The sequence below is a fragment of the Marmota monax genome, unplaced genomic scaffold (genome assembly GCF_021218885.2).
Source record: "Marmota monax isolate L192 unplaced genomic scaffold, Marmota_monax_Labrador192_F-V1.1 WCK01_AAM20220418_F8-fsc00146, whole genome shotgun sequence".
Taxonomy (NCBI): Eukaryota; Metazoa; Chordata; class Mammalia; order Rodentia; family Sciuridae; genus Marmota; species Marmota monax.
This window is the reverse complement of record NW_026694096.1, coordinates 1,796,136-2,084,493: the sequence shown is the minus strand read 5'-3', so window position 1 is coordinate 2,084,493 and position 288,358 is coordinate 1,796,136. Positions and strand designations below refer to the sequence as shown.

General features: G+C 35.7%; 1 protein-coding gene and 1 non-coding gene across 3 annotated transcripts; both read left to right on the top strand.

Moving 5' to 3' along the window:
- Positions 1-163,583: 163,583 nt before the first annotated feature.
- Otogl (otogelin like) lies at positions 163,584-287,294 on the top strand. 2 transcript variants are annotated; one of them, XM_046465090.2, is made up of 59 exons: positions 163,584-163,662; positions 164,653-164,692; positions 165,727-165,775; positions 171,079-171,145; positions 172,868-172,966; positions 174,484-174,638; positions 177,789-177,910; positions 181,264-181,469; positions 186,755-186,882; positions 187,670-187,776; positions 192,314-192,420; positions 192,623-192,748; positions 194,317-194,425; positions 195,253-195,299; positions 195,734-195,879; positions 197,120-197,243; positions 198,622-198,799; positions 202,450-202,574; positions 205,332-205,541; positions 207,553-207,718; positions 208,317-208,391; positions 211,043-211,095; positions 212,805-212,967; positions 217,328-217,435; positions 218,175-218,313; positions 225,310-225,444; positions 229,951-230,100; positions 232,492-232,611; positions 234,192-234,308; positions 235,535-235,691; positions 236,432-236,458; positions 241,823-241,990; positions 243,651-243,929; positions 247,405-247,522; positions 251,825-251,904; positions 252,214-252,282; positions 253,742-253,747; positions 256,578-256,645; positions 258,229-258,406; positions 258,664-258,806; positions 259,244-259,267; positions 259,358-259,450; positions 260,533-260,722; positions 263,442-263,656; positions 266,254-266,395; positions 268,269-268,454; positions 269,831-270,043; positions 270,473-270,577; positions 270,832-270,939; positions 272,427-272,528; positions 272,838-272,942; positions 273,027-273,067; positions 274,946-275,009; positions 276,038-276,216; positions 276,686-276,790; positions 278,422-278,541; positions 280,204-280,249; positions 284,742-284,821; positions 285,490-287,294. In XM_046465090.2, exons 1-59 carry the CDS (start codon positions 163,584-163,586, stop codon positions 285,688-285,690), a joined length of 7,062 nt encoding a protein of 2,353 aa, XP_046321046.1. In that variant the 3' UTR covers positions 285,691-287,294. The 2 variants fall into 2 exon arrangements, with proteins under 2 accessions (XP_046321046.1, XP_046321047.1); XM_046465091.2 differs by lacking the exon at positions 225,310-225,444.
- LOC124107189 (U2 spliceosomal RNA) lies at positions 207,143-207,326 on the top strand. The gene has a single exon (XR_006856314.1). It is a non-coding gene; the product is annotated as a U2 spliceosomal RNA (small nuclear RNA).
- Positions 287,295-288,358: the final 1,064 nt, after the last annotated feature.

The following is a 288,358-nucleotide window of genomic DNA, read 5'->3' as shown; positions in this document are numbered from 1 at the left end:
AGGAAGGAGGGAAGGAGAGAAAGAGAGAGAAGAGAAGAGGAGAAGAGAAGAGGAGGGAAGAGGGACAGGACAAAAAAATACCCTTCCAGGTCACACTCCCTGTGATCCACTTCCTTCAACAGGTCATACCTCCTACAGTTTCTGTCACCTCCCAATAGTGCACTCACATTATTAATCTACCAGCCAGGAATGGTGGTACACATATGTAATCCCAGAGATTTGGGAAGCTAAGATTGGAGGGGGATCATGAGCTTGAGGTCAGACTCAGCACTTAGTGAGATTCTGTCTCAAAGTAAAAGGGCCATGGATGTAGCTCAGTGGTAGAGCCTCCCTGGGATCAATCCTGGGTATTGAAAAAAATTATTAATTTATCAAATAGCTTAATCTACTGATAAGATTAGGACCCTTATGATTCAGTCATTTCCTAACAGTCACACCTCTGAACAATGTTCAGCGCATGAGCCTTTGAGGCTCCTATCCAAATGCTTCCTATCCAAACTGAAAAAGACTCAAATACAAAACTTTGTTTCTCTAAGTCTGTATATATTGTATTTAAAAACGAATTATATTGAAATATATAGACTTGGTATAGTGGAAAGTTTATTTGGGAGCCGGCTAAATTGGTGTTTCAATCCTGACCCTTGAGTTTGTTACTGTGTGTCTTTGGGTTGTATTATTCTTTGTAGTTCTCAGACTCCTATTTCCTCATGTATAAAAAAGATCAATCACCCTTACTTTGAATGGTTTCTATAAGAAAAGAGATAATGACTTTAAAGTTCATGGTGCTGTGCCTCAAATTTGGCACTAAAAATGGAAGTTTATATCGCATTATGCAACTGATTCTGTTATTTGTATTCTGATGCTGTGAAGGTCTATCAGCATTGATTGTATTCTGGGCATGATTCAGAGTTTAAGGGAAAATATCCAGATGGCCCTGTCCTTTAAGTCAGGAAAAATCAAGGAAGAAAAGAAAGAAAAAAAAAAGAATAGGAAGATGAAAATAGAGTAAAGAAATCATAGTCAGGGATTTTTTGTTGCAAAACAAAATCTCAGTCATTCTAGCTTGAACCAAGAGGAGATTAGTTTAAGATTCTGAAGTATCCTGAAGGAGTCAAGGTTGGAAAATGTATCTGTGTTACATTAAAAAAAAGTAAAATTGTCAATAATTAATAAAAATTTGTTTGACATTATGTTTTTGGTCTTGATTTTGCTTCCTGTTGTCACATGGCCTCATGTCTCTGCTTGTTTCTGAATATGAACCCCCTAACTCCTGACATAACCATAGCTTTGTAGCTCTCGCTGTACATGGTTCTGGGACCATACAGGTACTCAAGGAAGAGGATATGATGGGACTAGCATGAGGGTCAGATGTCTACCTCTGTTCTATCAGCTCTCAGGGAGGAATGAGGCTTTGTGATATAAACAACTGGGACTGGAGAGAGAAGGAGGAGGCAGCTCTTGGAGATGGGGGCATGCACTGGGCAGGCACCTAAAATGTGTTGACGACATGTAATCTGACAAATACCCAGGATAGTTTTAATTCAGAGCATGGTTGCTGAGGAACAGTTTGGAAAAACAGCTTATGGCAAAAGTTTTCTCTCTTTCTCTCTCTCTGTCTCTCTCTGAGAGAGAGAGAGAACCGAATTCCCATTATAGAATCCAGGCCTAAACAGGAAGGAAATTAATCTTCCAGATACCAAAAATGGATCTAAGAACAGTAGCTTCTGATAGGACCAAAGGGTAGAATTTATTTGGACTCCAGAGAAAACTGGACGCTGGAAGAGCATAGATCCTAAAAGGAAAGCTTTCTAATGTAATGATGTGTATGACAAGGACTCTTAGAAACAATGTTTTAGTGTAGCTTATCTTTCACATGTACTTGGAGAGGCCTCTTGTACCCTCTAAGAGGCTTAATCCTGCTAGCCCTCCAACCCTTAATGTGAGAGCTTCTGGGAACACATGATAAAAATGAGAAGTTGATAGAAATAAATAAGGGGGTGGGGTATTGACTAATTTATTAAACTCAGACTGAGCTAAGAATTGGGAAACTACTTCAGATACATACATGAACTTTCTTAAAATCTCACACCCAGAAGTCCCATCCAGTGTGGTGAGTTAGCTGCATCTGTGAATTGTGTATTTGTGTTGGGAGAAAGAGTTCCTACTAGAGAAGAGCCAAAAGAGAAAGTTCTGGATCCAGGGATTTCATTTTTTTTTCTGGGAAAAATTAAAAAAAAAAATTATTGGGGTGGTAGCATAGAGTGCATTCAATTTCTAACAATAAATGAGCTGAGTTTCAAAATCTAATACGTGTTGTAAAGCAAAAAATTAAGAATATATATCGATACAAGAAAGTGTTAGCAATGATTATTTCTGGGGAAATAGAACTGAAGGAATTTGAGGAAGAGGTAGAAGAATATTTATACTTTTTTTGTAGCATATGACTTTAAAAATAATGAAGAATATATTAACTTTTAAGAAAAAAATCATTTGTGTTAAAAATTCATAAAAGTACATTAATAGTGTTACCTAATATTTCCAGCTTGATTGAGGCCTTAGGTTTTGGTATAAGTATTCTTTATATGTATATCTGAAGTTTACCATGCTGCAACAGAAACATTTTGACTTTTTTGAGTGAAAAATTTCTCTAAGGTACTTGCTGCTCTTTTGCCATCTTAGAAATGTATTACTCACTTGGGACTATGATGATCACAAGGTAGAAAAACTCAAGAGAAAAGGCTACAAAGTTGAGTGCCTTGAATTTTACATGAGTTTCTGTTTTAAAATAGAAACACAGCCTAAAGCACCATTGTAACATAGTTATTCTTTTTAGAGTTCATCACCTGCTTCCAGTATTCTGGAATGAAAGTACAGAAAACAATGACAAAAATAAATCTATTGAATAATAGTGATCCCATCAGAGCTGATTGTTCTTAAGTATTTTAATATTGAATGAGAAAAAGACAATAGTGTTTTATTATTATAATCATAGTACTCTTTTTAAAAATGTCTGGAAACCAAATCAAACCCAACCTGTTGCCTAACAACTGTAAGAAACAAACACTTTGTTTCTTAAGCTAACATTAAAATACTACCAAGATTCCTAAAAATACCTGCTTAGAGTTCAGTTGTCTGTTAATATTTTTATTCTCAAGCATACTTTCTCCCCCCTCTTAGAACATGTGACATTTTAAGTGAATCAGTAACTCACTAACTTTTCTTGTTAAATCTTTAAATAAGTATATTTGTTATTTATTTTCAGTATTAGTACTCTAACAATTCATAGGCCCTCATCCTGGGAAACATGGTTGGTGCCAAGGTGGAGGGAGTCTGTTTATAGCTTCATCTCTCACCCTGGGTCTTCATAGCAGGATTATGAAAAGTTGTGTCTTCTAGATTGGGGCCTAAATAGGAAGTCTAGAAGTCACCTGAACAGAGATAGCTATGTGACTCCCGAGGGGGAGTTAGGTTACATGCCTGCCAGAAGAAATATCAGTAATTCATTGTTTTTGAAGATACATTTTAGAAAACACTATTACAACAAGAATAAATTATTTTTTGTCTCATTTGCTTGGAGACAAGTAAAATCAGGTGAACAGGGTAGAACATGGATATAAAAATTTTTCTCCAAAAAATTTGGAGAAACAATAATGATGCTTCCAAAGTGTGTATTAGGTGCTGAGTACTGGTTAAATGCAATACATTTAACTCTCATAATTATGTTTGAAATCAATAGCTAATTCTACTCATTTTAAATGTAAATAATTAATAGATAGAAAGTTTAGGCATCTTGCCCAAGGTCACATGTATAAAGTGGCAGAACCAGTTTCAATATTGAGCCTATCCTGGTGCCAAAGGCTTTGTTTATGACCATGAGCATACATTGAAGTGCTCATCTATTGTTGAGTATTAGGTAATTGGTCTATATTAATAGTTTTTAATTCTATTTTGAAGTTTAAGAATGTCAGATAATAAAGAGACCACAAGTTTCTTGGAAAGTAGGCCATTTGCTTTTTGCTGAATTTAATCAAGTTTTTAAAAAAGCCATAATCAAAAACTCATGGGGCTGGGATGAGCCAGTGGTAGAGCGATTGCGTCACATGTGCGAGGCCCTGGGTTTGATCCTCAGCATCACATAAAAATAAATAAATAAAGGTATTGTATCCAACTACAACTAAAAAACAAACAAACAAACAACAACAACAACAACAAAAAACTAGTAAGAACAAATAATTTCATCTTACACATGTGGGCTTTATACCAACTCACCTTAATTTATGCCTTTTAGTATATAATATATTGATTTGTCAAGATCTAAATGTGTTAGCAACACAGAAGCACTGTGAGTCACAGTAACTGCTAGTTCATCTACAGTGGTTTGAGGTGTTGAACTTTGATTTAAATGATTTGCACACTTTAGCTTATTTAATCCTCACGATAACCCCATGAAATAGGTACTGGTATCCCTATCATTTTATTTTACTTTTTGGGGTCCTGGGGATTGAACTCAGGGGCACTCAACCACTGAGCCACATCTCCAGCCTTGTTTTATATTTTATTTAGAGATAGGTCTCACTGAGTTGCTTAGTGACTTGCTGTTGCTGAGGCTGGCTTTGAACTTGCAATCCTCCTGCTTCAGCCTTCTGAGCTGGGATTATAGGCATGCACCACTGGCTTGGTGTACCTATTTTATAGATGAAAAATCTAAAGCAGGAAGACATTAAGAAACTGTCCACAGTGATATGATTTGTAAATAGTAAATAGTAGAACCAGGATTTGCACACAAGTCATCTCACTCTAGAGACTTATTATCTGTAGGCTGCAGTCTCCCAATTGGCCAAAGGAGTATTAAATAGTGCCAGCTTTATTTGAAAGCATCAAATTGAATTTCCTTTCCCTTTCTCTTTGTCTAATATCACAACTTTCTGTGTGCTTCTCCCTAATTCCTTCACTCTCTTTAAAAAAATTTTTTTAAAATGTTATTTATTCTAATTTGTTATATATGACAGCAGAATGCGATTCAATTCATATTACACATATAGAGCACAATTTTTCATGTCTCTGGTTGTACACAAAGTAGTGTCACACCATTCTTGTCTTCATACACGTACTTAGGGTAATGATGACCATCTCATTTCACCATCTTCCCTACCCTCATGCCCCCTCCTTTCTCCTCCCCTTAGTCCTATCTAAAGTTTGTTTATTCCTCCCATGCTCCCCACCTCATCCCCATTATGAATCAGCATCCTTATATCAGAGAAAATATTCGGCCTTTGGTTTTTTGGGATTGGTTTACTTGGCTTAGCATGATATTCTCCAACTCCATTCATTTACCTGCAAAAGCCATGATTTTATTCTCTTTTAATGCTGAGTAATATTCCTTTCTTTATTTTTATTTTTTTATTGATTTGAAAAAATAAATGACAGTGGAATGCATTACATTTCTTACTACATGTATACAGCACAATTTTTCATATCTCTGGTTGTATATAAAATATATTCATAACAATTCGTGTCTTCATACATGTACTTTGGATAATGATGTCTATCACATTCCACCTTCCTTGCTAATCCCCTGCCCCTTCCCTTCCCCTCTCACCCCTCTGCCCTATCTAGAATTCATCTATTCCTCCCATGCTCCCCCTCCCTACCCAACTTGAGTCAGCCTCCTTTTATCAGAGAAAACATTCGGCATTTGTTTTTTTGGGATTGGCTAACTTCACTTAGCATTATCTTCTCCAATGCCATCCATTTACCTGCAAATACCATGATTTTATTCTCTTTTATTGCTGAGTAAAATTCCATTGTGTATAAATGCCACATTTTAAAATCCATTTATCTATTGAAGGGCATCTAGATTGGTTCCACAATTTAGCTATTGTGAATTGTGCTACTACAAACATTGATGAGGCTGTGTCCCTGTAGTATGCTGATTTTAAGTCCTTTGGGTATAGACCAAGGAGAGGGATGGCTGGGTCAAATGATGGTTCCATTCCCAGTTTTCCAAGGAATCTCCATACTGCTTTTCATATTGGCTGCACCAATTTACAGTCCCACCAGCAATGTACGAGTTTGCCTTTTCCCTCACATCCTTGCCAACATTTATTGTTGTTTGCATTCTTGATAACTGCAATTCTGACTGGAGTCAGATGAACTCTTAGAGTAGTTTTGATTTGCATTTCTCTAATTACTAGAGATGTTGAACATTTCTTTATATATTTGTTGATAGATTATATTTCTTCTTTTGAGAAGTGTCTGTTTAGTTCCTTAGCTCATTTATTGATTGTGTTATTTGTTTTTGGTGTTAAGTTTTTTGAGTTCTTTATATATCCTGAAGATAGTTCTCTATCTGATGTGTGTGTGGCAAACATTTGCTCCCAAAATGTAGGCTGTCTGTTCAACTCACTGATTGTTTCTTTTGCTGAGAAGAAGGTTTTTAGTTTGAATCCATCCCATTTATTGGTTCTTGATTTTAATTCTTGCGCTATAGGAGTCTTACTAAGGAAGTTGGGGCCTAATCCGACAACATGGAGATTTGAGCCTACTTTTACTTCTATTAGGTGCAGGATCTCTGATCTAATTCCTAGGTCCTTGATCCACTTAGAGTTGAGTTTTATGCATGGTGAGAGATAGGAGTTTAATTTCATTTTGCTGAATATGGATTTTCAATTTTCCCAATATCATTTGTTGAAGAGGCTATTTTTTTCTCCACTATATGTTTTTGGTGCATTTGTCTAATATAAAATAACTGTAATTATGTGGGTTTGTCTTTCTGACCTCTATTCTGTATCACAAGTCTATTTTGGTGCCAATACCACACCATTTTTGTTACTATTGCTCTGTAGTATGGTTTAAGGTCTGGTATAGTGATGCCACCTGCTTCACTCTTCTTGCTAAGGATTGCTTTAGCTATTCTGTGTTTTATATTTTTCCAGATGGATTTCATGACTGCTTTTTCTATTTCCGTGAGGAATGTCATTGGGATTTTGATTGAGGTTGTATTAAATCTGTATAGTGCTTTTGGTAGTATGGTTATTTTGACAATATTAATTCTGCCTATGTAAGAACAAGGGAGATCTTTCCATCTTCTAAGGTCTTCTTTAATTTCTTTCTTTAGAATTCTGCAGTTTTCATTGTAGAGGTCTTTTACCACTTTAAGTTGATTCCCAATTTTTTTTTTTTTTGAGGCTATTGGGGTAGTTTTCCTTATTTCTCTTTCAGAGTATATGTCACTGATACTTGTGGGTGTTGATTTTATATCCTGCTACTTTGCTGAATTCATTTATTGGTTCTAGGAGTTTTCTGGTGGAATTTTTTTTTATCTTTTAGGGAAAAAATCATATGATTAGCAAATAGTGCTAATTTGAGTTCTTCTTTCCCTATTCATATCCCCTCAAATTCTACTTCTTAATCTGGGATCTTTCTCTCCAGAGATCTTGTGGGTTGTGCTCTGGTGGCTGCACACCTATCTTGGAGAGCTATTTTGCACTGGGCAGTTACTGCGTGGGGTTAGCGGCTGCTGGGGAGAGTGGGGAGTTGGGGAGTATGGGTCCTTGCCCAGCCAGTATTCCAAGCTGGGAGTTTCCCTAACTAAAAATGTCGAGAAAGTTGTTCCAAGATGGAGGCAACTGCTTTCAATGATAGGGTGTCGGGTCGGGTATGGGGGGGGCAGATGGAGGTGTTGGGTGATGTGTTCAAAGATGCAGCTCTGTGGTCTGCAGTGTTACGGCTGTCAGCTGTTCTGGACCCAGTTGGGGGCTCCGCGGGTGTTGGCGGGGCTGTCCTGGGCCTCCCTTCACTCTCTTCCAAGAAGAAATATACCCAGGGTTACTATCTTAGTCAGTTTGGGTTGCTATGATATGTTACTATAGACAGAGTGGATTATAAACAACAGAGATTTGTTTCTTATAGTTTTGGAGGCTGGAAGCCCTAGATCAAGGTGCCAGTATGGTTGGACTCCAGGGAGAACATTTTTTGGGGGAGTTGCAGATTGTTAACTTCTTACTGTATCCTTACATAGTAAAGAAAGAGGTTGAGAGAGCCCTGCTGGGGCTCCTTTTAAAAGGGCACTAATGTCATTCATGAAGGTTCCATTCTTACAACCTGTCTTCCAGAGGTCTTACCTTCTTACACACGCGCAAGAGACTTAGGAGTTCAACAAATGAATTTGGTGTGGGGAAAGTAAAAGCCAATGTCAGTTGGATAGGCCGTGACAGAAAGCATAAACCTGGCCCACTCTCCTGGAAATTGGGATTTAGGGTCACCGTATATATGCTGTAGCTGTGTTTTGTCTTTTTCTTTGGTGTTTGAAATTGTATAAAGTAAGGAGTTTTGTCAGTCTCTATTGAAGGATGTTAAGCTGTGTTTAATAGTTTGCAATGGGAAAAAAAGTGGTAATGCATGTTCTTATATTTTCATATTTTACACTTTTGCAAGTAAATCAGTAGGATAATCTTAGAATGTATGCTAAGCTAAAGAGTGCATTTGATAGCCATTACTAAATCACAATCCAAAGAGTGTAATTTTTTTTTTATGGTGTTGAGGATTGAACTCAGGGCCTTGTGCATTCAAAGCAGGCACTCTACCAACTGAGTTATATCCCCAGCCTGAAAGCATATAATTTTTACCAATGTCTATTCCTGTCAACATAAATGAGAGTGCGTATTGCCTACTTGCCAACAGAGTATGCAATAAAACTTTTTGATCTTTGCCTATTTGGTGGGTGAAAAATGATATTTCCATGGGGAGCTTATTTACTTTTTTCTTATTTGACTTCCTTTTCTATGAATTATATAATTGTACTCTTTCCTATTTTATTCTCTTGGGTAGATGGTTTTGCTATTTAGATTTGTTTGAGTCTTTAATGTACTACCTTCATGATATTTGTTGAAGATATATTTTCCATATCTGTAACTTGTTCTGCATTTTGCTAGTGATAGTTTTTGCTTTGCAAATTTTTACTTTCTCATAGTTGTATTTACTTGTTCTATTATGCTTTTAGGTATTAAGCCAGGTGTAGGAGATCTTTTTAATTTTTTTTTTAGTTATAGATGGATACAATACCTTTATTTTTTCATTTTTATGCGGTACTGAGGCTTGAACCCAGAGCCTCCTCACACAGGCTAGGCAAGTGCTCTACCACTGAGTCAAAAGTCCAGCCCCTTTAGGAGGTTTTTTTAATATCCTAAGATTACATTTTCTAAAAACCCATCATAATTCTTCTATAAATTTAATATTTCATTTCCTACATTTTATAATCTGTCCATCTAAAATTTATTTGGTGCAAAGGTGCTATAGATAGAATAAACTTGTTTTCTAGATAACTACTCAGTTTCCCAACACCATTTATAAATGTATCTTTCCCACACAATTTGTAATGTCATTCTATTATATTAAATTCTGATGAGTATTTAGGTCTAATTCTGAGGGCATTCCATAGCAAAATCATATAGATAATAGTTCTGCTGATTTCTTTGTTTAGTCATTTGTAGATATGGTTTGTTTTAATTATTTTAGCTTTATAATATAGTTTAAATATTCAATAAATCTAGTACCTCCACTATATATATATCTTTCTTGGAATTGTCCTGTTTTTACTATTTATTTTATATAGGAACTTTGGTATCAGCTTGCTCAGTTGCTTTTAATCATTTTAATAAGATCATGCTAATTGTATAAATAGTTGATAAAATTGGTGTTCTTATTTTACTGTGTGCTTCTGTATATGAGTATGGCTTTCCTCTCCACCTGTCCAAATCTTCTTCTTTTAGTGCTTTAAATTTTTTTTCATATAAATTTTGCAACTTTTATGTTTATTTCTTATAAATTCATCTCTGGATGCTATTGTACATGGGACTTTCTTTTTTTAATATTTATTTTATTTTACTTATTTATTTTTTTTAGTTTTCGGCGGACATAACGTCTTTGTTTGAATGTGGTGCTGAGGATCGAACCCCGGGCCGCATGCATGCCAGGCAAGCGCCATACCTCTTGAGCCACATCCTCAACCCCGTACATGGGATTTTCTAAACCCCAAACCATACATAAATAAGTTTCCTCCCTCCAAAAAACCTAAATTACCCCATGTGCTATTCTATGGCATTGAATATTCAGATACAACAGAGTAGATAAAGATTCAATAAGAAAATCATTGCACATATATTACTTTTGGTATATCTTTAAGTTATCATAGAGCTTTTCCTTCCATCTTCACTTAGACTGTTAATTGTCTCCAACTTATTAGGAAGAACAGTTTTTCAGCTAGCTAGTAAAGTTGAGAGAATTCCAACTTAAATTTACTTCCTTTCTTTTCGTTTTTATCTCCCTTTCCTGAAGAATATCAAGGTGTATCAGTGATAGCAACATTTCAATTTTTTTTTTTCAGAAAAGAAAGTAAGAGGGAAAAATAACTGAAAAACGCACTGTTCCAAAAAATCCTTTGTCCCCTCAGTGCCAGAGGAACGTTTGGGAAATCATTTCTTTCTGTGATAGAATCTTGTTGGACTTAGACCATGTTTACCCAACTGAAGCAAGGGAAGACATCTTCCTTTTAGTAATTAATGTGTTTTACTTCTCATGGTTCCACAGTCATTATAGTGAAATAAAAACAGAGCTTTGTGTTTAGTCCACACCACTCTCTTCTTTCCCATAATTATTCTGCTTACTGATACCACATTGCCATGCTTTCCAGAGAACCCTGCTGGGCTCACGTGGTTAAGATTTTTTTCTTCTTGCCTTTCTTGGTGACTGTACCAGCATTGGTACCAGAAAGAGAGGTGTTGACACATAGCCAATGTGCACAAGGCTGTCAGCTGGCAGCTCTCGGGTGGCTTTTCCCCCCCCACCCTCTGGCTGAGGCTGGCCTTATTTGATTTATGTCCCAAATGAAGTTTTTGGAATATTGGAGGAAAAATCCTTCAGTTAGAGAAAACAAACAAAATAAGAAAACAAAAAAAGATTTTTTTACCCTCACCATCCCAAGTCTTTGTTATGATTTTGTTTCTGAAGATAATTTTAGAAAACCATTTCTGTATCATGAGAACACAAATTTGCCCCTGGTTCTTGACAGCCCAAAGTGTTCAAGACAAGGACTTCTCTAAACAAGTGGCTTAATGTGAAGATGATTTTTGAATGTTTGGAAATTCCAAGCTGGATGTGTAGAGAGGAAAGTGTCACTATGTTAGGAGGTGAATGTTTCTGCTTGTACTGAATGCATACCAATGTCTTGCAAAGGAAATATTAACTGTACAATAGTTGAGGATGTAATTACAATGTAGTTTTCTAGCCAAATAGTGCCATAAGGCAGCCTTCAAAGTCAGACAGACCTGATTAGGAACTGTGGCTTCACAACATCTAAGAATCATGAGCTTGGTTATACCCTTTAAACTCTGTAGATTTTAGTTTCTCAATCATTAACTTGCATGCACAAGCATGTGTGTGTGTGAGAATGCTAAGTGTATTGGATTAGCTAATAAATACAGAAAACCTAACAAAATGCTTTAAAAATAATATAGACTATTTTAAATTTTAAAATGGTTATGGTAAGAGTACAACAACAACATTTAAAAAACCTGGGTGTACTACCATCACAGAGTCAGAACTATAGGCATGTACCTGTAGTCCCAGCTAATTGGGAAGCTGAGGCAGGAATATTGCTTGAGCTCAGAAGTTTGAGGCCAACCTGGGCAACACAGCAACACTCCCATGAATAAAAATAAAATACCATCCCCTCCCCTAAATCAATGGACAATCTTATTTAACTACATTGAATTGTTATCAACATTGTGCTATAGTACTATGGGGATAAAACAGTGTGGGGACTATTTTCTTGGAATAAAAGCTTTGGGCCAACTGTGAGTCAAAGGAGAAAAATATTAAACAATAACTGTATCAATCAGTCATTTTTTGCCACTGTGACCAAAATGCCTGACATAAACAACTTAGAGGAAGAAAGATTTATTTTGGTTCATGGTTTCAATCCATGGTTGACTGGCTCCAAGGCAGAAACATCATGGTGGAAGGGCATGGGGGAGAAAAGTTGCTGAGCTCAGGGCAGCTAGGAAGGAGAAAGAGACGGGGGTGGGGTGGGGTGGAGGGAGGAGGGCAAAAGAATGCTCCCAATGACCTACTTGCTCTAACTAGATCCCACCCCTTAATAGTCCACTCAATGATTCAAATTATTAGTCCCTTAAATGGATTAATCCACTGAGGAGGTCAGGACCCTCATGATTCAAGCATTTTTCCAAATTCCACCTCTGAACCTTGCTTCACTGGAGACTGAGCCTTCAACACTTGAGACTTTGGGGACATTCCAGATCCAAACCTTAGCAGTAACACTATCCTTAAAACTTCTGCCATAAACTAAAATTTTTTTATATCCATAGTGTGGCAATGAAGGTTGACTAGATTTTTTTCAATAGGAATTTACACCTATCTGAAAATACCCAGAAAATATCTGAGTTGAGTACCATTCCTGAAGGAGATTATTGTCTCATTGGATTTCTCATCAAGGGAATCCAGGATATTTATAAATAAAGCAACAAACCTCAGCTTTGTAGTGAATTATGTACTTAATTTTATAATGTATTTTTCAATATAAAAGGTGCAATCAAATAGAAAGGGTTCTGTTCCTGGATTGGGGAGATCCATCACTTCCATCTCCTCTATTTCTGGAGGAAAAAAACCTCTTTCTCTACCTATAATCATATGGCTGTAGGAGGAACTATCAATTTTGGTTCCATAATTTGTTCTTTACACACTCTTCAAACTTGTCCCCTTCCAGGGATAGACAAGTGACCTCGGTTATAGCAGCATATCATCTTATTGCTCTCAGAGATTAATCATTAAGTGAGGGAATGACTCAAGTCAGACTAAATAGCATGAGGTTTGGTTACAGTTGTTGTTGATATTGAGTTTTGCATTGGATTCCTGTCAATTTCTGGCATTCTTAAGTAATTCCACCCTGGAGTAACTTGCTTATCTCATTTGCTTATTTTGGTCACCAGAATAATGACTCAGAGTCAGACCGCTGTCTGTAATAATCTAAAAAAAAAAATTAAACTTCCTTACATAAGACTCACAAAAGAATTAGTTGAAAAGAACCAAAATAAATCTACAAATTGAATTTATATAATTGACTATGTAATCTATATCTTTTTCTAGTTAGTAGAGTGGTCCTACTATTTATGACTTGGGATAAATAACTTCACTTTGCTACTTCTTTACATAGCTCTAAAATGGGTATAAACACAGTATAAACCTTACCTAAGAGGCAATAAAGGATCATATTGAGAACATAGTCTCTGTGTGAAAGACTTCTTACAATCAAATCCTACTTCTATCATTTTTTTTTTGCTTATGCTTTGTTGTGTTCTTCAGCAAGTTACTTAATCTTTAGATGCCTTAATTTCCTCATTTATAAAGTGGTGATACTGCAGGCTTCACATTTGTGTTTCCCCCCAAAATTCATATGTAGAAACTATAACCCTTAGTGTGATGGTATCAGCCTTAGGTGAGGCTTTCAGTAGATAATTAGGTTTACAGAAGGACTTGAGTGGAGACCCAATGATGACATTAGTGTGTGTGTGATAGTCAGCTTTTTGTCTCTGTGACCAAAACACCTGATAAGAACAACTTAGAGGAGGAAAGACTATCTGGGCTCATACTTTCAGAGATTCAGTGCATAGTCAATGGTTCCAAGGCAGAAACAGTAGAAGTTAGAAGAGCATGGTAGAGGAAAGTTGCTCAGCTCATGGGGCCAGGAAGGACTGAAAGGGAGGGAGGAAGATAGAGAGGGGAGAGAGAGAGAGAGAGAGAGAGAGAGAGAGAGAGAGAGAGAGAGAGAGAGAGAAAAGCAGGCATAAAGGGGCAAGGTATCAATATTGTTCCCAAGGCACACTTCCAGTGATCTACTTCCTCCATTCATGACCCACCTGCCTATCATTTTCACCACTTTCCAGTAAGTTCATTCAAATGGACAAATGGATTAATCCACTGATGAGATCACAGTCCCCATAATCCAATCTTTTAGCCTTGAACATTGCTACATTGCCTAACACATGAATTTCTGGAGGACCTCAAAGATCCAAACTGTAACAGTGTCCTTATGAGAAGAGATAGAAATGAAAGCTCACTTTCTCTGCCAAGGGAAGATACAAAGAGAACATGGCTGTCTGTAGGCCATGAAGAGTGCCCTCATTAGACACTAGGTCTTAATGCTGGTCTTCTCAGCTTCCAGAATGGGGAGAAATGAACATTTATTATTAAACCACACCATCTATAGTATTATGCTGTAGCAACCTAAGACAAGTTATAATACTATCTACCTTGTTAAGTCAGTTTAGTGAGCTAATATAGTTAAAACTGTTCATCCTGCAAGTAATATATATGTTAATACCAATTACAAATATTATTGAGTTGTAACAGGGATTAAACAGAGTACTTTCTTGATGTCTTCTTCATAGGAACACTTAATTACAAGTCTACATTGCAATTGGCATACCACTTAGAGTGACTTTTATTAAGTCCTGCTATAATTGTCTTTAAACACCTTCAGTGAATACCTGTTATTTAGATAATAGTCCTACTTAGACCATCTCTAGTCTAATCATTTTAATTTATTCCCCATCATTGCCTCACGGATCACTTCACTTAGTTAAAAGACTTCATCATCATTCATTATCTGTTAATAACTGTGAAGAGTCAGATTTTACTTATCAGCTAAGAAATTAGCTTGGTACAGTTTTATGGATGCTGCTAGAAGACCTCAAATTTCTGGGTCATTACTCACAGTACAGCAATCAGTATGAACCTGTTTGCGTTGGGCTTACCTTTGCTCCTTAGTCTCTGGTGGATAATACATAGGAGCCCAGGTAGATGTTCTGCATGTAGTAGGTTTGTGTAATAGCTAAGAATCTAAAGCTCAGTGTAGCTGATGTTCTTTACTAATAAATCAAAACTCAGTAAGTGGCAGTTTCATAAAGTTTAGTTGCAATGTAGAATCTGAAATGATATTTTTTACTATGGTGCACTGAAAATCCATGGTTCTATCTTATATCTTGAATAAAAATTTCCCATGCATGATTTTGTGATATCATGTACTTGTCATTTGGAAAATATCAGTTCCTTAAGTTATGGAGATCTTCCAAATGTTGTGTATTTGTTATTGTATATTTCAATACATAATTAAAAAAATCACATTTGTTAATGTCATCATATATCTTAACGGAATTTTTTTTTAGTACAATTTTTTTTGTTGTTATTGATCCATACACATTTTAGGATTGTTTTTTTCTGGTAAGTGATCTGGCTCACAGTGTCAGGCAGAAGATTTTTTTAAAAAAATATCTTAATTAGGATAAATATTATTTTTTTCTAACACTCTGAAAAGAGTGGCTAGTTCAACTTACAATGTAAATACCCATACAGTTGCTTTTTGTTAAGGTAAACTTTATTTCAGCATGTCAGAAGAGCTATCTATATACTTTACTTATGCTTTAAATATTCTTATTAGAATATTCTGTAAGACTATTTAACAGGCATGTAAAAGTCAAGACTTTGATAAAATTAATATATTTATTGCTTAGTTGGAGTGTTGTGAAACTGGCTGTTAAGATAGATTTTTTCAATTAAAATTTATTTTTGAAGTAATAATGAAAACAAAGTTGTATATATTTATAGGCACCATGTGATATTTTGATATGTGTATACGTTTTTAACCATTTATCATTTCCTGTGGTGAAAACATTAAAAATCCTTTCTTCTTACTGAAATATACTGTACATTGTTAGTATTTATAGTCATTCCATTGGGCAATACAATATTGGAAAATATTTCTCCTCTCTAACTATAACTTAGTACCCACTGATCAATTTTTCCCTATCTTTCCCTTCCCCTTTCTCTCCCCAGCCTCTGGTAACCACCCTTCTGTTCTCAACTTCCATGCATGAGATCATGCAGTACTTGTCTTGCTGTGCCTGGCTTACTTTACTTAAGGATCTCCATTTCCAACTGTGTTGTCACAAATGACAGGATTTCGTTCTTTTTAAATGGCTGAATAGTATTCCATTGTGTATATGTGCTACATTTTCTTCATCGATTCATCAGTTGTTTAACATGTATGTTGTTTCCATTTCTTAGACATTTTTAATAATGCTAGAATAAGCATTGGGGTATAGGTATATTTTCATCATACTGATTTCATTTCCTGTGGATGTATATCTAATAGTGGTACTGCTGGACCATATGGTAATTCCATATCAATTTTTTTGAGAAACCTCCATGCCATTTTCCACAATGGCCATACTTACAGTTCCACCAATTGTAAAGAATAATAATAACAAAAGGAGGCACAGACAAGGTTCATTCTTTACAACCAATAGTGTGCAAGGATTCCCTTTTCTCCATATCCTTGCTAGCATTTGTTATCTTTTGGGGTTTTGATAAGAGCAGTTCTTTATGGAGTAAGGCAATATCTCATTGTGATTTTGATTGACATTTCCCTGATGTTTAGTGATGTTGTGCATTTTTTTCCATATACCTGTTGGCCATTTGTAGATCTTCTTTTGAGAAATGTTTATTTAGATTATTACTTGTTTTTATAAATTTAGATTATTTATCTTGCTAGTGAGTTTTTGAAATCTTTATTTTTTTGAATATTCTGTTTATTAACCCTTTGTCAGATGTATAGTTTGTAAATATTTTTTTTTTTTTACATTCAGTATAATGTCTTTTTACTCTGGTGATTGTTTCCATTGTTGTGCAGAAGGTTTTTAGTTTGAAGCATTTTCTGGTAGCATTTCCCTGATATTTTCTTCTAGTAGTTTCGTAGCTTCAGGTCTTGGGTTTAAGACTTTAATCCATTTTAAGTTGATTTTGTAATTGGTGAGAGGTAGGAGTCTAGTTTCATTCTTCTGCATGTGGATATCCAATTTTCCCAGACCATTAATTGAAGCCTATCCTTTTTTCAATATGTTTCTTAGCATCTTTCTTTAAAAATCAGTTGGCTGTCATTGTGTGGGTTTACTTTGAGACTCTTTACTCTGTTTCATTGTCTATTTGTCTGTATTTATAGCAATATCATTGCCGTTTTGATTACTATAGCTTTATAGTATATTTTGAAGTGAGACAGTATAATGGCTCTTTTTTTTATTTTCAGAATACTTTGGGTATACAATTTTTTTTGGTAATTATTGATCCATACACATTTTAGGATTGTGTTTTTCTAGTTCTGTGTTGAATTTTTGTTATATTTTGGACCTCGAATGTTCCCAGCTGATGGCACTGTTGGGAGGTGGTAGAAACATGAGGAGGTGGAGCCTAGTCATGAGAAGTAGGTCATGGGGATGCATACATTGAAGGGCTTATTTTGACTCCTTTTTATGTCTCTCTCTTTTTGCTTCCTGGTCACTATGAGAAGAGCTACTTTGTCCTACCATCTCTGCTATAATGTTCTACCTTACCCTAAGCCCACAATGATGCGGTCAATGACTATAAAATAAAAGTTCTAAAACCAGGAGCCAAAATAAATCTTCCCTCCTTGAAGTTTTTTTACCCCCTCTCAGGTATTTCATCAGAGTGACTGAAAACCTGACTAACGCTATGTCCTTAGTATTTTGATAGGATTTGTATTGGATCTGTATATTACTTTTGGTGGTATGGACAATCTAACAATATTGATTCTTTCAGTAAGTAAACAAGAAAAATCTCTTTCCATTTTTTGTTTCCTCTATAATATCTCTCATCATTGCGTTATACTTTTAATTGTAGAGATATTTCACTTCTTAACTAAAGAAGTAAATTTAGTTAAGAATTTATTCCTATGTATTTGTTTTTAATATCTTTTAAAATGATTGCTTTCTTGATTTGTATTTTAGACAATTCACTGTTGGTCTATGGCAATGCTACACATTTTTATATGTTGATTTTTTAAATTAATTTTTTCTATTTATATATGACAGTGGAATGCATTACAATTTATATTACACATATAGAGCACAAATTTTTCATATCTCTGGTTGTACACAAACTAGAGTCACACCATTTTGTGTCATTATACATGTATTTTGGATAATGATGCCTATTACATCCCACCATCCTTTCTAACCCATGACCCCTCCCTTCCCTTCCCACCCCTTTGCCCTATCTAAAGTTCATCTATGGCTCCTATGCTCTGTCCCCCCAATGGCATTATAGATCAGCATCCTCATATCAGAGAAAACATTTGGCATTTGGGTTTTGGGGATTGGCTAACTTAACTTAGCATTATCTTCTCTAACTCCATCTACTTACCTGCAGATGCTATGATTTTATTCTCTTTTATTGCTGAGTAATATTCCATTGTGTATATATGCCACATTTTTCTCATCCATTCATCTACTGAAGGGCATCTAGTTTGGTTCCACAGTTTAGCTATTGTGAATTGTGTTGCTATAAACATTGATGTGGCTGCGTCTCTAAGGGAGAGCTGGGTCAAATGGTGGGTTAATTCCCAATTTTCCAAGGAATCTCCATACTGCTTTCCATATTGGATGCATCAATTACAGCTCTCATTAATGGGATTAGTATCCTTGAGACCTTAAAGACCTGCCTTGCCCCATCCACCACGTGAGGACACAGCTAGAAGGCACCACCAATGAACCAAGAAACAGGACTTTATCAGACAGAGTTGTCCAGCACTTTGGTCTTGAACTTCCCACCCTCCAGAACTGAGAGAAGTAAATTCTATTGTTTACAATATACCTAGTTTATGATATTTTTTTCCAGAATTCTAAATAAACTAAGTAAACTTAAATGGTACTCCATTTTTCAAATTTCTTTTTTTCATGCTTTAGAATATATGTTCAGGTTCTCCTTGGTTTCATCTTGTAACAGCCTCCTAACAGTTCCTTCTGTCCCAGCAGCTCTCAACATGTGATCCAGGAACTCAGGGATTTCTAACATCCCTCCAGGGCCATGAATAGATTCAGATTGCCTTATCCCAAACAGTGTTCTGACAAAGGTAAAAATTGTCTTCATAATAATACTAAGACACTATTTGCTTTTATCACTGTGTTTACATTTGAACTAATGCTGCAAAAAACAGTGGTTTTAAAATTGCTAGTGGCATAGCTCAAATAGTGCAGTGATAGCAAACTACACTAGAATTATGTTGTATTCTTCACCACCATATACTCCCAGTTTAAATGTTAAAATGCCAATTTGAGGGATATAAAGATACTTTTACATTCACAAATCAATAAATGTGATAAATCACAACAGAATGAAGAACAAAAACCATACGATCATCTCAATAGATGAAGAAAAGGTATTTGATAGTATTTGATAAATATTTAACATAGCTTTATGATAAAAATGGTAAACAAATTAGGTATAGAAGAAACATACCTTAACATAATAAAGGCCCTATGTAATAAGTTCACAGCTAACATCACATGGGATGGGGAAAACCTGAAAACTTTCTCATTAATATCCAGAACAAGACAAGGATGCTCACTTTGATCACTTTTATTAAACATAGTACTGGAAGTCCTAATCAGAATAATCAGGTAAGAAAAAGAAATAAAGTGCATTGAAAATAAAGTGCATAGGAAAAGAGTGAGTCATATTGCCACTGTTTGCAGATGACAAAATTTTATATATCGAAAATTGCAAAGACTCCAGCAAACAAACAAACAAACAAAACTCCAACAACTAATAAGTAAATTCAGCAAAGTTGCAGGATACAAAATCAACATACAGACTGGCCTGAGTGGGACCCAGGCTCACAGTAGGTCCCGGGTCCATCCTGCCACCCGCAGACACCCACCAGAGCCTAGCCTCCAGCACAGGACCGGCACAGGACCGGCACAGAACCGCCCCTTCCGCACGGAGGTCAGGCCTGGACCACCCCTGCCCGCAAGCCCAAGCCTAACCCACTTTCTTCTTGGGACACTGTAGTCATCACCATAGCCTTCCCCACTCAGTAGTCCCTACCTTTTTTTTTTTTTTTTTTTTTTTTTTTAGAGAGAGAGAGAGAGAGAGAGAATTTTTTAATATTCATTTTTTTTTTTTTTTTTAGTTTTCAGCGGACACAACATCTTTGTATGTGGTGCTGAGGATAGAACCCTGCGCGTGAGCATGCCAGGCAAGCGCGCTACCGCTTGAGCCACATTCCCAGCCTAGCCCCTACCTTTTTGACAACAGGGCCTAGAAGCAGCTGCATCTCAGAGCAGGCTTCCCCAAAACAGTGTGAGGGGCCTAATCTGACATGAGGAAGATTTGGGCCTACTTTTTCCTCTGTTACACACAGGATCTCTGGTGTAACTCCTAGGTCCTTGATCCATCTTCAGTTGAGTTTTGTGCATGGTGAGAGATAGGGGTTTAGTTTCATTTTGCTGCATATGGATTTCCAGTTTTCCCAGCACTATTTGTTGAAGAAGCTATCTTTTCTCCAATGTATGTTTTTGTCTAGTATAAGATAACTATATCATGTGGGTTTGCCTCTGTGTCCTCTATTCTGTACCATTGGTCTACATGACTATTTTGGTGCCAATATCATGCTGTTTTTGTTACTATTGCTTTGTAATATAGTTAAAGATCTGGTATTGTGATGCCTCCTGCTTCACTCTTCTTGCTAAGGATTGCTTTAGCTATTCTGGGTCTCTTATTTTTACAAATGAATTTCATGATTGCCTTTTCTATTTTCATAAGGAATGAAGTTGGGGTTTTAATTGGAATTGAATTGAATCTGTATAGCGCTTTGGGTAGTATGGCCATTTTGACAGTATTAATTTTGCCTATCAAAGAGCATGGGAGATTTTTCTATCTTCTAAAGTCTTCTTCAATTTCTTTCTTTTAGTGTTCTGTATTTTCATTGTAAAGTTGAGACTCTCTTATTAAGTTGATTCCCAAGTACTTTTTTTTAGGCTATTATTAATGGGGTAACTGTCCTAATTTCTCTTTCAGAGCATCCATCACTGATGTATACAAATGCATTTGATTTATGGGTATTGATTTTATATCCTGCAACTTTGCTGAATTCATTTATTAATTCTAGAAGTTTTCTGGTGGAGTTTTTTTGTATCTTCTAAGTATAGAATCATGTTGTCAGCAAATAATGATAATTTGAGTTCTTCTTTTCCTATTCATATCCCTTTAATTTCTTTCATCTATCTAATTGCTCTTCAAGGACTATGTGGAATAGAAGTGGTGAAAGAGAGTATCCCTGTCATGTTCCAGTTTTTAGATGGAATGCTTCCAATTTTTCTCCATTTAAAATTATGTTGGGCTGGGATTGTGGCTCAGCGGTAGAGGGCTCACCTTGCATGTGTGAGACCCTGGGTTCAGTCTTCAGCACCACATAAAAATAAATAGGTGAAATAAAGGTATTGTGTCCAACTGCAACTAAAAAATAAATATTAAAAAATAATAAAATAAAATGATGCTGGCCTTGGTTTAGCATAGGTAGCTTTTACAATGTTGAGGTCTATTCCTACTATCTCTAGTTTTTCTGGTGTTTTGAACATGAAAGGATGCTATATTTTTTCAAATGTTTTCTCTGCATCAGTTGATATAATCATAGGATTCTTATCTTTAAGTCTATTGATGTGATGAATTATATTTACTGATTTCCATATGTTGAACCAACCTTGCTTCCCTGGAATGAACCCCACTTGATCATGGTGCATTATTTTTTAAATATGTTTTTCTATGTGATTTGCCAGAATTTTATTGAGAATTTTTGTATCAATGTTCATCATGGATATTGGTCTAAAATTTTCTTTCCTTGATGTGTCTCTGCCTGGTTTTGGTATCAAGATGATACTAACTTTGTAGAATGAGTTTGGAAGGGTTCCATCCTTTTCTATTTCATGGAATAATTTGAGGAGTATTGGTATTAATTCTTTGTAGTTCTTGTAGAATTCAACTGTGAATCTGTCTGGTCCTAGGCTTTTCTGGTTGGTAGGTTTTTGATGGCATCTTCTATTTACTTGCTTGAAATTGATCTGTTTAAATTATGTATGTCCTCTTGACTCAGTTTGGGTTGATCATATGCCTCTAGAAATTTGTGGATATCTTCAAGATTTTCTATTTTACTAGAGTATAAATTTTCAAAATAGTTTCTAATTGTCTGCTGTATTTCAATAGTGTCTGTCATGATACTTCCTCTTTCATCACAAATTTTAGTAATTTGAGTTTTCTCCCTCCTTCTTTTCTTTAGAGTGGCTAAGGGTGTGTCAATTTTATTTTATTTTTTCAAAGAACCAGCTTTTTGTTTTGTCAATTTTTTCAATTGTTTCATTTGTTTCAATTTCATTGATTTCAGTTCTGACTTTAATTATTTCCTGTCTTCTACTGCTTTTGTGTTGGTTTGTTCTTCTTTTTCTAGGGCTTTGAGATGTAATGTCAGGTTGTTTATTTGTTGACTTTTTCTTCTTTTAATGAATGAGTTTAATGCAATGAACTTTCCTCTTGGCATTGCCTTCATATTGTCCCATAGATTTTGGTAAGTTGTATCAGAGTTCTCATTTACATCTAAGAATTGTTTTTTAATCTCCTCCCCGATGTCTTCTGTTATCCATGCTTTATTCAATAGCATATTGTTTAGTCTCCAGTTGTTAGAGTAGCTTCTATTTTTTATTTTATCATTTATTTCTAATTTCATTCCATTATGTTTGGATAGAATGTAGGGTAGTATCTCTACTTTTTTGTATTTGCTAAGACTTGCTTTGTGGCATAACATATGGTCTATTTTGGAGAAGGATCCATGTGCTGCTGGGAAGAAAGTGTATTTGCTTATTGATGGATGGAATATTCTATATGTCTGTTAAATCCAAATTATTGATTGTATTATTCATTTCTATAGTTTCTTTGTTTAGCTTTTGTTGGGAAGATCTATTCTCTGGTGAGAGAGGTGTACTAAAGTCACCCAGTATTATTGTGTTGTGGTCTATTTGGTTCTTGCAGTTGAGAAGGGTTTGTTTGATACACATAGATGCCCCATTGTTTGGGGCATAGTTATTTATGATTGTTATGTCTTGTTTATATATGAATCCCTTAAGCAGTATAAAATGTCCTTCTTTATTCCTTTTCACTAGCTTTGGTTTGAAGTCCACTTTATCTGATATGAGAATGGAAACCCCTGCTTGTTTACGTGGTCTATGTGAGTGGTATGTTTTCTCCCACCCTTTCACCTTTAGTTTGTGGTTGTCTTTTCCTGTGAGATGAGTCTCTTGAAGACAACATATTGTTGGGTCTTTTTAAAAAATCCAATCTGTCAGTCTATGTCTTAATTGATGACTTTAGGTCATTCTATTCAGGATTATTATTAAAATGATGGTGGAATGTGATGATCATTACTATCCAAAGTACATGTTTGAAGACATGAGTTGGTGTGAATATACTATGTATACAACTAGAGATATGAAAAATTTTGCTCTCTCTATATATCAAGAAGTGTAATGAATTCTGCTGTCATATATAAATAAATAAAATTTACATTAGAAATATGATTAGTGTTTCCAGTCATTTTGGTTTATTTTTGTTTTTTAACTTGAGTTGGTTTCTCATTTGATTGTTTTTTCCTTTAGTATAGTTCCTTCCTTTGCTGATTTTCATTGTTGTTTTTCATTTTCTCCTCCTGGAATATTTTGCTGAGAATGCTCTGTAGTGAAGGCTTTCTCACTATAAATTCTTTTAACTTTTGTTTATCATGAAAGTTTTTTTATTTCATCATCAAATCTCAAGCTTAATTTTTCTGTATATAAGATTCTTGGTTGGTATCCATTTTCTTTCAGAGCTTTGTAAAAGTTGTTCCAGAATCTCCTGGCTTTGAGGGTCTGGGTTGAAAAATCTTCTGAGATCTAAATTGGTCTCCTCCTATAATGTGATCTGATTCCTCTCTGTTGCAGCCTTTAGGATTCTATCCTTATTCTGTATACTAGGCATTTTCATTATAATGTGCCTTAGCATAGATCTATTTTAATTTTGTACATTTGGTGTCCTGTAAGCCTTTTGTATTTGATTTTCCAATTTATTTTTCATGTTTGGAAAATTTTCTGATATTATTTCATTGAAGAGATTGTTCATTCCTTTGATTTGAATCTTTGTGCCTTCTTCTATACCAATAAATTTTAGATTTTGCCTTTTGATGCTATCCCATAATTCTTGGATGTTCTGTTCATGTTTTCTTACAATCTTCACTGTGTGGTCAACTTTATTTTCAAAATTGTATATTTTGTCTTCATTATCTGACATTCTGTCTTCTAGGTGATCTACTCTGTTAGTGATGCTTTCTATTGATTTTTTTATTTGGTTTATTGCTTCCTTCATTTCAAGGATTTTTGATTTTTTTCAGAATCCCTCTTTCTTTCTTTTTTTTTTAGTATATGTGCTGCTGAAGTGAGCACTCTATTTCTTGAAGTAATCTTTGCTACCTGTATTTGCTTCCTTATCTCTTTGTTGGTGTGATTGATCAATGGTTACCTGTATTGCTTTCTTATTTCTGTTGGAGTGATCAATTTTTGCCTATATTTGCTCACTTAGGTCATTCTTTACTTCATAGATCATTTTAATTATGTACATTCTGAACTCCTTCACTGACATTTCATTAACTGCGCTGTCCATGGATTCTATTATTGTATTATCTTGGTTTGTTTGAGACACTTTCTTCCCTTGTTTTTTCATGTTGTCTATGTGTCTTCCTTTCTTGCAGTGCAGATCTGAGGTATAACAGTTTCTAGCCTATAATCTTGTAGTGTCCCTGCAGATTACCTCTACCTCACCTTGGTGTTGAGCTTCTAGTCCCTGGCCAGTGACCCACAATGGGTGCTACTGCAACTAAAGGTGGTGGTGGCAATAGTGGAGGTAACTCAAGATAACAGTGGGGGTGTCCCAAGATGGATGCAGCCACTTTCAGAGATGTGGCTGAAAGGGTGGGCTGCATGTTTGGAGATGCAGGTGCCTCCGGGCCCTATCTGTTATTCCAAGGTGGAGGCTACTGTGTGGGGAGGGCTATGGTGATGGCTGCAGTGTCCCAAGATGGAGGTGGGCTATGCCTGGACTCCAGTGTGGGTCTGCTGGTTGACAGAGTGGTTCTGGGCCTAACCTTGGCCTAGGTTCCCATGCAGGTCCTGGAGTATTTTTCCTGTTATATCATCCAGTGGTTTATTACTCATACTTAGGAATACAACACTAATTTTTGTATACAACTTTCTTATTCATAAATTTGCACTTTTAATATTCTTTTTTTTTTATGTCTTTAACTTATTTATTTTTATGTGGTGTTGAGGATCAAACCTAGGGCCTTGCCCATGCTAGATGAGTGCTCTACCTCTGAGCCACAACCCCAGCCCCATGCACTTTTAATATTCTAATGGATGAATAGAGAGGTTTTTAAATTTTCTGTATAGAGAATCATACTTTCTATAAGTAATGACAGATCTCTTCCTTTCCAATAATTATACCAAAAATTTTATTGGCTATACTTACTAAACATATACTAAAATAGAAGTAGAAGTAGCTGGTATCTTTGCCTTTTTCCTGACATTTAAGGAATGCTTCTCAAATTTCATCATTTAGCTACTTGGTTAATATATACAGGTGAGTCAGCATTCTAAACAATTAAGAACTAGGACTGGAAAAATCTCCCAGGGTTTAAATACCATCTCTGTCACTTACTGAGTACTCCAGTGAACAAATAAAAACTCTCATGGTTTCCTCATAGGTGATATAGGAGAGGGCAACATCTACACCATAGTGTTGTAAAAACTAAATAAGCTCAATGCTTATGAATGGTTTAAAGTTATCTGGTATATGTTATCGAATATGTGTTCTGTATGAAAATATGTTGAGATAATCTTTTCAAATTCCTCCTTCACTACATCAATCAGCATTACTATATTGAATAACCTTTAAATGCATAAGGTAAGCATGATTATGAGTTTTAAAAGTACACAGTTCTTGCCTACTTAGTATTGTGCTGAAGGATCTAGCCAGGAAATCAAGCAAGAAAAAGAAATAAAAGGCATAATGATTGGAAAGAAAGATGTAAAATCAAACATACAGATAGTATGATGTTATATACAGGAATCATAATGACTCCACAACAAATGTTAGAGTTAAAAATAAGCAAAATCAGCAAATTTGCAGAATACAAGATCAATATAAAAATCAACTGCATTTCTATAGACCAGCAATAATCAAAAAAGAAGTTAAGGAAACAATTAAATTTTTAATAATGTCAATTCAAAATAAATAAAATATGGCTAGGTGCATGCCTATTATCCCAGAACTCAGAAGGTTAAGTTAGGATCACAAGTTCTAGGCCAGCCTCAGCAACTTAGTAAGACAATATCTTAAAAAACAATCTAGAAAGGACTGAGGATGTAGTTCAGTGGTAAAGTACCTCTGAGTTCAATCCCCAGTAGCAAATAATGAATAGTAAATAAATAAATAAGAATAAAATAAAATATTTAGTACTGAAGTGAACAAAAGAAGTGCAAGACTTATTGACACAGTTTATGATTCCCTTTATCTTACATGTTCAGAATATGTGAAACCATAGAAAGTAAATTAGTAGGTTTGGGAATAGTGGCTTGGAATAACTCCTAATGGACCAGGATTTCTTTCTTGGGTGATAAACATACTCTGAAAGTTGTATTAGATGAGTAACTTAGCAACTATATTAAAAACTCCTCAAATGTATACTTTAAAAGGGTGAGTTTTAGCTGGGAATGGTGGCACGTACCTGTAATCCCAGCTACTCATGAGGCTGAGGCAAGAGGTTTGCAAGTTTGAGGCCAGCCTCAGTAATTTAGCAATACCCTGTTTCGAAAAAAAAAGAAAAAGGCTGAGGTGTGGCTCAATGGTAAAGCACTTCAGGGTTCAATCCCCAGCACTGAAAAACAAATAAGTAAGCAAGCAAACAAACAAACAAAAGGCAGATTTTGTGGGATGTGCATAGTATACCCCTTGTCCCTTAAAATGTGTTAAAAGGTTGAATTTAACTTTCTAGTATGTTAAGATATTTGCATATATTTATCATTGGGATTGCTCTTTAATTTTCTATTCTTTCTTTCTTTCTTTTTATTTTTTGGGAGACTGGGGATTGAACTCAGGGGCATTCAACCACTGAGCAACATCCCCAGCCCAATTTTGTATTTTATTTAGAGACAGGGTCTCACTGAGTTGCTTAGCAACTCGCTGAAGCTGGCTTTGCACTCACGATCCTCCTGTATCAGCCTCCTGAGCTTCTGAGATTAATTTTCTATTCTTATACTATTTTTATTTAGTTTTGGTAGTAAAATCCAAATAACCTGACTTCTCTCTTATTTATTTTTTTACTATCAACTGTACTTGTTCCTATCCAGGTCTAATTCCATTTTTGCACTAATTCCTGCCCCTTCTTGCCTACTTAAGGCTAGAACATAAAAATTTTCCTTCTCTTTCCTAATCATCATTTCCCCATTTCTATTTAATATTTCTGATGAGTATTCAAAGATGATGCAGTACTTCTTTTCATGGAGGTACCTTCTTTTGACCTCACATTCTCTTCCAGGTACTGCCACATTTCTTTTCTCCTCATGATAGCTAAACTTATTGAAAACATTTATTTAAAATCAGTAGCTCACTCTCCCCCTCCATTCCCTCTCAAATCCACCTTAATCAGGTTTGTTCTCATTGACCTGTTAAAGCCATCAGTTAGCTCCATGCTACTAGATTCTAATGATCTGTTCTCTCAAAAGAAGTACAAGTGGTCAATAGTTACATAGAAGTATGTTCAACATCTTAAACCATCAGGGAAATGCAAATCAAAACTATACTGAGAAGGGTGAGAAGATGGCGGCGAGGGGAGTGCATTGCCCCCGTGTGCTGCTTCACTGTGTGGGAGTATGACAAGTCAGGACGGCTAAAGGATATCTTGTTAGGAATTTCCAGCAATAGTGGGGTGCTCCAGAACCTGGAGGAAGGATTTCCATCGCACGAGGATCGGCTACAGGGACTCAAACGCGAGAGGTTTGTCGCACGGAGGGTAACACTGCTTATTCAGCAAACCGCCCCGCGGCTAGAGTCTGCAGCGCGAGCTGGGAAACGAGGAGATAGCGACGCAGGGATACAGCGCTGCAGTTTCTGCCAGCCGTGCAAGCACCGTACTCAGGGCTGAATTCTGGGTTCGAGACGGGGGAAGGAAGCGGTCCATCTCGGTTCTCCACACCGGTCAGACCACAGAGGAGGCCAGCAGCCACCATGTTGGAAAGCTGATGTCACCATCCCTGTTTTCGACTGACCGCAGCGCATTCAGCCATAGAACAGGTAATTTCAGGCTGCCATTCGCCTGCGGCTTGCAGACAGATTGCTAGGGTTCAGTGCCTGGGTGCTTCTTAGAACCTGATCTTATCGGAGCGAACACCGAGCACGGGGCGGCCGAGTTCCGGCTCCCGGAACCGTCCCGGAACCGCCCTGGCCCAGGGCTGCGGAGCCTGCGGAGGCTGCTTCTTGGACCCTGCTCCTATCAGAGCATACACCAAGCACTAAGCGGCCGAATTCCGGCTCCCGGAACTGAGCCCGCGGGGACTGCTTCTTGGAGCCTACACTTATAGGAGCTTACAATGAGCACGGAGCGGCCGAGTTCCGGCTCCCGGAACTTCCCTGGCCCGGGGCTAGGAGCCCGCGGAAACTGCTTCTCGGTCCGGGTCCTGCTGAGGGCCGGTCAGGACTCACCCGTTGCTTTGGTTGCTCGGCAAGGGGAACGAAATGCTGCCATTCGCATAGGATACCAACATGGCAGAGATCTGATGTCATCAGAAAGCGGCGGAGGAGAGAACTTCATCAATACCAGTGGCAACATAAACAGTTGGTCTCCTGGTAGGGGGGGTGAGGCACAGACACCCGAGTCTCCTCAATTTGTCATCGAGCCAGAGGGGAGGAGATGGGCCGCCGCCAGCACCCGGAGCAGGCCCAGCGGCTCGCCAGCGTGGTGACCGCGTGACCCCAATTGGAGAGGGGGCGGAGCGGAGCCACCACCCGCACCCGCAAGGTGGGCAGACCCGCGACCCAGTGGTACATGGGCGTGGTAGGAGGGGCAGGGCAGAGCCGCCATTCGCGCTTGCAAGGTAAACAGACCTGTGACAGCCTGGCGGGTCAGGCCCAGTGGCCTGCCAGTGTGGTACACACGTCACCCCAACTGGAGTAGGGGCAGAGCAGATCCTTCTCCCACGCCTGGATCAGGCCCTGCCGGTGTGGTGGTCACGTGACCCCAATTGGAGTGGGGGCGGAGCAGAACCGCCACCCGTGCCCGCAGGGTGAGCAGACCTGTGACCAACCTGCAGATCAGGCCCAGGGGTCCGCAGGAGTGGTAGAAGGGGCAGGGCAGATCCGCCGCCCTTGCCTCCAAGGTAGGCAGACCTGCAACAGACCAGCGGATCAGGCCCAGGAGCCTGCCGGCTTGGTACACACACCACCCTAATTGGAGTAGGGGCAGAGTAGAGTCGCCGCCTGTGCCAGGAACAGGCCCAGTGTCCTGCAGGCGGGGTAGTCACGACACCCCAATTGGAGTAGGGGCAGAGCAGAGCCTCCACCCGTGCCCGAAAGGTGGGCAGATCTGCGACCGACCAGCGGGACAGGCCCAGTGGCCTGCTGGTACGACAGACACGTCACCCCATTTGGAGTAGGGGCAGAGTAGAGCCGCCGCCCGCGCCTGCAGGGTAGGCAAACCTGCAACCGACCGGCGGATCAGGCCCGGTGGCCTGCCGGCGTGCTACACTCGTCACCCCAATTGGAGTAGGGGCAGAACAGAGCCGCCGCCAGCACCCAGAACAGGCCCAGTGACCTGCCGGTGTGGTAGCCACGACACCCCAATTGGAATAAGGAGAGAGCAGAGCCGCCGCCCACGCCTGCAGGAAAGATACGCAAGCAGTATGAAAAGACAAGGAAAGAAAGGACCACAAGCAATGCAGGTCAACGCAACTTTAGAAGAGGTAACAGCTGCAGCAGATGGAATGTCAGATAAAGAATTCAGGATATACATGCTTCAGATGATCTGGAGTATCAAGGAAGACATTAAACAGCAAAATCAGACAATGAAAGATCACTTCGACAATGAATTACGCAAACAAATACAGGAAGCAAAGGATCAACTATACAGGGAGATAGAGGTTATAAAAAACAAACAAACAGAAATCCCAGAAATGCAGGAAGCAATAAACCAACTTAAAAACTCAATGGAGAATACTACCAGCAGAGTAGAACACTTAGAAGATAGAACATCAGACAATGAAGACAAAGTATTTCAACTGGAAAAGAACATAGACAGCTCAGCAAGACTGTTAAGAAACCATGAGCAGAACATCCAAGAAATATGGGATAACATTAAGAGACCAAACTTAAGAGTCATTGGGATACAGGAAGGTACAGAGCTCCAAACCAAAGGAATGAGCAGTCTATTCAATGAAATAATACGAGAAAACTTCCCAGACTTGAAGAATGAGACAGAATCCCAAATTCTAGAAGCCTACAGGACGCCGAATGTGCAAAATCATAAGAGATCCACACCTAGACACAATATAATGAAGATGCCCAACATACAGAATAAGGAGAGAATTTTAAAAGCTACAAGAGAAAGGAAGCAGATTACATTTAGGGGTAAGCCAATCAGGATAACAGCTGATCTTTCAACACAGACTCTGAAAGCTAGAAGATCCTGGAATAACATATTTCAAACACTGAAAGAAAATGGGTTCCAACCAAGAATTGTGTATCCAGCGAAATTAAGCTTCAGGATGGAAGATGAAATTAAAACCTTCCACGGTAAACAAAAGTTTAAAGAATTCGCAGATAGAAAACCATCTCTTCAAAACATCCTCGCCAAAGCATTACAGGAAGAGGAAATGGAAAATAACAATGAAAACCAACAGTGGGAGGTAGGACAGTAAAGGGGGGGGAAAATAATCAAAGAGGAAAACAAACCATGTTTAGTAACAGAAATAAACAAATATGGCTGGAAGAACAACCCATATCTCAATAATAACCCTAAATGTTAATGGCTTAAACTCACCAATCAAGAGACACAGGCTAGTAGAATGGATCACAAAACAAGACCCAACAATATGCTGCCTACAGGAGACACATTTGATAGGAAAAGACATACATAGGCTGAAGGTGAAAGGTTGGGAAAAATCATATCACTCATATGGACTTCGGAAACAAGCAGGAGTGTCCATACTCATATCAAATAAAATAGATTTCAAGCCAAAGTTAATCAAAAGGGCTAAAGAGGGACACTACATACTGCTTAAGGGAACCATACACCAACAAGACATAACAATCATAAATATTTATGCCCCAAACAATGGTGCAGCTATGTTCATCAAACAAACTCTTCTCAAGTTCAAGAGTCTAATAGACCACCATACCATAATCATGGGAGACTTCAACACACCTCTCTCGCCACTGGACAGATCTTCCAAACAAAAGTTGAATAAGGAAACTATAGAACTCAATAACACTATTAATAACCTAGACCTAATTGACATATATAGAGTATACCACCCAACATCAAGCAGTTACACTTTTTTCTCAGCAGCACATGGATCCTTCTCAAAAAGAGATCATATATTATGTCACAGGGCAACTCTTAGACAATATAAAGGAGTAGAGATAATACCATGCATCTTATCTGATCATAATGGAATGAAACTGAAAATCAATGATAAAAGAAGGAAGGAAAAAGAATACATCACTTGGAGAATGAACAATAGGTTACTGAATGATCAATGGGTTATAGAAGACATCAAGGAGGAAATTAAAAAATTCTTAGAGATTAATGAAAACACAGACACAACATATCGGAATCTATGGGACACATTGAAAGCAGTTCTAAGAGGAAAATTCATTGCTTGGAGTTCATTCCTTAAAAAAAGAAAAAAACAACAAATAAATGATCTCATACTTCATCTCAAAATCCTAGAAAAAGAAGAGCAAAACAACAGCAAAAGAAGTAGAAGGCAAGAAATAATGAAAATCAGAGCTGAAATTAATGAAATCGAAACAAAAGAAACAATTGAAAAAATTGACAAAACTAAAAGTTGGTTCTTTGAAAAAATAAACAAAATCGACAGACCCTTAGCCATGCTAGCGAAGAGAAGAAGAGAGAGAACTCAAATTACTAACATACGGGATGAAAGAGGCAATATCACAACAGACACTTCAGAAATACAGAAGATAATCAAAAATTATTTTGAATCCTTATACTCCAATAAATTAGAAGATAGTGAAGGCATAGATAAATTTCTTAAGTCATATGATCTGCCCAGATTGAGTCAGGAGGATATAGACAACCTAAACAGACCAATATCAATTGAGGAAATAGAAGAAACCATCAAAAGACTACCAACTAAGAAAAGCCCAGGACCGGATGGGTATACAGCAGAATTTTACAAAACCTTTAAAGAAGAACTAATACCAATACTTTTCAAGCTACTTCAGGAAATAGAAAAGGAGGGAGAACTTCCAAATTCATTCTATGAGGCCAACATCACCCTGATACCTAAACCAGACAAAGACACTTCAAAGAAAGGAAACTACAGACCAATATCTCTAATGAACCTAGATGCAAAAATCCTCAATAAAATTCTGGCCACTCGGATACAAAAACATATCAAAAAAATTGTGCACCATGATCAAGTAGGATTCATCCCTGGGATGCAAGGCTGGTTCAATATACGGAAATCAATAAATGTTATTCACCACATCAATAGACTTAAAAATAAGAACCATATGATCATCTCGATAGATGCGGAAAAAGCATTCGACAAAGTACAGCATCCCTTTATGTTCAAAACTCTAGAAAAACTAGGGATAACAGGAACATACCTCAATATTGTAAAAGCAATCTATGCTAAGCCTCAGGCTAGCATCATTCTGAATGGAGAAAAACTGAAGGCATTCCCTCTAAAATCTGGAACAAGACAGGGATGCCCTCTCTCTCCACTTCTCTTCAACATAGTTCTCGAAACACTGGCCAGAGCAATTAGACAGACGAAAGAAATTAAAGGCATCAAAATAGGAAAAGAAGAACTTAAATTATCACTATTTGCAGATGATATGATTCTATACCTAGCAGACCCAAAAGGGTCTACAAAGAAACTATTAGAGCTAATAAATGAATTCAGCAAAGTGGCAGGATACAAAATCAACACGCATAAATCAAAGGCATTCCTGTATATCAGCGACAAATCCTCTGAAATGGAAATGAGGACAACCACTCCATCAAAATATCTTCAAAAAAAATAAAATACTTGGGAATCAACCTAACAAAAGAGGTGAAAGACTTATACAATGAAAACTACAGAACCCTAAAGAGAGAAATAGAAGAAGATCTTAGAAGATGGAAAAATATACCCTGTTCATGGATAGGCAGAACTAACATCATCAAAATGGCGATATTACCAAAAGTTCTCTATAGGTTTAATGCAATGCCAATCAAAATCCCAACGGCATTTCTTGTAGAAATAGAGAAAGCAATCATGAAATTCATATGGAAAAACAAAAGACCCAGAATAGCAAAAACAATGCTAAGCAAGAAGTGTGAATCAGGCGGTATAGCGATACCAGACTTCAAACTATACTACAGAGCAATAGTAACAAAAACAGCATGGTCCTGGTACCAAAACAGGCGGGTGGACCAATGGTACAGAATAGAGGACACAGAACCAATCCACAAAACTACAACTATCTTATATTTGATAAAGGGGCTAAAAGCATGCAATGGAGGAAGGATAGCATCTTCAACAAATGGTGCTGGGAAAACTGGAAATCCATATGCAACAAAATGAAACTGAATCCCTTTCTCTCGCCATGCACAAAAGTGAATTCAAAATGGATCAAGGAGCTTGATATCAAATCAGAGACGCGCCGTCTGATAGAAGAAAAAGTTGGCTACGATCTACAGTCGGTGGGGTCGGGCTCCAAATTCCTCAATAGGACACCCATAGCACAAAAGTTAATAACTAGAATCAACAAATGGGACTTACTCAAACTAAAAAGTTTTTTTCTCAGCAAAAGAAACAATAAGAGAGGTAAATAGGGAGCCTACACCCTGGGAACAAATCTTACTCCTCACACTTCAGATAGAGCCCTAATATCCAGAGTATACAAAGAACTGAAAAAATTAGACAATAAGAGAACAAACAACCCAATCAACAAATGCGCCAAGGACCTGAACAGACACTTCTCAGAGGAGGACATACAATCAATCAACAAGTACATGAAAAAATGCTCAACATCTCTAGCTGTCAGAGAAATGCAAATCAAAACCACCCTAAGATACCATCTCACTCCAGTAAGATTGGCAGCCATTATGAAGTCAAACAACAACAAGTGCTGGCGAGGATGTGGGGAAAAGGGTACACTTGTACATTGCTGGTGGGACTGCAGATTGGTGCAGCCAATTTGGAAAGCATTATGGAGATTTCTTGGAAAGCTGGGAATGGAGCCACCATTTGACCCAGCTATTCCCCTTCTTGGTCTATTCCCTAAAGACCTAAAAAGAGCATGCTACAGGGACACTGCTACATCGATGTTCATAGCAGCACAGTTCACAATAGCAAGACTGTGGAACCAACCTAGATGCCCTTCAATAGACAAATGGATAAAAAAAATGTGGCATTTATACACAATGGAGTATTACTCTGCATTAAAAAATGACAAAATCATAGAATTTACAGGGAAATGGATGGCATTAGAGCAGATTATGCTAAGTGAAGCTAGCCAATCCCTAAAAAACAAATGCCAAATGTCTTCTTTGATATAAGGAGAGTAACTAAGATCAGAGTAGGGACGAAGAGCAGGAGAAGAAGATTAACATTTAACAGGGATGAGAGGTGGGAGGGAAAGGGAGAGAGAAGGGAAATTGCATGGTAATGGAAGGAGACCCTCAGGGTTATACAGTGGAGGGGGTAGAGAGAGAGGAGGGGAGGGGAGGGGAGAGGTGGGGAGGGGGGAGGGTGGAGGATTGGAAAGACAGTGGAGCACAACAGACACTAGTATGGCAATATGTAAATCAATGGATGTGTAACTGATGTGATTCTGCAATCTGTGTATGGGGTGAAGGTGGGAGTTCATAACCCACTTGAATCAAAGTGTGGAATATGATATGTCAAGAAATTTGTAATGTTTTGAACAACCCACAATAAAAAATTAAAAAAAAAACTATACTGAGCGATTCCATCTCATTCTAGTTAGAATGGCAGTCATCAAGAATACAAATAACAATAATTACTAGCAAGGATGAGAATAAAAGGAACTCTGTTGGTGGGCATAATTGGCATAGCTACTATGGAAATCAGTATGGATGTTCCTCAAAAATCTAAAAATAGAACTTCCATATGATCCTTCTACACCACTTCTTGGGGTTCATTCAAAAGAATTAAAGTCAATGTATTCTAGTGATACATGCATACCCATATTTATTGCAACACATTTCACAATAGACAAGTTATGGAATTACCCTAGGTATCCATAAAGAGATGAATGAATAAAGAAAAAGTGAATATATACACAATGGAGTTTTAATCAATCATAAATAAGAATGAAATTATGTCACTTGCAGGGAAATGGATGGAACTGGAGAGTATCATGTTAAGCAAAGTAAGTGAGATTCACAAAGTCCAGGGTTATATGTTTTCTCTCATATATGGAAGCTAGAGGGAAAAATGGAAAAAAAAAAGAGGATGTCATGAATGCAGAAGGGAGAACATTTTGTTAGAGGAAGGGGATAAGGGATAGGGAGCAAGGTAGGTACTATATTGTGGAGTGAACTTGCTAAAATTATGTTTTTATGCATATATGAATATGCCATCATGAAACCCACCATTCTGTATAAATAATATACACCAACAGAAAATATATAAGTGATCCATGCAGGATGTGGAAGATATTACCGAAACATTATGAAAAGTTATGTTTAAAAGGGTGCTGGGAGCCATTAGCCAAGTAGGTATGACAATTTCCTTGCCAGCGTACCCCATGTTGCAGTGACATTGAATGTAGGTGACCTTGCTTAAGGACCAAGGCGGATTAGGGCATTCCCGGTTTAGGTTTAAGGTTTAAGATTATTCTTGCTGGGAATAGGGCGTATCCTGCTGCCTGAGTTCCCCTTGAGTTCTCACGGGATTCAGACAGTATATTTTGGAGATAGAAGCCCAGTGGAGGTGGATTTGGGCAGAGAACGTGGATTTCCCCAGAACGTGATTGTAGACGGCTGGTGTGAGTTCGGGTATAAAGAGTTGCTGTTTGAATCTACAAGCTGCGTGGTGGCTCGTGATTGTGTGCTCAGCCAGACTGCGGCATTTGTGCCCAGCCAGACTGCGGCATTTGTGCCCAGCCAGACTGCGGCAAAAGGGGATCCTCATCAGTTAAAGATAAAATTTGAGATATTTATGATGAAATAGTATGATGTCTGGGACTGAATTTAAACTAATGTAGTTGGAAAGGTGATAAACTGAGAGGGGACATGGGTGTAAGTTAAATGGAATTGGCCAAGTTAACAATTAAAAATATTCTAATAATCCATTCCTTATTATCATCCCACTTGAAGTAATCAGAAACTTTTGACACAACTTCTTGAAATATTTTCTTCAATTTTATATTGGGGTGCTATTTTCTTGTTTCTTCTATTTTACTTATTAGTTTATCTTCTCAGTCTTTTTTGCTTGTTCCTCCTTGTATTAGTTTTCTGTTGCTGTGTAAGAAATTACTACAAATTGAGCAGTTTAAAATAATACTCATGATAATTTTCCTGTGGGCCAGGAGTCAGGGAGTGGCTTAACTGGGTCTTAGGTCAAGGTCACAGGAGGTGGACTGCAATCAAGGAGTTGGCTGGAACGCATTCTTATCTGGAGTCTCACCTGGAGAGGGTTCTGCTTCCAAGCTCATTTTCTTATGGATGTATGACTGAGGGTTTATGCTTTTTGCTGGCTGTTGACCATGTTCTGGTCCTAGAGACCACAAAGTTTCTTGCCATGTGGGCTTTCCCAGCAGGGCTGTTTTCTTCCTCAAGACCATAAGGAGAATCTCTGATCTCATGGAGAATTTAGTGTTCCTCTTCTCTAGTTATAATACCTTTTGCCTGATTTAATCAGGCTCACCAGGATATACCTCCCTTTTACAAAACAAATAGACTAAAACCTTCATTACATATGGAAATCCCTTCACCTTCTTAGGTTAGAAACAAGTCATAGGTCCTGTCCACACTGGGGGTGGAGATGACCCAGGGCATGAACACCAAGGGGATAGAAATCCTTTACACTTCTGCCTACCATGCTCCTCATCTATTTGAACTTTAACACTGGATTTCCCCAGGGTCTCTTTTTTTAATCTATTAGGCTGAATATTTTTCATTTGCCTATCTACATTTGTTTTTCTCCAGCTCTTTCTTGATTTGAGGGGATTTGAGCACACTGTATCAACAGGTTCCCCTGCCCCAAATTCCTGTTGGAGGAATAGCAAGGCCAGGTATTGATTCCTCTGATCCCATTGCTGCTGGGTTGCCTTTACTGACTGAAGGTTACAGGTCTTGTCAGGGAGGCATCTCAATTTGACCACTTCCTCTGTGATTCCACTAACTTCTCCTGTCAACCTGTTAATACTGCCTGTTATTGTGTAGTGCATTATTCCTTATTCTTCACTCTCAATTCTGCCATGTGGGATTACCCTAGGTATCCATAAATGGACCATTTAAATGGACCCTTCATTGAATTTTTCTCACATTACATTGATGGAGTGTGCTACTTGGACTGATCCATAAATCTCCATGCCCTCTCCCTTTCTAATCTTGTCTAGTCTCTTGGATTTAAATTCCCTTCTTCCACTGATCACTCTTACATTTTTATCTAGCGCCTGTACCTCTCCCTTGCCATCTGTTAGAAATTTCTACCTGTATGTCTTCTCTATACCACAAACTTAATATGTCTCAAAGCTTCAACTCTGATTCTCAAGAAACTTCCAAGCTCAAATCTTACCCCTCCACATACCCTCCCATCTCGGTAATGGCTTTCAGCTATAAAGGACGAAATGTCCAGAGTCAGTTTTTACTTCCCTCATCTTCTCACACTCATTGTCTGATCCAACAACAATCTTTTATTTCTGTCTTCAACATAATATTCAGATTCTTCAGATGACTTCTCCTCACCTCTACTGCTGCCACCCTGGTCCAAGTCCTTATCATCCACAGTGTGGGTAACTTAAATAAGCTTTCAATTTGTCTCTTTGATTCTTTTCACGCTCCTAGCCCTTCAGTCTTCTCACCAAATCTACCATAGTGAAAGTTTCAACATATGAGCTATATCCTGCTTCTCTCCTCAGAACTGCCCTCCACCTCAGTTTCTCACTTCACTGGAGAAAAAGCCAAAGACTTTAAAAAAGTTGATCCAAATAGAAGGAGGGAGTATAATGGTGCTTGCCAAAGGCTGGGGAAGTTGGCAGGAAGGGGCATGAGTGGAAGGTTGGGGAGTTGTTGGTCAAAAAATGCAAAATTAGGAGAAATAAATTCAAGAAGTCTATTATACACATTGTGATCATAACTAATGGTATATTGTATTCTCAAAAAGTGCTGAGTGCATATCAAGTGTTCTCAGGACAAAAATGGAAGCTGTATGAGATAATGCATTTGTTAATTAGATGTATTGAATCATTCCACATAGTACTTCAAAACATTGTGTCGCTTGAGATAAATTCATAAAAAATGTCAGTTAAAAAGAAAGAAGAAGATGAAGAGGAGAGGGAGGAAGAGGAGATAGCCTAGAAGGTTCTATGCAGTGTGTTCTGCTATAATTCCAACTTTTCCCCTTATCACTCTTCTTGCCCTTGTCTCTCCTGTCCTATTCATCTCCTTATTATTCTTTGAACCTGCCATGCATGCTCTTGCTTTAAAACCTTTGAACTTCCTGTGCCATCTGCCTGGGCCACTTGCCAACATATCTGTAAAACTGGCTCTCTCAAATATCACATTCTCCCCAGACCTCTCTGGCACTCTTTATATAAGATAGCACCCTTCTTCTACTTTGGTGCCTTTCTTTTTCCTTACCTTAGTTTATTGATTGATTTTGTGTGTGTGTGTGTGTGTGTGTGTTACTAGTTTTTGAACCCAGGACCTCATACATACTAGGCAAGTACTCTGCCTCTAAGCTTCATTCCCAACCCTTTTTGTTTTATTTTGGAACAAGGTCTTGCTAAGTTGCTTGTAATCTTCTGTTTCAGCCTTCTGAGTGGCTGGGATTATGCATGTGTGTCACCACACTTGGCTCTTAGTTAGTTAGTTTGTTTTTTTCTTTCTAGAACTTTTTTCTCAACTAGAAAGCAAACTCAATATAGTAGAGAATTTGTTCTATTTCCTTATTTTTCTCCAGTACCTAGAACACTGTCTGACATATAGTAGCTGCTCGAAATAGTGTTTGAATAAATGATTGAGTAATGAATTTTAAAAGTTCATATGGTTAAGGTATTATCAGACAGGTTTGGTATGCAACAGCTATAAGATCTGTACAGTGTGTTGGGACTCTTGATCCATATTTGGGGATAATACAGATGTATTTATGGAGCTAGGGGGTCCTTGGCTTAGCTCCCAGTTTTGAGACTGTTTCTTTTTTCCTTCTACTTGGTCATGTTCAACATTTCCTCATAAACCACAGTTCCTAGCAGCACTGGATTGTTTTTTAAGCCTCCTACATGTTTATAGAAGGTCCAGTCCAGCCACAGTTTCAGGCAGGCTGCCTGGTTCTGGCCACTCATCTCTTGCTCACTGCACTAGATTTCTTTTCTGTTTCTGGTTCGTGAGATATTTATCTTGGTTTTATACTCAGCTAATGTCATAATGCTTTTATCTTTTTATGTATTTCCAATTATGGCAGACTGTTTGGAACGGAGAGGGTGTGGTGATTTATGAATTCACTAAGCCCTCTTGATTAGAAATCCCTATATATTTCTAAACAATGTTTGAATTGTTGCCAAATTGAAAATCCAGGAAACAGCACATAAAAATCCAGATTTACAGTTTATCTTGAAAATTGGTAAAGTCTGGCAGCCCAAGACCTGCATTTCTGCATGTGACAATGTACTGGAGGTAAGTAGACACTAACACCCTTCAGTGGGCCAGGAACTCTACACAGTCACTAAGTCCTTACCACTGCATCTTCCTAACCTTGACAGAAGGGACTTTGTTTTATCTACCCTGCAGGTAGTTTAATTTATGACCCCTATTTTGAGTGCATGATGAGCCAAAGCAGTCAAATAATTTGTTAACAGCTTAAAAATAAAATTCACAAAAAAACATAGTCCTTATTTTAATAGTATATGGTGGGGGTGGGGGTTGGAGGGAGGGAGGGAGAGACAGAGAGAAAGAGAGAGAGAGAGAGAGAAGGGGTGGGATGAAGAGATTGATTGATTTCGCTGTTTTTTCCTCTTTCCTGCAAGGTTTCTCTTCTATCTTTATGGATATGAAACTTCTAAACTGTGGGGCACAGTGGCTCAGGCCTATAATCCCAGCAGCTCAGGAGGCTGAGACAGGAGGATTGAGTTCAAAGCCAGCCTCAGCAATGGTGAGGTACTAAGCAACTTAGTGAGACCCTATCTCTAAATAAAACACAAAACAGGGCTGGGGATGTGGCTCAGTGGTTAAGTGCCCTGGAGTTCAATCCCTGGTACCAATAAAACAAATGAACAAAGAAAAACAAAAAAATTTCTAAACCTATAAAACCTGCCATTTTTACCTTTTAGGTGAGAATATGCCCTCAAGAATTTTTTTCTCCTGTAAAGATGTCATATAAAACTTTATATCAGGGGAGGCCCTGGAATATGGTGATACCATTAAACAGTGAGTAACAGTGTGGAGGTGCAATGCGTGTACTCTGTGTCAAAGTACATCTCCCTAATTCATCAGCGAAGAACGACTCATTCGACTCATTCGATGACATTGATAAGCTTTTCTTTCTAAGTTGAGCTGAGTAGTCGTGAGAATCAGATTTTTAAATGCAAAAATCTGGGTAATCAACTCTTTTTGTACTACTATTATGGATATTTCCTTTAGAACAACCTATGACCAGTTTCAAGTATTTTTATATTTCTTGAAGTGTAAGTATCTGGTCTTTACTAAACAGTGACTTCTGTCCAAAAATGTGTTGGTTTGCAAAAGTAAGTATGGCAGGCATTTGCCCAGTTTTTGTGATTTGTCACAAAACCTGTTGCTTCCCATGTTTGCTTCCTAGGAAAACACATTGCTCCCCATATTTGCTGTGCTAGTATGTCATGGTGCCAGAAGTGACTGTATTTCTCATTTATTCAGGTTAATGCAATCAAGCTATTATTAGATAGCAAGTAAATCCCCTTGTGTTTGTGCCTTTGTCATCTCATTGCAGATCTTATATTCACAAGGGCAATTTATACAACGCTGCTTGTTATTTGCTGCATACTTTGCCAGAAAATTATTACATTGTGACTCATTACTTAGATACACTTATGACTTTTCTTACCTAGCTCAGGGAAATAAGAAGTATATGTAAGAATTTGTGATCCAGAGATCACAAATTATAAAATTTATTAAATATATTTTTAGTTGTAGATGGACACAGTGCCTTTATTTTATTTGTTCATTTTCTTTTTTTTTTAAATTTTTTATTGTTGGCTGTTCAAAACATTACATAGTTCTTGATATATCATATTTCACACTTTGATTCAAGTGGGTTATGAGCTCCCATTTTTACCCCATATACAGATTGCAGAATCACATCAGTTACACATCCATTGATTTACATATTGCCATACTAGTGTCTGTTGTATTCTGCTGCCTTTCCTATCCTCTACTATCCCCCCTCCCCTCCCCTCCCCTCCCCTCCCCTCTTCTCTCTCTGCTCCCTCTACTGACATTCGTTTGTCCCCCTTATATTATTTTTCCCCTTCCCCTCACTTCCTCTTGTATGTACTTATGTATAACTCTGAGGGTCTCCTTCCATTTCCATGCATTTTCCCTTCTCTCTCCCTTTCCCTCCCACCTCTCATCCCTGTTTAATGTTAATCTTCTTCTCATGCTCTTCGACCCTACTCTGTTCTTAGTTACTCTCCTTATATCAAAGAAGACATTTGGCATTTGTTTTTTAGGGATTGGCTAGCTTCACTTAGCATAATCTGCTCTAATGCCATCCATTTCCCTGTAAATTCTATGATTTTGTCATTTTTTAATGCAGAGTAATACTCCATTGTGTATAAATGCCACATTTTTTTTATCCATTTGTCTATTGAAGGGCATCTAGGTTGGTTCCACAGTCTTGCTATTGTGAACTGTGCTGCTATGAACATCGATGTAGCAGTGTCCCTGTAGCATGCTCTTTTTAGGTCTTTAGGGAATAGACCAAGAAGGGGAATAGCTGGGTCAAATGGTGGCTCCATTCTCAGCTTTCCAAGAAATCTCCATACTGCTTTCCAAATTGGCTGCACCAATTTGCAGTCCCACCAGCAATGTACAAGTGTACCCTTTTCCCCACATCCTCGCCAGCACTTGTTGTTGTTTGACTTCATAATGGCTGCCAATCTAACTGGAGTGAGATGGTATCTTAGGGTGGTTTTGATTTGCATTTCTCTGACTGATAGAGATGGTGAGCATTTTTTTCATGTACTTGTTGATTGATTGTATGTCCTCCTCTGAGAAGTGTCTGTTCAGGTCCTTGGCCCATTTGTTGATTGGGTTGTTTGTTCTCTTATTGTCTAATTTTTTCAGTTCTTTGTATACTCTGGATATTAGGGCTCTATCTGAAGTGTGAGGAGTAAAGATTTGTTCCCAGGATGTAGGCTCTCTATTTACCTCTCTTATTGTATCTTTTGCTGAGAAAAAACTTTTTAGTTTGAGTAAGTCCCATTTGTTGATTCTAGTTATTAACTTTTGTGCTATGGGTGTCCTATTGAGGAATTTGGAGCCCGACCCCACAGTATGTAGATCGTAGCCAACTTTTTCTTCTATCAGACGGCGTGTCTCTGATTTGATATCAAGCTCCTTGATCCATTTTGAATTCACTTTTGTGCATGGCGAGAGAAAGGGATTCAGTTTCATTTTGTTGCATATGGATTTCCAGTTTTCCCAGCACCATTTGTTGAAGATGCTATCCTTCCTCCATTGCATGCTTTTAGCCCCTTTATCAAATATAAGATAGTTGTAGTTTTGTGGATTGGTTTCTGTGTCCTCTATTCTGTACCATTGGTCCACCCGCCTGTTTTGGTACCAGTACCATGCTGTTTTTGTTACTATTGCTCTGTAGTATAGTTTGAAGTCTGGTATCGCTATACCGCCTGATTCACACTTCCTGCTTAGCATTGTTTTTGCTATTCTGGGTCTTTTGTTTTTCCATATGAATTTCATGATTGCTTTCTCTATTTCTACAAGAAATGCCGTTGGGATTTTGATTGGCATTGCATTAAACCTATAGAGAACTTTTGGTAATATCGCCATTTTGATGATGTTAGTTCTGCCTATCCATGAACAGGGTATATTTTTCCATCTTCTAAGATCTTCTTCTATTTCTCTCTTTAGGGTTCTGTAGTTTTCATTGTATAAGTCTTTCACCTCTTTTGTTAGGTTGATTCCCAAGTATTTTATTTTTTTTGAAGATATTGTGAATGGAGTGGTTGTCCTCATTTCCATTTCAGAGGATTTGTCGCTGATATACAGGAATGCCTTTGATTTATGCGTGTTGATTTTATATCCTGCCACTTTGCTGAATTCATTTATTAGCTCTAATAGTTTCTTTGTAGACCCTTTTGGGTCTGCTAGGTATAGAATCATGTCATCTGCAAATAGTGATAATTTAAGTTCTTCTTTTCCTATTTTGATGCCTTTAATTTCTTTCGTCTGTCTAATTGCTCTGGCCAGTGTTTCGAGAACTATGTTGAACAGAAGTGGTGAGAGAGGGCATCCCTGTCTTGTTCCAGATTTTAGAGGGAATGCCTTCAATTTTTCTCCATTCAGAATGATGCTAGCCTGAGGCTTAGCATAGATTGCTTTTACAATATTGAGGTATGTTCCTGTTATCCCTAGTTTTTCTAGAGTTTTGAACATAAAGGGATGCTGTACTTTGTCGAATGCTTTTTCCGCATCTATCGAGATGATCATATGATTCTTATTTTTAAGTCTATTGATGTGGTGAATAACATTTATTGATTTCCGTATATTGAACCAGCCTTGCATCCCAGGGATGAATCCTACTTGATCATGGTGCACAATTTTTTTGATATGTTTTTGTATCCGAGTGGCCAGAATTTTATTGAGGATTTTTGCATCTAGGTTCATTAGAGATATTGGTCTGTAGTTTTCTTTCTTTGAAGTGTCTTTGTCTGGTTTAGGTATCAGGGTGATGTTGGCCTCGTAGAATGAATTTGGAAGTTCTCCCTCTTTTTCTATTTCCCGAAGTAGCTTGAAAAGTATTGGTATTAGTTCCTCTTTAAAGGTTTTGTAAAACTCTGCTGTATACCCATCCGGTCCTGGGCTTTTCTTAGTTGGTAGTCTTTTGATGGTTTCTTCTATTTCCTCAATTGATATTGGTCTGTTTAGGTTGTCTATATCCTCCTGACTCAATCTGGGCAGATCATATGACTTAAGAAATTTATCTATGCCTTCACTATCTTCTAATTTATTGGAGTATAAGGATTCAAAATAATTTTTGATTATCTTCTGTATTTCTGAAGTGTCTGTTGTGATATTGCCTCTTTCATCCCGTATGTTAGTAATTTGAGTTCTCTCTCTTCTTCTCTTCGCTAGCATGGCTAAGGGTCTGTCGATTTTGTTTATTTTTTCAAAGAACCAACTTTTAGTTTTGTCAATTTTTTCAATTGTTTCTTTTGTTTCGATTTCATTAATTTCAGCTCTGATTTTCATTATTTCTTGCCTTCTACTTCTTTTGCTGTTGTTTTGCTCTTCTTTTTCTAGGATTTTGAGATGAAGTATGAGATCATTTATTTGTTGGTTTTTTCTTTTTTTAAGGAATGAACTCCAAGCAATGAATTTTCCTCTTAGAACTGCTTTCAATGTGTCCCATAGATTCCGGTATGTTGTGTCTGTGTTTTCATTAATCTCTAAGAATTTTTTAATTTCTTCCTTGATGTCTTCTATAACCCATTGATCATTCAGTAACCTATTGTTCATTCTCCAAGTGATGTATTCTTTTCCCTTCCTTCTTTTATCGTTGATTTTCAGTTCCATTCCATTATGATCAGATAGGATGCATGGTATTATCTCTACTCCTTTATATTGTCTAAGAGTTTCCCTGTGACATAATATATGATCTATTTTTGAGAAGGATCCATGTGCTGCTGAGAAAAAAGTGTAACTGCTTGATGTTGGGTGGTATATTCTATATATGTCAATTAGGTCTAGGTTATTAATTGTGTTATTGAGTTCTATAGTTTCCTTATTCAACTTTTGTTTGGAAGATCTGTCCAGTGGTGATAGAGGTGTGTTGATGTCTCCCATGATTATTGTATGGTGGTCTATTAGACTCTTGAACTTGAGAAGAGTTTGTTTGATGAACATAGCTGCACCATTGTTTGGGGCATATATATTTATGATTGTTATGTCTTGTTGGTGTATGGTTCCCTTGAGCAGTATGTAGTGTCCCTCTTTATCCCTTTTGATTAACTTTGGCTTGAAATCTATTTTATTTGATATGAGTATGGATACTCCTGCTTGTTTCCGAAGTCCATATGAGTGATATAATTTTTCCCAACCTTTCACCTTCAGCCTATGTATGTCTTTTCCTATCAAATGCGTCTCCTGTAGGCAGCATATTGTTGGGTCTTGTTTTGTGATCCATTCTACTAGCCTGTGTCTCTTGATTGGTGAGTTTAAGCCATTAACATTTAGGGTTATTATTGAGATATGGGTTGTTCTTCCAGCCATATTTGTTTATTTATGTTACTAAACATGGTTTGTTTTCCTCTTTGATTATTTTCCCCCCTTTAGTGTCCTACCTCCCACTGTTGGTTTTCATTGTTATTTTCCATTTCCTCTTCCTGTAATGTTTTGCCAAGGATGTTTTGAAGAGATGGTTTTCTAGCTGCAAATTCTTTTAACTTTTGTTTATCGTGGAAGGTTTTAATTTCATCTTCCATCCTGAAGCTTAATTTCGCTGGAAACACAATTCTTGGTTGGAACCCATTTTCTTTCAGTGTTTGAAATATGTTATTCCAGGATCTTCTAGCTTTCAGAGTCTGTGTTGAAAGATCAGCTGTTATCCTGATTGGCTTACCCCTAAATGTGATCTGCTTCCTTTCTCTTGTAGCTTTTAAAATTCTCTCCTTATTCTGTATGTTGGGCATCTTCATTATAATGTGTCTAGGTGTGGGTCTCTTATGATTTTGCACATTCGGTGTCCTGTAGGCTTCTAGGATTTGGGGTTCTGTCTCATTCTTCAAGTCTGGGAAGTTTTCTTGTATTATTTCATTGAATAGATTGCTCATTCCTTTGGTTTGAAACTCTGTCTCTTCCTGTATCCCAATGACTCTTAAATTTGGTCTCTTGATGTTATCCCATATTTCTTGGATGTTCTGCTCATGGTTTCTTAACAGTCTTGCTGAGCTGTCTATGTTCTTTTCGAGTTGAAATACTTTATCTTCATTGTCTGATGTTCTGTCTTCTAAGTGTTCTACTCTGCTGGTAGTATTCTCCATTGAGTTTTTAAGTTGGCTTATTGCTTCCTGCATTTCTAGGATTTCTGTTTGTTTGTTTTTTATAACCTCTATTTCCCTGTATAGTTGATCCTTTGCTTCCTGGATTTGTTTATGTAATTCATTGTCGAAGTGATCTTTCATTGTCTGATTTTGCTGTTTAATGTCTTCCTTGATACTCCAGATCATCTGAAGAATGTATATCCTGAATTCTTTATCTGACATTCCATCTGCTGCAGCTATTACCTCTTCTAACGTTGAGTTGACCTGCAATGCTTGTGGTCCTTTCTTTCCTTGTCTCTTCATACTGTTCGAGTTCCTTTCTACTTGGTGAAACTGTTGTGCTATTGAATTTTCCCCCTATAAATTTATATTGGTCTTGTATAGTTGCAAAGTCTCCCTTGCAGGCGCGGGCGGCGGCTCTGTCCCTCTGCGGTCCGCTAGGCTTGTTCTGTCGGTGGTCACAGTTCTGTCTACTTTGCAGGCGCAGGCAGCGGCACTGCCCCTCTGCAGGCCTCTGGGGCTGTACTGCCAGTGGGTCGCAGGTCCGCCTACCTTGCAGGCGCGGGGGGGGGGGCGGCTCTACCCTTCCTCAGGCCACTGGGCCTGTTCTGTCTCTCGGTTGCAGGTCTGGCCTGTTCTGATGGTGGTCACAGTTCCGTCTACCTTGCAGGCGCAGGGGGGAGGGGGCGGCTCTGCCTCTCAGCAGGCCGCTGCTCCTCTTCTGCCGGTGGGTTGCAGGCCCGCCTACCTTGCAGGAGTGATTGGAAGCTCTGTCCCGCCGCGGGCCACTGGGCCTTTTCTGTCGGTGGTCACCGTTCCACCTACCTGGGAGGCGCGGGGGGTGGGGGGTGGCTCTGCCCCTCAGCAGGCCGCTGGGCCTGCTCTGTGCGTGGTCACAGTTCCCTCTACTTTGCCGGCGCAGGGGGAGGGGGCGGCTCAGCCTCTCAGCAGGCCGCTGCTCCTCTTCTGCCGGTGGGTCGCAGGCCCGCCTACCTTGCAGGAGTGATTGGAAGCTCTGTCCCACCGCGGGCCACTGGGCCTTTTCTGTCGGTGGTCACCTGGCAGGCGCGGGGGGTGGGGGGTGGCTCTGCCCCTCAGCAGGCCGCTGGGCCTGCTCTGTGCGTGGTCACAGTTCCCTCTACCTTGCCGGTGCAGGGGGAGGGGGCGGCTCTGCCTCTCAGCAGGCCGCTGCTCCTCTTCTGCCGGTGGGTCGCAGGCCCGCCTACCTTGCAGGAGTGATTGGAAGCTCTGTCCCGCCGCGGGCCACTGGGCCTTTTCTGTCCGTGGTCACAGTTCCCCTACCTGGCAGGCGCGGGGGGTGGGGGGCGGCTCTGCCCCTCAGCAGGCCGCTGGGCCTGCTCTGTGCGTGGTCACAGTTCCCTCTACCTTGCCGGTGCCTATTTGTTCATTTTCATGTGGTGCCTGGGATTGAATCCAGTGCCTCATGCATACTAGGCAAGCACTCTACCACTCAGCTGCAACCCCAGCCCGAGAGTTTAGTTTTTGAAGGTATGGTTTTGAAGTTGTAGCTGTGGTCTGCTTTTTTCTGTTCCATTTTTATTTCATTCTCATAGATGTTAGAACTCTTTCTTCAAAATAAAAATTTGCTATAATTATTTGCTATATTTCCAAGAAAGAGTTCTTATATGGGATTTAAAGAAAATCAAACATCAAGCACAATTGAAGTTTAACAATAAAATTACATGTTATTAACCTCTAATAATACAACCTTTTAACCAAATCTTATTTTCTCTCCCATACTTGAGTTACAAATATTGTTTTCAATTCATTTTGAATTACAAATATTATTTTCATTTTTATTATTTTCTTCTTGTATATTAATCTATATGGTGATACTTCCAAATCTACTTAGTAGTTGATTTCTCTCTTTAAAAAGGAAATCTTTAACTACTTTACTAAGAAACTAAAATCAAGTTACCATTTCCTGAAAATTTTTGGTTCATAACAAGGGACAGAAAAATGTATTTTTGTGGACCTTCTTCATCACTTGACCCTAAGGTAAGATTCTTCTTTCTTACCCATTTATATTTGAGTTTCTCATAATTCAGAGTAGGGTCTTTCTTTCCAGGGTCCATTTCCTCTCCTTATTGTCCACATATGCTTAAAGCTCTAAATAATCCCAATAAATTTTTAAATCACCTTATGGATTGGTTTACAAAGTCTGTTGAGGCTCCTGGATATGAAAGATTATGTTGGAAAACTACCTTAAAATTGTTGGGTGTGTGGGAGACTCCCTGCTGAAGTTTCCATCTCTCAAGAACATCATGGAATCTTTACCCTCCCCTTCCCCTCCAAAGGGTGCCAAGCCCATGAGAGCACCGAAATCACAAGTTTTCTTGACCAATCCCCGCGGGATATAGTGTCTGATCACCGTTCCTGAGTCACCCCGCCAATCAGTACCTGCACGACCCTTCTTAAGCCAAAGCTTGCAAACACATGCTCTCTGTCCTCCTCCTTTCTTCCTCTCTGCCCTCTTCCTCTTCTTTATTTCCTCTCTCTGCTCTCTTTCTTTCTCTCTGCCCTCCTCCTCTCCTTCCCCTTCTGGCAGTCCCCCAATAAATCTCTTGGTTGAATCTCAGTCTTGGGTGAGTCACTCGCCTTTCAAAAATTCTAATTTGAATAGAGTCATTTAAAAAATTAGTCTAACCATTTGTGTCCCTAGTAATAGTATTATTATTATTATTATTATTATTATTATTATTATTAAACTACCATCTAGATAACCAGGACCTGCAAAGCCTTTCCTTTAGTTACACTTGTTCATGTGGCCACGACAGAGAGTCACTCAGGTAACTTCATGTGAATGGTAAAGATGTGAGAGAGGAACAGCACTGGAAGGTGTACAGTGTCCTTTATGGAATCCTTGTCACCATTGTTCAGAATTCAGCTACCACAGCTGTAGGAATCCAAGTGCAACTTCAATATTCATTCTTTCATATCCCACCCCACTCTTTCCCTTACTTTCTCAAATTCAAAACTACTTTTAATCCTATTTGAACTTCTAATGCCTTGTTATCCATAGTTTGGTTCTCAGACCAGCAGTATCAGTACTACCTGAACTTGTTAAAAATATAGAATCTCAGTCCCTCTCCAGACTCAAATCATATTCTGCATGCTAACAAGATTCCAAAATCTTGAGAAGCATTGCCCTAATGAACTGGCCCCTTTATTTTCCTCTAATCCAACAGCTACCACCTTTTCATTTTTTTTTCATGATCTCATTATCTAGTCACATTCCATTCTGTGAATAACAATTTCACCAATACCCAACTCCATTGTCCTGCTTTTCTAATTTTTTTTTTCATATGTCTGACAAATGCTCAAATGTGGATGAGTGCATCCATATGCCTGCTCTATGATACCTGAATAGCCTGGCACTGCCACAAAGTCACCAAACAGGCAAGACTGGTGCCAACACATTAAGCCTGCCAGTTCTTCCATATTTCTCTGGCAAATTCTCTTCCTCTCTCTGTAAAAATTGTTTTAAAAATTCTATTCAAACCTCACATTTTCTTAACTCCTCCTCATTCTCAACAGATGACTTTACCTCCTACTTCCTAAAGAAAATAGAAGGCATCAGATGGGAACTCCCTCAGCTTCTCGCTACCAAAGACATATAGTTGCATCTGTACCCATGTTGTTCTCTTTTCCTTCTATTTTAATATCCAAAGTGTACTTCTCTGCCTGTGCTTTGGATCCCATCTCCCTATGACTTCTCATATTTTCAACCTTACATTATCAACCCCTTGCCATGTGCGGCATTCTATTATTTATTTAGCATATCCTTCTTAAATTGAACATATTAAATGTAATTTCTAATTACATGTAACTTTTTCATGATTTTCCATTTAAAAACAACTTTTTCTTGATTCCCCTATTCTTATTCCAATTCCTTTATATCCTCCCCATTTACTTCAATCTAAGTTTCTAAATAGCTCTCATTATTTGGTGAGTGCATTTTCTCATTTCTAACTCACTCCTCAACCTTTTCCAATTTGGCAGTTGTTCCTAGAACTGCACTATAACAACTTTGGCTAAGGTCACCAATGACCTCTGTGATTTAAACCCAATGGACATTTTCCAGTATTTTTTCCTGATTTTCCAGCATTCTCTCACTCTCTATTTCTTTTATTTTTTTGGAAACATGTGTTGTGTTTACTTTGGCTCTCAAGACACCATGCTATCTAGGGTTTCTTTCTTACTTTCTAGCATTTTCTTCTCTGTTGCTTTGCAGATTTATCTATGCTTTCAAACACTTTCCATTGTATACTCTTTTATAGGTTAGTTTCCTTAGATTAGCTGGGTTGAAATAGAGGGTTTTTTTTAAATTTTTTTTTTTAGTTATACATGACAGTAGAATGTATTTGGCGTATTACACTTACGATACCACCAGTTATCAGTGATGAGTCCTGCTTCTTCACATGTTGAAGTATAACATTACAGAAGCACACGGAGGCAAGCATATAAAGCTGGGTTTATTTAACACGACTTCTGGGATGGAGAAGGGGGCCATAACTGGTATCCTGGTATCCCAAGAAGCGAGGTGTTCTGCCCTTTTTATATGTCCTAGGCTTCCTTTGTTCTTCTACTCTCTTCCCCTTATCTCTCTTCTTCCTGCATAGGTGACTAGGCCCAGGAATGCTAGGTGGGATGGCCAAAAGGTGGGAAACAGGTGGGCTTGAAGGGGGAAGGGCAGGAGGGAGCAGCCCAGAACCTACATTAATGAAGAACCTTATAGCTCCCTGTAGGGAGGGGCAATTCCTGGGACAGGTTATCTTAGTAACAGATTGGGGCAGGGGTAGTTTCTTGATAAGGGTAGAGGAAGGACTCTGAAGGCATTAACATTTCAATCCCTCAGGGGACAGTCTCCAACTTCCTGGACTCACTCAAAATTGGCCTCCTTGATCTGACCTGACTCAATTTACCTACCTATACTGACTGCCTGTCTAATTCTGGCTTCACATACATGGAGTAAATTTATTCTAATTAAAATCCTCTTCTTATGGTTATACATGATGTGGATATTCAAATACAAGGCTAGGAAAGTTAAGTCTGATTAATTCTACTGACTTTCCTATTTTCTTCCCCCTCTCTTCCTTCTGTCTAATCCAATGGACTTCAATTATTCTCCTCCCCACCCTCCCTTGTTGTAGTTAACATCCACATATCAGAGAGAATATTTGGCCTTTGGTTTTTTGAGATTGGCTTATTTCACTTAGCATGATATTCTCCAGTTCCATCCATTTACTGGCAAATGCCACAATTTCATTCTTCTTTATGGTTGAGTAATATTTCATTGTGAGGTAGAGTTTTGAGTACAAGTTGTTTATTATGAATCAGCCCCAGTGGAAGGAAGGAAAAGAGAGGAGAAAGAAGTACAATTTGACCATAAGCCCAACGAAGCTTTGACCAAACTAGTGGCCATTCTGTATCATGGGCTTAGTTCACATGAGATGGATCTTTACATTGCTGCCTTGTCAATCACTGGATATTGTGTTACAGGAAAGAAACAAGGTCCAGTAAAGAGGCTAACTCAAATAAGGCAGGCACTGAAAGAACCCAAGCTGGGGGCTATCTGCTGATCTCATCCTCTGTAAATCTGAGCATGAAATCTTTTGATGGTGGGCGATTTGCTTGGTTCATTTCTGTGTCTATCACATAGTCTCTCTTCCAGATAGTATGATTCAGTTTTCATCAATTGGCTGCTGATTCCCAAATTTATAATTTAATTTACACCCATACCAGATTTCTGAGTTCTTGTCTTATACCCAGCTGCCTGTTCAATATCTGTACTTGGGTGTCTCAAAACAGATCTCAAGGTCAAAATAAACAAAACCCCACCAATGAACAAATCTTGTCAAGTTTATCTCCTACATAGCCATGAACTCATTTACTTCTCTTTTTCACCACTGCCAACACTCTTATCCCTGCTACCATTTTCTCTAGCCTGGACTTTCGCAAAGTCATTCTGTATGGTTTTCTCTTGCCCATGGCCATTGCAGGCAATGGAAATGAGTTCCTCTTGGTAGAACGGGCTGGCTGTGGAATAAAAGCTAAGAAAGGGAAAACAGTGAAAAAACCACCGGACACAGAAAGTAATTTTAAATAGTGGGGGCAGGACAGGCAACCTGATCTTAGGGATCAAGCTTCCACACTAAAAAGAGAAAAGCAAGATGGAGCCCCCACTTGTTTTATTTGTATTGGGGAACATCAAAGGTTTTCCAAGGAAGGTTCTTTGCCAAGTAAGGTAGGAAGTGGGCTGTCCACTTCCCAACAGGTCATGCCCTACTCCCTAGCTATGAGAGAGAGCTAGCAGTATTCCTAGTACAGCAGAGATGGAGGTCACGTGCATTGGGCAATCTGTTGAGTGCGAGGAGCCACAAAACAGTTTGCAATGCCAAACCTAAATCTCCCTGGCTTCCATATTGACTGAAAGACCCTCAAATAATTCATGAGTGGCTTCCTGCAGTTTTCCCATGTCTATTCTTCCCCCTTTCTACAGTATGCTATATTATGGCTAGAGAAATCTTTTCAAATGCAATTTTGAATACACAAATTTTTCTCTGATTCATATCTTTACAGTGACTTCCTACAGTAGTTTTAGATAGAGGTCAAAATAATGAACATAAGTTTTAAGGGCTTGTATGATTTGGCTTCTACCTGTGTCTCCTGATAACTGTGACTCTACTCTTTCTCAATTCTTACATTCTAGTGACACTCATTTTTTGTATCCAATAGGCAGAGAGAGAGAGAGAGAGAGAGAGAGAGAGAGAGAGAGAGAAAGAGAGAGAGAGAGCTAGAGAGAGATACTCTCATCATACTGTTTTATTGACTAGAAATAATTGTCTCCTATTCTCCAGCTTGTTACCTCTTACTTCTCTACGAAGCTCAAGCCTTGTTTTTTTCAGATAAGATTTCTTATATCAGGCTCCCATAGCATTATGTCTTATTTCTTCATAACACATGTTAGAATGCAAATGTATAGTCATTCCTGTGATCATTTGACTAACATTTCACTTCCCATTGTTAATCTCCATGAGAACAGAAAATCAGTCACTCTTCAGTATTTCCAGCACTTGGTACTGACCCAGAGTGTTTTCAATACACATTTGTTGAATGAAATAAGCCTCCTCAATTAGAACATTGGGATGGTGTTCTTAGCCACTATTACATAGGAGCTTGGTGTGCAAATACCCTCCAACCTCTGCCTACTACCTAAAAGTCTCTTGGTTCAGCCTGTGCAGGGAAAAGATTGAAAGGTCTGGATAGTCTGATCCCTTGAGCTAAGTTCAGTAAATCTTGCATTAAAATCTAGGTGTGGTTCCTTTCTCTGAAGCTGCCTACAGATATAACATACCTTGGAGTATGAAAAGCTCTTTTCTGCTTCAAACCTCTGAATATTTATTTACATTACAGATTAGATGACATCACATTGAAGTCTTTAGTCAGTGTAAGAGGAATAAAATCTACACCCACTCCACTTTCCTGCTATATGTGATGCCATTCTAGGAACAATCTGTAGTTAGCAAGTACCATCTAATATACTTTTTACTATTATTGAGTAGAGTTGAAGGAAAGTTACCTTAGGAATGCTCACTTCAGCTGACATTGCATAGGATCTAAATACTTGGCTCACATAAGCCCATGAATTGTGATGGTTTTCCTTTGAAAAAATTCTTAAAATGATTTGCCAACACTCTGAAAGTTCACCAATATCAGCCAGGTCTGAGGCTGCAGCTGGTGGCATCTGTTTAATGCAGCACAATTAAGCCTTTCAAAATGCAAATGCAAAGGAACACCTTATTTAACCGAAGCTTCAGGGGAAATTTAGAAAGGCAAATGTAATTATGCAAATTGGACAGTTGCCAAAGAAGGAGTTGGCCACCATCTTTAATTTTGCAAAGAGGGCCATTATCAATTTTTATATATAAATCTCCATCTGCCCTTGGAGAGATAATGAGTCCTTTAGGGTACAAAGTGAAGAGATGTTTTTCATGGAGAACCAGTAATATATAAACAATAATGTTGATGCCAGGATACATATAGTGTCTGTATCAAACAGACAATTATCCTGAATATAATTAGTGTTAAGCTGTGGCCAAAATCTAGAATTTTCATTAGACATGAATTTTAATTTTTTATTATGAATAATTCCCTGGCGAGACTGGACAGAGGATAAGAGAATCAATTAGCATGTTGTCTCCCTAAAATGGCTTGGAAAAAAAATCTACTCACACGTATGCAAAAATCCCCTAATATTTAAAAAGTAAATGGTAGCAAACATACGCTTATCATATCTCTTACCCTTAAAATGAAATCCTGAATTCAGTGAAAATTCTTTTTGTTTATCTTATATTCTTCTTTATTCTTGGGAAGCTAAGGGAGTACTGAAAAGAGGTTTGCTTTTATTTTATGTCATGAATTAAAAAACAGGCTGTGGATCCATCCATTTACCAACCCACAATAACGGTGTGGGGAGGGAAAAAATAGAAGTTCAGTAGATTAGACAAAGGGGAATGAAGGGAAGGGAGGGGGAACAGGAATAGGAAAGACAGAGCAATGAATCTGACATAACTTTCCCATGTACATATATGAATACACCACAGTGAATCTCATCATTGTGTATATCCACAAAACTGGGATCTTAATAAGATATATTCCACGCCTGAATAAACATATCAAAATAGATTCTTCCATCATGTGTAACTAAAAAGAACCAATTAAAAAAAAGAAAAAAGGAAGAAAGAGAGAGAGGCTTGGGATGCAGCTCAGTGTTACAGTCGTTTCCTAGATGGTTCAATTCCTGATACTTCAAGAGAAGAAAACAAAGAATTAAGAACTTGATGGATTGACTCATTCAATGTATAATCACTTCATTGGGCACCAGCAATATACTGAGTATTAGGCATAAAACAATAAGCAAACTAAACACAGTCCCGATCTTCTCAGAGTTTATGAGTATTGCAGAGTAATCAAGTAATCACACAAACAACTGTAAAATCACAGCTGTGGCAAGGTATATCAAGGAGACAGATGTAGTATAGTCCCATGAAAATTGAAAATTAATCTAATAGGAGAGTTGGTATGGTCAAATAAGTCAGGGAAGCTTCTTTGGAGATTAGAACATGGATCAGGATGGAAAAATAAAACAAAACATCATCAACAACAAAACTCTTCAGGCAAAGATGAGACCTTATGTAACAAGTCTGAGAAAGGAGGTTGCCTCATCCATAGGAAGAAGTAGAGACAGCACATGGCAGGGTCTCAGTGGCCAGGGGCAGCAGGAGATGTTGCATGCCTGGTCCGGTGCCACCTTAAGGCATTTGATCTTTCCCTTCAGAGTAATGGAAAATCCTGAAGGAATCTAAGCATCTAAGGTCCAATTTATACTAACTATTAGATTTAATGTCAATCCAATTTAGATTATCGATATATATTTCCTAACATATAGGTAGAATAATATATGTATGCAGGCTTGCTGCATATTTTACTTTTTATCACCTCTTATATTTGAAATATTTAGAACAAAAATTATGATACTCTTCTCACTACCATTTTGAGAATGATTAATGAGTTAATTAAATTGAATTCATTGAATAATTAAGACAGCTTTGCTTTTTAAATAGTGAAGGCCTTCATTGACAATCTTGGTCAATGAAGTATTTAAGAGAGGTGAGGATTAAGTAAGTCTTTTCCATGTAGATGAATAAAGGGTGTGAAGTCAGAAATAGAATGATAGGGATGTGAAGAGGAGAAAGTGAAAAGAATGTTTAGCTGTTTCAAATGCAAAATGTAAAGGTTAGGTGTGGGTGTTAAAAGGAGACCTTTGATCTGAATTCTAAGGAGATACTTAGAAAGTAAAGTAAAAGAGGATAAGTGGTAGGTATTTGAATTTTTCCCTTTAGTTATTTATTTTTTTCTGTTTTGCCTGCACTGCCTCTTTTCATTTTGGGAAATGATTCTCTCCTACACTGGTAGTACAAGTGGTTTGAGAGGGACTGACCATACCTACTAGCTCCACAGGTGACCAGAGTACCATTTCCTGGGCTATATTGATTGATTTAGGAATAAACTTGTGATCCAAGAAGGTACAATGAGAGTCTTTCCTGTAATAATTTCTGAAGTTAACGGAAAGAACCAGGTTCTTTTTGAGGGGGAAGTGTAGAAGAGGCTACTCTAAGATGAGTTAAGGTTCAAATGTTCTTCTTTGCAACAAGTAAAGAGGAATTTTCCTGAAAAAGAAGCCAACGAAGAGGAAAACTGAGTCAAGAAATGAAGACGAAAAAGATCGATTGCCAAAGACAGTGGTTAGTCGCCTGGAACCATCTATACTTTGAGATTTCCTATTATATACTCTGATCAATTTTCTTATGTATTTTAACTAGTTTGAGTTCAATTTCTGTCATTGAAGCAATGAGTTCTCCCTTGCATGAATATCACAACAAACAAACAAAAACTCCCAAACAAACAAAAAACAACCTCACATTAGATCAATGTAACCTACACCTGGGATAGTAAAAATAATTATAGCATCATTATAAGAATAGATCAGAACGCAAAGTACTGCAGAAGATCACATAAGCAGCAGGCTGGTGCATTAACACAGTTGTGGTTCATAACAATGCTGGGACCTCAATACTTCTTGGCAATGTGTTTTTGGTGCCTGGGATTGAACTCAGGAGCACTCCACCACTCAGCCACATTCCCAGCCCTATTTTGTGTTTTATTTAGAGACAGGGTCTCACAGAGTTGCTTAGGGCCTCATGGTTGCTAAGGCTGGCTTTGAATTTGTGATCCTACTATCTCAGCCTTTGGAGCCGCTGGGATTATAGGCGTGTGCCACTCGCCCAGCCTGCTTGGTAATTTTTTATGTACTTATTTATATATGTTTAGTTTTAGTTTATTAATAAAAATTGAATATATTTATCATGTACATCATGATTTTTGAAATGTAAACATTATGGAATAGTTCAACGTGTTAGCTTTGTGTCACTGTGACCAAAATACCTGACAAGAATACTGTAGAGGAGGAAAAGTTTATTTTGGTTCACAGGTCCAGAGGTTTAGTCCACACTCAGCTGAGTCCATTGCTCTGGGCCCCAGATGAGTCAGAACTTGGTGGAAGGGAGTAGGGAAGGAGTGCTCCAGCCAGGAAGTAAGGATTTGGGGGCAAAGAATATGAACCCATCTGGGGCACGTCCCCTGTGACCCACTTCCCCCAGCCATCTGCTACCTGCCTATAGTTACTAGTCAATCCATTCAAACTAGGATGGACTGACTATGTTACTGTTCTCATAACTGAATCATCTCCTCTCTGAATATTCCTATATTAACATAGGAGCTTTTGGAGGACACCTCATATCCAAATCATAACACTAAGTCAAGCTAATTAATAAGCATTACCTAGTATACATATTATTTCTTGTGAGAACCCTTAAAATCAACTTGGAGAAATTTCTAAGAATACACTGTTATTTAACTATAGTCACCATGTTGGATAAGAGATTTATTCTTCCTATCTGTTTTAGTAAAACTTTTTGTCTGACAAGAACAACTCAGAGCAGGAAATGTTTATTTGGGGCTCATGGTTTCAGAGATTCAGTCCATAGATGGTCAACTTCATTGCTCTGGGCCCTAGATAAAGCAGCACATTATAGGGAAAGGGTCTAGTGGAGGAAAGCTGCTCAGCTCACAGTGGGATCAGGAAGCAGAGAGAGGAAAGAGGGAAAGATCCAGAGAAAGATGAACCCTTCCAGGGCATGTCCCCAGTGACTCCCTTCTCCAGTCATACCCCACCTGCTTATAATCACCACTCAGTCAGATTAGGATGGCCAGATTAGGTTACAGCTCTCATAATTTAGTCATTTTACCTCTGAATATTCCTGCATTAACAGGAGAATTTGGAGAATGTCTCATATCCAAACCATAATACTACCTAACTAAAAATTTGTGTTCTTTGGCCAGCATTTTCCCAATTGCCTCCCCCACCTCCCCCTCTATTCCTGGCTACCACTTTCCACTCTCTACTTCTGTGAATTTAACTTTCCTAGGATCCACATATAAGTGAGATCATACAGCATTTATCCTTCTGTACCTGGCTTAGTTCACTTAACATAATGTCCTCCAGATTGATCCATGCAGTTGGAAATAATGATTTTCCCTCCTCCCTCCCTTCCTTCTTTTATAAACCTGAATAGTATTCTGTTGTGTACGTATTCCACATTTTCTGTATTCATTCACCCATTTATGGACACTTAGGGTGTTTCCATGTTCTGGCCATTGTGAACAATGCTGCAGTGAGGATGGGAGGGTAACTTTGGCAATAATTTTTATGTCTTTGCCCAGTGGTTTCTCCCACTCTTGATGTTTTAAAAAAATTTATTATATCTCTATCCTATTGGTTCTATTTTCACTCTTAGTAGATGCTGCTGCCTTTTTCTCCACGGAGAAAATTGAAACCATCTGGTCAGAATGCCTTCAACATTCTCTTCACCTGCTACCCATGCTCAGCATCTGCTCATCATTTCTTCTTTTCCTCTTGCTACATATGAAGAGATGTCCTTCCTCCTATTCAAGATAACTCTCATCTTGTACTTTTATTTCCATTTTCTTTGCCTCCTTGTGGACCTGGTACAATTTGTCAACCTTCTTGTATCCTTTGCCATTCATCTCTCTAATCATCCTTCATATGTAAGAATATTCATTCACAATATCCCTTCAATTTTATAACCTCTTCTACCTATGCTCCCCCACCCCCTTTTTTCCTTTCCCCTACCAGCCACACTTTTGGAAAGACTTGTACAGATATGCCATTTTCCTTGCCTCTCATTCAAACTTTAACTTGTGATAGCTTTGACTTCTGCCCCTAACTCAGTTAGCTGTGTTCAGGCAAAGCTCTCCAATAACTTCCACGCTGCTAGATCTTTTCTCTTCTTGTCTGCCTTGGCTCCCTGCAGCACTTGGCATTGTACATGGCTCTTGCTTTGAAGGTCTTCCTTATCTTTTCTGTCGTAAGCCTTCTCTCTCATGATGTTCCTCTTAGCTCTCTGGTTGTTTTCTTCTCTGGCTTACCACTGAGGACTCCATCTACCTCACGACATGAACTCATAATAGAACTCACATTCATTGAACAGCTGATTTTGTGCCAGACCATTAGCGTATGTAATCATAATAACTCTTTGAGGTAGGCACTATTATTATCACTGCTTACACATTGAAAAGTTGAGGCTAAGAGAGATTATGTAATTTGTGCAAGGTTATGCAGTTTATAAGACATGGAGTCAGGACTGGAAGCCAGGGTCTGCTTTATATTATTTTACATAACAAAACTATAACATACAAACAGAAAAGTGGACAAATGCTAGGTGAAGAGCTGGATGAACTTTCACAAAGTGTACACACCAGTGAAGCCAGTACACAGATAAAAGAGCAGAATGTTCCAGCACTCCAGAAACAGCCTCATGTCATGATGCTCCACAAAAAGGACCATCAGCCAGACTTCTGCACTACAGATTGTCTCTGGCTTTTCTCAACGTTGTATAAACAGAATTGTAAAATCACACAGCATATATATAAGATTCACCCATTAAGCAGTCTGTAAATTCACTCATTGCTATTATACTTTAGTAAGTACTTCACTGTTTAGAATTGCTACTATTTATCTATTCAATCCTTGATTGGGCATTTGGGTTGTTTCCTATATTTTTCTCCTACAAACAGTGCTATGAATGTTCTTCAATACATCTTTCAATGGAAGTAGATGCAGGAGTGGAATATCTGGGTCATAAGGCTTGCTTCCCTGTGTTGGTTTTGGTGCACACTGCTAGGTGATTTTTCCAAATGATTTTGTCCTCATGATTGACTACTTAATATCCCATTTACCCCAAATAAAGGCAGTGTCTTCCTAGTAGAATAAGAAGCACTTTCTGTTTTCATTGGTCATATCCCCAACATGTATGTTTCAGCCAGAATTTATTTTTAAATGTAAAGAGGATACTATTATTAACTTAGACTTAAAATTATCATTATAAGGAAAAAAAATCTTAATCTTCTTCCTTCATTCCAAAAGTAGGATCTTGGACGGAGGAACATTCTTTTCAAGTGTGCTTTGTTCTCTTTTTCTTTATCCAAATGCTATGGGCACATCTAGTAGAAGTTGCCACAGGGTTATTGCTCTGAATGTGGTTGACATTTGTCTGCTCAGATGGAAACTTGTCCTGGACACTGACAAGATAGTCACAGATATCATAATTGCATCCTTGGTTTAAACCTAGTTTTTGCTAGGCAGGGGGATTTTGCTTCAGTTAGTGTCACTGTAAGCAATTATTGTTTCACAGTGCTCTAATTGTTATTCCAACTTGGACCAGCTGACTCAAACCTAGAAAACCATGTGTGATGGAATACATACTGCTAGCCCAGTGGTTTTCTGTAAAGGAAGCCCATTGTGAGGACTAATTTTCCACTGTACACTTTGGAATAAAGTCTCTCTTCATTCTTTGAGAGATTCCTCTATCCCACAGATATGCATAAGTTAAAGTCTAACATTACCCAGCTGAAATGTTATGTGAACAGAAAAAAATGCTCCAAATAATATCCCCATGTATTTAGTTGACTTATATTCACTTCTTGATTACATCACTCATATACTCCAGCTATCTCTTTTCATAAAGCAAGGATCATGGTTGCCCACACATTCATTCTCATTGTTATGGTTATCAAAGCAGAAAAAAAGAATCATCTATATTTCTTCCTTCTTCCTGAGAATTCTGTTTAGAATTCCTCCTTTAAAAAATAATGTGTGTGTGTTTGTGTGTGTGTGTGTGTGTGTGTGTATAATATTAAGAAGTATATTTGTAAGTATGCTGGAAACACATACTTCATGATTATCAAACCCTTAGGAAAAAGCAAGACTTGGTTGAGCATAACTGCTTTAATTGAAGAGGCATTATAATATAATACAGTGGCACCCAACATTCAGAATCCTATGAATTATTTTTCTATAGAAATGATGTGAAAAAATGTATCTAGAAGTGAATTCACTTTTCACCTTTTAAATGGAATAGGATATCTACATTTATTGTGATCCTTAAAACTGGTTAAAAAAATAAGATTTCATAAATTTCCGGGTATAGTGGTATGTGCCTGTAATCCCAGTGACTTGGGAGGCTGAGGCAGGAGATCAACAGTTCAAAGCCAGCCTTAGCAAGCTAACAAGGCACTAAGCAACTTAGTGAGACCCTCTTTCAAAATACGCCCTCCCACCCCCAAAAAAGGGGCTGGGATACAGCTCAGTGGTTAAGCACCCCCTGGGTATAATCCCTGGTACCAAAAAGGAAAAAAAAGGAAAAAAGAAATTTCAGAAATTCACTTAAAATGTGACTATTAGTTTTCTTTAAATGTTAAAATACTGGCTCAAGGAAGCCATAACTGGTGAAAAGCAGAAGTTATGCTTGGACTGCTTGTTTTAGTGCAGGCTGAATTATTTGTGTCTGATGGTCATCTCACTATGTTTGCTCTTGTCCTTTTGCATGTCATTTTTTCCTGTGTTGTGATGGGTGACTAAAAAGCAGATAAAAGGAATTTCTTGCTATCATATTGTTCACTTCTGTTATAACTCTTTAAGTATGCTGCCATTTTTCTTTTCACTTCTCCTTTCAATAAGTTGTTTGGAAATCTTTAATATCTTCCTCCACTTTTATACTCAAATAAACTAGATGTTCAGAAGAAATTCTTCAGCTTCATGAAGAAGGCAATATTTTCTTTTTTGTGTGTGTTTAGATTTTCTGGAAAGGGAGTCATTGTTGCAAATTGGTAGTCAATTAGGCTGAAATCTCACTGGGACATGTATGGAGTTAATTGGGGTTTTAGAAGTCCTGGCTCACTCAGTCTTTTGGTTGCTGTTATTATGATCAGGTTACTAAAGTCTATCAGTTTTTTCATTGATCAGAGAGCAACTGTAATAATGGCTTGCATTATTCTAAGTACTATCTATATTTGTCTATTTACCTATTACCATGTACATATATATGGTGCCATGTAGTACCATGGTCCCTGCTTCACAGATAAAGAGAAGTTATCCTTATTATATCAGTCTATGGATAAAAAACATTGATGACTAGGGAGATTAAATTATTCGCCCAAGGGCAGAGGTAATAACAAAACTAAGCTAAACTACACTATATTGCCCATGACTTGACAAGTAAGGTGGTGAGAATTCAATAGACAATTCTATTAAACAAATGTGATAGTGAATTTCACATAATAATTCTCAACAAATGGTGATTTAAAAAAAATTTTAATGAGCCAGCAGGAAAGGCAGAAGGCACAGCAGTGAGAATGGAAGGTGAGGTGTCTGTTATATTCACTTTGGGTCTCCCATGCCTGAAACAGATCTTTGCAGTAAATGAATGCATGCATGAAGAGTGATTTTTAAATTTTTTATTTATGATTACTTAGAGAATTATAGATATACATAGTAGTTGAGTTCATTATCATAAAATCATATATTCATGAAATTTGATTTACTCCATTTCAGTCCCTGATGGCTCCTTTTTTCCTTCCCCTTCTCCTTTCCTCAAGTCTTCTTCCCCTCCTCTACTGATCTTCCTTTCAAGTGTTTATTTATTTATTTTTGATTGATACTTTCAACACATACATAAAGGTGGAATTCCCTGTGGTATATTTATATACATGTTAAGTGTGATTTTATTAAATTCATCCTGCATTTACTCCTCTTTCCTGTCCCTTTCCTCCCTCTGATCTCCCCCTTCTACTCCACTAATCTTCCCAATATCTTCATGATATCTCATTGTGTCACTTTACCCCCTTATTTTTCTTTCAAAATATGAGAGAAAACATTTGACCCTTGATTTTCTGAGAGGCTGACTTATTTCACTTGGCATGATGTTCTTAGTTTCCATTCATTTACTGGAAAATGCCATGATTTCATTCTTTATGGCTGAGTAAAACTCTATTGTGTATGTATACCACATTTTAAAAATACATTTATCTATTGATGGACATCTGGGCTGGTTCCATAATTTGGCTATTGAGAATTGTGCTGCTATAAACATTGATGTGACTGTATTTACTATCACATGCTGATTTTAGTTCTTTTGGATAAATACTAAGGAGTGGGGGGGTAGCTGGGTCATATGGTGGTTCTACTCCTAGCTTTTTGGGTAATCTCCATACTGCTTTCCAGAGTAGTCGTACTAGTCTGCAGACCCCGAAATAATGTATGATTGTACCTTTTCTCCCACATCCTCACCAGGATTTATTATTTGTGTTCTTGATAATTGCCATTCTGACTGGAGTGAGATGAAATCTTAGTGTAGTTTTGATTTGCATGTCTCTGATTTCTAGAGATGCTGAACATGTTTTTCATGTATTTCTTGGCTACTCAAGTTTCTTCTTTTGATAAGTTTCTGTTTAGTGCTTTTGCCCATTTATTGATTGTGTTGTTTGTTTTGGTGTAAAGTATTTTGAGTTCTTTATATATTCTGGATATTAATCCCCTGTCAGAGGAATAGCTGGAAGATTGTTTTTCCTATTTTGTGAGCTCTCTTGAAGAGTGACCTTAAAGGTAGGATTAAACTGAATATAATTGATAGAAATTTTATGTAAGGGTACAAAGTGTTCTAAAAGTATCACGAATGATCTGATTCAATTAAGGTTCTTACAGTTTATTTCTACAGTGATAATAAAGTTGTGGAAGAGTTGCAGGAATAGAAGTAAAAGAGGCTATAAGGGGAATGTACTTTCAATGTTACTTATTGTAATAATTTTTATCAATTTATTTTATAAATTATAATTATGATTTTTAGCAAAAGCAACAAAAAGAAAGGAATAAAGAAATAAAAGGAAAGAAAGAATAAAAAGATAGGAAAAGGAAAGGAAATCTACACAAATATATTAAGTAGTTATAAATTTCTCAGAGCCAAAAAGGGAAGAATATTACATTAGCTGATTTCTTGGATTTAAAAACATGATGATTATTCAATATTTGGGAAATTTTGTGAATCTGTGACTATTTTCAAATTACTTTTTTGAATGGATACCAGAAATAATGCTAATGTAAAATTTTTGTCAATTCATCTTTCCATAAGAAGTAGATCCACTCCATTGAAGTGTGTATAATCATACAAATATTTATTTATTTAAGTGTATATAGTCACACAATGGTATTTCATAAAATAGAAATACCTATTTTAGTCTAAATGCCTATTTAGTCTAATAGCTGTTGTTATCCTTGTTTGTTAAGAATCATTTTGATTAAATAACATTTTATTTTTAATATATCAGGATAGCAATAGACTTCTTATAGATATATGTAATTGAGCAGAAAAAAATGAATTAACTATTGAAAAATACAAATTTATTTGTGCTTTTCTCCTTATGTGGGTTAATCACCTGTAAGTTATTCTTACAGAAGATGAAAAGGTCAGACCTCAGCATTTAAGTAAGCATAGTCTCCATATTAAATATCTTATGCAACCTGTGGTGGTTAAAACTTTAAGTTTTTGAATGTTAGATATATTCTATTGTTACGGTTTGAATATAAGGTGTCTCTCAAAAGCTCATGTGTAAGTAATGAAAGCACCATCAGAGGTGGAATGATTAGATTATGAACATTGCAATCTAATAAGTGTATTAAGCTACCGTTGGATTAAATGCTAACTGTAGGCAGGTAGAATGTGGCTGAAGGAGGTTGAAGGGCTGGTGGGCCTTTGCAGTTTATATTTTGTCACTGGTAAGCTGAATTTTCTCTGCTTCCTGGCTGTCATGTCCTGAGCTGTTTTTCTCTGCCATGCCCTTCCACCATGACGTTTTGCCTCACCTTTGGCCCAAGCTATGGAGTTAAGCATCTAATGACTGAATCTCTAAAACCATGAGCCAAAATAGACTTTTCTTTCTCTATCTTGGTTTTGTTGGGTCTTTTGGTGACAGTGACAAAAAAGCTGACTAAAACAGTGTTAAGGTTTGCTAATGCTATTTTTATCTGAGAAAATCAAACCATTAAATTTTTGCAAAACTATATCTTCTTGAATTACACTCAAAATTTTATATCTTTTTAAACCTAAAGAATGTTTAATTCTAAACAAGAATATAGTAAAAAATGATGTAATAGTATGGTCACCATCAGTTGTTTTTAAATGTTGGAGGAGAACCTCAGTAAAAGTCAATTTTGCTTAAACAATTATAATTCCTACAGCTAAATTCTACTTGACAACTTTCTGTTTTCAATAGACTTGTTAAGGAAGAAGAAGCCAGGCATTTTTCCTGTTTGCTTTATTTATTAGTTTCTAGCAAGAAAAAAAGTCACAAATTTGTATGCCCATGAAAAAACTGAATGGATAATATTCTAGTTGATTTATGTGCTATAAATAAATCATGTCTATTTTAAAATTAGAATAGAGTGTCAAAAAGAAAAATGTTAGAGTAAAACAAATTCAAATTTTATTATATATTTCTTTGGGATGAATTAGACACTATAAATATCCTCAAACATTAAAAAAAATTATAATTGAGTGGTTTTCAGTGAGAGAGTTGCTAACATTCATATATTTATTATGTGCCCAGCACATTATAAATGTGTATTTTAACTCATTCAATACTCACCTCAAGACTTTCGAATAGTTACTTGTGATCCAATTTAAGATAAGAAAAATCAATGAACAGAGAGGCTGAGTAGTTTTTTCACAGTCACATAGCTAATAAGTGATTAATTTCTAATAATAATACATTTGGGGAAACTGTTCATGCTAGGCCATTTAAGGGAAACTATTCTAAGCACTTGGGGTGCAGAAGTAAAAGGTATTGAGGATTTGCAATTTTTATTGAGAGAGTGACTTGGGTAAAAAAGGAACTAAAGAAAGAACTAGTGAAAAAGAATGTTCTCTATCATGTGAAATAAAGAGAAATTCCCAGGTATGGAGACTTTTAGAGGAAGAGTGGTGATTAACAAGCTTGCATTGATGGTTAAATAGAAATTTTTTTTTTTTTTTAATATTTATTTTTTAGTATTTGGCGGACACAACATCTTTGTTTGTATGTGGTGCTGAGGATCGAACCCGGGCCGCACGCATGCCAGGAGAGCACGCTACCGCTTGAGCCACATCCCCAGCCCCTAAATAGAAAATTTTTATATCAGTCATAGTGATAGAACTCATTTTCTCTTTGCCTCTCCACATCTCTGTTCACTACTCTCTGCTCTTCTCTGTGTTACAAGAGCTTAAGACTATGTGCTACTTCCAGAGCTAATTTGTCCTTCACTTCTAGTTTAGCTTGGCCAGTGGGATTCACAGCATGAGCTGAAGGGAGGAAGGAGAGTGAGTTCAGGTGTTTTTCCCCTGGTGGTGGTGGTGGGGGTCCTCCACTGGGCTATGTGCTTTCTTTGGCCAAAGGTTGTGACTCCCATCAGGTGGCTCCTTCCACAGGACTCTTCCCTTTGTGTGTATGGTAATCCCTCCTTCCCATACCCTTCAGGCTTAGGATGGTAAAGATGTCCTCTTGTTCCTGGCCTCTAGGTGCTGCAGTATCCCTTGTGATTTCCCAGACCTCATCCTCTCCTTTGGAAAGTCTCCCCATTAAACTTTGCAGATCGTCTAAATTGAGCACACTTCCCAGTTTCTCCTGGGATCCCAACTGACACAGTGACATCCTAGTGGCCCAGCTTTAGAGTTCGACATTTGAATAGTTTTGAGTTTGCTTGTCGCCATAAATTCCTCAAAACTAATGAACCAGTGTAAAAGCATGTGTTTATTAGGTATGGGATACACTCAATACACTTTTCCTCTGTTCTATCCCAGTTTTTAAATTTATTTATAATCGACTCTATAATCCTTTTGCTGAAAAGTTCTTTACTCTTAAAGTGGTTTGGGCAACATTTCAGGACACTATGGTTAGATATTGTTAAAGCAAGGAGTGGTCCTTGCAAAAATAAGCAGTATTTTACTTACAGATAATAGTCTTAGGAAATGCTAGGAAATTGGAGACAATTTATTTATTCATGGAAAGTAAGACTAATGAAATTTTAAAAGGAATGATCAAATGTGTTCTTCTCCCTTAAATATCTTTAAGAAATTTGGGAAAGTTATTTTCAGTATTTAAATGACTTCAGGGGAATCATAGATCATAAATGATATATAAATTGTAGAGGCAGCATAATTCAGAGGCTAAGCCTATTTATTGGCCCAGGAGGCAGAATACCAGGTTTGAATTCCTGGTTGGCTACTTAATTGCTGGATGACCTTGGGCAGGTGTTTTTATTCTTATGTATCCCAGTTTCTGTATCTAAACAATGAGATTAACTTAACTTCAAAAGATAGTTGTAATGAAAAACAAGCTAACACATGAAAAACAGGTAGAATAGTATTTGACATGTAATAAGCAGCAGGAAATAGGTTAGAAAAGACATTTTAAAGCTCAAAATGAAATAATGAAAGCCTGTACAACTATAGAAACTAGAATGCTTTATAATAGTATTTCAAAAAATTTTCTAGGGAAAGCTCATGTTGACAATTTATTTTAATTTTTTTTAGTTGTAGTTGGACACAATACCTTTATTTAATTAATTTTTTTATGTGGTGCTGAAGATTCAACCCAGGGCCTCTCATGTGCTAGGTGAGCTCTCTACCACTGAGCCACAACCCCAGCCCTTATTTTTCTTTTTTTTTAAAATAATGTTACTGTATTTTTATATCTTTAATTAATTAATTAATATTAATTTTTATGTAGTGCTGAGGATTGAACCCGTGCCTCACACATGCTGTACCACTGAGCTACAAACTCAGCCCCAATAATTTATTTTTATTATGATATGATTTAAATATGTACAAAAATTAAGCTACTTTAAAACTTCCTATGATTATGGTTCTCATATGACAGTAACACCTATACAGAAGGGGGCTGGCATTGTGGCTCAGTGGTAAGGTGCCTGCTTAGCACATCTGAGGCACTGGGTTCCATCTTTAGCACCATATTAAAACAACAACAACAACAACTAAAATAAAGGTATTGTGTTCATCTACTATTAAAATATATTTAAAACACTTGTACACATGTATAAAACTCTAAAACCAATAAAATATAAATTAGAGACATTAATTTAACATGATAGATAATGTTTTGTTGAAAGGAAATGGTCACTTGTGATGTGACTACTCATGGCATAGGATTGATATACTTGTAATACATTTCATGATGACTCACTTTTACCAACTGTTTTAAAAATCTGGACTATAAGGAAGTCTTTATACGAACTGCCATGATGTCATTTCATCTTCATGTGGCACAAAGTCATCATTTAGGTATTCAGTCAATTCCTTCCTTTTATCATGAAGTGGTGACAATTAAAGCAGTAGTCTTTGCTTACAACATAATCATAAATATAGGACTGGTTATCAAACTTGAATGGCAATAATCAGATGTACGATCAAATGATCCACAATCTCTTTTTTAATTGTATTATTTTAACATCAAAGGAAACACATAACATTCAAGAAAACCCATAGTGAATTCTCAGTTCTGTGAAAACAAAGAAACAAACAAACAAAAACAAAACAAAACAAAACAAAAACATCCAAAGACCAAATGGAGAAACAAAGATTTGTAAGATTTTTTCTTCAGAAACTATGGCTGTCCATTAAGCTCATTTTAGTTAAAATTTTAAGAAAAGCATGTCTGAGAAAGTCATGAAGATATTATAGGGCAGGTAAAGAATATGAAGAAAAAAAAAGTGAGTGGAAAATGGATTTCCAGGAAAGAATGTTGTTAAATTTGGATGGCTTGTAGCTTGTGTAATTTTTTAAAACTTATCTGAGAAATTTATTAGCCCTGATATAATACTGTAGTAGTTTAAAAATGAGATGATAGATAAATCAGGATAATACAAGCATCATATTTGTTTTTTGTTTAGTACCAGGCATTGAAACTCAGGGTGCTCTACCACTGAGCTACATCCCTATTCCTTTCTTAATTTTTTATTTTTTGGGATAGGGTTCCATTAAGTTTCTTTGCTAAATTGCTGGGGCTGACCTCAAATTTGTGATTTCCCCTGTATCAGCCTCCAAAGTAGCTAGGATTATAGGCATGTTCTATGACATCTGGCACAAATACCACATTGCTTAAGAATTAAAAAGAAAACTTATTGAGGTTTTGATGTATGGTATTAAATTTTCACCCATACTATTGCATTTCAATAGTAAACCAAATATTGCTAAGTAAAACAACTTTTTACTTAGCAAACCAAATTTGCTAAGTAAAACAACTTTTTTTAGTTTAGTACTTTTTCTCAAACATTTAGCAAAGTATTCAAGTCTTGATTTTTCATCAGAATCATCAAAGACTTTGTTCACAAGTGAAAAAGCTGAAGACATAAAAACGTGTTGAGAATTGGACTTTTAACTGATTTTTAAAGTTTACTGCTTGGTAGATACTTCCATGAAGAGAAATATTCCTAATAACTTCCAATAAAAAAAATTCAATGTACAAGAAAACAAAGCAGTAGCAACTTTAATGTCAAAGTCATTGTCGACAGCACTGTTGCAGAAGTTAACACCGATTTAGTTGGTAGCAAATGACAGGTACTACAGTAACTGCTCTATTTGGATTTTTTTTAAGAAAGAGAGAGAGAGAGAGAGAGAGAGAGAGAGAGAGAGAGAGAGAGAGAGAGAGAATTTTTTTTAATATTTATTTTTAAATTTTTGGTGGACACAACATCTTTATTTTATTTTTATGTGGTGCTGAGGATCGAACCCAGCGCCCCGCACATGCCAGGCAAGCGCGCTACTGCTTGAGCCACATCCCCAGCCCTCTATTTGGATTTTCTTATTTAATCTTCACAATAACCTGTGATTGAGTACTATTAGTATTCTTAATTTGCAGGTAAGTAAGTAGAGTAACTTACTTCAATCACAAGATCAGTGATTGACAGAGCTGGAATTGAACAAGAACATATGATTACTAAGCTTGTTTGTGTGACTTTAAGTTGAGGAAAGAATTCACTGGTTGAACCAATATGGACAAGTAAAACAAGTTTTCTCTGTTCCATTAATAATCTCCTCAATATAGAATTATTGCATGGTTAGTAGCTTAAATAACAAATAAACCCTGCATACATTATGTGTTTAGATCAAACTACTGAAACATCATTGTTGATGAAGTCTATAAAATTACATTAAATTTTTCTGTGTACTGAATTTACAATAATTGGGACTACTAATTCTTTTTTAGGGGGTTATCCAGGATTTTTTTTTTGAGTGGGGGAACTCAGGAGCACTCAACCACTGAGCATTTTGTATCTTAATTTAGAAATAGGGTCTCACTGAGTTGCTTAGAGCCTTGCTTTGGCTGAGGCTAGCTTTGAACTCGTGGTTCTCCTTCCTCAGCTTCCTAAACCACTGGGATTACCGGTGTGCGCCACTAGGACTGGAAGGAATACTAATTCACGATTAAAGAATTACCCCATAAATTTGGCAAATCAAAGTTACACAGAGAATTCAAATAAATCAATTATTCTCTAACAAATCTAATATAATATTTTATTAAAATTTTACATTTAAAAAAATTAACTTTGGACCATGAACTATCAGCTGTGTGGTGAATTCTTCCTTTGCCTTCAGTTTCTCCCTGATTAAAACATTAACCAGCAGCACTGCAATGTTGGGTGCCAAAAGCAAACATGGAATGTATATATTTCACATAGTCCAGCAGAAAAGAATTCTCAACAAGACCAACCAAACAACTAAATAAGGTGCCATTGAAAGCATTGAATATAATATATCAACAAAGTAATTTTGAATTGTCTAGACTCGGGGGTGGAAATAAACAATTGAAACATTATGTCTGTTCTCTGCTGGCAAATATGTATTTTTAAACAAATGGAATGTAAAGAAAAAAAAAACAATGACCCAAACATTATGTTTTTACTTAGGTTTTAAATTTTAATTTAATTTGATTTTTTAACCTTTGGGAGATGTAATTCTTCTTTTTTTTTTTTTTTTTGGGTTAAGGACATTTTGTATTTTATTTATTTATTTATTTTTTTTTTTTTTAATTTTTTATTGTGGGTTGTTCAAAACATTACAAATTTCTTGACATATCATATTCCACACTTTGATTCTAGTGGGTTATGAACTCCCACCTTCACCCCATACACAGATTGCAGATTCACATCAGTTACACATCCATTGATTTACAAATTGCCATACTAGTGTCTGTTGTGCTCTGCTGCCTTTCCCATCATCCACCCTCCCCCCTCCCCACCTCTCCCCTCCCCTCCCTGGGAGATGTAATTCTTGAAGCTCATGAGATAGAAAGGAGTGCAAGACATTAATTTTATACTAAAAACATTTTTTTGTTTATAAAAGTAAATTGTGATCCTTATAAAAAAGTTACAACAGAAAAATATTTTATTGACATATAATAATTGTCTATATTTATGGTGTATAGAGTGATAATTTGATACATGTGCACAACATGTAATTACCAAATCAGAATAATAAGCATTCACATTTCCTTATACATTTATCATTTCTTTGTTTTGGAAACCTTCAAACTCCTCTCTTCTATTTCTTTATAAAATATAAAACAAACTACAGTGAACTATAGTCACTATTCTATGCTGTGTAGAACACTAGAACTTATTTCTTCTGTATAAATGATTCCCCCTATCTCCTTCTGACTTTTAGTGACCACTATTTTACTCTTGACTTTAATGAAATAAACTTTTTTTTTAGTGCTCAGATATGAGTGAGAACATGAAGCATTTGACTTTTTGTGTCAAGCTTATTTCACTTAGTGATTTCCACATCTGTCTATGTTGACACCAGTGACAATATTTCATTCTTATTTATGATTGAATAATATTCCATTGTTTACATATACCACATTTTCTTTAACCATTCATCCATTGATGAACACCTCAGATAATTCTGTTTTTATTGTTTTGAATAGTGTTATAATCAATATCAGAGTGAAGGTTTATCTTTGATATATTGATTTAGTTTCTTTTGGACGTAGCTGGAATAGCTGGATCATATGGTAGTTCTATTTCAAAAATTTTGAATAACCTCCATACTTTTTGTCATGATGACTATATTAATTTACATTCTCATTGGCAGTGTATAAGTTCCCTTTCTTTGCATCCTTATCAATATTTTATAGCCATTCTAATTAGAATAAGATATCTCATACTGATTTTTATTTCCATTTCCCTGATGATTAGTGATGTAGAGCATTTTTTCCTCCAAATACTTGTTGGCAGCTTGAATATCTTTTTTTTTTTTTTGAGAAATGTCTATTCAGATTATTTGCCTATCTTAAAGTCAGATTATTTGTTTCTTGCTGTTGAGTTTTTTTGAGTTTATTATATAGTCTGTATACTAATGAATAGTTTCCAAATATTTTCTATCATTCTTCAGGTTGTCTCTTCACTCTGGTGATTGTTTTTTTTTTTTTTTCTTCTTCTGTATAGAAGCTTCTTGGTTTGATATAATCCCACTAATTTGATTTTTGCTTTTGTTTCCTATGCTTTTGGGACATTCCCACCCCCCCTCCAAAAAAATTATTGCCTACAATAATATATTGAAATGTTTCCCCTATGTTTTCTTTAGTAGTTTCATAGTTTAGTAGTTTCATAGAATTTATGTCTTTGGCCCATTTTGGTTGACTTTTGTATATCGTGAAAGATAGTGATGTAGTTTCATTCTTCTGCAAATAGATTTTCAGTTTCCCTAGTACTATAATACCAAAGAGACTGTCCTTTCTTGATGTATGTTTTGGCACCTTTGTCAAGGATCAGTTGGCTGTAAATTTATTTTTGTCTTGTCTGTTTTATTCCATAGATCTATGTGTTGTTTTTTTATTCTAGTACTATACTGTTTTGGTTACTCTAGCTTTGTAGTGTGTTTGGGGGTTAGGTATTGGGATGCCTCCAGCTTTGCTTTTTTGTTCAGGATTGGTTATTTGGAGACTTATGTGGAGTCATACAAGTTTTAGGATTGCTACTTCTATTTTTGAGAAGAATGCCATTGGTATTTTAATGATTTGATTGGGTCAAATTAATCAATATTAATTCTTCTAATCTACAAACATGGTTTGTCTTTCCATTTTTTTATCTCTTCAATTTCTTTCGTCAAAGTTTTATAATTTTCATTATAGAGATCTTTTACTTTCTTGGTTAAATTTATTCCTGGGTATTTTGGGGCAGCTATTATGAATGGCATTGCTCTTTTTTTTGGTAAGTATATTATTGGTGTATAAACATGCTACTGATTTTTGTGTCCAGTAACTTAACAGAATTTGTTTATGAATGAATGCAAGGATATTTTTGCAAATAAGTATAAGTTGATTTCTTTCCTAATCTGATTCTCCTTCCTTCCTTCCTTCCTTCCTTCCTTCCTTCCTTCCTTCCTTCCTTCCTTCCTTCCTTCCTTCCTTCCTTCCTTTCTTTCTTTCTTTCTTTCTTTCTTTCTTTCTTTCTTTCTTTCTTTCTTTCATTTTATTGCTTTTGCAAAGACCCCCAATGCTATGTTGAATAAATGTGGTAAAAGTGGACACCCTTGTCTTATTCCTTATCTTAAAGGAAATACTTTCAGTTTTACCCATTTGGTATGATGTTGGCAGTGAGTTTGTCATACATAGCATTTATTGTGTTGAGGTATGTTCTTTCTATACTTGATTTGTTGAGAGTTTTTTTTATCATGAAGGAATGTTGAATTTTATCAAATGCTTTCTCTGAATATATTGACATTGTATGATTTTATTTTTCATTTTGTTGATGTGATATGTTATGTTTTTTGATTTGCATGTGTTGAACCATCCTAGTACCCTGGGTTAAATCCACAAATAATGATGTATAATATCCTTGATATGTTGTTGGATTTGCTAGTATCATGTTCATCAGGGATATTGATCTTTAATTTTCTTTTTTTGACGTGCACTTTCTGATTTTGGTATCAGGGTAATTCTGGTCTCATAGTGATTTTGGAAAGGTTCTCTCTCTTTAAATAATTTGGCAAAATTCAGCAGTGAGGCCATCATATCTTGGACTTTTTCTTTGTTGAGCTACTTTTTATTACTGAATCAATCTTTATTTGTTGTTGGTTTGTTCAGGTTTTCTATGTCTTCATGGTACAATTTTGGTAGGGTGCATGTCCAGAAATTTATCCAATTCTTTCAGAGTTGTTGTCATATAGTAGTTCATAATATTCCTTAGTAATCCTTTGTATTTCTGTGATATTAGTTGCACTGTCTTCCTTTACATCTCTGATTTTATTTATTTGGGTCTTCCTTCAATCCCTTTCTTACTTGGTTAGTCTAACTATAGATTTGCCTATTTTGTTTATCTTTTAAAAACATTTTTTGTTAGGTTGTTGTTTTATATTTGGGGGACTATGTGTTTATTTCTGCCCTGATCTTTGTGTTTTCTTTTCTTTTATTAATTTTGGGTTTGGTTTGTTCTTACTTTTCTAGTTCCTTGTGTTGCATTGTTAGGTTGTTTATTTAATAACTTTCTTTTCCTTTCCTTTTTTTTCAATGTAGGAGAAACATTATTTAAAAGACAAAAATTCTTGTAATTCTATTTTGGTTTGTGAAATCTCTTAAACATTTTCCCTCTGCACACAGTAACATAAATAGAATATATTCTATATTCATGCTATCATCTATATATTGTATTTATATACATATTCAATATGTGTACACTTTTTTTTAAACAAAAATGAGTTCATTATGTATGGTGCTTTGCACATTTTTTTCCATCTTAACAAATATACCTTGGACATCTTTCAATGACATTACATTGAAATATAATGTTTTCCCCATGGTTGCATGCTATGCCATTGCACCATAATTTGTTTAACTAACCCTTTATTGATAATATTGGTGGTGTTTCCAGTTTTCTGCCCTTACTGAGAGCTACAGTAAATATATAATCTTATATATATTCAACTGGATAAGACTTTATGACATCATCAGTAAGAATAGGCCAAGTTATTTCTCCATTAACAAGCAAACAATATCTTAGGTGCTTGAGATAAAATAAATATATTTCTTTTTATGCAAAGCACTCTGTTACTTTAGGTGACTCTTCAGAGCAGTTTTCTTTTAAGTATTGATTCAGCATTATGGAATGCTTTGATCTGATGATGTATCTATATCAACAACTATTTTTATGATCACCTTGACAGGAGAAGAATGAGCTAGAAAGTCAAGCAGTAACATATCTTTCTTTTGGAAGATCACTTTTGCTACCATATTACTGCTTTAGTCGGCTTCTGCATTGCTGTGACCAAAAGACCTGACAAGAACAATTTTAAAGGAGAAAAAGTTTATTTTGGCTCATGGTTTCAGAGGTTCAGTTTGTGGCCGAATGACCCCATAGCTCTGGGCCCAGGTGAGGCAGAACATCATTATGGTGGAGGGTTGTGATGGAGAAGAGAAGCTCAGGACATGGCAATCAGGAAGCAGAGAGATTCACTCACCAGAGACAAAATATAAACCCCAAAGACACATCCCCAATGACTTACTTCTACTTCCTCCAGCCACACCCTGCCTGCCTATAGTTACTAATCAGTTAATACATTTCCAGGGATTAATCCGCTGATTAGGTTATATTTTTCATAGTGTAATCATTCTCTGAAAATTCTTGCATCATCTCACTCATGAGCCTTTGGGTGTACATCTCATATCTAGACCATAGCAACTGACCTAAGGAAATAACATGGTTATGCCTCACTTCATGAACTCATTTATTCTTTATGTCTGTAGCAGAAGAGATCTGAATACTGTCAGATGAAAAAAATGACTACCATGGTAACTGGTTCACTGATTGTGGAAAATGAGAGAGGAGCCAAGATAACAAAGAATTTTTAAGCTTAATTGAGCATAGGAATGTCATTACTTAGACTTTAGGTTTCATCTGGGAAAGATCAGTCAATTAAGATAGGACACAGATTGTGGAAAGGAATGGGATCTGAAATTATATCTGCTCCTGGGCTGGAAGTATTGCCCCAGTAGCTGCTGTGGACAGGGAATTTAGGTCGAGAGAGAGAGAGAGAGAGAGAGAGAGAGAGAGAGAGAGAGAGAAAAGTAGAGTTGAAGGGGAAGCTGAAACTTCAGCTTTAGATTAGACAAATGGTTGGCAGCAACAAAAAGATGAATATGAGGTCCTGTTATCTCAACAGGTTGTGGGACCGGGACTTTTGAATCCAGCATTGGTGACATTTGGAATTCAAGTGTTAAAACTGAATTTGGAGAATGATGTGGATCAAATTGCTAGGATAGCATTCATGATGAAAAGTGTCATATTTCAGTGGAGTATGACAAGACTGGCCCAGGGGTTCTTGAAATTTATGAGTATATAATACATTTTCTAATGCTAGAAAAGATAAGAGTATTATATTTTAAAAAGGGACAATATTTTGGTAGCATATAAGGAGACTTCTACAGCAGAGGAGCAGAAAAAAGTTAGTCTTAGTATAGAGCTCCAGAAAGATCTCTTAGCTTCATCAAGTTTGTTATACTAGTTAGGATTTTGGCTGGGAAGATGTGGGTCCCTGAGTCTTGAAATGGGGTATCTGAATTGACACATTTGAAATTTCTTTAACCCCAGGTTATCCTAAACCCTGTGGTTCTACTTTTCATTCTTAGAAGCAATTCTCTTTTCTCTATCTCCAGCACCCCTGCCCTACTTCTCAAATAGAAGATCCTTCAGAAGCCTATGCCCATAAAATATATCAAGCTCTCCTCCCTTCCCTCTGCTCATCCTCACCTTGCTTCTGGCCTCTAAAGTGACAACATGATCAAGTTACAATATATTCCAATTGTAATCTGCTAAGGGAGCAATGAAGCTCAATCCCCAGTATCAAAAAAAAAAAAAAAAAAGAGAATACAAGCCCCTTGAGGGTAGGAACTCTAATTCAGCACCTAGAGAAATTTAAGAAACTTTCTTATTTTAAGAAGGCCCATACTTGAAATTGGTAAGAAATATGATTGTCCGCTTATAATCATTAAGCATAATTAAAAACTTACATAGTCAATGTCACTTTCAAAAACAGTCACTTGATGAAATGTGTGACAAGAATGAAAACAGCAAAATCCTCCCAAAGTTTCAGCAAGTTTTATGGGGGTCTCTGTGCTATGCAATATTACGTATTAAAAAATGATGAGGTTCCTGATTAAAAGGAGTTTGCCATTGAATTTGAGAGGCAAGTCACACATAAATGGGAGAATTTTGTAAAGCTCTCAGTACCCTGACCGTTCCATAGTGAGAGCTCAATCACTGAGAACAGATATTATTATTACTTATTAGTAATAAAAATGCACACAACAAAGTATACTACTGACAGTATAGGGGATATGTAATAAGAGGTAATCAGGAGGTAGAGATAAGTTTAAGGGGAGAGCAATTTCTGTTTAAGTTACACTCGATTCTTATTACAGTATTTCTGGTTCTATAAAACTGCCACAGCACTGAATTAGGAAATACTGAAATTGATTACTCCAGCAATTAAACCCTCATCCTGGAGGAAATATAGGTCAGTTCCTATGATTCTGTGGTTGCAACATGTTTGTTCTATAAGAGTGTTTCTGTTTAAAGACATTTAATATAAATTGTTGATTCATTTAACATTAAACTTATGGCCAGCAGCACTATAACTCATGTTTGAATGATGCTCAGACAACGCAAATGTTTTCTCTATAAAGCACATCACAAACTTGTGTTTTGGATCACTGGAGAGCACTTGGGGGCCCTTTGAAATAGCAAAATCACCAGCAAGCATACAAAAATGCAAAACACATAGTATTGGATAGAAAAAGGCACTTGTTTACAATATGAAAGCTAAAAAAGTCAGGGTTGCCTTGTTCTACCTCAGCTGAGGACATACCATTCTGTATATTTTTGTGCATGAGTTCAAAAGCATAACGAATATTGATTTGGGGGTTAGACACATATTTTAGCCAGTAGGTAAATTTACATGTACCAGATCCATGCATTATGAAAATTGACTATATGTTGTAAACCTGGAACCTTCATAGAAGGTTTTGAGCATGGCCTTGAAGGATGATCGATAAGTGGATGTGGGATCGTATGTGGGAGAAATGTCAGTCCCTAACGGGTTCTAGTTTTATCACACTCTTCCTATCCTGACCACAGATCATTTGCTTTCTCTAGTATGCTGTGCTATCTCCCAAGCAGAGTTTCTGAGCTTCACAGTTTAGTGCTTATTAAAAAAAAAACATTTCATAATCAGACACAGGCGGCATCTAACTTATAGAATAATGGGTTGTTAAGCCTTTCTCCATATCTAAGGTAAACTTCTTTTGTCTGTGATTGAAAACAGGCTGGAAATGTCACATTTGGAGGTAGATATCAAAAGACTGGAGTCCAACTTGCAACTAAATCTACAAATCCAAACAGATTATTATTATTTTTTTTTGTTGTCAAATGCCTACATTTGAGAGAGAATTGAAGGTATGCTGGGCATGGTCTGGCACGCCTATAAATCCCAGCTACTCTGGAGGTTGAGGCAAGAGGATTGCAAGTTTGAAGCTGACCAACTTGGTGAGAACCTGTCTCAAAAAAAAAAAAAAAAGGGGGGGGGTGATGACCAGGGACAGTCTTCCAATACTCATCCCCTCCAAATTACTTAAGGTTGTTTTTGATTGTCTTTGCTAAATGGAAAGAAATGATTTCCCTTAATCCATAATTTGAACATTACTTCTCAAAAGTGATAAAAATAGCATGTAGGTATTAGTCAAAGATTTGTTTTTTCAAGATTTGGCTGAAAACCAAACTAAAACCTCCATGTGCTCCAATAAACCCAGTGTTTCTCATAGGTTGCTATTTCTGATCCCTGTTGCCATGGAAATGGACTTTACATCAGCAGAAAGGGGACGAGGTACTGAGTGATTTATATCCACTGTTTGATATTTTAAGTGATTCACCACTGCTCTTTTCCTTTTCTGTAGAAAATATAGAAGAATATTTTTCTTGTAGGGATTTTCTTGTAGGTCTTTCAGATAAAAAAGCTCTAGAAACAACCCTTAATGGATAAAGCCATAGCCAATACCTCCCTGATAAGAAGCTTCAGTATCATAAGAGAGCAAACCTAGAAGTTGTGGTCATGGGCTTCTCTATTCAAAATGGTTTGATGCAAATGAGAGTTTTATGAAGCACTTAAAATATATCCTATAATATCAGATTGGGGGTTGAAAACATTAAAAATTTATTAAAATTAACTATTTCAAGAATAACATTTATTTTACCTCTATAGGATAATACCTCCTTTGATAAATCCAAGAACCTTTGGATGCTCACTCAGTAGGAAGGGTCAGTGGATTTGCTCCAATCATCTTGCAGAGAGGAAGCTGGTAATTCTGATGGGAGCATTGCCCAGTCTCTGTAGCCATTGCTGCTGTTGCTTCTACATTAATGGGAATAATTCATTAATCAAAAGTGAGCTCTGAAAAGGTCAATTGCAAACACAGTTCCATCCAACTTTCTTTTTGTTTTGGGCTAAGCTCATCTGAGTCCCCATGCCCTGGGAGGCAGGGATCACTTCCACTATAATTGACAGATTGACAGACTGAAAGTTTGTCTAAGAACTCAGGACATTTAGTGTCCCATTGGAAGCAAGTATTGGTCCTTTAAAACTGTAGTTTATACTAAGCTTATTAATAGTGAGTGGAGGCTCATGTAAACCCATATAGCTGATTTTAACTTTTAAAAAATCACATTGTTTTTCAAACTGCTAGAAAGTATTTGACTGAATTCTCTGTTAATCTGAGTTCAGTTTTTATGGGAAGCTGGGAACAAGCTCAGTATTTTACAGAAATTAACCTCTTTTCCTTTTCCTCCAAGCTGGTCTCGGGGGTGTGAGCCATTACAACCTGAGAATGTTTATGCAAAGGAAGAATGATTCAGACTGGCTGTAATCATTGTTCTATGATGAATAAATCCTTTCCTACTTTTGTTTTTCCAGTTCCTCTACTTTCACTTTTTCCCTCCATGTAGTTCCCATTTCAAATGGAGAAAATGCTAGTACATTAAATTTTTTCTTTTTAGTTATCAAGGCCTTAAGAATATACAGTACATATATTTTAACTGTCCTCTCTAGCAAGGATTTTTTTTTTTTTTTTTGCATTCAGGGATTCTTCTTTTTTTTTTTTTAAATCTATATTCTGGTAGCATGGGGTTTCTTGTTAGCACTGATCAAGAACTTAAATAAAAGCTTGATGAAAATTTGTAATTAATTTCCTGGTGAATATGAAAGGTAAAATGGAAAGCCCCAATTTTAAAAAGTGAGTTTCTCCTGCTGGATTCAAATGTTTGCTTTAAAAGCACTTAAGAAGTCCCTGCAGAATCTCTTGCTCTCTCTTCTGAACAAGTACAGCTTGCTCCTCCTACAGGGAAGGTTAATGTTACCATAAGAGTTTGAATAAAATGGTGTGGTACAAGTCAGCACAGGCCACATGCCTCTAAGTTCTTTTTGTGGTGGCAAGTGGGTGGAATACATATCCAGTTTTTTAAACACAAAGAATTCTAAGTACCCTGAATAACTGAGTGTAAGAATCAAGGTAGCCACATATTCTCCTCCTTTTGGAACTTTTCCCCTCTAACAACCCCTCCCAACGTCCTCCCTTCTCATGTGCAGGCTTTTGAATGCTTGCCAAAATTAGAAGGCTGAGTGGAGCCTGTTTGTTCTCCTTCTTTTAGGTCTATGTTCTCTTACAACCGCATCATAGTTCAATTAATGTCAAGTAAGAAAGTGATTGCATTATAGACTTATAAATGGCATATTCATCAGGAGGCCTTGTGGAGGGGAGTATAATACAGAAGTTTTAAAATATGTAGTGCCTGGTCTTGTGCTCATGTTCTGTCTTCTAACTATTATAGAAAGCATGAAAACAGTTTTTTTTAAGTCCTCATTTAATAGATAAAGAAATGGAGTTTCACACTGAGAAAACAACTTCTCCAAGGGCACAGAACTAGTTATAAGGGAAACTTGAGATGGAATTCATATTTATTTGAGCCCCATACGGCTATGGTATTGATACCGTCATTGAATAACAGAAAAGTCCTTTGGGAGGAGCTCACAAATTAAGCTGTTCCATTTTCCAGTTTTTTATTCTGGTGAAAGGATGTTGGTCTCCAAGGATCAATTGAAATCAAATAGCATTCTTAATTCGTTGTTTTATCTTTTGCTTCTGGGAATTAATTCCAGGGGTGTTTTACAATGAGCTACATCCCAGCCTTTTTAATTTTTCTCATTTTGACACAGGGTCTCGCTGAATTATTTAGGGCCTAAGTTGCTGAGGCTGGCCCTAGAATTTGAGATCCTCCTGCCTCAGTTTCCCCAGTTGCTTGGATGATAGGTGTACACCACAACACCTGGCCAATGTGCTTAATTCTGAAACACAACCTATATTCTCTTATTAACAATTTTTCTAATCAAGGCTTCCGTTTTTTTTCCTTTTTTTTTTTTCAGACTACTATTAATTCTAGACCTGGGAATTCACTAGTTGATAAATCTATATCAATTCCCTCCTAGACTCCTCAAACTCAGAAGAAATAGGTTGCGGAATATAGTGGCTCAGGAAGAATGAACAACTTACCTAGTTCCCCATATCCCTGCTCACCTGTGGGCTGGGGAATGGGTAGACTCTATCTCAGACTTTGTGAAACTAATATATAGATATGGATATCTGTTGAGAGCCACAGCCAAAGGGGCCCCAGCAAACTTCCAGCTGCCAGCAAACTTCCAGCTGCTGGCTGATGATTGGCTCACAGCGGCCCCAGCAACATCTAGCTGATTGGCTCCTCGGCCCCAGCAACATCTAGCTGATTGGCTCCTCTGCGGTGATGCTCATTGGGCTGTTTCCCTGCCCTTTCAGACCACGGAGCTGCTCATTGGGGGACTTTTTTGGCTCCGCCCACGTGACCCAGCCAATCGGCCTCAAGAGCAGGAGGATTGGGGGAGGTGGAGAGAAGCTTGTGTGGGAGAGAGAGGCTTGTGGAAAGCCGGTGGTGGCAGTTGAGGCTCTGAGGGTTTTTCCTGAGAGGCTATTTTGTTTGGCGTGTGTGGTTCTAAAAATAAAGTTAGTTTCTTTTGACAAGTGGCTCCTGATTGTGCCCAGCCAGACTGCGGCATTTGGTGGCTCGCACGGGGAGCGACTGAGGGTAAATGAAACTGCTCGCCCCTGAGGGCAGGGCGAGAGGATGGGTAGCCATTTTAAGATTCCTCTTTTATTTTGCTTCACTTTTGTTTTAAGTTGCCTGTCCCTGGAGATGAGTGAGACGGAAGAAAAACCGCTCACATCTGAGGAAAAACTATTTACGTCTGAGGAACAGATAGGGAGAAAGGACGGATGCACATGTCAGGAGGATAGAAAGGCTATAATGACTTTTTGTTGTTCCCTTTTTATTTCATTCTGTCTCGGTTTTGTTTGGCGTCATCTTGTTGGGTTGTATTATAGTAGAAATACGGGATCAGAAATTAGCAAAAAACAAACTGAAAGAGTGTTAAGTAAATTGTTAGAGGAAGGAGGCATCCCAGTTGATACAATACAAAAATGTAGCCCATGGCTTTTTAAGGAGGAGTTGTTAAATATATCACAATGGAACCATCATGGTGAAGATTTAAAAAGAATAGAAAAGAAAAGCCCAGGGACTCTGCCAGTTGGCACATTGCCATTGTGGACATTCGTATCTTGTTTGCTTAGTCCAAAGCCTTCAGTTCAGACAATGGTAGAGGAAGGAGAAGACATAATGATTCAAGTAAAAGAGAAGGTCTCTCAAGTTATTCAGACAGAGGAAAAGATTCAAGTAAAAGAGAAGGCCTCTCAAGCTAGTCAGACAGAGAAAGAAAGTGTAAAACAGAAAAAGCCATCAGGGGGAAAGTTACAACAGGAGACTGCTACTAACACCTTTCTATCACCAGAGGGTGTAAGTGTCCAACCAACAGCACCACCTCTACAGGAGACTGCTACTAACACCTTTCTATCACCAGAGGGCGTAAGTGTCCAACCAACAGCGCCACCTCCATATGCTGGGAGGCCCCCAACCCCCGCAGTTGATAGTTGGGATCCTGAGACAAGATCTCAAATACTAACATGCCCTGTATTTGAGGCAGGAGGGCAGCGATTTTACCAAGTTTTAAATTTCAAAACAGTGAAGCAGCTAAAAGAGGCTGTAACAACCTATGGTCCTCAAGCACCCTTCACTGTAAGCATGGTCGAATCCATTAACAACTTGAACATGACGCCAGCAGATTGGGCTAATATGTGTAAAGCTGTGCTAAATGGAGGACAATACCTGTTATGGAAGGTCGCCAATGAGGAATTTTGCAAGGAGACAGCTAGGCGAAATGCAGCAGCTGGTTATCCTCAGAGAAATCTAGATATGTTGTTAGGAAAGGGACCTTATGAGGATCAGCAGCAACAAAATGCATATGATCCTGGCGTATACGCACAAATTGCTGCAGATGCAATTAAGGCATGGAAGACTTTACAAGGACATGGAGGTTTACAAGGTCAATTATCTAAGGTAATACAAGGAGCTAATGAACCTTATGCTGAATTTGTAGATAGGCTTATTCAAACAGCTACCAGAGTTTTTGGGAATTCAGAACAAGCAATGCCATTACTAAAACACCTGGCTTATGAGCAAGCGAATCGTTGGTGCAGAGATATCATTAGACCATGGAAACATGAAGATTTAAACACATATATTAAATTATGTAGAGACATTAATGAACAAGAGCAAGTCGTGGCAGCTGCAGTAAAACAGGCTTTAGATGCCAGAGACATTAATGAACAAGGGCAAATTGTGGCAGCTGCAGTAAAACAGGCTTTAGATGCCAGGCCAAGAACATGCTACAATTGTGAACAAACAGGACATTTTAAAAGGAATTGCCCCATTGGAGGAGGGTTTAACAAAACTAGGTATCAAAGGAGTAGAATACCAGGTATTTGCCCACGATGCCGTAGAGGGAGACATTGGGCTAATGAATGCCGTTCTCAAACCACCATAGAGGGTACTCCATTATCAAAAAACGAACAAGGACCAGGTGTTTATCCACGATATCATGGAGAAAGGCATCGGGCTCCATTGCCAAAAAATGGACAGGGGGGCCCAATGCTCCGGGGCCCAAAACCACAAATATACGGAGCACTGGAGGAACCCAGCAACCCCATCAGGGTAGTGCCCAGGACACATTGTCCATCAGATCCCTCATCAGACAAACCAGAGGGAGCGCAGGGTTGGACATCTGCGCCTCCGCCAGAGCAGTACTAACTCCAGAGATGGGAGTTCAAATCATTCCCACAGGGGTGAAAGGACCTCTTCCCAAAGGAACAGTAGGCTTATTATTGGGACGCAGCTCTTCTACTCTAAAAGGACTTATGATAAGTCCTGGGGTAATTGATCCCGATTATGAAGGTGAAATAAAAATTATAGCCAGTTCTCCAAAGGATATATCAGTAATTTCACCAGGAGATAGAATAGCACAGTTACTAATAATACCCAGCCTACATGATAAATTTTCCAGTCGTACTGTAGAAAGAGGTTCCAAGGGATTAGGCTCCACAGGTGTAGATTGGGCTATGCTTTCTTTAAATTTAGATTCTCGCCCCATGCTAAAACTAAATATTCAAGGACATGAATTTAATGGGCTACTGGATACAGGTGCAGACCTTAGCATCATCTCTCGTCAAGAATGGCCAAAACATTGGCCATTACAACAAGCCACTCAAACGCTTCGAGGCCTAGGAGTGGCGACTAATCCCCATAGAAGTGCAATGGTATTAGATTGGAAGGATCCTGAAGGATGTGAAGGAACTATACAGCCATATGTATTGGATCATCTTCCTGTAAATTTATGGGGACGAGATGTCCTAGATCAATTAGGTTTGACATTAACAAATAACATCAACCAAAATGCACCCACTATTATGACTAGACAAGGTTTTAGGAAAGGAAAAAGATTAGAAAAACAAGAACAAGGTATAGCAGCACCAATACAAATAGATCAAGGAACAGACAGACATGGGTTGGATTTTCAGAAAGGGCCACTGAGACAATAAAAATTACTTGGAAATCAGAAAGACCAGTATGGGTTCCTCAGTGGCCCCTGACTAAAGAAAAGATACAAGCAGCCCATGACCTGGTCAAACAACAATTAGCAGAAGGACATATACAACCTTCTGTATCTCCCCATAATACTCCCATTTTTGTCATCAAAAAGAAATCTGGTAAATGGAGATTATTGCAAGATTTAAGAGCCATTAATAATGAGATGGTTATTATGGGACCTGCTCAATCAGGGATTCCTCAGTTGTCTGCTTTGCCAAAAACCTGGTATGTTTTAGTTATAGATATTAAAGATTGTTTTTTTTCAATTCCAATTCATCCTGAGGATAGTCCACGTTTTGCATTTACTATCCCTGCACTGAATCATGAAGGTCCTGATCAGAGATATGAATGGAAAGTACTCCCTCAAGGGATGGCTAACAGCCCAACTATGTGTCAAATTTATGTTAACAAAGTAATCCAGCCACTTAGAAATCAAAATTCTGAACTACAAATATTTCACTATATGGATGATGTATTATTAGCACACAAAGATAAAAACACATTGCTAGAATGTTATGCCACACTTACAAACTTATTAAAAAATTATAATCTAGAGATAGCAATAGATAAAGTACAATTAAATTTTCCAATTAATTATTTAGGAGTTCTATTATCCTCAACCATGGTCCGTCCACCAAAAATTCAAATACGAGTAGATCAACTCAAATCACTTAATGACTTTCAAAAGTTATTAGGAGACATAAATTGGATAAGGCCTTATCTAGGTATACCAACAGGAGAGTTGGGACCTTTATTTGATATCCTAAAAGGTCCATCAGATCCACATTCACCCCGAATGTTAACGCCTGAAGCAAGAAAGGCATTAAAAATCATTGAAACATATATGGAAAATATGCATTTGGATAGAATTGATATAAGTTTGCCTTTATTATTTATTGTACTACCAACAAAAAATATTCCTACAGGAGTATTTTGGCAAGAAGGTCCATTATTATGGATACATTTATCTTATTCTCCTAACACTATTCTTACTAGGTATCCTGAGGCTGTAGGACAATTAATACTCAAAGGAATAAAAGCAGCAAAGGGAGTGTTTGGAATTTCTCCCAATAAAATTATTACTCCATATACTATGAATCAAATTGATGAGTTAGCTAATGAGTTAAATACTTGGGCAATAATCATGTGCAAATCTAATGTTTCATTTGATAACCACTTACCATCTAATCCTTTATTGTCTTTTTGGTCATTGCATCCTGTAATTTTTCCAAAAATGACAAGAAAAACACCTATCATGAATGCTCCAAATATATTCACCGATGGGTCAAATAATGGTACAGCAGCAGTAGTTACCCCTGATCAAACTTTTACATTTTTAGTACCCAAACAATCAGCTCAAAAGGTAGAGCTTAATGCAGTTTTACAAGATTTTGTGATGTTTAAAGATTCTGTATTTAATTTATTTTCTGATAGTCAGTATGTAGTTAATGCTATAGTATCTCTTGAAGATGCTGGTAGGATTTCCCCTTCTTCTACTGTTTTCTCTTTGCTTTCCACTATACAAAGTCTAATCTGGGACAGAAAAGATCCATTCTTTATAGGACATATCAGGGCACATACAGGATTGCCTGGAGCCCTTAGTTTGGGCAATGATTTAGCAGATAAAACTACACATGACATACATATTTTCTCTACACTAGAAGAAGCTATAAATTTTCATAAAAAGTTCCATGTCAATGCTAATACTTTACAAAAGCGTTTTAAAATAACTAAGGAACAAGCTAGACAAATAATAAAACAATGTCAAAATTGTGTGACCTTTTTACCACAAGTTAATCTTGGAGTCAATCCCAGAGGATTGATACCTAACCATATTTGGCAGATGGACGTCACACACTTGCCAGAATTTGGAAAATTAAAATATTTGCATGTTACAGTTGATACTTCTTCTGGATTTTTGATGGGCTCCCTTCATGCCGGAGAAAAAACTAAAGATGTTATAGCTCATTGCTTACAAAATTTTGCCACTGTGGGTGTTCCAAAACAGTTAAAAACAGATAATGCCCCTGGTTATACTTCTACCTCTTTTAAACAATTTTGCTCAACATTTGGCATTACTCATATAACAGGAATCCCATACAATCCACAGGGACAAGGCATAGTTGAAAGAGCTCATCAAACTATTAAAATGTACTTATTAAAGCAAAAAGAAGGAATTGGGAAGGGGTATATATTCCCCAAAGATAAACTTAAAATAACCCTTTTTACTCTAAACTTTTTAAATTTGGATTCATCAGGACTTAGTGCTGCGGAAAGGCATATGTGTCCAAAAAATGTACATAAGCCCAAGGTACTTTGGAAGGATATTCTAACAGGACAATGGAAAGGTCCTGACCCAGTAATTGTCTGGAGTCGGGGGTCTGTTTGTGTGTTTCCACAGGGAGAACAGCAGCCAATTTGGATTCCAGAAAGATTAACTAAAGCGATTTCTACAGACCAAAAAGAAGATGATTTGGCTCAAATCCATAACAACTGATATCCAAAACTCCAGCTTGGCTATTCTTACATCTGCAACAGAACCAGGATGCTTTTTTCAATATCTATTTTATTATTGCCCTTTGCCATATCATGAAGTTCTATTTTGTTTTTTGAGCTCATTCAGACCTAGGTTAATGTTTTGCTGATCAGTTCTATTTTTTGACTATAGAGTTTTTAAACATTGCAATGGAGATTTCACCTGTAAAAAGTTATAAGGCCTTTACTATAATGTTATGTGTTGTATGTATTATATTATGTGTGCACACTTGTGTTTTGTGTTATATGTTTGAATGTACGTATGTCCATATATCATATATGATGAGCGCTCATGATAAAATGGATCCAAATATTTTTTTTTTCACGTGATTTATATGGTTTAATTTAAATTGGGTAAACAACTGTTGAGGATTGTTTTAATATGTAAACAAAAAAGAAGGTTAACAGATCTGTTTGTTTACTTTCACCTTTCCTTTTCATTATATTTAATAATTCTCTTAAAGATAATGTAAATTGTTAAGAAAATTGTTTTCTTTTAGTGCCTTCTGTAGTGTTACATAATTTTTTCTTTAGCCATTATTGCCAGAATTCCTATCTTCATCCCAGTGCCGGTGAAGACAATGTAAATTGTTAAGAAAATTGTTTTCTTTTAGTGCCTTCTGGAATGTTACATAATTTTTTCTTTAGCCATTATTGCCAGAATTCCTATCTTCATCCCAGTGCTGGTGAAGTCAAAGATAAAACCAATCTACAGCTTCTACAATAGCCATCACTGAACTGCTTGCAGAACTTGCCTGGACACATTGTGAGCTCACCTGTATGCATTGTGAACTATCTGTTGGTGCAGCGACTTGTGGTAGTGTTGGGGTATTTTTGCTGATGATGTCACCGGTGGTACAATTTTTCAAAGGAGCCCTCAATTGGCTTAATGTCATGGCATTTTGCATCCTCCTCTACTAGTGATGGTCTAAAATTTGGGGGCCAACAGAGGTGAGGCAAAGAACCTCACCCCCCCACAGGTGCAAAGGCCTATCCACAAGTATGGCTGTATGCTGGACCGGTAGTCAGTGACGGGTATGATCCAATTGCAGTGGTACCAACCTAAGACAGGAGGCTGACGCCTAGAGGTCAGTTCATCCGATGACGGGTAAGGACCATATGTTGAATTGGACTGCCTAACAGGCACGGTCCCTAAGCCACATGCTTGTTGTTTAAACAGAGAGGGGGAGATGTTGAGAGCCACAGCCAAAGGGGCCCCAGCAAACTTCCAGCTGCCAGCAAACTTCCAGCTGCTGGCTGATGATTGGCTCACAGCGGCCCCAGCAACATCTAGCTGATTGGCTCCTCGGCCCCAGCAACATCTAGCTGATTGGCTCCTCTGCGGTGATGCTCATTGGGCTGTTTCCCTGCCCTTTCAGACCACGGAGCTGCTCATTGGGGGACTTTTTTGGCTCCGCCCACGTGACCCAGTCAATCGGCCTCAAGAGCAGGAGGATTGGGGGAGGTGGAGAGAAGCTTGTGTGGGAGAGAGAGGCTTGTGGAAAGCCGGTGGTGGCAGTTGAGGCTCTGAGGGTTTTTCCTGAGAGGCTATTTTGTTTGGCGTGTGTGGTTCTAAAAATAAAGTTAGTTTCTTTTGACAAGTGGCTCCTGATTGTGCCCAGCCAGACTGCGGCAGATATCTATATCTATCTTCTATCATTTGTTTCCAGAACAGCAGCAGAAACAGAACTATAGCTATGTAATTGCTTTATTGTCACTCAAATGACCTATCTCCCTTTAGCCCCACAAAGCTGGACCTTTTCAAAATGTTGCTTGTGTGAACTGTACCAGCATGCAGTTGCAGGTGGTCCAGAGGACTGGGGATCACCTTTTCTCCTCCTCCCCTATGTTCAGTTTGTTATTAAATCTTATTGATTTATCTTTAAATAGATCTAGAAACCATTTATTTTCCCATTGTCAACCAATAGGAAATATAATCTCTTTTACTTTGAGTACTTGAACAGTCTTGGTGATGGTCTCTTCCCTTCAATTCTCCCCCATGCCCAACTGCATCCATCCTCCTCACTGTAATCAGCATGGTTTGAAAAAATGTGAAGTCTGAGTGTGCTGCATCTCAGCCTTTATGGTTTCTTATTTTTTTTTTCTCAAGCAAAATATCAAAACCTACTAACTGACTTCCTCAGCAGTCATCTCTTACCATTCCTTGCTCTCTGATCTCTAGTTTCAAGGACCTGTTTTTGTTTCTTGTGGGTTTCACACTTCTAGCTGCAGGGTCTTCTCCTTTGCTGTTTCCCATGCCAGAATGTCTCCCTTCTCTTCCCATAGTTGATTCCTATTAATTCCTGAATGCTCAGCTTAAATGTCATTTCCTTGACTGCATGACTAATTCAGGTCCATCTGTTACTTATTCAAATCACTCTGTGCTTTTTCTCTCCATAGGATTCATTTCAAATGTAATCAAATAATTAATTAGTTATCTTGTGTGTGAGAATGTAAACTCATGAAAGTTACCTTGTAATTGCTGTATACCTACCATGCAGCAGAGTGTCTCCCACATATTTGGCATTCATTAAATATTTACTGAATGACTTTCTCCATTTAGGAACTTAGTAATAGCTGAATAATATAAGAAGTAATGTTAGTATTTTTAAAATGTTCACACCTTTGCAAACATTCATAAAACTGTTTGAAATAAAAACAGACCTATAATTATGTTAGCTGGTTTCAAGGTAATGTTATATTCTAGACATCATAACTGATAATTGTTGTCTTGCTTCTGAAGATCCTTCAGTATTATTTTAAATGTGACTGGCTTTTTGTGGCTTGGGTTTTAAAATCTAATTTAGTTAGTATGGGAAATAACCATATATTTTCCCTATTGACTCATTCTAATCATCTTTTGAAGATGAGCTGCAGAGGTGAGAATTCCCAGTGCTCACTTTTATTTTAATATGAAAATGATTTAAGCACCAGTAGGTATGAAGCTTGTGCTAGGTTCTGTAAGGGATACAGAGATATATAAGGCAAGGAACCAATTCTGAAATTAGCTTACAGGCTAGTAGAGAAGATAGAAGTACTGAATATCCAAATGCAATAGATTTGTGCATTATCTGTGGGATAAGATCAACCAAGGAATGTGCCCACTCCACTGCTCTTCCTGCATCCAAGCTGTGGGACTTTGAAAAATCCAGCCTCAAGGTCTTTACTTCTCAAACTCTTCCTGCTCATTAGAATCACCTAAGGGATTTTAAAAATACTTGGACTCTACTGCAGACCAGTTAAGTGAGAGATGTCAAGAGAGGTGTGTTCTGTGCCATGTGTGGCACCAAGCACATCCCTACTTGAGGAAGCACCCAACTCACTCAGCCAGCAAGCACCAAGGTTGCATTTAGTATGGAGAAGAAACAGTGCTTGATTCCACAGGGCCTTTCTGTTCCTTCAAGAACGGACACCTTGGGAGAAGTGAGAGCAGGGCTGTGGGTTTGGATAGATTAATGTCACTCACAAGCTTTTATAGTATGGCAAATCATCAATCTTTTTAAGAATATTGGTGAATTCATAGCTTTTAAATCATGAACAAAAACATGTTAGAAAATAAAAAAAGTGAAATTAAGAAAATAGACTGAGAAAAAAATTTATGACTGAATTAGCAATTTCTTTTGAATAAAATTTATTTGAAACTCTTCTAAGAACATATGCAATAGAAGAAAGTGTGGGTTTAAAACATCTGTGGAGTGGAAGTCACATCAAAATAAATCTAATTATCACTCAGCTATAAAATGTTAGAGATAAAAGTGATCCTAGGGTTCATTTTCATTTTAAAGTTAAGGCCCAGAGAAGTTAGGTTACACAGCTAGTTGTGAGGTCACACAGCTAGTTGTTTTGGGAAGGTTTCTGATATACTAGCTAAATTTCTAAAGGAAATGAAAATAGTGATATCAATTCAGAAGATGCCATTTCAAGATAACCCACAGATTTTACCTTTGAACTATATATTATCATTGTTTTTGGACAGTATCCAAATTGTTCTAATTAAGATCTTTTCCATCTGGAAGAACAAAATTTATTTATGTTTTTAGCCCAGCCTGTACAAATGTTTGAATATATATATTAAGTTTCACAACTCTCGTGACTCTTGAATTTATAAAAAATGATAATTTTAAATCATGTTTTTTCTTTTTGTTCTCCAAATCTTGTCTCTCCCTTCATGTTCCCCTTTATCCACCCAGATCTTATGATTCTGGTTAAGAAGTAATAAACTGATAACCTTGGCATGGCTGCCTTCAGAGGACTATTATTGAAAGTGCTTTATGGAAAAGTTTACAAAGCTCGGGAATTTTGCTATCAATACCCAACAGTGTACCCACTGGAAATTATGGAAAGCGTGGTTCTGAAAGATACTGGGAAAAAAGCATTCATCATTTGCAGATAAAAATATTTCCACCAAAACATGAGCAGGTCATGGTTTTGGATCTGTTCAGAGTTTAATGTAAGACCAAATATCCTATGATAACATTACAAATGAAAGGGAATCATTCCAAGACCCACAGGATGAATGAATTGAAATCATAACTTGTGCAGTGTATTGACTAAAATACTTGTTGACTACAAAGCCATGGGACTTCTTTCAGATGCCATACTCAGATAATACATTCAGTGTCTGTATGTGGCCATATTTATGCATGAGATGATGAAGGACCACTTCATGCCGACAGGGTAGCGTCTTGGTCTTCACAGATTATGTCTGGGGTCCCACAGCACTGGACTAGCAATCTGGTTTAGGTTTATTTGTCAGTGGATTGGCAATTGACTTTGTGTTTACTTTCTCTCTCCAGAGTCTCAGTGTTCACCTTCCTTATTTCCCCCTTTCCTCTTCTTTTCTCAGTATAATTTTTATAACTCCTTCTCTTGTCTTCTTTTATACCTTCCCTAAACTGACACTCATACTTAGATTTTTAGGCAACTGGCATATGTTCTACAGGAATTGAAGTCTTTTGAAGACATCTTGTGAAATACACACACACACACACACACACACACAATCTTATACCCCAAGCTTCACTACTACTCAATATGTGTGATGCTTGGGATTGAATTATTCCACATTTGAAAACTGTTTTGCCTATATTTAATTGACTATTACTGTGCAGAAGACAATTCAACAGGGGGGCATAAGTTCTTTAATTTACTGTGCTTATCCTTTTACTTTTATCAACTTAGCAGCAAAATATATAGTAACACTTCTTATCACTACAAAAAACTTAACATGTCTTTGAAGCATTTTCTCTTATGTCTTGGTTAATCTGCAGAAAATCTTGTTGAATTATCAATCTGATAAATTTAACATGTATTTCAATTTACCAAAAATTTGTTTTCTAATTATTTATAAATCTTACAGCAACTTATATTGGGTAGAATGGCCTATCAGCTCCTTTTTGGGGGTGAGATTGCCCAGGTACCTGGGGACAGCTGGCAGCTTATCTCTGAAATGACTTGTCTTAGATGGCCATATTAATTTCCTATTGCTGCCATAGCAAATTATCTCAAACTTAATGAAATGTTATTCAAATGGTTAAAAAAACAAACAAACAATGATTACAACAACAACAAAAGCACTGGTAAATTGCTAATATTGTGAAGTTGGCAAATGAACTTAGTTTTTAATTTAGTCATTTAGCTAATTGATTTTCAGTGAACTGACCTTAGAACATTTGATTTTTGGCATATTGACTTCCTTTCCTTTCAAAAACATTATATCATTTGAATTTTACAGTAATTCTGATTAATTATTCTGCAGTAATTCTGAATAACTCTTTGTGGTGGTTGAGTGGCACATATTCAATTTTCTTAGCACAAATAATTTTAAATACTGTGAATCATATAATAAGGCATACATATTGCCATTTTGTTCCAAACTGGTGATATGAAATTTGACCACTTGGTTAAAGTGGCATTTGATAGATTTTTCTATACTAAATACTTTTCTATCTTTGTAATCCATAGCAACCTACGTGGGAGGTACTTTGAAATCGTGTGAATATCCTCTATCTCAAACTTTCACCCACTGGTTGTCGCATCCATTGATGACTCAATGCTTGAATCAATTATTACATTGATGGTTACACAAAGGAGGTTTTCTAATATTAACATTCCTTCTACATGTATTAGCTGAATTCTTCTACAAAGATTCTCTCCCCACACCCTATCTCTTTTTTTTGTAATTTTTTTTTTTTTTTAGTTGTAGATGGACACAATACCTTTATTTATTTATATGTGGTGCTGAGGATTGAACCTAGGGCCTCACACATGCTAGGCAAGTGCTCTACTACTGAGCCACAACCCCAGGCCCCCCACTCCCTATCTTTAGCTTCATTTTGGACACATAGATTCTTTTTGTTTTAAAATATAATTTATTATTGTAATTATTCTTTGTGATACTCAAATTAGCCTAAATTTGGCATTAGGACATTTTTCGAGTCTTTTTATCTTCTCTCCATCAGTCTCTGTACTCCTCTCTGTTTTACGACACAGCAACATGCTCCAGGCTCATCTTGTACTCCCTCTGCCCCAGACTTGGAATCATTAATTTCTTTAAGAAGACTGAGTGTGGAATGGTATTCAGAAACAAAAATCTTAAACTGAATGTTTTCATTGCTACTAGGCTATTGTTGCTTCTAGGACTTTGCAGAGATGAGAGATAAAAATAGATTAAAATTTTTTTTTAAAAAGGATTCATATTGATAGCTGTATTTTAACTCAAATTCTCCATTCCACACCTGCACCTTCTCATTCCTTCAAGGAGAACTTTGTTTTCTCAAACATTAACATATTTAGTAATTTACTTTCACACTCAATTTGAAGCTCACAGAATTTTCCTTTGTCTCTGACTTACGTTTTTAACATGCATTTTGAGAAATTTTACTCATTATCCTTGTTGATTCATAGGATTTTGGGGGGATGTTTAGATATTTAGACAGGTTTGGATTGAAGAAGACCTCATTATGTTGTGGGGATACAAAAAACTAGGCCCTGGCTTTTAGCTAGACACTTTCAATTAGACACTTCTTCAATCCATATTCATTATTGGCTACAGTAACACTTGATTGGTCATATCCAATTTCAAAGGAGGAGAGAAGTGCAAATCTTCCATATGCTTAGAAGAATAACTGGAATAACGTCGATCATCATATCGCTCTTAGTGCTTCTAAAACATGAATCAATTGACCTGTGTTAATGTTTTACTCTGTTAGAATAGATCCCCCAGAAAACAGAAACTGAAGTAAAAGCTCACTTGTAACATTTTATTAGGGAATGCAATCCCAGGGGACCTGGTATAAATGGGAAGGAGAATGAGACAAACGCAACTGATTACTCCATCTAAAAGGACCTCCCTCTGAGCGGTCATATTAAACCATTGCATTTATAGATGGGATGAGTATTTCATCTTGCAAAGGAGAATTTATCCAGGAGCTCTCATCTCTCATTGCTCAAAGGATTCCTCAGAAAGTGAACTATAGTTGTGCCTGTCCATATCCTGAGCACATGAGGCAGACTCATATGCTTTAGTAGCAGTAGGAACACCATGGAATGGAAGATGGAAGGTGATTCACCAGTAGGAGGTCAGTGCTGTTGGGTCAGTCTATTGGAGGCCACACAGAATTGGTTACCAAACTGAAGGTAAAGATGGACCAAAGGGACAAGGACCTCAGAGACAAATGACTGAGAGCATCTGGTGTGGCATGAAAGAGGTATCTGACATTATCATGTTTATCTCTGGATCTTCATTACCATCTTAATTACCATCTACATAATAGAGGCAATAATAATTACTTATGAGTGATTTAAAAATATAAAATAGAACTCATTATGTGTTCCCTAAAATAAATTTTTTTCTGACTCTGTTTTTTCATTAATAGCTTTTGAATTATGCAATTAATTTAGGTTCATTCCTACTCCTCACTCTGCAGTCTAGTCATCTAGCGCTTATTATATCCACAATGGCTGTTGGATCTTTTGCCTCACTTTTTTCCCAGTGCCATTACTTTAACTTGGGCATTGAGTACATTTTGCCTGAAATAGCCACCTGATGTTTCTCCTGCCTCCTGCCTTTTGTTTCTCTTGCCAGAATTATCTTCCCAAAATATCTAATCATATTTTTTTTTCTCCTTCAAAACATCAATTGCTTCCAACAGTCTACTAAATTGAATTTAGCCTTCTTTTTTGACTACCCAAAATAATCCACAAATTAATTAAACCTGCTTTTTCTATCTGGTTCTGTTTTATTAGTTTCTGTGTACCTAACTGCAGCCAAATTAGATTCCACAGGTTTCTGTGGCTACCTACAGTGCTTTCTTAAGTCTGTTTCTTGCTCATATTCTCCCTCAGCCTTAAATGCCCTCCCTGCTCCTGACTTTTTACTCCTAATCTCCCCAAAATGTTTCCCTTCTTTCAAAGCCAATCTTTGAAGCTGCCTCCCACCTCACCCCCCAGGAAGCCTGGGTAATACTTGTCAAGCCAGTTTTCATTGCTGCCCATGTCTGGGTATTTTTCATCTCTTATGTGGGATTATTTTTTACCTTCCCTTAAAGAGGTGGAGGGTTAGGCAGCTTCTCTATTATCTAACCCAAAGGAACATCCCAAGTCACTGTCTGGTTTAGAAGCTTGATTTAAGGCTGGGAAGAAGTGAGATTGGTAGGCCCAGATGATGGAAATCAGAAGGATCATACTGCATAGATTGCTGTGTTTTGTAGTCCTAAATTGATCATCCTTGATCCCACGGATCTATAGAAAGGCCTTTCTAAACTGCCACTCAGCTGTGATGCATGATGGAAACAGATGCTGACCGATTTTGCAAAGGCAAATTACAGGATTTGCTGATTGGGACCATCTGGCAGAAAAAGAATGTGATGTCTTTTTCTATTCTGGATGTCTTCGGAAGGTGAAGGGGCCATTGACTCTTGTATGCTCAAGGCATTTAAATGTGAATCAACTCTAAATTTCAATGCACTTACAAAATACAGTAAATAATATCTCAAGCAGTTAATCTGCACCACAGTCATTTGACATAATTATCCTTTAGAGTAATATAAAATATGGTTTAATTGACATTGTTTCGAACACTCATATCATTCGCTTTATTTGGGTGGAGTTATTTTTACTAATAACAGAATTGGGGATAAAGAACTCGTACTGAATGTAAGCTAACATTTTGTACTACTGGGAACATATTTTGGTAGGAAAAAGATGAAAGCTAAAAATAGCGATCTGGAAAAGTCATTTTTATTAGGCATTTCTGACTGAGAGAGGTCCTAAAACTCTTGTCTTAAGAAGTGTTTAATCTTAGATATGTTTTTTTTTTTTTTGTCATCTTAAGCAAAGGGAAACTATTGCCCTTTGATATTGATATTGGATATTAAGTAAGGTTTCTGGTTTCAAAATAAATAGAATTTTATCTGTTGAGAAGAGGCCTGCTCTGAGGAGGAAACTGGTTAATTTTGGCCTGTTTCCCTGGAATCACAATTTCCTATCTGATGGGAATTCTAGGAGCATGATTGTTTATACTCTAGAAAAGACAGTGGGAAGAAGAGAGGGAACAGTAATGACCTTTTGACCCAGATGACAGCCACAGAATCCAGGATTTTAGAATTAGGATATTATAGGATATTGAGAGTATATCTTCCTAAGGCAATGAAATATGATTTTGAGTGCTGTGAACTCAAGCACTTCTCTCTTGACTCTCTTCATCATTTCAGGTCTCCTTGCCACCAGCATCAACCTGGCTCTAGTCCATCCTAGAATCAGCTATTACTGTTACAACGGCAATGGCAGAGATTGTTCATTTACTCAGCGACACAGAACCCGGTGAGCACAGACAAGTAAAAACATTTAAAAAGTGAATGAATAAACAAAATTTCCAAAAGTGAATTCAAATAATGTCACCCTCTGCTATAAGCCTTTGTTTTCTTACTCTTGGTTACAGGAAAATAGACCTTAAATACCCCTAAACTGGACCTTTCCTATCAGCTGGTGGTCCCCTCACGCCCACTCCATGCTCTGCCACTGTACTCTGTACTATATGCTGATTTGTTGACATGGTGCTCTCACACCTAACCAGTGAGCTTCATAAAGGTAAAAACTATGTCTTATTTTATCTCTGTACTTTCAACCCTTCTGACTTTTTTTTTTTTTTAACACATGGTAGATGCTACACTTTGGATCTGGAATATCACACAAAGACCCATGTGCTGAAGGACCAATCCTCAGCTTAGTACTATCAGGAGGAGGTGGGAGAACCTTTCACAAGTGGAGCCTAGTAGATAGAAATTAGGTTTCTGGAGACATGTCCTTGAAGTGATATTGGGATCCCTTCTTTATCTTTGCATCCTGGTCACTAGGAGGTAAGCAGCTTTGCTTCACTCTGTATTCCCCACCATTATGTACTGCCTTATCACAGAACCAAAGTGAGCAGAAGAACCAAGTGACCACAGATTGAAACTTCTGCAACCTTCAACCAAAATAAACCTTTCCTCTTTTTAAATTGTGTTGTCTCAGGTATTTGTTATGCCAACTACCGAACAGAAAGCTGTCTAATATGGTAGTTATCCATTAATTTTTTTCATTTTGAAATTTCATTCAGTATCTACATCATGTTCATTCTATTCACTTCTTGCAGTTTGATTCAAGGAATATTTATTGAATATTTATTATATGTTAAACTCCTTAAGGTCCTGATTTTGTAGACTTACAATGAAGTTGATTTTTGTTTGCTTGTTTTCTTTTTCTTTTTTTTTAAATAGGTTGCTTTATAAAGCAATACTTACTATTTTTTTATCTTGTTAAAACAACTTTTCAAACTTTCTATCCCACCTTCTCCCCGCCCCCCCCCCCAAGCAGAATTCAAAAGTGCTGATTCTTTTTGAGCTTGCATCTTTAGCTTGATTATCTCAGCACCATATCTGGCCAATTATACAATGGAACATTGTGATGGTCTGGATATGAGTTGTTCCCCCAAAGCTCCTGTGTTAATGTAGGAATGTTCAGAGGTGAAATGATTGGATAGCTATAAACTAATCAGTCCATGCTAGTTTGAATGCACTGACAGGGTGGTAACTATAGGCAGGTGGGTGGTGGCTGGAGGAAGTGGGTCACTGGGGGTGTGCCCTGGAAGGGTTCATCTTTCCTGTGGCTCCTTGCCCATCTCTGCTTTCTGACTTCCATGAATGGAACAGCTTTCCTCTTTCATGTTCTTCTACCATGATCTTCTGCCTCATAGGCCCAGAGCAATGGACTCGGCTCACCATGGACTGAATCTCTGAAACTGTGACAAAAAATAAACTTTTCCTTCTCTAAGTTGCTCTTGTCAGGTGTGTTGGTCACAGAGATACAAAGTTGACTAAAACATATATCTATGGCAATAAACTTCTAATTTTCTTAATAATACCTTCTTTTCAGGGAATGCATAGAAGATGTGTGTCAAGTTATATCAAAGCAATTGTAAGATTTAGTGGCATATTGACAATATGTGCCATTTATTTAGTGTTTTTAAATAGATCAGGCAGTATGCTGAATCCCAGCATTATTTTATTTAATGGTAACTATGATCTTTTGATGAAAGCATTAAGGATTTAAAAAAATTGATTACCTCCCTGGTGTCACACAATTAGCAGGCAGTAATATGAGGGATTTGAACCCAGCTCCTCCTAATTCTTGAGCTCAGATATTATCACTACTCACAGTGTTTCTCATATTTGCATAATGTAAAAACTTCCCCAGAAAGATCCTCTCTTCCTTAGGGATCTCTCCAAAAATCCAGGTTTGATTCAAGAAACTTAAGGTTTTATTCTATTTCTTTCAATATGAATTATTAATGCAAAATAGAAGTTTTAATTTATTATAAAATAAAATAAATTGTTAAAAGATTCTATCACCATAAAAACACTAGCCTAAAAAATCTCAGATGTTCATGAATTTATCTGTAGACTTGGATCCTTAGGAAGCAGCAGAATCAACACATTTCCTGGGGCTAAGGAAAGGGAAGGATTTATGCCCCCACAGTCTCTGTTTTGCCCCTGCAGTGGACATTATGGTGCATACTGAAGATCCAACCTTTGGAACTAAGTCCCACATTCCCCCAGGGAGCAGAAGTAGTGGCTGCAGAGGGTTCATCACTGATTCCTTCCCTAGGAAGTTCTTGGAGTCATACACGTTTATATTTCATTCTTGGAGGCAGCATATCTCCTATCATTAATTGATTGGAGGGTTCTGGGGTGAGAGAGGGTACAAAGGCCTAGCTCCTTACTTCCATTCAGTTCAGAGGTTAGGGGACATTCCTCCTTCAGAGAAGCCTGTGGCTGAGGCCAATGTTGCAGCTCATTGCAGTTCAACCCCTCCCTGTCCCGTCCTGCTTTCCTCGTTCCCTTTCGAGAACACGTCCCAATAAACCACCTGTATGCAAATGTCTTGCTCAGGAACCAACTCATGACAATCTCAAGCCTCCTCAAGGAAATAGTCCAAATAAAAAGAGAATGATTATTATGTGCAAGCAGCTTTAAGACTACACTAAACTCTTGACTGTAACCTCGCTGTAAAGTATGACATTAAATATCTGCAACGACCTCCCAATCCTTAGAAACCATTCTATAAAACTCTCCAGTTTCTCCTTACAGGGGAGAGCCTAGACAACACTAAGGCATTCAGATAATTTAGGCAAGAACATACAAATAAATAAAAAACCATAGAGCAGCTTGAATGATCTTGGAATGATCCAATAAATTGGTCAAGTAAATAGAATAATTGACACTAAAACTCCTCACTTTGTATCATGTAGATGATCTAAAATTATAACACAATATTTTGGCTAAGGGAGCTTAACTAATGTTAGGAGGATGATAGAATAGTGTAAATCAGTAATAGGAAGTTCTATGTGGGTTTACGTGGGACTAGTGGCCAATCCTTACATCCTGTAATAATAATCATAAGCAGGAACAATTTGTATCAAATTCCAGTAACTGGAGGTGTGCCTGAATTGCTGAGTAAGAATGCAAGCAATGCACAGAAAGAATATGGAGTTGACACATACTTGCAATTTGTGCTTAGTTTCAGAACTTGATTTTGTACACATAAGATATAGACGAATGAAAAATTATGATAAGGCTAATATAAATAATTCAAGCCCCAAGTCCATCAGAGACACAAAGTATCTTGTTAGAATCTTTTTAGGTTGATTAACAAAAAACAATGAACAATTGCCAAATCCATTCTTTTCCTTTGAATTGTATAGGCAACTAAAAATAAAAGGTATTTGATATCCCATTTAGATTAATATATTTGTGTGTATATATAGAGAGTACACATACACACACACGCACACATACATATATATCTCACAAATATAGATCTTTCTACCTTCTGAACTTAATTCCAAGATAACGTTCCAATTAGAAGCAAAAGAAGAACTAAATGTGCTGTCACCCCAACACCGAAATAATTTTCACTGCTACAGTGTTTCTTTTGTGTGGCCATCATTATCTACCAGGATAATCAATGGGAGACAAAAGCAATTGTTGTTTCCATTTCACTGAGCTATGGCAAAACTAAAATGAGACTACCAGTCAAGGGGGCAGTTAGGAGTGAGATACAAGGTACATTTGCATTGATAATTATTTGCATTATTATTGAAAGGAACAAGGGAAACTCTCCTAGCCTGTTTAATATGTGGCAGCCAAGAAAAAAAATCCAGATGTAGATTCAGAAGATAATTTCTTTGCACAATCTTTGGAACTATGTTTATAGAAGTAAATGTCAAGGTAAGCTTGGCAAGGAACAAAAGAGATGAGTCACATTTCTCTAGTCTCATTCCCGAGATGCTATCTTTTACCTTTCTGAGTATGTACAAGCCTGACACTGGGTTTCTGCTCCTTTATGGGAAACAGTGTGCAAACACTCATTTTTCACATATGGTTTGTTTTCATTTCTATGACTTGGAAAGACCAAGTTCCCAAATGCAGAAATCCATGTAATTGTTCTGCAACTCGAGTCCTTGCTTGCACTTTGGACTTTACAAAGCAATTAGTTTTAAATGTGCACTTGGAAGAGAGAGTGTAAGCTCTGAATTAAAAACCCTTTTCTCTGTGTCTTGCTTTTACATCAAACAAAACCAAGTTCATTTAGAGAGTAGAAAGATGTGAATAACACTTGTCAGTACCTTAGTGTTTATGTGTTTTAAGTATGTATTTTTTTTAATGTTTCTGAGGCTGCAAGAATGTAAGCAACTATGATGGTATAACCTACCAAGCTGACAGGTGTTAACAGAAAGAAATTGTGCTGGTTCCTTTTATAATACATTGTATTTCAAGGTAAAAAATGTTGGCTTATAATACTAGCAAGACACCCTTTTACAGTTTATCTGTTGCTTTCTAGTGGGGACGTGCGGCCTTAACTTTAATATTCTGATTCACTGTCTCATGTTTTTAACTTTTCTTTCCTTCCAAGCCTCCCTAAGACACTTTGTATATGCTAACTGCTTCCTCACTGGCTAGTCATTCTTGATTTCTTTGTGGTATGAATTCAGCCACACTTTCCTGAAGTTTTCTGCATAGTCACAGGTGACATTTCAGGAAACATACCTAAAGACTTTGACTCATTTTTTTTTTCTTGGCCTCCCCACAGCATCTTCCTTATCCATCATCCTTACTGCCTTGGGACTCTTCCTTTTTTCTTTTAGTGGTTGATGGACTTTTATTTTTATTTATTTATATGTGGTGCTGAATATCGAACCCAGTGCCTCAAACATGCTAGGTAAGCACGCTACCTCTGAGATGCAAGCCCAGCCCTCTTCCTTTGTTCTTTTAACCATAATAATACTATTTAAAACTGATTCTCAAAAGTAGCATATCTTCTCAGTTTCTCTATTTTGGTCAGGCATTAAAAATATGAAGTTATTTTTGTTCATCTCTACTCATTTCCTTCTAAGTTTGCCTGTTTTGTCTTTGAAATATTCTATCTCATTTTTTCCTTGTAAATCTTTCCATCATCACCATTTTTCAAATCCTCTGTCATCAATGTTGTGCTTAACTGACTTCTTTGTATCATTTTTTCCTCATTCCAATCATTACAAAGTTACTGCCAGATTCCCATTCCCCCCATAGACTTTTTATTGAACAGGTCCATCATGCTCTGTGCTTGGAAGTTGCTGGATTCAAGTCAGTTGGGAATGCATCTGTTCTGACGTTCCTTTAAAATTAGACAAATATTTCCAGTGACGATCCAAAGAAAACCCACAAGCATCTGTTTTGGATATAGATGCTAGGGTAGGTAGGTCAATTTGGTCTAAAGTTCTGAGCTGGATTTCATGGGCTAGAGGTCAGAACTGTGGACTCAAAGCAACCTGAAGAGCTGGAGGTGGAATGAAGCCAATGCACAAATGAGCTAAAGAGTATTTGAGGCTCTAACCCAGAATGGGCAGGCCAGGGTGAGGAAACATGAGGATAGATGTTATGCATATGATCAAAGGAAATGGCCAGAAGGACTAGGATGGACAAATTTTGGTTGATACACTCCTAGAGATGATGTGGGGATGTGAAGAGAGTGGCCAAGCTGAGCTTCATAGTATCTGTGCTGACTTCTGCCTTAAGAGTTAAGTTAGACTGGGCTTACACTAAACAGAGAGTTTAAGGGTTTCCTAGGCTGATTTGCCAGAGGATCATCCTTCCATGAATTATTTTACATTAACCTATTGTTTTAAGCGCCTGAATCTAATTCTTGCTCTCCAATGCATTCTCTCACCTCTGCCACTATCATGCTATATTCTTTCTTCCATGCTTATCTGAATTCTACCTTTGAAATTTAGTTCATAGGTAACCTGTTATCAATTAGTTCTTGGTTCAAAGTAATGGAATTGACCATTGAGTTAACTTAAGCCACCCCTTTCCTACATACTGTGCCCACAAAGAAGTTGAGGAGTCAGAATTTACCAGAAGTTTCACAGAATACCCAAGAGGCTAAAGGATCAGTTTCGGGATTGCTGAGACCAAGGAAGCTCTGGAAGCCCAAGCAGTCTCATGGCAAGAAGAACCAAGTACAAAATCTGTTGCTGCCACTGCTATTGCCAACATATTGACCTCCAACTTTCCCTTGTCCTGGCAACTGCCTCAGAGTTCCAAGTCCTACCATAGAGCATCCAGTTGGACATAATTCCCATGCCCATCCATTGTTTGGTCCAGTTTTTGGGAGGCATCTCTGCTTCCACAGTACATGGAGAATAATATCTCCAACCAAGAGTTCATATATTGGAAGCTTTCTCAAAAGGAAAAGTACAATATTGTAAGAAAAAGGAGATGCTAGACAGCTTCAAACTTATAAATTCTCACTGTCTACCCCTTCCATGAATCGCTCCTATGTACCCTAGCTCAAATTGACTGCTGCCGCTCCTTAAGGCATTTTTCCCCATTGACCACTATGTTGTTTTATAGCCACCAACACTTAACACTTTTTCAATGCCTTTTTTCCTTAATAAGAAGGAAAGTCGTTGAGAACAGGAAGCTTACCTCTGTATCCTGACATTCAAAAAAAGAAAATTTCACAAGTCTGAACTGAATAATTTTTTAGAATGCTATTTACCACCTGTTCCCTTCTCAGTGGATGATGTCCTATGAGAATCAGTGGCATGTTTTATTATAATGGGGAATGAACCAGATTAGGGAAACTGCCATTTACCCCACAGTTATCATTTGCTAGGTACATGCAGAATATTATCTCTTGTAATAAGAATGATAATAAAAATTTTTGGGGTCTATTTAGCTTTTTAATGAGCCATGTATGAAGCTTAGGGATTCAAATGCATTATTGCATTTAATCCTTACAACAACTATTTGGGTAGTTCTTATTGTTTTTGTCTCTTTTATAGATATAGATATTATTGGTTAGAGAGGTTTAATAACTTTTCCAAGGCTTCACAGAAGATAAAGGTAGAACTAGAACTCAAACCTAATTCCATCTGATTTCAAAGTCCTTTTTAATATTTTATATTGCTTGAATGGCAAGAATGGAGTTTGGAAAAATATTAATTTCAGTATGTTTCCTCTCCTTCATTAATAACTACTCCAGTTTCTCAGTATTATTCAGAAACTTCTCCAAAATGATAATTCTCTGGCCTCATCACAGATCACTGAATCAGAAACTCTGGAGGTAGGGCCCAGAAATCTGTCTTTTATAAACTTGATGTATACTAAGGCTTGAGAACCACTAACCTGTATTTTTTCTCATTGTTTGTATCTATATGGTTCCATACCTATGTAAGTCATGTGGAGCCCCTACTGTTGTATGACATTATTTAAATTTTATTTATATTTTTAAAATATTTTCCAATTTCTATTTTTTAATTTATTTATAAGGCATATTCTTATAGGCTGCTCTTATTGGATAAGGTTTCACATAAATTTAAAGAAGTACAAAAATAAATGTGGAACATACTGATAGGTCTCAAGTCTGTTTTCTCAGTGTCCTGAACGTTTTTCTTTATCTTCTGGGAGGATCAAAACTAAATCTATGCTTCTGCGATTCAATTCTGCCCCTACATACTCTTCCCCAAAGGAGCTAAATGTTTTTATTAGAGATTTCACATTTTTCAGAACCATGGAATTTTAAAATTGTTTATTAAACAGTGTTATTTGCAGCAATTGCTGGCTGATATGAATAGGTTTCCACTCTTTTTTTCCTTTTCATTCTTGTTGCTACTATCCCATTTCTTTCACTATTCATAGGAACTATTGCTAGACCATTGAGAAGTCTTCCAATCTTTAGTTTCTATTCATCTCAATTCATTTTATGTACCACACTAGATCTGTCTTTCTGTTCTAAAATATTTTATGATTTCACAGGATTTTCCAAATAAAGTCCAGTTAAGCATTCTATCCCTGTTTAGTGAAATTTATCTATTTTTCATGTCCTTCTCAAATGCCACCTTCTTTAGGGACCTACTATCATTCTCCCACATATTTCATCCATCTAACATCCCACATACAACATCCACATATTTCCATATTACTGTGGCTGTCAGTGAAGTGAGAAACTAGAGTTCTATTTTCTGGCAATATCCCTCCCTCCTTTTTCACCAAAGAATATAACCTGTCTACTTGATATCAGCCTTGATGTCGTAACTCTTGTTCTTATGTGTTTTTTTTCCCTGTTTATGCTAATAGCCATGAGAAGCCTAGGACACAGGCTGTTCCCACTGCTGATTTCTCATCTTCTTATGGCTTTATGTAACATGTTTTTTTTTGACATGTCACTAACCATTTGACAGATCCTGAAACCCTGTTCCTATGCCTCTGGAAAACAACAACAACAACAAAAAAAACAACCCAAACAACTTGTATGTGTCTTCCAATCTTCTCTGAATTTGACTTTTCTCCAACTAAAGCATGACCCTTCTATAAAGATATAATTTCCATGTCACCTTCAAGTCTATTTTCTCTCTTATATTCCTGTTACCACTTGTACCACAGATGATAGTTATCTTTTAGTCTTTATTGCTTTTTTCAACTCATTTCCCTCACTTTTGCCTCAGCTTTGAATCTCATACCACTAGGCTATACCACCTATTACCCCTTCTTGTTGTAGTCCATTGCAACTTCCAGATCACTTTAAAAAAAACATACATATTTCTTAAAGACTTTATTTGTGGATGACCGCTCACTCTAATACAACTTTAATAGGAAATCTTGACAATTTTAATGCTTTTTATTATAATATCTGGGATAATTAATTTTATGTGTCAACTTGATTGAACCTTTGTGTGCCTAGATAATTTTAAATTTTGTTCTGGGTATTTCTTGAAGGGTACTTTTGCATGAGATTGACACTGAAATTGTCGAACTTGAGTAAAACAGATTGCTTTCCATAGTGTGGATGGGTTGTATCTAATTAGTTTGAAATTGAAGGGCTGAATAGGACAAAACTGCTGACCTTCCTCTGAGTAAGAGAATCTCCTGTTAGTCCTCAACTCTTCCTGGTTCTCTAGCAGGCTTCTGGTCTTTTTGTATTTGAACTGAGCCATGAGATCTGTAGATTTTGGACTTGCCAGCCTCCATAATCACCTAGGTCAGTTCCTTATGATGAATCTCTTTTGTATTTATATATCTATCTCCTATTTCTTTAGTTTCTCTGGAGAAACCTGACTAATATCTATCTTACCCTCTCAGTTCTTTGGTTTCATCTGTGTGTACATTATTTATACTTTCTTTTATTCCTTTTCCTTCGTTCTCTCTTAGTCCCACTTGAGTTATGCTTTCACTCCCTTTATTCCCAGAAACTACTGTTCTCAAGTGACCTAGACGGTGCTAGATTCAGTGCTTTGATTCTCAGTCCTCATTCTAATTATTTAAAATATGTTGAGAATCTGGGACCTTTACCCCAGCCAGCATCACCTTTCACTTGGATTAGTATATTAGCCTCCCATCAGGTCTCCTTGCAGTCGCCACATCGTCAGTGCAATTTCTTTACCACATAGAGAACACTATGCCACCTTTTGGACCTTAGGAGATGTGACTCATATTTTTGATCTCTTGCACTTCTCTGCTCCTAATTTTCTCTCTCTTTTAATTCTACCTTCTTTGCTGGTTTTCAAGCATTCTAGGATTGTCTTAGGCAAAAAAAATTGTTCCCATCTCTACGTGGAACCAATTTTTTCCAGACAACCACAAATGGGGAAACAGGTCATTGTTTTAATGTTCCCTACTAGAGAGGCCTTTTCCAACCAAAAAATTGTTCATCTTCACTCTCTAATCCTTCCAACTATATCAACATTCTCTGTACCCTCCCATTTTATTCTAGAATGATATTTGTTGGCATCAGAGATACTAATTATTTATGTTTATTTCTTATTTTTTTTCTGTCTTTCCATTTCACTAGAATGTAAACTCCACAAGGATAGAAATTTTGATCTATTTTGTTTGCTATCATAATCCCAGTAATTAGACTTTTGATTTGCACATTATAGTGTTAAATAAGTATTGGTTGGCTAGATTAACATCTGCACATACAGGGAAAAAGTGCATATTTTTGATCAGTTTCAGAAAAGAGATTTTACTAATCTAGAAAGGCTATTGTCCTATTCCTTTAGGACAATAAGACACGATGTTTAGGCTATAACCAATAGGAAATATTTAACCTTTCTTAATATTCTATTAAGTCAGTTGTAGCTATCCAAAAGTTCTGTGTAGTATTTATGATGGAAAGTTGGGAGGTAGTAGTCAGTTTCTAGGTCAGCAAAGAAAAAAAATGTCACCGACTTGATCTTTTATTGAAAATTCAGTTATCATCTAGTCGTGTATGCTCTTGGCACAATTCATTGTGAACAATCTTATTTTCTTGTTTACATAACAAAAGACGTTGGCATGGTGTTTCAAAAGGATCACTTTAACCCGCCTAGACAGTACTTTCATGAGCTTGTTGAGAAATAGAATTGACCAAAATCTCTTGCCAAATCAGATGTTTGACCTAAAACAAATCAGGACACTGATGTGGAGGTTTTAACATTATTCTGCTTAGTGCTCAGGCCTTAATCCTCTTTCAAAACAATAATTAGTGCTGACTAAATTCTGAGAATTTATTTTTAATGCTGATTTTACAGATGAGGAAGCAAATGGGGAAGAAGTTAAATGGCTTATTTAAAGCTGCATCACAAATTAACAGCGAGCTGGGACTCTGTGGGGCACTCTGGTCTCATGTTTCCAGGTTTATTAATGTCATGATCTACTGCCAGGGTAATCACTGGAATCCAGGCCTGAGGAACATAATTGATCTTCTCGGGTGCTTCTGTGGTGACTGGAGACTGGCAATTAAAATGCAGGCTCTGGAATGAGACCCGGTTCATGTTGATAAAAATGGAACTCTAATCTGTATTTCTGTTCTTTGGGAAGAAGTATCATTTTGTTTTCTCCCAGACTTCTAGATAGTGGATCTAAAATAGTGGACTCAATGGAAAAATAGAATTCCACGTGTCGTGATGTTAGTACAAAGGCATGTTCTGGTTTATAAATCACAGTTGGAGGAGGTAAAGTGGTTTGATAACACTTTTCTAGACAATCACACATTCAGTTATATAGATGTGGAAAAGCTTGTTGTGATCCAAATGTGTGAGTTTCTTAGAGTGAATAGGGAATCCTGAGTCTTGCCTTTGAGCGAGGTCTCCTTTTTGTTAGAAGGGCTTAGAAGTAGAAATATGCTTGGTAAAAACTGCCAATTAATTGATAAGATTATTTAGTTATTTTATATTCTTAGTTTCTTCATCTGTAAAACAGTGGTCATAGTAACAAAGTTGCTCTAAGAATTAGGTGGAAAAAGCTAAGTTGAGTGTTTAGCACTGTGATTATTACATTGCAAGCCCAACATAATAGTAATGTTCTTCTTCTTGTTGTCTTTTTCCTCCTCCTCTTTCTTATCATTATTAAATGATATTGACTATTAAGTGACAATTAGAACATGTATCCTCAAAATGAGCAGGAGTAGGATAGCAAGGGTTTTTTTTTTTTTTTTCATCTCTTATGTTTCAAATACTGGCTATAAGACTCTTTCTACCAGATGAAAGAGAAGATCAACTACTTTTGTAGTCAGATGATTTCAACACTGAACACCAATAGCCAAATTAGCATTTTGAATCATTAGAAACCAATGTCAAGAAAATATGACGTCTTATTTTTTTAGATTAAAAAATGGCAAGAGTATAATAATAGACTGATGCTAACTAAATACAGAATCAACATGTTTTCAGAGAATAGAAATTAGAGTGAAGGTAGAATGGTAAAATTAATATTGATTACTCCTTATTAACACTAAATTTCTTTTTTCAGTGAACAACTGTATGAACTGGTGGATAGATTTTGGATCCTTGCCTAGGCATGGGTCACTGAACATGTCCAGTGTGGCAGATAAATAGATTGTCCTAACCCATCATCATTTCCAACATCCTTGCTGTATGTCCTTTTGTACTGCAGGGACTGGAAAGCTAAAATACACATTTCTCAGACTCCCTTCTAGCAAGGGTATCATATGTGATTTATGTTTGTCCAATTAGATGAATTCACATGGTACTTCAGTTTGGACCTTGAATTGAGCAATGAAGAGAGGAAGAGCAAGAGAAGAATCTATTTGGCTGTTGCAGATTGCTGCAGAAGTGGATGGCACTGAGCTGCAAGCCTTCTAATACATGGGAAGGATTGTATGCTATGTAACCAAGCCTTGACTTAAGCACTTGAACTTAAGCAAAGTTCCCAGTTAGAACTTTGAGTTTTCTTCATCCTTCCCTTTTGTAAAAAATCTTGCCTTGATCAGGTGTCACTTCTCTCCTTAAATACCTGATCTGCCCCCCAGATTGTGTGCCCTTCCTTTTCTTTGTTCCGCTAGGTTTTGTGTTTCTTTTATGGTTTTTGCCATATTCTGCATTGATTTCAAGTTTGTCTTCTTATTCCATTCAAGTCCAAGTTTTTGAGAGAATCGTAAAATTAAAATATACATAACAGGTTTCTTTGAGTTCCCACAGTGCTTATCATAGTGCCACAGATGTAGGGGATGCTTAATAAGTATTTAAAAATTAAAGTGAGATCACTTTAGGAAGGCTGCCTTTAGAAAGGGTGAAGGATTTTGTGCCTAAAGTTTAAACTATATTATACATACTGACAACCACTTCATCTCTATTTTCAATTTAAACCTCTCTCCTGAGCTTCAGACCCAGCATTTCCACTACTCCCAGGACATTTTCATCTATATGTACCACTCATACCCTAAGCCAAACATTCCTCAAGTTGAATTTATTACCTGTAACTTCAAATCCGCCTTTACTTCCAGTCCACAATAAATTGGTGGGAGATATCATGCTCTTCCCATATCATTTAAGCTAGATCCCTAGGCAGAAATCTCAATGCTATATCCTTCTCTTGTTACGTCCAATAAAAAACCATGTCACATCCACTCAATTTCCACCCACCTTACCTGCCTCCCTTTCTTCGTTCCCTTCGTTACTTATTGTTTTCTGTCTGCACCAGTTCTCATGTGGATTCTGTCACCAATCTCTTCATTCTACTAAAGACTGGTCTTCTTATAACACCTCTTTCACATCTTTTAGTTATTTTTAAGTTTTATCAATACTTCTCTTGATTGCAACTTTAGGGTCAGTGCAACTGCATCTGATGTTCAGAGGCTGGTTTCTCACTACATGGATCCTTCTGAGTATACTTAAGAGTTTTGTTTTGAAGCATTTTTACTTTGGTGTCTGCTTTGTTAACTGTTTGTGCTCAGTTGTCAGAAGATGTGTTTTCAGATAGTCTTGCCATCAATTAAACAAACCAATGCATAAAATGTAAATTTATTATTATTATTATTTTATTATCATCATTAACTACTTTATTGTGAAGTAGAGCATATTGTTGAAAAGTTAGAACTGTGGAGTTAAACTAACTGGGTTGAGATCACTCTGGATCTGCCACTAACTACGTGATAACTTTGGGCAAGTTGTTTAATTTCTTGGTGCTTCAGTCTCTTCATTTGTACAATATATTAATAAGTATACCTACTTCTTCTTTTTGTAAGTGTTGAATAAGTAAGTATGTGTAGAGTGCTTAGAATGGTGCCTAGCCCATAAAAAATGTGCAGTGTTGGTGATTATCATTTCAGATAATCACTGTGAAATTTTAAGAGAAAATAACTACTCTCTCTCAGAATATATATTGATGTCAGTAATTTCAGTAAGTAGGTGGTTTCCTTACATTAATGAAATAAATATATGTAGAATAACTTCTTTTATTTATCTTACTAAATTCAAAATTAGTGTTCAAAGATTGGATTAAATCCCAGTATTTTAGTTGGCTTTTTTGTTGCTGTGACCAAGACCTGACAACAACAATTTAGAGGAGTTAAAGCTTATTCAGCACTCCTGATTTCAGAGATCTTAGTTCATAGACAATGGCTCCATTGCTCTGGGCCCAAGGTAAGGCAGAACATCATGGCGGAACAGTGTGATGGAAGAAAGCAGCTCAGGACATGGTCATCAGGAAGGAGATAGCTCAGTTCACCAGGGACAAAATATATACCCCAAAGACAGGTCCCAGTGATTTACCTCCTCCAGCCAGATCCTGCCTGCCTATAGTTACCACCCAGTTCATCCTTTCAAGTGGATTAATGCACTGATTAGGTTAAGGTTTTCATAACTTGATCATTTCACCTCTAAACACTCTTGCAGTATCTCACACATGACTTTTGGGGGGAGACCTTACACATAAAACATAACACCTGGTAATTGTTAGTAAAAAATAGTTTCCTGTACAAGACCCATAAAGTTCCAGTGGTTTTTCCACAGCTCTTACAGGTGTCTATTTAAGCTTGGTAATCTCTGTATTCTTGTGCATTTCTCTCTCTCTTTCTTTCTTCAAAGAAAGGAGCTAGTAATTACACTTTGTTACATTTCCTGAGTTCTTTAATTGTATAAAGTATAGTGGTGACTTCCAGGGAAAACAGGCAAGGTATTTTTTATGATCTATCAAGAGTAACCAGTGGAATTTCCTTCCTTCCTTCCTTCCTTCCTTCCTCTCTTTCTCTCTCCCCCTCCCTCCCTCTCTTCCTCCCTCCTTCCTTTCTTCCTTCTCTCTCTTTCTTTCTTTTGCTTCTTATCTTTTAACCTGATTTGGGAAACTTTCATATCTGTAGTGTCTTATCTTTATTTTTCTCCATTAACAGAAAGGTGTCTATAATAATAAGACTTGTTTTTTTAAAAAATATTAAGATATGTCCTTAGAAGTTGATGGTGTTAAGATATGGAAATATAGAGAATTAGGTTCTTTTATTTGTTGACACCTGGAGATGGGGACAGGTGGGAGGAGGGGAGTGTGTATCTGGTGAGGCGATGGGGGTTGGAGAACAATGATTCTGTATCCAAAGCATTTTGGATTCCTGCTACTCACCACTCATACTGTTCAACTCTAGTAGGTGCTCTGTACACCTTCCATGAGTAAATAAAGAAGTGTTTTCTCATAATACTCAGACTTATTTTATCAGACCTTACTGTGCTTTAGATAGAATCTCTTTAAAGATTGTCAGCTTCCTTTTACTTTCTTTCCCAAACTTGATCCTGGGATCTCTGAGATTCAAACAAACAAACAAACAAAACACACACACAAAAAAACCTAGCCAGGGGGCTGGGGATGTGGCTCCAGTGGTAGCGCGCTCGCCTGGCATGCGTGCGGCCGGGTTCAATCCTCAGCACCACATACAAACAAAGATGTTGTGTCCGCTGATAACTAAAAAATAAATATTAAAATTCTCTCTCTCAAAAACAAACAAACAAACAAACAAACAAACAAAAAACCAAGCCAGTATTCAAGAATTTTCATGTCAGTTTAACAAAAGAACAAAAACAAACAAAAAGCCCAAGTTTCAGCTCTCTTGTTTTAGTCAGCTTTTTCACTGCTGTGACCAAAAGACCTGATGAGAATTGTAGAGGAGGAAAAGGTTATTTGGGCTCATTGTTTAAGAGGTCTTAGTCTGTGGGCAGCAGACTCTGTCATTGCTCTGTGCATAAGGTGAGGCAGATCATCATGATAGAAGAGTGTGGCGAAGGAAAGCAGCTGAGGACATGGCACTGGGAAACAGAGAGCAACTTCACTCATTAGGTATAAAATACATAATGCAGGGGCCCACCCCAGTCACCCACCTCCTCCAGCTACACCCTACCTGCCTACAGTTATTGCGCACTTAATCCATTTGAGTGGATTAGTGCACCGACTAGGTTAAGGTATATATTTTGTCCCTGGTGAACATTTCACCTTTAAACTCTCTTGCATTATTTCACACATGAGCTTTTGAGCGACACCTCAGATCTAAATGATAAGTTCTCTATAGTCTACATATCATCTGCAAAGTTTATCATTGATAAGTGTGTTTTTGAATGTATGTTTGTAGTAGAGAGAATATTTTCATTTTAAAAGTCAGCAACAGTATTCTTCTTTAGGAAAGTATGCACTGTTTAAGAAGTACCTGGATGGTCACTCTGAGAATGAAATGGCAAATGCTCCCCTATCCTCCCTCCTCTCTCTCTTCCTTTCTAGACCAAGTCAAGATGGTATAGGCTGGGATCAAGAGGGAGCTATATTGCTGTTTAGTATGCTAAAAGGGAAAACTTCTGAGTGTCTGCAAGAAGCCCAAGAGAGGAGGAGGGCAGTCCCTTGAGAGGAGAAGGTATGAGAAACACTTAGATCAGCACTGTCCAATAAAAACACGTCAGTCATATGTAATTTTAGTTTTTAGTTGCTACATTAAAAAACTAAAAAGAAACAGGTAAAACTAATATTAGTAATGCATTTTACATTGACAATACATCATAGTTTTGATTAGCTTAATTTCTAGCACTCAGTGGCTACATGTGGCTAGTGGTTACAATGGGCAGCACTAATATATAGAAAGGAGCCCCAGCTTCAAGGCCAGAGTCCAGAGTCCTTTAAAGAAACAATTATTAAACTTCTGAATGTTGGGAATATTACCTGGTTCCTAATTTAAAAATTTTCACTAATTTTCTGTGTTGGATCAAAATAAAACCTCCTCCCATTTTCCCCTGTAACTTCTATAGAGATATCCTTTACCTTTTGTTATTGACTCTTAAGTATTTTCAATGAAACTTTAAAATTTTTATTTTTAACTTTTAAACTTTTTTATTTTTTAATTTGTTCTACTTAGTTATACATGACAGTAGAATGCATTTGGACACATCGTACACAAATGGAGCACAACTTCTCTTTCCTCTGGCTGTACATAGTATAAAATCACACCGGTAATCAGGTAATCATATATGTATATAGGGTAATAATGTCTGTCTCATTCCCACTGTCCTTCCCATCCCCACACCCACTCCCCTCATCTCCTTTGTACAATCCAAAGTTCCATCATTCTTCCCTACCTGCACCCTCCATTATGGATCAGCATCTGCTTATCAGAGAAAACATTCATCCTTTGGTTTTTTGGGTTTGGCTTATTTTGCTTAGCATAGTATTCTTCAGCTCCATCTATTTACCTGAAAATGCCATAATTTCATTCTTCTTTAAGGCTAAGTAATATTCCTTTGTATATATGTACCACATTTTCTTTATCCATTCATCTGTTGAAGGGCATCTAGGTTGGTTCCATAGTTTAGCTATTATGAATTAAGCTGTTATAAATATTGATGTGGCTGAGTCACTGTAGAATGCTGATTTTAAGTCCCTTGGTTATAAACCGAGGAGTGGGATAGCTGGGTCAAATGGTGGTTCCATTCCAGGTTTTCTAAGGAAGCTCCATATTGCTTTCCTTAGTGCTTGTACCATTTGCAGTCCCACCAATGTATGAGTGTACCTTTTTCCCCACATCCTCACCAACACTTATTATTGCTTATACTCTTGATAATTGCCATTCTAACTGGAGGGAGATGAAATCTTTGATGAAATCAAAAGATTTGCATTTCTCTAATTGCTACAGACATTGAACTTTTTAAAAAATGTTTATTGATCGATTGTATTTTTTCTTCTGTGAAGTGTTTGTTCAGTTCCTTAGCCCATTTATTGATTGGGTTATTTGGTATTTTGGTGTTTTTTGAGTTCTTTATATATTGTGGAGATTAGTGCTCTGAGATGCGTGTGGTAAAGATGATTTTCTCCCATTCTATAGGCTCTCTCTTCTTGTTATTGATTGTTTCCTTTGCTTAGAAGAAGTTTTTTAGTTTGAGTCTATTCCATTTATTGATTCTTGATTTTACTTCTTATGCTTTAGTAGTCTTGTTAAGGAAGTCATGTCCTGGAGATTTGGGCCTATTGAGTGAGGATGGGAATCCAGCAGAAAGAACAAATCGGAGAAGACATGGAGATAAGGCAGAGGTGGTGGAGGAAGGGGCTCCCCATTCTACATTGGATGGGAACTTGACTCACTTCTACTTAAATATCAAAATTAAATCTGAGAACTTTGATCTACTGAAGCAACCGGTGATTTCATGGGAAGGCATGTTCATGACAGCTGGGAAAGATGGGTTAGAAATAATCAGCAGAGTGTATTCCCCCTTGGGAAAAATAATTTGGTGACAAAGGTTAAGGTGACCTAACTGGGTACAGACCTGTTGTAAAGTTACATGAGGCTACTTATTTTTTTTTTTTTTTCACATGTAATGTGAATTTTTATGTATTTTGCTGCAGAAATGTTAATATAAGTGACAATGGGATACTTCCCTAGGCCCCACTATGGGGTGTTAAATAATGTAAGGTGTATGTACCCTATTCACTTTTTGAAGTCCAAAGTATTTAGAATTCTAAATTATAGCTGTTCTCTTGAGTTTCCAATAAGGAACCCTGCATCTGAATTTGGATTGGAAGTATAAGGGGAGGGGGGTGAGTGGAAAAGGCTTTTCTAGAACCCTTCAAATCACAGCCTAGAGGCCAATGCTTGACCTGCCTGTTCTTAAAAGTGATCCCTGCAGTTCTGATAGACACACATGCTCTTCCATTCTTCCCCTTAACCATTCATTTCTCCCACTTCTCATTGATTGACTTCATTCTTGGGATCCTGTGGGGTTGTGTACATATCCACACATTCAATTCTTGTATTGCTGGGTCTTCAGAGAAAATTTGAACTCAGGAGCACTCTAAATGAGACGTTTACTTGAGAAGAGGAGGTTTGAGTCAGGTCCATTTTATTTGATGGAGTGTATTAGTTGTTCCTGAGGACATGAAGAAGGAAGATTGTGGGCAGTAAATATGTGCTCAAAGTCCACATCAGTTGCTTATTTATTTATAGCATAATGACTTTGATCTTATTGGGAAGGTAAGCTGTTTGTGTCATATCCCTTTCAGGTGTTCTCTTTTTGTATCTAGAAGTTTTTTCATGTGAAAAGAAAATGGTACTTGAGAAGCAGATAATTTACCCTTGGCCAGAGATAGAATAACTTACTTGGCCAGAGATAGAAGTGTTTATTTCTTTTGAGTATTTTAAGGCATTCAAAATGTTCTGCCACTTTGTGTCTTTCTTAATATAGTGTTGGATCAAACAAACAAACAAAAATAAACGTCAATAATTGTAGACAGGAGTTTTCTTCTTTCTCAAATAAAGTCCTGCATGACCAAAGGTCATTGTTCCCTGTAAATCTCTTCAGAATATATATTTTTTTCTGTTTACCTTAGTGAGCCAAACTTCTTTCGTAAATTATATCTGTCCTCTATGTGATATTCATTTAAAAATGCTTCTCTTTCTATGTAGCTATGACAGAATAATGTGTTCCTTGTTGGACAGAATGTCGAGTAATTTCTTATCCAATAAAAATGAGAAAATGAAGCTGTTCAAAAGAAACTTCCAAAAAGTCTTGCAAATGAAACTCCAGAGATACCCCAGCAGCCTGGGAGATCAAAGAGCAATGTTCAGGACTCATCCATCTCTTTTTATGTTTGATCTGGGCAGTGGGTGATGTGCCAGGCATTGGATTTTTGCTGTTTCTAAGACAGCAAACAAATATTACGATTTCTGGAGAAAGAAAGATCCATAGCCTAGTAGTAGACAAAAGAAAACCCAGAAGTAGATCATAGGTTCACCAACATATGTTGTGATTGGTTCTCAGTAAGGGGTCATATGGAGAAGTCATTGTTCCCCTTTTTTGAGTCATTGATCATGACTGAAGAGAAAGGACCTTTTTCTCAGAAAGATACATGCACACATAATTTTATATACTCTAAGGAACTGTGCAGATTCTGTGAAGCTTGTATCTGTACCCTGTATCTAGAAAAAGGACATAGAAAACAAATAGAAATAGATACTTTTTTTAACTTTAAAAAGTTGTTTCTGTAAAGTTATGCTTATTTTGTATATGTATTTTAAAGAAATTATAAAGGAAGAATCCAAAATCATGTTTAATTTTTTTAAATTCTGGTATTATTCATGGCTAGAGTAACAAAGAGGAAAAATTAATTTCAAAAATCTTTGTGAGAAATGGTGGGCTAAATCAAAAAATCTTTTTTGATTTTTCTAAAGCCTAAAATATCTGTTTATCTGACTACATTAAAAACAGAATCCTATTGAGGAAAAAAAATCAGTGGAAATAGAACCTACTTATTGGTATTTGAATTAGTTTCAGTGTTCGGAGCATGGAATTGTACCTTTAGATATTTGCTAACTCCCTCAGGTGGATTCCTCTCCTGTGTAAATGCTCCAGAGCTGAAGAAAAGATATTGACAAGAACAAGGGGGAAGCAGTCATCTAGTTCCTAATGTCACTGTGAACGTAAATGGTTCTCTAACTCAGGAGATATTTAAAAATTACATTACCCCAAAAAACTTGATTACTTCTATGCTATTTAAAACCCAACAATAATAGGTACATATTTACTTGTTTAGGGCTTTCCAGTTCAATTTACAGGTATTAGCATAGTTAACTGTCTGTATAACCATGTATGGTAATGATTATTATCCTTTTCTGGCAAGGAAATTAAGGTCAGACAGATCAAATAGCTGTGCCCTTTCCCCTCATTTAAGTTATGATAGATCTGGGGCATAAATCCAAGTTCCTGATTTCCTTCCTTTGTAATCAAGAGCAGCATCTTCCCTGTCACAGTCACCTGGTATTATTGGTGAGAATTTGTGAAATTAGACTGCCTTCTCCTAAGGCAGAAAGGAAGTGTCACCTGAGCATGTCTGGCTCTTGGTCAGAAAGGAGCACTGATAGATGGGCGTTGGGAATTTGGTAGCCAAGAACATAGGAAACAGATTTCTTTGTTTCTCAGTTCCATTGGTGCCCAGTGGAAAGTAGCAGTTTGATGAGGTGAAAGAGGTCTTTAGAAATAAAGGGGGGAAAAAAAGCAGAGGCCAATCAGTTTGGTGTTTCATTCCCTGCTAAGGAAGATACTAAGAAGATTTTCCCTCCCAAATTCCAACTTGAAGCTGAAAGGTCAGAGGTACTAGAACAAATAGTGACAAAGGCACAGTATGTTCTAAACCTAATGACAAAGTAGATGCAAATAAATAACTGGAACTCAAGGGCACCCATCCAAGAGTACTGGAGGCACTCAAGTAAAACAGTCTGTGGGTCTCAGGCAATTTATAGTCACAGATGACCTTTGAACATTCCTAAAATTTGAAGACAGGTAACAAACCCAGTTCCCTGAAAACCCAAATTTTGTCTTCATTATTTAAACACTTTTTTTTTTTTTTTTAAGAGCAGTTTTAGGAGAAGTACAGAGATTTCCTATCTATCCCCTGTCTTAGTCCCATCAGGCTTCTAAAAAAAATGTGCTATAGTCTGTGTGCTTATAAACAAGAGACTTTCATTTCTGACAGTTCTGAAGCTGAGAAGACTAAGATCAGCACACTGGAAGATTTGGTGTCTGGTGAGGGCCCAATGTCCTGTTCGTAGGCAGCTTATTCTCACTGTATCCTCACATGGGAGGCTGGGTTGGGAGCTCTGAAGGTCTGTTTTATATGGACTAATATAATCCCATTAATGAAGGCATGACACTAATGAAATAATTACTTTCCAAAGGTCATACCACCATTGTCACATTGGGGATTAGGATTTTAAAGTTAGAATCTGGGGGACACATTTAGTCTATAGTTCCTAACTCTACACTTGCATAGCCTCCCCCATTATTAGTATCCTCCACCGGACTGGTATATTTTGCTACCACTGAGAAAACTACATTGACATATCATAATCATCTGAAATCCATAGTTTACAGGACCAGTTCACTTGGAGTTGCTATAACATTCTATTTGTTTTTACAAGTGTATCATAACATAAATCCACCATTATAATATACAGAATATTTTCACTGCCCTAAAAAAGTCCCCCATGCTTTGCCTATTCATTCCTTGCCCAAACTTCCAACTCTGGCAATGATAGATCTTTTTATTATCTCCAGAGTTCTGCCCTTTCCGGGATGTTGTATAGTTGGAATTATCCAATATGTGAACTTTTTAGTTAGACTTCTTTTGATTAATAATATACATTCAAGTTTCCTTTATGATTCTTCATGACTTGATAATTTCTTTTTAATGGTGTTAAAATAAATTAAAATAGAGGCTGAGCTTGAAGAATCCCTAGAGAGACAAAGGCAGGCCTTATAAGTGACTTTAGCTTTGCTTGATTTACAAATGTAAGTGACACTTAATTTGGGCTGTTTCTTATAAATGCCTGTATTAAAGAAAAATGAAACTTGAGCTTAACCAGTCTGAATTTATAATTATATAACTAGGGACTTGGAACAGAGTAGACCAGAGAAGACAATGATACATGAGTAACAAGTCAAATATTTCTTTGCTTTACTTCCATATTTGTTCTATAAAAGCCTCCCCCTTGCATTTCTGGTTCCCAAACTGCCTAGTTAATGAATCATTGTTTGCTCAAAAAAACTTTTAAAATTTTTGTTGTACCTCAGTTTCCCTTTTAATAATCTTGAATAATTTTCCATTGTCTGGTATTTATCAATCCATGTACCTACTCAAGACCATTTTTACTTCTTCCAAGTTTGGGCCATTATTACTAAAGTTGCTATAAACATCTGTATATAGGTTTTTGTGTGGTCAGAAACTTTCAACTCCTAAATACATAGGAGTATGATTGCTGGATCATATGGTAACAGTGTTTTTAATTTTGTAATAAACTGCAAGATTGGTTTGCAAATGACTTCCCTTTAGTAATGAGTGAGAATTCTTATTGATCTACATTCTTGATACCACTTGGTGTTGTCAGCATCCTGGATTTTGGTTATTCTAATAAGGTATCACATTATTGTTTTAATTTCCTTTTTCCCTGATGACATATGATGTGGAACATCTTTTATATGCTTATTTGCAATATCTATATATTTTATGGTGAGATGACTATTAAATGTCTTTGGTCCATTTAAAAAATTGAATTGTTTGTTTTCTTATTGTTGAGAATTAAGAGTTCATTGTACATTTTGAGTAAGAGTCCTTTATCAGATGTGTCTTTTTCAAATATTTCCTCCTAGTCTGGGGCTTATCTTCTCATTCTCTGGACACTGTGTTTTACAATGCAGAGTATTTTAATTTTAAGGAAGCCCACCTTATTGGTTCTTTCATTCATGGATCATGATTTTTATGTTGAAAAAAATTATTACCATACCCAACTCATCTAGACTTTCTCCTCTGCTGTCTTCTGAGAGTTCATATAGTTTTTCAGTTTATATTCAGGACTGTAATCCATCTGTATTTATTTTTGTGAAGGTCTGGGTCTAGATTTTTTTCATGTGGTGTCCAGTTGTTACAGTACCATTTATTGAAAAGATTATCTTTTGTTAAAGATAAATTGATTGTTTGTAGGACTCTGTTTCTAGACTCTCTTTCTGTTCCAAATATGGATTTGTTTATTCTTTCATCAATATCACATTGTCTTAATTTTTGTAGCTATATAGAAAGCCTAAATTTGGTTACATCAGTCCTCCAATTTTGTTCTTCTCTTTTACTATTGTGTTGTTTGTTCTGGGTCTTTTGTCTCTCCTTATAAACTTTATAATCAATTTTTTGACATCTACAAAACAACTTTCTGGGATTTTGAGTGGGATATCTGAATCTATAGGTCAAATGGGGGTGAACTGGCATCTTGACAGCTCCTGTTAGACAGACTCACCTTGCTTCCTGCTTCTATTAGGTGTTCTAACCTCTGGACTCCTACACTCTCACCCTCCCCTTTTGTCTATATATCCTAGGGGAAACATAGGCTTCCTAATATGCTGTTCTCTGGTTTAGCTCACTTTTTTCCTGTTTGGCTCTCAGTTCATCTTGTTACTTACATGGCCAAATCCCTGAATTAATTTCTCTATAGTAAACTTGTGAAGTGGTTTCTATTTTCCTAGTAGGTTCCTTATTGATACATGTATAGAAAATATTTTTCATAGTACCTGTAAATCATAATTGATTCTTACATGATGGGTACAGACAAATATAAATGAAGTGAAAGTTCTTAAATATTTTTAGGATGAGAAAAATACTACAGGTTTACAAAGTCTACTGCTGGGAGCCATTAGCCAAGTAGGTATGACAATTTCCTTGCCAGCGTACCCCATGTTGCTTAGTGGAAGGACTCGTGGAAATAGGACATTTTGCAGTGACATTGCATGTAGGTGACCTTGCTCAAGGACCAAGGCGGATCCGGGTTTAGGGTGTTCCCGGTTTAGGATGATCCGGGTTTAGGGTGGTTCCAGGTTTAAGGTTATTCCTGCTGGGAATAGGGCGTGTCCTGCTGCCTGAGTTCCCATTGAGTTCTCACGGGATTCAGACAGTATTTTTTGGGAGACAGAAGCCCAGTGGGGGTGGATTTGGGCAGAGAACGTGGATTTCCCCAGAACGTGATTGTAGACGGCTGGTGTGAGTTCGGGAATAAAGAGTTGCTGTTTGAATCTACAAGCTGTGTGGTGGCTCGTGATTTTGTGCCCAGCCAGACTGCGGGTCTACTTCATAATTCCAAAGTCAACATAGTTCTGAAAATTGAGTTTTTAAAAAATAAATTTTTGACAACCATTTGACTGCAAATTCTGACTTGGACTGTTATGAAACTACCTATGTATTTATATATACACCATTAGTATTTCATTTATATGTTTTATGCATAAAAATAATGTATTTGTTTTCAGGAGACTAACCAGACTCTATTGGGGATGTTATAAAATGAATGGAATTTACACATATAAACTTAAAATAATTTTTGAATTCAAAACCTCATTGGATTTTAGAGTTTAGGGCAGGGGATTATGTGGTATTATGATAATTTAGTAGGAGAAGATGCTATCATTGAGAGTGACCTTGTAGACCTGGGAGAATGGCACATGAAAGTAGTAAGGGCATTCTGTATAAAAAGAATGTTGTAAGTAAAAGGATGGGAAAAGAGAAAAATGAGGTTCATGTGGAAAATAGTACATAAGGATAGGAAGAATAAAGAAGGAAGGATAGTGACATAAATAATAAAAATTGTCAAATACTGAATATTATTTTTAAGAAATGAAGAACTTTTAAGTAGTTTTGAGGATAACCTAAATGGCATGGTGCTAAAAGAACATTGAATTACATGGCTGGTTTATTGGGGAAAATTTTGGAGATGGATTACATTTAATAGGTGCTTTAATAGAATGGGCAAGTGAATTTGAAATGAGGTAAAAGCATGCCAAACAAAGTACAAATATAGAATCTATAGAATATGATGATTGACTGGATATGGAGGAAGAGAAGGGTATCTTGGATGATCAAGTTCTTGCCTGGGTAATTGAAAGAATAGTGCTACAATGATCAGACATATGCAAGGCACAGGGAGAAACAAGCCTGGGAGAAGATGGTATGTTTGACTTAGGACAAGCCTGGGAGAAGATGGTATGTTTGACTTAGGACATATCAAGAGACTCAAATATAAAACCCATCTGGAACTGATGGGTGTTTATGAAGATGGTAAATAAATATCTGGTTTCCTAAGGTCATTTATAGATTTGTGAGACTGTGAGAAAAGTGATTTCAAATATGTTCTTGGCTTGAAATTAGCATATGGAAATTTAACTTCAGCACTGATAGATTTGCTTTGGCAAATCTCTTCAAAACAGAAGTCTTGCCAATGAGAGAATTTAAATGAATTCCTATAACTAAGAACAGAAATTCCTGTTTTCATATTAACAATTGACTTCCATAGCACATATGTCACAGTTCCAGAATTATAAGCTGAATGGATACACAATTATGAAAGGAACGAGATTTGAATTCACATTCTATGTGAAATTCTTATTCCTCAAAAGTAGTTTATTAAATAGATATTTATTACTTCCTTTGTGCAATGTCAGTCACAAAACCACAGACTTTTTTTTATCATTACTTCAAGTACCAATGACACTGTATCATCATAGAAACAGATGCACTTCTCTAATTATAAAGACAGTGTTTTGCTTATAGACAAACATAGCTTTCAAATGTACAACTAGTGCCTTTTTATCAAATGGGTCTCTGTGGCTAGAATGAGATTAGTTATGGGAAGTGTACACAAACTAACACCTGTGTTGGTTTGCTAGGGCTGCTGTAACAACATCACAAACTGATAGCTTATCCAACAGAAATTGATTTTCTCTCTTTTGGAGCCTCAAAGTCTGAAAACAAGGTGTTAGCTACATTGGTGACTAGAGGGTAAGGTCTGTTTTAGATCTCTCCTGGCTGTAAATGGCTGTCTTCTCCCTGTGTCTCTTCACATCATCTTTTCTCTGTGCATGGTGGTCTCTGTGTCTAAATTTCCTGTTTTATAATGGCACCAGTCATAATGCACCAGTGTCTGCCCTTATGGTCTCATTTTAACTTATCACTTCTGTAAAGACTCTATTTTCAAATAAGGTCACGTTCTGAGGTACTTAGTGTTAGGAATCCAGCTTCGGGAGAACAGCTCAACCCATAATAGCACATCATCATAAAGTGTGCTCCTAGGACTCATGTATCCCTGGGCCCCATTATGAGCCCCCCATTACATACAGAAAGGCTGTTGAGTGTCTTGATAACCAGATAGAACCATTGCTAAGGACATATGATAGAACCCCTAACTGATGATAGGCTGGCATAAACAATTCTTTCAAGGAGGAAAATTGATGACCAATTGAGAGATGATTACTAGTTCACTGAGTCCTTAAAAAAAACTTGCTATATTGTAATTGTCTAATTATTTACCTATGAGTAAAGGCAATAATTTAGTTGTAAAAAATTTTTCCAGAGAGGTGCTTCTATTTTACTTACTGTTCATAATTAACATTTATTTACTTAATGGTAAGTTTCTGATAATGGGGCTTTGTCCTATACCCAATATATCTAAGTTATTGAAATGAATGAACTAATGAATATATAGTTTATGAGATTATATTATATACCATTGCATTGTCATCTGGGGGAAAGGATAAGGAAGAGGAAACAATAATGGAATGGCAGAATCCTCTCTAAATGAAATAATAGGATATTAGAACCCAGAGACTTTAGTGACCAGTGCAAGAGGAATTCAGTTCCTCCTTTTACAAAGCAGAATTGGGGTTCAAAGAAATCAACATTTCTTTCAGAGCTCATCGGGTAAGTTAGCATCAGACTTAAGAAGAGTGTGATATAGTAGAAAAGCAAGCTTTTTACATTTTGAGTTTTTGTTGTTGTGGTATTTTAAACAGCAATCATTTAGATCTGCAGGTCAGCTGAAAGTTGGCTACTCTCGGTGGGGTTAGACTGGGTGGTCCTGTGGTAGTCATCTGGGCTCACTCATGTGTCTGAAAGTCATTTCAACTAGGCTGGGCTTGGCAGGGGTGATTTGGCTTTGTTCTCTGTTTCTTTTATTCTCCTTCTGGGATTAGGGGCCAACTTGAGTATGTTCTCATGGCAATGACGGAGGAGCAAGCCCATTTGTTGCAAGCATTTTCTAAGCTTCTGGTTGTATTAGTGGTTAATATTTCACTGGAGAAGTATAAGGGCTAAACCCAAGGTAAAGAGGATTTAAGCCCTCTTTTCAATGTGAAGAGAAAAAGCCATATGGCAAAAGCTATGGATATGTAGGGGGCTTGTGAAAAATTAGGGCCATTAATCTACCATGAATGATGAAAGATGGGAATCAGGAGATGGAAGGGAGAGTTTGTTATTTTTTTTGCCCCAAAAATGTGGTACATGAAATCTTGGCTTTACTCTGTAGCTTTTGAAAACTAGCTATCTTCAGTTTCTTTATCTATAATCAGATATTAACAATATCTATAATTGTAGAGGATAAAGAGATGCCATTTATAAAATATTTGCCTTGTAGTGTAGCTTGAATTTAAGTTAAACCCCTTTACTTTTCTCCTTCAGGGTACTATTTCATTACGAACATAACTAGAACACAAGATGACAATTACAAATGCACAACGATCTTGTGCAATAAATAAATGCACAATGGTATCGTACATGAATGTAGAGGAGTAGAAAAGTAAGGGAAAATTTCTTGGCATGAAGAAGATATTCAATGAAAATTAATGAAAAGAATGGAGAGGATATTCCAGTGTTAGAGGGGGACTGACATACAATAAAATGTGAAAATGATGTTGAAATTAATAAATTTAGAAAATTACCTCAGGACAGTGCTTCTACTCTCTGTGGCAGACTCAAGAAAGAATGTTGACCCAGGGAGGGCTCCTTAATAAACATGAATGATATTTCTTCTTTTGTGTCCACCTGATACCTTTACTTCTTCTTGGATTCTTTAGATACTTGTTAAAACCAGAAAGAAAACCCAAGGAGGTTGAGAGTAGATGTGTTTTGATTTACTCCTGTCTTCTGGTATTTTCTCACTGTTTATGCTAACCCTTGCTAAGCATGTATATACCCTTATGTTCTTCATTCATTAAGCACTTATCAAGGGCCAATTATCTACAAAACATTATATCTTATGTGAGGAGAGGAGATGGGCTAGTGGTGGTGGGATGTGTATGCAGAGATACATGCCATCAGAAAACTGGATATTCTGCATTTGCTCCCCCAAACCCCAAATTTCTATTCTTCTCCCTGCATGGTCCACCCCGCTCTGTGTTCCAGGCTCCCCTCCATACACAAGTTCAACTGAGTTTGGTTGCCTTCTGGCTTCCTTTGAGTCCAATCAACATGCTATACCAGCAGGGGCCAGAGGCTTGGAAGAAGATAATTTGGTTCTTGCTCTGTAAATCTGAATATTGACAGTGGCCATCAGGTAGCAATAGATCTTTCTTAGATCTACAGTTACAGCTTACCCTGAATTCTGGTAACTGTTCCCTCTTTTCTTTTTCAGGCTTAGAGGTAGCCATCCCTTCCTACTGAGGAACTTTTGCAGTATTTGTTGGTTTCCCTTAGTTCCATTATCTGCTTCTGCAGATGGTTCTTTCACTAAGTCTTGCTCGATTGCTCCTGACTATACCATCTGTGTTCTGTCAGGTCCTGACTGTACACCTTCCTCCTGCAAAGCCAATGTGTGAATCCAGAAACAGATGGTGCTATCTTTCCAAATGCAGTCTTTGCTGATTTAGTGATACCCTGTTTCTTTTTATATATTTTAATACATTTTTTTTTGGTTTGGAAAATGCTTTTTATCCATGCTGTTTGTTTTCTCTGAGATACTAAAGATGGCATGTACTATATAGTACAGTAGCTTTTCATTCCTTCTTTCCTTCATCCCTCCCTCCTGTCCCCCTCCCTCCTTCCTTTCCTTTCTTTCTTTTTGTTAATTGCTATGTTCAAGGAAAGCATCATCTGAGATTTAAGAAAATTGGACAAAACTCTAGAAATGGTATTTTAGAGAAAGAGGCTATCACCAAAGGCAGATAATTTGATAGTAATTTTGTATTAGAGAGACATGGTATTTCCATTAATGCCTTGAACTTCCTCAGGCATTATACTCTAACCGGGTACTTCACTCTCAGTAAATGTGCATGCTGATGCCTAATGTTATACTTCTAGTTTCCTGGTATCTCAAGAATTTCTTTCTATACCCACTATAATTTCCTTTAAAATTTTTCATTCAGTGGTACATTTGAAATAGAAAATAGTTCACAAAATTGCATGTGTGATGGCTTAATTTTCTTTTTTTCCTTGGTAGAAAGACTCAGCTCATGAACCCTGTTTATAATTTTGGTAGAAGCTCTTTGTTAATTAAGGGCTAACTTGGTTGGCATATCTTCCCAGGTAGAGTTAAGACTTCAGATGGAAGAGCAAGATAAGAGCCTCATATGTAGTCCAAGCTCTGCTTACTTTGTTTCCTGTCTCATCGTTTGATGGTCAATCTCTGTTTACATGAAGCCATGCTGAACCACTTGTTGTTCCCCAAACAGTGTACTTGATGATTTTCCTGACTCTATTTTTGGATATGTAGTTCTTTGTGCTGGGTAAACCATATGATTCTCTCTTTCTCTTTACCTTCACTACAAATAAATTAATAAGTGTCTACTTGATCTCCCTTTTAAAACATTTAATAAATACCTAGATTCCAAAAGCTCCATAGAAGTATGATCATTCTCATTTCAAAAATGGGGAAACTAGGTTCAGAGATTTACCTAGCATCATGATATTGGTGAACATGTAAGTTGTGAAGACAGAATTGGAATTCTTGTTTCTGATTTCAAATTTGTATCTCACTGTGTTTGTCATCTTTTTGTTACTAGGATGAAATACTTGAAAGAATTAACTTTAAAGAAAAAAGAAAGACTTATTTTGGCTCACAGTTTTGGAAGTTCCAGTCCAATTAAGGGGATAATGATCCCTTTGGCCTTTGAAAGGCTTTGGCCTTCTTTCGTATTTTTTTTTTTTTTTGGTGGGGGGGGGGGCGGAAGAGGGGCTTATAATCTTTATTATTATTTTTTATTAACTTTTTAATTTATATATAACAGTGAAATGCATTACAATTTATATTACACATATAGAGCACAAATTTTTCATATCTCTGGTTGTATGCAAAGTATATTCACACCAATTTGTGTCTTCATACATGTACTTTGGATAATGGTGTCCATCACATTCCACCATCATTTCTAACCCCCCCCCCAAAAAAAAAAAAAAGTTCCACCAGAGAACTTCTAGAACTAGTAAACAAATTCAGCAATGTAGCAGGATATAAAATCAACACACCCATAAATCAAATGCATTTCTGTATATAAGTGACAAATTCTCAGAAAGTGAAATGAGGAAAACTACCGCATTTACAATAGCCTCAAAAAAAAAATACTTGGAATCAACAAAAGAGGTGAAAGATCTATATAATGAAAACTACAGAACCCTAAAGAAAGAAATCAAAGAAGACCTTAGAAGATGGTCTAAGATGGAAAGATCTACCTTGCTCTTGGATAGGTAGAATTAATATTATCAAAAATGACCAAAATACCAAAAGCACTATACATATTTAATGCAATTCTGATCAAAATCCCAATGACATTCCTTATAAAAATAGAAAAAACAGTCATGAAATTCATCTGGAAAGATAAGAGACCCAGAATAGCTAAAGCAATCCTTAGCAGGAAGAGTGAAGTAGGTGGCATCACTATACCAGACCTTAAACTATACTACAGAGCAATAGTAACAATAGCAGCACTAAATCAGACTGGTAGACCAGTGGTACAGAATAGAAGACACAGAGACTAACCCACAAAATTATAATTATTTTATATTAAACAAAGGCTCCAAAAACATGCACTAGAGAAAAGATAGTTTCTTCAACAAATAGTGCTGGAAAAACTGGAAATCCGTATGCAACAAAATGAAATTAAACCCCATCTCTCACCATGCACAAAACTCAACTCAAAATGGATCAAGGACTAGGAATAAAACCAGAGATCCTACGTCTAACAGAAGAAAGAATAAGCCCTAATCTCCATCATGTGAGATTAGGCCCCAACTTCCTTAATAAGACTCCTACAGCACAAGAATTAAAATCCAGAATCAATAAACGGCATGAATTCAAACTAAAAAGTTTCTTCTCAGCAAAAGAAACAATCTGTTTTGGCCTTCTGATGAGGCAGCACATCATGGCAGGAGCATGGGGAGGAATAAACTTCTTACCTTATCAGCTAGGAAACAAGAAAAAAAGAGGAAGAAACTGGGGTCTTATAATCCCCTTAAGGGCATGTCCACATTTACCTAAAGACCTTCTATTAGGCCCCATCTTCAAAAGGTGCCACCACCTCCCCAAAGGGCACACTGAGGACCAAGTCTTCACCACATGAACCTTTGGGGAAGCACTCAAACCATAGTAATCACTTTGTGTAACCTGTATGTTCATTGAACAGGTATTTGTGGAACTCCTAGTATGTATTAATCACTGGAATACAGAAATAACTTAAAAGTTTTCATAGTTTAGAACAGAAGGCAATAGGTAAAGAGATAAGCACAACACAAATTGAGTTAAATGGTGATAAAATTACAGGGCAGAGGAAAATGGTACACTTTGGGTAGTGAGGAGAGTTTCTTCAGACAGATAACATTTAAGTTAGTCTTCAATATAAGTAAGATTTTCCTAAGTGGAATAAATTTCAGGTAGGGATAAGTGAGACTATATCTTTATTCAGAATATTGGTATTTTATTTTTCTTAAACTTTTTTCCCTATTGGTTTTGGTTTTTAAAAATATTTTATTAAAATATTTATCTTTTTTAAAAAATTTAGAAGTAGTTGAACACAACATCTTTATCTTATTTATTTATATGTGGTGCTGAGGATCGAACCCAGGTACTTACTTGCACAGGCTAGATGAGCGCTCTACTGCTGAGCCACAACCCCAGTCCCTAAAATATTTATCTTGATTCCTATGTTTTTTGGCATCTCTTTAAACTTTGTTTCTGAATGTGAATACCTCTTTATTCTCTTTATTCTCACCCTATTTTTTTCCCTAGTAGCAGTCATGGAATTAATCAGAAATTTTTTTTCCCCCAATAATTAGTGAGCAATTTGGCCTTGGTAGAGTGAAGGGTGGGAGTTTGTGGGAGTGCTGGGAGGTAGATACTGCCCAAAGATGGGGCTACAGCTGGGTTGTGAAAAGACTGTGTAACAGGCTAAAATTTTGAGTTTTGATTTTTTGAAAGACTAATTGAAAGTATTTTATAAAAATCAAAAGCAATGTCATCTAATTTGATTTTTGGAAGATCCCTTTGTAGAGGAGTGAGTAAAATATTTGAAGCAAAGCAATAAACAAAGAGTAAGTTTCATTAAGTAAGATATGAAATTTTAAGAATGTAAACAGAAGCAATAAAGATATATATTGATTTGAGGTAATATAATCACATAATTAATTTTTTTAAAGGTTTCTTTTGTTGATCATAGAATTATGATTTTTCTTTAGGAAATGTTCATTTTGTCAAGAATTATTTTAAAAAGTCATACTCTATGTATGTATGTCAAAATATACTCTATTATCATGTATATCTAAAAAGAACAAATAAAAATAACAGAATTATTTTAAATGTATCGTCATCTGATCTATCTCTTAATACTTTACATGTCTCTAGTTAAGCTATGAAATGAAGGTGAAGTGCATCTTTACACCTCTCCCACACAATGCCTTATCTGATAAACACTGCTTTCCTTGTTCTCAAAAAATCAGCATAATCAAAGAGGAAAACAAACAATGTTTAGTAACAGAAATAAACATATATGGCTGGAAGAACAACCCATATCTCAATAATAACCCTAAATGTTAATGGCTTAAACTCACCAATTAAGAGACACAGGCTAGGAGAATGGATCACAAAACAAGACCCAACAATATGCTGCCTACAGGAGACGCATTTGATAGGAAAAGACATACATAGGCTGAAGGTGAAAGGTTGGGAAAAAATATATCACTCATATGGACTTCGGAAACAAGCAGGCGTGTCCATACTCATATCAAATAAAATAGATTTCAAGCCAAAGTTAATCAAAAGAGATAAAGAGGGACACTACATACTGCTTAAGGGAACCATACACCAACAAGACATAACAATCATAAATATTTATGCCCCAAACAATGGTGCAGCTATGTTCGTCAAACAAACTCTTCTCAAGTTCAAGAGTCTAATAGAGCACCACACCATAATCATGGGAGACTTCAACACACCTCTCTCGCCACTGGACAGATCTTCCAAACAAAAGTTGAATAAGGAAACTATAGAACTCAATAACACTATTAATAACCTAGACCTAATTGACATATATAGAGTATACCACCCAACATCAAGCAGTTACACTTTTTTCTCAGCAGCACATGGATCCTTCTCAAAAAGAGATCATATATTATGTCACAGGGCAACTCTTAGACAATATAAAGGAGTAGAGATAATACCATGCATCTTATCTGATCATAATGGAATGAAACTGAAAATCAACGATAAAAGAAGGAAGGAAAAAGAATACATCACTTGGAGAATGAACAATAGGTTACTGAATGATCAATGGGTTATAGAAGACATCAAGGAGGAAATTAAAAAATTCTTAGAGATAAATGAAAACACAGACACAACATATCGGAATCTATGGGACACATTGAAAGCAGTTCTAAGAGGAAAATTCATTGCTTGGACTTCATTCCTTAAAAAAAGAAAAAACCAACAAATAAATGATCTCATACTTCATCTCAAAATCCTTGAAAAAGAAGAGCAAAACAACAGCAAAAGAAGTAGAAGGCAAGAAATAATTAAAATCAGAGCTGAAATTAATGAAATCGAAACAAAAGAAACAATTGAAAAAATTGACAAAACTAAAAGTTGGTTCTTTGAAAAAATAAACAAAATCGACAGACCCTTAGCGATGCTAGCGAAGAGAAGAAGAGAGAGAACTCAAATTACTAGCATACGGGATGAAAAAGGCAATATCACAACAGACACTTCAGAAATACAGAAGATAATCAAAAACTATTTTGAATCCTTATACTCCAATAAATTAGAAGATAGTGAAGGCATAGATAAATTTCTTAAGTCATATGATCTGCCCAGATTGAGTCAGGAGGATATAGAAAACCTAAACAGACCAATATCAATTGAGGAAATAGAAGAAACCATAAAAAGACTACCAACTAAGAAAAGCCCAGGTCCGGATGGGTATACAGCAGAATTTTACAAAACCTTTAAAGAAGAACTAATACCAATACTTTTCAAGCTACTTCAGGAAATAGAAAAGGAGGGAGAACTTCCAAATTCATTCTATGAGGCCAACATCACCCTGATACCTAAACCAGACAAAGACACTTCAAAGAAAGAAAACTACAGACCAATATCTCTAATGAACCTAGATGCAAAAATCCTCAATAAAATTCTGGCGAATCGGATACAAAAACATATCAAAAAAATTGTACACCATGATCAAGTAGGATTCATCCCTGGGATGCAAGGCTGGTTCAATATATGGAAATCAATAAATGTTATTCACCACATCAATAGACTTAAAAATAAGAACCATATGATCATTTCGATAGATGCGGAAAAAGCATTCGACAAAGTACAGCATCCCTTTATGTTCAAAACTCTAGAAAAACTAGGGATAACAGGAACATACCTCAATATTGTAAAAGCAATCTATGCTAAGCCTCAGGCTAGCATCATTCTGAATGGAGAAAAACTGAAGGCATTCCCTCTAAAATCTGGAACAAGACAGGGATGCCCTCTCTCTCCACTTCTCTTCAACATAGTTCTCGAAACACTGGCCAGAGCAATTAGACAGACGAAAGAAATTAAAGGCATCAAAATAGGAAAAGAAGAACTTAAATTATCACTATTTGCAGATGATATGATTCTATACCTAGCAGACCCAAAAGGCTCTACAAAGAAACTATTAGAGCTAATAAATGAATTCAGCAAAGTGGCAGGATATAAAATCAACACGCATAAATCAAAGGCATTCCTGTATATCAGCGACAAATCCTCTGAAATGGAAATGAGGACAACCACTCCATTCAAAATATCTTCAAAAAAAAAAAATACTTGGGAATCAACCTAACAAAAGAGGTGAAAGACTTATACAATGAAAACTACAGAACCCTAAAGAGAGAAATAGAAGAAGATCTTAGAAGATGGAAAAATATACCCTGTTCATGGATAGGCAGAACTAACATCATCAAAATGGCGATATTACCAAAAGTTCTCTATAGGTTTAATGCAATGCCAATCAAAATCCCAACGGCATTTCTTGTAGAAATAGAGAAAGCAATCATGAAATTCATATGGAGAAATAAAAGACCCAGAATAGCAAAAACAATGCTAAGCAAGAAGTGTGAATCAGGCGGTATAGCGATACCAGACTTCAAACTATACTACAGAGCAATAGTAACAAAAACAGCATGGTACTGGTACCAAAACAGGCGGGTGGACCAATGGTACAGAATAGAGGACACAGAAACCAATCCACAAAACTACAACTATCTTATATTTGATAAAGGGGCTAAAAGCATGCAATGGAGGAAGGATAGCATCTTCAACAAATGGTGCTGGGAAAACTGGAAATCCATATGCAACAAAATGAAACTGAATCCCTTTCTCTCGCCATGCACAAAAGTGAATTCAAAATGGATCAAGGAGCTTGATATCAAATCAGAGACGCGCTGTCTGATAGAAGAAAAAGTTGGCTACGATCTACAGTCGGTGGGGTCGGGCTCCAAATTCCTCAATAGGACACCCATAGCACAAAAGTTAATAACTAGAATCAACAAATGGGACTTACTCAAACTAAAAAGTTTTTTCTCAGCAAAAGAAACAATAAGAGAGGTAAATAGGGAGCCTACACCCTGGGAACAAATCTTTACTCCTCACACTTCAGATAGAGCCCTAATATCCAGAGTATACAAAGAACTCAAAAAATTAGACAATAAGAGAACAAACAACCCAATCAACAAATGGGCCAAGGACCTGAACAGACACTTCTCAGAGGAGGACATACAGTCAATCAACAAGTACATGAAAAAATGCTCACCATCTCTAGCAGTCAGAGAAATGCAAATCAAAACCACCCTAAGATACCATCTCACTCCAGTAAGATTGGCAGCCATTAGGAAGTCAAACAACAACAAGTGCTGGCGAGGATGTGGGGAAAAGGGTACACTTGTACATTGCTGGTGGGACTGCAGATTGGTGCAGCCAATTTGGAAAGCAGTATGGAGATTTCTTGGAAAGCTGGGAATGGAGTCACCATTTGACCCAGCTATTCCCCTTCTTGGTCTATTCCCTAAAGACCTAAAAAGAGCATGCTACAGGGACACTGCTACATCGATGTTCATAGCAGCACAGTTCACAATAGCAAGACTGTGGAACCAACCTAGATGCCCTTCAATAGATGAATGGATATAAAAAATGTGGCATTTATACACAATGGAGTATTACTCTGCATTAAAAAATGACAGAATCATAGAATTTACAGGGAAATGGATGGCATTAGAGCAGATTATGCTAAGTGAAGCTAGCCAATCCCTAAAAAACAAAGGCCAAATGTCTTCTTTGATATAAGGAAAGTAACTAAGAACAGAGTAGGGATGAAGAGCAGGAGAAGAAGATTAACATTTAACAGGGATGAGAGGTGGGAGGGAAAGGGAGAGAGAAGGGAAATTGCACGGTAATGGAAGGAGACCCTCAGGGTTATACAGTGGAGGGGGTAGAGAGAGAGGAGGGGAGGGGAGGGGAGAGGTGGGGAGGGGGGAGGGTGGAGGATGGAAAAGGCAGTGGAGCACAACAGACACTAGTATGGCAATTTGTAAATCAATGGATGTGTAACTGATGTGATTCTGCAATCTGTGTATGGGGTGAAGGTGGGAGTTCATAACCCACTTGAATCAAAGTGTGGAATATGATATGTCAAGAAATTTGTAATGTTTTGAACAACCCACAATAAAAAATTAAAAAAAAAAAGAAAAAAGAAAAAATAAAAAAAAAATAAAAAAAAAATAAAAAAAAATCAGCAGCAGGAAACCTCAGAGTTTATTTTGTTTAGCATATCACTACCTAGTGTGGAAAGAAAAAAGCAAAAATAAGTGCAAAAAACCTAAGCAATTGTAAAGAGACCCCAGTGTCTCAAGAATTATATCTCATAATTCTTTATAAACTCTTTTCAACCTTAATAAGCAAAATACTCCTATACAATATAAAAGTTCAACTCATTCTACTGTATTTTTTTTTTTTCATTTTTTGACTTAGGTACAGCCTTGACTCCATGAGAATTTTAAAAAATAATAGCCTAATTTTTATAGGGATAAACATTGATTTGCATAATGAAATAAGCATCCTTTGGAGACAATTTGTCCAAATCCAGGCCAGTCAATGTTATGTCATGTTTCATTATTTAAATTGTGCCATTTTTTTAGGGGGGGGGGAATCTTAGAATTACTATTCTGGGTAATAAAGATATGAAATTGATAAAGGTCAAGTGCTGAAGGCATTTAATGTTCCCAATCAGTTTGCACCATATTATCAACAAAGGTCCTAGTTATGAAAGTATGAAGTTAAAAAGAATAGAGCAAAGTTTGTAGAAAGTTTGTTCTGTAAAAACATGAGTTATTTTGGGAGGTATTAAGTAACTTTATTTGGGCAGGGACTCCTGGCTCACTTAGAGGATAACTTTTTAAATATATTTTTGTAGTGTTTTCCTAACAGAGCATCTTCCTCATAAACCTCAGTGCCAAGTGTCTTATCTGGGAATTTATTATTTCTTCTTTCAGGAAGAGGAGCTGAGAGGCCCATGAATAGAAACTTTTCTAAGTAATTAGATACATGAATATGTTTCTATAGTAAATAATAATTAGGGTCATCTCATCATCTTTTCCCTTCTTTCTTTCCTTCCCTATGTTTCCATTCTTTTCTGCTGACTTGGCAATTTGTCTATCCTCAAAGTTTCAAATATCTCTAGACCCATGATCCAATCTCTCTCCTAAGTCATTCCATATTTTAGAGATCTAAAGCTACAGTCTTGCTTGTGTTCTGGTCTTTTCTCTCAGAATAGCTCATTTGCTGTCCAAATAGTGTGTTATTTCAAATTTCCCTGTTTCTGCAAATGACACTATTACTGGATTTGATTCGAAACCTGTGAATAAACTTTGATTCTTTGATATATATATGTATACATATATACATATATGGGCCATCCTTTGATACTATATCTAATTCTTAAGTATCCCACAGGTTGTTGATTGGGGTCTCAAGCCTGAGTTGGACTCCTATATGTATGTATATATATAGTTGTTGATGGATCTTTATTTTATTCATTTATTTATATGTGGTGCTGAGAATCAAACCCAGTGCCTCACACATGTGAGGCAAGCACTCTACCACTAAGCCACAACTCTAGCATGATTCTTTTCTTTTCTTTAGAACCATGCCTTCTTAATATTTTCATTCTCTCCTTCTTTTTCATCCCTCCAGATCTGTTCTCAGAGTCCAGCAGTAGGTCACTTATTAACACATGCCTAGAAGACTGCAGTATCACCTTCCTGGTCTTCCCTCCTCCAGCTCAGCATTCTCTAACTTCCCCTGACCCCTCCAATCTCTAGTTTGTCCTGGGAATTTTCTTGAAATATAAGAGTCATTGTGTTACTCTCTTGCTCCCAAATCACTGCTTCCCCTTATTTGGACCATAGCTCATAGTCCTAACTATCTTTATTTGACTGCATTTAAGTTTTGTGTTTAGGTTACAAAGTCTAGACCACTTGCAGCTTGAGCATCTTGCTCATCAGTGTAGTTCAGAAGTCCATGGTGGTGGTTGGTGGGTAACTGGACAAGGCATTCATTGGGCAGGGATCAGGTTAAGAAAATAAACAAGGCAGCCAAGCATTATTTTTTGTAAACTTTAGCATAAAAGTAATTAATCTTATTAACCAGTTCCTGAGACCTATGAAGACAGTGACTCAAGTTACTGCACAGGTCTGAAGCACTACCTGTTTACAATCATGTCTGCTTGTTTTCCCACTTGAGGAAGGAAAGTTTCAGGGTGGGCAGGTCTTTCACCGAACTGCTGGTATTTCTAGTAATGATGTTTGATATTTGAGGAGATGATTGTTTGAAAGCCAAAAACTTCCTTTGGAGTATAGTAGTATTGCCACATTATGGGGATAAATACTGTCAGTTTAGTAAACTACTAAACTAACTTTTAGTAGCCTCAGAAATCAAGAGGACTACTGCTGCCACAGCTCCTAGACTAGTGGGCCATCCTTTGATACTATATCTAATTCTTAAGTATCCCACAGGTTGTTGATTGGGGTCTCAAGCCTGAGTTGGACTCCTAGTGCTATTCCTTTTTTTTTTTTTCCCAGAAACACACAAATCAAAGTTTTGTCCTATTGGGAGCTTTAGGGCTGGAGCATGAAGAAGGCTTGTTTAAGTTGGTTAAATGCCAATTAGATCTCAGGTTCCTATTTTAGAAGATGAATTTTGCCATTTGAGCCTCTTTTACTAGTTGATATAGGAAATTAGCTATTTTCTATGCTCTGGGATCCATAATCTATAAAATCCTGTTATTCCGAGAAACCCCCTTAACTGTTTTAGGGTTTTATATTATGGAAAGGAAGAAATAGGTTTAATTCTGTCTTCTCTTAACTTTGGAGTCCCCTTAGCTAATATTAGGCCTAAATATCTTTCAGAGGTTTGGCAAAGTTCGGTCTTAGATTTTGAGTCTTTGTATCTCTTTCTTGCCAGGAACTTCAGTAAGGGTGAGTGCCATCCTTGAGGTTTCCTTGGTTGGGGCACAGAGAAAGATGCCAGCTACATGTTATATGACCTTAACTTGTGAATGACTAAATTGAAATAAATCTTGGACCAATACTTGGCCAAATAGAAGGGGGTTGTCGCTGAACCCCTAAGGCAAAACAGTCCAGGTTAATTGGGTGGATTTGTTGGAGGGATCCTCAAAAGCAGACAGGTATAGAAGGTATTGAGAAACTGGGTACAGGGGTATACACACACACACACATACTCACAAAGCATATTTTAAGTCTGAAACTGTGAACCAACTAGAGTCTTCAGGAATCTGGGATAGCAAAGTGTAAGGACTGGGAACCACTGGATGGATAGAAACTACTGACTCATTCATCAATCCGAAATCCTGTACCGTTACATAGACTATTACAGTGTCTTATGAGGCCCTGTAACTTTAAGTTATCTATTTTAGCTTGCAATTCTTTTTCAGTCTCTGATCTCAAGGAATATTATTTTTGGTGGAGAAATGAGAGTGGATCTTTGAGATGGATTTGGACAGGAGTAGCTCGTATTGCTCATCCTACTTTTTTTTCTCTGTATCTGAGACTTCTAGGTTAATCTCTGTTTCTATTAGGGGCAGACAAAGTATCTGTTCTGGTATCATAAGGACTGTCGTGACTAAGTGAGGTAAGGTATGCCTTCCCATAAGGGGAGTGGGACTTTCAGGCATTATCAAAAAGTCACGTGAGAAGAGGAGATTGTCCCCAAAGCAGCTGAGAGGTTGGGAGAAGTACCCAATCATGGGCTTTCCTGACATACCCCTATGGTCATCCTGTGAGAGAAGAGGAGGCTTGGATTTGAGAGGAGAACAGAAAATGTGGCTCCAGGGTTGAGGAAGAAATTGATCTCTCTTCCCTCAACCATCAAGATTACTCAAGGCTCCTGTATGAGAATAACAGTCTGACTAGTTGGAGCCAAAGAAGGACACCCCAGAAACCTTCAGTCCTGTGGGACCATTTGAAGTGAGCGGTTATCACCTGTCCCAAATCAAAGCCCTTTTCCTAGTGATTAAAAAGGCGCTTTCCTTTCTTTATATTTAGTCAATTGCATGGGTAAATTTTGGTAATATGAGTCATTGGTGTTCTCATAGGTTGACTCTGGAGTGTGGGTAGTGCAAATCCTGCAGGTCAGGAAGGGAGAAGGAGAGTAGATGGAGTTGCCTCCTACATTGGCTTGCTTTCATTTCCCTAACTTTAATTTTTCTGCCTCCCTAAGTCTTTTAAAAATTTATCATCTGACTCTGTTCATCTTATCAGCATCTACTGTATAAGACTCATATGCTCTCTTTCATGTATCTTCCAATTCTATTAACTTAATTGCAAAAGATATCCTATTTAATTACCTTTTCCAAATTTGTCTTTTTCTTTCCCCAATGAGTAGATGGAAATGTAATATACCGTGCATTATATTATTTGACATATTTACTAGACTAGAATGTTCCTCAAAGATGTGGATCAGTTTATCTTTTTAAACTTATGTAGTTGGGGCTGGGGTTATGGCTCATGGTAGAGTGCTTGCCTAGCACGTGTGAAGCATTGGGTTCCATCCTCAGCACCACATTAAATAAATAAATAAATAAATAAATAAATAAATAAATAAATAAATAAAATAAAGGTATTGTGTTCATCTACAACTAAAAAAAATAATTAAAAAAGAATTATGTGGTGCCCTCTTATCATCAGTTACCAAGATGCTAGATACCTAGTGTACCTTCAAGAAATGGTAAGAATGAGTAAAATTAAGACATGGGTAATAGAATAAATGAAAGTATAATATCTGGAAAAGTTTTTAAAATGAGGAGATTTAACCAATATTTGCCAAGCTGTTGAGATAAAGAATGCAGCATAATGGCTTATCAAAAATACAACTTTGGCTGCAAATGCATAGAACACATGAAAGAACTGCAGTACAATTTTTTAAAATATTGGTTGGTCCATTTTCTATTCCACAAACAATTCTCAGTGGAAATAAAAACAAATATCTGAGCCACCCATGTAGAGTTAAATAATGTAGAGTTTAATTTAATATCTACTTATAAAAATAATGCTTTTAAATAGCAACTGTCATCCATGCGTTAGATACAAATTTATCATCCTAAGGTAAGAAGCTTCAGATGACTACACTTGGAAGATAGTATTAGTACAACGAGTCAGAAAATTATATGATATAAACCAAAATCTTCTTTTTCAGGGAAATGTGCTGAACGTGTTTCTAAAGGTGGACTGGTGTTGCTTCAAGAGGGTTTAGTAAAGATGCCTGTACCATTCCCTGTTCTAGGAGAAGACTCTCATGCTAAGACTCTAGAGATTATAGAGCTGAAATAAATAAGAATGATTCACACTTTTTATGCAGGGGAACTGTGCTCCTTCATCTAAGAAAGCCAATTCTTCTTTTCATGCTCCCACGTGTTCTACCTCTAAGCTTTCCCCACATTGAGCTCGTTTTGTAACCTGTTTTAGACTGGGTGGCTTGGCATCATGACTTCAGGTGTGGTCTTTGTTGGGATCAGTGTCATGGTGACTGGCACCCTGCCTGGTCCAATCAGAAATAGCCCTTGTGTATCCAAGATGAAAACTGAAGTGGCTGATATGACCACTGAGACCTAGATGTCTGTTTTAACAGTAGCTGAATGCCATTCTAGAAGAATTGAGGTTGATTTGAGGATATAAAACAAAGCTATCAATGATTTGAAGATAAGTTTTTAAAACAACAAATGTAGGCTTATAAATTACTAATTACAACATCCACCAATCCCTAGCCACTCTTCATTGGATGAGCTAAAAATATTTTTTAGCTCTAGGTAGCTAGAAAAGAAGTAGGAAGCCAGTTTTCTACTCTGCCATAATTGTTGCATGGCTAGTGTTCATCTTTTAATAGAAATATGTAATTCTAAGATGTCTAGTTGTGGAAGTTCTCAGACTTCACTACACAGATCAAAATCCAGTTAAACATATACAATATTTTCTGCCAAACTCTGGTATTATTTTAAAAATAGTTTCATTGAGTTAATTGACATATGTTAAACTTCATATATTTAAAGTGCACAATTCAATAATTTTTCACATATGACATAAACCTAGCAAGTCATTGCCACAAACAAATAAGGAATATTTCCATCATACTCAAATGTTTTCTTGTGTCTCTGTCATTTTTCCACCTCACCTTTGAAAAGATGCTGAATAAATTAGTCATTAGGGAAATGTGGATTATAATCAAAATTACTGGTCATATCAATTGTCAACAATGATGAAAAACAAGTGGAATTCTCATACACTGCTAATGGAAATGTAAAATGATAGTGGTTCCAAGTGTTTTTGCGTGCGTGTATGTGTGTGTGCGCGCGCACATGTATGTGCACATTTTGAGAAACTGAGTGGATAGCTATGTCATCCACTAAAATGGGTAATAGAGAAGGAAACAGGATGGTAGTTAGAGAGGTTTATTAGGAGAAGATGAGTTCAGTTCAGTTTTAGATGTGTAGTGTTTGTGGACTTATGTATAGGCACTGAGATATGTTGGTCTGGGGCTTAAGGAAAAAGAGGGGGGTGATGTTGTAGACTTTGAAATCACCAACATCTGCATGGTTTTTAAAAGACAAAGGAATGTGTAAGTTACCATGTGCTCTATGGCATCAAGATTAATTCTAGACACCATCATGCCAAGTTAGTTAGGATAGGCTCAGGGATGAATGAGGTTAAGACTGCAGGGTGAAGATCTTCAGCTGGTTGCTGGAGGGATCAGAGCAGATAAAGACTAATAAATAGGATGTTTTTTTTTCATAGGAATATTTCTCAAACTGTGATTCTAGGACAGTGGCACCAGGATTCTCTGAGCATATTTCATTAATAGTTTATATCCCTGGCCATGAGAATAGCTCTCATGTCACAATCTCTGGGCATAAGGCTAAGGAATCTACCTTTTATCCAGTGGCTCTGGAGGCTGAGGCAGGAGGATCACAAATTCAAAGCTAGCCTCAGTAATTTAGCAAGACCCTAAGCAGCTCAGAGACCCTGTCTCTAAATAAAACATAAAAAATAGGGTTGGGGGCTCTGTGGTTAAGTGCCTCTAGGTTCAATCCCCTATACAGAGAAAAAAAAAAATCTACCTTGTAAAGAAACTGTGTGAATGACTACTATATAGGTCACTTTTCCCCACAGATACTACATTTGTGACCACTTTGCTTAGAAAGTAAAATTGTAATTTACATTAAACTAGGAATGAAAAAATATGTAGCATATTGTCTTCTATTCCCCTGGTCTATGTTGCTGGCTGACCCTTCACTGCTGAACTCAGTCTGCTGAACTCAGTCAAGACCTTAAAATACTCAAAGTTCTGATTCGGATGGGCATGATGACACATGTCTGTAATCCCAGCAATTTGGGGAGGCGGAGACAGGAGGATCACAAGTTCAAGGCCAGCCTAAGCAACTTATCCAGACCCTGTACCAAAAAAAAAAAAAAAATGCTGGGGATGTGGATCAGTACTTAAGCACCCCTGGGTTTAATCACCAGTACCAAAAGTGAAACAAAACAAAACCCTCTGTTCCAGGCAGATGCTGGTAAGCAATGAGTTACCAGGGTAGACATAATGTATTTGCCACTCCAGGTTTAAATTCTGGCTTCATAAGAAGACAAAGCCCTTTAATATGAATTCATTACTTTAATTCTTCCTTTTTTTTTTCTCTTTTAGGGACAGACTAATAGATATCTCAATATTTTTCATTCTGGGGACTAGGGTTGTGGCTCACTGGCAGAGTACTCACCTCGCATGTGTCAGGCACTGGGTTCGATCCTGAGCACCACATAAAAATAAATAAATAAAATAAAGGTATTGTGTCCAATTACAACTAAAAAAATATTAAAGAATTTTTTTTCATTCTGGCTAATGTAAGGGAATTGATAGAATAAGAAGTATTATATATTCTTTCCCATAACAGGAAGGTTTGAGAGACCTTGGGTTCCCTTGGCTTCCATAATAAATTAATAGAAAATAAAAATTAGTTTTCTAAAGTGTGGAGGTAGAATTTCTAAGGTAGGAGAAGCTCCTCAAGTCTTTGGAGAAGGGAGAAATGGCCCTATCTAGGGGGAGGGCCTTGAGCATTCCTGAAATTGAGGTAATCTGTGTGGGCCTCTGTTGCACACAGTGCCAGATCTCCCTAATTTTGGTTAAAGGCTTCCATATGCCCAGTTCTCAGGAGTGAACCTTTGTACTTATGTTGGTCCCTTTTTCTGATATCTACTTCATTAGAGACATCTTTCCTTATTTGGAGAGTGTCTCCCATCAGGCTCCACCTTTCCATCCTCACTGCCATCCCTATACTTGTGATTGTCACTTCTTGGGCAGACTTTGTATTTTCCTCTCTGCCCTTTGATCTCACCCTGTTTCAATCCTTATCAGATGTGTATCTCCCTCAACAAGCGATCTACTTATATTACTTCCCCCAAAACTTTGAGTGGCTTCCCATTGCATTTCGAATAAAGGACAAATGCCTGACAGTCAAGGAATGCTCACTGTCTCATCCGATTCTTATTTTCACTCTTATCTTTCTTATTCCCAGACACATGGCAGTGTTCTAACTGCTGTTCCCAGTGCTCTATTCTTTCCTGATTCTTACACACTTAGAGCTGTCTTTTTCATCTCTGTATCCTGTGCAACAGTGTACGTGCCTTGCTTATGATGAAGAGCTTAATGAAAAACAGTTTTGATTTCTGTGAATTCAAAATCCATGGAGTGCTGCCCTCTTTTGGTTACAGTAGCCAGAGTCCAAACCACCAAATAGGGAGTGATGCTGCATGACTCATCTTTTCCTTTTGGTTAGAACCCTCATGGAAACAAACAAGGCAGGATGAAATAATTCCGTTCTCTTTTCTCATTTTTATCTAACTTCAAAGACTGTTCATTTAGGGAGACAGAAAGAAGATAAAATTCTGTATAGAAAACTTGGAACTCTACTGATTCAAATCATATAGTATATATAAACTATTTATTTATTGAGGTAAAACCAATTGTTACTTTGAACGCATCCCAGAGCTCCAAGAATCTTCAGGTCTCAACACGGGCTTTTTATAGAAAAGAATGACATTCTCTCATGGCCCTCCCAGAGTAAGAATAACTTCCTGACTTAGGGACTACTGAAGCAAGAGGCAAGGTCATTTTTCATACTGATACTAAGAATTTGGCCAATTAAGAAAAATAGGGACTGGCCGAGAAGGTAAAATATACTTTTGAAGATCTTGCAGGTTCTCCAGTTTATGCCTCTGCCTGACACATACTTGAAGATTCAGCAGAAGTAGAGAGGAAGGATAACTTGGAGCCCAGAAAATAATTATCCTTATGTTTTTATGAAAGGATGAGAGGATGAGAAATGCACAGGAAAAAGGTCCCCAGTGAATGATGTCTCTCATAATACCAGGGTCCCAGGGTTGTTAATTTTAGAACTCTATAACCATGTCTTTGTAATGAATCACACTGAACCTGACTAGGTACAGAGACAATGAATAGTAAATAGGAATGCACTATAAATAACAGAAGAGCTCAATTAAGACAGGCCTTGAACTTTATCTCAAATGTCGATAAAACCCAACTTCCTTGGATCTGAAAGGGAAAGGCATTCCAAAACTGAAACTCAGCGGGTGACAGGATGCTCCACACCTCTCCTAGGAGGAAGGAAAGGTTTGTGGGCTGGTGCCTGATGCAATCTTGGCACCATCTTTGATTAAAAGCTAATGTTAGCAGAAAGATCAGGTGTCAGTCATGAGCAGAGTTCTTTACTGTCTTGAGAAGGTCACCGGATTGCTGCCCCTTCTTTTTTGAAACCTGATCTGGGGTCCACAAACAGCCACAATGAGTTGGATCATGGCCATGTGCTCTAAATTGGGCTGATGAGGCTGGGTCAGTGCCAGGAGTTGCACAGGATGCAGCTTGAAATATTCAGTTGGGGAGAGGGCTGTTTTGTTTTTTTTGGTTTTTGTTTTTTCTCCCCCCCCCATTTTTAATAATGCTTTTTGAGGGGATATAAACTTCAAAGAGTGAATTAAGGGCAATTTGTCATGCACTTGGATAAAACAGATCCACAAAACTCTGAAACTTTTGTTAAATGTTGGATTCTCTGGGTTACTTTGCCTTATTGGGTGGCTGCTGTTCCTTTTAAATGAGGTTGGCCTTCTCTTTAGCATTATTAAATCTAAAATGTGTGCAAAGGTCCATCCAAACAAAGGGGATCAATCTTGCAAGCAAGGATATGTACGCATATATAAATACAGTTTCTTTTATTTGCGTGTGAATTTGCAAGCAGCACCTCACTAGAGCTGAACTTTTGCTATATAAATAAAACCATCTGGTGTATCCAAGGAATTTCAGTCTCTAGAGAACAGGATCATAAACAATCGATTCTCCACAGACCTTTCAGTATTTTAGTTTGAGTAAAGCTTTCCCACAGCACAGCTTTAATTGTTTTATCTGTTTTTAATTTTCTAAGGATTTTATAATTTGGTCTTTCTAATTCAATGTCTTTGTGTGAATACATAAGGAAAAAGTCTATATCCTTCCATTTTTGCCATTGTTAGAAAAGAAAAAAAATGCATCTTTTCAGGTATTTTGATCAACAGGTCATAAATAGATATTCAGACAGATTAATAGAATATTTGGAAGAAGGAAGTGTATTATTCAGTTTTTTTCTGATGGGAAAATGACACATGGAGTGATAAGTTCAAGGGCTCATGTCCCACAACTATTAACTGCTGAACATGACCCAGATTTTGTGAGTCCCAATTGAATAATCTTTTTACTCAACACTGTCTTTAGTTTAATGTGTATTTTCTTTTAAGCACCGATAGCAAGCGTGCCTCTGAATAAAACAAGCCAGTCTTGGACCAATTGAGTTGGTTAAGTCTCATAAGAAAGAATTTGGATGTCTTTTTTGTTTTTTTCTTGAACTACTCCTGCTTCATTTAGCAAAATTTATTCTGTATTAATTTGATTTTTAGAAGAGGTAAATTTCTAGGGGGCTTCTGGTACTAGAATATATTTGAAAGACAAAAATGGGTTGACTGCAAAACTCATATCCTTAAAGATTGACCAGAGAATCTAGCCACAAAGCTGCAATGGAATTGCCTAGGAAGCTTAAAAACAGAATACTAATGCCTGAGTCCCATAAGTGGAATCTCATTGGTCTTAGGATAGGGCTCTCTTCAGGATGATGTGCAGGCTGGGCTTGAGAATCATTATTTGCTGCACCTGCACCACAATATTCAGATGGACAGCAGGTCTACAGATTTGTATCTTTCTTTTAGGGTTGTCTTCTTTGCTCAGCAATAATTTGAAGTGAAACTAAGACATGATAGCAATAAGGAAAGAAGCTCTGGAGGGATAGAAAATAGCTGACCACGATGGAAAGACTCATGGAGAACTGATTTCTACTTCTTTCTGAGGCTTGACTAGACCTCCAGTGTCGCTTGAATGATTGGAAGTTGGGGAATCAGGTTATGAGTCTCCTGAGGCTGGCTCCTTCTAAAGCTGGCCACAGAATTTGGGCACCATTATTTTTTGTAGCTGGCTGAAATATTATAGACTCTGCTTAATTTTTTTTTTTCAATTTAGATACATAGCAATGTCGTTATTTTCATGATTTATTTTGGATTGTAATTGCATCTATAGCAATTATCTTTGTTGAAATTATATTTGGATGTTACTTATTAGGCTGTTTTACTCATGCACTAATATTTGCTGAGTCATTTGTTTGGGAAGAATATATGCCCTGAATCTTAATGGACATGTAAAAAAGCCTCTTCAGTAAAATGCAGACATCAACTAGTACATTTTAAAAATACTGTAAAGCTTAGAAGTAAGAAATTCAAAGAAGCACAAAAATAGTTTAAGTTAACTTTTATCTTTGTTTTTAGGACATTAGGTTTTACTGATATCAAATCAATGCTTGCAGTTTGGGAAGAATATATTTATGACTTTATGTCTTGCAAAAACTACAGGAAAAGTAAACCTTTACATCTCATGTGAGAATGAATCCAAGTTTTGTTTAGCGTTAGTATTCTTAGTGGTTCCTTTTTAAAAATAGTTCTTCCTTTACTTTGTAGTTCATGCTTTTCCCAGGCTGGTACAGGGGATCCTTGGAAAGGCTACAGCTAACAGGGAAGGTGGGGCAAATCTCCCACTATGTGGACTTTCAGTTACTGTAGGGGAGTGAGCTGGAAGAGACAGGGACATGGAATCCACAGGCCTTAGACTGCTTTCTCTTTACCTTTCAGGGTAGATCAAACCCAGCCAAAAGACATCCTCAAGTTTGTTTTTACATTGTGGCTCTAAAATTATTGGATACTGCCCAGATACTGTTTTGGAACAAGGCAGGGAAGAGCTAAGTGAATTTTTAAAAACCACTTAATGTGCTTCTCAATATATTCACGTTTACTCAAAGAACCAAATATGGTTACATTTTATAAAAAGTTCTGTACTGTTTGCTATTTGTCCTTCAGAAAAAAATGTAACATTCAAACAACTGACCTCTTACTGAGATAAGGTACTGAAATTTTATTGACAACTGGTTTCTGTAAAAGCTTTGGTGTTATCTAGTTTTATAATGATTATATTATAATAGAGAGCTGGGGATCAGCAAGAGTGAGCGAGTTCTGGTCTCAGATTTGCTACTCTTTAGCTCTCAGACTTTGGGCAAATGACCTTAATCTCAGTGCAAAGGATAAGAGAAGAAATTGGAAATGCTGTCCCAGCTTTAAATCCTGTGATGCATTCAATGTGATTTACATTTTATTGAAGAAATTTTGAGTGAAATATCATTCAGATGTGCTTTTGAGAACTCTATATCAGAATACAAGTTATTACATTAGTCTTCCCTTCCTCCCTCTCTCTCTCTCTCTCTCTCTCTCTTTTTTCTTCCTCTCTTGCTCTTTCCTTCTATGAAAAAAAATCTACTTCCTTGGCTTGTGTAGCTCAGAAATTTGGATATATTACTTTTTCACTCTTTGATACCTACAGGACATACGTAAACTTTTTGATGAGACCAGGATGACAAGTCAGACCCCAGAGCAAAACTCTGCTCAGTGATTGCTTCTGTTCTCACAGGCCTTGCTGTTCTGTTGGTTTTCTACCTCTAACAACACCAGTGCAGCATCTCTGGGTGGGCTCCAGCCTGCTTGTCCAGCCAGGACGGCTGCACCACCCTGCCTGAGATGGATTTCGTTCAAACCAGTCAGGGAACCCCCCTCTCCCTTTGGAATTCTCTCCCAGTTCTTTTTGCTGTGAGAGAATTCCGCATGACCTTCTTCACTCTTACCACATGACCTTACTTTCTCACAGAATTCTATGGGAAAATTGAGGTGTATGTGCTCCATTTGATTGAATATGAATTTCCATTGCGTTTGTTAAAATACAATCTTAGATTTTATATAAAAAGCAAGTTTCTCTAAGATGCTGTGGGGGATTACCCAACTGCAGCTATGGTTACTGAAAATAAAAACAACACACTTTTTTTCAACAGGTGGGTCTTTTTGAAGGAAAAGACTGTGTAATTTTATGTGAAAAAGAACATGTGGATTTTTTGTCCAATTTTTTTTATTATATTTTAAACCAGGTGAAATAGCTGACTAAAAAGAAAAGCTTTTATAAATCAACAAAATGATTAGAAACTTAAGATTTTAAAAGAATAATCATATTTAATTTTTTAAACCATAAACTCTTGGTAAAGCACGGTGAGCATATGTGTTCTAAATATATATTCCAAGTATCTCATGAACAAAAAAAATAATATTTAGATAATCAACTGTTCAGATAGGGAGATGAAGTGAAATATCCTCTTTATTCTCTCATAATATGAGCACATTAAAATATTTAAAAAAACAAATTAGTTGTGTTTTATAAAATTGTTGGTAGAATTATCATAGCAAGAATTAGAGGACTATAGTAAGCCCCCTAAGACCTAACCAGAGGATCTCTAATAAACCCCTAAGCCCCTTAGACTGGAAAAAATCAAAATGTCCTCTAGATGGAGCACCAGGCTTTTCTTTGTTAGGAAAAATAATTCTTATTTTTGTGAAAGGAACTTCAGAACTCCATTTTAAACAAAAAATAGCTTAAAGCACCTATTCTTAACTGTGGCGTATGTTTCCAGAGCATCTGTTTGGTGAATAAAATGTTATATTTCAGACAACATAACTTGTCCTAGAATATACTAAAGTGTATTTGATTTTTAAGTTTCCCAGGTGAGATTTATTGAGTCCTGAAGGCTTGCAATGTCAGGTGCATGAACCAAAAAGCTGTGGATGTTCTCCAAAGACTTGAGTGTAACTGGAGGGGGTGAGGGTTGGGGTGGTGAGGACCAAGGAGTGTAAAGGTTAGGAAAGGTCCCTTTGTCTAGATCAAAGCACTTTCCAAGGGTGGCCTCCAGTTCTGTCTAGTTGTAATCATGAATGTGAAATATAGGAAGCTTGAAGTCATTTAATAAATCCTTCTCATACAAAGGAAGAAACTGAGACCAAGAGAGGTAGCTGTCTTTTTCTTACATTGATGGAGTTAGTGATGGTGCAGGAAAACATTTAGTTGCTTCTTCCTAGAAACACTGATTTTCTTTTGAGAATTCCATTCCTCAAACTTGGAATCTTGGGAAACTAGTAAAGGAAGCAGAGGGGTCCCTAGAAACCCTCTGTATAGCCAAAGGTTAGGCATGTGACCCAGTCAGTCACTCAAGGGACTTGAAGTCTTCAGCAGAGTTTTTGTAAGGAAATATGAAGCATTTGGAATTCCTTTATCTTAGGTGATAACCTAACATTCATTTAACTGGGCATGATTCTTCAACCTTCCTATTTGTTCTATGGGTTCTCCAGTAACCGGCTGATAATTCCCCTTTTTGCTCAAGTTGGCCAGAGTTAGTTTCTGATACATGCAAACAAAGAACCTTAAGTAATTCCAGCAGCTACCATCTATGCCAACGAAATGAAGCAAGATCTCCTTCTGCAAATTTAAATCTCTCAACAAAGTCGCCATAAGTCACCAAGAGCAATTTAAGAAGCATTTATATAGGAAAAATAAAAATACTCCTATAAATGCCCTCACCAGAAGCATAACTAGAGTATTATGTTCAAAATATTTTGAACTGTGACAAAATTACAATTGTGGGAAGAATAACTTGATAATACTATTGTAATAAATATTTATTGACTCAATGAGATAAATTTTCTTTATATACTTTATACCAGAGAGTATGCTAAAATTACATTTCAGTACAGCATTTACATTTCTTTTTCTAAATACAAAGTCATACTGATTCGTTTTGTGCAGTTTCTTCCTAATAAATCTTAAAACCTATATAAATTGGATAAACTATTGCTTGTTTTCCTGTTAGAAGCAAGAGAAAAAGCAAACAAGCTACAAAATGGAAAATTAGTAGAAGCAACAAGCATATATAGAAATATATGATGTCTGAGTCAGACTAAAATAACAGTGAAATAATAAGACCTTTAACATTTTTTCCCCTTTCAAATTCCTTCTCAAAAGCATTTGGCTTAACTCTGCTATTTAGAAAATATGTTACGAAAACCTCATTTTTCTTTTTAATGTAATTCCTTTAAATGTATCCAGCAAATGGACACTCACCTCCGCCCTTCATGACTCAGAATATACTTTTTAAAAAGGAGCTTGATGTTTATAAAAGTTTCTTTAGGCTATTATAACTTATCTTTGGAATAATGCAGTATTATATGATTTATGAACTGACAAGTCTTATGTATTAACAATGAAATCTACTAGAAACAGGCCATTCTTATCTTAATGGCATTTTAAGACAGAATTTGTGGTTGGTGTCAGCTTGGCAAGGCAAGGGCAAAGAATGTAAGCAGCCCAAGAGGATACATGTTGACTTTCAAAAGTGAGCCAGCAGAGGGCTTTTCTATACATGCAACAAGTGACTTGTTAATGGCCCATTCCTAGCACAAAGGAAGAAAGATTACCATATAAAATATTAGCTCAGGTTAAAGAGAAATCTGTTTCCTAGACATAAGCTTAAATAAAAATAAGAGAACCTGCTTAGCAGGATGAAGGTTATGTGGTTGAATTCAACTTGATATTTGACTTACCATCCTTTTAAAGATCACAATGTGTATCACTCAGGTAGGTAAAATCTCACCAGTTTGTGGGGTCCACTCACATTAGATTTTGATACAGACAGTGCTCTATCATGACCCTTTTGTTGGATCATACTGGTGTGCTGGAGGCAGGTTTTTTTTTTTTGTACTGAAGATTGGACCCAGTCAGTCATTCCAGGGACTTGAAGCTTCTAGGGACCCTCTGCTTCCTTTACCACTCAGCTATTTTTTTATTTTGAGGGTTTTTTATTTTATTTTATTTTTTTTTTTGAGACAGGGTCTCAAGTTACCTAAGTCAACCAAACAGAGTAAATAGATGGTGATCACAGTTAAGCTAGAGGAAAAAATAACAATAATAACATAACTGTTCATTGTGCATCTGAATGTTGCGATAATAAAGCTGACACCCTTACTTAAGACCATACTTAGTTGTGGAGGCTGGCCTCAAACTTGCCATCCTCCGCCTCCTGAGTTGCGGGGATTATAAATGTGAGCCATTGTACCCTACTGGAACCAGTTTTTACAGGCTCATGAAAGCCAGTTATTAAAGTTGTAGGAATTTTATGAGCCACTTGAAATTATATTATAGCCCAAAGTTGGCCATGGTAAGAAGAGTTACATCACAGAAATATGAAAATGCTACAAATTAGGGTTCTCCCTTTCCTCTGGAGTTATTTAAACGTTTACCAGCATGTCACTGGACATAACAGAAAGGGGATTTTCTTGAGAATTGTGCTATCCATCACCACAAATATGTTGTCATGACTCTTCATGCCTGCCCTGTCCAGCATAGCTGACAATACAAAAAGTCATCTTGGAAGGTTTGCTTTCAGTTTTTAAAATATTGAGAGCTCCACCTGGTTCTTTCTCTACTAATGGATGGGGTAGGATCTAGAGGTAGACATAGATCCACCCTACGGGTGGTAGAGGATGAGAGCCTCTATCTAGACATAGATCCACCCTAGGGGTTGTAGAGGTTGGAGAGGATGAGAGGGTGAGTGTGACTTGGTGTGTATGTGAGCCTTGAGCTGCAGTCTCTCTTCCCTTACCATTTCTTATTTTGTCCTCTATGACTTTTCATAGAGTTTAGTAAATGCAATTTTCCTAGGGATGCTTAACGTATGTCTCAGTTGTACCTTCTAAAAGGCTGTAGCCTTTCAACTACATGATTCACACAGCATCTGACATTGGTGATGTAATAATATTGTTATTTATAAATGTGTTGGGGTGTCAGCTTTATTATCGCAACATTCAGATGCACAATGAACAGTTATGTTATTATTGTTATTTTTTCCTCTAGCTTAACTGTGATCACCATCTATTTACTCTGTTTGGTTGACTTAGGTAAATGTCTTTCAGTATTCCAGTCCCTTTCCTTGTTGGCATCGAGGTGTGGAGGCTGGAGGGTGGCTTGCTTGTCCTTGTTTTTCTTTAAGAGGCAGGATCTTAGTTATCTGTGACTTTCAATGGAGGAGTTCTGGTCTCTCTTGCCAGTGCTGGAATTCCCCTTCAGCTCATGGTCTCTGCTACAAGTTGGTCTTATCCTGGAACACAGCTGATGTCTGATGGAAGCCACTGTAATTCCTGCTTTTTTTCATCTGGTTATTTTCTCTGATGATTCAGGGCCCTACATCAATTCTCACTGGCTTTGTAGAACTTCCTGAATCTGTGAGTCCCTGGCCCCAGAATTTAGCCTGAAGGCTTCTGCTGTGGAGGTGGTTCTTTCCTAAGACAGAGAGGCCTCTGGTAACTCTTGAAGCCAGACTCTCAACCCCTTTCCTGGTATTAGCTCAGAGACCTGTGATCTCAATTCTCAAGTGGTACCTGAGGGCTGCCTGTGAGAGCTGAACTCTTGTCCTCTGTTTGCGTATCCACACTGTGTTTCTACCTTTTGTGGAGTCATTTTCTTTCTTGCCTCTGATTCTTTTTCCTTCCCACAGTCCCTTTGGCTGGAAGCTATGAGCTTTAACACCTTCCTCCTCTTGTCTCTATTGACATAAAACTCTTAAGATTCAATCTTTCAATTTTGCCCCTGAATGTATAAATGGGGGAGATGAATAATACAGAAAATTCCTTTCTGTCTTGGAAAAGCTTGGCTGTCAAATTTATTGTCTTTTTGCACACAAAAACAAAACAAAATCCTATTTTGTATGTTTGAAGCTGAATATCATATTTCCCTTTTTGTTTTCTGGCTGAAATAATCTGAATCCCCAAGGCAAATGCGTGAAAGAAGGTCATACACATGAAATTGCAGAGAGAGACTCATATTACTACACTTCAAACATTCTCCTCATACATTTGCTTCTCTCATGCTCTGGCTTGGAAGCTCCTCCAAGAATGGTCCTATCTTGATTATCCTCCTTGAGTTGTGTCTTCAGCATCTCCCTCTCTGTGATAGTCTTCCTATCAGCTTTAAAATAACCACTTGCATTCCTCTAAATAAACAAAATAGCTTTCCATGAACTTCACATCTGCCAAACCTGTATTTTCTACAATGTTATCTTTCTTAGTAAATGATATCACCACTCAATTATTCACACCTGAAAACATCATCTTTTACATCTTTGTTCTCTTCATATCAATGTCTGATTAACTAGCAAATTCTGTTATTCTAATTCCAAAGTCTTCTCAAACTTTCCTACCTTCCATCCTAGACTAAATTGACATCATCCTCTATGGACTATTGTGGTTTCCTGTGGCTATTTTCTTCCATTTACCTTTATTCTCCTTGAACACAGAGTGAAGTTAAAAAATAAAAAATATATACAAAACATACAGCATATAAGAGTGTGTATATGTGTATTTATATGTGTATATATATTTGTATATGTGTATATATGTATACACTTACATACACAATCATGTTATGTTATACTCTTTTGCTTCAGACTCTCCACTAGCTTCTATTCTTATTGGGATGGTATCCAAAATTCTTAGAATGGTCTAAAGTTCTCAGATGACCTCACTTTTCTGCATAGCCCAGCCTTGCACCATTCTCTTCCCAGTTCACTCTGCTCTGGCAACGCTGGGTCTTTTATTTCCTCAAGCCTACTAAGCCCCTTCCTTCTTAAGGAATCTACATCAGCTATTTTCCCTACCTGGTAAAATCTGAGTTCTGTATGGCTAACTACAGTTTTCAGTTGAAAAGTAACTTGTCAGGAGCTGTTCATGGGTTGCATATGGGTCACCACGCATGGAAGCCTCGTGGATACAGACGTCTGGAGTCTGGGAATGACCAGTGGACATTTACTCCATTAAATAAATCAATGGAGCCATTTGTCCTTCATCTAGGTCCAGAACCCATGTGGATTAGATCCATCAGGGGCTTTGCATTCTGTAAATATATTTCTGAGTATTTGTGCTTTGTTATTTACTGATTATTTGAGACTAAGTCTTAGGGGTGGCTTGGGTTATCCTGGGTAGGAAGAAGGACCCCTTAATGAGACGCTGGTTGTCCTCCCCCCACAGTAATTTTTTCTGAAAATAACTTTTGGGCCTTTCCCTTTCTTGTAAGTCCCTCTCAGAGCACCTTGAATTTTTCTTTAATAATACACACCACAATTATATAACATAAATGAAGATGGAATTGGTGCTTTCTTCAAGCTCATCTGGTGAATCCAGCCAGCACTGGGCTACATCATCATCTTAGCTGCTCCATCCATTGAAGCATTGGGCTCATAGACTCTTCTAAATAAGTCAGATAGAGTCTACAATAACACTTCATAGAACCAACAAGCTGAGATCTTGGCATATCACACATTTATTTCTCTTGCCTATGTGAGTCAACTCTTTGAGGCTATTTCAGGGTGGAGTCTTTTCCATGTGTTTTTTTCATTCTCTTTGGACTAGTGGCCAGTCAGGGTACGTTCTTTTTCTTGTGATTAGCAGAAGTACAACAAACTCTCATGTCTATTTGAAGCCTCTTCTGGAGTTATGTCTGCTAACATTAATTTATCCAGAGAAAGTCACTGACACTTCTAACATAAATGGGGAAAGGAAATATACTTCTCTTACTCCAATGGAAGGCATTGCAAAAGCACACAGAAGAAGAAAGGTCTATAATTCTATCAGGGAGTCAATGGACTAAGAACTAGGAATAATAATCTAATCCATCCAAGAATATTCCTCCTTTCTGCTATCTGCCTACCATCATCTGATTATTAGACTTCCAACCACTCAATGCTAAAAAAGAGTAACAGATCTCCAGTCTTGCCACAGTGTCCCCATGTTGTTGATGTTTCCCTGACTCTTACCAATGGAACTGTAATTGAAGCCTGACTTACAGTTTCCCCTGATTCTTACTCCTGGTAGAAGAGTGAGTGGGACCAAGCAGAATGCTTGGTGGTATTGAGACCAATTCACAGTGCCTCATTTTCTATTTCTTTTGGGGTTCTCATTCAAAACTTGGATCTCTTCTCTTAAACTTCGAAAAGGGTTTTCATAGGAAATGCAACTTATCTTTTTGTATGTATACATTCCATTCCATCGGGATTTTTTTATGTGTGAATGAATGATTTGGGGGATCTTGGAGTGGTAGATCTCTGCCTTTCTTACAGCAAACTTCTATGGTTTCCATATTGTTTGAGTGTGTCCTCCAGAGTTTTAGGTGCTAGAGGCACATCATAAGCATGGTCATGTTGAGCAATGTTGGGACCTTCAAGAGGTCAGGCCAGGTGGAAGGTGATTAGGTCACTGTGGGTGGGGGGACTGTCCTCAGAAGGGATTAATATAGCTTTTGTGAGGATTGTTTAGTTCCTGTGAGAGCAGATTGTTATAAAGAGAGAAGTCTGGCTTTTGAATCTGTCTGCTGTATTCTCATGTGATCACTTAGATATGATTTCCTTCCATTGTGGTATGAAGTGTGCCCCAAAAGCTCACGTGTGAGTCAATTCAAGACAGTTTGGAGGTGAAATGATTGGATTATGAGGTTCTTGTCCTAATCAGTGCATTAATCCCCTGATAGGGATTAACTGGTAGTAACTGTAGGCAGTAGGGTATGGCTGGAAAAGGTGGGTCTCTGAGGGTATGTCTTTGGGATATCTATTTTGTCACTGAGCAGAGCTCTCTCTACTTCTTGGTGGCCACGTCCTGATCTAGTTTCCTCTGCTACATTCTTCCGCCACCATGGTGTCATGCCCTATCTTGGGCTCTGAGCAATGGAGCTGACCATCTATGGACTAAGATCTTGGAAACCAGAAGCCCCAAAATAAACTTTTCCTCCTCCAATTGTTCTTCTCAGGTCTTTTGGTCACAGCAATGGAAAAGCTGATTAGACCACAGACCCACTTGATCTTAGACTTTCATCTTCCAAAACTGTGAGCTAAATAAACCTCTTTTATAAAGTACCTGGCTCCACATATTTTATTACAGCAACAGAAAATGGACTAAGATATACTCCCTTAATAGAAGGCCAGAGAAGTGCTACCAATAGGATATATTTACAGGGAATTGGTTCATGTAATTAATTATGGAGACTGAGAAGTCCTAAGATCTGCAGTTGGTATGCTGGAGATCCAAGAGAGCAGATAGTATAGTTTCAGTCTGATTCTGAATCTGAAGGCAGGAGAAAACTTTTTCCCCAGAAAGCCAGGCAGGGAGAGTAAATTTTTTCTTATTCCACTGTTTTGTCCTTTTCAGGTCTTCAATGGATTGGATGAGGCTTACCTGAATTGGAAAGGACAATCCACTTTATTTAATCTATTGATTCAAATGTTAATCTTATCCAGGAATATTGAGAATATTGTGTAACCTGTTGTCTGGACACCCATTAGCCATTTTATGAGATGACTCATGAAATGAACCAACAGAGCCATCATCTTTTTTCTCTATTTCTTTGCCTCCATTATGAACTATTACATATCAAGGAATAAAATCTTAATCAAGTTAACCTAAGTAAGAAGAAAGTTACTGGATAGATGTAGTCATGGAAACCACTTCTCAGGGAATAAAATTCTAATCAAGTTAACTCAAGTGAAAACAAAGTTACTGGATAGATGTAGTCATGAAAACAATTTTGCTTAGGGTTTTTTTTTTTTTTTGGCTTATTTATGAATAACTGCTCCATTCTCCCACTTCTCTCTGCAGAATACCTTTCTTTTCTTATTTACCAGAATGCATATAAATAAAAAATAGCTGCCATCTTCAATATCACCTTACCACAAAGCTCCATGGCCCACAACCTTATGACAACATGTGCTTTTATGTCTGTGATTTATATGTCAGTACCTGAGGAAGAGGACCAGGTCAGTTCTAGGACCACCAATGTTATTATTCTTACAGTCCAAAATCTATCCCTAGTTGCTGGATAGATTTTGTTTTTTATTGACACTAATTACCACAAACTCAGAGGCTTTAAAACAACAGAATTTGGATACCAGAGGTCTGAAAGGGGTTTCACTCTGATAACATCAAGACATTGACAGGATCACATTCCTCCTGGAAGCTCTAGAAGAGAATCCATTCCTTTGCCTTTTCTGTCATCTAGAGGCTGTTTGCTTGGCTTATGTCTGCTTCCTTCATTTTTAAGTCTTATACTCTGACTCTCCTGCTCTCTTCTTACCTGTAAGGCTGATTACAATGGGACCATATGTATAGTTTAGGATAATCTCCCTATCTCAAAATCCTTAATCATATCTGCAAAACCTGTTTTCCTATGCAAGATAAAGTTCATGGGTTCTGGGAATTAGGACAGGGACATCTTTGCCCAGAGGGTTGTGAATGGGGAGCACATTATCTCACCTATCATGGTAAGAGTCATAAAGGTTATGTTGTCAGTGAAGCAGAGGTGAGTGGGAAGAGTATCTTTGCATAAGGAGTGTGAAAGGGTAGGAGAATTACATAGTAGGTTCATTCATCTAAAATGCTCAGTAGGGCTACTGAGACTGGCTTTCAACCTCCACTTAATTTTTCTATTTTTTGCTTCTTTTCCCTCCAGAGGAATCTATTGAAGTCTGTCTATTTACAATTTGCTCACTTTCCTTTTTCCATTTAGCTTGATATTTATTTTCTCAAAACTGGATTCTCTCTTTATCAAAATAACATGCCTAATGACTTCAGACTTGAGCAGAAAATGTGAGATGTAGTGGAAGTGGTTTTGGGAATATGTGCCTCTAATATGCTTCTTAGGTAACTTTTGAATACATCAGTTAGAGAACCTCCACTGTATTCTAAGTAAAGCTGATAAATTTATCTTGTTAGAAGAGAAAACTAAAGAAAAACTTCCAAGGGAATTAGGGTATTGTCGGCTTTTGGGAGATAACAATTTGGTGTGCAATTTAGTAAGACTCTAATTCAGGGGAACAGGTGAAGAGATCATGTCAAGATAAGGGGAGAAGTTTTTTTTGGGGAGTTGTTCAATCTTTATACTTCCCTCACCACAAAGAAGGGCTTAGTTTCTTCTGAGTTGTGTTTTCATACTGATTTATACTCTGCTGCAAATCTCAATAACCCTGTATATCCAATTGTAGTTTTTCTATATCAACTTTTCCAATTCAGGGATAGTGGAAGATGAAAAACTGATGTTTGACATTCGACAACGGTTACAGTGGCTAGGGTGATAAATCAGACTGTCAGATGTCGGAGTCTGAGTTGGTATATTGTATTGTAGGAAGCCTTCAGTCATGACATTGAGGGATCTGACAGGTTTTGTTTTATAATTTAAATAATTTGATCCATGAACAAGATATTTTGATGGGTTTTCTTTATAAATGTATTGTTATTTTGAATAGCTTTTGTTTGTAATTAAGTAAGTTGTAATGAAGCTGACAAAAGTAAAAAAAGCAAATACATAAAATATTTAGCAAAGAAAGGAACATGTTTGATGTTTGGTAGTTTTGTTTTAAAAAACATGGCAGATTGGATGATTTAAAAATTTGCCAGTTATAAAATATTTGGAAATACCAAATTAAAAAAATAAACAATTATGTAAATAGTTCAAAGATTTCCCAAGTATGTAAAGGATATCATCAGAGACACAAAGTAGAAACTGGACTTGACCTTCCATCACTTTGAGTTTAGGATTTGCATTTATACTCCATGGTCTGAGAAATTAACATGAAATTCCCTGAAACACTAGGCAGAAGTAGAGACAAAGTCTTTTTTGAAGGGGTACATCCTCAATCCTGGCAAGTAAAGAATTCCAATAGAAAATGTCTTGCCACCCATGAATCTAAAATTCAAAATTACAAAACCCAGAAGAAAATACAACCAGGGAGAAGCAAACACATCAAACAGCAGGATTATAAACACTACCACCCTCCTTGAGAAATTCCCACATTCTCCCTCCACACTCTAAAATTAGCACATTGGTGAAAATACAAACTGAAACTGGAACCATGAGAAACTAGCTTCAATATACTATTACTTGTTGTATTATATGTTGCATTGTTCTACATTGTACAAATACAAAGTGCTTTGGTAGTTCAGAGAATGAAGAGAACTGTAGAGAGTGTTGATGTAGCTTGAATTTGATGCTAAAATGTTGACAAGAGGAAATTTTAATTAGAGGAATGTTACTCCTTTCAAAATATCAATTAGATATTGCAAATCAGTGGTACCATAGAATCTTAGGAAATGAATGTCATTATAAAGTGTAACATTAACTTTTGGGTATGAACATTAAATTGAAATCATGACCATATATGAAACATAATTCTGCCCTTATTCAGAAAAGCTAAGATAAATGCCACTTCTCAATTAAGTTATATGAGACATCCCAGAAATTACCAAGTAACACACACCCTGAAAGTATAAGTATACTACTACAAACTGTCTTATAATAAGGCACTTAAATTCAGAGTGGTAAAAATCATCTAAGAGATATTGTGTTCTTTTTGCTGGCTCAGTGGTAACATAAATTCTGGATACAATCACAGGACTTGAAATGTGTTAAGTTTAGTTAAAGTAAGTGAAGAATACCTGCATTTCATTAGTAGAATGTGATATTATGGGAGTCAAATGTTATCTAGTTTAGATTTGATCTCAATTAATGTAAATGAGTATTATGTAACTCACTAAGAAAGTAAGTTTCTCAGAGATGATGAACTTCATTAAAATATACCTTTATCACTGACATATATACCATAAGGTCAAAATTTCCTCATTCTTGCTAGATTTTTAATGTGATGTGTTGAGGCCAATAGGCTGTCAGGTATCAACTTTCTAAAGATCATATTCCATGTGGGAAAATGTGCAGTGCTCTCTAGCAGAAAGGGAACTGTTTGTTGTTTGCATCATGGTAGTCTCTACAGACTTCTTGTGAATTTCACCTCTTTACAAGCTAGTGCTGACTCACATTTTACCAAAGTTCCTTTGTCAGGGTAGAATGAAAAATATAAGCTGTCAACTAAAATTTGACAGTAATAATTACGACTAGTATCAGTCATAAATTATTGCTTTCTTTTGTGGCTCTGAGTCTAATCTCTCATATAAGCTTCTCTGTTCTATTGTAGCTATTCTTGAAAGTCTCTTTTGCTTATTTTTATCAGGCTGCCATTTCAGGTAACAAGTTCATAATGTAGTTAGTTGAAGATGAACTTGAGATTTTTTGCTGTTGCTTTTTTTGGTCACTGTCCATCTTTCTTTTCTAATTTCTTACCTATTACAAGACTAGATGGAGGAGGAACAGAGAGAAGACACACACTCAGCCTCTACCTATGCAAGAATGGCCACCTCAAGGATTCCTCTTATAATTTCTATCATTTTCTTTGCTAGACAGAACTTGCAGTTTCTGAATGCATACTGTTCGAAACAGAAAAATAGCAATAAAAATGTCAGGTGATACAGCATTAGAATTTTCAATTTTTTCAGTGAAAATAGCAGTATGCTTTTGAACTAAGAATTTAAGTATACTGCATAAAATTTGAGATGTAAACTTGGAGTTACTGTATTTTAATTAATTTATTAAAATTCATATGATAAACATACGTTTTGCAGAGTTTTATAGTGCCATCTAATATTTTTTTCTCACAAAATTCTAGGAGTATTTGAAATAACTGTATTATAAACATATAAACTTTATTGAATTATAAAATTTAACTTTGATTTCCATTTGAGATTTTTCTATATGTGTGTCACTCATAAATTTTTAAGTTCAAAGAAAAAAGTCAAGCAGTTGTTAGATTGGAAAAATAAATCTCAAAATATGAGTTATAGGTCTTTCATATTATAGGTTTACTTATATTCAAAGCTAGAAAGCCAAAGGAAACTATTTTAAACTAAGGAGGAGATTCAGTAATGTATATATATTGTAAACATTCGGTGTAAAATATTGCTTTTTTTTAACATGGTGGACTGCTATTCTTAGTTTAAAAAATTTCATAGGACAATTATTATGTTCTAAGTAGATTTAAACCATATCATAAGAGGTATTTACATTGTAAGAATCTAGGATTTTTTTTATAGTTTTCATTGTGATTGCGTAGATTCATAGTTTTGAATCAATATCCAAAATGTAACAATGAATAATTAAATTAATTATCTATTTACAGTTAGGTAATTGTCTAATTAGTTTGAGAATAATAGATTATAAAATTTTCAATAAATATTATTAAACACATTCTATACTTAAATTATTTAAACTTATCCATTAAAAGTTCAAAATGAGTGTGTGTGTGTGTGTGTGTGTGTGTGTGTGTGTATAGACAGGTACATAGCTCCTTTATAATTTTAGTGATAATTGTGTTTTCATGCTTAACCTTTTTCCCAAATAGACAAACATCATCTACCAAACATCATCCACCGGTTCATGGAAAGGAATTAAGATCATATAGAGCAAGAGTAAAGGATCAGTGAATTGGAGACACAAACAGGAAACTGTTTATATCATGGATATTGAGCCAGACAAAGTGGGGATACCAAGGATGCTTCACAGAAAAGACTTAGAAGTCAGTGCAGAAGTGTCTGGCTACCACAGGATGTAAATAATCTCTTGCTTTTTATATTTCATAAGTAATTCCTTTGTAGTCAGAGAGTCGTTACTACCGTGCCTAGGTCTGTTAAATCAGTCTGATAACTGTGTGGGTGACGTCTGGAATCTGCTATAGTAAATGTACACCCGATACATAAGCATGGCTTTCACGTGTTCCTAGGCTTTGATCATCTCAGTGCAGTTCATCATGAAATACTAGAGCTCTTCTCTGATGCCAATCTAGGCAGTCAGTTGCTTCTAGAGCAGAAAGCTCCTACTGCTGGGATAAGAAGTCTTTGTTATCTAACTGGGTATTTGTCACAGAGAATGGAAGAAGGGGGTGTGAAGGGAAGGTTTTCAGGACCAGGTAAGTAACTTTATTTTCTTTTTACTTTACAAAATCAAGTATTATAATGTTATCTTTAAAAATTCTACTTTAATTGTGGAATGTTTAATTGAAAGCTCTCTGGGCACATAAAAATGTCAACTTAAGCTACACTATAATGGGATTAGAATTGAAAACATATGCACATAATTTTAGTCTAGTTTTTTTTTAAATTCTTTAAGAAAAATTTATGAGAACAGACATTTTAGGTAATATTGATAGGATTTTATTTCCCCTTTTTTTGAAGGACACTTTTATGAATAAAAATCTAAAACAGAATGGATCAATATTTAGGAATAATGGCTATCTCTTATGTCATTAGGAGATATCAACAAGTTTTTTCTTTTTGATGCCACTGTCTTTAGAAATCATAAAAGGCTGACATAGGCTAAAGAGGCTATGATGTGTGGGTGTGGGGTGGGCTGTAACTAATACGGGCTCAGGTGAGCAGCTGCCATGCATTGCTAATGAGGAACCCAGCTAAAGGGTTGTTGCACATTCTAAAGCTTCAGATGCTGTGTGTGGTTAGAAGCCTGGAATTCCTTTTTAAATTACTTTGTTACACAGCTATATTTATTAGAATTTGAGCACACTACAAATACACATACTTCTAAGATGTCATTATAGTAAAGGCCCACAATCTGGTTACATTTCAGGGAGAAAGTCTACACTGAAATGAACATTGTGAGAAAATTCAATTTGATGATACCTTGGGGTACATTCTTGCTCCATATACTGCTGTTTTCATTACAAGGTAAGAACTTACATTAAATTTTTACCTTAATTTATCAAATTTTAGCCTCTCTTACAATTGATAATAGTTTTTTTTTTAAATAAAGCATTTTTAAGTCATTGGAATGACATTCAGGTAATCTTATTGAAAATTCTTAATGATATGGAAAACATGGACCTTTTACTTGTTATTTTTTGTGTCTTTTTAATGGCTATTTAGAATCATGCTTCAATAATGTGCAATTATACTAGAAATTCTGATTCATTTTTTCTTCTAAAAGATTATTTAAAATAATTGTCTATGATAGAATAAAGATTGGGTATTTAAACTTTCTTCATACCATCAAGCCCCCAAATGGAAAAAAAAATTGTTTGAAGACTGACTTTTAACAGTTGAGGTTAAGAATTAGTTTCCCATTATTTTTGACAGTAATTTTACCCATAAATTAGTTTTTATAATATATTTCCATGGGGAAATCATATATTTACATTTAGTTTTTAGTTTTTAATCCCTGAAAAAGGCTGTATGCTTGGGAGATTGTAGGGAAAAGGGGAAAAATTATTGAAATGTAAATGACAGGAGAGATCAAGACATCACCTTCCAATCCTAGTAGTGACTGGAAACCCAAGAAGAAGGTGTCCTAGGATGCTGGAAGGGACATAGGAGATCCACTTGCACAACACCAGCATTCCGTGGTGTGTTTGTTATCTTGCTTAAGTCTGGCAAATATGAAGTAGTAGGGCCAGAACTATAACTTGGATCTCTGATTCCAAGTCTAGTGCTCCCTTGGTTGCATTATGTCTCTGTGTAAATCCATGTACACTGCTTGTTCTTTTTGAATTATCACTTAACTCCAATGTCTCACAGACAATGTCCTGGTCAGAATTCTCTGTAAAGTACAAAATAATTAGCAGCGAAATTGATGTTACAATGAACTGTTAAGCAATCAAAACACTGACCAAGATACTTGTAGGCTTTTCATTCTTATCTTTATATATTTATGTCTGGCAGGATATATTTGTGTATCATCCATCTTGATGGGAGCATCGAAGTGAGTATTTCTTGTTTTTTTTTACCCTCGAAAACATGAAATAATGGAAATAGCACAGCTCAGCAGACAATTGTATCTGCTTTTAAAAATAAATGACATATTTTATGAAAAATGAAATAAATTTTATAAGACATTTCCACAAGTTATAAGTGATTTGGCATACATTTCCTTATTTATGAAGCTAAAATATTTCCTTTTAATTACAAGAAGAGTTCTTGGTGGTGTCCACTAACTATAGGTACTAACGAGATTTTTATTTCAAAGATTTGTAAAGAGGCTATATGCAGTAATATAAATTTTTATTATTAATACACATTGATTGCAAATGTATTTTTTTCTGTATTCTTAACATAAGGTAAAACAATTTTTAATGATAAAAAAATAAAGTAGTTCTGGCAGTTGAATAATGAAAATCACTTTTTGGACTAAATTAATCTGCTGAATAAAAAAAAAAAAACAATTCTATTCTGCATTTGAGTATTAACAAAAATTTTTATCAATATATATAAAACACAAAAATATAAAACACCATAAAAAATATTCACCTTAGTGAATGGACTGGTTTTGAATAATAGCAATGTGCTGCCCCTACTCACATTAATTTTAGTCTGCCCTTTATGACATGGAACAGGAGAGAATTGAGTATTATGACTGAAAAGAAACCGGGTGTACTCTTGGCAAAAACTGACTTCACCAGATTTACCAAGTCATGTGGTGGAAATATTATGCTGGTTGGTGCTACAATGTTACACTATTTTATTTCTCTATTTCCAAGTTCCTTCCTAAAATCCAGTTTACATCAGAGACTGGAGAGATTTGGGGACACTCCTAAGTTTTGTAAAATGAGACAGCACCACCACCCAAATCTAACCCCTTCAAAAAGGGGGGGGGGACCTTTTAAATGTTAAACCAAGAAAGACCTCTTTGATAAAGTGATGGAAATCAGGAGGAAAACACCAGCTCTCTCTTGGGAGAGGCTTGTTCAGGTTGCCTAGGGGCCTCTGATTATACAAGTTCTTTTTGTTTTCTTCTAGAAATGAGTTTAATGAAAATCGACAGAAAAGAGCTCTTTTAGCAGCACAGGTAGGTTATGCCTCAGATGGAGAGGGAGGCAGAGAAATAATCCATTCTGCTTTGGACTCTGCTGTCACTTCAACAATGAGACCTTTGTAGAGGGGAATAAAATGCTAAAAACAAAACAGAAAGCGGGAGAAAGAGGCAAAGTAACTTCTCTGCTTTTTTTGTGACCCTCAATTTCATGCTTGGTTCTCATTGATATGTTTGAAGTGAAATACGTTTTTTTTTGTTGTTGTTGTTTGTATGTGTGTGTGTGTGTAGCAGTGCTCTTCATCTTAGTTATCTAACAGATGGGCTTGAAGCATTTATGGAAGATTGAATCCCATCCACTTGGTAGGAAATTTGAATTTGTTTAGAAGTTAGGCACAATGTCAGTCAGGACCATAGCAATAATACAAATACTTTCAAGAAGGAGCGGACAAAGATCAAAAATGATACAAGTTAAATACTGTAGGAGGGCATCAAATATATATCTTGATGTCCTGACAGAGATGGCTTTTGTATTTTCTGAAGAATGTAAATTGTGGGCATCTCTGAAGAGGTAACTGGTTTTTGGAAGACAGGGTAACATTGAATTTGAGGAGCTCTTCTTGCTTGGGTCCCTTTATATAAAAGATATTGGGTAACATAATTGCATTATCTACAAACTATAGTCAGAACATTCAAATGAATTGATTTCAGAAAATGTATCTCTATAAGAGATAGTTTGCAAAATAAGAGAATCCTAACTTAGTAAAGGCATTTTGGGGAAAGTAATGTGATTTGAATATTTATATAGCAAACAGCTTAAATATTCAAGGAAGCCTTTGACAAATGCTAAAGTGCAAACAATTTCTACTAGCATTTTTTGATGGATGCCTGCATTTGTATATTTTATGGTGTTGAAGAAAAGAATTAGTAGATGAGTATGACAGATTTGATATGCTGTTGTTACAGTTTAGGAAACCAAACTGATTTATTTTTGTCAAGAGTAGAGACTTTTTTTTTTTTCCCTCCAGAATGGGCAAAGGATTTTATGTAGAATGCAAACACTATTTTTTTTTTCCTGAAAAGAGAGTGTTTTGCATACAAAGTACTTATGTATCATGTGAAGTGGTTAAAATTTTTCTCTAAGAAAGAAAAGGTAATGTTTGCTAGAAGATCATATGTTAATTAAGCAAAGTCATCCACATGACTCAGTAAGAAATCTGATTTTGAGAAAAACTTTCTGGTGAATCCACTAGATTGAGGGACCTTTGAAATATACTCCGAAGGTGTCAGTCATATAAAGTGCCCTATGGATGGGACTATACTATTGTGCATTTCAATGTATAATTTTCCTGAACACCTTCTTTCTAATACTGAGTGAGGAACACACTTTCCTTGTCTTGATGTCCTCCTTCAGGAAAACAAAGAGCAGGGGACTTGCACTTCTATTTTCTATAGCTAGAGAGGGTGCATCAAAATCATGTAATATTCCTGGACAGATTTAAAAAGAAGAAATGTTAAAGAAGGTCAATGAGACCATAATCATGCATGACCCTCTGTCAGATCTCAATCTTGTGTTATAAGGCCATTTATGTCCATAGATTCACTCACATGCTTTAAGAACACAGCACTGATGGGTAAATAACTGTACTCAGAAATACATTGCCAACGAAGTGATCCAGAGAAGGATAGACAGACTTTCACAGATGCTGCAATGATTTCCCACATGAAGACTGTAATTTTGTGGTGCTTCTTAATCTCCTGTGGAGTTATAATCAGTAAGGCAGAAGAATGGGCTGTCCTCTTTTATCACTTATGTGAATATGTGCACCCAATGCCTGGGGTATTTTTGTATTTGCATTCCAGTTCAATTATTCCCTGGAAGCAGGTGCTGAGACATAGACTTAGGAGCAGGTTATTTACTTGCAGAGTGCACAGATGTGGGAGAGGCAAAAGTGAGGGAAGAAGGGAGAAAATTGAATATAGGGTATGTTAATGAGGGGCTTTCTGTTGTAGGTACTTGGGACCTGCTCTTATTGGGAACCCTATGAGGAACTGGATAGCATGTATCCTAGAATTGTTTCCACAGTGAGAATCTGGAATATTTATGCACCAATTCCTGTTTCTCACTGGTCAAGAGTAGCTTCTGAGGACTTTTAAATACCCAGAAAAGCACTATTTGTCATTTGTCCTGCTTGGACTCTGTCCTCAGGCAGAGAGAGAAAGAACCCAAGGTTTGAAGTTGGAGGCTGTCAGTGTGCACAGGAACCCAGATAGATTTCAAGGTGAATTTGAGGAAGTTCTGAAAGGGGCATCAACAGAGTCTGCTGTAGTCATGACTCTCAATACCCTTGGGAACTTTTTTTTTTTTTTCCATTCAGTTGATGTTTGTTGCCAACATATCAAGAATTATGCTAGAGATATAAACAAGAATAGCAGGGCTTGATATCTAGAAACTCCATGTCTAGTGGAAGTAGGGTTATAGAGAAGTAATTTCTGTGCAATTGGCTCATTGAATATAAGACACCATCAATTACTTGTCAATATCCATGTGATGTAAAAATTTAAAAAGCTCCTAATTATCAGTGTAAAATGCCATTTTAAGTTCAGATTTATTTTTTAAAATGCTGAGTGTCATGTCTAGCACTGGTGAAATGGGTAATGATGCTGTGATACATAGGATGGAGGCTGGGTAGTTAGGAGGTGGTGTTTAGGTAGTCATTGCAGTGTCTATAGTGGAAGTGTGGGTTGGGTGGGGCAAGAAACAAATTATATTCTTTTGCCTTGGCCTTATGTTATCCAGTGTATTCCGTTTTGCCCAAGAATAGCATTTGGTAGCATGTTTCTAACCCTTGTTATGTGTTTGGAACTAAATGTATTACTTCTATGATTACATTTAATCCTCACAATTCTGTGAAGCAGGTGTTATTATTCCTTTTTTATATAATGGGAAACTGAGACTGAACAGGTTGAGTAATTTTATCAAGGATATGTGGGACGCAGAATTGAAATTACTATACACATTTGTTGAGTATCAGAGATGATTGGTTGGTGTACACTAATAAGATTGGACTAAAATCAGAAAGAATATGGCTGAAGAGAAAATAATACTTGCTGTCCAGGTGGAATCAAGGTCATAGACAGTTGTGAATTTAATTTAATTTGTAGACAGAGGCAAAAACAAATAAATAGAGGAGATGGAGCAGTGGGGATGAAACCTGGGAGGATGTGAACAGGAAACAGTGAACTTGGAGCCATGGCGTAGGTCAAAGAGTTTAGAAATAAGTCTTCAAGCTGGGCATGGTTACACATGCCTGTAATCCCAGCAGCTCGGGAGGCTGAGACAAGAGGATTGCAGGTTCAAAGCCAGCCTCAGCAAAAAGCAAGGAGCTAAGCAACTCAGCGAGACCTTGTCTCTAAATAAAATATAAGATAGGGCTGGGGATATGGTTCAGTGGCCAAGTGCTCCTGAGTTCAATCCTGGTACCCTCACCCCTACCCTGCAAAAAAAAAAAAAAAAAAGAATAAAAAGAAATGAGTCTTCAAATATTGAGAGATAATGAAGCCAGAATTAGACAGGCAGTCAGGATAGGTAAGTAAATCAAGTCAGGCCGGATCAAGGAGGCCAATTTGAGTGAGTCCAGGAAGTTGGAGACTGTCCCCTTAGGGACTGAAATGTATTGAATGTATTAAGGCCTTCAGAGCCCTTCCCCCACCCTTATCAAGAAACTGCCCCTGCTCCAACCTGTTGCTAAGGTAACCTGTCCCAGGAATTGCCCCTCCCGACAGGGAGCTCTAAGGTTGTTCATTAATGTAGGTCCTGGGCTGCTCCCTCCTGCCCTTCCCCCTTCAGCCCACCTATTTCCCACCTTTTGGCCATCCCACCTAGCATTCCTGGGCCTAGTCACCTATGCAGGAAGAAGAGAGATAAGGGGAAGAGAACAGGAGAACAAAGGAAGCCTAGGACATATAAAAAGGGCAGAACACCTCACTTCTTGGGGTACCAGGATAGCAGCTATGGCCCCCTTCTCTCTCCCAGGAGAAGTCTGTGTTACTCCTTTTTAAATAAACCCTGCTTCATATGCTTACCTCAGCGTGCTTCTCTAATGTTCAAACTTCAACATGTGAGGAAGCAGGATTCGTCACCGATAAGCAGCGGTTTCATATAGCATAGAGCAGGTTTTCCTATTCAAAGAAAAAGTACTGAGATGGAAAAATGCCAAAATAAAACTTCACATGTGGGCAGGTGCCTAGAATCTGTGGAAAAAGGACTCAGTTTCTCACATGACGTCCCTCATTCCTACTTCCTTTTTATCCTTCCCCTTCTCCAGTTTTTCCAACATCATCAGCTACTTTATTTGACAATTGTGTGGCAAATTTGGGGTTTGTGTTTCTTCTGTCAAATATGAAAAATGCTATTGGGAGAGATATGGCCTGAGTTGTATATGAAATTGGTACTGATTTGGACTGATCATCTACAACTGATTAGTTTTAAATCCACAATTATTTGATATGAATGTCTCATAAGCGTTGTTCAGATTAAAATAAGTTCCTTTATTACTGATTTCTCTGTGAAGGAATTATGCTGAAAACTTTACCTACTTTGTTTTACTTCATTTTCATAACTATGAAATGAAGTAGGTGCCATGATTGTTTCCTTTTTACAGATGAGTAAAGGGAGGCACTGAGAGGTTAAGAAACTTGCCAAAGTGTAAGTTATGACAGAGTCAGGACTTTACTCCAGGTCTCTTTGTTTCTATAATTCATGCTTTTAACCCTTACTTGAAACTACCTTAGGCTCTATAAAGAGATGTATTTAAATGTTCCATGAACTTTAAAGCGCCAACTCTTTCGAGCTAAAGGTGACACATCGACCCTGAAACAGCTGGTGCTTTTGTGGCTAGTGATTGGTGCTCAGGTTGCAAGACAGCACCCACTGTTGGTCCATTAGCCCCATGCAGTTTTTTTCTAGCCCCATCTGCACCTGGAAATGTCAGAGAACTACTGTTTCTGCAGGCAAAGCAATCAATTCATCCACAGATTAGGCTCCAGCCAGGCTCCTTTCACAAGGGGGTGATGGGCCTGAGAATGAGGAAGGGAAGTGAGGATGGGAGCAGAGAAGGCAAATGACTTGTCAAAGTCATGGAAGAACCCAAACAAAAGCTTGAAACCAGGTCATCTACCCACAACCCTGAAGGAGCCCTTTCTGCCTCACTGAGACAGTCTCTATAATCCATGGAAATACAAAGTCAGTACTTCATCATTTCTATATTTGTAGCTGTTTTCTGGATTTTTCCATCTGCATGTTTGGCTTGAAAAAATAATTCTTATTTCTTTCAAAGCTTGAAGCAACTTCTCCAAGATATTTTTTCCATGAAGCTATTAACTGGGGTGAGAGCAAAATAAAAGGTCAGTTCTTATACCTGTGTTTTTGTTTTGTTTTCTAGGAAGGTCCCTTTGGGAGATAATATTGAATCACTTCTGTATTGTTTCCATGTACTTCATGGAGGAAACTAAACCAGGGTGGTAATAATAGTAATAACTTAAGTTCATTTCCTATAGAAATTCAAATTATTTTTTAAAATAACCAGAGCTAAACATTTAGACAAAACCCATAAGACCTAGAATGATGTCAATGGGTATCAAAACCCCCTTTTCTGCATCATTTATTTTTTCCTTAATTCCTTGACATTCCTATTTTTCTTAAAAAAATAGTAATTAAATAATAAATAATATCAATTAAATATTAATTATCATTTAATAATTAAGTAATAGTTTCACATTTCCTTTAAGTAGTTTAAAATTTGAGAGGAAACTAGAAATTCTTATTATGATGTTTAAAATCACATGGATCCTCACCAGTTTTGGTTTGCTATTTGTTTTCAGGAGAACAAACAGGAGTGTAAATAAAATTTTGAAGGAGATACATTTGTTTACTTAAATATTTAAATATATATTCATTGGTAAAGCTTAAGGCTGTAACTAAGATAAACTTTAAAGATAAATGTGCACCTTAAGGAAAAAACTGCTTTTAAGTTTATGAAAAACATAATTTTCACCAATATTTATAGTTTAAGGTAAAACAGCTCATTTCTACTCACTAAGGATTTATGAAGAGATTTTTGCATTTTAAACTGTACAGATAGCAATGAATCTTAAGTTGGAAAGTAATAATAGGATTTTCTCATTCTTGTCTCTGGCAGAACTGTGGTTAAATTACTACAGTTAGATGAGTGTCTTCCATGAACTTGACATATCCCAGGCGGGCCCAACTTCTTTAGTAATACTTTATGGTGACTCAAAGATGTTCTTTAATTCCTTTGATATGTGACTTAAGTTCTTCCTGCTTGAGTTTTGCCAGTTGCCTCTTGTCCTCTCCTTAACAGAAGAAAAATTTTTATTGTGATTCATTTGCATTTTTTAAAGCCACTCCAAAGATTATAACAAAATTAGGATCGGAGCTCGTGGTGACTTGCTTCCTCTTTTTAATGTAAATCTTTGGAGCAAGTTTTCTTTCCACAAAAGATTATACTTTTGGTGACAGCCAGCAGTGACATGGGCTTAGGTCTCATCAATATTAAGCACAGGTTCCAGAGATATTGCTTCATTTATATTGAGCCTAAGGATTAATAAACAAATTTTGAATGAAGTGTTTAATCATTCTATTCAATAGTAGGAGTTCCTTTTTTTTTTTTTTCATGATTCCTTAAGTTAATGCTGATACCATTCTTTAGTACCATGCTTGCTCCTGGAGAAGGAGCAGATCGGAAGTGCAGCTGGTGCTGAACTCCATCAATGGAATCCTCTGCGGTTTGTGTATTTCTGGTTCTCATCATCTGGGACAGTGATTCCTTACATGGGAACTTGACCTTTCAATTGCTTGAAGGAGGATGACCTTTGCTCTCAGAGTAGTTTGAGATGTGAAAGCCTGACTTTCTTGCTTCACAGCTCACATAATGAAATGAGCTAGATAGAGATTTGATGGGTTTAATTCTTTAGCTTCTCAATGCAAGAGGCCCAGGGTTCTATTTAAGTTTATGGTGGTTACAGTTAGTCCAAGTTGGATCTTGACATATTGTGTTTATAAGAGCCAATGCATGCCAGAAAATAACTTATTATTTTGCTCCTCAGGTTCTTGTCCTCATGAATGCCTTAACGGAGCTTTCTGTTCTAAGACTGGTACATGTGACTGTCAAATATTTCAAGCTCTCGGGACAAGGTGCCAGATTAGTAAGTGTCAGGGATATTTGTGAGAGAATTATGGGATGCTGAAAAGAACATGAAGGCATAATTTTGCTATGGCAATGTTCATCCATTGGGAGTTGTATATTAACTAGAGAGCTGACAATTTATTTTCAGTGATTTTGAAACAATGTAAAATAAAATAAATATGCATACTTTTCCTTCATGCTGATCTCTAATGTTTTCCTAGTATTCTTTACACTTTATACACTACTAGTCCATTATAACAAATTCTCAGTCATCTCTCTTTTATTTTGTAAATTAGATTCTTTATTTGGAGCCACACATTCTTTTTGAATTTGAGTTAATTGATTATTCTGTACAAAAATATTGTAATATAATTGAGAGTTCTTCAAAACAGGGGAGTTTTTTCTTTTTCTAAGTTTTTATCTATAGTGTCTAAGATAGGATCTTATGTGAATATGATCAATAAATTTTCACCTAATATTTATTGAGCATTTACTAGATCCCAATGTAGGCAAAAGGCTATACATGTGTGAACAATATCGGCATGTTCCTGTTCTCCTGGAGGCTGCAGTCTAGAAATAGTATCTTATATACAAGAGATACACAATAATTAAACTTGTGACATGTACTATAAAGAAAAGTACAAGATGGATGAAAATATACTACAGAAGTAAGGTGCACTGGCAGGAAAGACTGCTTTAAAAGTGAATCACCTGCTGGGCATGGTGATGCATGTCTGTAATCCCAGCAGCTCAGGAAGGTGAGGCAGGAGGATCCCAAGTTCAAAGCTAGCCTCAGCAATTTAGCAAGGCCCTAATTTAGCAAGACTCTGCCTCAAAAAAAAAAAAAAGTCTTTTATTTATTTATTGTCTCTGACCAGTTTTTTACTGGTCAGAGACAATAAATTTAAGTAAAAATTACAGAAAGAAAGAAAAGGCACTAAAAAGAATATCTATGAGGGTAGATATGATATGATGATCACAGGAAATGAAGTTGTGTCATTTAAGATGAATATTGCTTGAGATTTGGCCACTCTGAGGTCATGATTTCTGAAATTCCAGTAAACTTTGAACAACTAATACTATTTTTGTTTTGTCTTGGTCAATACTTATTTTTCTCTTCGGATACCATAAAAAAGATTTTTGAAAGAACTGTGGAGACTGGAACACTCTAGCTACCTATGCAAAGTTTTAGGACAGGCCGTGGTGACATTTCTCCTTTCTGAGCCACATATTTGCTTTATCAGCACCACCTTCTTTTCTTATATCATTTCCTTGGTCTTCCTTTCTCTACACTCTCCTTTTGGAAGTAAAAATTAACATCAATCTTTTTTTCAGAACAAATTGGAGACCCTGTTTTTCCTTAAAAAGTTTGATAGTTTTGACAACACCTAGTAATTTCATAATAGGTTTTTCTTCCTGTGATAGAAACTACCAAAGAAGAAAATACTTATTTCATTGAAAATTAGAATCATCATAACTGAACATGACTAGAAGCAACTAATTTATTTTACTAAACTTATTCCTATTTCTTTTCAGTCCCAAACATGGGAAGTGGCAGAGATGGTATTTGCAAAACCTGGGGACAATATCATTTTGAAACATTTGATGGCTTCTACTATTACTTTCCAGGAACTTGTTCCTATATTTTTGCAAAGGACTGTGGTAATTTGGAGCCTCAGTACACTGTATGGGTAGGTGATCCTAGAATATATTCATTTAAAAAATTATTTCTGGAAAAGTGTATCCTTAAAAGAACTGGGCAAATGATGGGGAATAGATAATAATAATAGAATGACTACTCAGGGTTCTGTTCTTAATGGATAGACCAACTTTGTGGTTATATTGAGTATAATTCTATTGAGATGAGGCCTAGCACTGTGAGAAATAGGGTTTGAATCCCTGTTGGAGGATCTTATAGGCAATGCATAAGTGTCTGTTATGGATGTCATCATGTCAACACCAGTCATTATCTCTCATCTTCAGGGTTTGCTTGATTATTGAAAAGGGGGTAGGTTCAGTCACCAACCCATTGCTTATACTTATTTCCTTCTTGACACTTTATTGAGGGGTATATACTCAGCCCTGAGTTCAAGTCCCAGTAACAAAACAAAACAAACCAAACCAGCATCTTAGTATGGACTGGAAGCTGACATTTATTCATTGGAGTATACAAACTACATAATTGTTAGTTAGATTAATACTATACGATGGAGCTCAGAGAATTAGTTCTTAGATGCAGAACTACTTATTCAAATGAATAAGTAGGAGACATCTCAAGAGGCAAATTGCAGAGTAGCTCTAGTTCAAATAAGAAAGTCAGGACTTCTTCCCCTGTGATTTATCCTTTCGTGAATTTCTAGGCATCTCAAAGCACAACCAAGAGACGGCTTGAAGTCCTGCTTTAAAAGCTAAATCTTTTCATAGCCAATATGTGTTTAAATTCCTGCTAATTGTTTTTCCTTCTAACTTATATGTTGAAGTTGCCTAAATTCTTCTTCTGTCTTAGATGATGCAAATATTAAAAGTAGGATATGAAACTTTATTCAGGGATCTGGTCTGCAGCTCAGAAAGGCAACGAGATATATTGACCTTTGAAAGTGTGGAGCCTATGGTGTCTTTAAATAGGAAAGTTAGTGGGATGCATTTTCAGTGCTCACAGAATTCTTGCTGTTAGCTTCTTCATTGTCATTGACTCCCTCTTCCCCTCCTCCCACTAGGTTTCTCTCTCTATATTGGTATTCCTGTTTCTCTCTATTGGTATTCACTTAACTCCTTTGACTTTCTCATTGAAATGTTCTTGTCCAGTGTCTTACTCTACTGAGGCCTAAGGTATCAACTAGATCATCATCCTTTGATAATAATACAATTAGTAGAAAAATTGAAGTTTCAAAGAAGTTTAAAAGAATGATATTAGGATTATCAGTCAAGAATTACCATTACCATTGCTAATGGCTTCATATATTTCCTTACAGGATTTTTTTTTTACTCTACATTTTATACAGATTTATAAAATTGAAATTATACTGTGTATTATTTTTCTGTTCTACATTTTTACTTAATGTTATATCAATAACTTTCTTAAATGTCAAAGAGTTTTAACAAACATAAATTTTACTAGCTGTGTACATTTCAATTCATGGTATGCCCAAATGATTTAATGATGTCCCATTTTGGAAATTTTGGTTTTTAAGGTCAGTATTTAAAAAAAAACCTATTTATTCAGTTTTCTTTTTTATACTCCTGATATTTAATATTTAATATTTATTTTAAATCTAATTTTATTTTTATGAATATAGTACATGACAATAATTTGAAAGATTTCATAAAGGTATAAAAAATAACCCTACCTTCCTTCATTTGTTTTTTTTTTGTTGTTGTTTGTTTGTTTTGGTACTAGGGATTGAACCCAGAGGCACTTGACCCCTGAGCCACATCCCCAGCCCATTTTACATTTTATTTAGAGACATGGTCTTGCTAAATTTCTTAGAGCCTCACTAAGTCATGGAGGCTGGCTTTGAACTCGAAATCCTCCTACTTCAGCCTCCAGAGTAGCTGGGATTACAGGCATGTGCCACTACACCTGGCCTTTCTTCATTCCTGGTGTAGTTTGGCTCCCCAGAGGCAACTTTTGAAACTCTTTCTTTGGGTTTTTAATCTTACATAAAGATATGATATTATTTCTTTATTTTTTAAAAGTTAGAATTTATTTGGAGCTGGGGTTGTAGCTCAGTGGTAGAGGGCTTGCCTAGCATGTGTGAGACACTGGGTTCAATTTTCAATACCACATAAAAATAAATAAATAAAATAAAATGTAAAACAATAATTTTATTGTTCATCTATAACTAAAAATAATTTTTTAAAAAGTTAGAACTTACATATTCACTTTCTTTTATGGAAAATGAGGAATCATCTTAATTACAGCATACTTTAACACTTAGTTACATGCACACACACAGAAACAGATACACTTGCAGATACACAAACACACATACACATATACCCCCACTTCTTCATTCCTTCTAATAGAGTTATATCACTATTTTTGGTTCAATCAACATATGGATGTTACATTGGAGTCACTATGTAAGCATTGCTTAGAGCTGCACCCAATAGGTTAGAGTGACTTTATTTCTCTTGTACATTTTCCTAGAGTAAACAGTTATCCCATCTTTTGTTTGTTGCATTTCCTTTACTGATTTCTTTTGAGGCCACTATGTATCTACCATGTGGGATTTCTATTCAATCTCCTCCTGGAGAATTTTGTTCCCTCTCTCTATATATCTCTATATTTTGTTCCCTCTCTATATTCTTGGATCCTAATGAAAGTCCAGTGAACTGGGAACTTTATTCATACTTGAGAGACAGGCTCTGAAAAGCCTATTGGATGCTCTGAACATATAGCCAGTGTTTGCAGTGGTGTTTAAACAGGGATTCATTTCTTCTTTGTTAACTTACTTACTTGTTCACTAGTTCTTAAGTTTTTTTTTTTTTAAGTTTGAAAAAAGAAAGATACTTTTCCTGGAAAGTATGCATGGGGGGAAAACCACTTTTGAAATATTAATTATAATTTGGAAAACACTTTCAGAATTTTGACGTTCAATTCACTGTGATTTCTGATCATTTGCATTTTAGAAAGTTAATTCTGTTGTCCAGATTGTTGGGTAAATATTTATTTTCTCTCAATAATCACAAATGTCATATAGCTTTGTAGAATGTCTTGGGACTAATGAAGCTACAGAACTATAAACATGCATTGTGATTTTAGTAACCCAAGTGGATCCCATTTGTTGTTGTTGTTGGTTCCTATGCTTTTTTATTTTTTTCATTTTTCTCCCTTAAAGGTTCATAACAGTCCTAAATGCTTTGGTTCAGTGTATAGTTGTTATCGGTCAATCAGCTTATTCTTTTCAAACCAAGAGGAAATTCGAATTTATGGCCACGAAATTAAAAAAGATGGAATCAGGTAATGTATGATAAATGATATAATAAAAATGATACAACAGATTAACAGAATTTTAAAATATCTTGGTCTGGAAGTGAATTGTGGAGATTAGGAAGAGATTTTACTTCAACAGTACCCTTCCGTTGTATGGGAGATACGAAAACTTAAGTGAGTTCTAAGGCCAAGCAGGTAGCCAGGAATCTTACCAGTTTGACCTTTCTAATTCTTGTGCAGGACAGAAATATGTTTACACAGATATAGACAAGTTTATCATATTTTTTAAATGAGAAATTCAAGAAGTTTTTATACTCAACTCCTGATTATTTTATTTTATATTCAACTCCTAATTATTTTTTTCTTAAATATTTCCTCTTTATCTTTGTAGCAGGACCTTACAAAAATCTATTTTGTTTTATTTTTGAAATGATAATTGAAGACCTTTCCAAGTTTGTGTGAATGAAGTTTGGGTGTCACTTGAGATTTTCCATTGAAGTTCTGACAAAGACTCAGAGACAATAAATAACTGGCCTTCTTGAATAGATCAGAGAGGAACCGCTTCTGGCTTCCTGTCTGCCAAGAATATGACCCAAGAGTTTGGGGGGGGAGTGTATATTTATATATTTTGCAAAAGGTTTTATGCATTTAAAACTAGAAATACTGTGGAATAAACTACCTTTCCATCTAAATAATTACAGAGACACTTTTAAATATTTAAATATTTCCTAGCTGAGTTATGCCAGAAAAAGTAAATTGGGGGCTGGAACAATTGCATCCATCATTCAGAATTCACTACCACGTTTTGAACAATGAGGATTCTTTCCAAAGCAATGGCCTTACCAACCAATGATGCCTTTTCTCAGTTTACATTCCTCAAGAGGCAGCAGGCAGTAGCAGAGAGGGCTTCTGACAGCGTACCAGGGAGCTTTGTCACAGTTGCAACCAGAAATAGCCCCTCCATCTCTCTAGGCTTATTTTCTTGATTATTTTCTTCTAAACAAAAACTTAGCATTTGAATGGGAAGCATTGCGCAGTTAAACATGTATTTCCCAGAGCTGAATTTAAATAGTTAATTTAGGATGCTCTATATGGGAATTTGGGTAATATAGTGGGCACTTAAAAATACATGTTTTGTAAAACAGAGATGCCATTCAGATAGGTTAACCCTTTGTTAAGTGGAAGGCATATATTTAGTTTTAATAAGGAGAAAGCATTTCTATGATGATTTCCAGTTACATGATAGAAAAAATGATTTTCTTATTACTCAGCAATGTTGCTTTTATTAATGCTGTTTATGGCCTAGAGCCTAACTCACAGTAAGTGCAACAGAAATATTTGCTAAAATAAACTCAAATATGGTGGCTCTGCACATTAACCCATGTCTCTCTGGATTTTAGTTTTCTCAACTGTGAAATAAGGGATTTTGGTAGAAATGAATCTGTGAATACTTTTTAGCATTAATCTGTTATTTATTTTAGCTTGCATTTTAATGTTTCCTATTGTAAAATAAAATCAGAACTTTATACACATTTGGGGTTTGTCTTAGACTTTCTGGAGTTTATCTAGTTCTCATTTTTATTCCTCATCTCCTCTAATATACTTTTATGTTATAAACTTCAGAATAAGCCCAGGTACACATTTTTCTTTTTAACAGTTGTGTATACAATTAAATTAACTATTATACAGAGCAAGTAACAAACCAAGTAACAGACAACCTGACCAAAAAAAATTACCCTCAACAGAGTAATTATATTTATAATTAGCATCCCATTACTATAAAATGTTTATAAAACACAATTTACTTTTTCAATTATAGTTTTTATAAACTTGCAATCTCAAGCAAATAATATTCAATATAATTTCAGACTGACTTTATGAATTCCTCATATTTATAATTTTCATAAGAACATATTTAGTCTTTTTGTTCTCCAATTAAGTTTTTAGTTATTTTCCTATGTTATAACAAATTTTCTGTAAATATTTATCTATAAAATATCTTTGTGCAAATGGTTACAGACATTTTGAGTTGCTTCTTTGGGGATTGTCCCTTCATGTGTTAGCATGTTTGGTTTTGTAGTTTCTGTTGCATATATCCATGCTCTATGGGAAGAAATCACTAATTTGAAATTTTTGAGAGAAGTATATGAATATACCTATTCACCACCATTTTACTCACATTATAGTTTGTGATTTTATTTTGACATGTTATCTTAACAGAAATGAGTTTTTTCCAGTTTCCTTAATTATCAGCACCTGTTTTTTTCGACAATACTCATGGATGGGAGAACGGTATTCTCTTAAATGTTTCCTAGATGACTTTGCTTTTTACATGTCCAGTTGTTTAGTTTTCTTCAATTCCCTTATGTTCTGATTTCCTAAGCACACTTTTTGTGTGTGTGTGTGTGTGAAAAATGGAAAAATTAGACATTAGATTAGGAGTTTAAATATCTTATTTAACCTTTGTTTAAATGGGCCACACTGTATCCACCTTAAAACCTAGGAAACAGTCTATGCAATATTACACGACAAATTGTATTACATTCCTAATGTAAGTATGATTAACTATTCTGAGACATTTTTCTTTTAGAAAACAATGGTTTATGCTAAGGTGATATTTTGATAATGGGAACTCATTTCCTGATAGCCACATTGAAAATTAAAGAAAATTAGAACTTGAATATGTTTGCATATTTTGACTGTTGTTTGTCTTGACTTCAGAATTGTTGAGCATTTTAGATTATTTTTAACTCTCTAGAAAAAAAATCACTTAAGCCCTCATTATTCTAAATAGGTAGCTACTTTGCAGATTTTAAAAAAAAATTACTGATACTTAGCAAGTGTGCATTTTCGGTTGGTTAAAAGAAGCATCCAGTCAGGCACAGTGGCACATGCCTGTAATCCCAGTGGCTCAGGAGGCTGAGACAAGAGGATTGCAAGTTCAAAACCAGCCTCAGCAACAGCAAGGCACTAAGCAAATCAGTGACATCCTGTCTCTAAATAAAATACAAAATAGGGCTGGGAATATGGCTCAGTGGTTGAATGCCCCTGAGTTCAATTCCTGGTACCCACCCCCTTCACTCAAAACAAACAAACAAACAAACAAACAAAAAAAGAAGCATCCAGTTGTAAGGATAGACTCCAAATTGGTATGGGAAAAGATGATTGTTTTCCTTGTATTTTAATTTCAATATTAAAGTTTTAAAAAATGTTGAGATTCCCATACAGTGATTACTTTGGGGATCTCACTGCATAGTTTATTCTGTAACTGAGTAACAATTGTCTTTTAATTATTATCGAAGTCACTTCAAGAAGAAAATACATCATCTATAATTGATCCTTTATCATATTCTTAAATTGTCTTCATTCTATTTTTCAAGTTTAATGTTGCCTCAGACAATTGGACAGGTTTTCATTGAGAAACTAGCTGACTACATTCTGGTGAAAACCACCTTTGGCTTTTCTTTGGCTTGGGATGGAATATCAGGAATTTACCTCAAACTGTCTGAGGAGCATAATGGAAAATCATGTGGCCTGTGTGGAAACCACAATGACATACAGTCTGATGATTTCATAATTCAGCAAGGTAAGTGGAACAGGAAGAGTGTGTGGTACTTTCTAGGGTCTTCATCCCTCACTGATTAAGCACTTAGTACCCTGAAAACTTGTCATGGGTTGGGGAAAATTCTTGGCTACCCTGTTCCTGCTTCAGTGATTTTAAGTGAAGTGAATAGTTAAACATTTTTGTCTCTTTCTTGAAAACTATGAGCTAGTTTTGTAGCTATTGCTAAATTAAAATGAAGCACTTATTCCCATAGGGAATATTAATTAAGCATTTACTTTGTGTTAGCAGCATGGGGTAGATCTGTATCTCTTGCTATAGAAACTTGGGCTACAACAGTGAACAAAACAAAGATCCACTGCTCCTGGAGTTTATGTTCTAGTGAATGAGACCCTTCTGAATCAAACATCTACTTCAGGATAAAAGCCATTTTGTATCTCGTCTTAATAAGAATAAATTAAATAAGTGACAAATAATACGTTTAAAAATACAATGAAATACGGACAGGATTATAAAAACTGAATAGTAACTTAGAAAGGGCTTACATACCTACCCAATATCTGTTAAATTTAAGTCATGAAACTAACCTCTGTGAGTTATTAGAAATGGAGTCTGTTTCAATTTGGGTATTAGTATGCAATGGGAATAGAATATGAGAGCCACAAGCCATAATTGTGATTTATGTCCACACACACAGATGCAGCAAGAAAAGAACATTGTTCTTAGTACCAGTGGACCTTGCTTTGAATCTTATTCCAACTCTAACAAATTCTATAATTTGATCATTTAATCTTCCAGATGCTCAGTTTATTCAGCTGTAAAATAGGAATATAACAATTCTGAAATTATAGAGTAGCCAATACTACTACCACTACTAGTAATAATAATAAACCTTAGTACTATTTGTCATAGTGTTAATTATGAACATATAGTTACATTGTTCCCAACCCTTACAACATCCTGCAGGGTCGGATAGAAGGGTATTACCTTCTATGCTCTTAAGAGCATATGCCCAATGTAACATAGCTTGTAAATGATACTGTTATGGTTGGATTACAGATGCTGTAGACCTGACTGTCTCCCAGCCCTGTGCTTACAGACAGGAGCAATTGCCTTTCAGACTGTAATTTACTACATGATACTTTTTGTTTTATCTTTCAAAATTAATAGATATGTGTTGCCTTTAGTTGTGTTTTAAGGGACAGTAAAAGGACCACTTTGAGAATGGGCTTAGGAATCAGACTGTAGGATTCAAATTCTGCTTTGCTATTTATTAAACTTCCTAAGGCGAATGATGTAATACTATAAATGCTTCAAGAGAGGCTTAAAGGAGACAATCCATGTAAAACACTTAGAGTGCCTGGCATGTAGATAATACTCAATACATTTTATTTATAATCATCTCTAAGCATTCCTCAACAAGACTGTAATGAAGCTGAGATGAAAATGTTTGAAAACATCCTTACATAGCTTTCAGAAGCCCTCATTAAAATGCAAACATTTTGCCCACGATGGATAATCCAGCATCAGGATTAGTTTAGCAGGAGCTATGTTAGAGAGCAGGACTCAAAGGAGTCAATTTTCTTATACATAAAATGGAGACAATAGTAATGACCCTGAGAGCATCCCAGACTGTGGCTATATAATGAGAAAATGTAAATGAAAGTGCTCAAAAATTCGTGAGCAAAATACAAATGTACAGTATTAGGATCATCATGAAATGGTATTTGCATCCAGTTGGGTATTTGGAATGAAAGGGTTCATAAATCTGGAATCTATTGACTGTTCTAGGAATTGGGGTCTTGACTTAGGCAGAACAAATCAGCGGGAGGGTCATTTTAAAATTTATTTTTCTTCTGTATCAAAGCTTCATGAAAAAAGTAATATTCAGTCCAGTTCTCTTGGGTGATCCCCTGGGACATAGGTGGGTGTGGTGATGTAGGTCAGAATAGAAAATAGCATCTGCTCTTGCCAGAGGCATGGAGACTCAGATTAGGGATCTGAGTGAAGGGTCAGATTCCGATAACCTGGAACATAAAATAGTTTTTTTTTTTTTTTTTTTTTTTTTGCAGCAAGAAAACTGGGGCAGGAGGCACAAGGGTGTTAGCAGATTAGAAGTGGGAGAAAACTGGCAGGAGGCAGTTAAACTGAGTTATGATTGAACTAGCAGAAAACAAAGACTTTTGAAGGTATGTGGGAGGAGCCCTCAAAGAGACTTTAGCTTCTTCACAATTTTATTTGGTACACAGTGTAAGGCAGGGGAATTAAAAAAAAATATATATATATATCTAACTTACAGCTTGTAGGAATGTGACAAGAAACTGTCCATTTCCTTCCATATTATAAAAATGCAAGAAAGTGTCTATAGAGGGGCTGTATTATCTTTACCTTTAAGATGTCTCATATTTTCTTGAAACTCAGCCTGTACTGTGCTGATTAGAAAAATCTTTAGAGAGAATTGGACAGTTTGAATGTCAATGAATGCAGAGTTTCTTAACAGTAAAATTAAAACTTTTTTTTTCTCTCTGCATTCCTACTCATCCTTCAAGGATGACTTCACAAAGAAATGAGACTTCAGAATCTCTATGCACATACAAAGATTTAAATTTGTTGTCTAGTTGAGAATTCTGTTTCCATAATTCATGTCTGGGTCTCACTATGCACCAACATAGAAGCCCTGGTTTGCTCTCATTTTTTCCCAGCATAATAATTTAATAGTGTCTCCTCTTCACTATCAAAAGTGTCCCAATATGAATAATAAACTATTCTACTTACAGCGTATTTCATACGAACCATTTTCATTTTAGTTCAGCAGGCTCCCAGACCACCAATAGAAATGGATTTAAGTTTTTGAAATAAATTTTGTGATCTTTTATGAATGCAATGTAATGAATGAAAATAGCTAAGTGGCTCAAAAGCTGGGATTAAAGTGATCTCAAAGGGATTGCCTAATTGGTTTATTAACATTGAAATTTGTACCCTTGCTCTCTTTGGGCTTTTTCATGATGCAGGAGAGCAGGGTCTCACAGTGCTGAGATTGGTGAGCATGTACCAGTCTTGTTGAGACAAGGGGTTTCCTTACTGTTCTAGGAAGGAAGAAGGAAACCTACTCTTATGGGACCTTGGTGGGACCCCCTATTATGGTCAGGGGGTAAATGGTAGTTATCTGTGTAGGTGTCAACTGGAAGAATAAAGTGTTGATTGGCTTGAAAAAATATTGAAAATAAGTGTGACTTTATTCTTTATACCTTTAAAAGTGATATTTTAAAATGAAATGTGACTATATAAGATTTTCTTGAAGGGGCTGGGTTGTGGCTCAGCAGTAGAGCACTTGCCTACATGTGCGAGGTCCTGGGTTTGATCCTCAGCACCACATAAAAATAAATAAATAAAATAAAGGTATTGTGTACAACTACAACTAAAAAAATAAATATTTTTTAAAAAGATTTTCTTGAAAAAGAACATCAATTTCAAAATTAGTATATTAGAGCAAGCCTATCCTTTGTTCTACGTGTAATATTTCCAACTAGATTAGAGATAATGAATTGGTCCAGACTAGTTTGAATGCTCTAGGATTCTAATTTAATAAGTATTGCAAACCTTCCTATATATTTTTTTAATTCACTCATTCAGCAAATATATTTTGAGCACCTGCTTACTATATGATAGATATTGAACTATTTACAGCAATAGAACAGCTTAAACAAGATCTCTCTTTTCATGTGGTCCACATTGTGGTGGATAATAAATAGAGAAAACAAAATATATATATATATATATGTATATATATATATATATATATATATACATATATATATATTTTGCGAGCCATAACATCCATGAAAAAAAGATGGTGGGGGAAGGAGATAAAGAGGATTAGGACAAGTGTGTGTTTGGCGTTAGTCTAGATCATGTAGCAGAGGAGGCCCCTGTGATGGAGTCACATTCAAAGAGGTCTGAATTCATTAAGAGTGGGAGCAGAGGGAAGATCTGAGGGAAGAGTAGTTTTGAAGGAGAAGTGAGAACAAGTACCCTGAGGTTGGCATGAGTTTGAGTGTTTGAAGAGCAGTAAAAAGCCAGGATGACTGGAGAGGTTGAGCAAGAGTGAGAGTGGGAGAAAAAGATGTAGGAGGTCTATGGAGGGAAGTAGGGAGAGTGCAGAGGCCAGATTACTCAGTCTTCTGGGATACAGTGAAGTTTGGAGTTGTGTGCCCTAAGAGAGCAAAAAATTCTTAGAGATAGTGAACTTAATCTTCACAATATTTGTAGAGCCATACAGACATTATCTTTCTATCTGGAAGATGATCGGAGACAGTGTGAAACATTCAGTTTAAGATTTTTGATTCATTCAGTGGTGCAGTAGACCGTCATTGGTGGTGGACCTATAGTCCTGCCAATCTGAGTGGTAGAGAACCCAAAGCTCAAATCTGACATCCAACAGTGTTAAATGAAGCTTCCACATGACATCCAGTTTGGTTCTGCCAAGTCCTTAAGACTTGAGAAAGCCTTTGTGTGAATGTGAGGCAGGATCAATTTCCATATCAGGTCTTAAAATTGTACACAGGTCAGGTTTGGTAAGCCATTTAAACTAGATTTGGAGCCAAGAGTCCAAAGTATTCACTGTCAAATGTCTGTTGGCCCATGTATGAGCTCCTAAATCTTCCCTCTGAGTAAGTCTGGAATCGGTTCAGGATTCTTGGTACTGGGCTCTTTCCTGAGCATTTTTAGAACCACTGTTTACCACAGAGTCCCTTCTTAATCGTCTCTGTTTTTAGGTGTCTTTTCTAGTCTTTCATTGTTTATGTTACTGTTCTCTGAACTATCCCAAAGGGCTCAACAATTTTTTTTTTTGTTAAGGGCCCTAAAAATGAAAGTTCAATTTTATTAAGATTCTGATTAATGTAAAATGGAACGAGAGATGCCTGAAAAACTTCAAACCACACTTTTACTTAATTTTAATTTTTTAAGTTTGTGCATAGATTTTCTCCTTTATACAGCACTAAACTGAATGCCGGATAGTTATCACTGTCCAGGTGTGTATGTCAGACTAGCTCACTTTCAATCCTTCCTCATGTGGTTCCAGTGGGTTTCCTTTTTCTCTACAATGGTATTAAAATTTTTTGGTACTTATAATTTGTTCAGCTTATTTTTATCATGCTAAAGTAATGTTATAATTTGATATCACATTGGTAATTATATTATTGAGTTGAACTTTTGACCAGGAAGTTAATGTTGAAAAATGGTGTCTATGTTTTTAGAAAATGATATGCTTATGGCTATTTGCTTGTGTGTGTGTTTGTGTAAAATAGAGGACTATACGGAAGACATTGCTATGTTTGCAAACAGCTGGTTGGTGCAAACTTCAGAGGACACCAAATGTGTACCCACACCCTCAGATTTCCCAAATCCATGTTCCAGTGGAATGCCAGCATTTGAGGTAAATTTGATATAAAAATTTAGGCATTTGGAAATAATATAGCCATGTTATTTGTATATTTAATATTAGGCTTTTTAATGCAGATACAACAAAATTAAAAATATGAAATTCAGGAAGTGTAATTGCAATAGCGATCAGCTTTTAAGATAATTTTGGAAATAGTGAATATAATTAGTTTAATAAATGTTCTCATCATGAAAATATGTAGTTAGAAAACTATTGTTTAAAATTTGTAAGTACAAATTACCTTCTCTTTCTTGGTGATATCAAAGAATCTTGCAGATTGGTCAGTAAGCAAACAAACAAACAAACAAACAAACAATAAATAAAAAGAGCTGGGGGCTGGGGATGTGGCTCAAGCGGTAGCGCTCGCCTGGCGTGCGGCCCTGGTTCGATCCTCAGCACCACATACAAACAAAGATGTTGTGTCCGCCAAAAACTAAAAAAATAAATATTAAAAAAAATTCTCTCTCTCTCTCTCTCTCTCTCTCTACAAAAAAAGGCAATTTAAAAAACAAACAAACAAACAAAAAACGAGCTGGGTGCACACCTGCAATCCCAGCGGCTCAGAGGCTGAGACAGGATAATCACGAGTTCAAAGCCAGCCTCAGCAATGGCAAGGCGCTAAGCAATGCAGTGAGATCCTGTTCTAAATAAAATACAAAATAGGGCTGGGGATGTGGCTCAGTGGTTGAGTGCCCCTGAGTTCAAACCCCATTACCAAAAAAAGAAAAAAGAGACAACATTAAAAAACATGTTCTGACGACTGGATTTCTCCCCGCCACAGGCAATCTTCTTCAAGTGTCAGATACTGTTGCAGTTTCCTTTTCTAAGCTGCCATGAATATATTGATCCATACTTATATATTGCCAGCTGTGTTAACGATCTTTGCAAGTAAGTGAAATGACTAGTATTGTCAGTGAAATTTTCTTTATGCAAAATGAAAAGCAAAAAGCTCTTCTGTAACAGCCATTTCAGAAAATATTGCAATTTGAAAAAATATAACGAGGAATATAAAACATAATCTTTATTTACAGTTATTAAAGGCTTGCTGTATAAGAGGTACAGCCTAAATGTTTTACATAGCAAGAGTGAACAGAATATATTGACTCTTAAAGATTTTTGTTCCACTGGTACCTTTCTGAGAATCCAGATTATATCTATCTCTATACCTATACCTATATTTGTATCTATATCTATATGTAGCCATTTCCAAAAAAAGGTTTGAAATGCACAAAATAGCACAAGATTAAAAAGGAAATTAAATGTAATGAAATAGTTACCAAACTCTATGTGTGTGTGTGCTTGAAATATAGAAATATGTTACAAATCTAATAACTATCTCAATTTGACATAGTTATGAATGTAAAAATATTTTGTGATAACCATAGCAATTGTAATGGGAAATGAAAATAAAAAAACATGAGAAAATGAGATGTGAGATACATTGGTGACAAAAATCACAGACACTGCTAAGTGCTCTGTGATCTGTTGTCTATGTGCATAATCAATGATCATGCTGTTTCATTAGGAGATGAGTGTAAAGAAACATATAATGTTTTTCCTATCCAAGGTCACAGATTGCTGCATGCTACTCTAGGTTAAGAACACTGAGAATAGGTGGTATTCTAGGCAATAATTCACCATACTTTGTTCACCATTTCAGAATTTAGGATAATTATCTATTATTGAAGTTAAGTCATTTTTATTTTTATTTATTTTTAAATCACATACCAAGTGCATGTGATTAGCCATCTTGAAGGTTCAAGAATGCCTCAAGGAATTGTACTATGTCTGTCTACATATTTTATGAATCCCAAGAAGTGTAAATGATACATTGGAACCTTTTTGTAAAAGACCAGACTAGTTTTTGGTTGAGTAAAACCACTTAAAAGGAATTTTAGAAGCCGGGTACAGTGGGCGCACACCTGTAATCCCAAATGCCCTGGACAGGAGAATCATGAGTTCAAAGCCAGCCTCAGCAGAAGCAAGGTGCTATGCAACTCAGTGACACTCTGTCTCTAAATAAAATACAAAGCTGGGCTGGGGATGTGGCTCAGTGGTTGGTGCCCCTGAGTTCAATCACCAGTACCAAAAACAAACAAACAAACAAACAAAAAAACGGAATCTTGGGCAGCTTGTTAGGATGTGTAAGTTTTTCAAAGATGAGCTCAGAGAAGGAAGATTGAGGTGGTATGTATCTCTAACTATTCCTCTTTAATTATATTGAGATTATTATAAAAGTAATGAATGCAATATTTTCCAAATACTAAAATAAACTGACTTGTGATACTTGTTAATTTTAAGTACAATATAGTTGTACCTTGATTTTTGTATATCGTCTAAATTTTAAGGATTCCTAAACTTGGAATAGTTTCCTCTCTGTCCAAAGTAGTGGATAGTGATCTTACCATATATTTTGAAAAATTCGGCTCCCTTTTGGTTTTATTTTTTTGGTTTGAGAGCTACTTGTTATCTCTCCTTGTTTTTTACTCAGTCTTTTTTGTGAAGATCCTCATGGGTAGGTCACGATCCTTATTTCACCATATATATGCAACTAAAATTCTTCTTTTTCCACAGTGACTCATTCTTGGACTGCTGTTCAATAGTCTTTTTTTTTTCAATCACATTATCATGAACATCTTTATCATTCATTTCTCAATTAGGCTGAGATGAACTATCTATCGGTTGGCCCAGGAAAGTCATTCTTCATTTACTAGTTTGGGATATTTTTGTTTAGCTGCTCCAATAGACAAAGAAACATGGATTAAATTAAATGAGAGGTTTATGTTTCTCTCATATAAAAGTTAAAGCTGGTAAGTGCTCTTGGGTTGATATTATAGCTCTGCTCCACAAAGTTGCCAATGAATGTTCAATCTTGTTGCCATACCATCCCCTTGGCCTAATATATTATTCTTAATTTCATGGCCAAAACTGGTTGACCATCACCGTATATGCATTTTTAACCCCCTAGAAATGGAAGAAGGGACTAGAGGGCTGGCATGTTTTTGACCTGGAAGTTCTATGCATACTCCAACTTTTAACCATTTGGGCCAGAACTTAGAAACTTGTCTACTCCTGATACAAAGGAGGCTGGCAATGTTGTCTTTGGTTGGGCAGCCTTATACCCACCAAATCTTCATGTTCTAATATTGAACAGAAGGGGGAATTTGAGACAAAAATAAGTCTATGGCACTTCTGATAGTTCATCATTGAGAAATTAACATTTTTTATCTTTGGAAATTTTGGTATCTTTACGCTTTGGCCTTTGAAATTTTGCTTTTTCCAGAGCAAATTAAAAAGTAGGATAGAGCAACACTTTGTACTGGTTGAAATTAGCTGATATCTTCAGAGATGTGTTTGAGGTGGAGAGGCCAGGTTTGGGGCAGAGCAGGCATGTAATATCGGAAGAAGAGCATCATAAGCGAGTGAGTGGACATTAACAGAATGGGAGTGAGAAGCTATAGAAGTTAGCCTTTCACAACCCTCATATTTCCTTCAGCACTCGACCTGGTTAGTCTTTCTCTCATTCAGAGTAAATGAATGATTCTTTTTCATTTCCTGTATTAGGGAACTAAGTTCCAAGGGTCCTATGCCATAACAATGAAAATATGAATTGGTTGAACACAAATTAATTTCCGGCCTGGCTTATATTGGTATATTGAATTTAATTCAACATTCATCTTTTGAGCGTCTATTCTGAGCTGAGCATTGGGCCACACTGAGAGAAACAGAAACAATGTAGGCGTGATTTCCGTCCTGGGAACTCATTCTAGTGAGACAGAGAAACAGGTTCCTAGCAATGACAGAGTGCTCTACATGAAAAGTTCAGTGCACATGGAGGACCACTGACTTTACCAGGAGCACCTCTGAAGCTCCTTGGAGATGACATTTGTGTTTGAGCTTGAAGGACAACTCAATACCAATCCTTGAAACTATAGCCCCCATTTGTGCTTTCAGAAATGCCAAAACCAGCAAGGAAATGACTTTAATTTTACCACATCAAAGTCAATTGAAGTAGGAAAAAAACTATTATTTAGTGCTCGTTTCCGTTTTTAAAGTTAACATGTAGAATGGAAAAATAAGCTCATTTCCCCTCAGTAAGTTGGGATAATAATTTCTTTCCTGATCAACTGTAGAGAGTTTTAATGAGGAACTGTATGATAATGTGCCTAAAATAGTTCCTAGAGTAACAAGACACTTAATAAATGGTAGGGTTTTTAATGTTAGTTGCACTGGGTTAGAAAAACCAATGATTGCTTACTTTGCTAACTTTTAAAACCACTGTTAATTGCAAGAAACATACAAATATATTAAGATAAATCATAAACTTAATGTCTTTCCAGGAGTTCAGCATTTTTTACCTTATGCTGCTTATCAAAAAGATCTTTGTAGTTTAAGAATTTTCTGGGTTTCTAAAGTTTAGAATCCTTTTTTTCCTTTTAAAGTTCAGTTAATTAGACTGGATAAGCTGCATGACTCCAATTACAGTAGCACAGGACAAGAGAAATTTGAGATGGTGGCTTTTGCAATTGAGGTACTGAAAATGTTAAGATTCACAAAATGAGACATTCCTAAGGTCGTTATCTTTTAAGATATTTAGCTATTTAATTTTGAGTTTGGGTTGGGCTGAAAAATAAGCTCACTGACTTGTCATAAACCAAATGCCTAGTTAACCTGCTTTGGAAATTGGCAGATCCCATAAGAAATTATTGTTTGGAGAATTCCTAAAGTGATTACAAGAAAATAATTGGAGATTATTTACTCCTGGCAATGTTATAAAAACACTGAGCTTTGGTACAAGAATTCATAATTTTCTTTTAAATCTTAAGTTAATGATATTTCTTCAATCTTTCAAAGTTGTTTTGGAGTCTTATTGCAAGGACTGCTGAGGAACCATCAAAATCCTTTTGAATGGTACTTCAGTGCTGCAGACTTCTGGCACTGGTTTCTATTTGGCATGTGGACAATCAAGAGCATGGTATTTTCAAACAGTTTTCATACTTGATATTGTTTGGGGGATAGAATTTTATCTGTTTAGTGGGACTTAAATTTTATCTGTTATGATTATTAAATCCTAAAAGGTCTGGAATTCTTTGTGTAGAAGTGAATATTTACTTACAAGGATTCTGGTAAGAATATTATAATTAAAACAGAAATGTTTTCTAGTATGGTGGTCTCTTGACTCAAAAGAGAAGTGGTCAAATTACCGAAAGACTTTGATGAAGACAGTGTACCCAGGCATACTTAACTGGAATCCCATGTTGGTGTTTTTTTTTTTTTTTTTACATTATTGTCTCTACTAAGACAGGCATACTGACATCTTTTTGGAATGTTTGTTAGGCGCTCATCATTTTTATGAGTCAGTAGCTCCAAGGCAGGGTTCTCAATATTTCCTATGTGATTCTGGTTCTGTCTTTTCATGTCTCAGGACTGATGATGATGAAACCTACTGTCGAGCAGCCACAGAGTATGCCAGAGCCTGTTCTCACGCTGGCTACCCTATTCAAGACTGGAGAGATGACTTTCCAGCTTGCAGTATGTTCTTTATTTTTCAAACCCTGTGCATTTCCTGTTACTTTTGGTCTTGACCTAGAAATCAAAACTTATCGAAACTAATTAAATGAAAAGATTTTTTAATTGAAGAAATTGTATTTGTAAATTTGCATATTTTTTTAAACACTGATTTTTTTGGAAGAGAGGTATACACAATTAAAGCTCTCCTGTCTGCCCATTTCAGCTGATAAATGCGATGATAGCTTTGTGCATCGGGATTGCATTAGTTGTTGCCCACCTACCTGCACGTTTGAGAAGCAGTGTCTTGGCAGCAATCTTCACTGTCTTGATGGATGTTACTGCCCTGATGGTAAGTGCCTCGTGAGGACACCATGTTTTTACCCATTGGAAACTAGAACTCAGCAATCTAAGGATCACATCTTGGTGTTTTTTTTTTTTTTTTTGTCTTCTCCAAGGCCATCAGGTCTATTGCAATTTTCTACCCTTGCAGGATTTGAGAGGAATGGTTGCTTTTCTTGAATAAAGGACTCATTACTTTATATTCCCCAGGAAACTTCGAATTTATAGTTCTAGAGTTCCCATGGCAAATATTTTATTCTCTTAATGTTTAATGATATTTAATAATTTATGTATTTTCATTTTTTAAAAGATGAAAGTTTGAGAAAAAGTCTTCAGATTTTCCCATTATAAGATTTAAGTCTTAGTGTAATTTTAATATTTGAAATAAAAAGTAACTTAGAAGAGATAGAGATGAGGTTTAAAAAATTTAAATATAATTTTTTGGTACTGATAGACATTAAGGAAGAATACTGAGGAATGCACAAACCCTGGTAGTTTTACAAATTAAAAAAAATAGACTCCAAAGGTGCTAAGTGATTTCCTCCATGTCATATGCTTAATATAATGAGAATTACATGGAAATGGGACTGTTGACTTCAGTTCATTTTTCTGTTGGTGTCAGTATGTTGAACAGTGCCAGTCCTGAGTTGTTTGTTACCTCCATGACAAGATAAGGATGTTGCAGCATAATATAAACCCATACACAGAAATAGAAATGAATGCTTTCTCCTATAATGTTTTGCTAAGAAAATGGCCAGCTCAATGAAATGTTGTACATAGTAACATGGTTGATTAAGTTCTGGTTCAACCTCCTTGTTAATAAACAGTACAAAAAGCAGGTGGGCTGTTGAGTAGAACGACCTGGCTCTATTATCTCTATTACAACCATGGAAATCTCTCTCACCTTAGAATGAACAGATACTAATCCAAGAATATGTTTTCTCCCTCCTTCTCTTTTTTCTTCCCTCAAATACAAGAAACACTATTTGGTTATCTTATTCTTTTTGATGAACCTGGAGTTTTTGTTGGGATAAAAATGTTGAAACCATTGAAATAGACCCTTATGAAATGAAACAATTGCTAGAGCAATGTCACTGAGTAATTAAGACAAGATGGGATATAGTTTGCTGGTGAGGAGACTAACTTTAGATAGGAGCAAAGATAAATATCTAGAAGTGGGTGGGAAGACAGGGTTTATGTGTTCAGATTCTGGAGGAAAGGTGATGATGATGGGAGTCCATGGAAGAACCTTCCCCACCCCACCATCTTTGTTTCAGTTTTCTCAGTAAAATTAAAAAAAAAAAGAAAAAAATTTTTTTAGAGTAAAAAGCTAGGTTATATGTTGTGGGTTTGAGAAAACACAAGAATGAACAAGAAAGAAAGAAACAAATAAACCCTTATAAGGTAGCTATTGCCTGAAAGCCAGGTTGCTGTTATTCTCCTTGAAACTAAAGGAATTTGAATTTCTAGCAGTTAGTATAAGCAGATATTTGACAAAAGCTAATTGAATTATAATATTTAAAGAATGCAATATTTATTATTTCTTTTGAGAATGTGATATATATTTTTCTTAAATAGGCCTTATAATGGACAACGGGACTTGCATCTCCTTGGAAAATTGCCCGTGTAGTTTTCATGGATTAGCTTATGCAGTTGGTTCAAAAATTCAACAAGAATGTACTGAATGGTATGTCATCAATGTACAGCCAATTATTTTTGGGTATCTGGCTTATTAACAACTTTATCACAACAACTGTTTAAAAAGCTTATTACTTATTTTCTTCTAAAAATTCTGAGATGCAATTTGCATTTTATTTAAACTACATGGGGGTGTCTACATTTTCTTTTATGATGTAATTTTTATAATCTTCCTTAACAATTTCATAAAATACTATGCCCATATGACAGGTCTGTTGCATTTTCTTATTATTTATAATAATTAACTTGCATATACTTTTACTCTTAGAACATGATGCTTGCTGTTTCTGGACTTCTCTATTGGATGTTTTAAAAAGTGACTCCCTATATTGCCAATTTTGAGCTATGGTTAGAAAGATCTATATTTCCTTAATAAATTAGCTAAGATTATGGGGAAACATTAAATCCTTCTAGCACAGTCATAGAAAGAAACAAGTTTACCTGTCATTGGGCTCATTAGTGTACATAAGAGAAATGCAGTCAGATACCTAACTGTTCTCTTAGATGCTGGTGTCTTCAGAAATTCTGCCTTTATCCTCTAAAACTGTTTTCTTTGTGAATATGGAAAGTAGTGTTTATCTTATAGATGATGTCTTTTCTCTGTCACAATGGCAATAAAAATAAATACACAATAGATAATAATTTAGATGCTAACCAGCTCAAAGTTATTAGTCAATTAAACTTTTGTAGAGATGTTTTTTAAGTCCAGTTATTCTGAATCTTTATACATATTTTGGTATATTAACTAATACATTGGTACAAATATTAATACAGTTTCTATATACCAGTGGACTAATGTTATATAATTTTATTTAGTGTATGTGTTGGTGGAGTTTGGAACTGCACTGAGCATGACTGTCCAGGTAATCTTTTAAAGTGTTTTTGAAGAAAATTTTTTAATTTTTTCTACACTGGGGAGGAAGATAGCAATATTTTTAAAACATCTCTTTATATATATCTTGGATATAACAAGAGATGAAATGACCTACAAATTCAGGTACTCAGAGAATAAATTGAAAATTGAATAAGTGATAACTTTGAGCAGACAGATTTGGTAAAAATTCATTAAAATAGTACATATTATAAAACTTATAAAGTATGTAGAAAAATTATCATTTGTCAAACCAATAAATTTTAAACACTTTAGGTGTTCTTTTTAATGCATCATTGATTATTTTCCCTAAGTTGACCTCCTTTTTTTTTAAGAATTAACATAATTTCTTCGTCATTCACCTCCTTCTCTCCTCTCCTTCTCCCCCCACCCTTTCCTCCTCCTCCTTCATTTTTTTTTTGGTAGTTCAATGCTCTGTTGTGGGTGATTCTCATTTTACAACTTTTGATGGTCGACATTATTCTTTTATTGGCATGTGCCAGTACATCCTTGTGAAAGGAACTGGAAAAGATAAATTCACAATTACTTTGCAGAAGGCCCCTTGTGAACAGGTAAGAACATCTCAAAACGACTAGAAGAATATTCATTTTTCAACTTAAACTTCATATCTAAATTAAGAATAGTAACATGAATGAATATGGTTATTGTCTTCACAACTAAGAAGACAATGATTATTGAGATGTACAAAAGAAAGGAAGAAATGCTATTAATCATGACATATCTTTGTTTATGATGAATTCTGATTTCAGAGATACTACAATGTGAAAACAAATATATCTTGGACTAGATAAATACTGTATATTTAATTGCAATTTTTTTATTTAAAAATTTAATTGCTTTTTCTTTTTTTAAGTGGTATTTGTACTTTGAAAATTGCATGCATGATTGCACAATGGGCCTAGATTTTTGATTACTCCAAAACCATGTTACAGAGATAATTTTTTAAAATATTTTTTTCAGTTGTCAATGGATATTTATTTATTTAATTTATAAGTGGTGCTGATAATTGAATCCAGTGTCTCACACATGCTAGGCTAGGGCTCTACCACTGAGCCAAAACCCCAGCCCCAGATATGATTTTTTGATAGGATTGAATAGGTTTCTTATTATTCTAAACAGATATAGTGGTTTTCTTAATATATTGAGATATACCTGTTTGATATTTTCTTGAAACTACAAACATCAAATACTTTGTAAATGAAGAAGCCAAGATCTTTTATTCATCTCTCAAATAGGTGGTCAAAAATTTGCTAAAACCTTTAGAATTTTCAATTTTATTCCAATGTAAAATAGTTATTTCCAACAAATATTATGAACTACTTTTTTAATTTTTTTCCATTTTGATTCTTTTCTTTGCAATTTACCAGTGTCTGAATTAGCTTTCTAAATGGAATCTTAAATCTTTTGGTTATGTTCTTTATTGAAATTTATATGTCAAATATACCATTTATATGAGTTTTAAAAAGTATTTTAGCTATATACTATGGAAAACAATAGGTACTTTATTGAAAACATTTTTATTTAATATTTTATGTAAAATATATGTATGTTTATTACATATTTAATGTACCATAGATATGTTTTATTGGGAGTGGGACTATATGGCATGGATTATGTAGCAGTCATGTTATTATATTACTTATGCTCAAGATTTCTGTATACCAGAATATATTTACAGGCATTCTCTCCTTTCTTTCTTTTCTCTCCCTCCCCTTTTCCCATCTACCATGTCTCTTTCAATGTCGGTGTCTCCCTCTCTTTCCTCTCTTTGATAATTTGATTTTTATGCAGAATCTTGGCTTGGTCTGCCTGCAGTCTATAACTCTAATTCTGGAGGATGATTTTAACAAACAAGTGACCCTTAGTAGGGGAGGACAGATCCTCACCAGTCCTAACCAAGGCTTTAATCTGAAAGGTAGGAAACAGTGCTAATGCTGCACCTTCTATACATTAGAAACAGCAACAAATATAACCTACATGGTGTCTTTTCCCAGGGGCTGGCTACCTTGTATTTTTTGGGTACCTTTGTGACACCAGGTCCTCAGTTAGAAAGAACAAAGACTACCATGTTTATGGGATTTAATGTTTAATAACTTAGTTTGGAAGGGACGAGATAGAGGCAAATGGATGTTTCCAGCAACATGTGATACACTCAAAGATTTGTAGGCAAACTTTGTAGGTTTAAATAAGGTATAGCCCATGCAGCCCTGGGATAGGAGAAACATGGAGTAAAGGTCTGGAAAGTTATCTGAAGGAGGTAACATCTCACTTAGCATTGAACACATGGGGTAAAGATGGGGAAAATGGTCCATGAAAAACTGGGTGGTGTAGACTTGGGTGAGTTGGGTAGGGGTAACTTTAACTGGTTTGACACTGCTATAGCATGGAGAGGGTAAAGTGGAAAATGTCCAGAGATGAGATTAGGAAAGTAGGTGGGGATGACACTGGAGAAACCTTGTCTATTGGGCCTCATACATGGTGGTTTCATGGAACAAGCCCTGTTTATGACTGGACTACAGCATAGTTGTTAATAATTTTCTTTTAATATCAGAGTGAAACTCTCAGAAATGTTCCAAGTTGTATTACAAATTATATACTGATGCTACACAGGTATCATGGTAAGGAACTTGAACTTCAAATGGAGTCAAATATGAAATTATCATTATTTGACAATTTTATGTACAAAGATGGTAATCTCATATGGGTTCAAGCAAAGAAACAATGAGTTTTAAGTAGCTTTTGTGATTTCTTTGATAGATTACAAAGACAACTGTGTGGAAGTGACTTTGCAGATCACTAGACAAGAGACACTGACAATGTTAGGATGTTGTAAAGTGGGGCATGCAAGAAATAGGAGGAACTGATATAAGGTGGTGACAGTAGAGATGGAAAGAAGGCATAGTGACTGAAATTAGTTGTGGATTAGACTGAGGTTAGTTGGAAATGGCACTGAGGGGAAGAGAGTGATCAAAGAATGAGTCTCAGGATTCTGCCTTATTTGATCAGATGGATGGCCAAACTTGTAATAAGGATACAGGGGCAATGAAGAACAACTCGTCAGGTGGCAAAAGCCACTGATTTACTGACAATCTAGAAAAGTAGGAGAAAGAAAGGGAAATGGAAGAAAAGAAAGCAGCATAAGGTAGCAAATTTTGGCCCCAGGGCTCAGGAAGGAACTTCAAACCTGCTGCCCCCACTTCCCAGTCCATTAGAAGAAGAATCATGCTTTAACATTTCTGAACACTGCCTATATGTCTTAAAACTGATTTATATATGTTCTTTTCATTCCCTAGGAATTGTTGAGATTCAAACTCTGTCATCATTATTTATTCTTCTAAAAACCACATTTGGCTTAAAGATCTTGTTTGCTATAGATGGGGAAAGAATTTATATTCAACTCACTAGTGCATGGAAGAGAAGAACATTAGGTCTGTGTGGCACATTTAATGGAAATATAAGGGATGATTTTCTGTAAGTATGATTTATGAATAGTCAACTGAATTTAATGACTGGCAATTCAGAGGATATAAATTCATTAAAAATGTTTACTTAACTAAAAGGAGCTTAGCAGTCACTGTTTAAAGAACTTAACATAGATCATCATATTTAAATTGTATACCAATCCCCTGGTTAGTGTCTTTGTTTCATATATAAGGAAAGGAACCAAGATCTCAAAGTGGCATATAAATCTTCAAGGTCATTTAGCTCATATACTAGAGCTAGGATTTGAATATTGACAGTGTTGACTCAGCCTTTGGTCTAACTACTACCTGTTGTTCTCTACTTCCTATCAATACTTAATAGTATGTTATTTTTTAAAACGTGCAGCCTTTTAAAACATCTTAATGCAATTTTGTATTAGTGGCAGTAAGTTATACTTTAAATTATGAATATTATTTGGTAGTAATGATAGCTTTAAAGCACATGTTGTATCTAAATTTATTTGTATTTTATGGAAGTTTGTGTTGCATTGGAAGAAAAGCAATAAAATACACCTGTATCCCTCCCTTAAAATTAACACTTATCACATACCCGTGAAAACAAGCAGTGCATAATTTAGTGTAGATGTTTTGAGCAACTGTTATTTTGCTAAAAGCACAGTGAGAGCAATTTAAGCAGGATGACATGGTTTACCTCCTCAAGGTACTGGTATTGCAGGTTGGGAGGGGATCAAAACCTTTAAGAAATATTTGGAATCTGAAAATGTAAAAAAGTATGTAGTTGTTAGGGACTGAGGAAGGGAGAGGCTGGATGGGAGATGTTAGTCCAAGGAAACAGTTTCAGTTAGAGAGGATGTATAGAGATTTATTATACAGCATAATGTCTGGAGTTAATATATTATATACTTGAAAATTGCTGAGAGAGTAGATGTTCTGTGTTCTCACACAAAGATTGTAAGATCATGGTGAGGTGGCAGATAAGTTCATTGGCTTCATTTAACCATTTCACAGTGGGCACATGTATATACTACCAAAACATTACTTTGCACACCATAAATATATACAATTTTTATTTGCCAACCAGACCTTAATAAAAAAAATTTAAAGAAGAACTGTTCAGTGCTAGGCAAGGTATTTACCAATAAATACATAAAAATACTGAGGTAATTTTAAAAAATTAAATGTTGAGCTTTGTGTTTGTAGTTAAAAGCATAGCAGGAATTAAAAGAAGGTCATTGGGGCAGAGAAGTCAAGGGAAATTTCCCAGGGGAATTGTTCTCCACATAGCAGGCTTTTTTTTTTTTTTTAAAAAATACTTTTACACATACTCGTTTTTTCTGTTTGGGTTTGTTTCCCCCTCCTAATCTTCCTCATGAGCTTTTGCTTATTGTTAAACCCAATTAAGACATTATTTGCTTCTAAAAGCTAGTTTATATTCCATCCGATAAAATTAATTCTAATTTTATTGTCTGTGAAAATCCTTTTTTTATTTGTTTGGTTTCCACCAAACTGCAAGACCTGTGAGACTAAGGATTATATCCTTGGTTCTTATATTCATAGGAATATATGTTTTTTAATTGTTGGTGGATCTTTATTTTATTCATTTATTTATATGTGGTGCTGAGAATCAAACCCAGTGCCTCACACATGCTAGGCAAGTGCTCTACCACTGAGCCACATCCCAGCCCTTATATTCATAGGAATCTTGTATATATTGGACAGACAAATTGAACTGAGCAGAACTTTTGATGAGGCATTGAGAAGAAAATTTGGAATGGGTTGGGAGAAGTATCATTTAAAATTTTTTTTGAAATTAAAAAGAATTTCTTTTATCTTATCTCCTGTATGATTAATTTGTTTGTAGATAATTTTTTGTTTTATTTACTTGTGGGTCAGAATATTAATATCTTTATCCTACTTGAAAAACAGATACTACATCAAGAGGCTTGGTTAAGATGTTCAGAAAAGATATTAAGCCTGCTTTCTTTGCCTTGTTTGTCAGAATGGGTTAGCTGTCAGTGTTTAACAGATGGCAGATCTGTCTGCCACTTTCTAAGGCACCAGTCTCCTCCATGCATAAACATTCAGGCGCGATAAGAGTACAGGATAATATTTCAGAGTCAGAGATAACTTTTGAACACTGTTTAGCTTTCCAACTAAAGTAGTTAAAAATCTTTGCTTCACAAAGGTTAATGTGAATCTGCAAACATAGTTTAATGGAAATTATTAATTGAAAATTTATTTTACGTGCCTTGTTATAGTAAATCAAGTATGTTGAGCTGAAAGGCTATTTTTTTAAATGAAATATAATAAGCAAATAAGTCTATATTTTGGCTCCTAATTCTTTTTTTTTTTTGGTATTTATTGTTATAAGTAAAACTAAATGAAATAGAGCAGGGCTCTGGATCAGTTCCTCCTGGGAACCCTGACTATGTGCATCATCCCAAACTGTTTTATTGTCCCTGGGAGGGAAGAAAAGGGGAGGGGAGTGGAGGGAAAAAAAAAAAAAAAACCAAGAAGAAAGAGCTAGTGTAGGTCATGCAATTGAACCAATGAGATTTTGAATCAGATGTTTGTTCTAATTCTTCGCAATTTCAGAGTGGTTTGACTTTGAGGAATAATAGAAAAGGAAGGAGAGGGTGGGATGGGCATTGGATGAGCATTGTGGAATGACTTGTGAAGCCCCTCTGTTTCTTTCCTGTCTCAGTCATTCTGGTGAGGAAACTTCATTGAGGGTGGTTGAGCTAAAGGCTTACCAAAGTACTTACCAAAGGACAATGTTAATAATTTAGGAAGAGCCTATCTTTCTAATTGTTGTGGCAATTAATGCAGTCAGGACTTGTGGTGTGGTCAAATGCTTCCAAAAGGAGACTGAGTTTACCTTAATTCCATATAAGTGGTTTTGACAGTGTCTGGCACAGTGTCCAGTAGGGACTGTCACTTAATAAATGTTTGTTGTTGAATCAAATAAATCTTGATGGCTGCTGGAGATGGAATTGTGTATTGGCTCCTAAACACTGATGTGGTTTCTAAATCTGATTTCAGAATGCTAGATGGTTTTCTTAAATTTGGGTTTGTTGAGGAAGCTGAAGAAGTGAGCAAACTTGGACAAAAGGTGTCTTTCATACTGTTTTCTTGGAATATTCTTTTGGTTTGCTTACTTCATGATGGAACTTCAGTATGTCAGGATTCATAATGGAAATTGATATGTTCAACCAAAAATATAGCTTATTTATTTTTTGAGACGTTTATCTTTAGCCTGAAAATAATCATCTGAACTACCCACACCTTTGTCTCCACATGCACTTAAACAACACACATTAAAACTTTGGTTTTGTGAGTAATGTTTGATTGACTCAATGAAAACTAGATTTGAATCTTGGTTTTGCCATTAATTAGCTTAATGAAATTTAATATTTTTCTGAATTTTTGCTTTGCTTTCTCTGTAGAAGCAGGGATAGATTGAGGTGAAGATTAAATAGAATCCTGTAGGCCAACAAGTTGGCACAATGTAAACTCTCAATAGCAGGAAGCTATTATCACTACATTCTTGAAAACTGGCAGAAAATTTGAAGCTCTAAGATTTTTTTGTACATTAAGAAAAATAATATTCTATTATACAAATATTTGAAGATTATGAACTAATAAAATGAATGAGTGAACTTTTTCTTTGCTTTGTAGTTCTCCCTCAGGCATGATAGAAGGAACCCCACAACTTCATGCAAATGCATGGAGGGTTTCCTCCACCTGTTTCGCACCTGTTCATGTGCCAATGGTAGACCCCTGTAACATTAATCAACAAAACAGTAAGTCTTCCTTTTTGCATGTAAACTTAGGAAGAATGTTCCATATGCTGCTCTAATTTTGTGAAACTGTATGGTGATTTTAAATTCCAATTTTCTTTATTATGCTAAGTCAGACCATTCCTTATATATTTTTGTTTAAAATTATAACTGCATGTAATTGAGGCTATAAAAAAGAACAGAAAATGACTTTTATTTTCTCTTTTGCACTCACAAAATTACTTATTTTAGGTGTTTAAAGAAATCCCTTCTTCCCAATTGTTGGTTAGCATTTTGGAGCTTTTGAAATATTCGAATGCTAAAGAAAAGTCTCTGGAAATACTTCAATAATGATGTGATAGTTCTGGGATGTTTGACTTCTGTTCTATAGTGTGATAACTTAGTGATTCTCCTGTTTATGACAATCCCATCATGAGATCTTATTGACGCCCATCACCATTCCTACTCATAACATATGTTGTATCTCCATAAGCAGGAAGCCAGTCACCCAAAGATGGTCTGGGACTGTTAGGCGGATATCAGTTTGCCCCAGAATTCCAATTTGCAATGATAATGCAACTGACATATGAAAAATTTGGGGGTGTATTTTTTTAAACTAAAGCTGCAACAAACCATGTTAAAAGTCTAGTTCATTTCTCAGTGAAAGGAGATTTCTTTTTGGTAAAATTACTTTATAAATAAAAATGTACATGCTAAAATAAATATTCTTATAATTTTAACCTTTTCCTTAAATTGTTTGGCTGATTCAACATTTTTACATAGTTAATTTTAAACTAATATTGGTTAGGCATTCACATACAATTTCTAGATTTTATAGTGGTTGTATGGGAAGATTCTGTTGATTGTCATGGTTTTTATTAATAACTTATTGTTTTGGTGAATTGAAAAAACCACAAGATAATATTGCTGTCAATACTTTTTCTAAAGAAGAAAATTGAGATAGCTTTTAAAGTTGAAGAAGATTGTTAACTTAATTGATTTTCCTATCTAAAGACGGCTAGATTAGAGGTTTTGGCCCCTGTGATTTACTTACTACTTTTGATCTCATGCCTATTTAATAACATTTTTCTCAATTCTATACCCTATATTTTACTAACCTACCTTTTCTTCAGATAGTCTTATTTGGTTTGTTTCTTCATTATTAGATTTCATCCTTGATATTTCAACAAGTTTATTTTTTAATAGCATATACAAGTTTAAATAGAGCTCAATTAGTAAAGTCAGTTTCCCTCTTGTTTCTTCTCCAGTTATATCTTTTACTATATGTCATTTTGCTATGTTTTCCATCACTCTTCCCCCATGCTCTATGTCTTCTATAATGTATATTTTAGATATTATCTTCCTTTATTTTTGCCATGAACTGTGATACTTTGAAAAATTTTTTTGAATGGGTAAATTCATGAAGATCCTCAAAGAAAGGAAAATAAATATACAAAAGTCAATAGCTACTCTGTATTCTGAAGTTTTTTTTTTCTCACAAAGATGTTCTTGAGTTACCCTTTACTTAATGTCAGTAGAAATATCTTTTGGTTGACATATCCTTAGGGCACACAATAATGGTCTCATTCATATATTATATTGCTCGTTCAGGATCCCTTTGTGTTAGGAATATGTATACCAACAATATACTGCTAAGTCTAAATGCCTTATTTTCAGATGTATGTGCATACCCAGAGGGGAAAAAATGTAAAAATGTAGGCAATTACCATGTCTCCTTACTAATAATTAGTATACTTAAATTTCTCAACCAAATAAGTTTAGTATAATTCCTTAGTATTGAAAAAATTCTGATGTCTAGCAGCTTATCTGCTCTCTCAAAGACAATGACAATGTAAAGATTGATTAGCTATACCTGAAGGAAACCATGGCAACCCAGGAGCACTACATTAAGGAACCACAGACCCAGTCTTTTTCAGCAAGATAGGATCTAGATTATTTTGCCAAACTTGTTTTGTTAATTCAATAAAGGATTATATCTGGCCAGTCATTCTCAAGGGAAAAAATCAATAGATTTCAAGATCTGATAATAAAGACCTGCCTCTAAATGAGATAATGGCAGTTATAGCTCCGTGACCCTTAACATTTAATCCAATGCCTAATTTCTATTCATTACTTTTATTCTTACATTCATAGATTCATTTATCAAGCATGATTAAGCTCTTAATGTCTGCCAGGCATTGCATACTATGCATTGTGCCAACATTGAGTTCAGTGATTATGTGGTATCTGCCACATTACCATTCACCTTAGAGACTCCAGTGGAGTGAAATGATTCTTCATCCTTCCTGGATAATTGTATTTTCTATAATATTATCCTTACATCCATAGTCTGGAACCACTTTCATTATGTGTGGTTGTCTGGAGATAAGCCTCTCAATATTCCCTAGTTCTTCATAGCAGGTTTCCTCAGATGGTCCTCAGGCAATGGGTGATTAAGGCTCCTGCTTCTATCAACCCTTTTGTTACTCCTATCATCCAAGTACAAAAATATTTTTTGTTGTTGATATATTTTTGGCTAAAAAAACTATTAAATATGTACTAAATGCTGTTATCAGTATTACCAAAATCATAAACAGACACACACAAAAAAGCCTGTAGAAGCTGGGTATGTTGACTCTCATTTAAAGTGATGTGCAACATGGAATGCTTCAGTAGGAAATCAAGGATGCTTGAATATGCTTGAATAGTTCTGAAACTTGGTAATTAGGGGTAAGATATGGGCTAGTAAATGAGATGCTAATGGGAATCTTTGCCTGTTAGTTGGGTATGCAGCGCACTGTGATGTCATCCACCAGGAGCTCTTTGCTTCTTGCCACATCTACGTGAGCCCTGGGCTGTACTATCAGCTATGCCGCCACGATGCATGCAAGTGTGGGAGCCCCTGCCTGTGCAATGCTCTTGCCCACTATGCCTACCTCTGTGGTCAGCGTGGAGTTCCCATCGACTTTAGAGCTCAGATTTCATTCTGTGGTGAGTTTGATGGCACCGATAAAGACTATCAAAAAACACATTAGAGATTTTTGTTTTTACAATTATTGTTCTTATTATTTTTTAAAGTCTCAATATTGTGTGTAAGTTATTTGAAATAGTGTACAAACATGAAAAACAGATGAAGTATTTTGTTCCCTAAAATTGGAGATATGTTGGATAAGACCAAGAACTTTTGATTGTTTATGCTGTAAGCAAAATCAGAGTGTAATTATGTTTGATATGTGCATCAGAAACAATTAGAACATTTTGAAAAAATTCTTAGGATGAAAATGTCATATTTAAATATTGAAAAGTATGGAAAGGCATCATGTGATACAGTGGCAAGTTGATCTGTAGTTAAAAAGGATGGGTTCCTTGTGTGTCTGGTAACTTTTTTATTCACGAATCTTTATCAGGTCCCCAATTAAATCTGTTGGACTCAGGTTTTGGGGGAACTCCTCTGTCTACCTCTCTACTCCCACAGTAGTTTCACAAAGCATTGTTATTCCAGGAGTATCATTGGCCAGTATTGGTGGTAATTGCTTAGCTTTAGCTTTCTGAGAAAAAAAAATAATATAAATATAAAAATAATATAAATTCATATACCAAATCTGCACAGAATGTGTCTGGCATTATGAGTTTGTACAGGTAACTTTATTTTATCACATCTGTCACAGACACTTCCTAGCTTCTTTCTGTACCATATTAGCAGATTTCATCAATTGCAGGCATTAGCCAGCCACACCCCTGGGGCCCCTGTGCTTTTGTGGATGAAATTCTTTGGAGAAAAGCCTGCTTCTTTGTTTACATGTGGTCTCTGGGGGTTTTGTGCTTCAAGCACAAAACGTTGAATAGTTGTGAGAGATACTACTGTCTACAAAACTGAAAATTCTTAATATTTGGCCCCTTGGAGAGGAAATTTTCTGACTCCTGCTTTGGTCCTTCCTTTCAGCTGAGAGTGCTGCTCTTTGAGCATCTGAGTTAAAGGTCTCCAAATTCCTCACTTAGTAAAGGACCAACTTTTTTTTTTTTTCCTTCTGTTTCTGAGATCCAGGATTACTAGGATCAGTCCTCCCCTCCAGCTCTCACAACTCTGGATTTTCATTCCCCCTTCATCTCTGGCATCTGGGATATCCACCCATTATATATTTAAAATAATTGCATTTATGTTTTATTTATTCAAAACTTTTTAGTGTTTATACAAGTGCATTTTTAGAATATCTCTGTTTGTCTACCATAATCTGTCTGTTTGGAGAAATTGGAAGGGTTTTGGGAAAAGTATAAACATGATTAAGAAGTGGAAAAAAGGGCTGGGGTCGTAGCTCAGTGGTAGAGCGCTTTCCTAGCATGTGTGAGGCCCTGGGTTCGATTCTCTGCACTGCATATAAATAAAGTCCATTGACAACTTTAAAAATATTTTTAAAAAGGAGAATAAAAAACAAAACAAAACTATGAATGGGCATCAATAAAGTCAAAATTTGTCTTCTTTGTAGAAGACTGAAAGTTTACCTAGGTTTAAAAAATGCTCTAACAATGATGGTGACAGTATAATAATACCGAGATTCAAATTGGAGAAAAAGAAAGTTTATTCAGATGTATGAAAACCTTACATATTAAAGATCAAGTGAAATATCTGTTCTTATCAGTTTAATATTTGATACATCCTCTATCTGTGGACAATATATTAAATGGATTTTTGGAGCAGGGAGGTGGAATAGGAGCTTACTCCATCCACTCCATACATCGACCTGGTATTGTAGTACCTCCAGGAATGGTGCAGTATCACACTTAAAATGACTTCAAAATAGAAATTTTATTCTTCTGTTATACTTTTACTAAGGCCAAGAATTGTTTATTTATTTACTGTTGTAGGATTCTGGAATGTTCTATGCTAATCCATGTAAAATAGCTTTTTTTTCATGATTTGTGTCCATCCTGAATCTTTAAGTAATTGTACCCTGTTTCTGTGCCCTGTGGACATCTTTCTCAAGTGACTTTCCTTTGTCTTTAGCTGTGGCATGCCAAAAGGGCATGTTGTATCATCACTGTTCCTCATTTTGCCGCCGTTCCTGCACCTCTCTCTCCTCTCTGGAACAGTGCAATGATGACTGCGCTGAAGGCTGTAACTGTCCTGAAGGCAAATTTTATGAAGATACTCTTAACTTTTGTGTGCCCATGTAAGTCATGGAAATGGGTTGATACCATCCGTTTTTAATGTTTTTATTCTTATAAGTCAAATGGGCTTGCTTGCTTATTTCTTTAATATTTCTTAATGCCTTTCTCCACTCCCTTTGTGTTTTTATATTCACAAATAGCTACAGAAGGAGCTAAGGAATCTGACAGTTAATCCTAAGTTTATTCCTACTTGCTTTTCACATATCCAAATCAATAACAGGGCTTATGTTTCACTGTCATGTAGCACATTTTAGTAGCAGGATTGTAATGTCTGTCAGCACTCAGAAGTTTCTCAGTTTCCACATGAGGTGAAGACTTTGGTCGTAACACACAGTGCTAAATGATTTATTAGTTGTGCTTCTCTGAAGTGCATTCAGTGACTTTTCTTGTAGCTAAACTAAGACAGTTTGTGATTTGTATTTTGAAAAACAAAATCTGAAGCCACATAAGACTATATTTAAACAATTTCTGCTATTTGTGAATAATGACAACTTGAGCATATGCCTAACAATGACCTATTAAGAACACAGGGTGTACTTTTAGTGACTTGACAGAATTCAGATCCCATTTTATTTACTTAACCTTGTTTTTCTGTGGTAGATATCACTGCCGGTGTCATTATAGGGGCAGCATTTATCAGCCTGGGGAGCTCATCCCAACACCCTCAGGCTTATGGTAAGTTTCAATGAATATATTAAATACATGCATAAATTACATTCAAATAATATGGAATGCCTGAGTCTTGTATTCATCACTGCATGACAGAGTTCTGAACTTGTCACACAGCAAAACAAAAGCCTTTTAATTAATTTTAGTTCTTTGACTAAAATTACAGGTGGGATTGGTACTCATATACTGTTTATTGGTACTCATATACTGGTTTATCTACCAGCTCATAAAAGGCAATTTCAAAAAAGATTTGAATGATGTCACATACAGGAGTAAGTGCACCTCTTCTCCAGGGACAGCAAACGTTGTACGATAACACTGTTATCCAGTTGTAACTGGCCTGTTACACTTCAATTGTAGTCTGCCTATTAAAAACACAAGCACGTCTGTGCAGCAGTCCACATTTATCTTTATCCAACTGCTAACCTCCCTCTTTCAGGTGCACCATAGATGCCTACGATAATAATAGAATGTGAGATAATGGTAATAACAACCATAGTCTCTAGCCATTACTGTGCACCTTTTGTAGTCCTGGTACCATTCTGTGTTTTACATTTATTATTAAACTCTTATCACTCTCACCCTTTGAGATAGGTGCTTTTGCTTTATGCCAATTTATATGTGAGGAAAATGAAGCATGAGTGGCTAAGCAACTTGATGGCAAAGCTAGGATTTAATCCCAGGCATACTGACCTTGCTGAGCTTGCTGTACTGCAGACAGCGCTGTAACTGACTTGGCATCTACAGCAGGATATCATTTATACTCAGCTTTCCTTATTGTTGTCTCCATCTCCTCCTCCTGCCCCCACTTAAGCTCTTGGATCTTTCTCTAGTAGATTGCACTACTATTCACATAGTTTCCCCAACTAAAATCTGAGAGTCATCTTTGACTCCTTTCTCCTACTCAACACATCTAGCCAACAAATCCCCAACAACTTTGGATTTTCCCTAATTTCATTCTTTATGTTTAATTGATATCCATTCCTTTCTTCTCATTCTATGTTAGTAATGTCTTTCAACCTCTCTTCTCTAGATCTTTCAAAATGATCTTCATGTTTTTTGGGGGGTGGGTGTTGCTATAACAAAATATCGCAGGCTGAGCACTTCAGAAGAAAAGAGGCCTATTTAATTCACAGTTTTGGAGGCCCAAGAGCCTAGCACCCATGAAGGCTTCTGGGGAGGGCCTTGTGAAAGATGGCCTCACAGGATGTTCTGTGTGTGTGTGTGTGTGTGTGTGTGTGTGTGTTTGTGTGGAGAGAGGTTCCATGGTGAGATTGGGAGCAAGCAAGCAAGCAAGGATGTTTTCTTATAATAGTGGTAAACAGTCTTGCTGATAAAAGCATCAATCCTTTCTTAGGATTGTGCCCGTATGATGGAGTCAATTAGGCCCTACCTTATAACACTACCATATCCTTTGGGGTTCAGGCCTCAACATGAGTTCTGGTGGAGACAACCACATTCAAGCCACATTATTCTTGCTTTTAGTCTTGCTTCACTTTCATTTTGCCAAGACATTGACTATCTTTTGAATTTAATATAGTTGAATTTAATATAATTGAATTTATTTATATAAATTAAATAAGAATAAAGTCCTCATTGCAAAAAATAAAAAAAAATTCAATTAGTATAGTGATATAATTTGCATTCTTTTTTAAAAACCTATGTCCCAGAAGAGGTATGGTAGGAAGACCTGGACGTATGGTCTGAGGCCTGTCTGTCTCAGTTTCTCTGCACCCATAGTGTCGATGTACTGTTAAACAATGCACAGGCATATTTTTCATGTGATGTGGTCCCTTAATACATCAGTCAGTTTCTTCATCTGGGGTCAAATATAGGACACAGGATCTGCTCAAAGTTGAAGGAAAAACCACTAACTGAGAACTCGTGTGTTGTTCCCTGTCATGCTGTCTTCTGAAGGGATTTTCAAGGTCCATTTGCCTGATACTGTTTCGCCTTATGCCCTGACTTTAGATTCTGGGTTGCAAGAATGATGTGATTCCACTCTGTTTTCAGTGCTGCTGTCAGAATGAATTTCCTAAAATTCCATCCAACCATATGGCTTAACTCAAGATAGCATCTCAGTAGGACCTGGCATCTGCCTCCTTTACCATCCTCACCTCATGGCACTTAGTCACAGAGAACACTGTTTTACCCTCGTAGTTTGTGTTTCCGTCTAGTGTTAGAGCTTTCCTACCTTGTCCATGTCGTAACTGCCATCCATTCTTCAAATTGTTCAGGCTTTACCACCTTTGACCATCCTGATGTCAGTTGCTAACAGATTTTAAAATATCTTGTTTTGTTTTTGCTATCTCTTAAACCTATTTCTGTATTGCAGATATCACACTGCATAGATTATTGTCTATTTTCCTCTCCTAGCAAGATATAAGCCCTTGGGTCAAGACAATTAATCTGGGTCTTTATCCCTATGCCTCTCACAATGGTCCATACATAAAGCTGTTGGATAAAAATAGGTTATACTGAAATAGCTGTAAAGTTGGACCTAGGGTAATAACTTATTTGTAAAAAATGTTGTGGGAAAAAATGTAACGTTTGTATATGTATTCAATTCTTTCACATTAAATTATTGTTGCAACAGGAAAAAAAAAAGAGAGAGAGAGATATTTGGATTCAGAAGTTAACTATTTCTTTACTTCTAGCCAGTGTTCAAATGGGACTGTGCAATGTGATGAATCAGCAACGCCCTCCACTGGTGAGTTCCAAATCAGTGTTTTCCTCAAGGAGAATGCAATCTGGTGCTGACCCTGGTCTTCTGGTAGAAATCCTCTGTCTACCACAGCCCTTCTTGCCCATGTGCCCCGATGCAGCCTTGCAATGTTTCCCAACATGATGCTCCAGTGATCCCCAACTTTTTCACATTGATAATTAGCATATTTCTAGGACAGTTTGGGGTGAGCGTATATTGTTGCCTAGGGCAGAGCTGGTCAGCTCAGGGATGCTGCCTAAATGCTGCCTGCCTGGGACCTTCAGGTGCCCCAAAGGCTTTAGGGATAGTGTCTAGACACTTGTTGTGACCCATTACTGAATCAGAAATTGAGACACTCTACTCTAGACCAGCACTACTCAGATGTTAATGTGTATGAAACAATGGAATCTTATTAAAATGCAGATTGTGATTCAGTAGGTCAGGGACAATACCTGAGATTTTGCATTTCTATTAATGGCCAAGGCAATGTCAATGCTACACATTCCTGGACTACATTATGAGTAGCAAGGATCTGGGTCTGGTAGCAATCTATTAAAAATGGCATATAAAAGGACATCTGTTGTCATGTCTCCTTAGACGTCATTTTACACTTGAATAGCTTTCTTGAAGATCTTATGTTTTAGGGGATCCTATATATTTGTTTTCATCATACAAAGAAAGAGCCCCCAATTCTTAGCAACTATGGAGAAATTCCACACAAATAATAATGCTTGTTTTCATTTATATTGGACAGGAAGAGGTAGGCTGATAAAATTAATAGTGAGCTGTTGCTTTATTAATTTTTGAATGGCCAATTATATATTATTGTAAATTAGTTTTGAATTATATGCACTAGATTTATTTTCTGAGTATTCAGGTCAATATAGGGCTTCTTTACAGAAGAGATGGATCACACTTATATTCAGTAGGGCATTTCTGCTTTGCCCCATTTGCTTCAGAGTGATGTATAGTTAAAAGGGGAACCCCTGGTAGCCAGCTTTCTCATCCTTAAGAATCCTTAAGATTTATCTTTTGGGTCCCACATAAGGGGTCTTATTGATCCATGAGAACCCAAAAGCTCTCTGGAGAACAGGAAGTGCTGATTTGGCTTTTATTACACTCACTTCTGTATATTTACAACATAGGGATGAAAGTAATAACTCATCGTGAAGAAAGATCTAGAAATATTCTGTGTTTGTTGTGGCTTTGTAAAAGTTTAAATATATATTGTTTTCTCAGCCCTTAAAAATTTTAAATACACATTTGAATTAATCAAAATAGCCTGTTTCGTGACCTCAGAAAATTATAAATGAATTAGTTACTGCCTTATGGAAGGCAGCTATGGATTTTAAACTCATATTTTGAGTTTTGGAAGCTTTCGTGACTAAAGAGAAGCTGCCTAGGGAATATTTGTAAGCCCATCAACTAAAAATCACAGAATGGTGGGCTATGGTTGTGGCTCAGTGGTAGAGTGCTTGTCTAGCATGTGTGAAGCACTGTGTTTGATTCTCAGCACTGCATATAAATATTAAATAAAGGTCTAGCAAGAACTAAAAAAATAAAATTAAATTTAAAAAATCATAGAATTAATAAGAGCATCAAAACTGGTGCAATACTCTAGGGTGACTTTTGTTTCAATGACAAATCTATAGGATTATTTGTCTATGGAGCAAATTTAAAGTTAAGGGCATTTCATCTGTGATTTATTTCTGTAGTTCATGCCTGCCCAGAAGGAAAGGAATATTTTGACTGCAGATTTCCTCATCCTGAATTACCAGCTGGTGGTGTAAATTGTGAGACTACATGTGCAAACTTGGCCATGAACTTCACTTGTGCCCCATCTTCACCCTGTATAAGTGGCTGTGTTTGTGCTCCAGGGTAAGACATTTTTTTTCTTGATAACACAGACCATTCAGGATTTGACAGAAAGCATAAGAGCTCTTAAAAATATTATTTACAGAAATAGCAAACATTATTGTTTCGATCAGTGGTTAACTTTGAGTTGGTAGCAAGAAGACTGTTGTAATTATTTTGCTAGGTTCATGTAACAATGTACATTATTATTATTATTATTAATTATTATTATTATTAGGTACCGGGGATTGAATTCAAGGGCACTTGACCACTGAGCCACATCCCAAGCCCTATTTTGTATTGTATTAGAGATAGAATCTCACTGAGTTGCTTAGTGCCTTGCTAAATTGCTGAGGCTGGCTTTGAACTCTCAATCCTCCTGCTTCTACCTCCTGAGCTGCTGGGATTACAGGCATGTGCCACCATGTCCGGCCGTTGTATAGTATTATTAAAGTAATACACTGAATTGAGGAGAGAACTTATTTCAGGATGAAATTGGAATTTCTTCCCTGGTTCAACTGGGATTTTTGAAAACTGACACAACTAATCACTCCTCATTTGAAACATTCAAATATGTATTTTCTATATATTTTGTTGCTGCAGTAACTTGTTGATACTAAGTTATAATAGTGATGCCAATTGCCTTATCATATAGATGTTACAGAAAATAGTGCATTGAGGCTAACCAGGGGAATGGTTAAGAGATTAATTGGTTAAGAGTAGGAGCTCTGGCTTCAGACAACCGGAGCTTAAATCTCAACTCTACCACAGTTAGCTGAGGGATTCTTTTTGCAAATTCCTTTTGAAACTCAATTAGGCATTGTGAGATGTGGTGTGTAGGGGGCACTCAATAAGTATGAGTCACTGTTTTATGGCTGTGCATCTACTCTTATCTTTGTAAATTTCCTTCAGTTGCAGAGAAGCTGGTACACATGAAAGATGAAAAGAATCTCGAGACTAATAGCTTCCTAGCAGACACACATAAAATCTGTTCTCCCAGGCCCTCCCTCCTCTGTAGTGAATAGAGGAGCCCCGCACAGGGAGAGCCATCTCAGGCAAACAGGTCACCTTTTCTTCCTCCATGAACATGTCCACACAAAGAGATTCCGGGGATCAGCTCATATAAACCATGAGCAAAGAAGAGAGATTCTTGTGGTTTGGTTCCCAGGAGAATCACCTTTGTCTAAATGGCCCCCATCTGGAATAGACTGAAGAGCCAAATAACGTGGGACTGGCATTAATCTCTTTACAAAGGAAGGGCATAGGAGGCAGAGAAAAGAAGTTCTCAAAAGAACAAGTGCCCATAGAACAGATGAGCAAGGAGGAAATTTAATAAAAAGAAAAAGGAAAGATAAACCTTTATATGGTAAATAAATTAAAACCTACATTATTGTTTGATTTATTTGATTTAATTATGATTCTTAGGGATTCAAGGCTGATTAAAATCATCTCCTAATCTTGTTTCATAAAATGTGCTTAATGCTATTATTTTTTTTTAAATCATCTATTTACTGATACCTCTGGCTTCGTTCTATTTATTTACTGGCCAAATCTCATTACGAACACAGAAATTCTCTTCTACCTTCTGTGATTGTATTTAATATAGCTTAAATTGACTTAGAGGCCTCTAATTGGTTTGGAAATAATTTTATTAACAGGACCTTGTATTATGAAGTCAGTTATGGCAATGTGATTTTCTTTGTCTTCCATGTGACCTTATCTGGCTCATTTTGGGACAATAGCCTAGTATCACTTGTTTTCATGGGGCCTGGTAGTGCCAGAAGTTCATTCTCTATAAAAGGACCTTATAACTCTAGTTCAGAAATTGCTGTGGACTGAAGAGATGGAAAGTATAATAGTAGACAAAGTCAGATAACAGTTTTAAATATTGGTCCTCCTCATTAGTTGTAAACCTTAGGGTGAGTTACTTTCTCACTTGGCGTACTGATTGCCTCTTTTTAAAATGGATGTCATGATATTTATTTCACAGATGGTTGAGCATGTGCAGCACACCAGTAATGTGGTAGGAGTCAGTAAATGTTTATCACACACCCCACTACCCAAACCTACTTAAAGAAGTTAATTTACAGTGATTTGTGCTCTGCTGTTCCTACTTCCAGTTTTTGATTAGTTATAAAAAAACTCACCAGCATGCATAATCATTTTTAAAACCACTACTTTGGGTGGGTATGAAGGTTCATTTAGGTGAGACAATTGATGTTTATGAAACACCCAGTGTTTGGGACACTATGGGGATCAGGAGGAGGTACTAACAGTATATAACGATAGGGTATTATACCTGGGATAAAATGAGTTAGTGACATATTTAAAATGGTTTGAATAGTGTCTGGGTCATAGTAGTCAAGAATATTGTTTTTTGTTATTGATGTCCCTGTTATTACTATAAGACTTTTAATCAGTGCTTAATTCATTGTGATGAGCACTCCAATAAAGATTTTTTAAAAAATTACTAAGAAGGGGGAGCATATGTGGGGATTGGGGATATAAAAGATTGCACTGAGAAGACTGCACTCAATTGAAACTTAAATGATGAGGAGAAGGGTTTTCTGGAAAGAAGGAAAATGCAAAGCTCAGATGGAATGACAAGAAGTTTGGGAGAGTTGAGATGAAAGATTCTAAAATCTAGGGTATTTTTTTGTGTGAAAGAATTTATACACATAAGCTTATACATAATCATTTGTACACATAAGTTTCTTTGTTCATTTTTACTCAACAACCGAGTAACCTCTATATGCTAGGCATTGAGACCCAAACATCGACAGGATATTCCTGGTCCTCCTAAAGATTATAGGCAGCATACACAAAAGAGGAAGCACAATCCTAAGTAAGAAGAACTATGAGAAGGACAGCTGAGCACTAAAGAAACATATGTGATTATTTCTATTTGAGAGAAGGGGCAGGAATTCAGGATTCCAGGTGTCTATGTTAAATTTTTTTTTCTCATGCTGGGGATCAAACAGGGTCTGTGGGCACTAGGCAACTGCTCTTCCACTGAGCTGCATCCCCAGCTTTGTGTTAATTTTTATAACATTGAATTATTATACTTCAAAGCAAATTGATAAAAATGATATATTTTTTCTATTTTAGCAGCTATTTATTTTTATTATTTTATTGTAATTAATAATAAATTATTTCATAAATTAATTCTTGGATTTACATAATAAATTATTTTAAATTTACTATTTTATTACTATATTATATACTTAAATTATAATATTTATAATATAACTCTTTCATATTGATTACTTATTTATATTAATATTTATTAGTTATTTTAAATTATGAAAGATTTTAGAAAACAATTTTAATATTGAATAACGATTTGTAGTGAGGGCATTGAAATAAATGCTACATATAATATATATTTAATCTTCATGTCAAAATACTTTAACACACTAAAATCAATTATTCTGACAGTAATTTCATATTAATATTTATATTATATATTAAAACAAAATTTGTATATATGTTTTAATTTTTATATTTAAAGATACATTTAGAAAGGCAGCAGAATACAACAGACACTAGTATGGCAATATGTAAATCAATGGATGTGTAACTGATGTGATTCTGCAATCTGTATATGGGGTAAAAATGGGAGCTCATAACCCACTTGAATCAAATTGTGAAATATGATATATCAAGAACTATGTAATGTTTTGAACAGCCAACAATAAAAAATTAAAAAAAAATAATAAAAAAAAAATAAAAAAAAAATAAATAAAGATACATTTAGTTACTTTTTCATAAAAGAGTGACATTTTAAGAGGGAGATAACACCTCAAAAGTAACTAACATTCAAAAATCATGTTAATGAAAAAGAACATGAAATATTTTATATGATAGATTTTTACTTGAAAGCACACTTAAACAAAATTCTCATGATTTTAACTCTAAGTGCTCAGAAAGAAGCTTTTGCTTGTTCTATGTCCTGTAATAGAAAATGTCATTGATTTCATAACTTACTATTTCATCAAAAAGTTATGAGATCACCACAAATAATCTTTTAAGTAGCAAATAGTGAGGATGGTGTCCTTACTTTCTCTTTAAACATTTTTTTTCAGAATAACTTGCTTTATCACAAATTTAGGCCTTTGTTTCTTTTTTTAATCGTACTATGTGAATAACAAAAAGGTACAAATATCACATGTAGTCGATTTGCCTGGCATTTTACTTAATACTGTGACATGTATTTAAAAAGTGGGGAGAAAGACTGGATTCAATCCTCCAATTCATCAGATAGAATATGCCTTACACAGCTATAGTAAATATAAAGACAGTGTTGAATATGATGAGATTAGTGGTTTTTTTTAAAACTGGATTTAGCAGACTGTACTGATTATCTTATTTCTTCATTTGGAAGGATGGCAGAGCACAAGGGAAAGTGCTATGTTCCTGAAAGCTGTCCTTGCATCTGGAAAGACTGGGAGTATCTCTCAGGAGAAGTGATTGCTACACCTTGTTACACCTGGTAATGAGATCCATTAATTTCACAAAAACTTTCCTAAGCAATTGTATGACTTTCAATTATGTTGTTGAATTTACTTGATGTATAAATTAAGCCTGAGGAAATAAGGTTTTAAAGGCATTCAGGAGTTTGGTGGAGAGCTACTATCTACAAGGGCACCACACCATTGTTTTTACGTGTTTGTTCAACCTAGAAGAAAAGTGAGAAATATGACAATTTGAAAATTTAATAGGAAAAAGTATCTTGAGTGTATAAGAAAATGCTAAATGTTCCAAAGAGATCATATTTAATGGTAGCTTTTCTGTTTGGAAATAAATGAAAATAATACCATAAAAGAAAACTTGAAATATAATTTCCTTAAAATAGAGACAAAGATTCTAAACTCATGTCAAGTATTCAATTGACTTAAATACAGGAGATGGTGTTTTGCTTTTTTGGTTCACTATCAGACTTATGTTCAAAGACCTATGTTCAGTTTTCATTTCATTAATTGTTTTCCATGTGACCCAGGCACAACTATAGACTTGATTTTTCTGTCTAACAATATATTTAAATGAGGGGATAAACATATGCCTAAGTTGTCAATGTAGTAGGTGTTATGAGAATGAGTTGGCAGTATTTCTATGAGTTATTGGCTCAGTGAATGCTCTTGCCTACACACCATCCTATTTTTTTGTGCCACTTGAAAAACACCAATTTGAGCCAATTTCTTAGTAAGGTAACTTGTGTTATTTTTTAATAGTGTTTGTCGACGAGGAATGTTCAATTGCACATATTATCCTTGCCCAGCTGTGTGTACAATCTATGGGGACCGGCATTATCATTCTTTTGATGGACTGGAATATGACTACATCAGTGATTGCCAGGTATTTTTGATAAAGGTAAGTCACAGTTACTCATTTTTACTTGAACTAGCATGAGGATAATATTAAAAAAAAAAAAAAGGGACAAACTTGACTCAGAAAAAACCCGGTGGTTGAGGTTCAGAGATGTAACTTGTAGATTTGGAATACATCAACCTGTAGATATGGTTAAGATTGTAGGGGTAGATGAGTACATCAGACATTAGGAGAAAAGGGTAGATAACTAAGAAAACAAACTAATCTGTGACATATAAATTCATGTATCATTAATAAAACTTATGAAAGTCACAGCAATTTTAAGCAAATTTCCTGAACTCATTTTTAAGTTTTACTATTTGTAGGTGGTAGGCTAGTTCTTTAGCTTTCTGTGCCTCTGTTTCCTAATTTATAAAATGAGGATAATAATTTTATGTGGCTCCAAAGTTAATTCTGAGAATTAAATAACATATGTGAGGTACTGGGTTTGATCCTCAGCACCACATAAAAATAAATAAATAAAATAAAAGTATTGTGTCCATCTACAACTAAAAAAATTTTTAAAAAATATGTCATAAATGTGTAAAATGCTTAGATAGTGCTTGATATATAATGATGATCTATAAATATGAACCATTCTTCTTATTATTAACTTGGTTTGATGAATATAAATATGATATGTTAAACCATACACTGGATTATGTATTTTTTGTGATGATAATGAGAGATTATTCGTAATTCTAGAAATGCTACTTTGAAGATATACTTTGGTAAGTTTTAGTCTTTAGATATCTGATAAAATCCTTAAAGTCTCTCACACATGTAATATATTTGGATTACTTGTATACCTAAATTTTATTTAGATATCATTGATGCCAGAACTAAATTTCTAAATGAAAAATGTAAGCTTTAGAAAGGAGCCACATAAGAATACACTAAATGACATTTTTCTCTCCAGCAAAATAAAATGCAATTAATGCATATTTTTTTTTCTGGGTATGGCTTTTATGTTATTAGAGGTGTGTGTGTGATCCTTCATCAAGAAAGTAGACTACATCCCTGTATCAAGAAAGTAGACTGTTATTTTCATTTTGTATTAGTTACATTAAAAATAAAAAAGAACAGTAAAATCTATACTTTCTAAATGGAAGCAAAGCTTTTGGATATATTTTAAGCTATTGAATTTCCCTATTAGTACTTATCTCCTTTAGGAATGATTTTAAGTTTCTTTTAGAAAAAAATTCTGGGAATGAATTTGATAGTCATACAGAGAGGATGGTAAGTACTTTCCTGTGGGTTTTGTGTGTGTATATACGTGTGTTGTTTTGATTATTTTTGAAGCATGAGGAAGGCGAAATAACAAATATGCATTCTATTCTATCTTTATTTGTGTTCTTCAAATAAGCCACATTTTAGCAAGCAATTCCATTTTAAAATCTTCTCATTCCTCAAAATGTAGATAGATCATAAACTCTAAAACTTGAAAAGATACTTAATAGTTTATAGATTTGCATGCATACACAGATTTCTCCTCAAAAACTTTCAGATTGACTTTGTATCTAATTCTCATTTTCTTTAATATATACGTGCCTTTGCCTCTCCTTTAGGTTACTTCTGCTTTTGAGTTTCTGGGTGTGTGCTCTTTGAGTCTTTTAATATCCTTTTTGGTTTCCTCTCTGACTTTTGTTGCCTTTTCTTCTTGCATAAGCCCCCATGACGGAGTTGGCTCCCTCAGGGTAAAGACCAAGTCTTTAGTAACCGTTATTTCACAAGGAAGGAACACCCGGCTGGGGTATTGAATGTCGATGGAACTAACTGTGTATTCTTGGCTCTCTGCCCTTTCATCCTAATGCCTGGCGTGTTTGTCCACTCCTACCATCTTAGCCATACCTGCAGGCTGATGCGTTCCAAGTCAACAAGTCACAGCTCTGGCCCTCAACCGCAAGGCTGTCTTTCTGACTCAGATTTACAATAATACATCTTTCTATTCTATAAATCTTTCCACTACTCATCCTGTCACCATGTCATTGCTTACTAAGAACCTTAGTGACGTCCAGTGAGCTGCCTCACAATCAGGATGCCTTTGCCGGTCCTTTAGAAGTCTCCATTAGCCCCCTCTCTTCTCTATGTCTTTTCTCAGGGGATTCTCTGTATGTGAATTCCTCTTCTCCCTCAAAGAGATGTTTCCAGCTCACAGTCCAGTCCTATTCTTACTGTTCATAATAAATTATAATTATACTAGCAATTTGTTATTATCCATGGGAAATTTCACTAAAATTAATAAAGCCAGAGTCAGGCCCCGAAATGTTTCAGGACAAATTAACCAAAACATACTTGGTAAGTTAAAAAACACTTCCTTTGGTCATGAAACATGGTTACTGCTTATCAAAGACAAAGTTGCCAATGCAACTTCATTTTCACAGTCTTAAAATATGATTATGGCAAATTGAACCCCACAGTGCTTGAGTTATTTTCTGCCTTAATTTTTCTTTGGTGGCATTTTGGTTTTGCGTACTCCAAATGCCAAGAGCTGTTATGAAGGAGCCTTTCTTCCTCTGGCAGAATCAGTATTTCCTTTGAGAAGCCAGCACCTTTCATTAACTCTGCCTTAGTGTCAGGAGTCACCACTGTGAATGGTGGATTTAATTCTTTCTTCCTCCTCAGCCAGCTCTCTTTCCTTTTTGTGTGTTGATGAAAAATTCCAGGCTTTATCTTTTTTTTTAATTTTAAAAAATTTGTTCTAATTAGTTATACATGACAGCAGAATGCATTTCAATTCATTGTATATAAGTGGAGCACAACTTTTCATTTCTCTGGTTGTACATGATGTAGAGTCACATGACTAGTGCAATCATACAGGTAACTAAGGTAATGATGTCTGTCTTATTCTGCCATAATTCTTACCCACCCCTCCCTTTGCTCAATCCAAAGTTCCTCCATTCTTCTCATACCCCACACACCCCCCATTATGGATCAGTATCTACTTATCAGAGAAAACATTTGGCCTTTATCTTTGTTACTTATAACACCTTTTTGTCTTGTGAAACTGGTCTTTTATTTCTTTGGGCCCTAATTATCAAATTCATAAGTATTTTCCTTTTATTTTCCAATGGACTCTTAAAAAGTTAATATTTAATTTTATTTTAAAAACATATTGTTATTTGACCTCACATTTGAAGAGATGTTTTCAAATAGTGATTGTGCAAAAAACATTTCAAGTAGGTTTTTTCTTATCTCTGAATTGTGTGTTTTTAAATGTAACCAAGGTCAGGGACAGACCACTTACCCTAATTTCAAAAATGCATATTCTCTGACCTTTTATTATTGTGGAGGTAGTTTGCTTTTGATTATAAATAGCACATAGAATAGAGCAAATTATTTTTTAATGTCTTGAAACAAATTTAGGAAAAAGGTCATAACTATTTCTTGAAGTAAGATATGGTTTAAGAGAAAAAAAAAGATGAGAGAACCCTCCATCAAGTCCCCCAAACACCAGCATCTTGAGCTATGCTATGAACTCAAAGAAAAAGGTACTCGGTGACTTCAGTAGAAATGGGCAGCAATTATTTATTCCAGCTCCCAGATTTCAGAGCCAAATGCTTCTTCTATGAAATCTATGACAAGCCCCCTGCACAGCTAGGTTTTATGCCATTTGTTCTAGATGAAGTTTTTCAGTTTTCTCTTCAAGTTATACTTCAAATATTCATTGCTCTCCTGAAGCCTCTAAAATCTTTCCTAATTTCATCACTTTCAAATTTGGATACATTGAATAGTTATTACACAGTATTTCTTTAGTGTTTGCTATAGGCTGGGCCCTAAACTGAGAAGTGGAGGAACAGTGATGAGTGAAAATAGATGTGGCCTTCCCTTATTTGAACCTCAGGTTGGTGGGGGAGAATTGTTTTTCATTTAATTACAAAATTCATGTAAAATCATTACTGTAAAAGTGAATAATTACCTAAATGCAAAAACAAAATTCAATGAAATTTTTAAAATTTCTTCTTCTTTTTATCTTGAAGTCTCTGTTTCCTTGCCTTCTCCAATGTAAATTTGCTGATTCTAGTCCTTTGTCTCTGATTCCCTCAGTCTTCTCTGGTGGCTCCTTTCTCTATTTCTTAAAACAATAGGTCTCACAGGTTCCATCTTTCCACATTTTTGTTCTCCACAAAGCCCTCAGTTGCTTGGGATCTCATAAGAACTTGAAGACTCCAGACACAGTGGTGCACACTTGTAATCCCCACAGCTGAGGAGCTGAGGCAGGAGGATGGCCAAGTTCAAAGCCATCCTCAGCAATTTAGTGAGGCCCCTAAGTAACGCAGTGAGACCCTGTCTCCAAAAATGAAAAAGGGCTGGGGAGGAGTTGGGGTTGTGGCTCAGTGGTAGAGCGCTTACCTAGCATGTGTGAGGCACTGGGTTTGATTCTCAGCACCGCATATAAATAAAGATCCATTGACAACTAAAAAATATTAAAAAAAAAATAGGGCTGGGGATATGGCTCAGTGGGTAAGTGCGCATAGTACCAACCAACCAACCAAACAAACAAAACCTTGAAGTTTTAGACCCTGTTTTATTTACTTATTTGTCCTTAGACTACTCTATCAGCAGAGGCTTCTTTTGGGGGTAGTTATCCTTAAAGGCGGTTGGGTTATGAGAGGTACAGAGATGGATGTGGAGTATGATAATATACCACCTTGAGAGGTGCTGACAGCTCAAGTTTTGAAATCATTTGGAGGAATATTCTCTATTAAAGTTTTCAGAAAAAAGAGAACAAAGAGTTTTGAGGAACCCATGTAACACATTGATATTGACCTTTTCCCTTCACTTTGTAATCATTACTTACTGTTACCTAGCAACTTGGTGGCATTATTTCCAAACCTAATATTAACTTGAAATAAATTAGAAATGGAAATTTTAAAAACATGACTCTTAGGCATTTCTATTCTTTCAAATTTCTGTCAGTAGAACATGCTATTGTAAGGCAGACCCTATAATATAGATTATTTCTTGACATCCCTGATTTAATATAAAGAATGAAGCTAACATTAAAAAAACTTTAATTAATAGCAATAGAAGGGTAATGACAATGGAAAGCCTTTTAGCCAGTTTTTCTCATTCTTCCATCTAAATAACTCTTCTCGAGAAAGAACAAATCAAAACCCCGAATTATATATTTTTCTTCTTTGAAAATAATTCATAAAAGCATAAATATGTGGCATTTTTTAGTAGTACAATGTCATATCATCTTAATGACCCTTATTATTTTGCTTTTCAAAATTTTGGCAAATGCTTTGCAAAAGAATTATCAAAGAAGATGCAAATGCTCTCAGCATCTATCAAAGAAAAATGGGCCACATAAAGACATATTAATTACTCTGTCAGCACCATTCATTAAAAACCTTTTCTCTAGGCACTATGCTGCAGTGATACTAATCAGTCAGGATGGATTTTGCCAAACTAAAAGATATATTGCTTTCATATTCATATTGCTAGTGATGTGAACAACCAAGTGTGGAGAATTTACATGAAGACCTATAAAAGTTTCCAAACCTTTTTTCTCACCATGAAGTTAGACACTGACTTACCTGTCTCACAATGAAGCCTCAGGAAATGTTTGTGGGCCTTTGAAACTTGGACATTGAGTCCGAAGGGAAATGTCACATTCCTTTCTTTCCTTTTGATGAAATTCTCCCATGAGTTAGCGAAATGATTTCTACAAGGCAGTAGTTTTTAACTTTTAGGGGTATCAGGACTGCTTTGGAAATTGGACAAAAACCATGAACTTTCTTCTGAGAAAACTAAATATATGGGTTAGTTAGTGAATATGTTAATTAGCTGGATTTAATTATTTCATATTGTATACATATATTATTTCATCACATTTTACCCAGGTATATGTAATTATAATTTTCTAATTGAAAATTAAAAATTGAAAAAATACATAAGGATGTGTAATATATGTAGTATAATTTTTATAATAAATTTCTAAGGTCTGCCAAACCTAAGAAGCCCATTCATAAAGGTGGACTTTAGAAACTCTGACCTATAGAAAGGATCTAAATAGACCTTAGATTTAGAGTGTGTAAGGCTAAGTGATGTTCTTTGAAACTTATAATCCCCTAGAAAGGTAGCCTAAAGCTTACTTTTCTCTTCAACAATTGCTAGACCTTTCCTAATTTCTTTACTAGAAATATAAAAGTGAGACAAAAAGATTAGGGATTTAAATTCTGCCTTTTAGTTTTTAAGAGACATTGAACAATCAGTTAATCCCTTTTAACCTCAGTTTCCTGATATGTAAAATGGAGATAATATTACATTCAAAAAGTATCATAAGAGGGGCTGGGGATGTGGCTCTAGTGGTAGCGCGCTCGCCTGGCATGCGTGCAGCCCGGGTTTGATCCTCAGCACCACATACAAACAAAGATGTTATGTCCGCCGAGAACTAAAAAAATAAAAAATAAATAAATATTAAAATTCTCTCTCTCTCTCTTTTAAAAAAAAGTATCATAAGAATTAAATAAGGTATAATACATAACACTCAAAGCAAACTCTCAAATAATATGCATTATTTTATTTATTAACTGATTCCAAGGATTTTGTATCTATTTTAATTTGTAGTCAATAATCATTCAGCCTGAAAACTCCCTAAAACCAAGCCTTCTGCTTTATTTTACATATTGTTTAAAATGAAAATATTTAAGATTTTCCTAACTGCCTCATTGTCTTGTTGAATATTTACTGATAAAAAAAAATGACAGTTGTTGATAAACTTGAGCTATAGTGACTAGATGTAAAGGAAGCTTTGCTAGAATAAATGTTAACAGAGGCCTTAGAGGTAAGTGTTTAGGATTGAGCTCCTTTTCCATAAATTTTTTCACATTGTTAGATACAAATAATTTTTATTTTTATTTTAAAAGCAAATTGTTTTTCAATTCCAATGCAATATATTATAAATCTTGTTCTTCTTTAATATAGTTTATACAATAGCTGAAGTTATATATTGTGTGTATTTATATTAATGAAATGTTTTTGACATTACAGAGCACGGATGATTCAGATATATCTGTCATTGCCCAGAACAAGAAATGCTTTGACAACAATATTGTTTGTTCTAAAAGTGTTTTGATTTCAGTTGGGGACACTGAAATTTACTTGAACGATACTCCTTACAAACAGGTTAGTGAACTATTTCTCTCAGGATCATTTTAACTTGCCCTAAGGATACTTAAAATAGAGAAGAAATAATTTAGGGTACTTCTTTCTCTAAGTGGTTATGAGATCAAGACTTTATTTGGTAATTTTGTGTGTGTGTGTGTGTGTGTCTTCATAAATCACACACGCCTTGTCTTTTCTGTTTATACTCTACTTTTTTTATTATACAATTCTTTCCCCATGTCTTCCTTCCCTAGCCATCAACACCTATTACCTGGATTCCTTCAAAAGCCTACAAACTGGACTCCTGGTATCCACTCTTAGTTCCTCCTCTCTAACCCAGCCTCACACACTGCATCCAAAGTGGTTTTTCTAAAACAGAAATGTTTATTCATTCCCACATTCTAAAAATTGAAGCTTTTCATCAATTCTCCACATGCTCTAGGTTCTTTGACTCATTTCTGGTTATTCATGAAATGCCATTGCTTCCACTTGGATCTGTCTTTCCAATTAACTTACTCTGGTGCAATATGTCTTCATATCTGCAGGGAGCTCCTCCTCACTCTTGTTAGATTATGCATCACGGTTAATGAAACTTTTTGTTTCCCCAGTTGTCTATGAGCTATGCGAGTACTGGTGTCACTGTCTCTATCATGTATTCTTTTTTCCTTGGAGCCTGCCTGGATTAAAAGAATGAAAGTTTCCTTCATTCCCTCACTTTTTCATTCACTCATTCTTTCATAATGTCTACTATATTCCCAAACCTGTGCTAAGTAATGAGGCTACAACAGTGAGAAGATGCTCTTATAAAGACAGTTTGACACATTTTTGAAGTGGTAATTACAGATTTGTTAACTTTCAACTTCCAATTTTCACCCGAATGCAGGTGTTGATGAATTTCCTTTATATAGGTCCTGAAGAATGACATAAGATTAAGAAGAGTCATAAAAATAGTTTGACCCTAATAAATCTCCTGCTAATATTTTTTTCTTGAACATCAAAAGTGAAAATAAGTACCATTTATTTTATGGACTGCTCATTTAGGAAAAAGAAAAAAACCCTCATTTAAAAATATAAATGCACAATTCTAATTTAATCAAATATATAGAATATAAGTATCTTATTAATTTAGTCAAGCTGTACTTTATTATCTTTAAATGGCAATTCTTTTTTGAAAATATTTTTTGTTAGTTTTTGATGGACCTTTATTTTATTTATTTATTTACTTGCAGTGCTGAGAATCAAACTCAGTGCCTCACACATGCTAGGCAAGCGCTCTACCACTGAGCCACACCCCAACCCTCAAATTGTACTTTAAATGTTTTAGTTATTTAGGTTTCTATCTTATCTTTCTAACATTGGTAGAGTTTGTTTAAATGGCTATAATTCTCATTTGGAGTGAAGGTCTATATTTTAGGCAACTCATAATACCTTATTCTTCTAAAAAGGAGCACTATCTAGTAATCTGAAAAGTTCGGAGTACAGCAAACACTTTTGACCTAAAAGAATTTTTCTTAAAATAAATTATGTTACCTAATGAAATGAAGCATTTCATCACTAAAGGCAAATAGAAAAGATGTGCTTTTGTATGGAGATAACTGATTTAAAACCAACCTGTAGGGGGAAGACAATACATTCCAAGACAAATAGAATAATATAAAGGTACTGAAAGATGCAATGAAAACAATAAAAATAGGTTTTATGGCAAAGAATGACTTGGAGGCAGAGCCAGTTACACAAAGTATTGGTTTTAGTGCAAAATGAAAATGTGAGGACCTTTGCTCAACACAGAAAAAAATTTTGTTTTATGGTTATCATAGTGTTTTTCTATTTATCACATAATGCTGTGCTTAGTGGGGCGCGGGGGACTCATGGGCTGAGTGCAGACCTTTGCAGGCTGATGGCTTTGTCCCATCGGTCCTACTTGGCGCTTGGCTCCTTGTGTCCACCCCCAGCTTGCTCTGGCTCTGTACTGTGGGTGGAGTGCAGCAGAGACACAGGCAGCTAAGAAACAATTCCAGGAGGTGGGGGACATCAGGACCTGGAAGGCAGGCATGACAGGCTCCAAGACACTGGTACATGCTCATTGTCCCATTGAACTTCACTTATGAAATATAAATTCAAAAGTAGAATTATTAGAATTTCAAGATGGCAACTACAGAGCATCCAACCTCAAGTGAGGTGACCCTTCTGAGCATGGGTCTCACCATTACACTGTCCATATGCTCACCAATCCAGCCCATTTGGGGAGTGAGAGTTTTGTGCAGGCAAGTACAAGAGGCCTCCCTGAGGAGAAAGCATATGGGTCACAGTTGATGGCAAAGAGGTAATCATGCCAAGGTCTGGGAAAAATGGTTCTAGCAGGAGGAATATCAGATACATAGTAGCTGAGATGGTAGGAGGTTGGGCAAATTGGAAGTGCAGAAAGGTCATCATGGCTAGAGTCTAGTCAGTGAAGGGAGAGACTGGGGAGTGGAAGGATGTGAGGCTAGGTGGAGCCAGTTAACAATGTGTGTGGTTATATCCAATGTATTCTGTACAATACAGTAATGCATGCCTGTTATAAGTGCAAACTTGGTCTAGGAGACTGAAAACTCTTTATGTATTTGACTGATTTTATTTCATTTGCACTTTGAAATATTTGTTGAAAACCATTGTAATGTAGTATTCTCAAACTGTGCTTTTGTTATTACTTTGGTAAGAAAAATGCACAAAAGATTTCATATCTCCTTCCCATCTTTCTGCTTCTGAATAAATTAGTTTTGCTTACATTGACATAACCATGCATTTTTGAAGTTATCATATGAGTTGATGTCAAGGTCATATTCAATGTAGTAACATTTAAGATACAGCTGCTGTTTACAAAATATGATGTACTTTTTACTCAATGCTAAAGGTACTCTAAGTCAATTTCCCAATGTGTCCCATCTATAATTTATCCCTACTTTTACCCTGTCTAGTAGGTAAATTATTTTCTTTTAATGTACAAACATGGTCTGACATTGCCCTGTTAAAAAGACTTCATAGACTACATTTGCTCTGTTATGGGTAACTTGACTGCAACGGGTCTTGGACTGTGTTCATCATGTAATTCATACTCTAGCCCTTTATGCTCTTTTTTCATATTTTTTATTATTAGTTGTTCAAAACATTACATAGTTCTTGACATATCATATTTCATACATTTGATTCAAGTGGATTATGAACTCCCATTTTTACCCCATATACAGATTGCAGAATCACATCGGTTACACATCCACTTTTTTACATATTGCCATACTAGTGTCTGTTGTATTCTGCTGCCTTTCCTATCCTCTACTATCCCCCTCCCCTCCCCTCCCCTCCCATCTTCTCTCTCTACCCCATCTACTGTAATTCATTTCTCCCCCTTGTTTTTTTCCCTTTCCCCTCACTTTCTCTTATATGTAATTTTGTGTAACAATGAGGGTCTCCTTCCATTTCCATGCAATTTCCCTTCTCTCTCCCTTTCCCTCCCACCTCTCATCCATGTTTAATGTTAATCTTCTTCTCATGCTCTTCCTCCCTGCTCTGTTCTGCAGATTATGCTAAGTGAAGCTAGCCAATCCCTAAAAAACAAATGCCAAATGTCTTCTTTGTTATGCTCTTCTTAGTTCTGGACAAACCTTGGATGTTCTTGCCAATCAGACTTTTAAAAAGCCATTTTTTCAATTTAGAATAATTTCTTCTCCATTCTCATTTCCAGCCTTCTTTCCTATGCATGGCTTTTTACAGACCAGTTCATATACCAACTCCTGCAAAAAAGCCTTCTTAAGTCCCTTTGATGCTAATTTGACTATTTGTGCTCTCCTGTCTCCTTGCCCACACATACCATATATGTATGTAATATGTGTGCATGTGCATATGTGTGAATGCGTGTGTGTGTGTGTGTGTGTGCTTTTGTTCTTATCAAATTCTATATTATAGAGAAATTTTCACTGGATTGTGAATCAATAATTTTGTTTTTCAAAAACAAGTTTGAAAAAATTTGTTTTTCAAAAAAAACAATAATTTTGTTTTTCAAAACATTCTTGAGAATGTCAGTAGACTATCTTCATGCTGTCCTTAACTACTCACAAATGTGAGCAAGACCAAATTTCTCTTCTTTGCAGGCAAGGTCATATGGTTTTAGTTTTCAGTCATTTATTCATTACTAATGTAGGGTCTTCGACTCAGTAGGGTCTTCCCTTAATGTCCTCTGTGGTCATACCCCATAGCTGAACTACCTTTTACTTTTGTCGATTTATCCATGTTGAGCCATCTACTAGTTTGTGTCTGATTATCACTCTTAAATATTTCCTATTTTATGCAGTTGGTTTTTCTTTTCTTACAGAATCAGAAGAGACATGACCTAGCAACAATACTAGTTGTTAGGATAGCTAGTTGTTAGGATAGCTAGTTGTTAGGATAGCTAGTTATTGGCAGATCTTCACTTAATTAACCTGTTACAGTTTGGTCAGATAACATGATACTGTTTTTACTTCTTTCTCTCTCCCTCCCTCTCTTTGGAAGAAGCGATCAGGTTTTTTTCTGGAAAGTCAACCTACATATCAGCTCTGGAAGGCTGGGCACTACACCGTGGTGTATTTCCCAGAGAAAGACATCACTATTCTTTGGGATAAGAAGACAACTATCCACATCAAAGTTGGGCCACAGTGGAAGGTCAGTCAAGCAAATCTTTAAAAAAGATACAGGAAGTGAAATTACATTTACTTGTTGATGTTTGGAAATAAAAATGATTGATGTTTTCCTTTAAAAACTAGGTTGTATTTTCAAAATTACTAATCATCTTCTGTGAAGAAGAACTTCATTAACCAAGGTGCAGTGCTCGTGTATGGTTATTTTTGACTTTACCTTACAGTATCTGTTTTCCAAGGTTACTTAAGTCAGCTGCTTTCTTCCCTCTCCCTTCAGTTTGGTTATGTGATTTGTTTGTAATGCAATTAGATTCATTTGTTACAATCTATTTTCTATATGGTGCTACAAACTCTGAATATCTCCATAAGTTTACACACAGTAAAATTATAATAAAATATTATTAAATTACTCTATGGTTCTATGGATTTTGACCAATGCATGGAGGCTGGATCCACCATCACAGTTCTATGTCTTTTCAACCCTTACCCCTACCTGCAAAGTCCTGGGCAAGCACCATTCTATTTTCCATGGCTATAGTTCTTTTATTCCCAAATATAATATGAATAGAATTGTTCAGTTGGTAGCTTTTAGAGTTTGGCTTCTTTGACTTGACAAAAATATATTAAGATTCATCTGTACTGTGTGAATTAATAGTTTGTTCCTTTAAAGTGCTGAATAGTATTTTGTTGTATGAATGTACCACAGTTTGTTTATCTATTCATGGTTGAAGATTCAATCTGATTGCTTATAATTTTTGTGATTTATGGTTTTTTTTGTTTTTGTTTTTTTGGTACTGGGGACTGAACTCAGGTGTACTTGACCACTGAGCCACATCCCCAGCCCCATTTTGTATTTTATTTAGAGACGAGGTCTCACTGAGTTGCTTAGCATCTCGCCACTGCTGAGGCTGGCTTTGAACTTGTGGTTCCCCGGCATCAGCCTCATGAGCTGCTGGGATTACAGCTGTGTGCCACCACTCCCAGCAATTTATGTTTTTAAGTAGTTTTACAAGTCATTGTCTGTTAATTATTTTTATTAAACTTATTAAATTTTAATTTAAAATATTAAAATTTGACTATATAATTTAAATTCATATTTTAAAGATTTTTTTTTAAGCATTGATATATCTAAAAACATCCCATTAGTTTGAAATTGAGATGCATGAATATAATCTGTGTCAAGTTAAAAAAAAGTTGGGATGGCAATATCATACTCTCATAGAAATATAAGAAAGAGGGGCTGGGATTGTGGCTCAGTGGTAGAGTACTCACCTGGCATGTGTGGGGGCTCTGGGTTGCATCCTCAGCACCACATAAAAATAAATGAACGGAATAAAGTTATTGTGTCCAATTACAACTAAAAAATAAATATTTAAACAAATTAAAAAATATAAGAAAGATACATCTGAAAAAATGTTTAATATGCTTATATTTGATGTTATTTTATATTAAAGCCATAGTCTTTCTATTTTAAGGGGGATAAATCCCCAAGACCTGTTCCTAGCATTGCTCAAATATTGCATATCTTTCATTGATTTGACATATCTCTAGTGGTTGCCATCTTTCTTCAACTCACTTCTCTGCATTCTTCTTTATGTATTTTCCTTTCCCTGCTTTTTGGAAACAAATTATTTGTCTTCCTCCCTCTTACTGCTGCCTCAGTTTTTAGATGAACTTTAGATAGAGGTGGTTTCTGAGAATAGAGGCTCCAGGGTAGTAAGTGGCCCTTGATGGTGACACTAGGGTTAGCAGCTTTGCTGGAGATAAGGACAGTCTACTGCACCATTAACAAAGGGCTGAACAAAGAGTTCAACAAGTTTAAATTCAAGGTTTTAAGGAAGAGTTTCATTGTTTTGGACCATCATCCACATCCTTCTCCTTTATAGTCTTTTAAGAAAATTCAGTAGATATTATTGGTATAAACAGCCCACATGGGTATTAAAATACCACTTTATGACTCATAACAACCTAAGTTATCTTCATTGTTTTAATGTTTATACTGTTACCAAATTTTAAACATATCAGTCAGTGGGCCCTTCATCATTAAAAGATTTATATTTGTATATAAATTATATATGTATACACACATCTTCTTGGATGTGTATGTATAAATGTGTATATATTATGTAATGTATGATTATATTTTAAAAATTTGTTATTAATAGTATCAATGCTAAGATGCTGGCAAGTATAGATAGATGAGATTGGGAGGCTGATAAAATATTTTTGAGAATTTAAATTAATTTCAAATATAACTAAATAGGTATGAAAATTCACTTTCTTCAAAACATTTATTTTTAAATTATTTTTATGTAAGTCATACGTATATTTTAAATGTTTCATGTTTTAGTGACTATGAATCCTCAAATGTTAAAATAAATATAAAATATTTCATGATAATTTTCTTTTACTTTAGAACAAACTATCAGGGTTGTGTGGAAACTTTGACAAATGTACTTCAAATGATATGACCACATCTAATAACTTGGAAGTGCGAAATGCTCAGGTGTTTGGAGATAGTTGGGCATTAGGACAGGTGAGTTGAATGTATATTTATTTTAGAATAAAATAAAAATTTTTAGAAATTTTTAGGAGGACATTTTCTTTTCAGAAGAAAATTTAGATTTTTTTTACATATTTTTTATAGTAATTTGTGGTTAATGAACTTTCATATTTATCTTCTAATATAATTCTTATGACAAACTTATAATGCAAAAGCTATTGTCTCCATAAATGAGGACATCAGTGTAACAGCATGGCCTGAGCAGCTTGCTCATTTAACTGCAGCTTAGTGCTCATCGATCAGCTTTTTCCCATCTCTCTCTCCACCCTAAGTTCATTCACTAAGTTTTATTTAGCATAGTGTTTTCCATTGTATACAGACACAGAGTATGAATAAAACTCAGCTCCCCTTAAGGAATTTAGAGTCTAATTAGTAGGTCAAGTAGAAAAATTAAGAAAAAAATATACTGAGGTAGATGCTTTGATAGAAGTGCATACAACATGGAGATCAGATGGTCCAGGGCAGAGTCCTACAGAAGGTACCATGAAAATGAATTCTTTAAATTTATGGAGTTGAAGATGTGAAGTTTATGAGAAAGAACATAACAGGAAAAGGAAGGAGCAGGTGCCTGTAAGGCTGGAGAGTATGATACATAAAATTAATTTCAAAATCTCAAGGTGGTTGTAGTTGAAATAGAGAATGTCTAGATTGCAAGTACAGATCTGCAAAAAGAGGGGCAGGGGACTCTATATTCCGGCTAGAAACATTGTCAGTCAATATTGAGAAAGTACTTGTTCAAGAACACTGAAGATGAGAACCACCAGCCTCTGATGAAAGACTGCATTAGGAAGGATGGATTTGGGGGGCTCAAGAAACATTCCTACCTTGTGGCTTTGAAATAACAGATGCTGTTGTTCTTCCCTGAAGCAGGGCATAGAGGAAGTGGGGGCTTATATGGAGATAAGTGCAGTTTAATTTGTGTCTAGAGAGAAGAAGACCAGGAGGTACTTAGGTAGAAATGTCCCGTTTCAAAATTCAGGAATGAGATCTGGGATGGAAACAGGGATTTGGTAGTTGCTAGTATATTCATATTGTTGAAGTGAGGATATGTATAGAATGAGAAAAATAGAGGTTTGAGGATTAAACTTTGTTAAGAGGGGAAGGAAACTGTCTCAGGGCAATTTCAGGCAGTTAGATTTGATAGAGGCTAAATTGCCCAGTGTATGGGAGGTGAGCCTACACACCTGAGAACATAAAATTCCTCAGAGCATGGTCAATGACAAAAAAAAAAAAAAAAAAAAAAGAGGTAAAAGTGAACAAGGTCTATGCTTATAGAATTTGTCATGTAAATGTTGCATTTAAGAAAAATTAAAGTTATCCTACTCTTTCTAATAATGTTATTATTTTAAATTCTTGTTCAATTATTTAAAAAAATAAAACATTCTAATAACCAATAGTATATATGGATAAGGGCTGGTGCTGTAGGTAGAGCCTGTCTAAAAGAATGGGATACATTGACTGCCCATGTCATGAATGGAATCAAGTTACTTTGGTTTCAACTTGAGAATCACTTCTTGAAAAACTTCTCTTTCTTCCTTAAAATGTTTCAACAGTGCGAAGATCCAAGTGAAACCATAAAACCCTGTGAGGCACATCAAAACAAATTTCCTTATGCCAAGAAAGAGTGCTCCATTTTGTACAGTGATGTTTTTGCTCCCTGTCGCAATGTGGTAAGTGAATACTTAACTAAAATCTCAAATTTAAAGAGGTACCATGGTATTTCTAATATAGAGATGAATGGGACAGATAAGTTAGCTATTCATCAGCTTTTCAGATGTACTTCCTAACTTATCTCTTAGTGTGTTTTTCTGAAGAAGTGATGCTAAATGTTGATTTGCCTTTTCTTGCACTACAGCTCATTTAACAGCATGCATTTATGCATAATATTTGTTATAATCTGTTCTAGTTCATTAAATATTATTTTACACAGCATTTTCTGAGCAGGAGTATCAATTTTATATCTGTCTATGGAAAATAACATCAAATGGTTTTAGAAGCACCTTTTAAGATGGAGTATAATTTCTTCAGAAATTTCTAAACTTCTTCCCTGCATAATAATTTTAGGTCCCATTAGAAGTTTAAAAAGAAGTTTCATACATTTGTAAAAATCAAGCAACATTTCTGTTGCAAAACCCACATGCTAGCTGTCTCAAGGAAGGCACTTGTGTGATTTTTGAGTTGTGAGCTGAGTTAGCTGCTCTTCTTTCAGAACATCATTTTTACTTGAAAGAACAAATGATAGACAAATTTGGTTAATCAGACAAGGATATTTGACAGATATTTTCTTGAAAATAAGTGAAACAAGTCTGTGGCTTCAAGGAAAATATCTGATGGTATTTGTTGTCCTTAATAATATTTGAGGTGGAAAACAGAATTTTGTAAAGCTTGAATCCACTGCTGTGGGTTTATTATATTTTTGTTAGCTACTTAACAATTACAATGAAAATAAAACAATTAAGTAAATAGGAAAAAATTTAAAGAAATTGTCGTTGTCTTTTGTGGTCACTAGGATGTTGCCTAAAAGGAAGATAAAAAGAAAAAAAAATCACGTAAAAATACAAATGTAAGTTGTTGAATATGCACTTTTTAAAAAACCAGGCAAATATGCCAATAATGAAACAATAAACTTCCAAAAATAATAATATAAGATCTTAATATGTTATATTGTAGATGGTGTAATTATACTTGCTATTCTTATTACTTGTCTTCTAGTTCTTTGATATGACATTTGCCTAATAATTCTTTTCTCCTTTTGGCAACATGGAAATGTGAGATAATGAGAACTCTAGGTGGCAGTGTTAAGCTTATAATGCCAATCTTAAAAATGTACCAGTTTTCTTTTGAGTTTTAATCAGAGCACTTATTGAAATTATGTCATGTTCCACTTCATCTTCAGATTGATGTTACTTCTTTTGCCAAAAATTGCCATGAAGACACGTGCAACTGTAATCTTGGTGGGGACTGTGAATGTTTATGCACTAATGTAGCAGCCTATGCTTATAAGTGCTGTCAGGAAGGGGTGTCTGTCTCCTGGAGATCCTCCACGGTGTGCTGTGAGTACCCTACTTGGAACGTGGTCAGGGAGAAAAGTTTAGTAAGTTCTATCTTAGTTGTTTTATCATAGAACTAATTCCATGGAACTCATGGAAATGGAATTAATTTTAGATAACCCAACTTTTATATTCGTTTGACAATCACAAATTACCACAGCAGAAATTTGAGATAATGTTTCTGTTGTGTTTGACTGCTGTCTCTGCAACATTTGAAGTATGAATTAGATCTCATTCTCAGAGAAATTGTTTATGATTTATGATTTCAGTTCCCTTACACCTGTGAAATGTCACTATTCTGATCATAAGAAACATGTTTTTTACCAAATGTGGTTTTTAATCTTTGATTTTTGTATTAATGCTTTAGAGTTATATGTAATATTGGGGTTTATTTGGACATAATTATACAAGTATAGAGTATGTTTTGTGAAACTCTAATTTGCTTTCCAATTTGACTACTTTATTTACTTGTGAAGGTTGTTAGCTATCTGAATAGATTATCATTTGAACAGCTGTAGCTGAAGTTTCTATATTGTTAGGTGCATTTGCCTACCTTTAAAATAATCTTATGAACTTTAGTTAATTACAACATATCACCTTAAGGAACCCTCTTCACTCAGAGGAAATTCCTAAATAATTATGTCATTCTATGATCTTTCTTGTGGCTATTGATAAACAAATGGCCATATAGGTTAAATGATCAGTTTCTTATAGTGTAACACTTATTCTTCTTTCCCTTTTAGCACTTGATTGTGAATACTACAATGAAGGTATGTGACATTTTAATAAAGAATATCACTATATTTTTCTATTAGATATATTTTTAGATTAAAACTTTTTTAAACAATTTGTACAGTGAACTCAGTATAAATAGTTAATAATTTGGCATATAACCTTATAAGACTTTAAATTTCAAAATTTATCTAAATTTCTGAGTATTCATGTTAAAATTTAACCCTGAAAAATAATGAAACAGTACATAGCTTAAGTTCTCAGGACTAAGAGATTTTCAACAAATAGTTTTTGGATAATATAAATAAATAAGTAGAGCTGATTCTTTTCTTTTTTTTTTAAGAGAGGGAGGGAGGGAGAGAGAGAGAGAGAGAATGAGAATTTCAATATTTATTTTTCAGTTTTTGGCGGATACAATATCTTTGTTTGTATGTGGTGCTGAGGATCGAACCCAGGCAGCACGCACGCCAGGCGAGCGCGCTACCGCTTCAGCCACATCCTCAGCCCCTGATTCTTTTCTTAAATAAAAAGAATAAAAGGCATACACCAAATACATACCTTTAACCACTATGTATAAATATGGACATTATTTAAAAATCTTCAAATTTCATTTTTAATCGACAATAATTATGTGTGTGTGTATACATATTTATAGTATACAGTGTGGTGCTTTGATACATGTCTACATTGTGGAAAGATAAAATCAGTCCAAATGGCATATTCATCACTTCAATATTTATCATTTCTTTGTGGTGTGAACATTTTAAATCCCTTCTTTAATCTTTGCAGCCTTAAAAAATCGCAGCAAATTCTGTCATTCGTAACAACATGGGTGAATCTAGAGGATATTATGCTAAGTAAAATAAGCCAGCCAGAGAGAGAAATACCATATGATCTCATTCATATGTGAAATCTAAAATAGTCAAACTCAGAACTAGAAAGCAAAATGGTGTTTATCAGAGCTGTGCGGTAAGGGGTGAATGAGGAAGGCAAGAGATATATATTGGTCCAGACTACAAAGTTTCAGTTAGATAGGAAGGATAAATTCTGGTGATCAAATGCACAGCATAAGACTAGGACTGTAATCCATTTTTTTATTTTGTTGCAGAAATCAAACACAATATTAATGTGATGATAACATAAAGAATTTATTTTACCACCACTGTAGGAAAACATAATAATTTACTTACCCCAGAATGGAAACTTATTGATAGAATGATAATGAAAATCTAGCCTTACCAAACATCCTGATTAATGATGAGAATCTGAGAGGGTGTTCTGCCTAAAGCTAAGACATAGAAGTAAGAAGAGACAGAATTATATCCTCAGTGAAAATGCCAGAAGATAGCAGAGTAGGAGTCTGCTTCTTGTCAAACCTATTTAATTAAATAGCCACCAAAACCTAATACAGACAAGTGAGATGGTTTAGGGAAGGTACATTTTGTCAACTGGACAAACTCTGAACTCACAATGGATGGATGGGTAAGTTAACATGGTAGTTACAGAGAAGTTGAATCAAGCAACCAGTCTGTGGCGCTTTGGATGACTTTTGAGCCAGGGAGGGATCTATCAACTATAAATGTCTAATGAAGGTTAGATAGATACATTTGCAGAAATAGAGATCATGAGTTAAAAATAAAAAGGGAATTTTAGCATTTGGTTGTTTTATTACATCTATGAAAGTTTGAAAGTTGAGGTGAATCTAATATTTAAAAAAAATCTGTAGTAGTTAAAGAAATTCTAACCAAAAATATTTCTTGTTCAAGATTTTAAACAGAAGCAGACACACAAATGCACACAAACACTGTATATTAGTCCTTTGGATTCCATGATTAAAATGAAATTGGGGAGGAGACATGGGAAAAATTGGAGGAATTTTGTTGGGCAAAGAGGAGGAAGAGTGGGGAGGGTGCATGGGGATAGGAAAGATGGTGGAAAGAGATGGACATCATTACCCTAGGTACATGTATGACTGCACATATGGTGTGACGCTACATTGTGTACAACCAGAGAAATGAAAAGTTGTGCTGCAATTGTGTACAATGAATAAAACAATAAAAATAAAATGGAATTGATTGCCTGTTAATGATAGCAACAGTAAAAATAGCAATAGATTTTGCTGTCTTAACTACTTTTTGTATATCATATAAACTTCCAAATATGTTATTATTTTATTACTAGCACTTTACAGAAGAGGAAATTGAGGCAGAAGAGATTAAATAGCTAAAAATGTGATTAGCTGGAACTTGTAAACAGTCTCACTTCAGAGCCAATGAGCCTGACCTCTGTGTACCTTGTGTAGTGTTGTAGGGATGAACACCATATACTTTAATCTCATGTTCTACATAATGTGCGCACACACTGACTTTAGAAAATGCTCCAGTAACTTCCTCACTGAAACATTCTTATCTCATACAACTCTGCTGTGAACGTCTCCATCTGTGCCTCTGTACTTTCTGACATTTCTTTGGCAGACCATTGGACACAAAGAGTCAGAATTTTCTTTGCATACTGAATCACTATTGCTTACTACTTGGTACATTTTGCCTTCTGTCAAGTCAGCTGCACTTCTAGTGATGGTTCTGTTTTCTAATATGCTAGAGAATTCTTTAAACCAGTTCTTCTAGTTCCATTTTAAACACCAGATTGATCATATCAGAAGGTGAACACTAGGCATTTGGCCTTCATGATAACACTGGTAGGCTCAGCGTAGTGCCAGGGGCACTGTGATCAAAGTAATAAAATGTAATCCATGTGTCATGTGGAATAAGAGTTTGTAAAAACATTGCAGTAGAGACAGATGATTAAAGGAGATTATAGAATTGTGGAGGCTCTTGATAATAATCATAAAAAGAAAGTGGTTTTGAATGACTATTCTTGATTTGTTTTATTCTAAACAATGTCACAGCTGTTTTGTAAACTTATCTACTTTTCTTCATAAACTTATCTACTTTTCTTAGGACATTAAGTACTGATCTTTCTTTATTTACCATATGGCAGCTACGATTATTAAGATAGTTATGTATTTAAGGGAAATTATAAAAACAATTATTCTGTGGAAGAAAAATTTTAAAATAGTAGGAGAATTCAGAGGTTACAGAAGAGATTACTTCAATAAGCCTAAGCACAAAGATTCTACATAATATATTCATGTTCATTATTATGGGATTTACTTACAATGTGAAGGTTTTATTATTGTTATTGTTGTAGGTGAGGAAGGACTTTGATATCCTGGTAAAATTGTTTTGCAAATTTTTAAAGTTTAGAATTATTTTATTAGATAGGATTGCTTATTGCTGTGTTTAAAGAATCACTGTAGGAATTTACTGCTTTTAGTAGATAGTGAAATTATATTCTTCCTGCAGAAAAAATAATGATAAGGTCAGTTACTTTTGTTTCTGAATTGGTGGTGAAAATGCATGAAAATATTCCAGAAGCAAGGTACCAATGAATGGGGAGTCAATTTTAAAGCATTAAGTTTTTATACAAATGGATTTCTTCCATGACAGTTGTCTCTTGGGGCTGCTGTAGTAGAGGCATCTGCAACAGGGTGAAAGGAGGTTTTGTTCAGCAGTCCATCTCCTTTCTCATTCTTCAATTGAGTGTCCTTGAGGGTGCTTCAAGCCCTCAAGTGACTGTTATATTTATGACTTCTTCATTTTGACTTGTATCTCATTATAACTTGTACATTTATGTACTTATTAATACATTATTTACATATTTACACAATCTGCATATTTATAAATTGAAGTACATTTGCATCTTGGGAGTTTAATGTTATTTTGCTCTTGTTATTCCTAGAAAATTAGTCATTAGGTAGTGAAAACATTTGGTCTAAATTTCTTTGGCTCTTTTATGTTTTGACTCACAATGTGACACTGTGTGTAATGTACATTTGTAATAAGGAGTTGAGTCCATTGCTGCAGGCTCTAGACACACTCTTCAGTGTAACTGTTCAGCCATGCCTTGGTGTGGGAACAGTTTTTCAAGTCCCCTTCTCTACTCAAATTATCTGAGTCCTCAGCAAGACTCTTGTTCTATGGTGTATGTTTCCCAGCTGTTCCATGGTGACATGTACCAGATGAAGTTAGTGAAAGGAACAACCCTTGAACATAAGTTGTCCTCAGAGTTTCTCCTCCTCTTGGTCTGCATGATAGAAATTTTGATCCTCATACTTGGATGACTACTTATCCCTTCAATCTAATTCCCTCTTGCCTTTCCTCAGGCCTGGTTTTCAGTCCTTAAGGAGAAAAACCCTGTTTACATCTGTTGAATTTTTTCCTTCTTCTTCAGGGTAGGCTGGGAAGGTAAAATTGTGCTTGAGATAAAAATGAGAGAAGTGGAAAGTGAAATATATCAAGAGTAATAACAATCTTTTATGATATAATCTAGTGCAGGTATATTGACATTTAAAATAACCTATAGCACACACAAGCATATACTCATGCACATATATCTGTTAAAAGTATACAGACAGTAATTATATAATTTAATATTTGATGATTGAGAAGATGCTTCAAAGTTTTATAATACTCAGTTATGTTAAGAATACTAAATGACATAGAAATTGGGGTGAAGTCAAACTGATTTCATCATAAAATATAATTACATTTTTTGAATAGCAATGAAATTATTTGTCACTGATAACTTATCTTTATAAGAAGAAGTTTGCAAAAAAATCACTCTTGAGTTTCAGGCTTGATTCTATATTAATTAGTTTTTAATGGTTTGAATATTTTCTTCCTTGTTGGGAACTATTTAAGTGCAATGGGAAATAGTAGTTTAAGTGTAAAGACCTTTGATTTCTTGATTGAACTCAGTCTTGCTTTCTCTTTTTTATAGATAAACCTCACTGGTGAAATTTAGTAATTCCCAGAGCAATAAAATGTTGTCTATTATGACTATGTATTCTTTAAATACATTGGCACTAAGGAGAGATGATTTTTGGAGGACTGTCATAATATGTGGCTGTTGATACAGTTAAACTTATTTTGTTTATTGAGGATAGATTAGAATCTTGAAATGTTAGAAATGGAAAGTCACCTAGACAAATTTCTTCATATAGGTGAGAAAATCTCAGGCTCAGAAAGCATAAGTCAATTGTCTATCCAATTCTGTTTGACATATACAGAGATAGAAACGTGCATGTATGTATTCGCACATACATGTATACATATTCATGTGTATTTACTGTATATCCCAGATTACATATTTGTAAATATGTATGATATATTCTAAAGTATATTATTGAAAAAAAGAGTTCAGTTATTTTATTAGGGATAAATTTTTAGTTGTTCAACATTTTTGGAGTTTTTTTGTTATTAAAACATTTTATTGAAATAATAAATTGAGATTATAAAACCCTATGCTAATTTGTAATTCTCCTACTTGTACTTATGTAGGGCTTGGAGAAGGACCATATATGCTGGCAAGTTATGGACAGAGTGGCCTTATTCTTGGTGCCAATATGACTAGTAGGAGCATTTTCTCTTTGCCAAGAAGTAGTATGCATGGCAACTTATTTTTTAATTTTATGATCACACCAGGCCTTTTTAAAGAGAAGGCATCATGTAAGTATAATTGAAAATATTAATTTAGTTTTCTATTTACAGGTTTTCATTATTCATTAAGCAAATAATTGAGAATTTTATATTTTGGATATTTTTCTAGCTTCTCTAAAGAGTACAAATATGACATTAACCCATGAAACACTATCTCTTTTGCATGTAAAATAATTTGTTTATCTAGTGGCATATTTTTCTTTTAACAGCAATTTGTTTTGAGTTTTTGGTGTCTAATAAAGCACAGCTTACATTTTTTTTTCAGTATTAATGACAGGACTTAATTTGAAATTTTTGAAAGTCCATCCACTAATTCCTGACATTTCAAGGATTTTAATGTCAGATCAAAGTAAAAGAAAAAATGTATTTGATATCAAAGAAGTTAAATAACAAGTGTATATATCAGAATGTAGACAGTCACTGAAATAGCACATGATTCTTAGCGAGTCTCATATGTCCTGGGTTATTAGAACCCGATCCTACATTTACTGGTTGCACTTGCAGGTCTGTACTTGGTATCTAGTTGACTGGTAGTAGGTTCCCTCTGGCCCAGTGATGCTAGACTATGTTGTTATTACTATGTACTTGACTTAGAACCACACATGGCATGTTGTTTAAGTTCATGAATAAATTTTTCAATGAGTGAGTCCAGTGAATCCAACTTAGTTTTACTTATTCCAAGAAGTCTTCCCAGTCTCCAGTTAGGATGAATTCTTTTAAAAAGGAAATTTTTGAAGCATCTGCCACTTTCTGAAGTTTTAATTTATGTTGGACACATTTTTTTTTCTCATACAAAAATTTCTCTTTTCTTTGAATCTTCCAGTGCTCACCAGAGGGACTTGTAGATTTTTACCACACAATAAGTGCCTTTGAAATAAAATTGAATATGATAGAGTTCTTCATTTTATGATTTACAATGACTAATGTTCTTGAGAGAAAAATCCAAATAATGTTTATTTCAGAAAATTAGTCAAATATATTAATTAAAAAAACTTTAATATGATAGATTTTACGAATATAAAGAAAAATTTTAAAGCACAAAAAGAATGTTCATTCCACAATATTTTGTAAAGCCTAATTGCTCATTAGTCATTCAATCATCTTTTTGGAAATAAACAATAATATTGGGTAAATAATCTTTTCTTGATGCAGAAAAATGTCTTGCAAGAACATCACTCATTAAGAATGCAGAATTATTGAAGTTTCTAAATTGATCTATTTCTCTGTTTTCTCACTGTTTTCTATCATCCAATCTACCTGTTTGTAGATTTAGTGCACTTAATAATGTTAAACTTGCAAATACAAATATACTTCCAGTTAATCATTTAGTTCCTTTTTGTAACTGTATATTCTGGAATCCTCGTTGATAGCTCTGTTTTCCTCCCAAAAGGCCTCATAAATTATTTGAAAAATACAAGTCACTCAAGATTGATTTTGGGGTGGAGAAAGCTATCATTGTTATTCACTGCATTTAAAATACTATGTTTTCATTTAGAGATCTCAGAATTCATTTCTGAAATATTTGAAATTGACAATATGTATGGCAGTTGCATGGTAGTATTTTTTCAAGTTTATAGGTACATTGTATCATGTACTTATCGTGTGCTTAGTGACCTGCCTCCTCCTGAGACTCCAAGGAGTTGTCAAAACACTGCTCTGTGTTTTACAGCTTTGGCACTTGTCTCCTTGGAATCTGCTGAAAGACCCAACTATTTTCTGTGTGTCCACAATGATGACACTCTTAGGTTGGAGCTGTGGGAAGCAAACTCAGCCTTTCATCGGAGAGCAACATTTTTCCACCATCAGAGCCTCTGGATTCCTGGTTACAGTGCATTTGAATTATACAGCAAGAAGGGCTTTTTCATCACATTCACAGACTCCAGTGTCAAAGCATCAAAATATGATGATTCTGAAGAATTCAAACAGTCAAGTAGCTTCAGCATAGAAGGTATGTTCCCAAGATCTCTGAAAATAGAATAGAGAATTTATAGTATGAAGAACACTTATTATTTTTTTATTTGTTGTTTTTAGATATACATGACAGTAGGGTGTATTTTGACATACTATATATACATGGGGTGCAACCCATTGCAATTTTGATCCCATTCTTGTGGTTGAACATGATGTGGAGTTACACTGGTTGTGTATTCATATGTAAGCATAGAAAAGTTATGTCTGATTCATTCTACTGTCTTTCCTATTCTCATTCCTTCTCCCTTCCCTTCATTCCCCTTTGTCTAATCAATGAACTTCTATACTTCCCCTCTATACCCTCCCTTGTTATGGGTTAGCATTCACATATCAGAAAGAACATGTGGCCTTTTTTTTTTTTGGGATTGGCTTATTTCACTTAGCAAGATACCCTCCAGTTCCATCCTTTTACCTGCAAATACCATAATTTCATTCTTCTTTATAGCTGAGTAATATTCCATTGTGTGTATGTGTGTATAATTAGTCAAATATCTCAATAAAAAACTTTAATTTGATATATTTTACAAATATAAAAATTTACAGCACATAACAAAAAAGGATGTTTATTCCACTTTTTTAAATCCATTCATCTATTGAAGGGCATCTAGGTTGGTTCCATAGCTTGGATATTGTGAATTAAGCTGCTATAAACATTGATGTGGCTTTGTCACTATGGTATGATGATTTTAAGTCCTTTGGGTATATACTGAGGAGTGGGATAACTGGGTCAAATACAGGTTTCATTCCAAATTTTCTAAGAAATATTCATACTGCTTTCCAAAGTGGTTGCACTAATTTGTAGTTCCATGACCCATGTATGAGTGTACCTTTTCCCCCACATCATCACTAACATTTATTGTTGCTTATATTCTTAATAATTGCCATTTTGACTGGAATGAGATGATATCTTAGTATAGTTTTGATTTGCATTTCTCTAATTGCTAGAGATGTTGAACATTTTTTCACATGTTTTTTGACATTTGTATTTCTTCTTCTGTTAAGCATCTGTTCAAATCCTTAGCCTATTTATTGGTTGTGTTATTTTTTTGGTGTTAAGTTTTTTGAGTTCTTTATATATCCTGGAGATTAATATTCTATCTGAGGTGCAGGTGATAAAGATTTTCTCCCATTCTGTAGGCTCTCTATTTACCTTTTTGATTGTTTTTAATGGTAGAATCTTTTTTTTTTGCTTTATATAAGTAGAGTTATATGTTGTTAAATAAGTTTCTTAATATAGCTATCCATCAGCTTATTCATCTGTATAACTGGAGAAATAAGAACAACCCTAAAGAAAAATTTATGGCTATTACCCCAAGTATTCTACAGTACTGTCTGGACTTTGGGATTAGAACTCACCATTTCTTGATGCCTGGTGTTAGTATCTACTTGTTACTTTTTCTTTCCTAGAAGGCAACTTCTGATTAGTTTCATTGTCAGTGATAGGGACAAGATGTTTATCTCTGTCTTTTGATTTCAAGGGTGTCTGGTTCTATTGACCTCTAGAGAATTTCCCTAGTTTAGCAAAAGCCGGATCTTGTTTCTGTAGAGCCTTACAGCAATTAAATTGCTAGAGGTCTATAAAAATTGAAAGAGTTTCAGAAAATAATCTCACTTCTTTATACAATATTTAAAAGTCATGTTCTGTTTTCAAAATCCAAGAGATTGATTCCACCTTAAGTCTCCCAAGCAAATTATTTCATCTTAACCAACTCAACCCCCAGAAGCAGTCTCAGAGGGAGAACCCCTTTCTATTTTGCATAAGTTCTTGCAAACCTCTCAAATCTTTGGATTAAAAAGAATTCAAATTGGCTTCAAAAGTTTGCCTATTGAATAGAGTACTTGTATTCCATCAAAGGTTCTAAGTCTGGTGGGAAGTTTTGCACGAATCTAGCTGCCAGAGTTCTACCCTGGTGAGGGTCTCTAAGCCAGGCAAAAGGAACTCCAAAACTTCTACCACTGGGATTCTTAGTTCTAGTTTGATAAAACAGAGGTCCAACAGGATAATTTTATTTCTTTTGTATAGGCAGCAAGAATTAACAGAAGCCTAGGGTCCTCAGTGAACCAGTGCCCCAAGGCTCAGGAAAATTGTCAAGGGCAGATGGTGTCTTATTTGTTCATGAAGCTGCACTTCAGCTGAGGGACCCCAAATGCAGTCCACTCTGGCTTCTGTACTCTAAGGCCACTGGCATTGCTTAGACAAATTTTCCTCTTTTAGGTGGGAGGGAGATGGAATCTGGGCTGTCCGGATAGTTCCTCTTTATCTCAGAATGGTACATTCTCAGAGCATTGTACACTTATTGTAATAACTGCAGGTGGGAGCCAGCTAAGGTCATCTGGGGACCTGGCCTTCTGTGGTGTGCTCTTGAGAAAAAGTCACTGGCATGCCTACACCTCATTGCATAGATCACATATGATCATTTTACTTGAATTTACTTAAAATTAAAAGTTGAAGTTTACCAGCCTTTGTTTTCCCTTTATTCTAGAAATTTATTCTATTAGAATCAGACCCAGCAGGCCTGCTTATGACTCAGAGAACTGCAGCTAATGGCATCATCAGAATTTCAGAAATTGATCTTTGTGGGTTTCCTAAACCTAGGAAACTCTGGTGGGATGCACTATCCTTTGTCTTAGGACTAATCCTCTCTCAGGATCCATGAGCCCAGGAACTTAAGATTAGTTTAGATGAATAGTCACTCTTCAAGAAGTCTTATTTTCTTTGCCATACTTGAATTTTGTATCCCAAGTCCATGAACCATACCAGTGTCTTGAATTTTCTCCCCTCTATGTTCTTTTGTTCAGAGATAATTTTGAACTACTACTGAGGGGCTTCTCTAGGATGTAAAAAGAGGAAGGTATTGGCAGTTTACAGGAGAAAAATCTTCAATCAGGGCAGGTGTTATAACTATAAAAATGTATTATTCAAATCCATTCATTTATTCTTTAATATTCAAATAATATCATGTACAAGGCGAGGTACTAAATTCTTACTCCAGGTTTGTGGTTATGACCCATGGGTTTGGTTTTGCCATTTTCCTAATTGTTTGAAGTTGGCAAGTCTCTTTGTGGCTTGAAGCCTTGATTTCTTCATTTTGAGATTGGAAATAATATGTACACAAAAGGGTTCTAGCAAGGATAAAATAGAATAATGGAAAAAAATTACTTTGCAAAAATTAAATTGCAAAAAAGTGGTGTCGGCACTTTATTCTGATATGAAAATCAGTTAAAACTCATTAAATGTAGAGAAAGGAAGATTTAGAACTTTCCTTCTTCCAACCCCTTCTTTTTAAAATTCTTTGGGAGATAGATTAATATTTAGATATGTCATCTGAGCAAGAAATGCTTTGGTCTTCAAGCCATCAAAATATTTTTATACAATAGCTTTGATGTCATAAACTATTAGTTTTTAAGCTGTGCGTTAAAAATGGATACAGTCTAAACCTTTTTTTCCCCAGAAATCCAGGCAGCAGTGCCTTACAGGAGGATGTGTGAATGGAGATATGAACCTTGTGCCTCTCCCTGTTTTAAAACATGCAGTGACCCTGAAGCATTAGCGTGTAAATTCCTTCCACCGTAAGTAATGTTTACCACTAAATAAGCAAATTCCAATATTTACAGTCCTCTGGTCTGAGTAAATTTTGTGTTAGATTTTAAAACATTCTCGTGAAAATTTATGTATGCAAAATATACTAATTTATTTATTTATTTTATTTTGATGAAAGACAATTGTTGAGGGTCTGTTATGTGTTAGGAATTCTTGCTGCCAGGGATACAGTATTAAACAGAATAGATAAAAGTGCCTGCCCTCATGAAGCCTGTGCATTATTAGGTTGAAGCAGAAAATAATCACAAGTGTTAAGTATATAATGAAACATATTGGTAGATTACAAGGTGTTATGGAGAAAAAAGAAAGGAAGGTGAGGGAGACAGAGTATAAGGTGTGTGCATGCGTTTGCTAGATTAACTTGGTGGTCAGGGAAGAATACACTGACAATGACATCTGGTCAGAGATGGGAAGGAAGCAAGGAATCTGATCTGAGAACAGTTCCTGGCATGGGAACATGTCTGGTGTATTTGAGAATTAACAAGGAGGACATTGTTGGAGCAAAGTGGATAGAATTGAGTTGTAGAAGAGACCACAGTGGTAGGCAAATCAGATGAGGCCTTGCAGTGTGTTGTAAGGACTTTGAGTAACACAGGAAGGCTTGATATATTTTGGACAGAAGGCTTGATATATTTTGGACAGGGGAAGCACAAGATCTATTTATATTTTTAAAAATTAGTTTGGCTGTTGTATTGTGAATGGGCTGATGGGGGCGGGAGGACAGGACAGGGAAGAACTGGTCAGTTACACAGACAACAGAAGAAGGGCATTTGACTAGGTTGGTAGCCTTGGGCAACAGTGAAGTGATGAGATTCTGGATGTAATTTAAATTTAGGGCCACAGGGGGTGCTGGTAGGTTTCATGTGAGTGAGGAGAGGAAGAAGAATTAAGGACTCAAATTTGGCCTCAGCATTTTTTGGGTAAAACCATATGTAGCTGCCACTTTTGTAGTCAAAATTGGTCAACTATTGGCAATTTCATATAATTTGATTTCATAGAACACTGTGTTGCCAGTTGCTGAGATAAGAACAATGTCAGGAGGAACAGCTTAGAGGAAAATTGTAGAATCTTCTTTTGAGGATATTGTATTTGAGACTGAAACTTGTTCATTGAATTTAGTGACCTGGATACTAGGAAGAAGCAAAGTAGAATCAGAGCATGTAACCAGCATTTTTTAAACAGAGAGTTTGCTGTAAAGGGGAACAGTAAATGGATCAGTAGGAGGAGGGAATATTTTTGAAAGCATCATTTTACATGAAATATCTATGAACTTTTACTCTTGGTGAACACCAGCTTTCCAGAACATCCTTAGAGAGAGGAATGCACTCAGAAACAAAGGCAGATAATGACAGTACAATGGGATGAGGTCTAGAGAAGTAAATGTAACAAATAGCATATTATGTGCTTCAGCAGGATATAAACTATCCTGTAAAATGCACAATCTCATTCCATTTGCAGAGGAGAAAACTAACTGAGGCACAGAGAAGCTACACAATTTGCTCTAGGTCACACAGTTTGTAAGCAGGGAAATCATGCTTTGAACCACTATGCCCTGTTGTGTGTCAAGTTCTATAGAAGAGGGAAGGAAATTATATTTCCTTTAAAATAAGAACAACCTCCCCCCCCCCCCCGCTTTTTCCTATGAGAAGTCTAATCCTTTGCTTGGACCACTCACATTCACAAGTCTTTTTCCTGCTTCTTCTGGGAAGTATCAGGAGGCAGGGATACCATAGTGGCCCCACAGTGAGGCTCATCACTGGGAGGGCACACTGGGAGGAAGACAGCAGAGGACACACCTGGCCTGACATTCTAGTGGAAATTGAGCTATATTTTGAAGTGTTATTTGGCTAGTTTATTTCTTTTTGTGACATGATCGATCTCCAAGGTGATTGAACACAGTTCCGTAATGCTCCCAGCTTACTGGCCTGCAGCTATTTGTCTTTGGGTATAGTTAGAAGACTCAGGAAACTTCACCCCTGCCAGGCTGCTTCTCCTTTCCATCTTCATCCCTACCTCTGTGTCCTTGCCCTGTGCTATCGGGCCTAACCACTGCCCTCTGCCCCTTGTCCTTGAACATTCAAGTGTGGAGCCATGCCTCTTCTGTGCTCCTGTACCCCTCCTCCGTGTCCCCAACAGTCTTGTTCTAGGTGATTTCAGTTTCTGGCACAAAACAAGTATTAAAAATAAAAATATCTAGTGGAAAATGAGAACTCTTCATAAGAAAATATGTCAAATGGCACACCCATACCATTACGTATGGTACTCCCATACGTAAGATTTATTCTAAGAATGATTCTGTATCTGAAGCATTATATTTATCAGTGAGAAATGGAGTAGATTATCATCTGTATGACAAAATAAAGAGAAACCTAGTATGTGTGACTATAAAGACATTTTAAAGGGGTTAAGTTAATAGTTGTTAGAAAATATTTTAAGAGTATGCTGTGGTTTTTATGGGTATAAAATCATTGCAAAATAGTTGAGCTGCATAAAAAAATTAAAGGTGACTTCACTTAGTGGTAACCTACTGGCTGAAGTCTTTCCAAAAATCAGAATGTTATTTTTTTCCTTCTGCTTGATAAAATTTAGAGAATAGGATTATATGACTGTTAAAACTTATTCAAATTTATTTATGGAATATACAATTGGTCACCTATAAGCTAACTATATTTCAAAAATTATTATAACAGGCATGGTGGTGCACACCTGTAATCCCATCATCTTGGGAGGCTGAGGTTGGAGGATTGCAAGTTCAAAGCCAGCCTCAGCAATTTAGCAAGATGCTAAACAACTTAGTGAGACCCTGTTTCAAAAATAAAATATAAAAGAGCTAGGTATGTGGCTCAGTTGTTAAGCATCCCTGGGTTCAACCCCTGATACCAAAAGAAAGAAATGTTATAATCCATGGCTGTTGGTGCTCCTGTCATCCTGTCAACTCTGGAAGTTGAGGCAGGAGGATCTCAATTTCCAGGCCAGCCTCTACAATTCAGCAAAACCTTGTCTCAAAATAATTAAAAGGGTTGAGGTTTTAGCTCAGTGGTAAAGCACCCCTGGGTTTAATCCTAAGGACTACACCCACACTAAAATTAATAGGAATGAGGTATTCAAGAGATTGCTAACTTTGTCTCATAAAGGCTCATTCTACAAGATAGAAAAGAGTTTTCCTTGGTTTTTAGTGTTGCCTGAATTTGCTTGCACGAACAGTGCCCTCTAGTGGTCATATTGATCCGCAGTGGAGCAGCCTTGACCATTTTTGTCCAAATTCTTTATTAATAGATCAACCCAAGGAAATGTTTATAAAATACTAAAATTATTATTATAACTTGATAGTGTGTTTGAGATGTATATTAAAAAGCCTTTTTATAATAATATTGGCATGAATTTTCTGTAGAATGTATGAACCTAAGAATCAGATTTGATTATTGAAAGATCACATTTATTTCTTTAGAATCAGAATAAATTGGACTCTGAACTTTAATTAGAGAAGAGAGAAATGTAATCTCAGTTCTTATGTTAGCTTTATTTCCTTAGTAGAATACTGTTCTAGGTGTTGTTTCCTGAATTCATGGACTGTTGAAATTTGAGACTCTTCTTGTTACAGACAAGGACTGGAGATATTTACCATGGCAAAATGTCCTGGGGCTTCAAACTGGGGCTCCTGTGGGTCATACGCAACCACTTCCTCCCGTGGGATTGCCACAGTGGGGCACAGACACCAATGCTTTTGAGAATACAGCCTATGACCCTCCCCAGCCCAGTTCTTACAGGCAATCCACCAGAGGTCTGGATTCTCTTTTCAATGAACGTAGGTTTAATAATAGACAGGGAAAACCACTGAAGATGCTATTTTTGACCTACAGACATCTTGAAGGCAAGGATAGTCTAAGATCATGTCAGTCCATTTAGATGTAGGGGAATTTAGGAATAGAAAGTAATAACACAACTAATATAGATTAGCATATCAATGTTTTTTTCCTGTATTTCCAATGATTTATAGAATGTGGCCTTAATGTGCCTCAAATATAAGTGTATATTTTGAATGTTCTGGATTCAAATTGTGCCTTAATCATAATGATTCTTTATCATCTACTTGCTTGTGATTTTGTAAACTGAAGTATGATGGAGTGGTGGGCAAATGGAGTTCTCCTCAGAGCTTGACAATGGGGGACAGAAGAATTTTAGGATGGCTGTATCTTATTTTCATATATTCAATGCAGTTTTTATTTTTTGCATTTTACATTTTTCTCATTTGATTTTTTTTCCATGTAAAGGGTTGAAGGATGCTTGCCTTACTGCCCTAAAAATATGATCCTTGATGAGGTCACGCTCAAATGTGTTTATCCAGGAGACTGTAAGTGTGAACCTTGCTTAATTTACTCTGACAAGTGAAAAGCATGAATATTTTTTCCTCTATGAAGCAGATGGTTGTAATCAGAAGTTTTAGACAATAAACTCTCATAAGACTTTAAATATACTTTCCATGGGTTTTGTGATGGTGTTATTCCTAATTACTTTCTAAATCATGTACATCTTACCTCTCACATCCCTCCTGTTTTTCCCTCCAAAACATTTTCTTTGAAGGAAAGAGCCCTGTGTGAATTATGTGGGTCTTACTGTACACAAATATAAATTAAAGAAGAGCATTTTTGTTTCTTTGTAGGCATTCCTGTGATTCCCACAGAGCCAGCCTTAGTGCCACCAGGTGAGCTCTTTCTATCCATGTTTTCAGGTATCATTACAAGGTTAGACAGTAAAATGAGCATTCCATAATATAAGTCTTGGCACACTTACCAGAGCTGCAGGCATTAGGATAATCCCATTGACTAGAAAACCCAGAAGGTACTTTTGCTTCATTAAGGAATTGTTCATGGGCTCAGCATGTCACATTTTCTACAACTGGGGTCTGCATACTCTTTTAGTTAGAATACTACTAAGATTCTACTAGAACTTTCCTCATGTTGCCCAGAATTTAGGTTTTACTAAATCCTACTTAAGGTTGCATAGTGATTGAATTGGCTCCAAGGAGATGCAGATGTAATCCAGCTTTCCTTTGGAGCCTCTACTGCTTTTTTTGTCTTCTGTCCCAGGCTCTAGTACCCTTCCCTCCCTCTTTCACTATGAAACTTGCTTCAGGAAAGAATTTAATAAAATCGAGTGACACTGAGGCTTGCCAAACTAATCATATTATTTTTCCTGGAATTATTATCTAGAAAAGTTCAAATTCAGATATTTATATTGGACACATTTTAATTGAGCATCAACTGTGCCAGCATCTGTCCTGGCACTGAGGGCATGGCAGATAAATCACAACCCTACCCCGAATAGCTACTAGTCCACAGTGTATTAAAGTATAGTCAACCTTCTGTATCTGTGGGTTCCACATTTGTAGATTCAACTAAGTGCAGATCAAAAATATTTGGTAACAAAGATTGCATCCGTGCTGATATGCTGAATGCATACAGATTATTTTCTTTGTCATCATTCCCTAAGCAATACAGTATAACTTGTGTGTGTGTGTGTGTGTGTGTGTGCAGCATTTATGTTGTATTAAGTATTAGAATTCATCTAGAGATGATGTGTATGGGGAGGATGTGTATAGGGTATATGAAAATACTATGTTTTTTTTTATATGAAGAACTTAATTGCTGTAGATTTTGGTATGTGTGGGAAGTCTGTAATCAATCCCCATGGACACTTTGGCATGATTGTAGTACAGTCAGGTACATAGGAACAGCACATGGGAGAGGCATTGTATTTATTTTGGAGCTGTAGTCTCAGAAGGGTAACAGAAGGTAGGGACTGTGTAGGAAGAAATATGTTCTAACAAGATGGTAACAGTAACTGTAAAAGCTGGATGATAGAGAATATTTCACATGAAGAGACATCCAGCTGGTCAGTATGTCTTGAATCTGCAGCATGTGAGGAAAAGTTCCAAGAAATAGAATAAAAGAGATTATTAGGGGGCTAGGTAAAAGGTTCATGGCAAAAAACTTGGAATTTTTTCCCCTGAAGGCAATGGTGAATTACTGAAGGACTTTAGGAGTCTTTTGACATTTTCCAAATTGTGGACTCACTATAAGCATTACTAGTACAGTTATTCTTATTAGCTAACATTCATTGAAATCTTACGTGCCAGGCATTGAATTAAACACTTGGCATACATTTAAACCTTATAAGAGCCACAAGAGAATGGGGTTATCACCCTTGTAGAGGTTAACAATTACTCTATTTTTGAAAAAGCATGTTTAGGTCGGGGCCAGAGATAATTTTCCAACATCGTTCAATCTATGGAGGGAATAAGTTTATTAAATAAGACTGAATATTCTAACATCCAGGGCATAGATTATTGATTCTTCTAAGTGCTGCTGTCTACTTTGACCTGATAACCTGATACCCCCCCCTCCCCACCAATCAATATTTAACATGTATTGCAAATGTGTAAAACTATTTAATTGTAACTATACTTCATGACCCTCAGGGATAAGAAAAGTAAAGCTGTTTCTATTTGTAGATGACATAGATAGATAGGTAGGTGGATGGATAGATAGAGATATTATCCTAAGGAATCTGCCAAAACCTATTAAAAATAATAAATGAGTTCACCAAAGTTGCAGAATTCAAGACCAGCATAAAAAATCAACTGTATTTCTATACACTAGCAATGAACAATATGAAAAGAAAATAATTCTATTTACAGGAGCATTGAAAAAGAATAGCATACTTAGGAATATATTTAGCAAAAGAGTTGAAATACAGACTTAAATCTGCAATGAAAATTACAAAACATTACTGAAGGAATTGAGCAGTTAAAGTAAATGGATTTGAAGATTTAATATTGAGATACTAATACTCTCAAATTTATTTTATAGGAACATATAATCCCTGTCATAACCCTAGCTAGTACTTTGCAGAACTTGACAAACTGACCCTAAAGCCATATAAAATTACAAGGAGCATAGTATAGCCAAAACAATCTTGAAAAAGAAGCAAAAGTAGGAAAACTCACACTTTTCAATTTCAAAACTTACTGAAAGCTGTAATTGTCAAGACATCTTGACTATTATTGTATATCCAGACAATTCTCATAATCTTTTGATTATTTTAGATAACAATGCACTCCTTCACATTTAGACTGCTGAACCTCTTAGTCACTAGAATTTTCCATGAATTTGTGCTTTTATTGTATTAGAACTTTGTATTATCTTTCTTTGCCTGAAAGTTTGTGGTAATGGAAATAAACATATTTAAGTCTATTAAATATCATGCTCTGTACACAATACAACATCTAATACATGTATCATGAACTTTGCTCCTAAGACCAAGGAATTTTTATTGTACTTTATCTATTCTTCAATTTGGGAACTACAAAATAATAACAAAAATGGGAGTTATCTGTGGAAATTATTTAACCAAAAGTGTAAAAGTTATCTATTATGTCATTGTGGTAGGCTGAGTAATGGCCCTTCAAAAATGTCCAGGTTTTAGTCCCTAGAATTTGTGAATATGTGACCACACATGGCAAAGGGCTTTGTTGATGTAAAGATGTTTTATGACTGGATCTGAAAATGGGGGAAATTAACCTAAATTATCCACATAGGACACACGTTGGAATCAGAGAAGATGGCAACAGAATCAGAGAAGAGAGTATTGGAGATATTAAGTTAGTGTTATAAAAGGTGAAGAAAGGGAGCACAAGCCAAGGAATTCAGGCAGCCCATGGAAATTGAAGGCAAGGAAACACATACTTTAAAGCTTCCAGAAAGAATACAGCCTTGCTGATTCCTCAGTTTTAGCACTCCTGATCTCCAGATCTGCTAAATAATAAGTTGGCTTTTAAATAATGTTTTAAGCAGCACCAACAATTTGCTACAGCAGCAACAGGAAACAAATTCCATGTTTTAAAATACTATCAATGATGGACATTGCAACCACAGTGTGGGAAAATTTCTTCTATTATTCTTGTCTCTTCTGTAGTCCTTCAGACTGAATGTTTTAGAGATTTCTCAAGTTCTGCTAAAAGCATTGTAGTGCCTTACAAATGTATCTGCCAATTGTGTCTTCCCTTTTCTTGGCCACTCCTTCACCACACCCACCGATGTTGTCCAAAGCATCACTATTCTGTTTGCAAGGAACACACCAAGGTTTCACCAGTGGAAAGGGACCAGCTTCTCTAGTTATTTTGATAATACAATAAGATTTGTAACTCCTGAGCCTGGAGACACCACTGGTATTTTTACCTGTTTGAACAATTGTGTTAACACCCTAAAACAGTGAAGGTGTTTATAGACTGGGCATTAAAATGTCATCTTTGATATAAGGAGAGCAACAAAGAACAGAGCAGGGAGGAAGAGCAGGAGAAGAAGATCACCATTAAACAGGGACGGGGGGGGGGGGGGGGGAGGGAAAGGGAGAGAGAAGGGAAATTGCATGGTAAAGGAAGGAGACCCACATTGTTATACAAAATTACATATAAGAGGAAGTGAGGGGAAAGGGGAAAAAAAACAAGAGAGAGAAATGAATTACAGTAGATGGGGTAGAGAGAGAAGATGGGAGGGAAGGGGAGGGGATGGGAGGGGGGATAGTAGAGGATAGGAAAGGCAGCAGAATACAACATACACTAGTATGGCAGTGTGTAAAAAAGTGGATGTGTAACCGATGTGAATCTGCAATATGTATACGGGGTAAAAATGGGAGTTCATAATCCGCTTGAATCAAATGTATGAAATATGGTATGTCAAGAGCTTTGTAATGTTTTGAACAACTAATAAAAAAAAAATACAAAAAAAAAAAAAGCCAGGGCTCTGGAATCAGAATTCCTGGTTAGAACTCTGCTCCTGTCACTTTTCAAACTGACTTCCCAACAGCTTAGTTTCCTTATCTGTAAAATGACGATAGCATTTTTATCTTCTTCACAAATGAAATAATCTACATAAAATTCCTTAGCACATTTTCTGTCACATGTATTCCACGCATGATGAATACCATTCCACTAATGAATTTCATCTTCATTTTTAGCAGGTCCAGAAATGATTACCCCCTCAGACATTACTGTATTTGACACACTAATGCCTACAACAGGTTTGGAATGTGAGGTATGACTTTTTATTTCCTAATAGCATTGGCTCTTGTTTCACTCTTCAAATAGCATTAAACTTCTTTGGGTTTATCATTGCTAAAAGATAATGATAATAATATGAATTACATTTTAACAACTATGTTTTATTAACTGACAGATAATTCTTATTGATTATGTTATAGTCACAGTAGTAAAAGCAAAATTTAAGTAAGAACCTAAATGTGATTTCCTAATAAAGAGTCATCTAGTGTGGCCTTCTCCATCCAACAGGCATTCATAAAATATTTATTGAGCAGCTACTATATGCCAGACATTATGCAAGATGATAACAATATATTGGCAACCAATAAAGATAAAAAGTCATTGGCCCCTAGAGCTAATAGTTTTCTCAGCTGATACTTGAGCAAATATCTTCTTCAAATATGACACTCATTTTGATAAACTAGCTATTTATTTAGTCAATATTTATTTAGCACCATTTCTGGCCAAGAAATGGTTAGCTACTATTGGTAAAGTATAAAAGCAGGCCAAACTTCCTGCCTTTATGGAGTTTGCATTATATTGGAGTTTCTGAGATTGCCAATAAGCACAATATGTCACATTAAAATGTTAGAAAAAGCACTGTTCAGGAGAGTAATGAAACTATTTTCAATAAACTTGTTAGAAAATCTCTACTGATTAGATAACTTTAGAGCAAAAGATCTAAAGAAGTTGAGAGACTGAACAATGCAGAGGACCAGGAACACAATGTTCCAAACAGGGGCCTGGCAAGTGAGAATACCCCGAGACAAGAATGTATCTAACATTTAAAGAATAAGAAAATAAAGCTGGGCTTGCTGGGGCATGCCTATAATCCCAGGGGCTTGGGAGGCTGAGACAGGAGGATCATAAGTTCAAAGCCAGCCTCAGCAAAAGCAAGGCACTATGCAGCTCAGTGAGATCCTGTCTCTAAATAAAATACAAAATAGGGCTGGGGATGTGGCTCAGTGTTTAAGTGCCCTTGAGTTCAATCCCTGATACCCACCCCCCAAAAAAGATAATAATTATTATCATACTTTCAAATAGAATATGATTTATGAACTTTGAAAGCTTTAACTCATATTTATCTGTAAGTTTTAAACTATATATTAAAATTAACTTGTAATTATACTAACCACGGGCTATTAATGTCGCATATGAATTTTTAATGAGATATTTGGGTAGGATTAAGTTGTGATTTTTTTTTAACCAACATGAACAGAAGTTATATTCATATACTAGCTCTACATAACATAATAGGAAAGACTGCCTGCCATCATACAAATTTGCTTACCAAGTGCTAACCTCAGAATGTATGAAAGGACTTTATTTTGTCTGAGTGTATGGGTAATCCTGACGCTAAATCAATATTAAAATAAAACTTAAATTAAGTATATATTGAATATTATAGAGAGGACACATCAACAAAAACTTATAGTGAAATTTTTAATTTTTTCTTTCAGAGTTTTTGTATTTAGGAAGTATACACTATAGGCAATGGGATTGTGAAACTAATACATCAACTGAGAATATTAGTTGAAAATAGGGAAAAACTTACTACTTTTTCTCTTCTATTAACAGCCCCAGCAATTTGATCCTGTATATAACTGTAGCCAATATATATGCCTTAATATGGAATGGACATTATACAACTGGTCTCTTAATTGCCCAAAGGAAGTAGAAATGCCGGACTGTGGTTTCCGGGGAAGACCTGTTCAAGTGAACACTGATATCTGCTGTCCTGAGTGGGAATGTCCTTGTAAGTTTGCATTTCTTATGTGCTGGCTAAAGTTTTAAAAAGGGGAGATTGCTGTTTTTTGGAACTGATCATGTCATTATACCATCATTGTTTTTGAGCTTTCTTCATTTGATTGAAAAATTTTTGTTTACAGTATGTGACATTTTGTGTTGCTTCTTATCAAATGTAAGGCTAAGTTAAGAGATTTTTTTTAAAGCAGCTATTACTAAAAACAAATAGTTTATAGACTAATTCCACTTTACATCACTTTATCTTAGGTCGATGTTCCATGTTGTCGGAACTGAGCATTATTACATTTGATGGAAACAATGCTGCACTATATAGTATGGCTTCTTATATCTTAGTAAGAATTCCTGGGGAGATCATAGTTGTTCATATTGAAAAGTGTTCCTTGAATCAGGTAGGTCCTAATCCATTTTTGTGGTCATTTCCTTATAAATATATAGTTGAGATATATTGTAACATTTGAGATTTTAAGAATAAAAAGGTGCTTGAAACCTTATATTGATCTTCTGATATTTAAATAAAAGTGTTTTATGTAAACATATCTAAAGGCATATCATATTACTCTAAATGATGTTTTAAAAAGTCAAGTAATGAATTTCTTTTAAAAGTGTTTTTTGGCCAGAATGGATAGTGGGAAATGACTGCTAATAGGTATAGGCTTCTTTTGGGGATGATTAATGTATCTTCAAATGGTTTGTGGTTGCACCATTTTATGAGTATATTATAAACCACTGAATTATATACTTTAGATGGATTAGTTGTATGTTATCTGAATACTATGAAATAAAGCAGTTAAAAATTTTAAAAATTATGTTCTGTACTTCTTTTCAGAATGGAAACTCATTTAAAAAGCTAGTGAGTATTTGCAAATTATTTAACAAATTCATTCTGTTTATGATTTAAATTATGTTCAACTTCATCTAATTTTTATTTTTTCAAAATAAGGCTTCCTCTGGAAGAATCTCTGGACTTTGTTTTAAGAAATTAAATGTGACAACATCAGTAAATAAAATTCTTGTCAATAGGGTAGCAAGAAAGGTAAGAATACAATTGAAAATTTTCTTTACATGACATGGAAATAAGAAATTATATGAAAACATTTGGAAAAAGAGGAAAATTAAACGTATCAGTGCAGTTTCATTGCTCTTATGGATAATCATTCTTTTCATGGGAAGCCTAAAAATGTGTTTCTTAATATTATATTTCTACCTCCATTTATGTGCCAACTGTTGCATGTATCTCTTTGCTGTGAGGTTAACTTAAGGGCCTTGTTAAACATTCTAACGCCCCTCAGATAATACTAATGACCAAGCTTCTTCATAACAGAGTTAATATTTGTGTTTCAAATAAGACAAGGTGTAAATGATGGGAAGAGGAGGGATCATAATGTTGAAAAGAGCAGTGGCCCTGGGGAGCAGAATGAAAACCACTTAGAGAATAAGAGGTGGGAGGTCTGGTTGTGAAGTGTTCACATCACTAAATTTTTGATGAATAATTGATTGCTAAAATGAGAAAAAAGAAAGAATATTTACCTTTATTGTAGTAAATGAAACAAGAACAATGTGTTATGAATAAGCTTGAAAGGAGCCACTTGCTTCTGAATGAAAGACCCTTATCATAAGAACTGTATGTTTAGTATGTAAGAGTGAGTTATGAGCTGTGTTCTTAACTCAGATCTAAATTGTCCTCTGTAAAGTGTAAGAAAAAGATGTATAAAGATTTTACTTAAATTGGCTGAGATATTATAGGCTTTCTGAAAATAATTCCATTAGTTAGCACAGGTGCATAGGTCCATATAAAAATATTTTTTCTCTTTAATTTGATCTGAAATCAATGATATTTCATCTAGTTACCAATTTCCTGAAAGGTATTGTCACTACTGTGTCTTTCTTTTCCTAAGTTAGTTGTGTATACAAAGGCAATTGCCATTCAACAAAGGGAAGAAAAAATAGCTTTCCTTATCTCTCTCTTTTTTAAAGCTTATTCAGACATCCCTTTTAAACATTTAAAAATTAGTCCATATTAAGTCAGAATAAATGGAACAATCTGTATTGTCCTGAATTTTATTAGTGTGTATTTAAATAAATACCTTCCTAACAGATGTATTTATATTATTCTAGGTAGAAGTGGATTCTATTGTTGTGCCTTTGCCCTTTTCAAATCAAGAACTGTTCATAGAGGATTCTGGTAGTATGTACATGATTACTACCCCAGCTGGATTAATCATAAAGTGGGCTCATCTTACAGGAATCATAGACATTCACTTTAGCTTCCGGTTTAACTTGTCATCCTATACAGAAGGACTTTGTGGTGAGCACTGATCTTAAGATCTTTTATTTCTTCTAATATTTCTTTTCCTTCCCACAGTACATTGTTTTGAACCCTGTTGGCCCACTTTTCAGACTTGAGTTGTGATACTCACTTTCATTTCCCCATGTGAATACTGAAGAAAGCAATGGTTTTCAATAAAGGGCTAAGAAGCAAGAAATAACAGTTCAGCTTAGGTATTTCATGGAATGAATAGTTTACTACTATTATTACTATAATACTTTATGTTTCTACTAACTCTTCTTTATTGAGAATTAATAAAGTATCAGGCATATTTTAACTCACTTTATTCTAACAACCCCTAATAAGATAGTACTAGTGTTGTCCTAATTGGTAATTGATAAAAATAAGGCATAGAAAGGTCACAGGCTTAAAATTTTTGTTTCTTCCTTTTTGTAAAGGTTAATCTCAGGGAAAATGTTTGTCATATTGAAAGAATACGATGTTCTGAATACATGTCTCAGCTTGATTATGAGGTATACAACTTATATGTACCTTTACACTTAAGCTTAATATTGTAACATGTTACATAGATATTAAAAAGCTATAAGTTAAAGGAAACAAACCAAATATATCTGTGGGCATATAACAAATTTTAAAAGTACTGGCTCTTGTGTCTCCTGGAAAGGTGAACAGAAATTATATTCAACTTTCTGTACCTATTAAGAAATCAGTTTCCTCATCTTTCTAGTTGGTGCAGTAATATCATTTCAAGATCATATACAGAAATCAAAATATCAACTTGTATACATAAATTGGCACAATTATTACATGTAAATTTTAAGTTTTAATATTTCTCATTGATAGGATTATATGTGAAAAATTAATGTAGAATGCTTAAAGTGTTACTTACATTACAGACAATAAATGGTAATTTGTAAAATATACATCAATTTTAACTTCATTAAACATTCAGTAAAAGTTTCTCCATTACCTTCTGAGTGTTTGATATTATTTTTGATGCTAAAAACTCAAAAATGAATATGACTAAGCAAGTTCTTGCCCTAAGAAAATTAAATGAAATATTTCTTTTTTAAAACACAAATATCTAGTAGAAAGTTTTGTTAAACTGATTTGCATATTTCCTTAAAAAAGAAAATGTTTCTTGTCATGGACTTCAACAGTGACTTAAATTTATCATGTGGAAATAGTTAAGTATATGTAGTTCAATAGTTATATTAACAACTCAGGCTTTGGGAATGGATTTTTTGCTATGATTTAGCACTTCTGAATGATATGATTTTTGTTTGATTTTTATAGTTTTTTCCTCCTCTGCTCTGAGATCTTGCTTTTAAGGAGACAGATACTCTGCTAGCTGAATTGTTAACTAAGCAATGTAGAAAATCAGTCTCCTAGGATCACCGTTTTGCTACCAAGGATCATGGCCTAAACTCCATGACTTTCAGAGTATGAGAAAGGTAGATAGTTAAAGGGTCATCTGAGTGGTGTCAGAACCACCAGGTTGGGTGCCAACTGAAAAAGTTGAGGTAAACAAGAGTGTTATCCAGACTGAATATGGACACCATAATGGAAAAAGCTTTATTGACATCTAAGTCTATATAACACTGAAGTCAGCTGGGGTGATGGATGGAGTTGCAGTGAAACACATTTGTATTAGAAATTACCTCTCTCTTCAAAAGTCTCACCTTAAATTCTTAGCGGTTACTTTGCATGAAGTTGAGTTTTTTTCCCTTTTAATTGCCCTCAGAACCCTATATATTTATAGGGGTGAGATATCTGCAGCAGCAGCAGCCTTTTTCATCCTGATGCACCTTCTTGGTGATTAATATTTGATGTTTGAATAAAATGTTTACTTCATATATTATAACTTACAGTCTTGGAAATTACGAAAAGTATGTGTTAATGTAGGATGGGACTTTAGGAAAGGTATGATAAGGGATCTGGTTCCTATCTCTGTACTTTCCTTGGCTCTGTACTCCACTGGATAAAGAATTAGCTTATTCTCAATCTGGCCTTCTTCAAGCAGATCAAAGCATCATAGTCATCAATATGTCATGTCACTCCAATGAAGGGAGATGGTCTGTGTCCTGGGATTCCCAGTTCAAGCCTTGAGTTTGACAATGGTTTTCCTGATGATGAATAAATCTGTGTGGTTACGTGACTGCTATAAGTTGGCTGTTTTACCTGTACAATTGCTAATATAAGGGAGTAAGGATTGACTTTATGTCAATCAGGGTCCTTACGTGGAGTGGTATCATACACTGGACAATGGGAGCGGGGCAGTGGATAATTCCTGAAAGGGAAAGCTTAATATTTCCAGGCAGAGTTATCCTGGGTGAATGTGAGCCTGGAATTCAGTCACTAAGTGTACACTATTTTAGGTGATATCTTGCCAGGTGTAAAAATTTGCTCTGAACTAATGAGATGGTGGTAATAATGGAAATGTGTAGGAGGAGGATCCATCTTCTCTTTCTTATCTTTCTATGATCTCTTCATATATCTTTACTTATAGCCCCATGACTTTTTTCTTATTGGGTTAAGGCAGTTCTATGCTATTTTATAAAGGAGTTAGATATATAATTTTAAAAACCCTGTCAGTGCTAAAGCCAAAGACACATAAATTTGGAACTTTGATAAAAGAATTCATTTAAAATAAATTATTAAGCTGATTTAATTGTGCTAATTATATTTGGTTTAAGTGAAAAAATTTTTTCCCTCTGAATGTCACATTTCTTTCAAGGAATTTGCAATGAAGATCCAGATGATGATCTGAAGATGCAAAATGGCACAATTATTGTGAATATGGAAGACATAGAGTTATTTATTGAGAGCTGGGAAATTGAGAAATCTTTTGCAGTAACAACAAGAAGACCTGTTAGGAATTGTACTGAGCGTGATTGCAGTCACTGCATTGAGTTATTAAATAGAAGAGTTTTCATTCCATGCCATGATAAAGTAAGCCAAAGCACCTATAAATAAGAACTGTCATGTTAGACATATTGAAAGTAAAAGCCAATAAATTCCTGGTTTTGCTATGATATTTTCCTACTGATAATAGTTTATCTCCAAACCTTCTGCCAGTATGTTTTAGAATTCAGAATCACTTACTTTTTATAGATTTACAGATACAGGAAGGATAATTATCTTTTTTTTCCCATCCCATGTTTTGTTAGAACTGTATTTATAGCTTAAAAAAATGAAGTTCTTTCCTATGAATAAATGCCTCTAGGAGAAAAATATCAATGGAATTTGATTACCCAGTATAGGAACTAAGACATTGAAACTTTAATCATTTCCTTACGATTCTGGCCTCTTGTAAGAACTTACAAGAACTTAATTGATCATTATTACTTGCTAGACTTCTGACTTGAATAATTAATACGTATTTTAAATAATCTATGTCATTAAAAAAGATTCATTGTTAGAGACAAAGGACAGACATAATTTCACAAAGTGTTTAACTAAAAATTAATGAGCATTTAGCACATAGTAGGCACCATGTTATTGTGATACAGGAATAAAAATTTCCCCTGATGTCAAGGAATCTACAAGAAAGGCAATCTGTGAACAAGTGTATTACAGTTGCAATATGAAGATCCATAAGAAACCAGATTGGAAAAGACTTCGTGCAGGTTTAAACCTTTGAACTGTTCAGAAGGATGGGTTTTCCAGGAAAGAAGGGAGAAGAAGGAAGATCTAGACAGAAGAAAATAGTATATGCAAAAAAAAATATTTGGAGTAAAATCCCATGCAAGGAAAAAAATGAAGCAGTTTTGTGCCACATATATGGAGGAAGAATCTAGGGAGGAGAGTGATGAAATTGAGTCAGGAAGGAGCTCACTATGTGCTAGATGGGGAGATGTAGATTCTATAGTTAGCCTGCACTATGAGTTCCCTGAAGGAAAAGGTAAGGGTTTGAAGTCATGGAATAAAAAGGCATATATTTTTGGAGGTTCTCTTTACTTAGATATTTGAGTGAAAGTAAGTTTTAAGTGTTTAAATTTTTTAAATGCATGCACATAAAATTTTGAAAAGCAATACATTTAATGCATGTTGTTGTCACTTTAATGTATTCTTTAAAGCACCATGAATTCTAAAAATTGCATCAATAACTGAGAACTTAGAAGGTTGACTGGAAAGTTTTCACCTTGACTCATCAAAGTGTGGAGAGGTAATACAGGGTGCCATTTAGTCTGCAATAGCTTCAACTTTTCTCTTAGGATCTTCCCAGTGAATTTGATGGCAAAAAAAAAAAGAAAAAGAAAACTGGAGTCCAGATATAGATGAGGAATTGGACATTTGCACAGATGGCTAATTATTTAATATCTCAAAATATAGTAACATAATAACTTGATCTGCTACGTAGATAAAAACCATTTTAATTGGGGACGGTAATGCTTATGTTTTTATAGTCAGGAGTAAAAAGATAAATTTTTCACATAGGAAAAAAAGACAGGGGTGTGAATTTAACCTGTTGTTTAAGAAGGTGAACTAAAAGGCATCTATCTATGACCTTATAACTGGGTCAAGACAAAATACCCCAGAAAACTGTATTAAACCTGTAACTCCAGGTTCTAGGTCATGGAGAAATTGGTGTTAGAAGATGTCTGTTTTGGCCACTGGGTCAAGCTATGGAGGACATACTCATAATAGCTGGTGACCATATTGGCTGAGGCCACTGCAATCAGACTGAACCATACTAGACATGCTATGACTGGCTTCCAGGGCAATACTCCCATAAGGATGATCAGGAACAGAGACGTGACCATATTCTTCTATAAACATGAAGTGAGGCAGGCATGAAGAGGCTACCCATCAGCTAAGCAGACTTCTCTTTTCTCCCTACAGGCAAGTATAGGCCTAGGCCTCTAGAGAAGCAATTAGACTGAGAAAAGGAAAACTCAGAATTTAGCATCTACATATAGATGCACATTTTGTGATTACTGAATGAATGAGGGGAGAGAAAAATTGGAATAAATTTTAAGTTATAAGCTAAATTATTGAGATATCACAGTCTCTAGATCAAAATAGAACATAGTCTGCAGAAAAAATAATTGAATGAAAATAAAGCATAACAAATTATATAATATGAGATGAACATGGAATATTAATATAAAGAATTTAAAGAAGCATTTATAAACTGGTTTAATGGATGATGCTATATACTATTATAGAATGCTTTGATAGCTTCCAATTTTATCTATAGTAGCTCAATCTCCTAGGTATTATATAGAAGAGATGATTGTAACCCAAATCATAATATTAGAAATAGATTTTTGCTAGACCTGAGTTACTCTCTTTCTTTTCCAGCCTTCTAAGAAATATTTATATAGATTAGTATAGATAACAGTTATCTCATTTAAAATCTGTTGGGAAATATAAATTCAGGGGTGACATCTAGTATTGTGAATTCTTGAAAATCTGAGATCTAAGAGGAACTATAATGAATATCAACTTGCTATCATTTTATTTTCCAAATTGTCTTAGTCTATCTTAGGGCCTTTAGAAAAATAAAACAGCATAACTTATCCCAAGGCAAAATGCATTTCTAGGTTTCACCAAAGGACTTTTGTGAAAAGATGTGGATCAATTATACCTATTTTTGGAACTATGAATGTGATGCTCTTTCTGCATATGTAGCTCTGTGCAACAAGTTTGACATCTGCATTCATTGGAGAACACCTGATTACTGCAGTAAGTAACCACTAAATCTATACAATATTTTCTAATCATTAAATAACATTCTTTTTTATTCATTTTTCTTTTACTTTTTATTTTTAATCAAATAGTAATTATAAGCATAAGATACACAAAAAGCAATATATCACAAACAAGTCAGATCACTCAACTTTACAAATAAAATTTACAAGTGTTCCTTTTTTTCCACATCCTCACCAACATTTATTATTATTTCTATTCTTGATGGTTAACATTTTTACTTGAGTGAGATGAAATCTCAATGTAATTTTGATTTGCATTTCCCTGATTGCTAAGGATGTTGAACATTTTTTCATATAATTGTTGACCATTTGCATTTCTTCTTTTAAGAAATGTCTCTTTAGTTCATTTGCCCATTTGATTGAAAATCACTTTGACTGCTATGAAAATAAGTATGGAGATTCTTCAGGAATAGGACCATCATTTGACCCAGTATTCCGCTCCTCACTATTTATCTAAAAGAATTGAAATCACCATACTATAAGAGAGATTTGCATTCCAATGTCTATAGCAATGTAATTCACAACAGCAAAGGTATGGAACCAGTGTAGGTGCCTGTCAACAATTGAATGGATAAAGAAAATATGGTATATTTTATATGGACTTTTACTCAGCCATAAAGAAAAGTGAAATTATGTCCTTTGTTGTATATATATAAATGGATAGAACTGGAGAACATTATGCTAAGTGAAATAGGCTAGATTCAGAAAGTCAAGGGTCAAACATTTTCTCTGGTATGAGAAAGCTAGAGAAAAAAAAGAAATAAAAGATGGGGATCTTCTATTTTCATGAGAAAATAGAAGGAGATCAATAGAGTAGTAAGGGATGGAAGGGGAAGGAGGAGACAAATGAAAGGGAAGGAACTGAGGAATGAAATTATCCTAATTGTATAATCTGCATATATAAATATATCACAATGAATCCTACCTTTATGTATAATTATAATGTACCAATTTAAAAATATGCAATTAAATGGAAGGGAGGCTAATATAGTAAAAGAAGGGGAGGGAAGAAGAGAAGGAAAGGGAAGGAAGCAAATTATGGGGAATGAAATGGAGCAAATTATGTTATTTGCATATAAGAAAATATCTCAGTGAACCACACTATTATGTACAATTATATTGTACCAATAACAACATAAAAAAATAAAGTTGCATATAAGGCTTCTCTGTTCCCTTCTCTTATCCCTTTTATCTTCCTCCTTCCACAGATGAATCATTATTTGAGAGCAGCATTCCTGATTCATCTGGAATGTATGCCATCTCCACTTTCACTGGGTGCTGTCAAATTGTTCTCCACTGATATTGAACCAATTTATACTCCTACCATCTGAGTATTTCTTTTCTAACAGTATAACTTTTTAAAGATTATTTAAAATTAATAAGAATTTTCTAAAGCATCATTTAAAGACTGTTCAACAATAATTTTCTTTTAATAGTGAAAGATTAAGCCTAAATATGACCCACATTTTTTTATGACTTGGTTGAATTACATTATTTAAAGCTGATCTCCATGTTTATTCTGAGTAGATGACATATCTCATTTGACTGCACAGAGCATTAACTTTGTAATAGTTGACTACATGGAAACCAGACTTGGACTGCCTATGTTTATTTGATACAAATCAGATGAACTTTTAATATTAGCTGGATACCTGCAAGATGCTTGAAAATACTCATTGATGATCTTGCTCCTGATCTACAGTACACAGAAAATAAAAAAAAATGGACATTGAAGAGACTAAAATGTGCAAAATTCCGTTTCAGAGACAAGTTGACATTTCTTTCTTTTATTAGAATTCAAATGGGTTATGTTTATCATTAACAAATTCCATCCTTTTTGTTCATAGCTTTGAGTTGCCCAGATGGGAAAGAATATCAACCCTGTGTGCAACCTTGTGAGGCAAGAACATGCCTGAACAAATGGTCCTATGGACACTCTTCATGTTCGAATTTAAGAGAAGACTGTGTGTGCAAAAATGGGACTGTTCTTCACAGGCCAGATAAAATTCAGTGTATTCCAGAGAGAGAATGTGGTAAGAAGCAAAATACAAAATAATTTCTTTGAGATTTAACACACAGATAAGAACATTTTTTAGATATTGGAAAGATGTGCTGAGAAAAATTAATCAAAGGTAACCTAAGTGTTGGAAAGGAAATAAGTTTGTAATGTGCTGTTAATATGGTTTCAGTTGAATTTAACAAAATTAGTAGATTTCATTATGATGTATTTTGATAGTTTTATATATATACATATTTATATGTATATATATGTAATAACTAGGAAAGAGCATGGAAAATTAAGAATTAAAAGTATAGGTTGTGGGATGGACTTAAATTCCAATTATTTTCTGTCTTTAGCTTTCATTTTACCTCTGAGCCTGAGGTTATGCCTCTGCAAAATGAGAGAAATGATAGTGCTTATTAACTTATCAGGTCAGCGTGGAGAGACATCAAACAAGAAAAAGAAGTTTGCATTTAATGGTGCTTTGAGAAAGTAAGCACTTTAGAAATGGCAGATAGAATTATTATCTGGGGAAAATTTTAATTTTTCTGCTGTCATTTTCCAACAATTTAATTTTGACACATTGTCTAAATGGTGGTGGCAAATGAAAATGTGAAAAACTGAGGAAATCACTGCACAGTAGTTTGATAGTCATAGGGGTCTTCCTTATGGTCAGACAGGTAATTAGCTAGCAGTTAAAGGAAAGGTAAGTAGAAGCAAATGTATATAGTTTTAGAAACAAGCTTGAGATTGCCAATAAATAAAGGAAGGAAGACTTCAGAATACATAGGCACAGTTATGCTCATAACTTTAGAGATTTAACAGCTTGGTTTGCTAGAGAAGTGCTTGAATGCTGAGGATATGATTGTAGCTATTTAACTTTATTATTCCTTAAGAAAACTACTAGAGGGCCATATTTACATATAATATTTTTCCTAATTGCCTAATTTTCTCTTTTAGATTTTAAAGCGGAAATGTTTTATATTTTAGTATGACATGAATTTTAATGTGAGATAGGGACTACTTTTTTCTAATGTCATTTATTTATAACAGTTAATATTTTAAAGCTAATTCACATTTATATCGATGAGTTTGTTCAAGCTAAATAAATTGTATTGATAACATCTTACATGTATTAAAACAACTAAAAATCATCTTATTTATAGCAGAGGGCATATAAATGTATAGATAGTTGTAGGAAGGAAAAATATTTTCTGTGGCATATACACAAAGGTTGGTTAAAGAAAAATATGAGCTGATGTAGAAAAAAGGAATCTGAGACAGGATGGATTTGTGACATGTCAGCTATGTGACTGGATCAAATCACAGTCTGAATTCAAAACATAGCAGCTTGATTTATTTTAGTGACTAGGTTATGAGTGACATAACATTGTCAATTTCTTCAAGTTTGCACTGATAGAGAAGATCAACCCCGAACTGCTGGGGAGATTTGGAATGGGGGCATTGATGAGTGCGTCCTGTACAAATGTTTGGAGAATGGAAGCATCATTCCTGTAGAACCTGACTGTGAAGAAGAGCCCTCTCCCTTTTGTGAACGAGAAGCCGAAATTGTCATGGGCACCATTGATAAGCTGACCTGTTGTTCAAAGGAAGTTTGTGGTATGTGCACAGGTTGATGCCTCCAAATTAGTACTGCAAAATAGGTTCATTCTTTGTGTCCTTGACACTTGGTCTAAACAAACATATAAGGGTTGAGGTAGCAATATAGTCCTGCCATAAATGTCATTTTCTCAAATATATTATGCAAATACATATCAAAACTCTGGCTATTAATAACAATACAATTATTCAGCAATATATGTCAAGAGAAAGGATATGGAAAACTTTAAGGCATGACAATCAGGGGTGAAAGACTACCAGACAAAACTTAAAGCTGCTCTTTTTTTCAAATATAGATTGCTTTGTGAATGGAATAGGTTTAATGATGGTGGAAAAACATGTTAGTGAAAGTCATTTTCCTGTTTCAAGTTCACAGCCCAAGTTTTTAGTTTTGGCCACTATTTTTAATGTTCTGTTTCTTGCTTCTAGGATGTGACATGAATTTGTGTGAAACTACCATTCCAACATGCACAACTAGTCAAAAATTGGTTGTTGGTTATAGCCCTCTTTCTTGTTGTCCACAGTACAAATGTGGTGAGTTAATCAATTTGGAAAACTGAGTAAGGTTCATTGTTCATTCAGAATAGTGGATTAGAATCTCTTTCTTTACATCTTCAAGAAAATAATTTGTCATAAGAGATTTCAGGGTTGCTATTTCTATGTTTCTGTTAACATTAAGATCTTTATATCACTAAATTCAAAGAGAACTAAGCACTATTTCATTTATTTTACTTTTATTTATTATTTCTTCATCTTACAAATTTTTAAATACATTTGTGTTTCTGCAGAATGTGACCCACTCAAGTGTCCTGTTATTTCAACACCAGAATGCAGAGAAGACCAATTTATTATTCATGTTCAGCAGGGAGAACCTTGCTGTTTTCCCCCTCTCTGTGGTGAGTATTCTAGAGATAATTTTTAGGAAGAAGAGGGAGGATCTAGAGAGACTCCTTTATTTGCTCTGAATTTCATGGTGACTGATGGAAACTGATATTCTAATTTTATTCTCATAGGTATAAAACTGAATAAGAACTGTAGAAAGAAAAGTACAGACACGAATTGATGTGAATATACTTTGTATACAACCAGAGATTTGAAAAATTGTGCTGTATATGTGTAATAAGAATTGTAATGCATTCCACTGTCATATATAAATAAAAAAATTAATTAAAAAAAAGGAAAGGAAGGTACAGCATTTTAAATGACTCTTAACCGTTACTATTCTTAGAATCTTCCCCTACCCCAAAATATATGTATGTATTTGTCTAAAACATGGTCAAGACAATAAAATCAAGTTTTTTTCCTTTAATAAGGCAAGTATCTAATTTTTTTGAAGAAAAATTTGTTACTGACTTTCCTTGAAGAACCAGTTAGAATAATATGCTCTGCTAAGACATTATAGGACTTTTTAAAACTTTATGTTCTGCACATCAGAATATAAAGTTCTGATGATCTCAAAAGAGAATGGTAGACAATAGAGTATCTAGGAAATAATTAGAGCTAAGTAATCTGACAAATTGGATATTGAAAAATAAAGAATTATCTACTTTCCAATCCAAATGAATTGTCATATCAAAGATTGGTGCTTAATTTAGGTTTCAGATACACCTAGGAATATCAAAACACATTTGTTTGAATCAGTTAAGGTCCTTTGCAAGTGGCAAAAGCCAAGAGATTTTGGGTAGATGAAACACTAGCAATTATTGGAAGGATTTGGGGAAGTATGAAAGCTGTCCAGCCAGACTCTGGGAGGAAAAGCCAGCTGCTGTAGGTGAAGGCCACTGGTGATTGAGCCAGCTCAAGCCATTTCTTGTCCCCGGGTACCTTTATTTATGATTTAAATTCCATAGGAGGAGATTTTGATTATTCTACAATGGGTTATCCTACAAAGTGGGCTGGTGAGAGTGAGGCACCTCATTCACAGTCATTTCGGTACTGTGTGGGTGGGCATTTCTCAAGGTTATTCAGAGAATTATTATATTTGGGAGGGATGCTAAACAGCTCAACAGAACAAGTGCCTTCTCCATTGTTATTCTTTAAATTAGAATAATCAAAGATAGTGAATGAAGTAAACTTCAATAAATTAATCAATGATAGTTTGATCTTAGTAAGGATGAATTACTCCAGAAAACTGAATGCCCTTTATTTCTGATAGATGGTGTTCTGTATGTCACTGTACTTAGGAAAGCATAAAGCAATATATCATCTGGGCAGTATCATCGTTTTATGATCAAATAAAGAACCATGCCTTATTTTCTTTGTTTCGTATTTTATTTAGTATCCATGTATTTTATTTTGATTTGATTTTTGTATTGTAACCTGAATTAACATTTGATTTGCTTTCAGCTTAGCAGTGACTTTTGGCTTTTTGTTTCACCTTTAGTTTGTGAACCTTGCACTGAACCTATTCCACTATGTTCTGATGGGGAATTTTTAACGGTGAATCTTAATACCACACATGTCTGTTGTCCTCAGTATTACTGTGGTGAGTGTATTGAAACTAGTTAAAAATATTTTGATGTGTCTAAGAAATGACCAGAAATATTTATATGTTTAAGAAGCCCAGTGGCTCTTAGGTGCACTGTTACAGCAGACCCTTTATCAGGGCTTTGCACTTGAGGAGCTGTGTTAGCACTGCTGTTACTTACAAGACACTTGTTCTATCTACAACTTCACATGGTGAGGCAGCACTTGAGAGATGAGTCTATGACCTGCATCAGTAAACAAGATGGTAGGTAATAAGATTCAGCAATTACATAAAATTAATCTTTATCCATGTGGTTTCTCCTTCTAGTCTGTGAAACAAATCTTTGTCCTCCACCACTGCTCAACTGTGCAGAAGATATGAATCTTGTCAAAGAAAATTTATCTGGGCAATGTTGTCCAACATGGCATTGTGGTAACTAATTTCATACTTAAAAGCTTTATTATAATAAGCTGATATATTTTGATCAATGTAAATATGTCGATTTTTGCCTTTTAGAGTGTAACTGTGAGAACCTTATAATGCCAACTTGTGAAGTGGTAAGAACACATATTTAGAATGTTTATTATTCAAATTTACTCTTCCTTTGTCTCCTTCATTTCTGAATTCTTCAGAGTTAATGGAAATATCTTCATTAAATTGTACTGAAGTAGATTCAATTAATGTGCTCTTTTATTACAGAAGTCAACCTTTTATATTTTATGTGAAACAGGAAAATGCAACCCATGATTTTTTTAAACTAGTGACTAAATATACTAACATTGTACTTACTGAAGGTCACTGGTTTTTAAATGAAGCAAAATATGGAAAAATATTATTTGAAAACTGAAAGGTATTTCAAATCTCAAATGTCATAGAAATACTATTTATAATGGCCCAAAGTAGAGATACCTGAAGGTGATTTTACTACTGACTTTAAAGGAGAAAGATGCTTATATGGGAGTAAAAAAATACCATCATATTTGATATAATAATAAGTATTGGTAGAATAATCAAGTGGATAATTCCTGTAGGTGGGTATTATTGAGAATAAAGGTGTAACTAAATATGTGGATAAGATCTCAAAAGAAATAGGCATAGACTATGAAATAGGGAAGAATAGAAAACTTAAAGCTAAGCTTGAAAGAAGGGAATGAGCACTGTGGCTTTAATTATTAAAAAACAGGTGTATAATTACTTAAAAGAGTTAGGACTAGCCAATTTTTTCCTTATTTCATCTTTGGATTAGCTTAGGCACTGGCAATTTTTTTTAAAAATTCCGTCTTATTTCCAATAACATTGGAATGATGTCTTTTGACTAAAGTCATAAAATTACCAAATGAATTAATGATAATGAAACTAAAATGTATAAGGCGCTATAAAAATAAGATATTAGCTTATGGGAAATGCCTTTTATATGTTATTATGAATTGATTTGAATAATTTTCTTATGTAAAGAATAAAATTCATTTTATTTCTAATGTGATATGAAAATTAAAGGAACCCAGGAAAATTTGATATTTAAAATGTAATTCTCAAAGATTTAAGTCTGGATTGATCAAATTATGTTAAATGCATGTACAAATATGGCATAATTAATCCCACTATTATGCATAATTATAATGTATTAATAGAAAAATTTAGGTCTGGTCCTGGGTATTCCTTACAGGGCAAAATATGAGAATCTGTCATGATAACATTTACTAACAATCGAAGATTATATACTACTTTCTGTGTGTCAGCCTATTTCTAAGCCCTTTAAGTACATTGACCCATTTATTTCTCTCAATAATACTAGGTGGCAAGCAATATTTTATCTCTCTTTTACAATAAGGAAAGTGAGGTGCACATTGGTTAAGTAACATGCTGTAGCTCACACAGCTAGTGAACAGCAGAGCCAGGATTGGCAGAACAGGGTTACAGTCCTGTTCGCAAGTCCATGCTATTAACTGCTACACTAGACCCTTCTGCTGCTGCTCTATCTGCCATATCAGCCTTGTTTGGATGCAGACTGCAGAGTTCTGGACCACCTCTACAGAGAAGATCACAAACATTTCCACACAGCAACATTTCCAGGGTGTCAAGCACTCTTTTAGATCCAGTTGCCCTCTAGAAGTTCAGAATCAAACAATGTAATTTTAAAGTTATGACAGACCACAAAGATCATCTTATCCACCTTCTCTCCCTTAATAATAATAAAGCTTAAAGAGATTGAGTGATCCACAGTCAATGGATCAGAGTGACCCACCCCCCTGGGTTACTAGTGAAATGACCACTAGGTCAACCTAAGCATAATCACTAAAATATCTTGCCAAGCACCTGTTGTGTGTTTAGCTGTGTGGTAAGACATCTATTAGATGTTATAATGAATGTGTATTTTAACAATTGTCATAATAAGCTATATAAGTCACATAATAATAATAATTTCTTTCTAATAGGGAGAACTTACTGCAATAGATCATAACTTTCAGAGTGACTGTGGATGTTTTCAGTATATCTGTGGTAACTACTTTTTAAAATAACTTTTAATAATAGATGAATATTTTGGTATATGTTGCTTTCTATTTATAAATTTAAAATGATCTTCTTTGAGAGAGATACATATTAAACCAATCACCAATATTTGAGTAAAAAAAGTACTATTAATTTTCTTTTGAAATATCTCAAAATGTTCTGAGAACTTGGTAATAAGAAAGAAAAATGTTTTTTTTTCCAAAGCTTTCACAGGATTTTAAAGTTGATATCAGTTTATATTTAATTTTTAAAAACAGACAATATCTAACTGTGTGAGGTTTTTTCCCTTTGTTGTATATGATTGATGTCAACATTGTAAAGCATAAGTAAACTTGATTTTTCTATGAAATAAAGAGTGTTCATATTAAGTAGTAGCAGGATAATAGGAAGTAAAACTTTTGCTCAATGGCTTGAAATTCTTGTATTTTTATATTAGAGAAAGCTTATGTTCAGAGTTGGAGAGGCACAAAGCTGTGCTAAGTATATCATATAAGCTGTGCTAAGTATATCATATTCCAGCTCACTCTAATTTTTACCACTTTTAAAGACACAGTAGTGCATTAAATTAGCTCTCTCCCTCAGGAAATATGATCTATATGACTATTTATATTGTAACACTAAAAACTGAATAACTGCTCTCAAATAAGCATTAAAAATCACGAACACTGCAGAATCCCAACTTCATGAATTAGATGTAGCCTCTGTCCGCATCCATGTCCATCAGTGGTTGTGCTGTGTCCTAAAGAGAAAGCAGCAAGTAGCTTGCCCCTCACTGGGATCTCATATTTCTGAAACCTGATACAAAATATAGATTTTGAAGGAAGTTGAATTATAAGGGATGAATGTGCTGTATTCATTATTAATTAATATTCTAGAGTTATTACCAATGTGTAAGAATCTTACTTGATTTTGAAAAAAACTAGCATATCGCATGAAAACATAGGCTTAAATGTAAGTTTATTTGATTGATTAATATAAGATAACATTTTATTTTCATATTATTTTTTATACTTTAGAAAAGGATGATGTGTGTGTATTTCAAGAAGCATCAGTGTTGAACCCTGGACAATCTATGATAAAGTATTTTAAAGGGGACTTTTGTTATAAAATTGAGTGTCTGGAAGAAAAAGATAACCACACAGGGTTTCACACTTTGAATTTTACGATGGTGAATTGTTCAAAAGAATGTGATATTGTAAGTATTCTTTATAAGTCATTCTGATAAGAGTTAATGAATCTAAAATTGGCAGCTGCAGAATTCAAACTAGTGAATACTCCATGAGTTAAAAATGTACTCTTGAATAGTTCTTTAACTGTCTATAATGTAATAACACACTCATTTAAAGCAGATTTCCACTTTCCTATGTATGACCTTGAGCTTCAGGAGTCTTATTATCTACAACTTGCCAGCTTGCTTGACCTGAGATCACAATTCACTTTCTTGATGAGTCTTGGTTGCTAGGTGTAAAGGTTAACATCGACTTCACTTTTAATATGGTTATATAAAATCAATTATTATTTAAAGCTCTTCAAACTCAACCTTAGAAATGCTTATGGCTGTTCTGAGAGAGCATATAATTATGTTGGGAAACAGCTCCAGAACTAATTCAATAAAAGTGTTTGTATTGTTGTGTGCTAACTCAATGTACTGTCACCATATGCAGCACCAGGTGTACATTCCATCCCCAAGTGATTATGATTGTTGTGGAACCTGCAAAAATGTATCCTGCAAGTTTCATATGGAAAATGGAACATCAGTTATATATGAGGTATGCATTCCTTATTTCTTACCTTCTTTAGAAGGTATATCTTTGTGTTGCTTTTTGAAGATGACATTCTTGAGTTACATAAATCTGAAAAGTGTCACACACCCATATATACATATATACATATACATATAACAAACATAACCATAACAGTGCACTTAACACACTGCACACATTTGCTACATTTTAAAGCATTTGATAATTTCTATTATCAAAAGAAAAACATGTTTTAGTGTCTTCACTTTTTTCTCCTAGATGTGGGAAATGGGCTATGGGAAATAATGATTTCTAAACGTATAAATGAAAAAGAAAATATTTCTTTGGAACTGCTAACTTTTTTTTAATAAACCAGACATTAGTGTTTTCTGAATTAAAATATTTTATCTTCTTTTATGCCAGAACTTATGTATCATTTCCAATTAACATTCACAGAAGACTGGAAGCTACTCACAAATTGAGATAGAATCTAGAGAAAAGAAAGTGGTCAGGTTTATTAACATGTTTTACTGGTCTACATGGCGTCTTCAAGTCAGAGTTTAACTATAATTATAAAATTTAGCTTACAAAATAAAGATATAGATTAACTATAGCCCAATACTTGGGTAATAATTACTTCAGATGACTTTATTTCTAAATAGGAATTCTGAAACCAGGAACAAAATGTTATATTTATGTATTTGTTAAAAGAATAGGAATAAGTTTTATAATAACCAAAGGTATATGAAATTAGAATCATAGGTCAATAAGCACTATCATCCAATTTTTTTAAAATTTTTTTCTGATAAGGGAGTAGAAGGAAGAATAAACAAATTTCAAGAAAAGAGGTGTATAAGTAATATGATTTGCTTTTTTATAATTAGTGAGGAAATGTCAGAGTAAGAACTTTGAGACTTGGTCAGATTAGATAATTATTTTTTTAGTAGAAAGTGATACCTATTTTCTGATTTCTTCTCTATTGCCTTATTTCACAATTACATATTTGTTCTATTATGAAACCAAACACAAACACACAAACAAGTATTTTCAATAGTTTTATGTAAATTTGGAGACATTTTCAGATGGAACATTTATTCCACAAGAAGTTCTCTGCATCCTTTTGAAGTTGATTCAGTAAGATGGGAAATTGTTTACTTAAGAAAGTAAGCATATAAGGAGAGCAACTAAGAACAGAGCAGGGAGGAAGAGCATGAGAAGAAGATTAACATTAAACAGGGACGAGAGGTGGGAGGGAAAGGGAGAGAGAAGGGAAATTGCATGGAAATGGAAGGAGACCCTCATTGTTATACAAAATTACGTATAAGAGGAAGTGAGGGGAAAGGGGGGAAAAAACCAGGGAGAGAAATGAATTACAGTAGATGGGGTAGAGAGAGAAGATGGGAGGGGATAGTAGAGGATAGGAAAGGCAGCAGAATACAACAGACACTAGTATGGCAGTATGTAAAAACGTGGATGTGTAACCGATGTGATTCTGCAATCTGTATATGGGGTAAAAATGGGAGTTCATAACCCACTTGAATCAAATGTATGAAATATGATATGTCAAGAGCTTTGTAATGTTTTGAACAACTAATTAAAAAAAGAAAGTAAGCCGATTTTAACATACTCAACAGTAGCTTTCTCTCTCTCTTTTTTAGGAGGGAAATACTTGGCACTATAACTGCAGCACATATGAGTGTGTTAAGACTGAAGAAGGAGCAATGATTCTGAACTACAGTATGGTCTGTCCCCCTTTTAATGAGACCGAATGCAAAATGGTTGGTACTTTGTTATGTCTAAGAAAACTCTGTATTAACTATAATTTAAAAATATCTGAGGTCATACTTATATTGTGGTGTATATTTTATAGTGCATGCTTTATTTTTTCTCCTAAATAAAAGTTCTATTTTATTTCCTTAGTTTGCTATTTTAAGTTCTATATGGTGATCCAGATTTGACTCTCTGAATGGACACTTTGCTATCTCTGGGTTTTCATGTGTAGTCAAAAGATTATTGAAAAGTCCTATGCTCAGCAAACCTAGCCCTCCTTGTAATACAGATTCATAATTGAGTTTAGCCATTTTTTTGGTAGTCAAATGGCCAGATTCATGATGTCATTCACTTTTTTTTTGGTATGGAGATTGAACCCAGATGCACTTAACCACTGAACCACATATTCAGCTTTTTTTAAATTTTTTTATTTTGAGAAAAAGCAAGTTGGTGAGACTTGCTTTGAACTTGTGATCCTCCTGTCTTGGCCTCCCAAGTTTCTGGGATTAAAGTAGTGTGCCACAGTGCCTGGCTCATTTCACTTTTTAATACATGCTGGCCTACGTGATACTTTCCTTAGGTTCTTTGAGCACAAGCCACTGGAGGACTTAGTATAGCATTGTTGGTTCTTCACCTTTGCCTTTCAAATTATCTATTCTCTCAGAGAAGAGTCTATTGAGAGAATGGATTTCAAAAACTGATATAAATTTTATTTTAAAAGATTTTTTATGTTTTTTTTTTTAAAGAGAGAGAGAGAATTTTTAATATTTATCTTTTAGTTTTCGGCGGACACAACATCTTTGTTTTGTATGTGGTGCTGAGGATCGAACCTGGGCCGCATGCATGCCAGGCGAGCGCGCTACCACTTGAGCCACATCCCCAGACCTAATTTTTATGTTTTTAATTATTTAGGCAATATTTATCCATAATTAAAAGTGAAATTCATTCAGTTTTATAGAAAAATAACATAGTTCCATTGATTATTTTTCTAAGAAACCCCCTTTTACTGCTGATGGCTGGTCAACTAACTTTAACATGGACTGAAGTCACAGAATTAAAGCACTGGAATTAAAATTAGGCATCATCGTATTTCACAGACTCATTTTTAAAGAATAAATTGCTCTTTTATTTGAGTTACAATTAGAAAGTAAGTAAAAGCAATTAGTAATCACTATGAGAATTATAAAAGCTAATCAATAAGATTTTGTTAATTGAGCTTTACACAAGAGCCACCATAAGGAATGGAATTTTTATGAATAATAAGATATTAAAGAAAAAGATATGGTATTTAACAATTATATTGATAAACTCAATTTAGTCTAAAAGGGTAGTTTAGATTGGAGGAGTTGAAAAAATATAATAACATCTATTTTTATCTGTTATTATTTTGCTTTGGTAAAAATATTTTGAAGCGTTTGAAACATTTTTTTAAGAAGTATGTTTTTTTGCATTATTTTACACATTATTAATGTAGAAATAATATGATTTTAAACAAAATATCTGCTCCTAAGAAATTCTTATTAGAAACAGTTAAATTCCAATCACCTTTCAATAAAGGCTTTGTGATATTTGATTAAAAAAATTGTGAAGAGTTAAGTTTCCAATTTCTGGTCTAGGAAGAAATACATAAACTGTATTTTTTTTACTTTATTCTTTTTCTCTTTTCCTAGAATGAAGGACTTGTAAAGATTTATAATGAAGGCTGTTGCAAGATCTGTAAGTGAAGACATATTACATGCAATAACTTGATAGATTAGTTTTAATTGCTCACGGTGATTGTGTTTTTCTCATAGGATTCGATTCCTATGTTACAGAGGAAAACAGATTTTATAAAGTACATTATTTCAACAACATTATCATGTGGTTGATAACTTTTTAATTTAATCTTTATCTTCTGCAGTTTATATACAATGTTTTAAATTTAGATAAATTTTAAGTTTATTGTTAGAAATTTCTTTATTATGGAATCTCCCAAAAGGGATTGCATAGGATTTTAATAGATTTTAAATTTATGAGTGCATCATGGTCAAATTTTCTTGGAACATTCTGAACTATATAAAGTTAAACAGGTAATGGTGAGAATGGCCTTGAGACTGCAGTAAGGACACAAATAGTACAATGTATTCCAGGTGTATTTGAACATGTCTGTGGTTCTGTACTTTTGGGAAATATCATTTTAGTGAAGTGTATTTAAATAGTACATATAAAAGTTCCCATCGTTATATTGATAATAAAGTTATGTGATATATTTTATGTTTGTTTGAATTATAAGGTTTTATTTCATAGTGATTTTGTATATTCTAAGGACTAAAATAGAATAGCGGCATATCCATGCAACTATTTTTCTTTTTTTAAAAAGTGTTTATGAATTTTTGTCAATATAAAAATGGAAGGTCTTAGAAAATTGCGATAGTAATTTAAAAGTTGCTGAGGATGCTTTGAGGAAAAGGGCAAAAGAGTTCAGGTTAATAATGTCATGATGTAGGGCTGGATTCTTAGATACAAATTGTCATGCTTCTCAAATGAAATTTCTGAATTTCACGAAGTGGTAAATCCCATAAATATGTAAGAGTAGTCTTACCTATTCAGAGCTGTACAGTCTTACTGAAGAGACTGTTAAAATGCATTAAAATAATGTTGCAACAGAGCTATGATATATACCATGGAACATAATAATAATTTAAAATTAGAAACTCTCTTAAATTTTCTGCACAATATTTATTCCTTATGAAAATTCAATAAAATAGGTTTTAAAAGTATCCTGATGTTCAACTCAGAGAGTTAAGTAACTTGTTCTTATCAAACTTCTGTGACTGAGGAGGTGCTGAACTATATATGACCAAGTTGTATTTGCATGATGTCTGAAAAGCCAAATTCAACAAGCATATATATAAAAAAAGCAAATAGTCCAACATAAAATGGATTGATGACTAACTTGTCATTGGATTAATTTCTACAGCAGCTGTGTGACAAAGTAATGCAAAGTGGTGGCTTAAACTAGAGAAATTCATTGCTTCACAGATTTGGAGGCTAGAAGTCCAAAATCAGGATGTTGGCAGGGAGGCTTTCTAACTGGGGCTGTGAGGGAAGGGTCTGTCTCCTTGCATTGTAGATGGCTGTCTCTGTGTTTACATGGTGTCTCCTCATGTGACTGTCTCCAAGTTTCTTTTTGTAAGGACAGCAGTCATATTAATTAGCGCTCACTAATGATCTCATTTTCACTTGATGACCTCTGTAAAGACCTTGTGTCCAAGTGAAGTCACATTCTAAAGTTCTAAGGGGCATAGGAATTTTTGGAGGTCAAAGATCAGCTGATAAGAGTTATATTGCTTGGACATTGAGGATAGCATAAAATCACTTATGTATTTTTAATTACTGGAGATCTTAGACACACACTAATTACTTTTTTTCTATTCATTAGAAATAGCTATTTTTCATACAGTCTTTGCTGAATCAAATGAAAACTAATGTGTATCAAATAGTCATTGTATCATGAGTTCAAGGAATGAAATTTTACTGTAAAATCTGAAGAGGTTTATATTTTATTTCTCTTCTACTTCTTCCATGTCTAGACTCTTAGGGATGAGATGCAGGCACAGAGAGAAGCATGTTAGCATGTTATAATGTGAGGTCCTGGTTTTTATAATCCTATGTTATTTATTAGAGAAGTGAGAATGTTTATTTTATATGAGGGGAGATATTGGTGTGACTAATCTAATGAACAACCATTTACCTGCCACACATTGACACTCTTAAACCCATTACAGATAAGATCATAGTTAGTCTTTTCAGCCTTCTGGGAGGTAAGGATGGTCCCTCTACAGGTGAGATCAACAGAAGTTGATCTCCTTAGTAATGGCTTTAGACCTGTCCAATGCCTGGACCCAAGATCTTTCAAATCTACCTGGCTCTTAAAAGTTATAGATCAATGATAATCCATATTGGTTTCTCTCATTTTATATGTAAGGACTTGTGAAGTAGTTCTGTTTTGGCTTTAGAGAGGTTAGGGTTAGGGTTAGGGTTAGGTTAGGGTTAGGGTTAGGGTTAGGGTTAGGGTTAGGTCTGTGGTCTGTGCTTTTGGGTGAATAGACTGTGTTGGAGAAATTATGGAGGTTGGATATTATAGCAGACACTGTTTAACAAAATGGGTCACAGTAAGGTCTCTGAGGAATGAATAGGAAATGCCTCTTAGTACAAACAGACTCTGCTAACAATGAATTAATGCTGTCCCAGTTTCATTTGTTGAATGAATGAATTTATCAAACAGGTTTGTATTGAGCCCCTACATGTGCCAGACACCCTTTTAGGCACTGGGACTATAATAATGAATGAAATAATATCTGCATGGATAGTGCATATTACCAAGAAAAGGGGAAAAACAACATTAACTGCACACATATATACTGATGTATAAAGTAGTGATGAGTGGTCTAAAAAAAAACAGCACCAGCCAGGCACAGTGGCGCATGTCTGTAATCCCAGTGGCTCTGGAGGTAGAGGTAGGAGAATTGTGAGTTCAAAGCCAGCCTCAGCAAAAGTGATGTGCTAAGCAACTCAGTGAGACCCTGTCTCTAACTAAAAAAATACAAAATAGGGCTGGGGATATGGCTCAATGGTTGAGAGCCCCTGAGTTGGATACCTGGTACCCCACCCCCACCCCACCCCCAAAATAAAAATAGCATCAAATTAAAGAGATGGAGAATAAGAGTAGTTGGGTTGCTAATTTAAATTGGGGCTTAGAAACTGTGTCTTTAATGAGATGTCATTTGAGCAGAGACTGAGTGTCCTAAGGGAGACATGCAAAAAATGAAGAGTTCAAAGTAGAGGTAATAGCAAAGCATGGCTACAACACAGAGTGAGGGAAGGAGAGGGATAGACAAAAGAGGGTAAGGTAACTTTTAGGTCATGGTAAAGATGATTTCTTTCTTGACTATTCCTTTGCATTGGGTTTACAAGAGATTAGGAGGGCTAATGAAGTAATTACTGATGAAAGCACCTCAAGACACAAAATAACCTGTGCTCTGCCAACAGCACTGAGCCTTGGGCCTTGCTGAAGTAGAGCCGTCAGGGAAGAGGAAGGATCAGCATAGGAGACTGATGAGGAGCAAAATGAATTAAGGAGGATAGAGTGATGGACTGGATCTGATGCTGCCAAGAAGTGATGAGGACTGAGATGTGGCTTTGAATTCAGCAATTTGGAGGTAGTGGGTGATCTTGACAAGGATAGGTTAATTCTAAACAGTCTTAGCTACTCATCTCTCCTTCAACCAGAATGGTTTAATCAGGGTCTACTTTATATGATGGGATTTCACGTAAGCTTTTATTTCAGATGAAGACTTCGTGACTAAACTCATTTGAAAATTGGTAATATAATTCCATCCTTTTGCAAATAAGGAAACTCAACAGAATGATTCAGTGACTTTCCTAAAGTGGCAGAGCAATTTAGTAACAAGTGAAGTGAGAATCCTGGACCTTTACATTCTGATTCAGGAGTTATATCCACTACCATACAATATTAAATATACATACATTCTTGGGTGCATAATCTAGTGACAATCTGTCATACACAAATGTACCATGAATGATTACAAAATATTTTCACTTAAAATCCTAAAAGATCATCACAAAGCCATAAAATCAAGGATGACCCATCCACACATTTCAGTATGATTGTTAAATAATTCATTGCATTTTTGCATTGTTTTATGTTAATATTTGCTAAGATAATGTGGCTTTAAATCTCTTAATTTGTATTTTAAAATTGATGTGTAAATGTGTTTATGCATTATTTATATATATGCTTATACATATCATGACTCATTCCCAAATTAATTTAATATACACATATACTACAATATAGGTTCATTTTAGCATTATTATATGTGTGAGATAGTTTTGATTTATGATAATGATATCTATTATAAACCAAGAAGTTTAGAAGTAGAAATAAATAAGTATAAAGCTAGAAAATATAAGAATTTATTTAGAAAGTAAAAATAAATATTGCATAAGGAATGGAATTTTAAATTTTAAATTATTCATTTAGTTAATTAAATTATTGTGTAAAGTAAAATTTTAAATATCTTTTAATACTGGAATATATTTTATATAAATATATAAAATTTCAAATTTAAATATACTATGTTTAATTAAATTAAGAAACAATTTTACATGGCCCTTTGATGAAATGTGTTCTGTATTTTATCAGGCAAACGAGAAGAAAGAATATGCCAGAAAGTGACGATTAAATCAGTCATAAGGAAACAGGACTGTGTAAGCCAAAGCTCTGTAAGTGGAAAATATCATTTGTTACACAAAGAACGTGTGCTTTTCTAGAAGCATATGTGTCACTAACCCATAGCACTAACAAATTTGTATGCCAATAAAAAATGCCAACATACTATGTTCAACTTTAAGAGAATTCCTATATTCAAATATTAAATATTCTCTTTGTGAAGAAGTATGACTTATTCTTAGTATAAATAATCAACAGCTCTAAATGATAATTGCAATCCAGAGAGATGGGAATTAAGTCTAAATGTATTTGACCACATGTTGTCTTAACTATGCAATTTTACTCAATGAAAATAGTCATAGTCATGTCTGCCCTCTTTCAAATGACTCAATTCAATGTCCTACTTCAGTTGTGACATAACACAAGTGACAAGAGAATGATTAGATTGTGATTAGCATATCCCCCACATCCATCTAGATATGTTTGCACACTTGATGCTTTGAGTTTTGTCAGTGTTGCTATTTTGGACATCATTATGGAAAAGCTCTTGACTTCCATGAGTTTCAATGTTGTATTTTCCACAATCTTTTAACATGCAGGAAATCGAGGGTTAAAGTGGTAAGGAAGAAAGCCTTGCTTTCATCTGACTTCTTATGGAACATAATAATAATCAGTGTTTTTAAATTTTTAAGATAATTTTCCTTATTATATCTCCTTACAGATAAATGTTGCATCATGTGATGGAAAATGCCCATCTGCTACCATATATAACATCAACGTTGAAAGTCACCTAAGATTCTGCAAATGTTGTCGTGAAAATGGAGTACGAAACTTGACTGTGCCTCTGTATTGCTCAGGAAATGGCACTGAAATTATGTACACTCTCCAGGAACCTATAGACTGCACATGCCAGTGGAATTAAAATCTTGGATTCCAAGAACTCTGTACATCATAATGTCAAATTCAGTTAAATTTTATGACCATTATTTAGGCACTTGGCAGACTTACACTGTTTGACAATAATGTGTTTTTAAGACTACTGGGATTTGATGATTTTATAGTTGGTACAAAATATATACAGCTCCAAGGGCAAATATCAGATTTATTAGATTTATTGCTTCATTTTAGAGAATCAAATGATCATAAATTGTTCAGTTGAAATGCTATTATGTTTATAACTGCAGCACGGCACAAATCTGGAATGGTTCCATTAAATAGAAGGCTATTTTGCAGAATTCCTTCAGTTTCACTCATGAGTTTTTTTTTTTAATTTGCAGTTTTCCAAACCTATACAGATTAAGATATCTTATAATTTCTACTGTTTAGTTTGATAAATGTGAGCAGTTAAATTGGCAGCTAGATAGCCTTAAAGAATTGTGTATTTAGAGACAGATCATAAAGCTATAGGATTTTAGGTTACTAAAATGAATATTAGGGATTTTATTGCAAAGTCCTCTCGTTTTGCTGGTGTAACTGATAACCAGAAAATACTTATGACTTGTGTAAATTCATTCAGCATAACAACGTGTAGAATTCATGTTAACAGCTGGATTAAGTTCTAGGCCTCTTATTCTATCATATGTTCTTTTATTTTGAACAGCTTAGTAAGGTGTCTAAATCCAGAATCTTTAATTCTTAAGGAGTTTTCATTGGACATTATTAAAAATTTTAAGTTCAATATGTTTATAAAAATGCTTCATATACATTAATAGTTATCTCAGTAGTAAGGAGCAGGGAAATAGAGCATCATTTTCTTAATAGAAGAAGGATAACTTTAGCTTTTATTTTTTGTACCATTAAAACTGCTATTAAAATTGTTACTAGTTAACATTTAGTTAGATAATTACTGTATCACTGACATCTGATTTTTAAGATGTATTTACATACTATTGAAACTGAGTGCTATTTTGCCATTAATGCTGCTGCTTTGCCAACAAAGAGAGAATCGAAACTAACTGAATGTATTAATAATTTTACAATGGGATGCTACACTTTTTGATACAGTAGATTATTGACATTTGTAAGGCATATATCTTAAAGTCTTTGTGAGTTCACAAATTCTTTGCCACCTAGAGCACACGATTATCTCAGTTTCTTCCTCAGTAAAGAAAGGAGTACTTACTGAGTGTGAGGGGCAAAAGATGTCCAGCATCAATAAGAGAAGAGTAAAATGACAGTGAGAAGCAAATGCTTGGATCTAATAAACTAGGCTCAGGCTTGAGGGAGGTGATTTGCTTTCACATACTAATGTTTCCACTTCACAATCATGCTTCCCAGAAACACTGCAATTTATCTTGGATCTCCATGGTTACTAAGAAATTGATAAAAGGATTAATATTGCATCTGCAAAGTCCCTGCATCTACTGTGTATAAAAATGATTTATCTTGTTTAATATAAATGTTTTCTGTAGACATAAACCATCTCAATCTCTTTGATTTTTATTAACATATTGATTGAAATAAATGTTTTTGTTTAAAAATATTAACATTGTACTTAAGAGATAAAGTGTTATGTACCTCAAATAGAAGTGTGTAATGTTGTACATTATCTATTGCCCATTTTCAAATTTCCAATCTGTGAAATATTTGTTATTAAATTAAAAATATTAAATGATCTTTAAACATATTTGTGGGGGGAAAGGAAAAAATTCTTTTAGAACTTTGTGAATATCCACCAAATATAACAAATAACAACTGAGGCTCTTCCATGTTACCGGCACTATTTTAAACTCTGGGAACACAGGCCAACAAAATGAACATAGCCCTCACCTTCATTAACTTAGAGTATAGGGAGAAAGCATACCTTAACCAGCTGTACATATGTGGAAGTTCAAATGGAGACCCCAAAACTTATTGGAATGTAGTATAAACTAAAGGAGCCCTCAAATCAGCAGAATGGCATAAGGGAGAAATAAATAGAAAATAAATAGAAATAAATGGTGTTGAGACAACAGGATAGTCACTGGGACAGAGAAATTTGGATTTATACATCCACTGAGATTGGGATAAACTCTAAATGAATCAGTAATTCAAATGTTCCAAAACAACAGGACAGAAGTTCTAAAACAGTTATAAGATTCATTATAACCTTAGATGGAAAGGGCTCTCATTCTGACTCAATATCTAGAAGCCTAAAAGAAAAGATAAATAAATTTAATAAGAAAATTGGAAACAAGCAAAGTCTTCATGGCAAAAAAAAAAAAAAAAAAAAAAGTAGAACCAAAGAGACAGTATTTGCAATGTGTCACTGACAAAGTCTAGTATTCCTACATGGAAAGAGTTCCTGAGAAAAATCACAAAAGGGAATAATTGATGAGAAAAACTTGTCATATACTAATAGTTCCAAGAAAAAATAAATAATACTAGTTGACCCTTAAGAACAACAACAACAACAACAAGAAAGCACACTTTTAATAAAAGCACTTCACATTTAATCTACACTGAAATACAGGTTTTTCTCCTACTGGACTGGTAAAAATGCAGAAGTTTGATAATATTATTTTTTAAGATACTGGGAAAACAGACTCTCTCATATGTCTTTGCTGATGACACAAAATCATAGAAATCTTAAGGAAGACCTAGTGATATAT

Coding starts and splice junctions, on each gene's coding strand:
- Otogl (XM_046465090.2), top strand. CDS start 163,584: ATGAACATTGTGAGAAAATTCAATTTGATGATACCTTGGGGTACATTC. Junction 172,967..174,483: donor CGGGACAAGGTGCCAGATTA/GTAAGTGTCAGG, acceptor ATTTCTTTTCAG/TCCCAAACATGGGAAGTGGC. Junction 272,529..272,837: donor TTGTCCTCAGTATTACTGTG/GTGAGTGTATTG, acceptor TTCTCCTTCTAG/TCTGTGAAACAAATCTTTGT.